This window comes from Macaca nemestrina, chromosome 6 (assembly GCF_043159975.1).
Source record: "Macaca nemestrina isolate mMacNem1 chromosome 6, mMacNem.hap1, whole genome shotgun sequence".
Classification (NCBI taxonomy): Eukaryota; Metazoa; Chordata; class Mammalia; order Primates; family Cercopithecidae; genus Macaca; species Macaca nemestrina.
The window spans coordinates 153,067,490-153,355,847 of NC_092130.1; the positions used below are offsets into that span (position 1 = coordinate 153,067,490).

At 34.1% G+C, this 288,358-nt stretch overlaps 1 long non-coding RNA gene across 1 annotated transcript; it reads right to left on the minus strand.

Annotated features, from left to right (window-relative positions):
- Positions 1 to 13,673: 13,673 nt before the first annotated feature.
- Positions 13,674 to 223,472, minus strand: LOC105472994 (uncharacterized). Its single transcript, XR_981983.2, has 10 exons — positions 223,411 to 223,472; positions 215,490 to 215,544; positions 152,595 to 152,750; positions 137,013 to 137,143; positions 109,827 to 109,952; positions 97,966 to 98,077; positions 91,957 to 92,164; positions 30,136 to 30,167; positions 17,608 to 17,779; positions 13,674 to 15,147 (listed from the first exon to the last, which is right to left on the minus strand). It is a non-coding gene; the product is annotated as an uncharacterized lncRNA (long non-coding RNA).
- Between the last annotated feature and the right edge of the window lie 64,886 nt (positions 223,473 to 288,358).

The window sequence follows — 288,358 nt, forward strand, 5'->3', positions numbered from 1 at the left end:
GGTGGCTTTTCACTTACCTCAAATAGGGGCAGCAACAAAAATATAATGATTAAAAAACCTTGCGTTGCAAATGCCCTCTGCTCTATCACTGCCTTGAGGAAATAGTGTTGATTTTCAAACTTTTAATGATGACCTATCTTAGTGACCTAGAAAAGGATGGCAGTATCTGAGATGATTTTGGATAAATATGTACATGAATTATAACAAAATAATGTTATAAGTTATTCTAAACATTTGCCAATGATGTTCTTCAATTAGTAATAACTAAACCGAATGAATCAGTATTCAACTGGCATTGAATAGCGATGCTCAGGTTCACATAAATCTGAATCCATCAATCATAAACTTCCTTAACATCCCTATTGAAGTGATGATTGACTTTGTACTAAATAACTTCTATAAATGTCATTGTATAAGATAAATTTATCCTATGCTCAAATTTACCTTTCATCTCCACTGTCATCCTGTTTAGATTAGCAAGCATTCTTACTTAGAATGTTTTTTTTGGTTTGTTTATTTTTGCTATTTGTGTAACTCATGGGAAAAAGTCACTGATTCTCCCAATTCAACAAAAAAGTCATTTCAAAGGAGTTGACTTTACAAAGCTAAATTAATCCTCCCAAAGATTCTGTTTTAGCTGGTAATTCCCTTCATTCTGATTATGTAAAATTGAAAGTTTTCTTGAGATGATAAAGAAAATGCATGAAATTAAAATTTAAGTACAATAAACATATCATTAAAATTCATGAAACTAGAAATAATACATACAAATTTACAAAATAAGCAGAAAAACATCAGAGGAAATGAAACAGTTAAATAGTAATTTCTACATTTACTTAACAGTTTGATTTTTAAAATTTGTATGAAAAACAGAAATAAAAATTATATACCTTTTTTCTTGGCATTAAACACTTGCCAGAATTTGTTGTATATTGATTTTTTTCTAAATTCAAAAAAGTAATAAACAATAAGATAACATTCATAAATAAGGTCAAGTTTTAGGTAACTATAGAAATTATAGCTATAGAAAACAGCAGAAATCTATTAAATTAAAAGGCAACTGAAAAATTTCCCTTGTACCTCCCAGCCAGGAACCATATATATATAAAAAAAGCTAAGGCCTTTCCTTTCCACCCATTTTTTTTTTTTTTTTTAACTTTTAAGTTCAGAGGTACATACGCATGCTTGTTATCTAGGTAAAATTGTGCCAGGGAGGTTTGTTGTGGAGATTATTCTGTCACCCAGAGAATAAGCCTAGTACTCATCAGTAATTTTTCCTAATCCTCTTCTTCCTCCCACCCTTCACCCTCTATAGGCCCCAGTGTGTGTTGTTACTCTCTGTGTGTCCATGTGTTCTCATCACTTAGCTCCCAGTTATACATAAGAACATGAAATATTTGGTTTTCTGTTTCTGCATTAGTTTTCTAAGGATAATGGCCTTCAACTCCATCCATGTCCCTTAAAGGACACAATCTCGTTCTTTTTATGGCTGCATAATATTCCCTAATGTATAGATACCACGTTTTCTTTATCCAGTCTATCACTGATGGGCATTAGGTTGATTCTGTGACTTTGCTATTGTGAATAGTGCTGCAAGGAACATTCAAATGCATGCATCTTTATAATAGAATGATTCATATTCTTTTGCCTATATACCCAGTAATGAGATTGCTGGGCTGAATTCCACATACTCTTTCTTTTTTTCTTTCTAAATTCCAAATAAATATGCATACACTTAAATGGTACTTCTTACTCTCACTCTTTGGTCTATAGCATAACTTCCAAAGTACATATTTATATGCAAGATGGATCAACTTAGGAAACAGAATTAGCCCATATAAGGTCATATTTGAGAAAGAAATGTACTGGCCAAATAGATGCTACCTCACTGGTTTGGCCAATTATCAGAAGAGTAAGCAGTTTCTTTCATAAATAAATGATTTCTCAAGCATCAATGGGAAAAAGTCACATGGACTTTTTAGGCTATGTTATATTAGATTTTTCTAGACTCTTTAAAATAATTCATATTATATTTTCCAATAGTCCTATAGGATGCTTTTATTGTCCATGATTCTTAAGCTGAATTCTGTTTATACGTGTACACATAACTTGTGTCACATTCAATTTACCTTTCAGCAGGACTTACAATAAAAATCACTCAAGTAAAACGCTATAAGATAAGTAAATTTCAAGCATAATAAGCAATGAATTAGTTATCAAGTTTTAGACAAAATGTTTCCAGCAATGGATGGCATCAGTCCAGTTTAGGCTGCTGTTATTATTATAACAGAATAATACCTGAGACTGGATTACAAAGAACAGAGATTTATTTCTTACAGTTCTAGTAGCTGGGGTTAAGGGGCCAGCATTTGGCAAGGGCCTTCGTGCTACATCATGTAATGGTAGGAGGCAGAAGTGCAAGAGAATGTGTACACATGTGCGTGTCCGGGAGAAAGTGGGGAAAGGGGCTACACTCATAATTTTATCATGAATAGATTTGCAAAATAACTAACACATTCCCACAATAATGACAAGAGGGCAGAACTCTGATGGCCTAATTACCTCTAAAGTGTCTACCTCTCAACACTGTTGCACTGGGGACAGTTTTCAACACATGAATTTTGGAAATACCTTTGGGGTGATTTAAGCTACAGCAGTGGCATCATTCATCATGAAGCGTGAAATATATCTCTATGCCTAAAATAATCTTTTTGCTTGTTTACTTTGTGCAGCAATCTGTGAAACTCTGCCTTTCAAATATCTATTGTGATAGTTCAAGTTTCTCTTACAAAGGAAAAAATTTTATTTAATAACTTGAAAAGTTTCCATGCAAAAAAATTCAGTCTACTACAAATAATTTATTATTATGTGGCATGGTCATAGACACTCCGCCGTCATACACAATGCTCCAAGAAGAATTACGTTTGTCATTGTCAATACACTTCCAGGCTAAAATTAATTTATGTATTTATGAAAGCCAATTGCTCATCAAATTAATTACTTGTTAATTATGTTGTTATTAATTTTAGCTGGTTGAATATCAATTTGTTTTAGATTTTAAGTTCATTAAAACTTGTAAGCCCCCTATTAATATTGATCTTTGGTGCTATCTATTTGCTCAAAAAATTTAAAATAACAAACAAATATATCTAAATAGTATAAGGTAAGAGCATATAATTAAAACCTGACTTTATTGAAGTTTCTAAAATCTCTATATTTCTCAATTATATACAAATATAATTATATATATACATAATAAATAAAGCAAATATAAAAATATGAAAGCAAAGATTATATATAATATATAATTAAAGTAAATATATTACAATACACATATACAATATATTTGATATAAATATAATTTGTATTTATATAATACATAACTATATATAATACATATAAATATAATTATGTGAAACAATGAAAAAATAAACCAGAAGACCATTCCCTATGAATAGTCCAAGATAAAATTCAAGGATCTATTTTCTTTTGAAAATATGACTCTCTGAATTTTATAAGGGTAACCTTTTAAATACAAGATAACAGATTTTAATTTTTCAAATAAATTTGTTTTGCAATCTAATTTTAGGAATCTGCTTAAAAGTGTATTAAATCATTAACAGTAAAACTAGTTCACTGGTTGATTGTATCTATGTATATCTACTAATATGTTTCTATGTTGTGTTGTTATTTTTAAGCCCATCTAAATTACAATGAAAAATGAAAAAACTTAAAATTAATAATAGTTTGGAGATCAAATACTCCAACTTGCTAGACAAAATATGAATTTCCCTAATAGTTATTGACATGTATTGTATAGCTGCTGCTTAATGTCTGCTGCAGAGCCTGGTGACTTATTTCTTGATGGCACAATTTATGGAATTATTTATAAAATTGAATAATTACCAAAAAATCTTGTATATAATTACAATATATATTTAATTGGTATGGTAGTTGTACATATTTTGGAGAGGCATGTGATATTTTGATACTCTTGTACAATGTGTAATGATCAAGTCAGTGTGATTGGGATAGTCATCACTTCAAATGTTTATCTTTACTTTATGTTGGAAACATAACAATTCTTTGTTTCTAGCTATTTTGAAATACACAACAAATAATTCCTTATAATATCTCTATTGTATTATCAAATAGTAGAATTGATTCCATCTATGTAACTGTAATTTTGTACCCTTTAACCAAATTCTCTTCCCTCTCCCTCTCCTCTTCCTTTTACATCCTCTGGTGACCACCCTTCTGGTCTCTCCTTCCTTGAGATACACTCTTTTAACTCTCACTGATGAGTCAGAACATGTAATATTTGTCTTTCTGTGCCTGGGTTATTTCATTTCACGTAATGACCTACAGTTTCATCCATGTTGCTGCAAATGGCAGGATTTCACATTTCTTGTTGGCTGAATAATATTCCATTGTGTATATATACCACATTTTCTTTATCTATTTATTCCCTGATGGACACTGACATTGATTCCATACCATGGCTATTGTGAATAGTGCTGCAATAAACATGGTATTGCGTGTATCTCTTTAATATACGGATTTCCTTTCTTTTGGATGTATACTCAGTAGCGAAATTGCTGGAGCATATTATAGTTGCATTTTTCATTTGAGGAACTTCTAAAAGTTTTTCAGAATGGCCGTACTACTTTATATTCCCACCAATAGTATGCAAGCATTTCTCTTTCTCCACATCTTCATCGACTTTTTTTTTTTTTTTTTTGTCTCTTGGATAAATGCCGTCCTAACTTCGATGAGATGATATCTCATTGTGGTTTTGATTTGCATTTCCCTGATAATTGCTGCTGTTGAACATGTTTTCTACATACCTGTTGATCATTTGTATACCATCTTTTGAGAAATGTCTATACAGGTTTAGCCTTTTGTATTTGGATTTTAGGTTTTTTTACTATAGAGTTGTCCGAGTTCCTCATATATTCTGGTTATTAATGACTTGTCAAATAACAAATATCTTCTCCCATTCTATAGGTTGTCTTTTCACTGTATTAATTGTTTCTTTTGCTGTGCAGAAGCTTTTTAGTTTAATGTAACCTCATTTATTTATTTTTGCTTTTGTTGTTTGTGCTTTTGAAGTCTTACCCCAAGAATTGTTGCCCAGAACAATGTTCAAAAGCACTTCCCTATAGAATTACATTTAAATCTTTATCTCCTGTGACTTCATTTTTATATATGGTGAATGATGGGGATCTAATTTTACTCTTCTGCCTATGAATATGCAGTTTTTCCAGCACCATTTTTTTAAACAGACTCTCTTTTCCACCGTTTGTGTTCTTGGTGACTTCATTGAAAATAATTTGGCTGTAAATGTGTGAATTTATTTTTGATTTCTCTATTTTGTTCCATTGGTCTAAGTGTCTGTTGGACAGCATCATGTTGTTTCAGTTACTATAGCTTTGTAGTATAATTTGAAATCAGATGGTTTCATGCTTCTACCTTTGTTCTTTTTGCTGATGCTTAATTTAAGTATTCAGGGTCTTTTGTGATTTAATAGGAAATTTGGGATTCTTATTTCATTCCTATGAAGAGTGTCATTGGCAAATTGATAGGAATTGTAAGTCACTTTGTGTAGTATAGACATTTTAACAATATTGATTGTTTAAATCCAATAAACATAGAATATATTTTCATTTTTGTGTCCTCTTCAATTTCTCCCATTAATATAATTTTTTTCCCATAGAGCTCTTTCACTTCTTTGGTTTCTATGTATTTTTATTGTTTATAGCTATTATAAAAGGGAATACTTTCTTGATTTCTATTTCAGATAAATCCTATCAGTATACAGAAACACTACTGATTTTTGTGTGTTGATTTTGCATCCTTCAACTTTACTGAATTTATCAGCTCTGACAGTTTTTTGTTAGAGTCTTTATGTCTTTCTAAATATGTCATCTGCGAACGAAGATACTTTGACTCCTTCATTTCCAGTTTGGATGTCTTTTGTTTCTTTATCTTGACTAATTCTTCTGACTAGAACTTCTAGTACTGTGTTGAATAAAACTGGGCATCCTTGTCTTGTTTCAGATCCTAGTGGAAAGGCTTTCAATTTTTCCCCATTTAGTATCTTATTAGCTGTGGGTTTGTTACATGTGGCCTTTATTATGTTGAGTTATAGTTCTTTAACACCCGCTTGTTGAGGGTTTTTGTCATGAAGGGGTGTTGAATTTTATTGAATGCATTTTCAGTGTCTGCTGAAATTATCAAATTGTTTTTATTTTTGATTCTGTTGATGTGATGTGTCATGTTTATTGATTTGTGTACATTAAGCCATCTTTGCAGCCCTGGCATGAATTCCACTTCCCTATGGTGAGTAAAGGATTTTTTGTGTTTTTTTGAAATAGAGTTTCACTCTCGCTCAGGCTGGAGTGTAGTGGTGCCATCTCGGCTCACTGCAACCTCCACCTCCCGAGTTCAAGCTATTCTCCTGCCTCAGCCTCTCAAGTGGCTGGGATTACAGGCACCCACCACCACACCCAGCTAATTTTTGTATGTTTAGTAGAGACGGGGTTTCACCATGTTGGCCAGTCTGGTCTCAAACTACTGACCTCAGATGATCCACCCTCCTCGGCCTCCCAAAGTGCTGGGATTACAGGCGTGAGCCACCATGACTGACTATTGAGTGAAATTTTTAAAGTGCTGTTGAATTTGTTTTGCTGCTATTTTGTTGAGAATTTTTAAATCTATGCTCTAATTGGAGATATTGGCCTGTCATTTTCTCTTGTTCTGTCCTTTTCTGGTTTGTTATCAAGGTAATGCTGGCCTCATATAATAAGTTTGGAAGTATTTCCTTCTCTTAATTTTGTTTGAAATAGTTTGAGTAGGATTAGTATTGGCTTTTACTTAAAAGTTTGGTAGTATTCAGTAGCAACCCCAGCAGGTCATGTACTTTTCTTTGATGGCAGAATCTTTGTGCTTCAAATTTGATACTCATTATTGGTGGTTCAGGTTCTCTATTTCTTCCTGGGTCAATCTCGGTAGGTCGTATGTGCCTAGAAATTTATCTACTTCTAGGTTTTTCATTTTGTTGGCATAAAGTTGTTCTTGGTAATCTCTAATAATTATTTGTACTTATGTAGTAATAGTTATTTTTTTTTGTTTGTTTCTCTGGTTTTATTTATTTGGGTTTTCTCTCTGCTGCTTCGTCTAGGTAAAGGTTTGTCAATTTGATTTATCTTTTCAAAAAAACGACTTCATTTTGTTAATTTTCTGTATTATTGTTTTAGGTCTCAATTTTATTTATTTCCACTCTGATCTTTATTATTTCTTTTCTTCTGCTATTTTTGGATTTGGTTTAATCTTGCTTTTCTAGTTCCTTGAAGTATATCATTTGATCGTTTATTTAAAGTCTTTCTGTTTATTTGATACATGTGTTTATTGCTATTAAACTTCTGTCTTAGTACCGCTGTTGATGTATCCAAGAAATTCTGGTATCTTTTGTTTTCGTTTTCATCTTCATTTGTTTAATTATTTTTAAAATTTACTTCTTAACTTTTTAATTGATCCATTGTTCATTCAGGAACATCTTTTTAAATTTCCATGTATTTGTACAGTTTCCAAAATTCTTAGTATGGATTTCTAGTATTATTCTTTTGTGGTCATAAAAAATGCTTGGTAAGATTTTGACTTTTTTGAATTTATTGATATTGCTTTGTGGTCTAACAGATGGCCTTCCTAGAGAATAGTTCATGTGCTGATGAATAGAATCTATGTTCTACAACAGATGGATGAAATCTGCTAAAAATGCCTGTTAGGTCTATTTGATCTATAGTATACTTTAACCCCAGTGTTTCTTTGCTGATTTTTTTGCCTGGATAATCTATTCACTGCCAAAAGCAAGCTGTTGAAGTCCCTTACTATGATTGCATTGCAGTCTCTTTCTCTCCCTTTGGATATATTAATATTTGCTTTATATATTTTGGGTAGTCCAGTCATGTATATTGACTATTATTATATACTCTTGCTGAATTGAACACTTTATCATTATGTAATGACCCCCTTGTCTCTTTTTACAGTTTTGACTTATAATCTATTTTATCTGATATAATTATAGCTTATATTTATATCAGATAAAATAGAAAGACTACTCTTCTTTGGTTTTCATTTGCAAGTAATTATTTTAATCCCTTCAATTTCAGTTATAATTGAAGTGAGTTTTTTTTTAAGAAGCATATAACTGGGTCTTGTGTTTTAATCCATTCAGCTATTCCATTTTTTAAATTACCTAATTTAGTTCACTTCAGTTGATTGTTGTTATTGATTGGTAAGCACTAACTATTGCCATTTTACTACTTGTTTTATAACATCCTTTTCTTTCTTTCTTTCTTTCTTTCTTTCTTTCTTTCTTTCTTTCTTTCTTTCTTTCCTTTTCTTTTCTTTCCTCTTTCTTTTCTTTTCTCTTTCCTCTTTCTTTTCTTTCCTCTTTCTCTGTCTTTCTCCCTCCTTCCTTCCTTCCTTCCCTCCCTCCCTCCTTCCCTCCCTCCTTCCTTCCCTCCCTCCCTCCCTCCTTCCTCCCTTCCTTCCTTCCTTCCTTCCTTCCTTCCTTCCTTCCTTCCTTCCTTCCTTCCTTCCTTCCCCTCCTCCCTTTCCTCCCCTTCATTCCTCCTTCCTTCCCTCCTTCTTTCTTTCTTTCTTTCTTTCTTTCTTTCTTTCTTTCTTTCTTTCTTTCTTTCTTCCTTCCTTCCTTCCTTCCTTCCTTCCTTCCTTCCTTCCTTCTTTCTACCCCTTCCTCCCCCTCCCTCCCTCCCTTCCTTCCTTCCTTCCTTCCTTCCTTCCTTCCTTCCTTTCTTCCTTCCTTCCTTCCTTCCTCCCTCCCTCCCTCCCTTCCTTTCTCCCCTCCTTCCCTCCTTCCATCCTTCCTTCATTCCTTTTCTGTTTTCATTCTTTCTTGCTTTCTTGCTGTATTTATTGTTGTCTTCCTTTATCTCTGGTGGTATATTTTAATTTATTTTTTTAAATAATGTATCTATTATAAGTTGGCTTTGTGATTACAAAAGGATTGACAAAAATATCCGATTGTTACAACAAGTTATTTAAAACTTAGAGCAACTTAACATTTGTCACAGTACAAAAAAAGAAACATATTAACAAAAGTCATATGCATTACTTTCCTTCTTTCCCCACATTTAAAATTTTTGATGTCACAATTTGCATGTTATAATGCCTACCTTGACAAATTGTTGTAAGTATTATTATTTTTAATTATTTTTATCTTTTAGTCTTCCTAGTAAAGATATAGGTGATTATACACCATATTCACAATACTAGTGTAACAATCACATTAGCATCTGGTTTTTTTTATTTTTATTTTTTTGTTTTGGGTTTAAGAATTGCCTTTAGCATTACTTATAGAACATATCTGGTAGTGAAAGTTTCTCTCAGCTTTGAGAAAGTCTTTATCTCTTAATTCTGAAAGAAAGCTTTTCCAGTTATAATATTCTTAGTTGTCAGTTTTTTTCCTTAAGCATTCTATATATAATATCCCACTCCTTCCTAGCCTGCAAGGTTTCTGCTGAGAAGTCAGCTGCCAGGTGTACTGGATATTTCTTATCATTTATTTGCTTGTTTTCTTTTGCTGCTTTCAGAATCCTCTCATTGCCTTTGACCTTTGAGATTTTGATTATATATATGGAGGTATTCATATTTAGTTGCATCTGATTGGTGACCTTTGACCTTCCTGTACATAGGTAGTTACATCTTTCTCCAGGTTTGGAAAGTTTTCTTTTAATGTCTATTTTTTTTTTTTTTTTAATGCTTTGCTTTTCAGATCCCTCTTTAACTCTAATAGCATACATTTGTTCTTTTGATATCATTTGACAAATTCTTTTTTTTTTTTTTTGAGATGGAGTCTCGCTCTGTCGCTCAAACTGGAGTGCAGTGGCCTGGACCTCAGCTCACTGCAAGCTCCGCCTTTCAGGTTTACGCCATTCTCCTGCCTCAGCCTCCCGAGTAGCTGGGACTACAGGCGCCCGCCACCTCACCCGAATAGTTTTTTGTATTTTTTAGTAGAGACGGGGTTTCACCGGGTTAGCCAGGATGGTCTCGATCTCCTGACCTCGCGATTCGCCCGTCTCGGCCTCTCAAAGTGCTGGGATTACAGGCTTGAGCCATCGCGCCCGGCCCATTTGACAAATTCTGTAAGCTTTTTTCCGCCTTTTTTCTCCCTTGACTATGCATTTTTAAATAGTCTGCCTTCAAGCTCACTGATTCTTTCTTCCATGTGATCAATTTGTTTGTCTTCTATATTTCATTTACTGTAATGTTTAGCTCCAGAAAATCTTTTTGATTTTTAAAATTATTTCAATCTCTCTGTTAAATTTATCTGATAAATTTCTGAATTGATTAATTGTGTTTTCTTAAAGTTCATTGAGCTTCCTTAAAACAGATAGTTTTAATTCTTTGTCTGAAAGATCACACATCCCCATCACTTAAGGATCAGTCTCCGGCATCTTGTTTTTTGGTTCATTTTAGTGATGTCATGCTACCCTGAATGTCCTTGATGCTTGTGGAAGTGTGACAATATCAGTGTGCATTGAGTGATTCGGTATTCATCTCGGTCTATGCAGTCTGGCTTTGTTTGTGCCTGTTTTTCTTCAGAGGGATCTCCAGGGCTTCTAAGCAGACTGACTGTTTCGTTTCCTGGACCTGTGATCACTTCAGCCATCTCAGAACTATACAATGTTCTAAGCCAAGGCCTGTCGCAAGTCTTGCAAGTACTCTATGGTTGATGCAGTTTTATGGCCCAAATGTATGAAGGGAAAACCCAAGCAGGATACTGGGGCTGTGTGGGTATGCTGGTCAGGGGCCTGAGTTCAGAAGACTGTCCTGGTAGCCCAGGTAAGCATGCCTTTCAGTAGGTCTCTACAATAGTAGAATGGTTCCTTGACTAGAACAGAAATTGCCAGAAACAAGGCAGGGCCTCCTTCAGATTTGTTGTGGGATGGAGATTTCCTGTCACATTCACTCAGACAGGCGCATATCTCCCAGTAAGTCTTTGCATAGATGGATTGCAGCGGGAGGTGCAGAAGCTGAGACTGAGCCCCCTCGAAATCTGTAGAACAGAGACTGGAGAGTACAGTTCTATTGTCTCAGAGCGTATGCAGCTCCCAGGAGAACTCTGTACACACGGGATAATTTCCCAACTGCCGCTGGAGGAGCTGGAGCTAATACTGAGCTCTTTTGGGATCTTCTATGGGGCTGAGGCTGGAGAGCCTGGTCTTGTTAAATCAGAGGGACATGTATCCCTCAGTAAGTCTCTGCAAAATTGACATAGTTCTCCTGTTGCCATATAGAGGTGCAAGGCAGTGGCTGGAGCTGGGACTGGGCTTCTTGGAGTTCAGTGTGGGGCAAAAGCAGCAGAGTACAGTCTTTTTGGCTCACAGCGGTCCATATCTCCCAGCAAGTGCCTGCACAGATGATATAGTTTCCTCATTGCAGTGAGAGAGGCTACAGTTGAGATTGTGTCCTCATGGGATATGTTCTGTGACAGAGCTTGGTGAGCCCATCAGGGAGGCCCAGACTGCAAGATATAGCTGAGTCTCTCTCTGTGTCCTTGTATAAGCCACTCTTAGCTAGGACCTCAGCTCGAGAAGGCTAAAGCAGGGCCACAGGTCCACTTTCAGGTGCTACTGCTGTCAGTGGGCAGTCAAGGTACTAGCAACCTTGGTGGATCAGCCACCCAGGTGTCAGTTGCCCTCAAAACAACCCTCCAGGGTTTTGTGTTCTACTAGAGTTCACAAACTCCTACCTGAATCCTGAGGCTCCTGAAGAAAGATTTTTAACTATTGATGGGTGCAGAATTTTTGCTGTTTTGGGGGAATATGAGCAACTTCTATTTCACCATCTTAATTATGTCACTACCCTTATAATATATATTTAAATATTTTTTGATAGATTTTGTTTGCTCTCATGTTATTCAAAGAATATTTATTGCTTTCTTACTGTAAAACTTTATAAAAACTTTATGATATTATGTTACTCCCCCCACAAAAGTTTCTTTAATGTGATGCATCATTAAATCCAAATATATATCTGCACGGGGCTTTCAAAAAATGTAACACTGAAGTTCCGTGTGGGAAACCATCAACATTAAAGTCAATTAAGATAATGTATTGCTGTTTTTCTGAATGATAAACTTCTATAAAGATTCTATATCAATAGTTATTTAGTAGGGATACTGTTTGCTTGCTAAGTATTAAATAGCATAAAACGGATTTTATTACCTTAAAGTATTTTATCATACAATTTCAAAATTTAGTAAAACAATTTTAAAAAGAAGAAAAGAAGGATGGAAAAGGTGAGTGGAAAAAATCAGTTAACTTAAATGCAGTGAAATGAGAACCCCTGATTAAGCTAACTTTCTGTTTCATTGAATTAATTTTATGTTGAGTCTTTAATTTTATGTATTTATTTATTCGTTGTGGTGGAACACGTTACTTGAGACATATACATTATTTAAATAAACTTATTAATGCTAATAATGGAGAGAACTTTAGGCAACAGAAAACCTGATTGTATTAATATCAGAGTAACTTGCAATTGGAAGTAGGGGAAAAGGCTCCAGACTTTCCCCAGAAGACCTCAGACTTTTCTCCTACTATGTCAGTGACCGGATTAAGTGAGACAATACAAAAATGCAATGACATGCTATATCACCCACACTGACATGACCAGAGTTAATGGAAGAAGTGGTGGGTAATTAGTTACCAGAACTCTCAAGGCCAATGATTCAAGACAGATTTTAAAAAATAATAATAACAGTTTTCTACTTTTTGACCTTATTCTTTGTGGTCCAAACTTCTTATCAAGTTCTTTCATATTTGTATTTTTCTTCATTACAAGATAATTGCTTCAGTTTGAGTTTTGTTCCAATCTTGAGTGAGGTAGATGCAATCTCACCAAAAGTACTCACCAAAACTTTGTATTGCTACTTGTGTTACCATCATTGTGCTATTTATAAGAAATAAAACACTGCACATTTTTATCAGAGTTCACCTAAATGTGTCTCAATTTCGATAATCTCTTTCATTTTCTCTCACATATCCTTTCTCTCAGTCTTTCTCTTACTCTCATGAAAATCTGGCTGACTTATTTTTTGATAATCTACTTTTTGTCTTTTTTTTCCTAAATAAATATATTTCCCTTCTAAATTGCCTTTAATTTTCACACTTTATTCAAGATCCAGAAATGCAGCAGTTAAATTTAATCTGATAATGCCCCTCACATGTAATTATAAAGTCTCTATGTTTCTAAACATAATTTATTGATCTATCTTATCATTAATTATCTTGTGGTTTCTAGGTCTATTTTTTAATAACTGTAAAGTCTGCTACTTTCCAGGAGTGATTAAATAAATATATCAATGTACTTTAGTAATTCAAAAGTGCTACATTAAATTCATGGTGCAATATCTCTAGTTCAGAAATCTAAAGGTGTGTGATGCATAGAAACGTAATACTCCAAAGACATAGGGGATATTTATTGTACTCATATGCTAAATCAATCATTTTATAGTCACTTCCTTCTTGTCTATTGCATTCTATTTTTTTTTTTTTTTTGAGACGGAGTCTTGCTCTGTCGCCCACGCTGGAGTGCAGTGGCCGGATCTCAGCTCACTGCAAGCTCCACCTCCCGGGTTTACTCCATTCTCCTGCCTCAGCCCCCCGAGTAGCTGGGACTACAGGCATCCGCCACCATGCCCGGCTAGTTTTTTGTATTTTTTTAGTAGAGACGGGGTTTCACCGTGTTAGCCAGGATGGTCTCGATCTCCTGACCTCGTGATTCGCCCGTCTCGGCCTCCCAAAGTGCTGGGATTACAGGCTTGAGCCAACGCGCCCGGCCGCCTATTGCATTCTTAAAGTAAATCCAGTTTAATGTAATTTAAGGTATTTCTAGTCTGATTAACCAAGTTTTTCTGTAAAATAGAGATTCTTTTAAAAGAGGGCATATCGTAGAGTTTTACAACACAGTCTTTGGAGTGAAAATTCCATCTATTTAGATTTCTAGTCTGCCATTTACAAGTAATGTAATCTTAGGCAAGTTAATTATGATTTAAATCTACTTACTTGGTTCTAATAAGGCTTTCTTATGTATTCTCTGGGTTGTTGTAGGAATTAAACTATTGGGGATGAAGTGAAGTAGGTCTGATTCCATAGGTTACTCAGAACCACCATTTTCTGCTCTCTCCTCATGTTAAACAATCTCAATTCCAAATAAATACGAGTATGGACTTGAACCCAAATAGCTAATACTCATATCAAAAATAGTTATCAAGTTAAGTAAAATTAGTAAAATAAAAACAAAAGGAAGGCGTTTGCAAGAAAGAATAAAAGCGAGGGTTTAAAGTCAGTCAGTGCTAGACTACAAAACATAAAGACTTCACTACTTACAATTTCCTGACTGTTCTCCTCAAGTTATTTGGTCTCCTTAACTCCTTTTCTTTTTTTCTAAAACTTAAATTAGCATGCCGTTTTTACAGGGCTGTAATGCAGATTAAATAAAATAAGTCATATGTAAAATATAGCACAGCTCTAAACAGTTAATAATATCTTGTACTAAAATTCTCAATGTTGTCATCATCATTCAAATTGTCTATTTTTAGAGCACAATTACACTTTTTTATTATCTGAAATGGGGTCCATATAATTTTACAGGGGGTTGCTAATGTGAAGGTTTACATTTAAAATAATCTCTGAAGAGAGAAAGAAATTTTAAAGAAATAAATGTGCTATACAAGTTAACCACCAGATTATCAACATCCTTTATATCTCCTAAAGATTACCACCATCTTCAAATTGAGAATTGCACTATCAATGTATACAATCTCTTTATTAAAATATTCTAGACATTTTATGTACTTTGATAATTCTTAAAGATAGAATTTTTTGTCTAGTATAACGGTTATTTATTACAGTGACTGATCTACCATAGCCACACAATAATTTTTATACACTGAATCAATTGAGTGCAAATGCGTCTTAAATCATTGAAGAAACTTTTTTAAAAATTTGTTATTCTGCACTATTTATCAAGTGTGTCAAGTTGTTCTTTTGTGTTCCAGAGAAAGCAATGTCCTCATGTCCTCCTCTCCAGCCTGGCAACACAGCAAGAGTCCGTCTAAAAAAAAAAAAAAAAAAGAAAAGAAAGAAAGTAATGTCCTCCTTATTCTTTCAGAAGACCATTATCCTTTGATAAATAATTTTATTTAAAATTTTAATTTGCCTCCTACTTTTATTATATTCCCATACAGCACCATTTTACTCTTCATTACCAATTACCTTTCCTTTTGGGTCACTTGAGCTATGCAAATATGCATTTTGTTTGCTTTTAATGTAATCTCTGGAATTCACATTTTTTCACAGTGCACAATTAAACTACATTTATGAAATAATAATAAATGATTTCTTACTGTGGACCCTTACAATGGATAAATAGCAAGATATTTTTAAAATATGTTTTGATAGGAAAAGATATAAGGAAGAATGAGTACCACCCTTAAGAAGAAAAGAAGGAAAGTCATTCAGAATAGACAGAAATAGAATCTAAGGGAAGTATTTTGAGTAATGAGATGACACAGAGACAACAAAAAATACAGTTTAAGAAGATTCCTTGAGTTCCGGAAATTATTTTAAATCTCCACAATGGACAGAGGAATTTTAAATAGACACGAAAATGAACAAATATCTATCGGAAGGTAGTATGCATATGTCCATTTTTTCCAAATGTTTGCCAACTGAAACTTGAAGTAGCCAAATGAAGTCTACTGTGTGGAGAGAATCTAAGAATCAACCTTCATCATAGATAAGTGAGTAGTCACTATGGTCAAGGGGAAAATATAGAAAGGAAGAAACAATGATCCATGTTAGTTAAATTCTGAGTTCAGCTCAGTTAAAGCAGTATGTAAGGAACATTTTTTTTAGGTCCAGCGGCAGCTGTGTCAGAATAGGAACAGATGAGAGACTTAGATATAGATTATGAACAGTTAGAGGAATTAGTGTGATTAAAAGCTTTTATACCTAATATGCCTAGATGCACAAAATGTTCTGAAGCTTCAGCATCAAAGAAAAGCTGGCACAGAGGAAAAGCAGGGAAATGCATGCAGCTCCGCACTGTGAGGGCATTTAGAGACTATTATTTATCTTATTTCTGGAAGAACATCAGGGCAAAAATGAGTTAATCAGTATGATAAGAGGGGATTAGGATCACAAATAGGTTATTGTATTATGTCCTTTGTCTTAATGATCCGTCTGCTTTCTGTTTTCGGGGGCTAAACACATGTAGTACAGATAATTAGTTATTTAGATCAATGACTGCTGTTTGTTTCATATAGTTTACTTAAAATTTAAGTTAACCTCTGTTTCTTTGTTTTTCAAAAGCTCAAGGATGGAGAGAGTAGAAGTTCGATTTTCAAAACCATCTCATAGCTCACTATAGTATGCAAATAGAAGATAAATAAGTAGTATCAAAGATAGTATGTTGTTGTATTTTAGTCACATTAAAATTGTTGAAAGCACCAATGACAGAAGAAAAAAATTGAAGATAGTGAACAATAAACCAATAGGAGAGAGTGATTTTAGTTATGTTCTTCTACCTCCTCACTGCTCCTCTTCCCCCTCCTCTTCCTTCTCTTTTTCTTCCTCCTCCTCCTTCTCTCTCCTCATGTGTGTATATATATGTATATAGATAAATAATATAAACATATTAAATACATGCATTTAAATAATATAAATGTATTAATGTACATTTAAATAATATAAATAATTAAATAATATAAATGTTCTCATTTATATATGGTATATTAATATATAATATATACTATACATGTGACATATAAATTAAATTATATAAGTATATATAAGTAATGTACACTATATAAGTATATATAGTATAGATGTATTTATATATAGTAATATAAATTATATTAATCTTAATATGCGTATCACATATGATATATAAATTAATATATACATTATATACACTTAATGAAAACATTTATATTATTAAAATGTTTATATTATTTAAATGTATATTTAATACATTTATATTATTTAAATGTATTTATTATATACTTAGTGTGTATATATGTATACATACTATATATACTTAGTGAGAACCATTTTAGTTTGATTCTCCTCTATATAAGTTGAAGTACAAACACATACAAATTATTTACTTTGTTTTTACAAAGTAATATTTTTGCAAACTTACAGATTTACATCGAATTTAAATTCGTTTTTAAAATATTGTATTAAATACATGTATTCGTTTGCTAGGTCTGCCATAAAACAAAATGTGTGGTTTAAGCAACAGAAACTTACTTCTTTTTTTTTTTATTATTATTATACTTTAAGTTCTAGGGTACATGTGCACAACGTGCAGGTTTGTTACATATGTATACATGCGCTATTTCTTGCATCTCTAGAGGCTGGAAGTCTAAAGTGTAGGTGATGGCAGTGTCAGTCATTTCTGAGAGCTATGAGGGAAAGTTTTAATTCCATGCACCTCTCCTTGCTTTCGGTGGCTTCAGGTGTTCTTTGATTTGTACATGACATTCTCCCTGTCTTCACACCATCTTACCTTTCTACACGTTTGTCTCTATGTCCATTTTTTTTTTCTTTTTATAAGGACAGCAGTAATATTGGATTGGGTTTGACTCTAAAACTTCATCTTAACTTGAGCATTTGCAGAGGCTGTATTTCCAAATAAGATCCCATTCACAGATATTGAAGGTTAGAACTTTCAAATATATCTGGAGTAAAAAAGAAATTCAACCCATAACAATCTTTGCCATTAATTGACTTCAATTGCCTCAACTCTGTGTTTTGAGAGCCTGGGAAATATCCTTGTTGCAGTGCTAAAAAATAGTAATTTGGAAAATAGGTCTGAGTTTTTTTTTCCAGTGATGCTTTCCCCACAAGTCAAAATAAATTTTAAAATGTCCAACTAAATACTATGGGGTTTACAAATATGATAAGGCATTTTCTGTAACATAAATTACACTGTATTCATTGGTGCTAAAAGAAAAACTTTAGCCAAATTAAATTTAATTATTTTTTTTAAATTTTAAGTTCTAGGGTACATGTGCACAAGGTGCAGGTTTGTTACATATGTATACATGCGCCATGTTGGTGTGCTGCACCCATTATCTCGTCATTTACATTAAGTATATCTCCCAATGCTATGCCTCCCCTCCCCCCATCCCATGACAAGACCCGGTGTGTGATGTTCCCCTTCCTGTGTCCAAGTGTTCTCATTGTTCAAGTCCCACCTATGAGTGAGAACATGCAGTGTTTGGTTTTTTATCCTTGCGATAGTTTGCTCAGAATGATGGTTTCCAACTTCATCCATGTCCCTACAAAGGACATGAACTCATCCATTTTCATGATTGCATAGTATTCCATGGTGTATATGTGCCACATTTTCTTAATCCAATCTATCATTGATGGACATTTGGGTTGGTTCCAAGTCTTTGCTATTGTGAATAGTGCTGCAATAAACATACATGTGCATGTGTCTTTATAGCATCATGGCTTATAATCCTTTGGGTATATATCCAGGAATAGAATTGCTGGATCAAATGGTATTTCTAGTTCTAGATCCTTGAGGAATTGCCACACTGTCTTTCACAGTGGTTGAACTAGTTTACAGTCCCACCAACAGTGTAAAAGTGTTCCTATTTCTCCACATCCTCTCCAGCATCTGTTGTTTCCTGACTTTTTAATGATCACCATTCTAACTGGTGTGAGATGGTATCTCGTTATGATTTTGATTTGCATTTCTCTGATGACCAGTGATGATGGGCATTTTTTCATGTGTCTGTTGGCTGCATAACTGTCTTCTTTTGAGAAGTGTCTGTTCATATCCTTTGCCCAATTTTTGATGGGGTTGATTTTTTCTTGTAGATTTGTTTAAGTTTTTTGTAGATTCTGGATATTAGCCCTTTGTCAGATGGGTAGATTGCAAAAATTTTCTCCCATTCTGTAGGTTGCCTGTTCACTCTGATGGTAGTTTCTTTTACTGTGCAGAAGCTCTTCTGTGTAATTAGATCCCATTTGTCAATTTTGGCTTTTGTTGCCATTGCTTTTGGTGTTTTAGTCGTGAAGTCCTTGCCCATGCCTACGTCCTGAATGATATTGCCTAGGTATTCTTCGAAGGTTTTTATGGTTTTAGGTCTAATATTTAAGTCTTTAATCCATGTTGAATTAATTTTTGTATAAGGTGTAAGGAAGGGATCCAGTTTCAGCTTTCTACATATGGCTAGCTAAAAACTGGCTTTAAGATAAATTTTAAAAATCCACATTGCTTTCTTCCCTAAAATATGCTTAGTTTTAAGACATTATTAACAATCCTCAAAATATTCCATTCTATTTTATATTGCCTATGATTTTGGAAAAAGAAATCACTATAATATTTCACATAAAAGCCATATTTGCTTATTATGCCTTTATCAATATTTTAAAATTACACAAATCTATAATTGATCATTAGTTTTATGGTCTTACCAAGGCTTTTGTTTTCCCTATTGATAATGTGTTTTATTTATGGTACTATACTTTATTTATTATTCTTTGAATTCTTAAATGTGATATTATTCCTTCTGGATATAAAACTGACACTCATACATATTTGGGAACAGAGTAATTATTCTGTAAATTTTTTGGAAACACCTGTGTTTCTTTGGATGTTCAGTACTTGTATCTAGCACTAGTTATTTGATTAACTGAAGAGACTACCTTTATTTTTCCTAAGAAGATCAGCTTTTTAAAACAGTTATTTACTGCATGATACTACTATCTGAATTTCCTTCTGACACCAGAATTTATATGCAATAATTTGAACTCACTATTTATAAATTAAATTTATACTATTGCATATTCTTAAATAAATAACTCTTTGCTAGTAAATATAAAGCATAATATTACCTAGAGAGGGATGATAAATTATAAACTATTTGAAAATAGTTTTTGAATAATTATATTTGCTTCCTTTCTTACTTAAAACTGTAAGTGTATAAACCTTTCTATAATCATTTAGTGATAATTAGATGACTGTCACTTATAATTTTTCTATCAGAAAAAAATAGCAATACTGATAAGTGTATAAAAGTTAATCTTAGTGGATAATATTTCAAATTTCAGATTTATAGTTCAAAATTAACATATTATCCTGGAATATGTTTGCTTCTAAATAAATGAGAAGTAAATATAGCAATAGTATTTATGATTTATAAATACTTTACATGCAATAGCTTAACCATCATCCATATGCAAACTAGTAAATATTTTCTCAAGAAAGCATTCAAGATAAAAATATTTACATTTTACTTGGCTATTGAGTTGTCAGACATCAAAAAGGGCTTTTTGGACACAGGCATCTACCTTGTGACTTGGTTCAGTTGACATGTTAAGTTCATAAAAGCATCCTGCAAACAACTCTACATCCCTTCCTGACTATTTTTCACTTAAGTTAGGCAAATACCACTGAGGAATAACAGCATTAGCTGTTGATGCCATTCTTAGATCTTTAAGGTAATTATGCTTGTATATGTTATTTAAATTCTTAAAATGGCTTTAGAGAGGCTTTCATTTCTACAAGAATTAGTATTATGAAAGGTACACATGGAAGAGAACATTTATGTGAACTTGATAGTCTACTAACATTAATAAAAGTAAAAAGAATTAGACTTTGTAGATGTTTTGAGAGTGCCTAGCTAAATTGGGATTCCAGTACCAGAGTGGCTAGCAACCCTAGCAACCCTGTCTTAACATGAAAGTAAGAGGAACTGGATGTGAGTGTTTACAATGTGTCTGCCATGAGATATTTCTTCTGCCTGGCAGATGACCTTATGCTTAGTTGTCCAATCTGAGACCTGGGAAAGGGGGTACGGGTCCTGGCACAAGAAACTTGTTTATACTGTCAGAGGCCCTTGTTGGTGGTTCTTGTGTGTCCAGTTTTATGCCTGTCTGATCATCACCGTGGTGTTGAGAGTCTGACTTTGTGTTTCCCCTCGTGTTCCAGGGAAATCCTGGCCTGGAGCAGCCCCTGGTTTTCCAAGTGGAAGGCACATATTCCATATACCACCACGACAGGAAACTTGTTCAACGATTTCTACTTGGACCCAGGCAGGGAAAGAATAATGAGGGAGGTTTTCTGTCCCCGGGTCATCCAAGACAGGAATGAAGAGTCAAGCAAAAAGCAAGAGAGACTGAGTGAGTGGCAACTAGTGATATATATAAGGGAATAGAGTGTGGGTGACTTCAAGTTCATGGACAAATGCCTAAATTTTCCATTTAAAAAAGTGGCAAGAAAGTGGAGAGCCAAAGCTTCCAAGTTCTTATCTCTGGCCCATGTTTGACCCATGTCGGTGGGATGTAGATCTAGAAACTGTGTTAAGGGTAATTGAACTCTGCTTCTGGTATGAAAAAGTTAAGCTTGTATTCAAAATGGATGCCAAGGCAACATAAAACTATAGGAATTCATCACAACGGAGTGCTGAGATGACCAAAGTTGCTTGGATTCTGTTTTGATTTCAGAAAACTCTGACTCTTTGACTTTAGTTAATTTGAATTAAGCTTCCTGTTATGACAGCACTTTACTTTGAAGTGGGATTTTTGAATGTCAAGAATGAAAATCACCTCCCAGTTGGTTGACAATTTATTAAAGCAAGAGGTCTCAGGAGATTAGCACACATAATATTGTAAGACATAATGTCACAGGGTTTGTCGTTACAAAACAAACATTTTAATATGGATCAGAATGCATTTTGAGTCTCTCTTTTAAAAAGTCAGAAAAGGCATTTAAAAGGGTAACATTAATATGAATGACTTTATATTCACTTCTGAAAAATAAAATATTAAGACTCTTAAAATTTTTCAAATGTGCATGTGTGGAAGCCTGTCGAGGTAAATAAAAATTGGCCATGTTTGTACTATTAAAAATAAGCTAAGTGGAGAAACATCAATCACATATGTTACATTGTGTTTCTTTCCCTTTCCAGAATTGTAATTGCCCCTCACCTGTTCCTATTGCTAGTATGATAGTCAGAAGTTTTTCATAGTTGATTAGTAGTCACCTCCTATGTCTTCAGAATAAGTGAATAAGTTGGAAATGATGATGATCGTAATCCAACTTGTTTTATGGTACTCAAGTAGCAAATTGAGAACTTAAGATGAAATATAATTTGAATTTGAATATAGAAATTATTGAATTGAATAAGCAAGTATTGTGCTGTTATGTTGTGGCAGATCTTTCATTGTTAGGTTTGATGAGGCAAATTGTTGATACAAAGTTAATGTCAAAGTATGAATATAAAATGTTACCTGTGCCTTACTAGAGAAAGGTATAAGTTAGTGGGGAAAGCATAAAGGAAAGGAAGAGATACTTCATTAATCCCCAGTGTTTATGTTACCACTGTTCAATCTTAAACAGTATATTGTATTTCCATTTCCATATATAGTTTACTTTTAAAGGCATATGATTATTAATATACTTTACAAGTTTGAAGAAAATGGAAAGTCAACTACTGTTATTTGAATTATAAAATAGCAATGGTTTAACTTAAAAGTTTATTTATGAATATACTATTCAACAATAATAATTTATTTTTAACTTAATTATAACGAAAGTGGAAGCAGCATTTATATGCAGATATTTAGGTTTTCCCCAGAGATACTCCTTTGTGCTCTCTCGTTCTCTCTCTCTCCCTCTCTGGCTTTCACTGTGTGTTTTCCAATCCATGGATAATACACACAATTAATGCAATAAGATGCAAAATTTATAGGAAATAATAAATTTATATTAATTTAGCAATTATTATGTGCCATCTCTGTACTAGATGTGTACCTATCATCCACTTACCTAAACATTAGAAGGAGGTAAATTGCTTGAGATTATATCACTCATAAGTGCTAAAGCTTAGAAGAACATTCTAGACTAGAAAGCCCATGCTCTTTTCTTCCATGATAAACCTTCCAATCCAAGTGGCTATGGTATAAGTCTTAACATTTATCAAAATAATAAAGAAATTTTCAAGTACTATGGTTTTATTTATTAAAGAGGCATACCACTGATGTTTAGATAATTTCTTTGTGCAGATACTAAAATATTTAACTTGCAAATATGTGTCTGAAAGATAATATACCTATGAGCTTCTGATGATCACAGAATAATTTGTCCTTTTATTAATCATGTACCATTTTAACTGATAAATTTAGAAATTGTTAAAACATTTAGAAAGGTTAATTTTATAATATTGTTGATTAGCTCTACTGAAATCAACTGTACTGATTTCTACTGAAATCAAACACAAACTCTATACCCTGCACTTGGGTATAATTAAATGGCATCTATTCATTAATTACTCATTTGTCATTTTGTACCTGTATTCATCTGGATATAGTATCAAACTGGAGCATCGTAGACCAGCATATAACCAATAGTAATATGCATTTATTCAATCAGCAAATGCTGCAGAAAAACATACACTATATTCTTGTAATAAACATTATTAGCATATATCAAAAAACTACTATAAAGTAGTTTTCAGTATGGAATACATGGAACATAAATTCATAAATATAATTTAAATAAAAACATGACAGAAAAATGTCATCCTCTGAAATGTTCAAGGTAGAATTTAATTATATATATAGTTCACTTGGAAAAGTAAAGGTAAGAGCATATACCATTAAAAAAAATTGTTAGGATTCAGTGGTAGAAAAAATATGAAAATTTACTCTAAATTTTAAGTCCCTGTATACATTGAAACTGCAATTTCTGTATATTTGACAGCATTATATGCAAATATCAATAATTTTGACTATACTGGTCTCTAACTACAGGTAATTGTAAATTTTGTGTATAACTGATCCTCTGGGTACTTAGCTATTCTGTATTATTCTGGGTTTCTCTGTGAGGGTGTTTTGGATGACATAAGCTTGTGCATTAGTATACTGAGTACATAGTTTCTTCTTATCCTTGGGAAGGAGATAGCTTCCAAAATCTTCAGTGTATGCCTGAAACCACAAATAGTTCTGAATCTAATGGCTGTCAATTGAGACACATTTCTGTTCATTTCTTCCACCCACAAATGTAAAGCCTTTTCCATCTTAACCAAGCACTTATCACACACTGTAGCTATAATTTTTGCAGTTTGAGGTGAGACAGCAAATGTAATCTGAATTTCTTTTATTCTTTACAATTTCATGGACAGAAAATTTGCTTTTACTGCAAATCTTAGCAACCTCAACATACAGTATTTTTCCTTCTTAAGTCGAGGACTTTCACTTTTTCCCTTAAAGGAAGCACTTTAAAATTTATTTTTGGCATATTTGAATTACCAGCATCACCACTGTTACACTTTGGGGCCATTGTGAAGTACAATAAGGGGCCCTTGAACACCAGCACTGCTGCTACATTGCTATACTGCCACAGTCAAGCTGAGAAACAAGCAGCTACTAAGTGACTGATGGGTGGGTGGTGTACACAGCCTGGATCTGTTGGACAAAGGAGTGATTAGCGTCCTACCAGGGATGGTGTGGGATGCTGTGAGATTTCATCATGCTACTCCAAATGGCATGTAATTTAAAACTTATGAATTGTTTATTTCTGAAATTTCCTGTTTGACATATTCAAATCATGCTTGACCATAGGTTAATAAAACTGCAGAACTGCAGATAAAGGAGGATGACCATGAAGCAGCTAGCCATCCCGAATGTGAGTGGGCTTCATCCAATCAGCTGAGGAGCTAAATAGAACAGAAAGGCCGAACCTCCTCCAGATGAGGGAGAATTTTTCCTACCTTCATACTGAGACTGACATATTAGCTCCTCCTGGGTCTTCATCCTGCTGGTTGTTAAACTGGAATTGCACCATCAGCTCTCCTGGTTCTCAAGTTTTGGGACTCAAACAGGAACTGCACCATTGGTTCTTCTGTGTGTGCCTCCAATATTTTAACTCAACTTGGAAATACTCAGATTGTCAGCCTTCATAATCACAGGAGCTCTTTTCTTATAATAAGTTCTTCCTTTTCTTTCCTTCCTTTCCTTCCTTCCTTCCTTCCTTCCTTCCTTCCTTCCTTCCTTCCTTCCTTCCTTCCTTCCTTCCTTCCTTCCTTCCTTCCTTTCTCTCTCTCTTTCTTTCCTTCTTTCTCTCTTTCTTTCCTTCCTTATTTCTTTCTCTCTGTCTTTCTCTCTCTCTCTCTCTCTCTCTCTCTCTCTGTCTCTCTCTCTCTCACACACACACAGACACACACACACACTCCATTGGTTCTACTTCTCTGGAGAACCTTGATTATTATAATACACTGTAAATGTCACTCTTACAAAAGATGATAACTGCTCTTAACATATGTATTTTTTTATTTTTCTAGATCCTTGTTCATTGCCTAGTAAATGAGCAATTGTTGAATGAGAAATTCTCAGATTCAGAGTTTTGGTATAACATATACCAATACTATTCTATTGGTACAATATATTTTCACTAACTATTGACAGCCAGTGGTGGCAATTCATCTTTTATTTTGATCCTAATTTCATATTTTATTTTTATCATTACAATAAGACATTAACATTATAATTATGTAAGTGAAAAGTAAATTCCAATTTTTTTGTTTTTTTAATAAAACTACATAGTATTTTGTATTCTTAGCTATTTCAGAAGTACAGAATAAATTTCACAGTTGGTCTAAGGTCTTATCAGCATAATTCATGGAGACTTCCAAGTAACTGATTCCTATTCTATTTTCACAGTCTTAAGTTTGAAAATAGAAAACAGACTTAAATTCAGCTGTTGGCCTAGGTAGCCTTAGTGCAATGGGTGGATTTTTTTTTTTTTTTTTTTTTTTTTTTTTTTTTGAGACGGAGTCTCACTGTGTCGCCAGGCTGGAGTGCAGTGGCTCAATCTTGGCTTACAGCAATCTCTGCTTCCTGGGTTCAAGTGATTCGCCTGCCTCAGCCTCCCGAGTTGCTGGGACTACAGACGCCACTACGCCCAGCTAATTTTTGTATTTTTAGTAGAGACAGGATGTCACCATGTTGGCCAGGATGGTCTCAATCTCTTGACCTCGTGATCCACCCGCCTTAGCCTCTCAATGTGCTGGGGTTACAGGCGTGAGCCACCGCACTGCACTCGGCTGGATATTTTTAAATCATAAATGTGGTGCATAATCATAAGTACCAGATTGTTTGTTCACTGAAAAATGTTGACACTAAGGAGATACACTGATAAGAATAAGAGATCTCTAACGTATAATCGGTGTCTGCAGTATAGTGAGGACTTAGGACAGATGGCTGTGCTTCTAGAAGATCTGACATGACACTTCCTCAGACATAATCATTCCAACTATTTGGATTTAAGAGGTTGTAGCTTAAATTTTCCTCTATAACAAAATATGGAGCTACTTTATCCACACTTTAACTGTGATAATTTTCTTCAATATCCCACAGGATAAATAAAACTTACTTAATTAGCCCTGATTTAATTTTCATCACAGCAACTTATAGGACATTATTGAAAACTATAATATAATTATCAGCATATATGCTTAAAGCATCCAAACTTTTTTCACTATTAAAAGCATTCAGTATATTGAAATGGTAAAAACTATTTGTAATATAAGTACAGATATTACTTTTAGAGAAATTACATAAGAAATATTAAACATTTTGTTTGACTTCAAAAGAGAAAACTTATATGTTAATTAGACTGAGTTCATGGGATGTATAAAATTTTATTAGTAATTTTTTCTCTAAGGTGAGAGAAAAACTGAATTTGTTTAAATGCTGATGGGATTCAGCAAACAGAAATATTTTGAAGATATTGGTAACAGAAGGGATAATTGATAGAAAAATGTCTCTAGAGAGCACAGAAATGGATGAGATACAAAGAACATATGGAGTCTTATTTCTCGCCCCGACAAAGCTACATCTTCCACTGCAACTGCTGGCAAAAGTAGAGAATGGTGAGCTAGATTTCCAGTGGTCAATTAAGCTTCAGCAATTTCAACTTCTGCACTCTCCCTAATATCATGTGGACTGGAAACCTGAGAACGATTTTTCTCAGATTTCTAACCACCATGATGCCAGGCTAGATTCCACCATCAAGAGGTACTTACATAACATATACAGACTGGAAGCTATAATTGTCTTCCAGAAGGATAGGAGTCCCGAGAGCAGAAAGTAGACACAAATTCTCCCTAATTCTAGAAATTTTATTTAACAAATGTACTTTAGTGCTATTAGTGGCCGAGGCTATTGGTGGCAGCTTCTTCATTTTCTGAAGGCCGGTGGCATTATTCTCTGTCTTTCATTCTACCAGCTCTTCTATAGGCTTGCCAATACCTAATTTAAATATTATCCCTTCCGGTTTGAAATATTTAGAACACTTTGTACTTTCTTTACTCAAACTTAACTGATGAAGGAATGTGGTTTCAAATACATTTACAATTATAATGGCTGCAGTTTGAAGCAGTTTCAACCTGAAATGTAGGAAGGAAATTTAGTCATGAAAAGGATGGGTTGGATATTTTTAAGAAACAGCATTTCTCTGCAGAGAATTAGAGAAAGAATTAACTTGGCAAACATGGTATAGCTTGGCAGCCATATAAACTAGGTAAATTTGATAATGAAGATAGAGTAGCCAAACTGTGTGTTTTTTTGTTTGTTCTTTTTTTTTTTTTTTTTTTTTTTCTATCCCAGCACTTTGGGAAGCCAAGGTGGGTGGATCACCTGAGGTGAGGAATTCAAGACCAGCCTGGCCAACATGGTGAGACCCTAACTCTACTAAAAAAAAAAAAAAAAAAAAAAATGCCGGGCATGGTGGCAGCACCTGTAATCCCAGCTACTAGGGAGGCTGAGGCTGAGACAGGAGAATTGCTTGCACCTGGGAGGCGGAGGTTGCAGTGAGCCAAGACAGAGTCATTGCATTCCAGCCTGGGCAACAACAGTGAAACTCTGTCTCAAAAAAGATAAGATAAAATAAAATAAAAAGACAACCCCCAAAAAAGTAGCAATTAATGTCCCTGAAATTTCAAAAGTAGATTAAGGAAAAGAAATAATTGAGCAGACAAACAAACCAAAGAAGTTCAGGGTTTTAGTCCAAATGATTTTGATAGCAAAAGTAGGTTTCTTTAAAGGAGAAGTACACGCGTTGTACAAATAACCAAATAAGTGTGAGTGAAGCACTTAGGTTTATTTGAATTTATTTAGGTGCTTTTCGATTTTTTTATACTTTTAATGGTTGAAGGTAAGTTGACGAAGTAGAAGAGTGTGAAACTAGATTAAATATTTAGTATGACTATGGTACATGTGGAGAAAAAACAGATTGTGAGATGCCAGCTCTGGGTAATGAAGCACAGTGACTGGAAAATCTGAAATCACAGCATACATAGAGTTGTGTGATTCATATTTTTCTTCAGGTAACTTATGGAAAAAAGAATTTTGTAGAGTAGCTTGGGGAGCTAATCCCATGGACAATAATGTTTGTAAAAGAGATATGTGTTTTAACTCTAAAACAACTGACTCAGGAACACAATTCTGACACACAACCCACTTGTTTCTGAAATTTTAAATGTGCTTAGATATTTCTCAGTCCTTCAGTTCCTTTTTAATCTGTGACCCTGAATGTTTTATTATCTTATTCATATAACTTACTTCTGGGTATGGTCCAAGGAATAGATAAGGCTTTGTTACTATAGGTAAAGTTTTTCATTTCTGTTTTAATATTTCACCTTTTTTCCTTTTCTTATTTCTTTAAAATTAAAGTCTAGTTATAGGCCAGGCTAGTGTATATTTCTTTATTCAATGCCAATACAGTTCAAGTTTTTGATCTGGTGTCTTAGTTTATTAACTATAGTTTGATGAAATGATATTAAATGAATAGTAGTGATTTAGATATGGTAAATTGCTTAATAATCTAGACAAGTCAGATCATAATGATCATGTAAAATATTCAGGGACAATTAATGACCAAAACCTTTTTATAAGATTGCATGTGTTAGAATATAAATATAAATACATGCTTTTTCTTTTAAATAAAATATGACATGTTGTTGAAAAATTATCACAAGCACATCAGTCACAACTCATTCAAAAAATACTTTAAAACATAGAAGAAATCATTACTACTTTTCCTCTACTACACTTTATTATGTTTAGTTTTTCATCATAAATAAGTGTTCACTTTCTAAAGCCCCTCCCTCTGGAAAATCTCTCAACTAATTTCTATTCTCTGGAGCTCCTCTCTTCTATCTTCTGGCCAGAAACTTGGGCTTTACTTGTCTCATTCTGTTGAACTTCCTGCAAATGTGCCCATATCTGGGAGAAAGCAGCACGTGGCAAGATAAAGAAAAATAAAAATGAGAATTCACCCCACAGCCTTGTAGTCACAGCTCCTTAACTCTGAAATAAAAATATTTTCTTCCTTAGAGTTTGATTTCTCTCGGGGAAAGGGAATGTTGTTGGTGTCCCTGATGTCACTGCCAAAGAATTTCTTTAGGCATAGTTTAACAAAGAACAAAGAAAATATTAACCAGAAAAGTGGGAGGGACCGTCCACTTTCTCTGAGCATCAGGAGTTCCATTACTTAACCATGTGGCCAGATGACTTTTCTAATAGATTAAAGCATGCTGTAAAAAAAATTACCTAAGCTTAGTGGTTTAAAACAACAGAAATGTGTTCTCTCACAGTTTTGTAGTCCAAAAGTTTTATGTACTAAAACTGAGGTATGAGCAGTGTTGGTCATCCTGGGAAGTCCAGGGCAAAATTTATTCATTGCATCTTCCACCTTCTGATAACACTAGCATTCCTTGGCCTATGGCTTTATCAATCTAATCTCTGCTTCACAAATCACAATGCCTTATTTTCTTCTACAGTCGAATCTTTCTCTATTTCCCTCTTCTAAAGACACTTGGGACTACATTTAGGGCCCATCCAGTGAATTCAGGTTAATCCCTCCATCTCAAGATTTAATAACATCTGCAAATTTCCTTTGTCCGTATAAAAAAACATTCACAGGTTTCAGAGAATACGACCTGTATATCTTTGGGGCCAGTATTCAGTCTTCCACAGCTTCTGCTGTAACTCTTGCTATCAGCAGGCCTGTGCTCACCTTTTTGTTCAGGCTGTGGGATTCAGCTCAGGCTGTGGGGATGCAGGAGAGAGAGAGAAAGGTAAGCACAACTAGTTCAATGGAAATTCAAACCCTGGCCTTCTTCCCCAATCTGCCTCCTACTATTCAGTTTTAAAACAGTTGCTTCTAGCATTCAATCTAGGTTGAATAACTACATGTAGTGGGAGAGACAGAATGGTATGTGCTTATGGCATCTTATCAAGAGCTATAACCTCCTAACTTGATTTTTTAACTTTCATCTTTAAATCAATGTAATGCAAAAATTAAGTCCTTAAACACATACTTAATGGTTAGAATTTTTAAAAAAGCATTCCCCTGCTCTACCTTGTCTCTTATCTGATTTCTGTGCCCCATAAGCTACATTTTCCATGTCGTTTTTTTTGTTTGTTTGTTTTCTTTGTTTGTTTGCTTGTTTGTTTTGAGATGGACTCTCGCTCTGTCACCCAGGCTAGAATGCAGTGGCGTGATCTCACTGCAATCTCCGCCTCCCGGGTTCCAGCAATTCTCTTGCTTCAGCCTCCCAAGTAGCTGGGATTACAGGTGCCCATCACCACACCTAGCTACTATTTTGTATTTTTAGTAGAGACAGGGTTTCACCATGTTGGCCAGGCTGGTCTTGAACTCCTGACCTCAGGTGATTCACCTGCCTTGGCCTCCCAAAGTGCTGAGATTACAGGCATGAGTCACCGCACCTGGCCCATTTTCCACATTTTTATTGATATTTTTCCTTATGATTAAGGTATCAGAAAAATATTATGTAATTGTTAAAATCTCCTATAAACATCAATAGCCTGTATGCTCTTTAGTCTTCTGTAAATATACCTGTGTGTGTGCATGTGTGTGTGTATGTGTGTGCGAGGGTCTTTTATTTTATTTTTTTAAATTTGCCCTATTTTTGAGTGGGTTTTGCTTGTTTGTGTGGGAGGGTCTTTATAGACATGGAATACGGTCTTATGTAGTAGCATTAAGTTCCCATATCAATAGCTACCGACTTAAGTGGCTTCTCATTATTACTCAAGGCTGCGAGGAAGAAGGAGAGAGAAAGAAAAGGCAGGAAAGAGTCAAAAAGGAGAGAGAGAAGGAGAAGGATACATTGATATGGAGGTGTCAAAATAAACCATACATGAAAAGCGCAAAGCCACATTTACTGGATTTTCACTTAATGGAGGAAGTGAGGCCTGATGCTTAGATAATTTTAAAGGACTTGGAGCCTCACAGGCCAAGCCTAATGGCTTTTTCTCCTCTTAGGACATTGTACCAGACAGAAGACTCAGAATTGTTTTAAAAAATGGCATCAAGAAGAAATAATCATGGAATTAAACCAAATTATATTAATAGAGTTAGGGTTACATTACCTGTTGGTGGAAAGTCACATGATGATAGGGAGTTAGAAGAAATTACTTTATCACAAAGGATCAGAATTCAAAATTGGTGGAAAATGTTAAGAAATGGAAACATTAATGTGGAAAACCTTTGTGAGGGTTTTAAGATTTTGTGTTGTTTTCCTTTGAGATATTAAAAAATAAAAACAAATTATTTAACATGCAGTTTACGTATTTTAACATTGTTCTTTGTGTGTTTTCTCTTCCGCCACTCCCTTCAGAAAAATTAGCATATGTACATATGCACACATATATACACACACACACATACACATATACACACATATACATTTCTTATTGTAAGTATTACAGAAAATAGACAAAGTTTTACAGATTACACCACAATTATCCCTTTGTCTGCTTCTTTGTAAATGAAACAATATTATGCTAAGGGGATAATACTGGTTATGGGTAGCAATCATTAACTATATGTATCCATATGAACGTGGAGGAAGCAGGCAAATGCAACTAGAGTACAAATCCGTATTGTAGATGGCTGATCCTTAGTGGGTCCATGGGTGCGTGCATGTGCACATGCTCCTGAGTGCGCATGCACTCATTAGCATTTGGAATAGGAAGCTGCCTGATCCTTGTTTTCAAAATGGCACCACTACTTTTTTTATAAAATAAGCCTCAGCTGTTTCTTTTCTTAAAAATATCTTCTTCATGTTCTCATTTCCTAATTTTATAACAACTTAATCATTTAATGTACATTTCTCTCTAATTGTGGTGGATAGCAGTTAACTAATTTCTGTGAAGAAATTAAAATGCAAGGAGAGGATTGCATCATGAAATTTGCATGTGCGTGTATCATATTTTTGCTCTTTTAAGAGCAGTTTATTTTTCTGTTTGAGAAATAACTTACCAAACTCTATGAACATTACATCATTTTCTGCAGTACGTGTCAAATCAGTGAACATTTTGTTTTAATAATTATTGTCTTTCTTTCCTAGAAGAGTGAAGTAAAGGATATTCAGCCTCCTGTTTATTATCATCTTTTCCCAATAGAATATAGTCTGGTAATTGGAAAAATGTTCAGCCACCCCAAACTCATTTCACATGTGCTTTCCCTCATCACTGATTAATGATTCTAACTGTCTCTTTTCCTCTAATGTGTGAAACGAGGTCTTCCCACTGTGACATGGCTTGTTAAAAGGGAGATTTACGCTACCATCATGTGGTGTGAGGTACTCCACGTGTTATGTAAAGCAATCATTTACAGGGTCAGGCACCATGGGTCAAATCAGGCACAAAGATTTGGAGAAACGTGCTATGACAATCTGAAGTGAATGATTTTATTTCAAACTATGTTAATTACTTGATTGTATAAGTCACAGAGGGCTAAGACTAAGGCAGGGACTATATCAAAATTCATTTTTCTAGAACACATTACATGAAAATGAAAGGCCACAATGTGAGAGTACCTGGGGTATCCTATGACTGTGAAGCTGGCTGATTCTTTGAAACTGATGCTTAAAATACATAAGCTTCCATTATAGATTAGTTTTTAAAATAACCAGCTAAGGTAGATATTAAATTTAAAACAAATCTATATCGTTTAAATTAAAAGTAGATTTTAGGACAAGGAACTAAATAATGTGTTTTCATAAGCCACATACTTTTTTTAAATATACAAAGTTGTCTTTACCTCCTGAAAATTAGTTTTAGAAAACTGGAAAGTAGAGCATATTCCACTTTCTTCCAACAACTTGTGCTATACAAAGTATAAAAAGTTTTATTTTTGTTGAAAATTAGCTTTTGAACAATGACCTCGGTTAAGGCATATGCTAAAAAATTCTGTTTTGATATAATAGTCTTTGTCTTTAGAGTATGGGTAGTTGCTGGGAAGTAGGGAGTATTGGTTTAAATGTACAGGGAAAAACAAATATTAAATTATCATTTTCATAAGAACAGGAATCTAAGAACCTTGAACTTGTAAATCATTACTACAATTACAAAAAAAATAGAAACACAATGGGTAAAAGTAAATATTACTTTGTTAAGCACAATATAGGCTATTGAAAAATATGTGCAATATAATTGTATTTATATCAATTCATAGGTAAATGCAAAAACTTTACATGACTAGAAGAGCCACTGATTAATGATGAATGTATTTACTAGGGTCTGAACTTCATGAGAGCAGAGATTTTATTTTTTCTCTTTCATTCACTGCTGTAAACATAGTGCCTATTAATAGTAATTGACATATCAATAACATTCAGTGAATATTTTCTGAGCAAGAATTATTTCCTTATATCTTAGTTATTATTATTATTATTAATATTTTTACTGTGCAACACTAGAAATATCCTACTCCTCGGTTATATAACTATCTATCCATTTGGAGTGTAACTGACAATGATTAACTTTTGGTAACATGAACTCTCATAATAACGCCAAAATCTTTTTTGTTGTTGTTGTTAAAACTCAAAATGAGTAAGTTTCGTGCTAATTTTTAAAATATTTTTTTTCTCTCCCAGTATTGAGAGCATGAGTTTGTCATAAATAAAGCGAACAAACAAACACCAAATATAAAATGTTAGAACAGGAGATAATCATTCTTTCATCCATTCGTTCAAGAAACCTACTATGTTTAGTACCTTAAGAGCTTTACCAACCTCTGCTTACTTTATGTTTAGTACCTCAAGAGTTTGGTGGATAAGAAAAACATACCAACACAAAAGTAAGTACGGGAGTAGAAAATATTCAACGTTAGAGACATTTGAAGAAACTAGAAAGCACTGGCCTACCAAACATAAAGAGCGGTACAGAGGAGTAACAAGAGAAAGTGGCAAAGTTTAACCCAAGACTTAAATAGTACATAGGAATTTAAAATATTATTTCAGTCATTTCAAAATACATAGACCTAAATCAATTATAGTCTAAAATCAGACTGCATATAAAAATATGCATTCCCTGTACTTCCAGTATTTCAGAATACTTAAGACACTAGGTAAACCTCAAATTTCTTCTAATCAATGAAACTTTTATGCATAGTTCTCAATAATTTTTCCCAAACATAAATCTTATCATCTTGTATAATTTTAATGTTTTTATTTAAGAAAAAACAAGCAGACAAACAACAACACAAAACATGCTTTGTGTTGTTTTCAGGACCCTGAGATAACCCTTCACATTCACTAGACTTTATGCAAACGTTCTGTTGATTGTGAGTCAAAGCTACTCTACTTGTGTATTCTTAACTTGAACAATCAAAAATTGTCTACAAACACCTATTGATTCTCTAGCCCATTTCTATAATGATAATTATTATTGTGCTCCACAGTCACCTCTAGTTCTTTAATGCCTTTACTTTCTCTCTCTTGCCTTCATTCATTCCAGATTACATTCTATGGTACAAAATTTCATCCTTCCTTTTGATATTATCAACTGGCTTCATCATATTTATAATATGTATACTAAGCAGAATCAGAAAGGGAGGATAGACAAAGCAGTAGAAGAAAAAAAAATAGACATTTAATGGGCTATTATTGCACAGAACAGGTTTTATGAACTGACTGTTTTTGATCTTCCCCCAAATTCTTATGTAGAAGGCTTAACTCTCAGTGTGAATTTGGAAATACAGTAACTCCCCCCACGGACTTATTCATGGTTTTGCATTTCACAGTTTTAATTACCCATGGTTAAGAATGGTGTAAAAATATTAAATGGAAATTTCCAGAAATTTCAGTTCGTAAGTTTTAAATTGTGTCTCATTCTAAGGAGTGTGATGAAATCTCAAGCTATCCCACTTTTTCTTGCCTAGTATGTGAATCCTTCCTTTGCCAAGCAGCTCCACTCTGTCTACACTATCTGCCCATGACACACTTAGAATCCCTCTGGATTCCCGATCAAGTTCTGTGGTATTGTTACTGGTGGAAGGTACTCAGTTTACTGGTGGTGAATCTGTACAGGTCTGCAGCAACCTCAATTCTTTCCTCCTTAGAAGAAAGAATTTAACTGAAGAGCATAAACCCCAAAAAGAGACAGAGACAAGTTTCAGAGCAAGATTGGAAGTTTATTAAAAACTTTAGAGAAGGAAAGAAAGGAAAGTTCACTTGGAAAATACCCAAGCGGGCACCTGAAGGTCAAGTGCAGTATTTACCCTTGATCCTAGGACTCTATATGCTGGTCCCTTTCCCAAGATTCTTTCCTTAGGGTGGGCTGCCTGTGTGCTCAGTGCAGTGCTCTCCTTACCCTTGGGAAGTGCGCACATGCAGTGTGTTGAGGAAGCTGTATTCATGCCTATCTGAGGCTTCTTTCCCTTTTCTGGTGGAGTGCCCCAGGAAAATCATATTTCACTATTTTGTGTCTTAGTGCACATACCCGGGCTCACTTTTCCAATATCTGAGATTTTACTGGAAGCTCTTTTTGCTTCCCCCTGGGACCTGCTATCAAATTATCATTTTTAGAGAGGCCATGTGATAACAGTTGAACCATCACCTGACATTCCCGGTGGGTGGGGGAAGAGCCCTCTTCTGCCCCGCTCATGCCTAACTGCCTGTAACAGTATTGTAGTGCTTGCGTTCAAGTCACCCTAACATTACTCAGTATGTTATTCAGTCCCAAAGCTCAAGAGTCCCAAAGCAGCGATGCAAGCAATTGGAATATGCCAAACAGCAGCCAGAAAGTGCTTCCTTTAAGTGAAAGTTCTTCACTTAACAAGAAAAAAAATCCTATGCTGAAATTCGTATGGTAAAAATGAATATTCTACCTGTGAAATTGTGAAAAAGGAGAAAGGAGTTTGTGCTATTTGGTTGTCACACTTCAAATTGCAACAGCCACAGTGCAGGAATAATGCTTAGTTAACATGGAAAAAGCTTTACGTTTGTGGGTGGAAAGCATGAAAAACATGTTCTGATCGACGACAATCAAATTCGATAGTATCTGTGGTTTCAGGCATTCACTGTGAGTCTTGGAAGGTATCTTCCATGGGGATAAGTGGAGATAACTAGAAACTTTAAGAAGGTGAATAAAGTTCAATGTGGTCATAAGGGTGGAGCCTGATTCAATAGGATTCGTATTCTTATAAAGGGAAACACTGGAAAGCTCACTCTGTCTCTCTCTGAGCAAACACAAAGAAGAGATCAAGTGGACACACAGAGAGATGGCAGCCATTTGCAGACCAGGAAGAAAGTAGAAAGCCCTCCGCAGAAACCAACGCTGTTCGACATCGATCTGGAACTTCTAGCCTCCAGAACAGCAAGGGAATCGATTTCTGTCGTTTCAGCCATACATTCTGTGATATTTTGTTATGGCAGCCTGAAGAGAATAATACAGCAAGTGTCACGTGAACAACTGAGCACAAGATTTGTAAATGGTTATGTTTGGGGAGGGAGTATTTTATGAGTTTGTGACTTCAGGAACAAAATAGTTCAGGAAAAAACAAATTCTAAGAAATGGTTATGGGAGTGAGTGGTTGTTCAAGGGGTAATAAAGTTCATTGAATTTGAATTAGGTCCAGAGGACTAGGGTTTAGGGTGAGATAGATTTAACACAGAGAGAAATAAACATGAGTGAAAGGAAGAGGATTTATATTCTTAACTGGTAACAACAACAACAAAAAGCATAATAGGCATGTAACAAATATGGAATCCCTTACCGTGAATATTTCCAAGAGAATGTAGTTTTTCCCCTATGTAAAAACAAAATAAACCTGCTGAAAATTTAGATTCTGCCATTATAAATGGCATTCATAAGAGTACTCTAATTTTTATGGTGAATACCCTCTCAAAGTAGACAAAGCATTGTGCCATCTGCTTTGATAATGTGACTACTAGGGTCAGGCTACAAGTTCAAGGCTGCTTGAGTTAAATATCCCAGGAGAGAAAAGAGACATGGTCTGTCTATATGCAATCAATTTGAAAGGTAAAATGCTAGTGGCCTGAAAACTAACCTCGATGTGGACAGGGCCAGCACACAGCAATACAAGTCCAGAAAATCCATATTAGTCAGGAGCAACTTGGAGAGTATAGCCCATCAGGATTGGATCAGGAAGGTGAGCTTACTGTCCCCAAGGGTGATATATTTGCAACGAATCCTGCAAATAGATTTCTTATGTAACAAGAAGTTTAATGCTTAGATAAAACTATTAGCTGAGGAAAAATTACAACTTCAATCAATTCAGGTTTAGCTACTTTTTCGGTGTTTTCATTTTTTCTTTTAAATGTATCAGTTTACATTGAATTTTTTTTTTCTGGCTTGATACATTGAGGGTTGTAGAGAAATTTTCCTTAAAGAATACATCCCAGACAGAAAACACAAAGAAAAATAATCAACTCAATGAAAATTCACTTATCAAATAAATTTATTGTGCAGTTCTAAGTGTAAACAGACCTATAGCTAAATATGCCTTGTCAGACCTTTCTGTATCACAGGTCTCACGATTTCATGTTGGAAGAAGTACTACGATTCCTCAAAATTCATATGTCGAAACCTAACCCCCATGTTTATCACCATCACATTAGGAGGTGGGGACTTGGGGATGGGAATAGACAATAAGATTAGAGCACTCATGAATGGGATTAGTGTCCTGATAAAAGACGCCTGAGGGAGTTTGTTCCCGTTTCCACCATGTGACAGTTCAGAGAGAAGGTGCCATCTATGAACCAGAGAGTGGGTCTTTGCCAGACACAGAGTTGGCCAGCTTCTTCATCTTGGCTCCACTACTGCCTTTTTGTTTGTTTGTTTAATTTATATCTTTATTTCTCTCTTTTAAAAACAATTGTATAAATTTAAGGGGTATAAGTGCAGCCTTGTTACAAGGATATATTGTGTAGTGGTGAAGTCTGGGATTTCAGTGCAATCATCACCTGAATAATGTACATTGTGCCCATTAAATAATTGTGTAAAAGCTACTCAGTCTTTGGAATTTTGTTATAGCAGTCTAAACAAACTAGAACAACAAATTATTTGGTAACTATCAAGCGGTCAGACTTCTGGTTAGAAAAACTAGGTAGTCTGATAATCCACAGATACGTTAACTATTAGGCTATACTGACTAACTTCAGACATAAATGTTGAATAAGCTATATGTCTGCTTATTCATGAAAAGTGTAGATTTTTATTTCCAGTTTCTGGAACAGAAATGACTTTATTAAGAGCCTATCTGTTGTTTCTCATGGAACGGAATATTTGAGAAGTCAGGTTACTTATTAAGCATTTCCTTGGGTATCACAGTTTTTGCTTTTAATTTGTTATCCAACATTCACAACTATTGCCTATTTTCTTTCTCTGTTTTAAAAAATAATTATATAGATATTCCTTTCAAGAAATGTCCTATTTGTGTACTTAGCAGAGTGGCAATCTCTGTTGCCTGATTCTTACTACCATCTTCCATGAAAGAAAATAAGAGGCCATATTTTTCCTCTGCTACATTTTATGGCAGACACTAAACCTAAGATGGACTAAATAGCCCCTCCAGCCCTGATCTCCAAGCTGTAAGTGAAAAGGGTGAAGCATGAAACCCATGGGACCAGCGGTATTGGCACAAAAAGCTTGCTGTTCCTACCAAGTGCCCATTGTCTGCTTCCTGCCACTTAGAGGGCAGAACCACATGGAATTCTACCAGTTTTCTAACTCTCTTCCATCAATCCCCCATGAGTTTTATGAGCCCAATATCAATGAAGTAATTTTATTGTGTAGTGTTATGTTTTAGGCTTAAAATACCTAAAATTGGCTGGGCGCAGTGGCTCGCGCCTGTAATCCCAGCACTTTGGGAGGCTGAGGCCAGTGGACCACAAGGTCAGGAGATCGAGACCATCCTGGCTAACGTGGTGAAACCCCATCTCTACTAAAAATACAAAAAATTAGCCAGGTGTCATGGCGGGCACCTGTAGTCCCAGCTACTTCAGAGGCTGAGGCAGGGGAATCGCTTGAACTGGGGAGACGGAGGTTGCAGTGAGCTGAGATCCACCACTGCACTCCAGCCTGAGCGACAGAATGAGATTCCATATCAAACAAACAAACAAACAAAACCCAAAAAACAAAAAACAAACCTAAAATCACTTTAGTATTATATTGGGTGAGCATAAAATCAGGATATGGGAAATAAAAAAAAATTCTTTAGTGTTTCTAGACTAAGCATTTTTCTGAGCTGGACAGCAGGCGATGCATTCTGAAATATTTTGCTTCTGTGAATATCACTTCCACGTTTAGTAAAATTTATTTTGGTAGTTTTCCCATGTTGTTGCTATAGTCAACTTCACACTGATATTCATGATGTTATTCACATGAGCACAAAGTTTTCTCTTCCGTATGTGTTGATTTAGTTCAGCATACTTGAAAAGATATGCATATTGTCCATTGATGTTTCTGTAGTCATTAAGACAAATAACCTCATCAGATATTTTTTAAAATATTCATTTTATTTATTACTTTGTTTGTTGTGAGACAGAATCTTGCTCTGTCTTTCAGGCTGGAGTACAGTGTCGCTATCTCAGCTCACTGCAACCTCCATTTCCTGGATTCAAGTGATTCTCCTGCCTCAACCTCCTGAGTAGCTGGGATTACACGCACCCACCACCAGCATGCCTGGCTAATTTTGGTATTTTTAGTAGAGATGGGGTTTCACCATGTTGTCCAGGCTGGTTTCGAACTCCTGACCTCAGGTGATCTGCCTGCCTTGGCCTCCCAAAGTGCTGGGACTACAGACATGAACCATTGTGCCCTGCCTATTTATTTCAATTTATAATTGGAAATGTATAAAATACACATATACATACATGTATATATTATACAGATGTATTAAATAGATATAAATGTCTCTATATACACACACATAATATACATACTTACATTTTATTTATGTATATGTATAGTCTGTCTCTCATATATAATATAATATACAACACTATATAAAATACATATATATATAAAAGATATTAAAAGTGCCAACATTGGCAACTCGTTAAGATGCATCCTATCAGAGGACATAGACATGCAGCTGTCAATATTCTTATGAGTATCTTAGAGAAGTAAGAATTTTTAAAATTTCAATTTGTGGGTCAGTGATGAATTTTGTTTCAAAGTATTCCAGCCCCATAATGTATATAGAAATATATTCTTATGAATTATAAGTACACATGCAAAAGTCTACATAGTAAACTATTTTAAAGACTTGAGCATAGGGTAGAGTTATTAAACAAGATAGTGAAATCATTAACATAAATATTAACTTTATACATCAAGAACTTCTTCAAAAAAACTTAGGAGTAAAGAGAAGTAAATATCTTAAGTTGATGAACACTATTCTCTTATACTTTCTGCTTCTCTATTATTAAAATTGCAGACGATGTACATTTAGGGCTGACCTGCTCTTTGGTGTCTGAAACTGAGTGACTCAGGTCAGGTAGGGTCCCTGACTGAGCAGCTAAGAATCAGAAATTCAGAAGCCAGAAGTTTGAAGTGTTCATTCAGACCTATGTCCCTAAATTGCATTCTTTAATTCAACTTTGCTTGCAAAACTCTGAGTTTGGGAGTGTGAGTACGGGAAGAGGTCAAGATTCTAGGGAGAAAGAGAATCAACTGGAAGGAGGGTGAGTTATTTTAATAATTTGGTTATTATTCCTAGTTTATTTCTGGGACGGGAAAAAGGAAAGAGATAAGAACGAGAAGAAAAATCCCACCTGCCTTCCTCCCTAACAAATCGGAATAAAGAATCTCCCAAAATTACCTTCCTTTTATTCTCTCATCCACCCCAGCCCCAAAAAGAAACAATTTACTGCAATTCTGATTCTTTGCATATTAAAAAAGAGCAGAAATATTTGATGAGGCTTCAACAAGCCATCACTTTGAGAATGCATTTTTTTTCTTTTTATTTCTCTTCCCAAGTTTGTCTGTTTTAAAATCATAGTTCTGGCCAGGCTCACATATGTAATCCCAACACTTTGGAAGGCTGAGGTGGGAGGATTACCTGGGGTCAGGAGTTCGAGAACAGCCTGGCCAATATGGTGAAACCCCATCTCTAGGAAAAATACAAAAATTAGCCCGGTGTGGTGGCACACACCTGTAATCCCAGCTACTAGGGAGGCTGAGACAGGAGAATCACTTGAACTTGGGGGGCCGAGGTTGCAATGAGCCGAGATTGTACCACTGCACTCTAGCCTGGGCTACAGAGTAAAACTCTGCCTTAAAAAAAAAAAAAAAAAAAAAAAAAAAAAATCATAATTCTGGTAATACAGGGATTGATTGGCAAATCGGCAAATCTAGCTCACTATATATTTTTGTCAACAAAGTTTTATTGGAATATGGCCAAACACATCTGTTTACTGTTACTTATGGCTGCTTTTGTGACAGAGTTGAATATATGAGAGAGAGAGATCATATGATCTACAATGATTAAAATCTTTATTATTTGGCCTTTTTAAAAAATATTACCAACTCTTGAAATAGATGACATGTAATTACTTTAGTGGACAAGTTTAATTGACTACTATTAATTAGAGTAACTGTAAATATAGTTTTAAACACATAAATACACATACAGGCAACTTTAAATATGTACATATATATAAATATATATTCAGGGTTTTTTGTTTTTGTTTTTGTTTTTGTTTTTCCAGACGGAGTCTCTCTGTTGCCCAGGCTGGAGTGCAGTGGAGCGATCTCGACTCACTGCAAGCTCTGCCTCCTGGGTTCATGCCATTCTCCTGCCTCAGCCTCCCGAGTAGCTAAGACTACAGGCGCCCGCCACCACGCCCAGCTAATTTTTTGCATTTTTAGTACAGACGGGGTTTTCCCATGTTGGCCAGGATGGTATCGATCTCCTTACCTCGTGATCTGCCCGCCTCCACCTCCCAAAGTGCTGGGATTATAGGCGTGAGCCACAGGGCCTGGCCTATCCACAAGGTTTTTACAGATAAACTATAAGAGTTTGTATTTAATTTGGACTGCAAATATTTTTTCTAATATCTTGTTTTCCACTACCTGTGCTTTTAAAATGTATTACATTTTAGTTTTTGTGGATAGCTCATTTTTCTTCTTTTATAGCTTCCACTGCCTGCCTGGTTAAAAATATCTCACAATGTATGAACAAATAAAGGAATCATAATTTAAAAAAACTTTTAATTCACGAAATTTTATTTTTTAATGAATTGTCATAGGAGATAATTGTCTAGTTTTATTTTCATGTGGGTATTTATTTGGCTTGTGAAATCATGTATTCATCTACTGAAATCTTATAGGTACTCTGATACATTTCTGGACCCTCTATTTCATTTCACGGAAATTTTTGCATATTCTTTTGCCAATAGCATGCTTTTATGATAATGTTGACTTTATAAATATACTAAGACATTTTCAGTTATATTGATGGTATTGTTGTTATTACTATTATTATTATTTTACAGATAAGACTTTTAAAATTATTAGAATTACCTGTTCTTTAAAAGTCAAATATGCTCTCTGAAAATACATGAAACTGTTGTCTCATGTAAATATCTTCAAATTAAAAATGTTTGCTGGAGGTACAATTTTGGTAACTTTTGCATTTGGACTAATTATGCATGTGTTTTCTATTTTAATTTAATAAAATTTCAGATGTTAACAGTTGGATGTCAAATCTAAATGTATGTTTTATCAATATTACTTTCACCTAAGCTCTTGATCTTTTATCAGAGAGGTGTAATTTGTCCCTATTGAAGTAAGCTTCTGTTATTCATTTTGTATGACTAAAAATATTACATATGTTTTAAAGAAAAATCAGTAATTTTAAACTATTTGATATACAAAGAGTATTTCTATATTCAAGGAATATATCTGTTTTTATACTTTATTAAATCCCAGTTATCTAACAAAATGCCTGCCATAGTATGGGCCTTAAATATATTTATTTTTGAACATTGATATTGTGTATCTCATGTCTAAAATCTCCTCAAAACATAACATATTGGCACACATTTTAAACTATGACTAGAAATATGCTATGACTACATGTTGCAAATGAAACTAAACAGATTGAAACATAAATTTCTACAAAGGAAAAGTAAATGTCCTTTTAATTACATAAAATTAAAATATATTTTGTGAAGATGAAGTAATAATAAAAATAATTATTATTACATCTATAAATTTTGAGGTTATATTATGTGCCAGATGTGCCCTAACAGCATGTTGAAAATTAAACAAAAAATTATGTACAACTAAACACTAATTGCAAGAAGAAGGTGGGGACGATTAGGAAATAATGAAAGCAGAGAAAGTGATATTTTAAATTTGACAGCTGATTAACTGTATTAAGCTGATAACATAATTAAAACTTAGCAGCTGGGAGGCTGGCAACAGTTTTCATCTATGCAACTTAGGTTACTCCAGAAGAGAATACAGGGGAAAACCTTTTACTAGTTATTACTGTATCCCTCTGTGTTTGGCAGGACATGATGTGCAGATTATTTATAAATTATTAGATTAAAATTAAATTGACTTTCCATTGCATTTTGTGTAGTATAAATATGCATATATTTTTAGTTGTATATTCATGTTTGTAGTATAATTCAGACACCAAGACATCCAATTTGTCTCTTAAATTTCTTATACTCGTTGGAAGAGGATATGAGAGATTATGAAATATAAATTATAATTGAGTACATTGGAGTCACTATTTGGAAAGTTGTGAAGAAATGACTATATATGTGCCTGTCAGACATGTCTTTTAAAAGAAAATCAAATTGCATAAAAGTAGGATTATTGAAATGTATTTTACATATAGTAAAATTTAACTTCTAAAAATGTGAAGCTCAATAATTTTGACAAATATATAGTTATGTAATCACCACATTATCACAACAAGTTGTCTTATGACCTTTTTTTTTAAGTCAATCCTCTCCTTCCAAACCAAACTTTGTCAACTATACTGAGTAGCGGGGACTACAGGTTCATGCCACCAAGCCCAGCTCATATTTTGTGTTTCTAATAGAGATGGGATTTCACCCTGTTGGCCAGACTGATCTCGAACTCCTGACCTCAGGTGATCCACCCGTCTTGGCCTTCCAAAGTGCTAGGATTACAGGTGTGAGCCACTGTGCCCAGTCTTACTTTTTTTTCTTGTCGCTTTGCCTTTTCCAGAATGTCATTTGAATGTAACCATCAAATAGTAGCTTTTTCTGCCAGGTTTTTTTTTCACTGATTCTGAGAGTGGTGTATGTATTTGCATATTATTAGTAATTTGGTATCTTTGACTGCTACGTAATATTCCATTACATAGATAGATGTATCAAAATTTATTTTTATATTTGTTAGCTGAAGGACATTTGAGTTTTTCCAGTTTATGGTTATTGTGGAAAAAACTACTATAGATTCAGATACAGGGTTTTCTGTTGGTATATATTTTCATGTCTTTTGGGTAACAACTGGGAGTAAGGGTCAAAGGTAGTAAGACAAACACATGTTTAATTTATAAGAAACTGACGGCCAGGAGCGGGGTTGCTCATACCTGTAATCCCAGCACTTTGGGAGGCCAAGATGCGTGGGCTCAAAGTCAGGAGATCGAGACCATCCTGGCTAACATGCTGAAACCCCGTCGCCAAAAAATAAAAATAAAAATAAAAATAAAAAATTAGCCGGGCATGGTGGTGGGTGCCTGTAGTCCCATCTATTCGGGAGGCTGAGGCAGGAGAATGGTGTGAACCCGGGAGGCAGAGCTTGCAGTGAACTGAGATTGCGCCACCACAGGAGTCTCAAAAAAAAAAAAAAAAAAAAAAAGAGAGAGACTGACAAACAATTTTTCAAAGTAGGCATAACATTTCAGGTTCTCATCAGGAATATGTCAGAGTACTAGTTATTTCACATTCTCACCAGTATTTGATATTTTCAATTTTTTTGACTTGAGCCATTCTCACACTGTTTTAATTACAATTAAGTGAGTTATAATTAAAACTACAATGTGATGTCGCATAGAAGATGATAGTCAACATCAATTTACTATTAATCCATATAAATATCCAAAGATGGATATATCTATATATGTATATATAGTGTATATAAAAATATATATATATTAATCCATATAAATATCCAAATCCATCAATTTACTATTGATGTTAACTATCATTTTCTATGCCTTCCTGCAAGCCATAGATCTTTTTTGAGGTGTGAGTTCATATATCGTGTCAAATTGTTGTTGGAGTTTTCTTATTGTTGAGTATTGAAATTTTTAGAATATATTCAAGATACACATCCTTTATCAGATATGTGCTTTAGAAATATTTTCTACTAGTCAGTGGCTTGACTTTTCAATTTCTTTTTCTTTTTTTTTTTTCTTTACTTTTATTTTTAAGTTCAGGAGAACGTGTGCAGGTTTGTTACATAGGTAAACTTGTGTCATGCAGATTTGTTGCACAGATTATTTCATCACTCAGATATCAAGCCTAGTACCCATTAGTTACTTTTTTCTGATCCTCTCCCTCCTTCCAACCTCCTCCATCCGAAAAGCCCCAGTGTGTGGTGTTCCCTCTACGTGTCCATACGTTCTCATAACTTAGCTTTCACTTACAAGTGACGACGTGTGGTATTTGGTTTTCCATTCCTGTGTTAGTTTACTGAGTATAAATAGCCTCCAGCTCCATTCATGTCCTTGCAAAGGACATGATATCATTATTTTTTTATGCATGATGTTCCATGGTGTATAGGTACCACATTTTCTTTATCCAGTCTATCATTGATGGGCATTTAGGTTGATTCCATGTCTTTGCTATTATAAACAGTGCTGCAATGAACATATGCATGCATGTGTCTTTATAATAGAACAATTTATATTCCTTTGGGTATATACCCATAATGAGATTGTGGGGTCAAATAATATTTCTCTCTTTGGTCTTTGAGGAATTTCCACACTGTCTTGCACAATGGCTGAGCTAATTGACACTCCCATCAACAGTGTATAAGCATTCGTTTTTCTCCACAACCTTGACAACATTTGTTATTTTTTGACTTTTTAATAGTAGCCATTCTGACTGGTGTTAGATGGTGTCTCATCATGGTTTTTATTTTAATTTCTCTAATGATCAGTGATGTTGAACTTTTTATAATATGATTATTGGCTGCATGGACGTCTTATTTTGAAAAATATCTGTTCATGTCCTTTGCCCATTTTTGTGGGGTTTTTTTTTTTCTTATAAATTTGTATAAGTTTCTCAGATTTGCTAGATATTAGACCTTTGTCAAATCCATAGTTTGCAAATATTTTCTCCCATTCTGTAGACTGTTTACTTAACCGTTGATAGTTTCTTTAGCTGTGCAGAAGCTTTTTAGTTTAATTAATCCCATGTGTCAATTTTCTCTTTTGTTGCAATTTCTTTTGGTGTCTTCATCATGAAATCTTTGTGCATGCCTATGTCCTGAATGGTATTGCCTAGGGTTGGATAGAAGCGGTGAGAGAGAGCATCCTTGTTTAGTGCCAATTTTCAAGGGGGATGCTTTCAGCTTTTGCCCATTCAATATTATGTGGGCTGTGGGTTTGTCATATATGGCTCTTATTATTTTGCAGTATGTTTCTTCAATACCTACTTTATTGAGAGTCTCTAACATGAAGGGAAGTTGAATTTTATTGGAAGCCTTTTCTGCATTTATTGAGATAATAATGTGGCTTTTGTCTTTGGTTCTGTTTATGTGATGAATCACATTTATTGATTTGCATATGTTGAACCAACCCTGCATCCTGGGCATAAAGCCAACTTGATTGTGGTGGATGAGCTTTTTTTGTGCTGGAGTCAAGTTGACAGTATTTTTATTGAGAATTTTTGCAATGTTGATCAAGGCTACTGACCTGATATTTGCATTGATGTTCATCAAAAATGTTGGTTTTTTTTTTGTTGTATCTTTTCCAGATTTTGGTATCAGGATGATGCTGGCCTCATAGAATGAGTTAGAGTGGAGTCCCTCCTTTTCAATTTTTGAAATAGTTTCAGTAGAAATGGTGCAAGCTCTTCTTTGTACCTCTGGTAGAAACCAGATGTGAATCCATCTGGTTCTGGGCTTTTTCAGTTGGTAGGCTATTTAATACTGCCTCAATTTCAGAACTCGTTATTGGTCTATTCAGGGATTCAGTGTCTTCCTAGTTCAGTCATAGGAGGATGTATGAGTCCAGGAATTTCAATATTTTTAATTTACCTTCAAAATATTTCTGACCATCTTCATTTCTACCATCTAATACAGGAGACCTGTTCAGAAATATTGACTATTATATACATCTCTTTACTTTACCAAAATTTGCTCCTTACCTTGTGAGACAGAGATTGTTTACATTTGTATTGTTAGAGAATTGAGTCAGTGATTTGCCAGATAGGCATTTAGGTTTTCTAGTTTATTTGCATAGAGATGTTTATAGTATTCTCCAATGGTTGTTTGTGTTTCTGTGGCATCAGTGGTGATATCCTCGTTTTCATTTCTGATTGTGTTCATTTGATACTTCTCTCTTTTTTCTTCTTTATTAGTCTAGATAGCAGTGTACGTATTTTGTTACTTTTTTCAGAAAAAAAAAAAAGAACCTCCTGGATTCATTGAATTTGTGAAGGGTTTTTCATGACTAATCTTGGTTAGTTCAGCTTTAATCTTGGTTATTTCTTGTCTTCTGCTAACTGCAGGGTTTGTTTGCTCCTGGTTCTCTAGTTCTTTTAGTTCTGATGTTAGGTTGTTATCTTAACATCTTTCTAGCTTTTTGATATGGCCATTTAGTGCTATAAATTTCCCTCTTAACGCTGCCTTAGATGTGTCCCAGAGATTCTGGTATATTATACCATTGTTCACATTAGTTTCAAATAACTTTTTATTTTTTGCCGCAATTTCATTGTTTTCCTCATTCAGGAGCAGGTTATTCAATTTCCTTGTAACTGTAAGGTTTTGAGTGAATTTCATAGTCTCGATTTCAAGTTCGATTGCTCTGTGGTCTGAGAGACTGTTATATCAGTTCTTTTGCATTGACTAAGAAGTGTTTTACTTCTGATCATGTGATTAATTTTAGAGTAAGTGCCATGTGGCAAAGAGAACAATATATATTCTGTTGTTTTGGGGTGGTGAGTTCTGTAAATCTCTATCAGGCCCTGGGTGATGAGTTCTGTAAATCTCTCTCAGGCCCATGTAATCCAGTGCTAAATTCAGGTCCTGAATATCTTTGTCAATTTTCTGTCTCAATGATATGTCTAATATTGTCAGTGAGGTGTTAAAGTCTCCCCCTATTATTGTTTGGAAGCCTAAGTCCATTCGAAGGTCTCTAAGAAATTGTTCTGATTAGACAGCCACCACTTTCATTTTTTTTCCACATTGATTTTTCTACTATACTTTCCATTTACACAAAAACTTCAAAAAGACCAACTTCCACAGAATATAATATCATTGAGAGAAGTATAGTGCAATCTAATCTTAAAACAGTGAACTCATTTCATCTGGTAGTTCACAAAATGTCTAACGAATCTTGAGTATTGCTGTATTTCCCCCCAAATTTAAAATACACCCTGTGAATAGCATATATTAACTTTATCTCTCTCTCTCTCTCTCTTTTTCTGTCTATTTCACTCACCATAAACCTTTCCATTTGGAAATTCTGATGGTATTACCTTCAAAATATTTCTGACCATCTTCATTTCTACCACCTAGTATAAATTACCTCTTCAGAAATATTGACTATTTTTTGCATCTCTTTACCTTACCAACATTTTCTCCTTACCTTGTGAGACAGAGATTTATTCACATTTGTATTCCTAGAGAATTGGGTCAGCGATTTGCCAGGATAGGTATGTAATAATTGAGGCGTTTAATACATATTTAATGAAATAGGCATTTAATATATGACCTGAAAATCGACATACAGTATAACAAGATGTGCCCAAGCTGAAGACTATAATTCAGATAAAATAGATTGAGCCTTCAATCTATTTTGGTTTGTAAGGTTTCTGCTGTTAGTTTAATGGATATTCCTTTACAGGTAATGGGGCCCTTTCATTTAGTTGCTTTTAAAATTTTTTATTTTGCATTAACCCTGTATAGTCTGATGACTATGTGCCTTGGGTATTGACATCTCATGTGGTATCTTTTAGGAGTTCTCTGGATTCTTTGGATGTGCATGTTGGCCCCTATAACAAGATTGAGGGGTTTATATTGAATTATATCCTCAAACATGTTTTCCAAGTTGCTTACTGTCTCTTCTTCTCTCTCAGAAATACCAGTAAGTCATAGATTTGATTACTTTACATAATCTCATATTTTCAAAGGCTTTATTTTTAAAAATATATATTGTTTATTTGTCCCTGACTGGATTGATTTAAAGGATCAGCGTTCAAACTCTGAAATTTTTTCTTCTGTTTGGTCTTGTCTGTTGTTAATGCTTACAACTGTATGTTTCCTGTAGAAAAATTTTCAATTCCAGAGGTTCTGTTTGATTTTTTCTTAATATATGTATGCGATCTTTCAAATCCTGGATTATTTTTCTGGCTTCTTTCTGTTGAATTTCAACTTTGTCTTAGATCTCTTTGAATTTTTTTGCTATTTTTATTCTAAATTATATATTCATCATTTCCCATTTTATTCTGGTTAAGATTCACTGCTAGGGAGGTAGTATAAGCCTTTGGAGGTGATGGAACACTCTAGCTTTTTGTCATGATGCAGTTGTTGTGCTGGTTCCTCCTCATTTGAGGAAGTAAATTTTTTTAAATTTGCTTTTGTTTGAATGGGGCTTCTTCATTTTTTTTTTTTTCCCTTTGAGGGTACTCCTATGGTGTATATTGTGTATGACTGTATATTGTGTCTGATTGGCTTTGTTTCCAGGTGCTTTCAGAGAGTGAAGGCTTTGTACAGTTCCTTGGTTGCAGATGGGTTCATGTAGTGACTTTTTCAGACAGTGTGGTAGTGTCTGAAATTCATTATCACCAGACTGACCTTACAATAGATGCTTAAGAGAATTCTAACTTGGAAATGAAAAAAAAAAAAAAAAAAAAAATTCTTGCTATCGCAAAAGCACATGTAAACACACAGCCCACAAAGCCTATAAAGCAACTACATAATGGAGACTGCAAAACAACTAGCTGGCAATTGTCGTACTGACATATTTTTGTTTTGTTGTATAATTCAGAGAGTAGTCCAGTAGATGGTGCTTAAGCATTAGCGCCAGGCTGTAGGCTCTTACTCTTTGCCTGTGCTTACCCTCATTGAAGGCAGAGGCAATGAGGAAGCACCAAAAGCGTCTTACCCCATTATAAGTTCACTCTCAGTGTGGTGGAACCACAGGATAAACCTGAGAAGTGTCTCTTTCAGCCCACTACCTGGATCCCAATGGTAAGAGCTGCTGTGGGAGGCTAGAGATGATCTTTTCTCCTAGTCCATTCCCAACATTGGTGATGTTGCCTTCAGAATCTAGCAACATACTTCTATATCCTTTAACTCAGGGGGACTTCAGTAGGCTGTGCCCCCCACCCCGTTAGGGGCAGTCTGCATTGAGGGTTAGATCTCCAGGTGAGTGGGGTTCACCTCCATTTTACTCCTTGAAGCTGGTAGGGCACTGTACCCCGAATGACCAAGGAAGTAGTCTGAGACACCCAGCAATGACATATGCAGACTGGTTCTAGGTCGTAAAGTCGTTTCTGGCCGCACATCTCACTTGCTAAGAGAAATCTCAGCTTCAGCAATTGTCCTCCTAGTCCACTCTTGTGATGCCAGAGAACCCAATTCCAGTGCCCATTTCTGGGGCACTTTCCACACTCCCACTCAATTCTGGCTATGTGGGGCCCTTACCCCACTCCAGAGCAGTAATTATAATCTCTGGCCCAGGACTAAAATTCTTGTGGGAGCCACTGCCGGTTGCCAAACAGTGACTGACTTTGTATGAGCCTGGATAAAAAATGGTGCCCTTCTTTTGGTTCTGTGACTGAGAAAATGTCTGAAACTTGCTTTTCCTGGTGCCTTTTCCTCTCTCCATCTTTCAATCTCTCTCCATGTTAGCTCCAGGGCTTGGAGGAAGCAGGGTGCTATTTTTTGTTCTGAATTACACAGATCCCTAGTGGAAAGATGAGTCATAAAGGGTGACTGACTTCCCCTCTTCTTTATTGGGGCTTCGTTCACTTTTATCAGCCAATCACCATCACAAGGAGTGCTGTCCACCTTGTCATTTCTGGAGTCTGGGTTATTCTTCATTTTTCTAGTGAAATACCATCTTCCTTCTTGAATTAAAGCTCTTGGAGTAGATCTTTATGCGACATTTTGCTGTTTCCAAGTGACTAAGGCATGCTAAAAGCCTCTAGTCTGTCAACTCGGTGAAAAAAAACATTATTTTAAAGATTTTGTTGTTGTTGTTGTGGGTTGTGTGCTTGCCTATGATGTCAATTTAGTTGGATTTTGATTAAAGAACAAGTTCTAATATTTGCTATTTTGCAGAGTGATATGATTTGGCTGTGTCCCCACCCAAATCTCATCTTGAATTCCCACATGTATGGGAGGGACTCAGTGGGAGGTAATTGAATCATGGGGGTAGGTCTTTCCCATGCTGTTCTCATTGTAGTGAATAAATCTCATGAGATCTGATGGTTTTAAAAACGGGAATTTCCCTGCACAAGTTCTCTTTTCTCTGCTGCCACGTGAAACTTGGCTTTCACCTTCTGCCATGATTGTGGGGCTTCCCCAGCCATGTGGAACTGTAAGTGCATTATACCTTTTTCTTTTGTAAATTGTCCAGCCTCTTGTATGTCTTTATCACCAGTGTGAAAATGGACTAATACATGGAGATTGTTGAGATTTTCTTTATATCTTAGTCTATGTTAAAATATCATAAATATTTCTCATGTGGGTCAAAATTATCTCTATTTCTGTGCATTGGCTATAGTAATTTTTACATGTATCTTCAGTCAAAGTTAATAATTATATTGTTCCAATTGTTTAGATATTTATCACATTTTTTCTGCCTAATCTAATACTATGAAAAATGTGTTAGAATTTCTCATTCTGATTGGGTATTTGTCAGTTATCTTTGAAATTATGTTGATTTGGACTTCTCTTTTTTTTTTTTTTTTTCTTTTTTTGTTCATGTATCCTGGAGGCTTTATTTTAGCTGCATGCTACATTACAATTGCTATGACTTACTGGAAATTTTATACTTTACTCCATTTTTGTATCTATTTTAATATTTAACAATGATGTTTCATATAAGATAATTTTATCTAATATTAATATGAGCAATCCAGCATCATTTGTTTTATACTTACCTGAGCAACATGAATTTATCTATCTGAAATCTATCAATTTATTAATCTATTTATTCCACCCTCATATATCTTTTAACTTTTTGTATGATTTTTATTTGGATGTATCTTTATTAATCTGTATATTAGTTAACTTATATTCTTCCTGTTAGTAATTTTCATTAAGTGTCATGGTAAATTGTTTTTCATGTATTGTTATCAGTAATATACTTGTAATCGTTTGTACTGTTTTTGGTGCTGTTATCTCTCATTTTTCTATCTTTTCTCTTTTTCTGCCTCCCGTTGGATTGATCACATTTTCTGCTCTCTTTTTCTTTGGTTTCTCCCCATAACCCAAAGTTTTAGAATTTCTGTATTCTACCAATTTTCTTTCAGTGTTCATCTTTTTTTTCTTTTTTAAAGCATACAGACATTTTTCTTAAAAGGTGAAATTTAACTGTATCTTCACCTTGTAGCTGAAAAATACTGAAAAAATATTTTACCCGTTTTTTGTTTAGGAAAAAAAAAAGTGCAGCTCACTGCCTTCACTCATTTAATTTTATATAAACATGCTCTTTGAGGCTGAAGCAAATCCGACTGATTTCCAATATGAAAGTAAAATATAAAAACTATTCTTGGAGTTATTTCTAAACAGAACTGGCATCAGAATCATCTGAATCATCAGAATCATCTGTTCTGGGAAAATTGAATTCATCAACTATATCTTCAGCTAATACTTGTATGAAAACTATGTTAATATCACATGTAGGAACGCTATGTTTTCTAAAACTTGACATTTTTAGCGATTGAAAATTACCATATTTTATAAATGGAAATACCACTAAAAAACAGAATGCTATAAATAGCATGATGTCTTTTGTTTCAAAAGTTGATATACTAGAGTGATGTGAAAATGATAAAATCAAGATATTTTGTAGAAAAGTTGTTTGGGAGTAAACATGGCAGCTGCAAGCACTGCTGGTCAGTATTCTTGGAGCAAATGGAAAAAGGTCTAAATCTGTTGCTTCTCCCTACTGTCTTGTATGATGTTTGAGTTTGTTAAATTAATGACAACATATTCCACCTCCAGAATTAAAAAAAAATATATATGACTATATTGTGCAATTTGTTTTCTTCAAAATTGTCTTACATTTTATTCTTCCTACATAGATTCAATGTTGTTCTTTTTGAAATGCCAATTTTTATAGTTCTTGTAGTTCATTTATTTTAGTTTCATGTGTTATTTTTTACCGAAAATACTTTATTGTGTATAAATCAAATAATAGTTAATCGTGGCATAAGATTACAGATTGGTAGCATATTTTCTCAACACTTTAAATGTATTATTTTCTTGCTTCCTGGTGTATAGTTTTGTCCTTGAGAAGTATGTTTTCCATCTAATAATGTGCATTTTAGTTGTTTTCAAAAGGATTTCCTATGTTCTAATTGATCTGCTGATGTACATTTATCTATACTTGTCTTGAACCAAACTCCCATTCTTTAATCTGAGGAATGATGCTTTTTATTATTTTTAAAATACTGTCTTTGGATATTGCTTCTCCTCTAGCTTCTCCATATGGAGTTTCTATTTTATGCTCCAAGTTTTTTATTCCTTCTTTTTAAATAATTTTATAAACATAATTTGAATCATGTTATTTTCTTTCTTTAAACTATTAAAAACTTCTCCTGAACTTAAAACATAGAATCTACACTATGAAACATAAGACATGATCTAGTCATTTGCTTCATCACAAACCCTCATCACTCATCACATCTGCCTCTCTTCTTACGCTCGTACATGGCAACACCATCAGCCACATATCTTTTAAAAAAGACAGACATTATTGGAAATTTGAAAATTCTGTTTTAAATAACTTTGTGTTATAACTAGAAACAAATACAGTTATTGAATAAGAGTAGTTTTTTAATGAATGATACTTAATTATAAAAGATGGATTAAACAATGAGCACATCAATGGTGGGGATTATTTAAACTGTCATTTTATCTTTTTTTGTCAGAAACAGTGCCTGGCACATTTTAGGTGCACAATAAAAACTGACTCAAGGAAATGTAATTGACTTTAATGAAACAGAATTTTTAAAGAGGTTTACTGGAGGTAGCAGCAGATATACAAATGCTTAAAACATTTAACCTGAAAGTTAGGAATAGCATTAAATAAAACTTTTAAAGAGGTCATAAAATGTGATGATGGTAATTTTTAAAGGTGTTAAGAATGCACACAAATGTGGTTAATATAGCAAATCTATTCAACTTGAAATTCCATAAAACATTCAACTTTTAAGTCTATATACTGGATATTATGACAAAATTAGATTACAAAATCATATTATCAGTCTTACAAATGAGATAGGCTTACCTTACTTTCTTTGTACAGAAGATTGTGAAACTTATATTAGTCCATAGTTCAGACTTCCTTGCATAAACTGTACTGGCAATTACCATAAAAACATAGAGTGCCTAATAAAAATGAATCCACTGTTTGGAATAAAACTTGCCTTTTATTGAATTCAGAGTCATCACATTTCTTCTACCTAACTTCTTGAATAATGAGAGTTTCTGCACTCTTTAATGTTCTGAGAATTTTCTTTCTGAAAAACATAAAGGCTTATATTATTATGCAGAGGAAAAGGTATGGCCTTCTCTTGTGAACATGCAGCAATATTCTATTTAAATAAAGTTGATTCAGCACAAGTCCTCTGGATACTAGCTATTTTATAGTTTGAAGAAATGTAGGATACTTGTCTGAGTTGACTCTCTCATTATATGCATGCTTTCTACCATGAGAGACTTTCTCAGGATGTTTCTTATAAAATATTTTAGAAGAAAAGGCACAATAAAAACATATTATTACTTTTTTCTTTTGTAGGTGTAAGATAAATATATTTAAATAAGCCTTTGGCTATTAACAAATAGTAGTCATGGACTCAAGAGGCTTATATTGCTTAATAATTTAAGGCCTCATTATTTTATATAAAAGGAATTACTTGAGATTTGAATATATCTAAAGTTTTTAAATTCATTACATTCGAAACATGATAAAATATTGAAGGCTTCTTATATAATGTTATTTTTATCTCCCATTAGATTATTAAAATTTAATAGCATTGTTTATTTGGCATAATAATTAAAATGATTAAGATGTTTTGAAAGCAAACTCTCGTAATCACATACAACATACACATTTATTAATATTGAAGCATGAGTAGAAATCTAAAAGTATTAACATATAGAATATTTTGATGTGATGAGTATAATTGAACAGAATATCAAAGAAGGAAGTAAGGTTTTAAAAATGATACAGTGAGGCTGAAATTTTTCACATTAAAAACTATTTCTTTACTGGAAAATGTATTTATTTAAACAGCTCATATTAGGTTAAAATATGAATACTAAACTGGTGCACTCTTTTATATATACTTTCTATTACACTAGTGGGTGGTGTTATACACTATACCAGTAAGAACTTGTATTTTTATGTAAGAAATTTTAAAAGCCTATTAATTACATGATTTTGAGTAAATTACTTAACGCCTTTCTTTTGAATTCCTTATCTTTAAATTTAATAACAATATTAGTACTTATTTCAGAAGATTGTTATAGGATTTAATTGATGTAAAATATGTAAACACAGCATTGCTGGGTACAAATTAAATGCTCAATAAATGTTAACTTCTTATTATCACTAAATAACAAATCCCCTACTTTGTCAGATAATCTATTCCTGAAAGTATATAAAATCAGTAAGTGTTGTGTAAATAAAGAAGGGTGAGACACATGAATGGCATAAGTACTAGGGTCTTAGAAACAACACAGCATTAATGTGTATGTCAAATTAAATAGAAGCTTGCAGCAGATTCTGCAGTTTTCATATAGAATAACCTTGTTAGCAGAACTCTGATTCTATGGCGGCCCTGTGACCAGTTAAATATACTCTAGTATTCCTCATTTCATGAAATCAGATGTGACCACATTACAGGATGCTAGGCAATAGAAAGAGCTAGAAGCAGCCCTTCCCATAACCTTATTGAAATGAACCCATTACTTTTCTTTACCTTTCCTTCATCTACCTGCCTGAAATAGTAGAAGTCATCTTGCAAGAATGAGACAACATGTATGAAGATGGAAGATGACAATATAAATGGTGGACGCAAGAAAGAGTCTAGTTCCTGTTGAGCCACAGTACCAGGGCTGAACAACCTGTATCTGAACCTCATAGAATGTTGTTATAGCATATACTTGTGTTTAAGCCACAAAAAGAGTTTTGTTTTTATTAGGTACAATGGAATGTACTCCTACCTGACATAAAACCGATGAATGAAAGAAATAATAAAGATACACCATGCAACCAAAAATGTAACCTCCTCTTATATTAAAAGTTCTCTGTCATTCTCACTTTCTTTGTCATTTGCATTAGTTCTTTTTGTTATTTTTCCTCTTATCAATATTCTAGCTGTCCCCTTTCCATCTTCTTTACTAGTTTGTCTTCCACTTGACCATTGAAGTTTCTTGTAGATTGTTACAGAAGTAACCCCCAGTGAGTCCTGTGTCCTTCTATCCATACCCAATATTCTTCCTTCTCACGTTGACTAAGATGGGGTTTATTGCTTTCCTCAGTGATTGGGATATTGGCAAATATGATGTAAGCAAAGCCTTGAAAGGCTTGGCCATAGAGGATTACTCTGCTTTTTGTTGGTGTGGGAATGAAGTCTCCGTGTGACAAATTCCAAACTAGCCTGATGGAAATGCGTGACCTGGAAAACAGCTAGCACTAAGTATCAATCATGTGAGAAAGGCTATTTTACAGCACTTAGCCCAAGACAACATGTTGAGTGATCTAAGTTGAAAGCAACCGAAGAACCACCCCATGAACCCAATCTAAATTGTTGATCCAAATGAAAGTAAACAAAACTGTTATTAATTTTTTAAACTATTTAGTTTTAAGGTGGCTTGCTACATAAAAATAGATATATGAGACAAGCTTTCTAAAGTATCTTTTATGTTATTCTACTATATGGCTGCATGCTCTTTTCATCACTCACAAATGGATATCTTCACACTTCAAATTCCTTCTGGCCTACAGATTCTCATCTAACTATCTTCTCAATGTCTCTGTGAAAATGTTACTTGTACAGGGACTTTAGACACATGAAATGGGTATTTCTAAATCTTTCTTAGTTCCCCCTTTTGCCTCTGTGTGCCTCATGTCTCAATAACACTCACTAAATGAGTGATTTGATTAAGTATGAAATCGATAAGTAATAATTTCTCCATTTGCTGTTGTTGCTTCACATAATCTTTAAAAATCGTGTCAATGTTTCACGAAACAGCTCTGCTTTATATCAAATTCTCTTCATCTCTATTGACACTGTAATATGAACCAAAAATCATCTCTCTCCCTAACTAAGGAAATAAAAATGCATCCAGTTACTTAGAACTTTTATTTTTCTTCAATTTATTCTGCAAAAAAAAGATACATTTATTTTTTAATGCGGGTATCATTAGATTAACCTGCATTATATTCCATTGCCTTTGAAATAGAAGTCAAGATGTTTACATGATTCAGAAGTTTTTACATAATTGTTCACCTCATTTCCACATCTTAAATTTCTGTCTTTCTACTGTTTCTTTTTAAAATTTAAGCCAAATTTGAACTTATTTCATTACATTCAATGTCTCATACCCTTTCTATGTGTTTTTGTGTTTATGCTATTTAATCCTCCTCTCCCCATGAAAATCTATTTTGTCTTCCTGTCACTACTCGATTTAAACAACACTTCATTCAGGAGATTTTCATGGATACCTCTTCCAACTTCTAAATACATGGAGTGTCCTTATCTTATGTTACAAAGAGGGGCATGATAACAAATATTAAAGACCGACTCTTGTGGAACAAAACAAAATTTTTATGTTCACCTTTGTTGATTTCTATTATGTAAATATTTCCACCATCGTTGATTTCAAATAACATGACATCAATAGATCTGCAAAATTCCTAAAAGGTTAACAATTCCTGAATATTTAACAACTTGTTCTCATGAGCTGCTACAGGCGAGCTCCAGCACAGCACTAACTTCAGAGTCCAACTTTCTGCCAACATGTCCAGAGCACAGTTAATGTGAAGGTTCCATGGCATTAAAGTCCATCTCTCTACTTATCTTTGCTGTATTCCCACTGGCTGGAACAGTGCTGAACCCAAGTAAATATAAGCATGCACCTTATAAAGATGCATTCAGTGTAAGGAAAAAGGAATGCATGAGTGGAAATGCTATCCTGGCCTCAGGGCTACACATCATCAGGGAGCTAAAGAAGTGTCTGAGAGCAAACATCTCTATCCCTCTGTTTTGATCTACTCCCACCAGTATATTTGGGAGAGAAATTGAATTGAGTATTATAGGTAGAAAATGCTTAGCTGGTGATTTCAATTCAATTCGTATTGAAGGATACCATTTTAAAATTATATATCTCAAGTGCATATAAGTCAAAAATAGTTGATATCGAGAAGATATTTAAAAGTAATTCAAACTATATTATGCAAAGGCTTTTGTATGTATTACTGTTAAAAACAACTAAGCTTCACAGATACTAAGTTAAATACCTAGTTACCAGTCAAATAAAGGAACTAAATGGATGCATAACCCAGTCTCTTTCAACTTCCCTATTATCTGTAGTCTGAAGTATTTGAAATAAAATGATCTTGATTATTATAGAAAAGTTGCTTGAATAAGCTATAATTGACAGGAGATTGATTATAGAATAAGTCAACAGGAGACGCAATGAATATAAGTATAACTTTAAAGCTTTAAGAGAATAATTCCAAAAGAATAATACATGATCTCAGCCACCACAAAATTGATGCTGAAATGCTTAACGTCCATGTTTGCAAGTTAAAAAATAAAGAATTCTTAAGAAACAATTACAATATTATTTACTAAATTAGCACGTTTCCAGAATTCTAAGATGCATGTTTTTAATTTTCATGTATCTAAAATTCAAATCAATAAATAAAACACATTGAATTATAATTTAATTGCAGTATTTGTTTCCATATTAGTAATACATTAAAATAATGGTACCATCAATTTGATAAAATACAGTAATTTTATGTTATAGTAGATACTATTTTACAAATAGGAGATACAATTACAAAAGTTCCCTTTTTTTAAAGTCCGAATCCGAACAACAAAATGAAAGATATGTGAGTAATAAATATTAGGTTATAATTAAAACAATGCAACCAAGGGACCTGAAAACATAATTACAATGATTAAAATAACATTTATTGAGTTATCATTATGGCTTTAAGACAGTGAGGTAGACATTTTCAAAAAAAATCCTTATACAATCACTTCAACAAGTTATTTTATTTTTTGCCACAATTCTTCTAAGTTTAATTTATTGAAGAGAAAAAAAGAAACTGGCAGAGACAGAAAGAAAGAGGAAACAGACAGACAAAAGCGAAAGGAAAGAACAGGTTTGAAATTCAGCTAGAGGTTTAAAAGAATGAGTATGAATAGTTACGATAAAGAGTATTACTAAAATTGTGGTCCAGGAATCGTATCTATAATAATTACCTGATATGCTTGTTAAAAATGAAAATTCTTTGGCTCTGCCCCAAACCTACTAAATCAGAAAATCTGTGGAAAGGGACTAGAAAACTTTATTTTTAACAAGCTCCCTAGAAAGTTTTATGCACAATAAAGTTTGAGAGAACCTGAATTGTAGGGTGAAAAAAAAAAAGAGATAAGCCAAAAAATAAATCAAGCATAAATTAGGACATTACAATTTTAATTATGAAGTGAGAACTGGCTGAGTATGCTGAGTAAGCACTTAAAATTACAATACTTTCATACGAGTTTCATATGAGAATCTATTTAAAAGTAAATGCATTTCAACTGAGTTATGAATAACTGCTTACTGAAAGAGTGCTTTAATAGTACAGAATACTAGATAATATTAAACTGTATATGTTATTGATAAATATGATCTAATGCTATCTTTTTCCTCTAAAGAATTTAAAATTAAGGTTGAATGTTCTAACATATATTGTTGCTTTCTTTAGAAAAAAATACTTATTTTTCACATCTCTTATTCAGTTTTCTAGCTTATATATTTTGTCTACCGGGAGTCATCTGCAGTGCTACAATTTTGTTGGAAAAGTCAACAATTATTGTGTCTGTATCAAATTGTATGAATAATATTTTTTATAAAATTTAAAAAGTATTACATATTTTTGCATGAAACTGAATATCAGCCACAAAGTCTTGAGTTTACTTGTTAATACTAAGTTCTCTGTTTATTTGAACACATAGAAATAAATATATTCTATATCTTTAAAAAAACACAGTATGGTATACAGAAGAGAAAAATTAATTGAAATTTGCCTTAATCAATTAAGTTGTACTTAAATCATCATCATTTTCTGAATTGTTAAAACATGTATAAAAATGTCCTGTCAACAACGACAAGATAACCCTAATTTTCTGTATTCATCCTCAATTGTTTTATTATTTCATTGTATTTTCACTAGATAGATTTTATTTACAGCTAGCATTGAAATATTTAATAAGAGATTGCAATTGTATCCATTTTGAATAACATGGGGCTAAAAGTCATTATCTATGTGAATGGTTTTATTTTTATTTAAAGAGTAAAAGAAATTAATTAAATTTTTTATTTAACGAGTGACAAGATGTTAACCTAAATTGCTATACATTTAGGTTAACATCTTGTCACCCCTTAAGTACAAATTTTATTTTATTTTTTTTGTCTAATACAAGTTACTATTTTAAATTTTTGTCAGTATTAAAACATTTAATGTATACGTCCCATGCTTAGACAGCTATAAATGACTTCCCTACAATTGAGAAGCTTTAAGTTAGCACATGTAACTTTTTTTTTTTTTTTTTTTTTTTTTTTTTTTTTTTGAGACGGAGTCTCTCTCTGTCTCCCAGTCTGGAGTGCAGTGGCGTGATCTCGGCTCACTGCAAGCTCCGCCTCCCGGATTCACGCCATTCTCCTGCCTCAACCTCCTGAGTAGCTGGGACTACAGGCGCCTGCCACTACGCCCGGGTAAATTTTTGTATTTTTAATAGAGACGGGGTTTCACCGTGTTAGCCAGGATGGTCTCGATTTCCTGACCTCGTGATCCTCCCGCCTCGGCCTCCCAAGATGCTGGGATTACAGCCCTGAGCCACCACGCCCGGCCTAGCACAGATAACTTTTATTTACCTCAGCTTTACATGAAGAGTCAAAGAGAGAAATGAAAACTTAAAAAGGACGCAGATTGGTCCACATTTTCTAATGGAGGTTTGCTGCATATCATGTTTCTCTCTTGCTTTTCCTGGAGCAACCTCAAGGAGGAGAATATCTTCTCAAATCAAGATTATGCTATGGTAACATATTAGCTATGAATTGATGCAGACAGCTTTCTAACCATTTGAAATTGCTCAGAGATACATAAAGGCTGTGGATGTTAAAAGGAAAAAGCTCTTTTCCAAGTTTGCTACGTTCTTGATTTATGAGGTAGGGCAATTACAAGGGAGTCTAAGCTTAAACAAATGTGCCTTTTCTACCTCTGCTTATTTAGCAGAATTTTTATTTTTATTTATTTATTTATTTATTTTTTTGAGACGGAGTCTCGCTGTGTCGCCCAGGCTGGAGTGCAATGGCCGGATCTCAGCTCACTGCAAGCTCCGCCTGCCGTGTTCACGCCATTCTCCTGCCTCAGCCTCCGGAGTAGCTGGGACTACAGGCGCCCGCCACCTCGCTCGGCTAGTTTTTTGTATTTTTTAGTAGAGACGGGGTTTCACCGTGTTAGCCAGGATGGTCTCGATTTCCTGACCTCATGATCCGCCCGTCTCGGCCTCCCAAAGTGCTGGGATTACAGGCTTGAGCCACCGCGCCCGGCCCTAGCAGAATTCTTAAAAGAACAAGTTCACAGATGTAAGAAAAATGACATTGGGACATTAGTAAACATTGTTACATTTAAATAATTATATCTTGTTGACACTTACAAGAAAATGATTTAATAGAGTCCAGAAGTGAAGTGAATGCTAAAGTCATATTTGTAGAACTTAGCCCTTGATAGTGGTCTATAAATTATTTCCTTACATTATACATACACACATATAGATGCACAAACATAAATACAAAACATTTGAGTCTTGCTATTTTACCTTGAATTTAATGATTTAACTGTATGCTGTCTTTTGTTAAAATCTATGCATCCATTTTGAAAGCAGTATAGTAGTGTTGGTATAAATTGTATACTTATTAATTGTAAAAAGAAGTTACATAATTGGAAATAGCAGAGTAGAAACTAATCATTGAAATTATTATTGTTGTATCAGTCTCTTCAAAGGTATCTTCTAGGATTATACATTTTCGTTAAACAGATAGTTTTCCTTTATCAGAGGTTATGAATCTACACTGTCATTACCACATTAAATAAATTTTTTCTCTCTATGGAAAATTCTGATGTTTTATAGCACAGAAAATAAACTGATAGCACTTTCAGCAATTCCCATAAATTACACACCAGTTGCTGTGGTTTGGATGTTTCCTGCAAATATTATGTTGAAATTTCATCTTCATTAGTATTAAGTGGAGGATTCTTTGGGAGGTAACTAGAATTATGTAAGGTCATCAGGGTGGGGGCCCCATGTTGGGACTGGTGGCTTTGTAAACAAAGGGGAAGAGAGACCTCAGCTAGGACTCTTGCTCTGCCTCACAATGTGATACCTCTTACCATGGGATGATACTGCAATAAGGCCTCATCAGATGTGTCACCTTGATCTCGAACTTTCCAGGCTCCAGAACCACAAGAAGTAACATTTATCGTTTTTTAATGAATTACCCAGTCTCAAGAATTCAGTTATAGCAACACAAAAAGAAGTAAGACACCAGTCTTGCACATCATTAAGATTATTATCAATGTTGCACATTTAGGTTAACATTTCTGAAAAGTTAGATGAGAATCTTAATGCATATTTTACATTTTACTTTTGCTTTTCTGCTACCAAGATGCTCATTACTTCTTATGGAAGCAAAAATAACAATAAGCTGCAAAATCCATTGTATGAATATATGTTATTTCTCTCATTATGAGTGACTCCATGCAGTTTACTCCAAAGTTAGTTCATGAGGAAATTATACTTTGGAACTCCTAAAGAAAAATTGCACCCAACAGTTCAACAGGCAAGGGAGACTTTATTCACAACTATTTCAATAGAGAAAAGAGAATGAATCTAACTCTGCTGAAACAAGAGTCAAGAAAATTTTCAAGTCCTGTGGTGATCTAGTGGAAAAATACTGGAAGGTACTAATAGAGAAGTCAGTCGACGTGATTAGGACTTCCGTGTTTGCTAATTGGTGCTTATTGGTGAAATTAGTCTTCTACAGAGAGACTGGAAGATAAGGCACTATCTTTCCGGATGATTAATTTCAAAAGGATGACTCCCAGGTTCTTGAGAAAGGTATTAGCTGGTAATAAAACTGGCCAAAGGCTGGGAGAAGATTTACATCTCAAAGGGGCAGGGAAAGAATTTGCATTTAAAAGTTTTCTTCAGTAAATGCTCTAAGGGAAGGGAGGCTAGAAGCCTAGAGTCAGTGTCTAAAAGTTACTCAAACTGAGGACAATGTTAAAATTCTTTTGCTCAAAATAAGAGAAATCATACACTACTCAGCACCTTCATTTGGAGGTTACTTCTGCAGAGAGAACACCAGAGGGGAAAGGAATCTATCAGAAGGCAAGGTGAGTTTCTATAACTGGAAGTTCTTTTCCTTCTCTGTTTCTTTTTGAGTCAATTTTTCTTCTCCAAGAAACTTTCAAAATATATTCACTTCACGTGTCCCCAGTCTAACTTAGATGTCATTTCTCTGGACATCTTACAAGTCGTATCTTTTTCAAAGTACTTATGACTAGAAATATAACTCTTGAGGTCACTTTTTGCCTTCTTCGTTACACTGTAAGAATTTTTCTGGCAAGATATTATGAATTTTTTTCTATGAATTTCCAAGAACAAACTAAGTGCCACACCTAGTAGATAAACATTGAATATTATTGAATGAAAGAAGCATTGTTTTTTCAAAGTAAATACAGTTTAAAGTAAGCTAGGGTAAAGAGAGTCACAGATGGAGACAGGGTTCTACAAAGTCCCTAAAATCTTGATTCTTAAAGCATTTATTCTGTCTCTTTGAGCATAAAGGCCAAACCTATTAGGGGGCATTATAAATGAAAAATATGCAAATTAAAAATAATAGCCCAGTTTTAATGGGATTATAACAAAATCGAATATGAGCTTAACTTTGAATACTTTGAATTTCTTAGCTTTTATGTTTCAAGTTAAATCCATGATACCATTTGAAACTATCTTTTGGAATGCAAATCAGTATCAATACTGCTGAGCACAGTGAAAATTAATGAAAATAATAATAGAAAAGAACTTACAAAGTCTACTCAATCCCATTTTAACATAAGTAAGGTGGTCTTTGTTATTATTATAATTAACTGATTGCATGCAGACACAACTCTACTTATTTAACTGAAACATAAAGACAGTTATATATCTTCTAATAGGAAGAATATATATATGTATAGTCTAAAAGGTCAAAAAAATGTCATATTTTGAATTAGTGAGAAATGGTAACAAATAACTTCAAATCTTTTGTTTGGTTGGAAAATACTCATTGTATTCTGAATAAACTTTTAAACATATTTTTTTAATTGTGTGTGAATTTTAAATTACAGAGCTAGATCATTAAATATTGAAAGCCAGTTTTTCTTCATTAATATTCCTTTTTTTTTTTTTTTTTTTTTTCCTTTTTTGAGACGGAGTCTCAGTCTGCTGCCCAGGCTGGAGTGCAGTGGCCGAATCTCAGCTCACTGCAAGCTCCGCCTCCCGGGTTCACGCCATTCTCCTGCCTCAGCCTCCCGGGTAGCTGGGACTACAGGCGCCCACCACCTCGCCCGGCTAGTTTTTTGTATTTTTTAGTAGAGACGGGGTTTCACTGTGTTAGCCAGGATGGTCTCGATCTCCTGACCTCGTGATCCACCCGTCTCAGCCTCCCAAAGTGCTGGGATTACAGGCTTGAGCCACCGCGCCCGGCCTCATTAATATCCTTATAAGGAAGTATAACTTTAACAGAAAGTTGTATTGTGTTTCTTATTTAATTATAGGTAATCATATATTTGAAAGATAATTTTAATATTTAATAAATATTAAACTTGTTGTTAATAATGTACAGAAACCCAGATAATTACTTTTGACATAATTATTTCTCACAGAATTGAACATTTCTTTACATCACCCACAAAAATGCTCTGTCTCTGCTTCTGTGATATAAAAATGATGATACGTTATGGTGTTTAACAGTAAGCATGAATGATTTTTTAGAATAGAGTATATTTTAAGTGTTTATTTCAAACACACTATGAACATTTTAATTTAGTGAAATTTAATTAAGACAATTGAACTATTATTCAGCATGCTCAGTTTTTATGTAGTTTTATTTTAGAGAGAAATTTAGATTTTTATAAACTTCTGGCTCTAAGATGACATCAAACACATATCAGTTGAGGAAACATATCAGATGGGAGAGAAAGAGACAGTGACACAGAAGAAAGAGAAACTGTAATTGTATACTTATGAGAATAAGGCATATATGTTTTGTGGTTTTGATTTGTGCCTTCTCACTAAATATTTTCTATGACATTAATAATATTAGGTATCAACATTTTAAGATTTCCTACTCTTCTATGTAATAAATAAATAACAGCTAGTAAATAATTCTATTATTGCTGGAAATGTATATTATTAATAGGAGATTCATATATTTCTATTAATGTAATATGCTAAAATTTACATAATTAATAACCTTCAGTGAATGACAGAAAAGTCATTAAAATAGTCATTAAAACAATGAAGGCAGAGGCTGCATAGTTACACAGTTAACTCAGAAGTTACACAGTGCCACACAGCTAATCTTTGTGAAGTGATGCACCTGCCCCCCTGTCTAGACATCAGTAGTGATAAGCATCATATGCTGACAACTGCATCTACCCATATAAAAGCATTTCCAGTTAAAAAAGGGAATACTTCCATTTGGCTTCCTCAGAAACATAAAAAGAAATTGCCAAAAACAGGAAAAGAAACAAACAACAACAAATAAAAATCCATCCCACACTTCCCTTTATGTTATGTGGGAAAGATTCTCAGCAATAATCATGCAGAATTATTCTTTACCAAGTGAATCACTCCCTAGATCTCCTATAGAATAATATTCTGTGCCTGGAACAGGACAGAGGCCTAGAATTTACAAACAGGCTCTATTAGCCTGTTTTCACACTGCTATAAAAAACTACCAGAGACTGGGTAATTTGTAAACAAAAGACATTTAGGACCCACAGTTCTGCATGGCTAGGGAGGCCTTGGGAAACTTAAAATTATGGCAGAAGGTGACAGGGAAGCAAGGCAGTCTTACGTGGCAGCGGGAGGGCGAGGAGAAACTGCAAAACACTTTTGAACCATCAGATCTTGTGAAAACTCACTCACTGTCATGAGAACAGCATTGGGGAAACTGCTGTCATGATCCAATCAAGTTCCATCAGGTTCCTCTGTTGACACGTGGGGATTACAAATTAGGATCATTAGAAAAAGGGTAAAAAACAAAAAAAATTAGAGTTCTGCTGTGTATATCAATCATCTTAGATTTTGACGTTGCTCTACGTATTTTCTATGGCATATTTTATCAAGGATTGTAGGGCTATTGTCAATATTAAATATGACAAATTCAGACACATATGTAGAAACAAATATAAATTTAATTAGTAATTTTTTTACCACATACAATGGGGGAACTTTCTAGGAGACTAGTATTTGGGAATCGTACTATGTTTCAGAAAATTACCATGCTGTTTTCTTGTAGGGAAGTCATAATACAAAGCTCATCAATTTCATTATAGAATACCTTCAACATTAATAAACATAATTATCCATATTTCTGAATTTTTTTTTTTTTTTTTGCAGAAGTACTTTAATGTAGAAAATATATTTATAAGAAAATGACTTATGCCCAGGTTGAGTGATACACAGTGTTGGGATGCTTCAAATATATACATCAAACAAGTGTATATATCTTATTTATTTATTTATTTATTTATTTATTTATTTTTGTCACCCAGACTGGAGTTCAATGGTGCAATCTTGGCTCACGGCAACCTCTGCCTCCGGGATTTAAGCAGTCTTAGCCTCCCGAGTAGCTGGGATTACAGGCACCTGCCACCACACCCGGCTTATTTGTGTATTTTTGGTATATACGGTGATATGGTCTGGCTGTGTCCCCAACAAAATCTCATTTTGAATTCCCACATGTTGTGGCAGGAACCCGGAGGAGGGTGACTGAATTACAGGGGAGAGTCTTTCCTTCGCTGTTCTCATGATAGTGAATAATTCTCACGAGATTTGATGGCTTTATAAGGCAGAGTATCGATGCACAATCTCTCTCTTTACCTGTTGCCTTTTATGTAAGATGTGACTTGCTCCTCTTTGCCTTCTGCCATGATTGTGCGGTTTCTCCAACCATGTGAAACTGTAAGTCCAGGGCCGGTTGCGGTGGCTCAAGCCTGTAATCCCAGCACTTTGGGAGGCCGAGACGGGCGGATCACGAGGTCAGGAGATGGAGACCATCCTGGCTAACACAGTGAAACCCCGTCTCTACTAAAAAAATACAAAAAACTAGCCGGGCGAGGTGGCGGGCGCCTGTAGTCCCAGCTACTAGGGAGGCTGAGGCAGGAGAATGGCGTAAACCCGAGAGGCGGAGCTTGCAGTGAGCCGAGATCCGGCCACTGCACTCCAACCCGGGCGACAGAGCAAGACTCCGTCTCAAAGAAAAAAAAAAAAAAAAAGAAAAGAAACTGTAAGTCCAATTAAACTTCTTTCCTTTCTAAATTGCCATCTCAGGTATGTCTTTATCACCAGAGTGAAAACAGACTAATACAGATGGGGTTTTACCATGTTGGCCAGGCTGGTCTTGAAGTCCTGACCTCAAGTGATCTACTCATCTTAGTCTCCTAAGTGCTGAGATTACAGGCATGAGCCACCGTGCCTGGCCAACAATGTGTGTGTGTGTGTATATATATATATACACACAATATATATATAATCATGGCTCATATATTTTAAAATAATAAATTTATGACCAATTTTCTCAGGAGGTCCTGAATTCACAATATTCTATTGCAGCTTTTCTACATGATGATGAAATCAGTCATAAAAGCCATTGTTAATGAATTATGTATGATAGAAATTATATTTACATGATTTTGAAAGCATTAAAGCAAACCCTGTATTCACACGTTGAATGAGCTAATAATAATGTTAGTGTTAGATTCTCAGAATAAACCATTTATATTCTTATACCTTACTGAAGGAGCACTACATAAAGCTGAAAGATTTCCTACAGACTGCTACTTCAAATTTTGAACTCAGCCAAACAAATTGATACATTTCCGGCTATCAATTTAATTATTTAAATTTTGTGACAAAGAATAATTCACTGGTGCACAATTGTATATTTAATTTTAAAAGACACTTATAGGCAAATTTTTAAGATTTATGTTGGCTATAGTATAAGGCATGAAGTAGAAAAGTAAGTAGTAATTGTCCTAATTTCTTTTGGTATACAAGCAAAGGAGATTGTAACAGGAAGCATGGATATATAATTCTTTTATTCTCCTAAATATGTTTGTTATTTATCCTTCTACAAGCTGGTGGTGACAAAGAAAGACTGAGAAAAATGCAATTTGTCTATATTTTTCTGGAGATTTTCAGGCGATTCTCTAGGTTTTATCCTGGAAGCTTAAAATCTGCTGCTGTCTAGCCTGAGTGTAGGTTATGACAACCTACCTGGAAAGCTGGCTAGTCACTTCAGGCATGATGTGAAAATTACATTAAGCTTTGAAGTTTCTCTTTGTTAAGTTTAGCAAAGTACTTAGACTATATGTTTATGTGCCTGAAAAAGTGAATGAAAAAATGAATGAAGGCACATATGAAAAAAAGCTTTTAAAAGTCAGAATTAACATGAATTTGAATGTAAATATGAATGTGAATAAGTGAGATGTTAAACAGGGACTAAACTGTGAGCAAACAAATTTCTGAAATTAATGCACACAAACACAACAGAATGGAATTGTGAAGAAAACAGACACTTATATACATGAATTTCAATCCATCATACATGAAGTTTTTTCTTTCACATCTGGCTGTGACAGAGAAACTAGTACCAGAAATGGCCTAGAACTAGAATGAAGTAGAAAAATTGGGCAAGGTGTATATATGAAACAGTGTGTTTTTACAATTTTGGCAGCTGGAAGCTGAGAAATGTTATCTCTGAAAGAAAGAAAACAAATGAGACACACGGAATGATTTTCCTCAGCTCTCTCTTTTGGGACACTTTCTGAATTGTGGCAAAAGAAGGAGTCACTCAAGCAGAATACTGGGGCCTTCAGCCTACGGACTGAAATTCCAAGAGACTGAGGCAGAGTACCATAGGGGAGAGAACTGCCCAGCATACAGGTTCCCTGCTATTTGCACAGGGACAACTTGATTCTTTGGATAACTACCCATTAAGAATAACTGGCTGTGTAAGAACAACTATGTGGGAGCTTATATCTAAAAAATTATCAGAAGACATGTAGGATGGGAGATGCTTGATTTACAATCCATGAGAGTGGAGAAACATTGTTGAACACCCAGCGTCTTCAATAGAGGCATAAGAATTGTCATGCTTGAACAGTAGTCCTCATCTAAAACTACAGTGAAGACTTTGCATTAGTTTTCTTCTGCTGCCATAAAAAATTGCCACAAATTTAGTAGCTAAAAATAGCACAAATATGCTGTCTTACAGTTCTGGAGATCAAAAGTCTAAAATGGGTCTCACTGTGCTAAAATCAAGATGTGAAACTGCATTTCTTTCTGGAGGCTCTAGGGGAGAATCCATTTTCTTCATTTTCAAACATCAAGAGGCAGTTTGCATTCCTGGGCTCATGATTCCCTTCCATGTTCAAAGCCAACAATGACCAGTTGAGTCTCACATCTCATACCTTCCTCACATCATCACTCTGACACTGATTGTCTTTTCTGCCTCCCTGTTTTACTTTAACAAACTATTGTGATTTAATTGGGCCTACTTGATAAGGATACTCTTCTTATTGTAAGGTAAATTAATTATCAACCATAATTGCACCCACGAATTTAACCCTCAACCTTCCTCTTTCCATGTACTATAGCATATTCATAGGTAATGGGAATTAATCTAGAACAGTCTGTAGAGGAGTGGGGGTGGGGGCATACTTCTATCTAACTCAATTGTTTTAAACACAAATTAACAAACAATGACCATAAAGCATTGAAAGATTCAAAAAAAAAAAAAAAAAAAACCTCAAGGAATTTGACTTCTTGCCAAAACAATCTACAAAAGCTTTAAAAAAAGAAAACAATGCCATTTCCCCAAATTACCAAGACTGGGAATTAAAGACAGTGCCATACATACTTCAAACATTGAAAGAATAATAAAGATGTGTAATGAACAATTTTAATGCAGTGCTGACTTAAGAAACAGGAAACTTGAATACTCTTGTAATCACTTAAAAAATTGAATTCATAATTAAACATTTTACCACAAAGCAAACTCTAGGCACAGATGGCTACATTGGTGAATTTTATAAAACATTTGATGAAGAAACATTACAAATCACACACAATTTTTTTTTAGAAAATAGAAATGGCAAGAAATGATGTTTTTTTTCTCTGAAAACTAATGGTAATTTTTCTAACAGTATAAATTAATATCTTTTGAAATCCTTCCAGATAGACTAATAAAATGAAAGAACATTTTTAAAAAAGCTCTCTGCATCTGTAAAAAGTTAACCAGTATTAAAACAATGAAAATTCTATGAAAGAGTTGGAAAAAAAGAGGCTAATGCATTTTGAATCAAGATCTAGGGCCTTCAAATATCAAAGCTAAATAAAATGAACAGCAAAACATATATCAGAGAAGGAGCACCCTTTTTTTGAGTAGTGAATCAAGCACATGCACCAAGTCAGCATCCCCTTGCAATCTGCACCCAGATCTCTGGAACTAGCTCTACCAAGTCCAACCCTTTTAAGAAACTCTTTGGTAGTTTCTTATAAATTAAATATACCCTTACCATGCAACTCAGAAATTTTCCTCTGAGTTATTCATCAAAAAGATGCTAAGCAGGGGAAAACTTTTGTGCATATAAAATAATGTACACAAATGTTCACAGAAGCTTTATTCACAAAAGTCAAGTTGAAAACTTAAATGATCATTAGCATGTAAGTGGTAATATATCCATGTAATGGAGTACAACTCTGCAATAAGATATTATAAACTCCTCACCATAAGTATATATGATTTTAATTTGTCAATTAAAAATAAACTAAATATAATTCTTTAAAAAATGAATTACTGATACAAATATTGACGTGGTAGAATCTCTAAGCCATACCACTGAGCAAGAAGATTTTGAAGCAAACAGATCCTACAATTCTGTTTATATGGATTTTTAGAAAAGGTTTATGAAATTTAGAGAAATAGAAAGCAGATCATTTCTTGCCTGAGGATAGTGGTGTTGGGGGATGCTGCAAAAGGGAACAAGATAACTTTTGGGGACAATCAGTAGTTATATCTCTTGGTTGTGGTGGTGGGTATATGGGCTTATGTATTTGTGAAAATTTTCAAACTATACACTGAATATCAGTTTATTTTTTAGCAGATAATAACAACTCAGCACCACCAATTTTTAAAAATAAATAACTCTTGACCAACCAAATGCACAAAAACGTGCTCCAGTAGAAATCAATAGAAAAATATTTGCAACAATGTAATAGGCAAATACATTTTACTTAGGATTCCAAATCACCAACTTTGATTGTAAAATTTAAAAAATGCTTTTAAATTATATCATTACATTTAGATATAAATGTATTTATACCATCAAAAATGTAAAAATGCAAGCCACTATTTGGAAGAAAACATTTGCCATTCTTATATCTGACATAGTGACCTGATCCAGAAAATTTAAATAACACGACTTAATAAAAAGAAGGCAATACAATAGAATTTGGACCAAAGATTTAGGCAGATATTTCATAAAATATGACATAGCCAATATATGCACACAAAGCAGCTCACTATCATTATTTATCAAGGAAATGCAAAATAAAACAACAAGGAACTGCCATTACTTATTTACTGTAATGGCTAAAATTAAAAGGAATAACAACACCAGACATTGTCCAGGATAAGAATTGATTTGAACTCATATATTGCAGTTGAGAGCATAAAATGGTACAACTATAGTAGAACCATTTGGCATATTTTGGCAAAGTTAAGCACACATTTACAGTAACAACAATCTCATTTTAAGGTATTATTTAAAGAAAAATGAAAGCATATGTCCACAAAAAATACTTATGTAGGAATGTTCACAGCAGTGTTACTCAGAAAAGGCAAAAACATAAATAAACCCAAGTTATGCAGATAACTGGATATGCATGATTTCATATATTCATCTATTTGTATACTAGTTAGTGGTAAAAAAAATATGTTTTTTATGTAAAAAAACATAAAGAGGTAAATATCTGAAACATGCTGAGTGAAAAATATCATAAACAAATACATGTTGCATAATTTTATTTATTTGAAATTATAGGAAAAGTGAAATCTAATAGTGACAGAAAGTAGATCAGTGGTGGCGAATGTAGAGTGACTAAGTAGAGTAGGTAAAACTTTACTCTCCTAGAGTTTTTGTTTCTTTCTTTTGTTTTGTTTTTGACTGAATCTGAGAATTAAAATTGACATAAGACAAATGGACTGGAGAAAAGCGTATAAGTTGATTTAATACAAGTTGTGGCACTGAAGCCTTTATAAAGAAATGAAGACCCAAGGAAGTAGTTAGAATCAGAGTTGTATACTGACTTGGACAAAAGAAAGCAAGTTGTGAAAAGGTGATAAAGCAAATGGGACTTAGTCTAGGGTAGTTAATTGGGTAAAGAAGTGACTAGGAAGATAAGGGTTGTTTGTAAAGATTTCTCTTGTCCTCAGCTCCCTGTCCTTGATGATAAGAGTGCTATTTTCCTTTTGGTATAGGGAGGACGCCTTTCACATGGAAATTTCATCTCCTCCTTTTAAGAAATGGAAGGAAGGTCAGAGTGATTCTTCTTGCACCTGCTGTTTGTTAAATGCCTTTAATTCAAAATAATTCTTATGCCAAAGTGGCATATTTAGAAGTGGTGTGTGTGTTCTGAACTTCTTCAACTACAAGGTGACACATTTGGAAATGACAGTATTGTACTCTTTTCTTGATTGTTAACATACATGAATACATTTGTTCAAACCCCCTAGGATATATTAACAGAGTGTTTTATTTCTAATAAAACATGCCTTAAAAAGACTTTTTTGAAAATAAAAATTAACAAAAAAGAATGGAGAAAAACAAGTATAGGAGGAAGGTGTGATTAAATATGTGCCAAAAAAGCTGAAACATGAAAAGGAATAATTATTTATAATAATTTACATGCAGAACTAGAAACATTAGTTATTTGTTTGTCTTATAACTGAAATTAAAATAAGATATGGAACTTTTTTCCTAGAAAATAATTAAGGGAGTATATTTTCCTTTTGTTTTCTGCTGAGATATGCTGGAATCTGGAGTAATTCACTGAGAAATGGGTACTAGCTATTGAAGGTGTGTTTTTAAACAAATTCTCTTCAGTAAATTTCTCTAAGGGTATCTTGTCCAAATTACCATCTACAACCCCTTGGAAAACAAAGCTTTTTAGACTACTGTTGCTATAAAATGTTTTGCAATGTAAGAAGTTTATGTGCATAAAACAAGTGATTATCAAAAAATTAGTAAAACTTTGTTGATAATCTCTTCCAGGCAAGTGAAGTGGCAGCTGCCTTAAATAAGTGGACAATAAATCCCAATATATGCCTAAACAATTGTTACATAATAAAAAAACTTTTATAATACTCAATAAAATAATTTTGTAATTCATTAACGAAACTTCATAATAATGAATACTTTAAACTGGTTTTATGTTTTGTTTGTGTTTAGTGAAATAGCTGTGAAATTTTTCCCTCAACAATTTGCTCTTGTGTAATAGAGTATAAAAACTCAACTTTTATCATGTAAAATATAAACATAGAATCCGTTGAGGACTAATGTTTATGACTCAAAGAAATTGTGTCATATATTGTTATAAAATTCACATGGCATTACTTCAAATTTTTTTTACCGGCTAAAAGATATTCCACGATATTGAAATCCTTATTTCTCACTAAAAGGGGTTTATTCAGTTGCCTACTAAGGCGACAAATTTCCACCAAAACAAGTTATTTATTGAAAGTACAGCTTAATATGCATTACTATGTACTTTTAAAAATGTTTACTTAATAATACAAATACGAATTTTCTAGTAATTTTTTATTTACTATATAATATAAGATGTGCTTTAAAATAAATCGACATTTGTGAAGTACTCTTTCTATTCTAGGCATTGTATACCAGTTACTCTATTTAATCTTTATAATCACCCTTTGAATAGTTACAATTATATTCCATACTTTCCAGATGACACAATCGAGGTTCACAGTTAAGGAACTTACCTAAGGTCATTAAAAGGGTCCTTAATTTTCAGAGCCAGTGCAGTGCTTCTCCCCATGTGATCTGCTGACAGTTTTTGTGTTTCTGAACCCGAAGAATCCCACTATTATTTAATTCCCTTATATCATCATATGGACAATTTAGATTATTTGTGCATTTCCAGTTTATGATATCCAATTGGCTTTTGCAGGAAAGACTTCCGTCTTACTTCCTCTTTATCGTTCTCTCTCTCTCTCTCTCTTTTTTTTTTTTTTTTTTCTTTTGAGACGGAGTCTCATTCTGTCGCCCAGGCTGGAGTGCAGTGGGGCGATCTCGGCTCACTGCAAGCTCAGCCTCCCGGGTTCACGCCATTCTCCTGCCTCCGCCTCTCGGAGTAGCTGGGACTACAGGCGCCCTCCACCACGCCGGCTAATTGTTTGTGTTTTTAGTAGAGACGGGATTTCACCGTGGTCTCAATCTCCTGACCTCGTGATCCACCCGTCTCGGCCTCCCAAAGTGCTGGGATTAGAAGCGTAAGCCTCCTCTTTTGTCTTTCTCTTAAGGCTAGTTGTCATTTATCTGTCTCTTCCCAAATCAGAATTTATCAAGGAACTCACTGCAAATAGAAACTGAGAATCTCTCTACGCAAGAGAACATGAATCTTGTCAGAAGCTTGGATGATATTTATACCTTTGATTTTAAACAAATACTAGTAAACAATTGATCTAATAAGTGTGGAAGAGTTTTACAACTCACCTGTAGCTCCCAGGAACACCGATGTGTCTCCTGTCTTTAGAAAAGAGAAAGGTCATAATAGATGGGACCCTCTGTGAAATGTCTCATTAACCACAGAAAATGGGCCAAAATCTACAGGAAGTTATGAAGTTGATGGTAGATTGTGCTCTCCATATATTTATTTTGAGTTTCAACCAGGTTGAAGCCTGTATCAATAATTCATTATTTTACTGGTGAATAGTGTTCTATTGTGTGGATGTACTATGATTTGTTTATTCATTCATCTATTGATGAACATTTTGATGGTTTCAAATGTTTGTTTATTATGTATAAAGCTGCTATTAATATTTATTACAAGTCTTTGTATGCACACATGATTTAATTTCTCTTAGGCAAATACCTAGGGGCTGGATGGCTGGATCATATGTGAATAGTTAGATATATATTGTACTGCTTTAGAAACTGCCAAACTATTTTCCAAAGTGAATGTATCGTATTTCATTAATACCATCGGTATAGTGTAGCCCTAGTAATTTTATATCTTTGCAAACACATAGTATGACCAGTCTTTTCTTTGCCATTTCCATACATCTGTTGTGAAACCTCATTAGACTTTTAATTTACTTTATCTGATGCTTAATAATGTAGTTTCATTTTATGTGTTTATTTGCCATCCACGTTATCATTTTGGTGAAGCGTCTGTTGAAATCTATGCCATTATTAGAAATTGAATTACTTGTTTCTTATCATTATTGAGTTTTGAGAATATGTGTGTATATATATATTCCCTTTTCAGATATTATTTGTAGAGATTTTCTTAGTCTTTTATTGTACATTTATTTTTTAACAGTGTCTTTGAACAGTGACATTTAAAAACATTGGTGTCATATTTAGGAAAATGTTTGCCTAATCCCGGTAAATAAAAGATTCATTACAGAGATCCAGAAAAACCAGTGGTGTAATTCCAGTCCAGTCCCACTCCCAAAGCCCAGGAACTGATGATGTAAATCCCAGCCCAATAGCAGGAGAAGATGGATGTCCCAACTCAAGCAGGTAGAGAGAGAAAATTCTCCCTTCCTTCACCATTCTGTTCTATTCAAGCCCTCAACAGACTGGATGATGCCCACCCCCATGGGGAAGGTGGTCTACTTTACTGGATCCGCCAGCTGAAATGCTACTTTCATCTGGAAGCACTCTTTGACAGACACACCAGAAATAATGTTTAACTTGGGCACTCTGTGACCCAGTCAGATTCATACATGCAATTAACCATCAAACCCATTCACAAAGGTTTTCTTTTTTGTTTTCTTCTAAGTGTTTTAAATATTTAAGATTTTCGTTTAGGTCAATTTCTCATTACAAGTTAATTTTTGTATCAGTTGTGAGGTATGCATTGAAGTTGAATATCTAAGTATTCCAGTATCACTTTTTGAAAACACTGTGCTCTCTCTGCTGCATTGGCTTTATATCTGAGTAAAGATTATTTGTCCAGATATGATTTAGTCCACTTCTGGACTCTCTATTCTGTTCTAATAATCATTTATTGATATTTACACAAATACCACATTGTCTTGATTACTGTAGTTTTATCATAAGTATTGAAATAAAGACAAGATTAATCTTCCAACTTGATTTTGCTTTTGAAAGTTGTTTTGGCTGTTCTAGATCCTTTCTATATCCATATGAGCTCTATAATGAGTTTGTCAACTGATCCCAAAAAGCCTGAAGGGATTTTGATTGAGATTATTTTAAATTTATAGAATCATCTGGAGGTAATAGGTATCTTAGTGATACTGAACTTCTGACATATCACTACAGTGTAACACTTAATTTATTTATGTCATTTTTAGTTTTAATCAGAAGTATTTCATAACTTTCCCTATACAGGCCTTTCACAACCCTTGTCAAATTTTCTTTTGTCTTAAAGATAAAAAATTTATTTTATGTTACTTGAACATATTAATGTATCAAGGAAAGATAATGAACTAAGAGAAAACTGGGAAGGAATATGCAGATAATATCACTTTTAGAAGTCATGATAGACATATACACTAGAAAATCAACTAGCAAATTACATAATATTGATAGTTTGCTGCTCTAAATGATTTTTATATAAAATTTGTTTTCAGATATCTGTGTTTTAAATATATTAGAATATGTTGAATACATAACTTTCTTATATACATTTCTTAAATGTACTTGTATTCACTTATAATCTTCCTTCAATTAAATTTATAATGATCTAGAATTTCTTTTATACATAAAACCTTATTTGATATTTTATTATTGATAGAATAACCACTATAATATTTATTTTATAAAATAATAAGGTTAATACAGTTTCTCAGTGATCATATGTAATTTTTTATATACAACTTTTATTTTACTTAATTCAGTTACTATAAGTTATTGAAGTTATATTTTTCTTACTTGCAATTACTTTTTAAAAAGTGAATGTTTTACTGGCCTCATTATTTGTACATGTGGCAGGTAAGAGAATATCTTTATAAATGAATAAAAGAAATGACTATAAAACCACAACCATATAACATTGGAAGCCTGCATGGTAATAAGCCAATTTTTGTGGAAATGAACTCATTAATGCTAAATTTTTGCTGACTTCCAACTGATCTAAAAACTGCTTTACAAAATTCAAAAGGCACTTCATGAATTGTAGAAGAGATGAAGAAAAAGGGAATGAACCAACCATTACCAAGCATACTTCAGTCATTTGGTTTCCAACAAACTCCCCTATAATCTATAGCTGAGAGCTGGGGAAATATGAATAAAATTGATGAGGGTGACAGAAGGGTTTTATCAGAGTTTCACCAAAAGCTTCTTATTGAGCAGTGCAAAGCAGTTTAAACATGAAGTGCAGCTGGGCTTTGATTATTTGTTAGATTTTATTGTACCTTTCCTTGCACTTGCAAATTTTCACACATTTCTCACAAAAATGTCATATTGCCATAAGAGTGGGATGTAGACACTGAAGGGGGGAAATTGTGAAACAAAATAGAATTTGAAAAAGATAATTATACAATAGATAGAAGGCTATGAAAAAAAAACTCATCTTTTGTTAGAGTACTTATGTAAAAAGTCATTTAAAATACTTGATCAAATTGATAATTGTCTTTAATAAATATTCATAGGTTTGGTTTATAAGCAGAAAAATAACTTAAGTAAAGATAATAATTAAAGATGTCAGTTTCCTATGATAATAATTATTTTTATTGAAATATCCCTGAATGTATGTGGTCCATTTTAAAGCACCCAAAACGTCAACACAGGTTAAAAGATAAGGATCTCAAATACAAGATTTTAAACATCTTAATAATCAAAACAATCAAAAACTTGATATTTCTTTTTCATTGTATTTTTAAAATGTGATGGCAGATTATTATTTTGCCACAGTTATTCACAACCTGTTTTCTCAAAGAAGTAGACCCAGGTAAACCTAACTGTACCCTTTTGTGTCCAAGGTATGGCTGATTTTAAATAGAGAGAAGCAAAATGCCACTCTAACAGAAGGTATTCTCAGGTAAGGGGCCAATTTTGTGTCTATTTATTGTTTACATTCTCCATAGTTAAAATATTTAAATAATAAATTGTTGTCATAAGACAGTTATTACACCAAGAACAACCTTAAAATTAAGCTCAAGGCCTACAAGAAGCTGTTAAAATTAATGAAAGAGCCAAATGTGTACCAGAACATTTCTGGACATCAGGTTGACCAGCCAAAATTTCCTGGAACAAGTACCTTTCTGTTTTCCACAATAAATATACAAACCAAAATGCAAATAGAATTGGAAGCAGAAATGAGATACAGTCACTCATGCAAATTTACTAGTTAAGCTAATTAAAAGAAAATATTCCATTCATTTATTCAGCCTAAGTTTATTTGAAAGTTAGTTTATCCTTTCGAAATCCATCAATATCTCATATACCATAAAAAAGTAAAATTTAGTTAAATAAATATCGTTTGATTTTATCTACCATATGCAATTCAACTGGTTAGACATTCACGGTGGAGAAAAGTTCAGAGACATTTACTATAGCTGGCTGCTACAGGATAATTGTCAGGAGTTTACTATACACTTCACAAAGATACAGTAAGTGCTATAAAAGAAACAATTAAATTTTAGTTATAATGGAGCCACAGAGCACATGAAGGAGCTTTTTTTTTTTTTTTTTTGCAATAGCACAAGGGAATTTTAATGCAGGAGATGGAAATATTAACTGGCTACATATATCTATAGGACTTCAAAATAAAAGTGATAATAATGGTAGTTGGTCAAACAAAGGCAAAGATGTGAAAAATGTTTAATGTTTTCAGAAAATGGTGATTCAAATTTTAAAATGGATTTCAAGGGATTATTGGAGAAATTGGGATAAGATTTTTAATAACTTGTATGTCTTCCATGAGCTGATATGCAACAGACTTTAAATTTCATCCTGTTATTAATGGTATAGACTAATCTTAGGTGATTCATTTTCTGCTATATTTATCTATCTTTTCCTGTCTCTCGATGAAGATTTAGTGCTCTATCTTTTCCTGTCTCTCAATAAAGATTTACTGATAACCTACAGTAAGACTTTGCCGAAGATAGGTTAGTTACATTTATTCCCAGGTAATTGAAATAAAATATATTGTAGAGAGTTCATCAGCACATATTCCTGAGAAATTTTCTTCTTTGATTGTATTTTTTATTTGCCAATCCATCACAAACCACAGTTATCACGTCTCATTTCTACACTTAAAAAAATCATAGCAGCAAAACTCTTCGTTTAATGACTCTTAAATTGCATCATTCCCATAAAATTATCCTGCTCTCCCAAATTGTTTCTCACCTTTGATCTGCTGATAGGATACAATTGGGTTTTTCAGCCCTGTCCTAAGTATCATCCCTATTTCCCTTCTGAGCCACTTTTTAAAAGAAGTAATTATATTTAGAACCCTGGAGCCAAAAATGGCTTATTTCTGATAAAATAAATTGGATTAATTTTTTTTTTTCCCTTTAGAGTGAACAGCACTTGACTGAATAATATCTTTTTTTTTTTTTTTTTTTTTTTGAGATGGAGTCTTGCTCTGTCACCCAGGCTGGACTCCAGTGGCGTGATCTCGGCTCACTGCAAGCTCCACTTCCGGGGTTCATGCCATTCTCCTGCCTCAGCCTCCCGAGTAGCTGGGACTACAGGCGCCCGCCACCACGCCCGGCTAATTTTTTGTATTTTTAATAGAGACAGGGTTTCAACGTGTTAGCCAGGATGGTCTCCATCTCCTGATTTCGTGATCCACCCGCCTAGGCCTCCCAGAGTGCTGGGATTACAGGCGTGAGCCACCGTGCACGGCCGAATGAGTAATATCTTAAAGATGCTTCGGATTCAAACATTTTGAGCTTATGAGGATAGTCTCGGTTTCATTGCAACCGTAAACCTGGGAAGAGCATTCAAAAGTACAAAAATAAATAAAAAAAAGAAAAAGTAAAAAGAAAAGGAAAAAAGCACAAAAAATAAACAACAGCCAATACGAAAAGCCAACTTAGCTAATGTCTTTAAGATTCGTTAATTTTGTAGTATGTATCAGTAACCCATTCCTTTTTGTGGTGAATACAATTGTGTTGCATAAATAGGTCACATTTCGTTTATTCATTGATGGAAATTTGGGGTTGTTTTCACCTTATGATTATAATGACTAATGATGTTTTGAATCTTCTTGTGTGTTTGTGTGTGTATATATGTTTTCTGTCTTGAGTTTATACCTAACAGCAGGATTCATGGATCACATGTTAACACTACATGTTAACTTTGTGAAGTAATTCAAAACAGTTTTCCAAGGTGACTGTACCATTTTGCAGTCCCACAGTAATGCATGAGAGTTCCAATTTGTCCATATCTTCTCCAACACTTACTTTCCATCTTTTTGATTAGGTAACCTATTGCATAGGAAGTGCTATCTCATGGTTTGACCAATTATGTGGATCCTTTTTTTCCCATGCTTATTGCTCACTTATATGCATTCTTTGGAGAAACGTCAATTCAAATCTTTTGTCCATTTTTTAAGATTGTGCTATTCGTGTCCAGGCATGGTGGCTCACATTTGTAATCCCAGCAGTTTGGGAGGTTGAGGTGGGAGGATCACTTGAAGTTAGAAGTTCAAAACCAGCCTGACCAACGTGGTGAAACCTCAACTCTACTAAAACTACAAAAATTAGCCAAGCCTGGTGGTCCGTGCCTGTAATCCCAGCTACTGAGGAGTCCGAGGTGGGAGAATGATTTGAACCTGGGAGGCAGAGGTTGCAGTGAGCTGAGATTGTGCCACTGCACTCCAGCTGGGTGACACAGCAAGACTCCATCTCAAACAAACAAAAAAAAAAACAAAAAAGAATGTGCTATTTGTCTTTTTACTGTTTAGTTGTAGTAGTAAGAGTTTTAATATAGGTACAGGTTTAACACAAATGTTATTTTAGTGAATACTATTTTATTTTACTGTTTATTGCTTGTGGTTTCATATTATATCTAAAAACCATTGCCTAATCCAAGGTCCAAGAAATGTATGTACAACGGAGGAAATAAATACAAAAAAGAAAAATGATTATGTCCATATTTTCTAATAGCTTTGTAATTTTAGCTCTTAAATTTATGTATTTAATCTATTTCAGTTAATGTTTTATATGCTTTGAAGTACCATTCCATATTTATTCATTTGTACGTGACTTTCCATTTCCCCTAGCACCATTTGTTGGAAAGACTATTCTTTCCTTCATTGAATTTTCTTGATTCGTTGTTGAAAATCAGCTGACCATTAATGTAGAGGTTGTTTCTGGACTCAGAATTCTGTTTTGCTAATGTCCATGTACAGTGTGCTACTAACATGATATCTTGATTACTGAAGCTATGTAGTGAGTTTTGAAATTGGGAAATGTGAGTCCTCCAAATTTTTCTTTATTTTCAAGAATTTTTGGCTATGTTGGGTCTCTTGCATTTTCAGATAAATTCTTCAATCAATTTGCCAATTTGTGCAATAAAGGAAGCTGGGATTTTGATAGGGATTGTGTTGAATCTGTAAATCAGTTTTAAAATAATGCAGTGAACATGACATGTCTTTATGTTGATTACTTTTAATACTGTTTCATAGCTTTCAGTATACAAGTCTTGTACTTCTTTGTAAAACGTATTTATAATTTTTTTATAAAAATAAAAATAATTTCTTAATTTTATTTTCAAATTTTCATTACTAATGGATAGAAATTGATTTTTGTGTGTTGACCTTGTATCCGACAATATTATTATCGGGTTGGTGCAAAAGAAATTGTGGTTTTTGCAATAATTTAGTTCTTATAATTTCTACATATAAGATCATGTAATCTGCAAAATAATATAGTCTGATTTCTTCCTTTTTAATCTGTCTGGGTTCTTTTGTCTTTTATTATTTTCATTTTATTTATTTATTTTATTTATTTATTTATTTTGAGACGAAGTCTCGCTCTGTCGCCCAGAGGCGCGATCTTGGCTCACTGCAAGCTCCGCCCCCCAGGTTTACGCCATTCTGCTGCCTCAGCCTCCCGGGTAGCTATCGCTACAGGCGCCCGCCACCACATCCGGCTAATTTTTTTGTTTGTTTGTTTGTTTATATTTTTAGTACAGACGGGGTTTCACCATGTTAGCCAGGATGGTCTCGATCTCCTGACCTCGTGATCCGCCCGCCTGGGCCTCCCAAAGTGCTGGTATTACCGTCATGAGCCACTGCTCCCAGCCTGGGCTTTTTTTTTTATCTTTTAATTGCCTACTTGTTTTAGCTAGAACCTCCAGTACAATATAGAAATGATAAACCTGTGGAGATTTCCGTTAGGACGTATGTTTTCTCATACATTGGTTTTGAAGTAAGCAAGTTACAATAAGCTGAAGGATTTGAGTTGAAAAGAGTCCTCTGGATACTGATGCTTATAGAAAATAATATTCAGAAGAATCAGAGTTAGTGGGAATTATTTTTTGATTAATCAAATAGCAGTCTTCACTAGAGAATTCTATATTTTCTCTCGCTTCTGTAAATCAAAATCAACTGAAGGGCTTCATATTAAAAAAAATTACTGAGTCAAGGTTATGGTATATAGTGTTTCCTTTGTTATTATTACTGTACTCCAATATTTATCTGGCTTACGTTAGGAAATGCAATAAAACTATTTAACTAATTTAATTAACATTCTTGACAGTACCAGAAAAGAATGTGTGGCCCACATTATACCAACCCCTTAAACAGTGATTTTACTGACATTTAACTGGAAGTTAGTTTTAATAGAGGTGTAATTTTTTTTCTCTCCTAAGTAACTAATTTGATTTTATTACTATCATAAATTAGTTAACTGTGCCATCTTCTTTGCATTAACTGTGGGATTGGTTTGAGATAATTTGTAGCCATCTATTAGTAATAGATATGGTAAATAATTTCCTGCTGGATTTACATGGTCTTTCCCCTTGCCATTTTTTTCATGCCATTTATTTTCCAAGTGATTTTTCAATGTCTCCTTTTGTACTGTATCTATTTAAGTCACTTTCAATGTTTCCTGAAACTAAGACACCTATAAATAAACAAGAACAAGAAAAAAATCTCAGAAGTACAGAGTATAAACTAACAATCTTAAACTGAAATACATTACTGTTTCTACCTCAGAATGATAAATGCTTTACAAAGGTTGAGGAAACTAATGTCCCATCCTTTTTTTTATTCTTTCTTCCCCCAAATTAGCCTGCCTGTAAGCATTACTGTGGATTTTGCTTGAATTCCACCCTATCTGGGTAATTTACACTGGCCAACGTGCTGCTTTTATCAACATATCTCAAGTTGCAAAATTATCTATATTGTATATGTATATTTTCATAAATAATTAAATATGCAATTGAATTTGATCAGTGAAAAAATATAAAAGGCCTCATCCTTGACAAAGTAATTTTTTTCAAGTTGTGTTTAGGAAGGTGACGGAGATCTTAGAGTCAGTGAACCAAGTCAAATGGCAAAAGAAGCTGAAAATAATGGAAAGAGCAACAGAAGGAAAAATGATTTTGCCTCAGCACAACCATTTAAATAAATTGAATACACTATCAGAAAGGCAGTGTGCTATTTTCAGGACTTAGAAATTGTCAGAACAGCCCTTTCTAGATTTGCTTCAAGCTGCTGGCAGTCTCATTCCATTCACCCATTAGGCTGACGATGAAAAGCAAGCCAGGTGGCTTATGCATGCATTCAAAAACAAAGTTGTTTTATCCAAATGTGAGAATGGACAAGAAGCGAAAATAGTCCTCTGATCTGCAAATGAGAAAGAGACTTCTTTCAAAAATGAGCTCTCACGCTGAAAAAAAAAAAAAACCTCTTGAGATACAGAAGAAATTTTTACTTATTCATTTGGCAGGAGAAGAACCTATCTGTATTGCCTTTACAAGATTTTGAAGCTGACATATATAATTTTTAAAAGTATGGAGGTAACATTTGAAAGACTTGCCAATTAACTTTTAATTAATCCTGATGTGTGTCATTTGAAGTCAAAAGAACAATTACTTCAAGATAAAAATATATTTGCTGCTGCCAATGACCAAAACCATAAAAAGAACAAAGCATGGAATTTTGAGTGTGATTATGCACACTACAGATGAGGAGATGTATCTATGGTTACAGACACACATACACACAGTGTAGAAGTCACTTCTTTGCTTTACAATATTAGCAACTAAAAATTGTAAACTACCTGAATTTTAGAAGGTATCCTAATTGAGAACACATCTGATTTAAAAGCCTGTGTTTGGTGCAACACTGACAAAGCTGAATTGTAATGGCCTTATTTAATACTTATAAAATGCTTGGTTTTAAAAGGCAAAGAAAAAAAAAATAGAGAGAAAACCATAGTTCTGACTCCTAACTCATAAAACTAAAATGAGTGGCTCTTATAGGCACACACTTCACCAATCTCCTTTAGTCTCCTCCATTTTACATGGACCAGTTACGCCTTCCAGACAGAAATGATCATTGCTTGCCCTATTGGAAGTGTGAGCACATAATAACATGAGGACATTTGGAAAGGTGGAAAATAGTATGCCAAGAAAGAAAAAGAAAAAGAAGAACTCCAGACAGGATTTGCGGAAGGGAAATAATTTATTCTATTGTTGGTTTAAGGCTTGCAAATATGATAATTCATGGACATTTGGAATTGTGGTTCATACTTGAAACCTAATGGTTGAAGAAAGGAAAAAATACCACAAGATCTATTTCATAATATTAAAATACTTATTTCAAGCATTTTGGAACAAGTTCAATAACTAAACTGTTCTTTAAGAGAACGAAGTTAAACAGTAATTTAGGGTCAGATGTTTAAGCGCTTTTGATTGTTAAAAGGTTAAACGAGTTGTGAGTGTGCACCTTGTTCTAAGACTGCATTATGCAAGACATATTGAAATTTTGATTCTGTCACTCTGTACCTTTTGATCTGTCTGCCTGTCCTTTGTCAAGACAAGTGCAATTCTAAAATCCTAACATGGAACTGTTGAGAATTTCTATCTTGTCTATTATTGTACTGTATTATGGGAAGCTTTCTCCATCTTTACATCAAGTAATGGAGTGGGGGGAACCTGTATATTTCTCGGCTGTTTCAATGTCATAAAAAAGACTTGAAACTTTCAAACAAGGCTGGAAACTTATGAGCTTGAGTCCAACACCTCTGGGTTTACCATTTAACCATTCCCCGCTGAGGTTTTACTACCTTTCTAGGGCACAGCTAGGAATCAGTGCCATCATCACTGGTAGGAGTCACAGGTGTTAGCCATTTCTTTATTATTGGGAATTTCTCGCTTTATAGTTACTTCCCCCACATTCTCTGCTTCCTTTCAGTCGCTCCAGAACAGCCTGTATTCTTCCCTCTCTGCATTGGACATTTATGAAAACAAAATGTTCGTTTAATTGAAGGTTCTCCAAACTCTTGGAGGACAAAGAATTACAAATCTCAAATATATGTAACCTCAGGAAGAAAAAAACAAGGAAAGGCAAATAATAATTTAATATTTTATTAAGTGGTCCTGCCACAAATATAACTTGGAAATACGCTTTCGTTCCAGAGTCCCAAGTTGCCAGATTTCATATTTGGAGTTTCATGGGATTGTTAAGGGCTAAGAAAACCTGAGAGTGCCTAAGTTCTACCCAATTTACTTCACTATATTATCTTTACTTTAGAAATTTCATAAGGACAAGGAATTCAGCCATTAAAAAATAAAAGCAGTAGAACATAGGTTAGAGTGAGGTTTCTAACTCACGTGCATTGCTTTCATACTTCACTGCTTTAAAAAATCACATTTATGCCCACATATGCACTCAAGGTCACAATGCATAGCTACTGTATATTACAGGCATTTTCCATAGATATTGTGATACCAGTTTTAGACCAATACAATAAATATCACAATAATGTGAGTCACACAAATATTTGGTTTCCTATCGTATATAAAAGTTTTCTTTACACTATACTGTAGTCTATTAAGTATACAATAGCATTATGTCTAAAAAATGTACACACTTTAATCAAAAAGGACTTTATTGCTCAAGAATACTAACAATCACCCGAGCCTTCAGTGAGTTGTAATCTTTGCTGGTGGAGGGCCTTGCCTTGATGATAATGGCTGCTATCTAGTTGGGGTGGTGATTGCTGAAGGTTGGAGTGGCTATGGCAATTTCTAAAAATAAGACAACAATGAAGTTTGCCATGTCAACAGACTCCTCCTTTCATAAAAGATTTCTCTAAAGAATGCAGAGCTCTTTGATAACATTTTACTTGCATTAGACACTCTTTCAAAATTTGAGTCAGTCTGTTCAAACTCTGTCAATGCCTTATCAACTAAGTTTATGTAATATTCTAAATTCTTTGTAGTCCTTTCAACAATGATCATAGAATCATCATCAGGAGTAGAATCCGTATTATGAAACCATTTTCTTTGCTTATTCATAAGAATCAACTCCTCATCTGTTCAAGTTTTATCATGAGACTGTAGCAATTCAGTCACACGTTTAGACTCTGTTTTTAATTCTAGTTCTCTCATTGTTTCCACCACATCTGCAGATACTTCCTCTACTGAAGTCCTGAAATTCTCAAAGTTATCTATAAGGGTAGCAATCAACTTCTTCCAAATTGTTGCAAATGTTGATATTTGATTTCCTCCCATGAATCACAAATGTTTTTAATAGCCTCTACAATGGTGAATCCTTTCTTAATGAAGTATAAATCATAGAACGGAAGGATTTCAATTAACTTTGCCCTCATCCATTAGAGGAATCACTATGGGAACTATCACCTTACAAAATGTATTTTTTAAATAAAGAGACTTGAAAGTTCAAACTACTTCAAAGGAGATTATGAGAAATGTGCCACTCTTCCTTTTGCTTGAACACTTAGGGATTATTGTGGAGTTATCAATTAGTCTAATGTTAATATTATTGTGTCTTAAGAAATAGAGAGGCCTGAGGGTAAGGAGAGAGATGTGGGAGCTGTTAGTTGGTGGAGCAGTCAGAACACCAACAATTTATCAATTAAGTTTGCTGTCTTACATGGTCATGGTTCATGGAATGCCAAAACAATAACTGTAGTAACATCAAAGATCACTGATTACAGATTATCATAACAGATACAATAATAATGGAAAAGGTTAAAATGTTGCCAGACTGATTAAAATTTAACACGCAAATATGACATAAGCACATGCTATTGGAAAACCATTGCCAAAAGACTTGCTGAACCTAGGGTTGCCACAAACCTTCAATTTGTAAAAAAGCACAGTATATGCAAAGTGCTAAAAAAGTGGAGCACACTAAAGCAAAGCACAATCAGATGATACATGCCTGTATATTACAAAGCCATCTCAATACACTACTCCATGATTAACATTTCATTTAGTAGCAAAAGCCTTTTGAGGCATTTTTGGTGCTGTTTAAAGCATTTTTGTGCTGATTTCTGTGACTAAACACTTCTGATCAGTTCATAGCAACATACGTTAATGTTGAAAATTACTTCTCAAGTAGGAAAAAATAATTCAAGGTCCAAGAGAATATGGGCTCCTTTCTAAACTCAATGGCTGTGTTTTGGCATCAAAAATCCAATTGTGACCATTCATGAAAAATAGATGAAAAAATATTTGTTTAAAATAAAAATTATAGAAGGTTTACAGGTATACTCACATAATTATCAGTGTATAAGTATAGTTATGCATGCATGCATAATTTCCAGTTTGTAATAGTAAACCTGCAAAGGCCATAAAATAAATTAATCAAAATCAGCATCATTTATTTTCTGTGGAGTTTTGACCATTCTCTTGGTTTTTGTTTGTTCATTTTTGGTGTTCAGAAAGACAAGTTTTTAATGAATTAATCTATTTTTCAAAGAGCAATTTTGCTCTTTGGGAAATTCCTGTTTTCTTCTAAGCCCATTCTATTTTATATTGGTTTTAAAAAGTATTATATTTCATGCACTAGCACATTTTAAACAATGACTGTAAAATATGAAGAAATTGCAAATCACAAATGAATGTTCCATACAAAAGTATTTCTTTTCTTTTATTATTAATATGAAAGGATTCTTTGTGGTAAATGTGTCAGAATATCTTGATTATAATTAAGTCAATTGTTTAGCTTAGTTTTATATTCAGGAACGTGAAAAATGTGGACGTCTGACTGTTTAAATGCAAATCTATAAGGAGATAAATCCTCAGCAGCATACAGCATACTTATTTCTGGCAGCATTACTATTTTTAGTGTTTAAAAAAAATAGCTACAACTGAAGATATAAATAGAATTAATAATCTGATGATTTTAGTCCAGTGGTTTAAAAAATTTAACAGTTTACAGATCTTGTTAGTTTATACCAATTTCATCAGGGAAAAGAAAGTCAAGAGTCTCATCAAAATTAATTTTACCCAATTACTATGTATAGTTCTTTACAATAGAAAAGAGATGACCTGTTATTTATTATGGTTTGCTTTGTGATAAGAATGTTCATTGTAAAGTGATTTTTAATTTTCAGAGGCTGTTTAATTTGCTGCCCTTGGATTTAGTATATGAACTGCCTGATCAGCCTCTTACCCTTTAAAGATAAGGGATTTACTACTTTGAAAGTTTGGCTATCTCAACTGCAGAGCTAATGAAAAAAAAATTTGTATGCTCTAGGCTTTTATGTTATTAACTGCTGCTTTCTGAAGTCTATGGCACTGTAGGAACTAGAAATAAAGAAGCATCAGTGTATTCACGTAAAAGTATAAATCATAGAATCATACGGAACGAAAGAAATGCAGACCTTTATTTTCCTCCAATGATCAACCAAAACCAACTCCATTTCACAAGCAACTATGAGAAAATCCTTAAAAATCTGATTAAACATATTAATTAAGGAGGTCAAAAATTTTTATCTAGGTTTTATCTGCTTTGAGATAAGTAGAGAGAAAGTATCTTCATTTTTATCAAAACATTTATTTTATTAATCACATTCACATGTGAATGAGTTATTTGAATATGTTAATTAAATCTTCTAATTCTAGTTCACTGAGAGTCATAAGACAGAAGTTTCAAAGGACAACTATTGAGATATAACTGATCCTTTCTCTCACTTATCAATCCCTCCTCCCCATTCAGCGGGTGACCAAAGTCTTTAAATGTTTCCTTTAAACTGGTTGCTTTTTTACCAACCTCACTGAGTCAGTCACTCCTCAGGAACTATCAGACTGCATGAATCAGCCAACTGACCTTCTCGTACCCAGTCATCCACGTTTCAGTCCATCCTCCATGCAATTAACTTTCTAAAGTAGAAAGCTTATGGAATTCTTCCTGGCCAGGTTACCTTGAACAAGGTCAGCCGCTCATAGTCTAAAGGCAACTTCCACATACCTCAGAAATGTCTTAAATATAAACTCTATAGTAGTTATAGTTCTGTTTATTTGTCCTCCCTTGGAAGTGATTTTAACTAGAATCAATTGTTCTTCCCTCACACCCTCCCTACAAAATGTCTTTCCAGTGTCTTATGTCTGTGACTCTTACTCTATTCATTCTTTAAGGTCCAGAAGAAATGTCACCTACCAAATGAAGCTCTTCTTATAAAAACCCTCCATTAATTAATTTAACTAATCCCCCAAAAAAGTTATTCATACCTTTAAAAAATGTAGTTAGAGCTCTTTTAATGAGATAAATAACCTATTTTATGTTATTGAATGACTTGCTTATGCTTTAGGACACAGCGTCGTAGAAGATTGATAGAGGCTTATATAAAGTATGACTAAATTTTATCGTATTTTATAATCCTTTCTTCTATAAGCCATCTTACTTTCAAGATGTATTTTGCATGTAGATTTTGTGATCTCATTAATTATCTCAAGTGATATTCATATTTTTTCAGATTAAAGTATATTTAGGCCTAGGACTAATATAATAAAGGTTCTAACTGAGCTATATTTGAGGATCATCTAAACATTTATAAACAGGTATGGATGAATGTGCAGGGAGATTAAAAATACAAATAACATATAGATTAAATATAAAAATACTTGCTAAACATATTTTATATTAAATAATATATTTACACACATTCATATGGTCATATCAAAACCAGAAACTTAGTCCTGATTGGTCTCAAGAAGCCTATTCTCTATTTTTAGAACAATCCCCTAGTCTTTAAATGACTATTTCACATCATTTTTCACCTTAAACTGCAACCAGCTTTTTTTCTAACATGTCTCTCAGCTGAAGACCTTACTCTCAATCTCAAGAAAATGCAAGTAATCAGAAGAGAGCTTTCATGTGCTCCAATCTCCACACCAACTTACCTTTATTGCTAAGCACATGCTTAGTTCTCTCTCCTCTTATCACAGATGAACTCTTCAGTGGAAGCTAACTCTTCTCCACTGCATTAGATTGCATCCTTTCCAGCTTACTCATGTATATTGCTTCAGCAATTGCTCTCCTTCAGTCTGCACTGGTTTCTCCCTTCAAATGAATCATTCCCTTCAGCATGCAAGCCTATTCCAATGCCTCCTAGTATTGAAAAAACAAACAAACAGACAAAAATCACACACCAACACACAGATGATTTTCTTAATTCTACTTCTCTCCACAGTAACCCACCTCTTCTCTTTTATGGCAGACCTTTTTAAATGAATTGTCCATAAATTATGTGTTATTTCCTCACTTTTTAGTCTGTTTGGAGCACACTGTAATATGTGAGCATCACACTAACCCACCAACAAAGCAACCAAATTCACATGTTCTTTAAGAAATTTTCTGCCTCTTCTTTCTGCTATAAACTATATTTTCATGGCTTCATTACATGTTTCCTAACATTACTTGCAATTGGTTCACTCTTACCTTCCCAATTTTTTTTTCACCCTTACCTTCCCAATTTTTTTTTCAGTCTTCTTTGCTTTCTCAATACCTCCCTAACTGCCTACCATTTGACTAGGTTCAGTATTAGTCATACTCATTGCATGATTCATCTCACCCAGTTACAAGGTTTAGTGTCTACAGTGATGGCGCCCAAGTGTATAACTCCAATCAAGATATCTCTCCTCAACTCTACATTAATTTTCCCAAATCCCTACTGGGCATCACTACTTGGAGGTTCAACAGATATACTAAGCTTGTTAGGTCCAGAACACATGTCCTGATCGATATCGTGTCAAACCCCAAACTGCTTTGGTTGTGCCTTCCCCACCTTAATAAACAGCAACTCCAATTTTATAGGTACTAAGACAAAAATGTGTAATAATTGTTGTTCCTTTCTTTCTCTTTTATTGCACATCAGCAACTACTGTAGGCTGTAACTTTAAAATCTACCCAGAATCGAGCCACATCTCACTATATTTATTACTATGATGATTCCACTCTCCCATGTTGTGTTTTTTGTTTATTAGCAAGAGCCTTTACCAAATTGCCTTCATGTTTCTCAGATCATTAGAGAGTTTCTAAAAATGTAATCCTGTTAAAACATCGGTTATTAACTAGGGGATATTTTACCCCTTAATGGGGGATACTTGGTAATGTCTGGAAGTATCTTTTGTTGTCAAAATTAGGGAAAAGCTAGCGGGTACAGGCCAGAGATGCTGTTAAACATCCTATTATGCATACGGCAGCTCCTTGCAAAAAATAATGATCTTGAAAAAATTACATACAGAAATTTCATTTGAAAATATGTCACACCCTTTGCAAGACCTTCCATAGACTTCTCATCTCACTCTGAATAAAAACATCTTCGAAGTGAATTGCCTACAATGCCCCACAATACCTGGTCCTCTAATACATCTCTGATTTCATCCTCTCTCTTGATGTGTCACTCTTCGCCAGCCATAGCGGTCTCTTTGAAAAGTTTCAAACAAGTTCCCATATCAGTTTCCATATTTTTGCATTTTCTTTCCTCTCTGCTTGCAATATACTTTAAACAGGTAATTATATGACTGGCATGCTCCCTTCATGTAGGTGTCTGCTCAATATATTCTTTATAGTGAGGTCTTCTCCCATTATCATGTATAAAATGTCATTCTCCAATACCAGATATCCACTCATATAACTGGCTTTGGCTATAACATTTCTCTGCTTTACTTTTCTGCATAGATACTTCCTTGAAATATTTACTCTAAAAAAAGTTCACCTCTAAAATATAAATGTGAGGAGGTTAGGGACAGTTCTCTTTCTCTCTCTCTCACTCTCTTTTTACTTTAATACCACTTATGAGAATGCCTGAACTAGAAAGATATATTTAATAAATACCTGTTGCATGAATGAATGCATAATCTGATTGAAAATTTATGGTTGTCTATCTGTTGACAGAGCATTAGATTATACTTTGCTTAACTGGAATCAAGGGAATAAAACATCAGTTTTGAACTGAAGAGTTTTGATTCCTCTCATATTTTATTTTGATTACGTGAAAGTAGAACATCTAATAAGTTCCTTATCAGTCAAAGAAAACATGGAACACATCAATAAAACAGACACCAAAGGGCATGGGGACTAAGGTAGAAGAATTTAAACGTTTTTTCATTTTCCCCTTTACTTTCTATTGATAAGTAATTATGGGGGTTAGTCCTCAGTTCTTTGATTTGCTTTAAACCAATTTGAAAAGGAAAAAAATCCCTGAAACTTTAAAGACAAGTTATATTAATCAGTAAAGTGTAGATCATAAATCCCTTATGCATATCTATGTGCTGTAAACAGCTAATTCCAGATATATCTAAATTCTAAGCATAAATTCCAAGTTGTTATGGCCGAGTTAGCTTACTCAAGCTAGCTCATCCCCTCACTCATTCCATCTTTGTTTCTTGGTTTATTTTGTAGCAAATATAGAGAAATCAGGTCAGTTATTGCACTAGAGTTTGAAATACAGTTCATCTTGGTATTTTAAGGTTGTGAGTTACACAGAGACTAGTTAGAAAAACCACAAATATCAATATGAGATATGTAACATGTAGGATAGTTGGCCACAAGTTCAGCTAATGCTATTACAAACTAGCTTGCACTAAGAAAATGTATTTCACAATACAATAAGTAAGAAAGATAACTATTAGAGAAGGTTATATCAGTTGATAGTCTTAAGGATGGGAATTATTACCTTCCCTCTGTTTTGTTATTGTATGGATCTTCATTTTTAGGTTAGCTGACATCCTTAAGCGTTCAATATAATCCTAGGTACAGACGGATCCTTTTTGAATATGTCTCTTTTAGAGGAAGGAGACCTCTCTCAGTAGCTCCTCCACCACTAAACCTGGTTTCTTGTGAGATCAAGATTTGGCTAATATGGCAAAATCAGTCACTAGTGAGGCGAAGAGGTTGTTTGGTTTAAATAATTCATAGTTTTCCCTGAAACTGATCTTTTCAAATATATGGTTCTGTTAGCAAGTAAGAATGAGGGAATGGATGATTGAGAGAATACAGACAGTATATACTACAAGAGATTTTTCTTTGTTGGAACCCAACATTATTTATTTGCCCTTGTCCCAACCTTTTATGCCTCTGGCACTGCAGTGCCTTCATGGTGCTTTTTTATTACCCAGTGCTTCCTAATGTAACCACACAGGCCTTTTCTTGGCTAAAATGCTTCATATTTCTCAAATCTACCTTACTTATTTTTATTATTCATTATGAAAACATACTAATTTTTCAAAAATGTTAGGACTTACCTTAGAAAGTAATGCAATTCAGATAAATCATATCATTATGAAAATAATTGAGAAGTTATATCAATTTTTTCTTGACCTCTAAGCTTCTGGGTATTCCCCTGTTACATACTTATGTTGAAGTCTAAGTCTTTTGCCTCAAACTCATAATGCATTCTCTTGGTTTAACATGATTCAGCCTACTATTTTAACCAGGAACATAGACTTTTGTGATAGACCTAAGTCAGGGGCTCAAATCTAACCCTAGATTTATGGCCTTTAGCCAATTGATGAATTTATTAAACCTCTGTTTCATCAATTAGGAACAACATATGAAACTTCAAGCCCTTTCATGATGCATATGAAATGCTTAGCACCATGCTTGATACCTAGCAATGGTTCCCTTAATTATTGTTTTTCTGTTATTAGTGTTATCATTACCATAATTACTCTAAAATCTCCAGCACCTATAATAAAATAGTATTCAGGCACTTCAAGAGCTCTGTAAATGTGGTTTATACAAATAAATTAATTAATTTTACAGAAAGGTAAGATAAGAGTTATAGTCTATAATTTGTTCTAGAATTTTGAAAAAGAAAGAAAACTGTAAAATTTAGCTCATCCTGAGAATGTCTCAACCCATATTGTAAATAGAACATAAAGTTGGGGTTGATTCAATGTCCAGGATTTTCTGATTTCAGAAAATCTCACATATAAGATGAAATGTAGGAGTAAGTTGTGCACAGGAATGTGAAATGTGGGATGACAATGAGACATCTAGTGTTCCTTGTTTCTTTCCACTCTTTTTTTCTTTTTTTTACCCTTCCTTCCTCCCTCCCGCATTTCTCTCGCTCTCTCTCTAAAATTTCTCAAGATTCTCAGCAGACTTGCATTTCTTTGAAAGCGACACTTGCAGAAGCTAACTCCAAAAAGACCAAATTTATCTGACTTTATGTGTACTACATCGTCAATTGCGTTAACTGTTTATTAGTTCTGCCTAATCACCACACAGTACAACCTGCAGGGAATAATCTGGACATCTGTTTAAATACGGTGGATTGAATGACACATTTATCTCTGATACATTTAGAAAACAAGTAAAGTATATTACAGGAATAGATAAAAGAACAGAGAATAGACAATCAGGCAACAAACACAGCGATGTCCTTAATGTTCTGGAGTGAAAAGCAAGTGAGAGCATGGTAACTGATGTAGCAGAGCTGAGAAAGAGAACACTTCTCTGCAGCTGAAGCTGCTAATGAAGAACAAGTTGGTATTTCAGAAACCAGAGGTACACAAGTTCCACTGAAGGCAGAAATCAACATGTAGGCAGGGGAAATGGATAGGACTGAACACAGGAGAAGTGATTAACATTTTTTTCTGGTAGGCAAGATTCTAAAAATGTACAGGTCCCCAAGATTTTCCACCCTAATTCAGGGGACTTTGAAAACAACAGTGAGATATCATGCCCCCTAATGTGCAGTGTTTCACAGCAAAGGAATCTTGACAATATTATTAGGATTACTAATCAGTTCCTCTTAAACTAGGGAGTGTAACCTGGATTACCCAGGTAGACCTAATCTAATCATAGTAGATTCTTAAAAGCAGAGGGTTTTCACTTACTGGCAGTAGAAAAGGAAAGCAGAGCTTTGAAGCATTAGCTGTATCTGATGCTGGAAGGGGTTATGTGCAAGTGATGCACGTCGGCTTTACAGCTGAGCAGCCTCCGCTGCCAGCCAGCAAGTAACAAGAGACCTCACTTTCACCCTCACTTTCACAAGTTCTAGGAACTGAATTTGGCCAATAACCAGAATAAACTACAAGCAGATTCTTCAGTCTCCAGATAATAGTTCAGTCTAGCTGACACCTTGATCTAGCCTGCCAGATATAAGCAGAGAACCCATTGAGCTTGCTCAGATTTCTAAGCTAAGAATGGAGAGATAATAAATGGGTGTCAGGTTATTAAGTCTATGATAATCCATTATGTGGCAGTAGAGAAAAAACAAACAAACAAACAAACAAAAAATTACTTCTGATCTAGCCCAGCCTGGTGGCAGTGTAGTCCTAGTTTCTCTGGGGACTGAGGTGAGAGGATTACTTCCGTCCAAGAGTTCAAGTTCAGCCTGGGCAACAAGCAAGCTCACCTCTTAAAAAAATAAATTAACTAAACTGACTAAAACATTTGAATTCAGCAATGAGATCACCTCTCCCCAGTCACAACAGGGATTTATTCTCTGAGTTTCCACCATGAAAGGAGGAGGAAGGAAACACCCATTTGAGTGTCTTGGGAGGAAATAGTCATATTCCTTCCTCATTAACTAGACAGCAAATCACACCAGTTGATGAGGCTAATCAACTCACAAAGACAATTTTTTTTATTGGAGAAATGGGGTCTTCCTACTCAAACTCAAGGTCTATAGTCCACTATCAATTCTTATTGAGCAGGGGACCACTTCTTTCTAATCCTATTTTTTGTTTTCATATAGATAGAATTTTAGTATTACAATGTTCTTTGACCTCAGTCCTCCTGTTTAGTCATCTCATCAGAGGAGGGATGATCTATTCTCATTCATGGATGTGGAAGGAGAAATTGCACATGAAATACAACCCCATCCTCCCCATTTTTCTGTTTGGGAATCAAACTGCAGGTATTCTCCAGTTCCATCTTTTCAGCTTTCAATGGCTCACATCAAGCAGAGGACCTGATGTTTCCTTAGCAGGCTGTCTGGGTCTCAGGATGGTATGTGGGATGAGAGAAGTGATTCTTTTTAATTCCGGTCCTTATTCTCAGGAAGTCCACCTGAAAAAGATGTAAGGCACATTCTCTTAAATTATTTACACAGCAATAAATATATTTTGATCATCCAACTGCTCTTTTGAGTAAATTCTCAATGATTTCAACACATATTTGGGAAATTAACGGAGGTATTACTTATTGACATAAACCCAAAATGATGAATCTACACCCTCAATTAACTATGTATAGGAGACCCAAGAATATATGAAATTTGGTTAACACAAATAGCATGAAGAGGAGAAATAGGTGAGGTCCAGGAGATCTAATTAGGAGGAAATTGTGATATTTTTAATTTCACTTGTGCCTGACCATCATAATATAGCAAGAGGTATTAGTTGTTGGTAGTTTACTAATTTTCTGTCTTAGGCATTTATTTCTGTTTGCATATTTTAACCACTGAAGGAAAAGATATTAAGCAGTAAAATTGCATGTAAAAAGATAAATTCCTCAATAATTTGAATTACAATTTAATTTTTTTATTTTTTGCAACATTCTCCAAGTATTATCATAAACTCTGTTTTTTAATAAATCTGTTCTTTTTTTTTGAATTATTTATTTCTTAAAGTACTCCTAGATCTCTTGAACTCTTTCAATGTAAACACTCTCAAAAAAGAAAAGGGTGAAGATAAGCAAATTATTCAAATTAATATAATAGAAAACACTCAAGAAAGAATGACTATGCAAAATTTTTTAAAATTTTTAATTTGATTAACTGAACATGGATCAAGGATAGAAATATATTAAAAGAACAAGTTTACTGACTCAGAAAGGGTTATCTATAAGTTGTTATTTTTCAGCATTACTGTCATTTTTATGATCTGCTGAGGTTAGTTCACAAAATCTGTTTTTAACTATCTGACTCTTAGGATTTATTGCCCTTAGGAATTTGGCAAAATTATCTGCTTTGGTTAGGTACTGATAATGTACTTAGGCCCAGAACTTCAGTTCAAAGCTGATACGTGGAAATGTACAGTTTTTCTCAAATTTCTTTTGGAACATTTCTGGATAGAATATAATTACATTCTTATTATAACTGTATCTTAATGTACTTTTCTATTCTACGTTAATTCTTTATCCTAAAGGATTATTTATCTTTATTACTATTGAATCTCTTTGATAAAGCAGGTTAATTATTCCAATGGCTGTGTTCTTATGCAGTTTTATAATTTTATATGTGCCTTCATAACAACCTTTATCTGATTAGATCACCACTATCTGTTTAAATTAATGTCTTTTGCAATCTGTCCTTGAGGTCAGCGACTATTGCTTATTTATATTTTTATCACCATTATCTAACATCATGCCTTGGACAAAATAGTTGAAAAATACTATTACGTTAAATTATATAAGGTGTTTGTTTAAAATAGCCCACTTTAACATCTTATCTTTGGTCTACAATGGCCACAAATTGGGTTATAGTGGCATCAGAAAATAATATTAGTAGAAATGTAACTGATCAACATTGAACATTCCTTTTTCATCTACTCTCTGCTGAGATTAAAATACTAATTTATATGGAAACTAATTTTTCCTGCTAATATGATTCTTATTTACTCTATTTTTCTTCTTAATAACAGATGGGCAAAAAATGTGTGCTTGCTAGATTTTCGAGAAGTAATATTTTATTAATACAAATCATAAAATCGATGGAGCACAAACATTAAAATATCACATTAATCAATAAAATTCAAAGATAATTTTTGTTTATTCTATGACACATGTATATCATTAAGGATAAAATCAAAAGTTATCCCTACTGCAAATCAACACAAATAGTAGTTTTTAATGGTCTATAACCTTATGTGAAGTACAGCAAGCATTATGAGACAGGTAGTAAGATGCCTAGGAAATATTTCCAACGCAAGAATTAACATGTGGTTAGAGGCATGGAGATAAATCTGAAATATAAAGGGCTATAATATATGTACACACTGTAATGTAAAACTCTAAAGAGTAAATAAATGTAAGACAGCTTTATAAATAGAATTTTCAGAGTCTATAATCTTATGTATTCAAAATGGTTGTATTGGGTCTTATTGGTACATTACACAAGACAGTCACATGATGTTCAGTTTTTAGCATTGTGTATTTTTTGTTATTTGCCACATTTCTCTATTGTTAAGGTTCACAGCCTTGCAATTGTCACTCTGTAATTATGTTCTCTGCAATTCCTAGCAATAACTCTGTAATTTTATTTTATCCCTGTTTTATAGATGAATTCTCAAGAGTTTAAGTAGCTTGCCTAAATTCCTTAACTTGAACATGACTAAATTTGGGTTTTAAATCAAATATGTTTGACTCAAATCTTCAAGCACTTTTCTTTCTACTATGTCCAAGAAGTGAGAATTCTACTTTTCAATTAAAAAGGAGCATACAGATTAAGAAAAAATATTTTTTAGCCATGTAGTTGATAAGAGATTAATATCTAAAGTATATAAAACACTTACAAAACTCAATAGAAAAAACAAAAACACCCAAAGGAAAAAACCTAGTAGCTCTTTTAAAAAATGAGCAAAGGACCTGTATATACACATTAGCAAAGAAAACAGAAAAGTGGCCAACAGATACACAAAAAGTGCTCACTAATGATTAGTGATGACATCACTAACCATCAGAAAAATCAAAATCACAATGGGATATAATATTACTTTACACCTGTTGGAATGGTTATCTAAAAGACCGAAAAGAACACGTGTTGGCTAGAGTGTGGCAAAAACGCAAATGTTGTACACTGTTGGTGGGAGTGTAAATTGGCACAGCCATTATGGAAAAGAGTATAGAAACTCTTAAAAAAAATTAAAAATAAGACTACCATATAATCTAGTAATCTTTCTGCTGGGTATATATCCAAGGGTGATAAAATCAGCACCTCACAGAGATGTCTGCACTTGTATGCTCATTTCAGTATTACCCATAATCACCAAATATGGAATTAACCTAAGCCCTCATCAAGAGATGAATGGATAAAGAAACTGTGATTGCATATGAATACTATTCGGTTTCATTTGCTACAACATAGATGAACCTGGAGGACTTCATATATGTTAGATAAAACAGGCCAGACACAGAAATACAAATAACTTATTATCTCATTCATATGGGGAATTTAAAAAAAACTCAAATACGTGAAAAGAGAATTTAGAATGTTGGTTATCAGGCTTGGGGAGAGAGAGAAAAAAAGGGAAATGTAGTCAAAGAGCACAGACTTACAGTTAAGTAGGATGAAAGAGTCTGGAGATCTAACTGGTCAGCAGAAAGACTATGGTTAATAACATTTATTATGTATTGAAAACTTGCTAATAAGAGTGTATTTTAGGTGTTCATATTACAAAGAGAGATCATTATGTGTTAATTTGCTTGTATGTATAAGTAACATCAAGCTGTACACTTTCAATATATACAAGAAAAATAAATTTTCAAAAATAATCTCACAATTTCCACCTATGTTATCATTTTAAAGATTTTTGGATCATAAAAAAACATAGAAAATCAGGAATGAGATACCTTGTGGAAGTAATCCATTTCTATAAAGTATTTGACTTTTATATACAATATTTGCAGAAGTTGTCAGTCTCTCAGCAGAGAATTTTAATAACAGTGTACAGCAGTAATTACATCTAGGTATATTTCAACATAGTCTCAATATTGGAATGGTTATTTTAAATCAAACTCTATGTGTATATAATTTTCATGCCGCATTTCTTAGAAACAAAGATAACCTAGGTAACTGTTCTAAATAGTGTCTCACCTCTCAGCTTTCTTCTTAATGTATTGGGCCCTATTTAAATAAGTGAGATCCAAAAAAAAAGAAATTTGCTTAGAATTATTCTTTGTGACTTATTGAGAATAAAAACCTAACTAGAGACAACTCAGGCAGTCCAAAGTGTTCCAGAAGTCCCACTGGGAGATCCAAATGATTCTGATTACTGTGGCTAGGTGAAGTTTCCAGGACACCAACAGGGAATGACCCAGGACATTTACAGTTATTTGGAGCCAATTGTAAGTTTCCAGAGAGATTGCATTGAAACAACAAAATCAATAGTCTTCTCACTTCAAAATGTACCTCTCAGGAATCTGGGGGCAACCTACTGCCTTATGATCAGGCAAGATGAGGTTCTCATAAACAAATGTCCTGGTATTGTTTTCTCATCCTGTGTTTCTCTCAATATTTCTCCAAGATAAGAGCATTAGCCTGATCTCTTGAGAACCGGACTAGTGTGCTAATGACATGTTATGACAATTTGAATTCTTGTGGAATTGTACTCTAATTTACCACAAATGAATGTGAGACTCTGTCTTTGTCTTACTCTACTTGTGCTACTATAACAAAATATTGTAGACTGGGTAATTTTTAAAGAAAATGCATTTATTTCTCACAGTTTTCGAAACTGAGAAGTGCAAGGTCAAGAGGACAGCACCTTCAGTTGTCTGCTGAAGACTGCTCTATGATTACAAGATGGCGCCTTGTTGCTGCATCCTCTGGAGGGGAGAAGCGATGTGTTCTCACATTGCAGAGGCACAAGGCAAGCAAGCCCAACACTGCTGCTGCCTGAAGCTTCCAAATCCCACTCATGAGGGACGACCCCTCATGACCTAATCACATCTTAAAGGCCCCACCTCCTTGGCCACTAAGTTTTAACACCTGAGTTTTGAAATGGACATATTAAAAGAATAGCAAACCTTAATGCAGATTAGAATAACTGTAAAGCAAATAAATGTTATTTGCTTGCCTAAATTCCTTAGCAAAAAAATGTAAATAAATGTTATTTGCTTTACAGTGATAATCCATAATAAATTTACAGCCACCTAAAATTGCTGGTTTAAATTGCTGTTTTCATCCCCAACCCCTTTCTCTCTTATCCCTCCCTCCTTTTTCTCCCTCTCTTCTAGAGACAGGGTCACACTCTGTCACCCAGGCTGAAATGCAGTGGTATAATCATAGCTCATTTCAGTCTCGGCCTACTGGACTCAAACTGTCCTCTTGCCTCAGCATCTTGAAAAGCCGGGACTACAGTTAAACGCCACCTTGCCTTGCTATTTATTTTATTTTATTATTTATTTTATTTTGTGTATATGTGTGTGTGTGTGTGTGTGTGTGTGTATATATATAAATAAAATCTATATAATTTTTCCATAGTTATTGGGGTACAGGTGGTATTAGGTTGCATGAGTAAGTTATTTAGTGGTGATTTGTGAGATCTGGGTGCACCCATCACCCAAGCAGTATACCCTGCACAATATATGTTGTCTTTTATCCCTCACCCCCTTCCATTCTTCCTCTCAAGTCCCCAAAGTCCATTGTATCATTCTTATGCCTTTGTGTCATCATAGCTTAGCTCCCACATACCAGTGAGGACATAAATATTTGGTTTCCCATTCCTGAGTTACCTCACTTAGAATAATAGTCTCCATTCTCATTTAGGTCATTGCAAATGCTGTTAACTCATTCCTTTGTATGGCTAAGTAGTATTTCATTATATATATATATATATAAATATAAATATATAAATATATATTTACATATATATGTATACACACATATATGTATATATAAATATATATACGCATACATATATATATGTATACACACACACCACAATTTATTTATCCCCTCATTGATTGATGGGCATTTGGGTTGGTTCCACGATTTTGCAATTATGAGTTGTGCTGCTATAAATGTGTGTGCAAGTATCGTTTTCAAATAATGACTTCTTTTCCTCTCGGTAGATACCCAGTAGTGAAATTGCTGAATCCAATGGTAGTTCTACTTTTAGTTCTTTAAGGAATCTCCACACTGTATTCCATAGTGGCTGTACTAGTTTACATTCCCACCAGCAGTGTAGAAGTGTTCCCTGATCACCACATCCATGCCAATATCTACTTTTTAAAAAAATATTTTGATTATGGCCATTCTAGCAGGAGTAAGGTGGCATCACATTGTGGTTTTGATTTGCATTATCCTGATCATTAATGATGTTGAGCATTTTTTCGTATGTTTATTGGCCAATATCTTCTTTTGAGAATTGTCTGTTCTTAAAAGACAATTTCATGTCCTTAGCCCACTTTTTGATGAGACGGTTTTTTTTTTTTTCTTATTGATTTGTTTGAGTTTGTTCTAGATTCTGGTTATTAGTCATTCATGAGATGTATAGATTGTGAAGCTTTTCTCCCACTCTGTGGGTTGTCTGTGTACTCTGCTTACTGTTCTTTTGGCTTTGCAAAAGTTGTTTAGTTTAATTAGGTCCCAGCTATTTATCTTTGATCTCATTGCATTTGCTTTTGGGTTTTTGGTCATGAAATCCTTGCCTAAGTCAATGTCCAGAAGAATTTTTCCAATGGAATCTTCTAGAATTTGTATGGTTTGAGGTATTAGATTTAAGCCCTTAATTTATCTTGGTTGAACTTTTTATAAGGTGAGAGATGAGGAACCAGTTTTATTCTCCTACATGTGGCTAGCCAATTATCCCAGCACCATTTGTTGAAAAGGGTGTCCTTTCAGACTTCATGTTTTTTTAGCTTTGTCAAAGACCAGTTGGCTATAAGTATTTGGGTTTCTTTCTGGGTTCTCTATTCTGTTCTACTGGTCTATGTGCCTATTTTTATAAAAGTACCATGCTGTTTTGGTGACTATGGCCTTATAGGGTAGTTTGAAATCAGTTAGTGTGATGTCTCCAGATTTGTTCTTCTTGCTTAGTCTTGCTTTGGCTAGGCAGGCTCTTTTTTGGTTCCATAGGAATTTTAGAAGTTTTTTTTTTGTTGTTGTTTGTTTGTTTGTGGTTTTTTTTGTTTGTTTTTCTAGTTCTGTGAAGAATGATGGTGGTATTTTGATGGTGATTGCACTGAATTTGTAGATTGCTTTTGGCAGTGTGGTCATTTTCACAATATTGATTCTACCCATCCATGATCATAGAATGTGTTTCCATTTGTTTGTGTCATCTGTGATTTCTTTCAGCAGTGCTTTGTACTTTTCCTGGTAGAATTCATTTGACTCCTTTGTTAGGTATATTCCTAAGTATTTCTTTTTCAGCTATTGTAAAAGGGGTTGAGTTCTTGATTTGATTCTTCAGTTGGTTGCTGTTGGTGTATAGAAGAGCTATGGATTTGTGTACATTAATCTTGTATCCAGAAACTGTGCTGAATTCTTTTACCAGTTCTAGTGTTTTCAAGGTAAATGATCGTAAGGTCAGCAAACAGGGACAGTTTGACTTCCTCTCTACTGATTTGGATGTCCTTTATTTCTTTCTCTTGGTCTCATTGCTCTGGCTAGGACTTCCAGTACTACGTTGAAGAGAAGTGGTGAGAGTCGTCATCCTTGTCTTGTTCCACTTCTCAGAGGGAATGCTTTCAACTTTTCCCCATTTAGTATTATGTTGCCTGTGGGTTTCTCATAGAAGGCTTTTATTACATTAAGGTATGTCCTTTGCATGCCGATTTTGCTGAAGGTTTTAATCATAAAGTGATGCTGGATTTTGTCCAATGCTTTTTCTGCATTTATTGAGACGATCATGTGATTTTTGTTTTTAATTCTATTTACGTGGTATATGATATTTATTGGCTTGCATTTGTTAAACCTTCCCTGCATCCCTGGTATGAAACCCACTTGATCATGGTGAATTTTCTTTTTGTAATGTTGTTGGATTTGGTTAGCTAATATTTTGTCAAGGGTTTCAAATTTTTAGTACAGAAGAGGCCTCACTATTCTGCCCAAGCTGGCCTTGAACTCCTGACCTCAAGCAATCCTCTGACTTGGCTTTCCAAATTGTTGGGATTACAGATATGAGCCACCACACCTGGCCTAAATTGTTTTCTTGCATTGAGGTTTGTCAAAATTTTTCTTTATTTTACAGTTAAATAACAAAATGGAGGACTTTCATTAATATGTTTTATTTAAGTAAAATCTTTATGTATTCAACCTATCATTAAGATTTTTTAGTATTCTGAGTATTTCAAGTGAATATTTCCCGTACATTTTATTTTTATTTTATTTATTTGTTTATTTATTTTTTGAGATAGAGTCTCACTCTGTTACCCAGGCTGGAGTACAGTAGTGCGATCTCAGCTCACTGCAACCTCTGCCTCCCAGGTTCAAGCAATTCTCCTGCCTCAGCTTCCCGAGTAGCTGTGATCACAGCCGTGTGCCACCACACCTGGCTAACTTTTGTATTTTTATTACAAATGGGTTTTTGCCATATTGGCCAGGCTGGTCTCAAACTGCTGACCTCAAATGATCCACCCTCTTTGGCCTCCCAAAGTATTGGGATTACAGGCATGAGCCACTGCCTCCGGCCTCCCATGTGTTTTACTTATTTAAGTAAGTATTAATTTGCTTATCAAAATGTATTCATTCAACTCAAAAATTTAAAAAATACATATATTAAAAAGAAGTTGGCCAAGAGTGGAGGCCTTTTAGAAAATATTAGATGAATGTATTAAAATCTAATGCCTGAATAAGAGGCCCCATGTATGGATTTGCTTTGCTATGGCTCTGTGAGCAGAGCAGTGAGACAGACATAGAAATAACCAATTTGTTTGCATGTACTGAACACGGAACATATGGCAGAAATTCCCTCAATGGGGAAAAATAAGTAGCATCAGTTTTACATTTTTCATTTGTTTTGTCCTCCATAAAATAATTACAGTGCAAACTTTACAAGGAAACTGCTGAGTACATTCCATTGCTGATTAACAGATGTCAGCTACGTTATAAACCTTTAAGTGCATTATTTGTCAAAGGTCATTTAATTGTTATTTAGAGCATTTTTAAATCATATATTATTTTAACATATATGTGGTGTGTATAGAAGCTGAAAGATTTAGTATACACCTCCTCATCAAATAACCTAGTTTAACATAAAACATATGTTGTTTTGATAGGCATTCCATGTTTATTTCACAATCTTTTTCTGAGATGAATACATTCAAAATGTATTGATCTTCACTAGACTAGTTTTTATAAAATATATCTCTGAGTATCTCAACATGTCATAACAAAATCAATATAGTCTTCTGTTTCAAAAATGTAAATCTTTTTATGTAGGTTTTTTAAATTATTGGGAGTCCAAAATACTTTTGGTGTTTAAAAAAAATAGTTAATTCTTACTAATATGGATCTACTTATTATTAGAGAAGGAACACTTTCCTTTGAAATTTGAAGTTCCAGAGCATTTTCCAAATAGAAAAAATTTCCAATTTAGCAAGTCTGTGTTGCATTGGATGGAGATGGGAGTTGCAGTTAGAAGCAGCAGCTGCTGAATCTTCCACTTGTATTCCTGGTACTTCTTTGTAAATTTGCTCCACATATGTTACCTTCTCTACTCCACCATTTTATTTTCCCACCAGACAGACTTATAAGATTTATTTGAACTCAGGATATTGCAGAGAGATGACTTCATGACCTGATGTTTTTGTGGCTTGGTCAAGTGTGTATCTAAGATCGCTAAAACAAATCAGCATTTTTATCAAACTCATTTTTGTGACACTCACTATTAAGAAAGATAAGAAAACTATTCCATATTATACAGTTGGATCTTTCTATTTGATATGTTTCAGGCATTATACTTTAATTTGGAGAGATATAAAAATATATCTTATTATTTCTGGAATGTTATAACAAAATACCATAAATTTGATGGTTTTTTAAAATTTTAATTTGTTAATGCTTATTTTCAGATTCGAAGGATACACATGGAGGTTTATTAGAAAGATAAGTTGCATGATGTTGAGGTTTGGAATATAGATTAATCTGTCCGCCAGATGGTGAGCATAGTTCCCAATAGGTAGATTTTTAATGCTTGTCCCCCTCCTGCTCTTCCTGCTCTTGTACTTCCTGGTGTATATTGTTCTTACTTTTATGTCCACATGTACCCAATGTTTAGCTACTACTTATAAAAGAGAACATGTGGTATTTGGTTTTCTGTTCTGAATTAGTTCTCTTAGGATAATGGCCTCCAGCAGCATCCATGTTGCTGCAGAGGACAAGATTTTGTTTTTTTTTATGGCTGCATAATATTCCATGGTATATATGTGCCACATTTTCTTTATGCAATCCCTTGGTGGCTTTTAAATAACAGAAATTTATTTCATATAGTTCTAGAGGCTGGTAAGTCCAAGATCAAGTCACTGGCACATTCTGTGTCTGGTGAGGGACTGCTTTCTGGTTCTTAGAGTTTTCTCCCTGTGTCCTCAGATGGTGGAGGAAACAAAGAAAGTCTCTGGCATTCCTTTTAAAAGGATAATAATTCCATTAATGCTAGTTCTGCCTCATGATTTAATTAACTTCCAAAAGACCAATTTCCTAATATCATGGCAATAACCCAACTCTTAGGGTCTGAATGTCTGTCTCCACCCCACGTTTGTAAGTTAAGACCTAATTCCCCATGTGATAGTATTAAGAGTTTGAGCTTTTGGGAGGTGATTAGGTCATGAGGCTAGGGTCTTCATAAATGGAATTGGTGCCCTTATAAAAGAGATCCCAGAGAACTTTCTTGCTATCTTTCACCATGTGAGGACACAGCAAGAAGTCAACCATCTATGAACTAGGAAGTAGGCTCTCACCAGAACCCAGCCATTCTTGCACCCTGATTTTGGACTTTCTGGCCTGCAGAACTGTAAGAAAAAAAATTCCTCTTTATAATCCACCCAGTTTATGATATTCTGTTATAGCAGAGTCTGAACAGACTCAGATACCGGCACATTCGTGATTAGATTTCTACATGTGAATTTTAGGGAGGCACAAAGATTCAGGCCACAGCAGTATAATAATAATAATGCCGTAGGCATGTTGGTTTTCTATTGCTGCATAGATAATTATCACAACACAAACTTAATATCTTGAAATAACACACATTTATTATCTCATGGCCATTCAGGAGTTCAGTAATCGGGGCACAGCTTTGTTGGGTGCCCTGTTTGGGGTTTCACAAGGCTACAGTCAAGGTGTCAGCTAGCCTACGTCGTCTGGAGGCTTGACTAGGAAAGAATCTGATTTTAAGCTTATTCAAATTTTGTCAGAATTCAGTTATTGGAGGCTGCATGACTGAGAGCCTCTGCTTTTCTGGGCTTTTGGCTGCAGGCAAACTTCCCATTTTAGGCCCTGGTCAGAGTTCCCAGGGCCTGCCCCCACTTCCTTGCCCCAGAGGCTTCCTTAACATGGCTGTTTACTTTATTTCGTCAGCCAGAAGACTGTTTCACTACAGTCTACTGGGATAAAATCTTGTATAGGATAAGAAAATCATAGAAGTGACATCTCATTTTCTTTACCATATAGTATAACCAAATCAATGATTCATTAGAAGCAAGGGACAGGTCTTGCCTGCATCCAAGAGGATGAAATTACACAGAGGGGTAGATAACAGGAGGTGAGAAATTAAAGATCACCTAAGGGTCTTTTCACAATGATATGTAAGAATTGTTATATTCACTTGGTTGGCTAGAGTCGCATATGTTTTTAATATTGTCTCGTCAGTGAAAAGAACTACAGAAACTACAGATTATGAGTCAAAGAATTCCAGAATATGAGCTGTTTTCTGTTAAATTAAACTTGCTATAACTTCTTGTGTGTTTCTATGGTCAGAAGAAGATGAGAATCAAGGGGGATATCTTTCTTAAAAATGCTCATCACTGAAGCACCCTTAGTCTAGGTAGATTTATAGACATACACAGACCATTATATAAATAATGCAGAAAATAGTTCTGCTCAGAAAATTATGAACATCTTGTTATTAGGTTAGTCTTAAAATTCTATTGAACTTACGTTCAATACTGTTGTGGTCAGAGAAATGTTTAAAAGACTTTAAATACTGGTACTTCCCCAGTACTAAAAAAAGTCTGACTGAATACTCTTTCATGTAATTTGGCCTATTTTAAGTTGTCTGCAAACCTGGAAAAAAGAGAAGATAAACATAACTTTACTGTACATATAGAGAATATTTAAGTCACACTAATTTTACATTTTATAGAAAAATCTCTTCAAACTTGATTTTGTGATTTGCCATAAAGTTGGAGCTATGCTTATGTAAAAATAGCATAACTGAGATAATGCTGATAAATATGCATTACTATTGAAAATAAGGTAAAAATTGTAATAGCCAATTAGTTATTCCAACTACTCTTAATATTTCATATATTTCCCCTTGAGCTTTTATTTTATGCAAATCCATACTTATTATGCTAGTTACCGGAATTGAATTAATTTATTGATTGCAAATGCACTTGTCAACATAATTAGTGTAATGCACCTCTACATTTACTGCTCGGTTAGACATATAAACAGTGTTCCTTAGAAGTTTAGGTCGACTAGCTTTTGAAGTTCTAAATATAGGAGAAGGTTTTAGCAGTAAAGTGCACTTAGCAAAATCAAACAAAAATCTATGTAATTGCTTTCAGTTGAAAACAGGGATGCTTACCTCTTTACAGATACAAGTGTGAATACATAAAGTGTTAAACTGCTAATGAGCAGTCTCAGAGCAGAGGAGAAGAAAATGAGACATTTTTCTTTGCTATTTGCTCCTGACAGACAGGAATAGTGAAATGCCTGCTCTGCAAATCTGAAAAGGCATTTGGGCATGTGCTTGAAGGTAAATGGGTAGAATAAATAGATGACTGTCATTGCTTCCTTCTATATACTAGGAAAATCACAATGCTTTCAGATAGAAATCATTAAGAAAACATTTCTCCAATTTCAAATAGGACTGTTTGTAAATTACCTTCACAGTGTTATTCAGATGAAAGAGAACAGCTTTCTTAATAGAATCAGATTATGTGTGAAGAAATCTGGTTTCCTCTGTAGATGATAAGATTCCTCATACCTATTTGCCAGAGTATAGCCAGGCTTTAATATTATAGAAAACTCTGAATATGACCCAACGAGGTTAAGGGTATGGGTCTTCCCCCATAGGTCATGGAGGAAACAAGTGAAAATAAATGTGCCATGTTTTTCATTACCTTCTGTATAGTTTTTATGGTCTTGTTTACAGTTTTATTAATCTAATATGTTTTCATGAGCCTTAAAAGTCATGTCAGTGTATGACCTTTTAAAAATATATTAAAAATACATTTCGAGAGTGTGTATACCCTGTAAATGTATATCCTGTCAACTCTTTCCCTCGTGGACCTATGCCCTAGCCCTGATCATATCTCTGCTCTGGTTAATTGGAAATATGTAGAACAATATCTAGAGTTGTCTTGCCTACTCACTCAACAAGGTATTTCTAAGACATGAATGACATCAAAAGATGTAGATGATGCCACTACCATGGGTTGAATAAAAATTATGCTGAATTAAAACATCTGTAAGAATATAAGGTTTGAATTTTCAACACCTTTATGTATCCATTGTCAAATGGTAGAAAAGTTTTGGGGATTTTTTTTTTTTTTGCCTTCAATGGGGGATTTTATTTAATATAACAACCAATGGAAGGAACATTTGAGAAGACAGAGTAATAATTAAAATAGGGATATACTTAGTGGAACAGTCAACATTACGACATTTTTTAAAACAAGACATCAGTACATTTTAAAATAACATACAAGTCCTTATTCCCTGTGTCTAAAGAATGAAGATAGTATTTTGCTAAAGAGGAGAAAGATGATGCCCAAGGTTCCCATTTGTGCTAACTGTGGTCTTTCAACTGTATTCATTCAACAATCGGTGTTTAAAAAATATTTAATGACCTTCTTCTCTATGCAGAATATTTTGTCTGTTTTTCCAGGGAATAGAAAAATGAATAAATTACTATTCTAAACTAAATAAACTCAAAAATTAATATGGAATTAGATTATTATACAAACAACTATTTTATTGAAGAGAATGCATTAAGTGTGAAGCAAATACCCTTTGAGAGCACAAAGGAGGGAGCAAAACTTTGGTCTGTAATTGTCAGGGAAGACTTTGGAAAAACTGAATTTGCTTTTATCCTGGATGGTCATGTTTAATGTTAGAGGAAGGTTAATTTTAGATACATAATGAAATATCAACTTAAGTCTATAAGTAAGAAAGAAAAGGTATAGCCTATCTTTACGCATTTATCCTACATAAGCAGGTTTAAAGATAAGCTACTTCATTTCAAGGCACTGGTTTAAAGGTTGACAGTCAACTGTTATGGAGACTTTTGCTCTAAGTGCAAATAAATCTTTTACTTTACTTTTTTAAAATTTTACTTAAAGAGCTAGTGACACGTGTATCAAAAGATCTTCCCTATATTATATTACCTGCTTAGTGTTGAAGGTTAATGTATCTTAATAAACCCAAATGCTGGGATTTTATAAGGCAATACAATTTTTGAGATATTTCTTCTTTCTTAATTTCCTATGAAATTCAACAGCTTATGGTTCAACAAAAAATTATGACTATATGTCAAATAGCATTATCTGAATTTTTTTCTCATTTTTAAAAAGGCCATGAACACTACTGTGAATTAATCTGAAGTAAAATCATCTTCCTGTTTTGAGACTTTATGAACATGAATATATAAAAACTAGTATATCTATATATCCTGAGTTGCTGGCACAATCCAAATTTAAGCCTCTAGTTTTGAAGTAATTGTTTTTTTCAGATTTTTATTTTTATTACATGTTTACCAAAACAATGCTTTTTGATAAAATGCTTTGATCTTTTTTCTTGTTTTAAATGTATTGCCACTAATTTGGAGTTACAGATTTAGCTCATTTATGAAAAATATCTATCATAAAACCTCATTTGCAGGGCCAATCTTTACTGTCAAACCACTCAGCTAAATCAGATACATTTTATGTCAGAAAAAGTTTTTTCATTTTTCAATTCAAATAGCTATTTTGAGGAATATTATAAAAATCAATGAGAACTAAAAGTATATCTCGTGAAACTGATCACTAAAAACAATTAAGATAAAGTTCTAATATAATTAATTTTTCCATTTTTAAATTATAAAAACAGATGACCAATACACCATTTCTCATATAAAGCAGGAAAATGATAAAAGGCATGGTATATCTCTAGTAAAATTATGTACAGGTATTGAATACTGCTGACTGGCTTTGGAGAATGATTAAACAAGAAATATGTTATAAGATAAAATGGTAGAAACAACTATGGTTTGAATGTGTCCCCTGAGTTTCATATATTTAAAAATTAGTCCTCAAATCCATATGTTGATGGGGTAGACCCCATTATATGACTCATGGCTTTAAAAGAAGAGGAGAGACCTAAGTGGAAATGTACCTTTTGCCCTTCCACCCTTCTATCAAAATTTGAGGCAGCAAGAAGGCCCTCACCAGATGTTGAGCAAATTCCAGTGCCAGGCTCTTGGACTTCCCAGTCTCCAGAACCATGAGCTGAATTTCTTTTTTTAAATAAATTATCCAGTCTGGTACTTTGTTATAGCAACAGAAAACAGACTAAGACGAGAATTGAATGTAATTGAATAAATGTTTCATGTTATGGTTTGATACAATGGGTTCTGACAACTTTATTAATGAACACACATTGAATCTGAAAGAACCCATGTGAAAGTTTTTATCCTTGGGGTCTATTTACTGCATCTTATAAAAATTTGGCATTCCCAGAAGGCATTCTGGTTACATTTAAAATAATCGGTATGGTAAATCTGTACTGCTTTAGCTCTTCCAAGTCACTTTTTTCCCAGTCAAGGTACGTCCTAGAGAAGGATATTGACAATAGTGGAAAATAATTGATTATAATTATATAAAGTAGACATTTTTGGCATTCAGTGCTTTCTACTAATTTTCTTTGTTTTAGTCTCCCATGGCTCTCCCTCAAGAGCAAGAAATTCTTTGACAAGAGTCAAGAAGAGAAAAAGAAAAAGTCATTAAAAAAATTGTCGTTATTACCATCACTCCACTTTATCGTATATCTGAATTCTGAATTCTGAAATCTATTTGTGAGTCCAAACACCCAATTTCTATGTTATCTAACATCATAATCAGCTTTAACATGTGTATAAGAGGTGAAAACCCAAGGCTCTATGGATTTATGATTAATCATCAAAGAAACCTTTCCTCTGTTTGCTGAGGTTTTTGGTGTCATATTAAGAGCAATGGATTATATTAAGATTTGGGATGGGTAGCCCTATATCTTTTTTTTTTTTTTTTTTTTTTTTTTAATGTGGGAAAAGAAACAGTATGAACAAAGACTCATTCTCAGCAGATCAATTTAAGGAAAGAGTATAGTATATATAGAGGATCTGGAAATTAATTTCCTGAAAACTGTCCTGAGCATGCAATCCATGAAAAGCCATCACATACCTTTAGGTACACATACCTCAGTTTGAAAATTATGAATTTATCATACCTGTATATAGCTTAACCTGACCCAATCCAAGACTGTTTATCATGTGATCTCAATCCCTGGAGAAGGATAATCAAAGGATTCCAAAGAGGGCCCCAAAAGGTAAAGTTGGAATTGCAGCAGAGAAGTTTTGAGTAGCATTGAGGAACCTGCCATTCCAGTCTGATGTTCATCATCCTGCAAGTATTCCTGCTATCAAACAATGAGTGTAAAAGGTCCCCTAGTCCTTTGTAGGTGAAAGTAAGTGCAGCACCATCCTCCCCAAACCAGAAGATGGGTGTTGCTAACTGCCATACCAACAGAGGCAAGCAGATGATATAAATGAATGAAGCAGACAGGATATCATAAGAGAGGTGATGAGAGTTTGATAACAGAGAGGACATGCCTCATCCACAGGTAGAGGCAGCTATTCACCTCCTATCCCACTGTTGCCATATTTTCCACTTTCTACCTGGATTTTCATGTGAAATCGCCTGATATGTAAATGTAGGCAGTTAAGTCAACATTGTTATACAACACATTGCAAAATAAATCTCCAGATTATGTCTGCTCCATGGTTGTTAGCAGTCTCCTCCCAAAGGCAACATGGTTATTTGTTTGCCTCTGGTGAGACAACAAAGCAGTCTTGAATCAAAGTTTGGGTCTTCTGAAGTGAACCCAGCTTTCTCTCCAATTCTTATAACCCTTCACAACATATTGCTGGATCCTCACACGAGTCTTTTGAGTCTAAAGTGCAGAGTCAATTATTATGAAGTGATTGTTAATTGCCTCCTATTTAACTCCTTTAAGTGGGCTGCTTTGGATGATAAATTATTTGATCACTTTAAATAAGAAAAAGTATACGTGGAGCCATTCAGCTTAACAACATGCAGTAGCAATGGCCATTAGCAATCTCACCTTTTTCACTTTTCTACATTATTGAATTCTAAAGTTCTAGACATACATGACTGTTTTGAATTGAATTTTGTCCTCCAGAAATGTATGTTGAAACTCTGTTAACCTATGAATATGACCTTATCTGGAAATAAGGTATTTGAGATATAAACAAGTCAAGACTAGATGATACTGGATTAAGTATACAATGGCCGGTGTTCTTTTAAAAATAGAGAAAGACAGAGAGATGCAGACACTCAAAGCAAAGATGACTAAGCAATAATAAAGGCAGAAATTAGAGCCATAGCACTGCAAGCCAAGGAATGCCAGGTATTACCAGCAATAACCAGGAACTAAGAAAAGACGAAGAAATATTTTTCTCTAGAGCTTTCAGAGTGAGCATGGCTCTGATGATTCCTTGATTTTTTGGCTTCTAGCTACCAGTGTTGTGAGAGAATACATTTCTATTGTTTTAGACAATCCATTTTGTGATACTTTGTTATGGCAATACTGAGAAACTAGCACAATGGTTATGTCCACAAATATCTGTATGGCTTAAAGCATGTATATACTGATGACATAGAATATATGGTCTATCATTTTTATATGTTAATACTTTAAATAAATGGAGTTATATTCTCACTATCTTTTTGCTATCGTTCCCTGTTTTGGTTTAACTGTGGAATACTATTCCATTTATAAATAAATATATAAGTGTATAAACTACAATATGTGTATTTGTTACTTATTAATGGATTCTTAAATTGTTAACAATTAATGACTAATACAGATACAGCTTATATTTGTCTTTTTATACATATATGCATATAAATGAGTAGGTAATGCAGATTTTCAAATGTATGTAGTATTGCTAACTGGCTCCCCAAATTTTCTATACTAATATTTAACTCTATCAAGAATGTATAAGAAGCCCCTTGGCACCATGTTACTGCTGAGGTTAGTGCTACTAGAACAACGTTACTGTTGTCAATTTTTTTTTTTTTGAATGATTGGTGGTTTTGCTGTTGAACTTAGTGTAGGGTTATTTTTTCTCCTTATTTTAATTGGCAGTTCTCTGATTACTAGTGAAGTTTATAAAATCATATGTTCATTGGGGAAGTCAGATATTCTTTACTATGGATAACTCAGTCATAGCTTATTGTGGCTTTATGTTGATTTATTCATATTTCCCACAACAATATATAATAAGGTTTTTAAATTTTGGATCACAATTCTTTGTTGGTCTTACATAATATAAATATATTTATCTAGATTGAGGCTCATATGCAACTCAATAAATATTTACTACAGGCAAAATTATTCTTTCTCTTCTCTGTGCTACCTTTACTGTTGTAAATATCACAATGTTTGTTATTTGATTGCTTCCTTGATTTCCTGTGAAATTGTGAGTTCTCTGAGAACAGGGCCAGTGATATTCTTCCCCTCTCTAGCCGAAGACACACACATAAGACCATATAACAACAGACATGAAGTGATTTGAAAAATGATTTTAGTCTTAAGGGGCTATTAAACACATTACCAGGGAGTACTGGATAATCATTTCTGGTAAAAGTTAGAGAATATTGTGCACAAAATAAGCCTTTTATTTGTGGTAAAAGTATTATAGTTAAGAACTGACAGACTAGATTTCTCAGTCCTTTATGTCCCTCAACATTTGACACAAAAATGCAGTAATATGGTTTGGCTGGGTACCCCCGCAAAATCTCATTTTGAATTGTGGCTCCCACAATTACCACGTGTTGTGGGAGGGACCTGGTGGAAGGTAAATGAATCATGGGGGTGGGTCTTTCATGAGCTGTTCTGACAGTGAATAAGTCTCATGACATCTGATGATTTCATAAACAGGAGTTTTGCACAGGTTCTCTTCTCTTGTCTGCCTCCATGTGAAATGTGTCTTTCACCTTATGCCATGATTATGAGGCCTCCCCACCCACGTGGAACTGTGAGTCCATTAATCCTCTTCCTTTTGTAAATTGCCCAATCTCAGGTATGTGTTTATCAGCAGTGTGAAAAGGGACTAGTACAGTAAATTGGTACCAGTAGAGTGGGGCACTGCTGTAAAAATTCCCAGAAATGTGGAAGCTACTTTGAAATTGGGTGACAGGCAGAGGTTGGAACAGTTTGAAGGGCTCAGAAGAATACAGAAAAATGTGGAAAAGTTCAGAACTTCCTAGAGATGTATTGAATGGCTTTGAACAAAATGCTGATAGTGATATGGACAAATAAATCCAGGCTGAGGTGGCCTCAGATGGAGATGAGGACCTTATTGGGAACTGGAGTAAAGGTAACTCTTGCTATGTTTTAGCAAAGACAGTGGCAGCATTTTGCCCCTGCCCTAGAGATTTGTGAAACTTTGAACTTGAGGGAGATGATTTAGGGTATCTGGCAGAAGAAATTTCTAAGCACCAAAGCATTCAAGAAGTGACTTGAGTGCTGTGAAAAGCATTTCAGTTCTAAAAGGGAAACAACATAAAAGTTCAAAAAATGTGCAGCCTGATGATATAATAAAAGAGAAAAACCCATTTTTTGAGGAGAAATTCAAGTCAGCTGCAGAAATTTGCATAAGTAACGAGGTGCCAAACGTTAATCATGTAGACAATAGGGAAAATGTCTCCAGGATATGTCAGAAGTCTTTGTGGTAGCCCCTCCCATCATAGGCCCAGTGGCCTAGTGGAGGAAAATGGTTTCCTGGCCTAGGCCCAAAGCCTTCCTTCTCTATGCAGCCTACGGACTTGGTGCCCTGAGTCCTAGGTGCTCCAGCCATGGTTAAAGGGGACCAAGGTACAGCTTGGACCATTGTTTCAGAGGGTGCAAGTTGCCAAATCTTGTAAGCTTGCACATGATGTTGAGCCTGCGAGTGCATAGAAATCAAGAATGGAGGTTTAGAAGCCTCTGCCTAGATTTCAGAAGATGTATGGAAATGCCTAGACGCCCACAAAGAAGTTTGCTGCAGGGGCAGGGTCCTCATGGAGAACCTCTGCTAAAACACTGCATAGGGCAATGTGGGTTGGAGCCCCCACACAAAGTCCCTATTGGGGCACCACCTAGAGCTAGAAGAGGGCCATCGTCCTTCAGACCCCAGAATGGTAGATCCACTGACAGCTTGCACTGTGCACTTGGAAAAGCCACAGACACTCAGCGTCAGCCCATGAAAGCAGCCAGGAGGGAGACTGTACTCTGGAAAACCACAGGGTCAAAGCTGCTCAAGGACCTGGGCGCCTCCTTTTTACATCAGCATGATGTGGATGTTAGACATGGAATCAAAGGAGATTATTTTGGTGCTTTAAGATGACTGCCCTGCTGAATTATGAACTTGCATGAGGCCTGTAGCCCCTTTATTTTGACAAATTTCTCCCATTTGAAATAGGTGTATTCATCCAATGCCTGTGTTCCCACTGCATCTAGGAAGTAAATGACTTGCTTTTATTTTACAGGCTCATAGGTAGATGGAATTTGCATTGCCTCAGATGCAACTTTGGAATGTGCACTTTCGAGTTAAGGCTGAAATGAGTTAAGACTTTGGGGGACTACTGGAAAGGCATGATTGCTTTTGAAATTTGAGGACATGAGATTTGAAAGGGGTCAGGGGTGAAATTATATGGTTTGCCTATGTCCCCTGCAAAATCTCATCTTGAATTGTAGCTCCCACAATTCTCATGTGTTGTGGGAAGGACCCTGTGGGAGGTAATTGAATCATGGCGGGTCTCTCCTGTGCTGTTCTCATGACTGTAAATAAGTCTCATGAGAACCGATGGTTTTATAAAGGGGAGTTTCCCTGCACAAGTTCTCTTCTCTTGTCTGCTGCTATGTGAGATGTGCGTTTCACCTTCCACCGTGATTGTGAGGCCTTCCCAGACATGTGGAACTAACTGTGAGTCCATTAATCCTCTTTCTTTTGTAAATTGATCAGTCTCTGGCATGTCTTTATCAGCTGCAAGAAAATGGACCAATACATGCAGCCAGGATGTATTTTCTTTCTTAGATTGTCCAGTCTGTGTCCAAATATGTTGTAAAATGAAGAAAAAATATTGAGGCAACAAACATAGGAATATGAACTCACCAAAAGTCTGTGGTACTCTGATTTGAGAAAAACTTTGCACGTGTATTCTGATCAAAAAGGCATTTTCATAATCTTCAAAATTACAGTTCAGTTTACTTTCTTCTTCGTTTTTGTTTTGTTTTCTAGATGTGTATACATTATTATATAAATATACATATATATATTTGTTTATTATTATACTTTAAGTTCTAGGATACATGTGCACAACAAGCAAGTTTGTTAAATAGGTATACATGTGCCATGTTGGTTTGCTGCACCCATCAACTCATCATTTACATTAGGTATTTCTCCTAATGCTATCCCTCCCCTAGCTCCCCACCCTCCAACTGGCCTGGTGTATGATGTTCCCTGCCCTGTGTCCATGTGTTCTCATTGTTCAACTCCCACTTTTGAGTGAGAACATGCAGTGTTAGGTTTTCTGTCCTTGTGATAGTTTGCTTAGAATGATGGTTTCTAGCTTCATCCATGTCCCTGTAAAGAACATGAACTCATTTTTTTTTATGGCTGCATAGTATTCCATGGTGTATATGGGCCACATTTTCTTGATCTAGTCTATCATTGATGGACATTTGGGTTGGTTCCAAGTCTTTGATGTTGTGAATAGTGCCACTATAAACATACACATGCATGTGTCTTTGTTGCAGAATGATTTGTAATTCTTTGGGTATATGCCCAGTAATGGGATTGTTGGGTCAAATGGCATTTCTAGTTCTAGATCCTTGAGGGATCACTACATTGTCTTCCACAATGGTTGAACTAATTTGCACTCCCACCAATATTGTAAAAACCTTCCTATTTCTCCACATCCTCTCCAGCACTTGTTGTTTCCTGACTTTTTAATGATTGCCATTCTAACTGGTGTGAGATGGTATCTCATTGTGATTTTGATTTGCATTTCTCTGATGACCAGTGATGATGAGCATTTTTGCATATGTCTGTTGGCTGCATAAATGTCTTCTTTTGAGAAGTGTCTGTTCATATCCTTTGCCCACTTTTTGATGGGGTGGTTTATTTTTTTCTTGTAAATTTGTTTAAGTTCTTTGTAGATTCTGGATATTAACCCTGTGTCAGATGGATAGATTGCAAAGATTTTCTCCCACTCTGTAGGTTGCCTGTTCACTCTGATGATAGTTTATTTTGCTCTGCAGAAGCTCTTCAGTTTAATTAGATCCCATTTGTATATTTTGGCTTTTGTTGCCATTGTTTTTGGTGTTTTAGTCATGAAGTCTTTGTCCATGCCTATGTTCTGAATGGTATGTCCTAGGTTTTCTTCTAGGGTTTTTATGGTCTTAGGTCTTACATTTAAGTCTTTAATCCATCTTGAGTCAATTTTTGTATACAGTGTAAGAAAGGGATCCAGTTTCAGCTTTCTACATATGGCTAGCCAGTTTTCCCAGCACCATTTATTAACTAGGGAATCCTTTCCCCATTACTTGCTTTTGTCAAATTTGTCAAAGATCAGGTGATTGTAGATGTGTGGTGGTGTTTCTGAGGCCTCTGTTCTGTTCCATTGGTCTATATGTTTTTGTACCAGTACCAAGCTGTTTTAGTTACTGTAGCTTTGTCATATAGTTTGAAGTCAGGTAGCGTGATGCCTCCAGCTTTGTTCTTTTTGCATAGGATTGTCTTGTTAATGCAGGTTCTATATTAATTTTAAAGTAGTTTTTTTTTTTTTTTTTTTTTTTTTTTTTTCCCAATTCTGTGAAGAAAGTCAGTGGTAGCTTGATGGGGATAGCATTGAATCTATAAATTACTTTGGGCAGTGTGGCCATTTTCATGATATTGATTCTTTCTATCCATGAGCATGGGATGTTCTTCCATTTGTTTGTGTCCTCTTTTATTTCGTTGAGCAGTGATTTGTAGTTTTCCTTGAAGAGGTCCCTTCACATCCCTAAGTTGGATTCCTAGGCATTTTATTCTCTTTGAAGCAATTGTGAAGGGGAGTTCACTCATGATTTGGCTCTCTGTTTGTCTAGTATTGGTGTATAGGAATGCTTGTGATTTTTTCACATTGATTTTGTATCCTGAGATTTTGGTAAAGTTGCTTATCAGCTTAAGGAGATTTTGGACTGAGACAATGGGGTTTTCTAAATATACAATCATGTCATATGCAAACAGAGACAGTTTGACTTCCTCTTTTCCTAACTGAATACCCTTTATTTCTTTCTCTTGCTTAATTGCCCTAGCCACAATTTCCAACACTATGTTGAATAGGAGTGGTGAGAGAGGGCATCCTTGTCTTGTACTGGTTTTCAAACGGAATGCTTCCTGTTTTTGCCCATTCAGTATGATATTGGCTGTGGATTTGTCATATATAACTCTTTCTATTTTGAGATGTGTTCCATCAATACCTAGTTTTTTGAGAGTTTTTAGCATGAAGGGCTGTTGAATTTTGTCGCAGGTCTTTTCTGCATCTATTGAGATAATCATGTGGTTTTTGTTGTTGGTTCTATTTATGTGATGGATTACATTTACTGATTTGCATATGTTGAACCAGCCTTGCTTGTCAGGAATGAAGCTGACTTGATCGTGGTGGACAAGCTTTTTGATGTGCTGCTGGATTCAGTTTGCCAGTATTTTGTTGAGGATTTTCACATAGATGTTCATCAGGGATATTGGCCTAAAATTCCTTTTTTTTTTTTTTTTTTTTTTTCTGTGTCTCTACCAGACTTTGGTATCAGAATGATGCGAGCCTCATAAAATGAGTTAGGGAGGATTTCTTCTTTTTCTATTGATTGAAATAGTTTCAGAAGGAATGGTACCAGCTCCTCTCTTTACCTCTGGTAGAATTTGACTGTGAATCCATCTCATCCTGGACTTTTCTTTGGTTGGTAGGCTATTAATTATTGCCTCAATTTCAGAGCCTATTATTGGTCTGTTCAGAGATTCAACTTCTTTCTGGTTTAGTCTTGGGAGAGTGTATGTGTGCAGGAATTTATCAATTTCTTCTAGATTTTCTAGCTTATTTGTGTAGAGGTGTTTATAGTATTCTCTGATGGTAGTTTGTATTTCTGTGGGATCGGTGGTGATATACCCTTCATCATTTTATTATTGCATCTATTTGATTCTTCTCTCTTTTCTTCTTTATTAGTCTTGCTAGTAGTCTATCTATTTTGTCAATCTTTTCAAAAAACCAGCTTCTGGATTCATTGATTTTCTGAAATTTTTTTTGTATCTCTATCTCCTTCAGTTCTACTCTGATCTTAGATATTTCTTGCTTTCTGTTAGCTTTTGAATTTGTTTGCTCTTGCTTCTTAGTTCTTTTAATTGTGATGTTTGACTGTCAATTTTAGATCTTTCCTGCTTTCTCTTGAGGGAATTTAGTGCTATAAATTTCCCTCTACACATTGCTTTAAATGTGTCCCAGAGATTCTGGTACATTGTGTCTTTGTTCTCATTGGTTTCAAAGAACATCTTTATTTCTGCGTTCATTTTGTTATTTACCCAGTAGTCATTCGGGAGCAAATTGTTCAGTTTCTACTTAGTTTTGCAGTTTTGAGTGAGTTTATTAGTCCTGAGTTCTAATTGGATTGCACTGTGGTAGAGAGACAGTTTGCTGTGATTTATGTTCTTTTACATTTGCTGAGGAGTGTTTTACTACCAATTATGTGTTCAATTTTAGAATAAGTGTGAAGTGGTTCTGAGAAGAATGTATGTTCTGTTGATTTGGGGTGGAGAGTTCTATGGATGTCTATTAGGTCCGCTTGGTCCAGAGCTGAGTTCAAGTCATGGATATCTTTGTTAACCTTCTGTCTTGTTGATCTGTCTAATATTGACATTGCAGTGTTAAAGTCTCCCATTATCATTGTGTGGGAGTCTGAGTCTCTTTGTAGGTCTCTAAGGTTTCTTATATATCAAACAGACATATAATGAGCTTAGATATGATAATAAATGAAAGTTATTTATGAGTTTTTATTTTAAAAATCCCAAGAATAACAGTTTATTCTTTCAGTCCAAATTAATGTTTGAAATAACAAAGTTATTTTATATTTATTTGGAGATTTAGGTTACATAATTCCTATGAGATCACTGAAAATATTATTAACCCTAGTCCTTCTTAATTAGACTCTATCTGTATTCTGATGACTAGTGTATGTAGCAATGAGAAATACTGGTTTATGTCTTACCACTTAGCTGTACATTTTGAGATGCATTGATAGTTCTTGTCATTTACATTATGTGTGTGTCATCTCCTTGGCAATATGCTGACAACCTGTCATTATGATTGAGAATGCAAGGATTAATTTCCAGGAAAGTAATGATCTGACTTGATCCATTATCTGCAAGCAAGTAACATTTTTTACTTTTCTTTCAAAGTTTCTATGTGAGAGAATAACCATCATAAATGGTATTTATAACATAAAAATTAAAAACAATGTATTTGCACAACTATCTAAATATATTGAAATTATTATTTTTTAAAATAATACAATTAAATGCTGTTAAAAACACATAAAAGTTTTATAAATGTGGGATGCATGAACTACATAAATCAGTACATCTTTATTAAGAGGCAGGATTATTCCCAAATGCATGCATCAATTAGACTAATGTATTTTTAATTGTTTATCATTTTCATCATAGTTTTTGCTGTACTTATTTCTATTTTAATATGCATTATTATAATGCAGAGACAATAGCATGTTTAGAGAACACTGGGTAATATAATGGATTAAAAAAAACTAGGACATATAGTTCTTGATGTGTAACATACCTCCTTCTCCATCGCTACCTTTCTGTGACTATGCCAGCAAACAAAAGGCAGAAAATAAGCAATAATTCCTCCTACAGTGTTGTAAGAGACTTAGTAACAGATAACTAGTGATATATCTCTATAGTAATATACATAGTGATATGTAGATATGTTTATGTAAAATAGTCCAAGCAATTGCTGAAAATGTAGCATGTAGTTTTCCTGCTCAATTTCCAACAGGAACATAATATTAGCAAGGTATATTTATAAACATAAAATTTAACAGGGAAAAAACTTGCCTTAAATTATATGAAGGAGCCATAGCTAAGTTTCTATTGTAGACATCACACCATACTAATTTACCACGTTTTTAATAAAATGTTTAGTCAAAATCGAATAGGTACAAAATGGCACCGGGCTTGAAGAAAGTGGTGCGTTAAATGTGGGCACAATTTTATTGTATTTAGACTGTTGGTGACTCAGATATTCTCTATTGAATATATACATATATATCACATAGAAAATGCAACTAACCCATATGGAAAAGAACTGGAAGAATAACTTAGTAAATGCATTGTTATTATTATGCCCACAGGGTCAGTGAAATACCTGTATATAGAACTACAAATAGTTACAATTTAAAGTTTACATGTAAAAATGTATTACTATAAATATATATCCACTGATATGTAAAACAATCACAACAGTCTGATTATGTTTTATAAAATCGTTACATACAGAATTACAGGATTTCTGCTTTATAACAATACTTACAAGTAGGATTTTCCTTTCCCCTTTGGACAGGTAACCAAACTTAAAAACATAAACTATTTCGAGAAATAAACTTGATACCAAGGAACAAAGTAGATACCAGAACCCTCATGTCATATTGAAAACTTGATTCAAATTCCGTTGCTCTAACATTTGTGATATATGTTTAATTAAAGGTTTACCTATTTTTATTTTTTAATTAATCTTATTTACTTGAGTAAATGAAATTATAAATGTTGTTCTATTTCACTTGGGCTGCTACAACAGAAACACCATAAACTGGGTGGTTTATACAGCAAATGTTTACATATCACAGTTCTGGAGACTAGGGAGTCCCAGATCAAGGCACCAGCAAATCTGGTGTCTTGTGAGGCTGTGCTTTCTAGTTCTTCTTCTGTGTCCTCACATGACTGAAAGGTGTAAAAGATCCCTCTGGATTCTCTTTTATAAGGGCACTAATCTCATGCATTAGGGCTCCATCCTCATGACCGAATAATCTCCAAAAGACCCCACCTCCTAATACCATCACTTTGGGGGTCAGGATTTCAACATAGGAATTTGGGGGGATATAAATCTTCAGTCATGGCAATGTATATGTGTGAGTAGCGAGTGCGAAGTATTATAGATAATGTCTAGTGTCTTTATATCAGAGAAGGGACCACCAAATTGCTGCTCTGACATTATCCAGATTGATTTGATATTTACATTGAAGACCATTTGCAAGTGATTTGTGGGAACAGACAAAATGCCAAATAACAACAGAAAACAGTGTCCAAAAGAGAGCATTCTTTCTTGATAAGCTAACAACAAGTAAAATTGGTGTGTATATTGATGTATCTAGTAGACAACATTTAAAGCTATATTTTCTCCTGTAAGGTTATTTTGCAATTTGATTACCTATCTATTTACAAATATGATGAAAATGTGTCTCACTACCCAGGACATTTTCATTTTAACCATTGTCTTTTTGGTGTATTTTTTATTAACACCTCATTTGACTCTCAAAAGAGCCCTGATTTGGACAATAAGTTATGTGGTTACTTTATAAATCACAAACATAATTAAAACACTTTTCACCTTTGGTCATATTTGACACAGATCTCAAAGGAAAATGTATAATAGTGTATTTTGCATGTGAAAATGCTGGAAGCAATAAAAAAATCCCTGAAATTTCACTGAAAAAGTAAATTTTTCATTAGTGGTGTATGTAATCAGAAATTGTTCTAAGACTATATTTTCTAACACATGTTATGTCTGGTAAATAAATAAAAAAAATGAAGTCAAAAGGAGCTTAGAAGTTATCTACCTAGTATTTTCAAATGTGTCTTCTCGTTTACATAAGCAGTAATATGTATAAATGTTTGAGAAATGCTGAAGTGCTTTACAGTCCTAATATTTCAGAAATGAAACTGAGTTTGGGAAAGATCAAGCTACATCATTAAGCCAGTTGTACCAGAGTCAGGACTGAAAGTCAATTACATTGACCTGATCAATTTAGTTTTACTACAGCATTGGGAGTTTAATCATTAAGGAGTAACTGGGCCACAGTTGTGTACATTATTCCAGAAATATCAAATCTATAAAATGCCTCCATAAGACACACAAAAAAAGTATTATCATGAAATTCACAGTTTAAATAAATCAGTTTTGTATAAGACATAAAAAAGAATTTATTATTACTAAATTCACAGTTTAAATAAATCAGTTTTGTATACACACACACACACACACATATATATATATATAATACACTGTCTGAATAATCATTTTATCCTTCCTCTTGTATTTTCTTTTTGTATGTAGCATGGTGACCTATAGTCCAATACTGAAATGGAATACACATTAGGTTTCTTTTCCTTCCTAAATTGTAATTATTTCCTAAATTATAATTATAATACTGTTCTTCCTTAGGAAGCCATATCATTTTGTTATGTGTTTTAATTTAAATTACTTTCAGTCTGCTTCTGTTTTGATTATTTTAAAAGGCTGCATTGAGATTAATTTCAGTAGTATTACTGTATATAATTTAAATAAAAAACATGAAACCAAATTACCACAGACTTATGCAATATTTAGGGAAGGCAGCTTAAGTTGGGGAAAAGTGGAATAAAGTACTGCATACTATTGAAATGTGTAAATTAAATCTTTCCTGCTGTGTTAAGTAAAAGGATTGACATGAAATGCGTAGTTCAGAATTAAAGTGCTAGGAGTTTACGTAAGGAGCTATGTGAGTGAGCAAAGAAGGATTATCCTAGGAAAGAAACAATAGCTGTTCTTTTAGGGAGATTTAAATAAGATTAAGTAAGCAACACTCAAATTGTTCTTTCTCCTTTTGTAACATTATATTTTACTGCTTGTTATTTTATTTTTAGAGTAATTACATTTACCTACTTTTAAAAGTAGAGAAAATAGCACACTTTTTCATCTATATATGTAATTGCAGAATGGTAAAATGGTGCTAATTTGATTGAGTGCCATATTTTTCTGTGAATTCTACTGAAATAATCTTTCAACAATAACCAATGTTAAGAAAATAAAGTTTACGAATAATAGAAAGGCCATTTATAGAAAATGTTCAGAATAGACAAATCCATAGAGTCAGAATGAAGTTTATATTTCCAGGGCCTGGGGAGAGAAATAAAGGGGAAGTAATTGCCATCGGGTGCAGGATTTATTTGGGGAGTGAAGAAAATATTATAAAATCATACTGTTGAGATGTGGATAGACTCTGTAAATATATCAAAATCACAATGTATAAAAAGTTGTACATAATTTAATACTAAATCTTACATTAATGTTTGTCTACTTCATTGGCTAAGAGTACCACAATTCTTGAAATAGTTGTATCCTTTAAACCAATAAAGGCCCTCCTCAAAATATTGTCTAAGAAAAATAAGGATGCAAAGATTGAGTTAAACAGCATTTATATCAGTGCTGTAAGAGTATTGCATGATTGGTATTTATCATTAAAAATTTGAGAAACAAAGAATAATATCAAGGGTAATAAATAATCTCTTTGGACTTTCACAAACATGACAAATTTAAACACAGGCTGTATATACCAATTTTGCACGTAACTTTTCGTTTCATTGCTAAATCCTCACACTAATGGCAATATCAGTTTGTGTGAGGATTTATAAAATGATTTAAATGGTAATTCCACCAAGTTCTATATTGAATGATTTCCTAGTGAAGGGAAAGAGCAATATGTTTACTGATATAAATTTATCTTTAAGATATGAGCCAGTAAATATTAGATTTGATAAAAATCTAAAGGTTAATTTTTAGGTGTAAATTTATTTTAAAAGTCTCGAGCTAAGCTTTGGTCACAGTGCATATTTAAGCTCCTATAAAATGTTGGAGGATAGTTAAGTTTATCACCTGTATCCTAACCTGGGATACTCTTGAGATGACAGATGTGCCTTCAATTCCATGGGATGTATATGATTCTGTCTGTGTTTGGGAGTCTTAAAGTTTTTTAAGTTTGCTCAGAAATGAGTGATATATTAGTTTTCATGACTATCCTTGAGAACTTTTCTAGCCTGGGAGTCTTGAAAGAAACTTTCCGAACTTGAGAGGAACTTTTGGTCTAGAAAGTCACACATTTCAACCTGGGAAAAAACAAAAAACAAAAAACAAAACCCTAATTTTTCCAGAATAGACCTGTGTTAGGCATGCCATAGATAAGTTGACCCTGTAATTATTTTAGCATTTCCCTTTTTACTATCAAACATATCAGGTTTGAATGAAAAATAATAAATAAATTCACTCTATCAATTACCATTCTGTTGCCATTTTGAAAGTAATTTATCTTCTCTGAGACTTTTGTGTCCTGCTTCAAAATTCTCTAGTTATACTATTGGCAATTAATGCTAATAGCTATTTTTGATTTACTATCTCACATCAATAAGACGTCTTTTGTGAGTCACCTCTTTCCTCCCTCCTGGAAAAAACTCTCTAGCTTATTATTGACTGGGTCCCTCTGAGACATTCCTCATGTCTTTGGCACCCTTTGGTGGGTTTAGTGCATTAGAAACCATATAGGATTTGACCCTGTGCACCACTGATCTTGTTCACAGAAAGCCCGAGCAGACATACATAGGTGAAGAAGTAGCAGATAAGTTCAAATACACACACAGAGGTGTCTAAAATAAGGAAATACAAAAGTGTAGTTTCAAAAAATCTCACAAAGAATATTCAGATATAAGAGCAGTGCAATCCTGTGTCAATGCTTGTCTTCCTTTCTCTCCAGTGAGCTTGCATTTTATGAAATTTCTCATTCTTTTTCGGTAACAATAGTGAAAAAGATTCCCCTCAATAACCAAGAAGTAACCTGTACCCTATATGACTCAGTACTTGCTTACACACCCTCAACTTGTTGCATATGGCTTTCAATGGACTGTACAACTTTTACATCATCAGTAACTGTTTCTGCATATTTGAATTAAGTAAGTAACAGTGTATGTATCTGCATCAAGAAGCTGACTCCCTTAGAGTTCTGTGCAAGACTTTCTTCTCACTCTCAAGCTAAGAATAACCCTGCCTCATGCCTCTTTTGTTGAAACCAAAGTGTATCCTGGATACGGTGAGACTCACTAAGCTACCACGGTCTGAATTTTAGGTCTGATGTGGAATTGAGTCCAGGAATTTCACAGCATGTTAAATTGTTCATTGTAGAGGAAATCAACAATTAGGAGTAAAGTCACTTTCCATCTGGTATCACATTTTACATAATTTGAATAATTCTTATTTATGCTTTCTTTTAAGTATGTGTTTGTATTTATACTGAAATCCTTAATTGAGACATTTCACTGTAGATTTATGATGAAGAATTTTTTTTTGAAAATCTTGATAAACTGGGTAGGAGAATAATCTTACAACAGGAGATGGTGGGGTATCTGTACTGAGTAATTTGATATTGTGGCTTCCTAAATTCCTGGTTGCAAAGGATAAAATCCTGAGACAGATAATAGAAGATTACCATCTTTCTAAGGTCAGAATCTGCTCGTAGTTCAACAGGTTGTATGTTAGACATGTATTTTTGGTACTTTCCCCTTACATAATTTTACTTCCAAAATAGCTCATCAACTAATATGTTTTAAAAATGACATTATATTAGTTTAAAAATTATATAATCACAAGCTTCATCTAAATCTTTCCAGTGATCAAACTTCTGCCAATATTTAGGTTTTTAATAGGTACTGTTGGCAAGTAATACATCTCATTCACTGAATTTCACATTTTAATTACACAAAACTTTGGACCCTTAAAAACTAATACAAAGAAAAAGAAGAGATTTTTTTTTTAAATACTTAATACAGTGGAAAAAAATACAACAAAATGTCCTGTGTTTCACATCCTCATAAAACATATATATATATTTTTTTGTAGCCTCTCTTTCTCTTTGATGTAAATGACTATGGAACCATATTCACCTTAGTAACACAAACTCATGCCAGCCTCTAAAATTTGAATGAAAATCATAAATGTTATGTGGATTCACCAGAAAAATGATGACTATGTGAGGTGATGTATTTGTTAATTAGCTAGATTTGACCTTCCCACAATGTATTCATACTTTGAAACATCACATTTTACATTACAAAAACATAAGCAAAAACCACAAGCAAACTCAAGCAAAAGTAATAAAGCAAGAGGCATCACACTACATGACTGAAATATACTATAAATCTACAGTAACAAAAACAGCATGGTCCTGGCATAAAAACTGTTATGTAACCATCTGTGCTGCCAACGGACACATGAAAAATGCTCATCATCACTGGTTTCCACAGAAAAATGCAATTCAAAACCACAATGAGATACCATCTCACGCCAGTTAGAATGGCAATCATTAAAATGTCAGGAAACAACAGATGCTGGAGAGCATATGGAGAAATAGGAATGCTTTTACAATGTTGGTGGCAGTGTAAACTAGTTCAACCATTGTGGAAGACAGTGTGGCTTCAAAGATCTAGAACCAGAAATACCATTTGACCCAGCAATCCCATTACTGGTTGTATAACCAAAGGTTTATAAATCATGCTACTATAAAGACACATGAACATGTATGTTTATTGCAGCACTATTCACAATAGCAAAGACTTGGAACCAACCAAATATCCGGCAATGATAGACTGGATTAAGAACATGTGGCACATATACACCATGGAATACTATGCGGTCATAAAAAAAGGATGAGTTCATGTCCTTTGCAGGGACATGGATGAAGCTGGAAACCATCATTCTCAGCAAACTATCACAAGGATAGAGAACCAAACACCACATGTTCTCACTCATAGGTGGGAATTGAACAATGACAACACTTGGACACACGGTGGCGAACATCACACCCCAGGGACTGTCCGGGGGTGAGGAGCTAGGGGAAGAATAGCATTAGGAGAAATACCTAATGTAAATGACAAGTTGATGGATGTAGCAAAACAACATGGCACATGAATACCAATGTATCAAACCTGCATGTTGTGCATATGTACCCTACAACTTAAAGTATAATTTAAAAAAAAAAATGGTTATGTAAACCAATGGAAGAGAATAGAGAGCCAGAAATAAATCCATGCACTTGCAGCCAACTGATTCTCAACAAACGTGCCAAGAACACACACTGGAGAAAGGATCATCTTCTCAAAAAAATTGTGTTGAGAAGACAGGATATACAAATGCAAAAGAATTGAAGTAGACCCTTATCTCTCACCAGACACAAAAATCAACTCAAAATGAATTAAAGACTTAAATTTAAGATCTGGAACTAGGAACTATTAGAAGATAACAGGGAAAATGCTTCATGATGTTGGTGTAAGCAAGTAGTGTTTTGTAACGACATCAGAAAAAAAAAAAAGCAACAAAAACAAAATTAGGCAATTGGGATTACATGTGAATAAAAAGCTTTTTTTTTTTTTTTTTTTTTTTTTTTTTTTTGGAGACGGAGTTTCTGATCTCAGCTCACCACAACCTTTGCCTCCCAGGTTCAAGCGATTCTCCTGCCTCAGCCTTCTGAGTAGCTGGTATTACAGGCATGCAGCACCACACCCGACTAATTTTGTATTTTTAATAGAGACGGGATTTCTCTATGTTGGTCAGGCTGGTCTCGAACTCCTGACCTCAGGTGATCCAGCCACCTCGGCCTCCCAAAATGCTGGGATTACAGGCATGAGCCACCAAGCCCAGCCATAAAAAGCTTTTTCACAGCAAAGGAAACAATCAACAGAGGAAATAGGTAATCTACAAAATGGTAGAAAATTTTTGCAAACTATATATCTGAAAAGGGATCAATACCCAAAATATATATGAAACTCAAATAACTCAAAAGCATAATAATGATAGCCTAATTAAAAAAATGCACAAAAGACCTTAACAGACATTTCTCAAAATAAGACATATAGTTGACTAACAGGTATATGAAAAATACTCGACATCACTAAACATCAGGGAAATGCAAGTCAAAGCCACAGTGAGATATCACTTCACCTGGTTAGGATGGCTATTATCAAAAAGTTGCATGATAAAAATGGTTGGCAAGGATGTGGAGATAAGGGAATCTTTACACACTATTACTGGGAATGTAAATTAATACAGTCATAATGGAAAACAGTAAGGTGGTTCTTCACAAAATTAACAGTAGAACTAACATGTGATTAATCAATCCCATATGGGTATACATCCAAAGTAAATAAAATCATTATCTTGAATAGACATCTGCATATCGTTGTTCACTGCAGTACTATTCACAATAATCAAAATAGAAAATGAACCTAAATGTTCACCAATAGATGAATAAAGAAAGAAAATGTGGTATACTATTTGGCAGTAAAAAAAAAAAAAAGAAAACCCTGTCATTTGTGAGCAACATGGAAGAACCTGGAGGACATTGTGTTAAGTGAAATAAGCCAGGCACAGAAAGACAAATATATCATAATATGACTCCTACTGGTATGTAAAAAAATTGATCTCATAGAAGTAGAAAGTGCAATAGTTGGTATCAGAGCTAGGGGTCAAGGGGAGTTGCGGTGATGTTAATCAGAGGATACATGCTTACAGTTAGATAGAAGGAATAAATTTCAGGATATGTAGAGCAAGATGATTGTAGTTGATGATGATATATTGAATTCTTGAGAAATAAAAAGTTAATGTTATGTGTATTCACCAGAAAAATAACTATGTGAGCTGATGTATTTGTTAATTAGCTAGATTTGACTTCTTCACAATATATACATACTTTGAAACATCACATTTTACATTACAAAAACATGCGATGTCATATGTCAATTAAAAATACAAATAAATAAAGTAATTAATAAATGATCCAATGGTGTTCATTGTTCAGGTTATCTGTCCTGACAGTCAGAGACAAGTTATTGATAAACCTGGAAAAACAACACCAGAGCCTTGGAATCAGAGTTGTTGCCTTCCATGGTATACATTTTGAGAGAATTAAAATTGATGTCAGTCCTCGCAAAATGAATCTAACTCTGTTTGCCTATCAGTGTACCCCCCAAAAAAAACCAGAAACTGACACAAAACCACAGTATTTATGGAAATTAAACAATAAATACATTATAGAGCAGATACCAGGCAGAATAGACAAATAGAATGGCTTCTGGATTCGTTATTTTCAATCTTTTTTCTCTTGAATCTATAATTTTTTTAATATTCTTGTCACATTTTCATTGATCTTTTAATTTTTTATTATTAATGTAAACAGTAATAAAGGATGTATTCCCCACCAAATTTTAAGTTTTTTAAAATTTACATTACTTTCAGATGTATTACATTTACTCTTACAGAGTGATTTTCAAGTATCCATAAAAAGAGCAAATAAACAAGCTCCTCTTAAACAGTAATATTTTTTGTATTTTTTATCATTGAACTTTGCTTTAAATTTATCTTCTTAAAAATATTTCTTCAATATTTTTATGCATGTTTATATATATTTAAAAACAGAAAACATATTGTGTGTATTATATTTAAATTATTTATAATTTACATACACTTTAAAATATTTCCTTTGCCAATAAAGTGTTTTCCTGATTTAAGACAGCATTTCATTTTTCAGTTGTTCACCATTGACCACGTTAACATGATATATTACAACTTTTGGAAATGTTTAATTATAAAATAAATTTTACTGGAAATGTATTTAATTAAGGTGTATGGCAGGGTTATGATGTTTTTGTAAGGAAGACTTTAAGTATTACACTTAGAACTATCTCTCTTCTTAATTGTTCTGAACATTTTACAGTATAGGGGAATATACCTTATTGAGATATAAAATGTGCTTGTACTTGTAAAAATGACAGAAGCATACCAGTGAAGGAGAAGATTGAAATAGGAACACTAGTTGTTAAGCAGATCAACCAGGAAAGAGTGTATATAAAAGTTAAGTATCTAGAAAAGCATTCCCTTAAAATAATGTGTGCATGAGTTTTTAGAAAGCTTTTGCGTAATGCCATAGGTACAGGCATCATAAAATGAAGACCCCTGTTCTATATGATTTGTGGGGTTTTCCTCATTTTGTTTGTGTGGGTTAAGCAATTCATTTTAGAGCCACAAGTGGTTACAGAATGAGAACTCCAAAACAGAAATGCTAATATATTGATTAAAATGTAGGGAGGTAAATAAAGGATTACTTTCCCCCCATCCTTACTCCACAGGCTACTGTTTTCTGTTAGGAATAACTCCCTCCACGCTCCACCCCTTCCAGGATTCAGATTAAGTATAACAGTGAACCTACCCTCTATAAATAGTCTCTAGTTGTGTAAATCATTTTTAGGAATTTGCCAGGGAATGTTAGAAATTGTAACTAAGACACTTCAGGGCCATTCAGCAAAATACCATCTTTGGTCACGATGGTCAGATTTTTTTATACCAATTTATTATAAAAAGCTGTTTAAAACTCTCTGTATAATTGTATACAACAAATAATTACTTGCCACCTTGACAAATTTTTTTAGCATATTTAACTCTAATAAATACAGTTAAATTGGTTTGGACCATTTATTTTTTATATTCTATGCTCCTGGATTGTGTAATTGATTAGAGAGCTTATATTAATTTTGTATACATCTTTGAAAACAGCAAGAGAATAAAAAGCTGGGTCTGTATAAATGCTGAATGTGCTTTGAATTAAGAATCCTTGGCTTGCTCAACAGCTTATTGAAAACATAGAGATAGTGTACTCTGAAATCAAACTTCTAATTCATGTAAGCATTATTCATAGGTATTGTTATGGTCTTCCAAAATGTTCTTCTTTATGCTTTATAAATAATCCATTTTAAAAACATGTTTGTCATACTTAGAGAGCCAGAGCCTAGTTGGTAATACTGAATGAAAATAACTCTGTAGAAAATCAATTTCACTTATTCACAGTACTAATGCCAAAAATTCAAACAAACAGGGCTATTCAGTTAGTCTTCTTGTAACTTAATTAACTCAAGGATATTTCATGGAGTGAACATAATCACTTTTGTATGTAGCACACAGAAAGTGGTTTTAAACAAAGTCTACTTTTTCTCCCAGAATATAGTCTATAGACTGTGCTAGAAGTACCTTACCTGAAATCTTCCAATTCTTTTGAAATTATATTCTATATTAATATTTTTAAAAGAAAACAAAACATCTAAGGATGTAAGTTTAATGTAATTTATTTAAATTTTAAGAAAAATGATACTATTTAGAAAAATAAAAGTATTATTGTTTTTCCTAATGTTAACAGAACCATTTACTGTTTTTTTGTTTTGTTTTGTTTTGTTTTTTTTTTATATTTTTAAAAATTTTATTTCTCTTATGGTATAGAGTACTATTGATTAATATTATTTATCTAGAAAAGGTCTATTTACTATTCAAAAAAAACCTCATAGATAAGGAATAATTGCAAACTATCTGTGATATAAAGAGTTGAGGAGGGTCTAGAGTAGGGTGTCACACAGTATGTGAATTCCAGATGGGGACAGGAATGATGATGGGAAGTCATGTCAGAATAGGGAGTAGGTGATGCAAGGCATTGCCATGAGAAAATAAGAAAATGTTGAGAAAGTCCAGAAAGCATGGTTTAGACATATAGTATGTGATAGGGAGTGGTTGTAGACAAATCTAGAAACAGATAAAAGCAGGTCATAAGAGATCCTAAATGCCATGGTGGAGAATTTGGACTTTTTCTGAAGGATAGTAGGAACTTAAATATCTTGATACTATTTTATATCTTGGATAATAATTTTTTTAAATGAAAAGCAGTAACATTTTGACAGTAAGTAAATTATATTGGAGGGGAAGTTCAAGTGATGGAGACTAGATAGGAGGCTGTCAAAAGACACTAGACCAGAGATAAAAGGAGTATTAAGTATGGCAGTGCCAGAGATTATGGTGAGAAGGAGATATATTTAGGAGGTAGCATTTACTGTTTTAAAAACCACAACATTGATCTCAATTTTAAGTCAATTACTTTCTTTAATAATCATTTTATAAAGTTTTCCTTCACTCTATAATCTTACAATATTTGCTTATTAAAAATGTAGTCACTCAGAGAAATAAGAAGATATTTGGTAGAGCAAAAATACTAAAATTGCCTCACTACCTTAAATGTTTAATTCTGAGAGAATAAACAGAGCGAAAAACTCCAGAAATCAGTTTCATGGTATCTTCTGTGGTAAGTTTCATTCCTTAACCTTACCTGTTTCTCAAATAAGTTTTAGGTTAAGGTTTGGTCATGGACATTGTCTCTGGCCCTTTCATCTTTGATTGTTTCCCAATTCCTTCTCAGGCTTCACTGATCGTTTTATATGCCTTTATTGTGCTACAACCACTGAAAATACTGTAACTCAAGTAAAGAAATTAGTGTTAAAAAGAAAAATAATGTAATCAGAAAAATTTACTGAGGTGGTGAGATATGGTCCACCACACACTGGAAAAGGAGTAAATTTATTCCATTGCAACTGGAAGGAAAAGATAGGTAATGTTTGATTGGTAGGCCTAGGGTAGAAGCAGTTCCTGCATGACGTAAGTGTTGTGAAAATAGAGCCAGAAAGACTTGGGAGAAATATAAAGCATGAAATTTCATGAAATTTAAAGATCAAAATTGGAGTGACTAACATGGAGCAGTATAGTAACAATAAATAAGGTGAGATTTAGTTGGAATCTAGATTCTATTTTAACTTTTTTGCTTAAAATATTTTTCATCATACAACAAGAGGAGAGAATGGCAGCCAGGCCCCATCAGACTCACCCTGATGATACAATTATCTAGCTTCATCATACTTGTTTCATCTATCACCTTCTTTGTTGTCCTTTTCTTGTCAAAGTTTCTTGAGATAAATCTGATATATCATAACATCCTCAGCCCATGACAGATGAATACTGAAAATATAAGAATATTCTCCTTATATTATATAATATTAAACATCTAACAACATTAACCATAACAATAATATCTAATATCTGGTATATATCAAACTTCCCTACTTTATCAAAAATGTCCTTTTATGAAGTTTCCAGTCGTGACCATTGCACTTCATTGTGTGCCTTGAGCCTCTACATATATATAGAATCCCCCCACTTTTTAATCCCATGTCATTTTCTTATTATAGAAGCACTGTCAATTGCCACACAGAATGTTCCACATTTTTGTTCATCTTATTGCCTTCCTATAGCATTGTCTAACTGTTCTTCTTTACATCATATACTCTGTAACTTAACTTATAGGTAGGATTAAATTCAAGTTTTTTTTTTTGTTGTGAAAAAATTTTATAGGTAGTGCTCCTTCTATATTTTTATAAGAAAATCAATATTCCCTGGTAAAGTAGTGGTGCGCTAGGAGAAATAATCGAGGAAGAATCCAGATTTGTTGGTCTGAACAACAGGAAATATGAAGTTGCCATCAAAGGAGATGGGAAAGGGTATAGATTGAGCAGGCTTGTTGTGGATATCTGGAGTATGGTTTTTGAGATATTAAGTTTGAGAGGTGATGTGGTGATATTGTGTACACAGTTGAACAGAAAAAATGAGAGAGTAGGAAAGAGAATCAGTCGGGAAATATGAACAAGGAAGTGGTCAATGTATCAATGTCATCAAACACCTTTGAAGGAATGAGATCCACAAAGGAGTAACTATACAAAAATATCAGAAATCATACAATGATTGGCCTTAATATTAAATGGTCAGGAAAAAGGGTGGGATTCAGCAAAGAAGACTGAAAAGGAAAGCCCAAGAAAAATTGGTGTCTTGGATATCAAGTAGAAAGACTAAACATTTTTCCTAGGTCAAGCAAATTGAGGACTGATGATTAGCCACGGGTGACATTGAAAATATAAGTTGGCTGGGCGCGGTGGCTCAAGCTTGTAATCCCAGCACTTTGGGAGGCTGAGACGGGCGGATTACGAGGTCAGGAGATGGAAACCATCCTGGCTAACACGGTGAAACCCCGTCTCTACTAAAAAAAAATACAAAAAACTAGCCGGGCGAGGTGGCGGGCGCTTGTAGTCCCAGCTACTCAGGAGGCTGAGGCAGGAGAATGGTGTAAGCCCGGGAGGCGGAGCTTGCAGTGAGCTGAGATCCACAGCACTCCAGCCTGGGCGACAGAGCAAGACTCCGTCTCAAAAAAAAAAAAAAAAAAAAAAAAAAAAAGAAAATATAAGTTTATTGGCATGGTGAAGCCCAGGGGATGATTGAGGGCATTCAACAGAGACTGGAGAGAGATTGGAGATGTTAAGTATAGAAGGTATTTTCAAGTACAGACTGTTCCTGACTTGCCATGGTTTGCTTAATGATTTTTTGACTTTATCATGACGCAGAACGTATATTCAGAGAAACCGCTCTTTAAGCAAGCATACAACCATTCTGTTTTTCATTTTTCACTACAGCATTTAATAAATCACATGAAATATTCAATGCTTTATTATAAAATACTCTTTGTGTTAGATTATTTTGTCCAATTTTAGGCTATTATATATGTTTTGAGCATGTTTAAGGTAACCTAGTGTAAGCTATGATGTTCTATAGGTTATATATATTAAATGTAGTTTCTTTTTTATTTTTATTTTTTACTTTTTTGACGTAGCTATCACCCAGGCTGGTGTGTAGTGGCATGATCATGTCTCACTGCAGCCTCCAGCTCCTGAGCTCAAGCGATCATCTCGCCTCAGTCTCCCAAGTAGCTGGGACTACAGGTACCTACCACCACACCCAGCTAATTTATGGATTTATTTATTTTTGGTTGACGTGGGATCTTTCTATATTGCCAAGATAACTTCCCAAATGCAACTGAAACTCTTTCATGTATCCTTAGCATGCTTTATCCCATATACCACTTACTTGACTCAAAGCTTCATGAGAGTGAGCATACACATGTTCTTTTTATTCACTCTTCTAACAACAAAACATAGCAGTTTTCTAGTACATGTATGTCGAATAAGTAGATACATAAAATATAAGACCAATGAAAAGTAATCTTTCCCTCTATAAAAATGTTAAATCATTCTTTGCTCTCCCAGAATCTCCTAGGTTATAAAAATCGGATGCAAGCTCTGATATTTTAAAATTATGAGTAGATGAGCATGTTGTTTTAATACAAATTCTTCCTTCTCAAAAGGTGGCTAGATGAGGTGGCAAGATGTTTTCAATGCTGTCTTCAACTCCCAGGGGTCTTTTTAGCATCCTAACACGAATCTCTCACTTCAGGTGCAGGAAGACTCCTCACTCTAAACAGTAATCCTATGGGGTGCAATGGAAGTCTCACCCCGAAATCATTCCTGTTCATAACTAATTTTTACCTACTGGATTGATTTTTTCTACAATTCAAAACTAGACTTTTGTGCCTTTGTATAAACTTGTATTATCTCCTTGCTTCTCAGTTAAGTAATGATGCTTACCTCACTAAGTTTTCCCAAAGAGAGCTCTAAACCCAGCTCCCAAGACAGGTTAGATGATTTACCAGAATTATTTTCCATTTTTTTCCCCCCGTTTCCTCTCTGTCTGTATAGATTCCATATAGAGAACTAGTTAAACTAGAAGTCATAATTTTTAAATTATATAATTTCAAAATTTCTGCTCAGAGTGGAAATGACAGTAGAGGTTACTGGCTTTTTATATTCAGGAGCTTTCTCTATTACAATTCAGTCTCCCTACAGTTCAATGGCATGAGCCTAAAACAAAACCAAGGATATGCAACTAAAATTTACTGCTGAGCAGTTTCCAGTCAAATTAAACTGAAACATTTAATTATGCAGCTATAACAGTTTCTCCATTTCAAGGTAATCAGGAATAAATGGTAAGCTATTTTCAGAAATGACAATGATACTAATGAAGTCAACAAGAATGATATATTTCTCACTATGGTATATCTCTTTTATCTATAATTAACATCTATAACAGATATTCCTTGGAGAAATACACCGTTTAGTTATCATCTGAATGATTAAACATCCTCATTCATTACACAGATTAAAGACAGACACATTTTGAAAGGTTAAGTGCAGAATCTGACGACGTGAAGCTGTATCTGCCTTGTTGTAGTACAGACTTAACCTCCTAACAGGGAAGTCGACAAAACAGCATAAACGAAGACAGTTTTTTGGTTTTTTTTAAAGGAAAACATACATTGTGTTTGACAAAAGTATGTATTTTTGTTTGACAGAAGCCTGTTGGATATAGTTGGCAGCAAAGTGAAAGTATGAACTGAGGGGAAGCCAAATTAATGAAAGCCTAGTCTAACGTGAAAGAAATGTGGGCTTTTTTTTCAAGTACAGTAGAAAAAAGTGAGAGCAATAGTAAAGAGTAGAAAAGTATGATTGACAAAATAGAGTAGAATGACAGACTTAAGAAGATAGTGAAAGCACAAGCTAAAACTTGAAGGCCATGGATGAAACCGGAGATCATTATGTTAACTGAAATAAGTCAGATATAGAAAGACAAACATCTCATGTTCTCACTTATTTGTGTGATCTAAATATCAAATCAGTTGAAACCATGGACATAGGGAGTAGAAGCATGGTTACCAGAGGATGGCAATGATAATGGGAGGTTTGTGGGGAAGGTGAGATGGTTAATGGATACAAAAAAAAAAAAAAAAAAAGAAAAAAAAACCCCATAAGGAATGAATAAGACCTATGTTAATGGATACAAAAAAAAAAAAAAAAACAGAAGGAATGAATAAGACCTATGTTTTGAAAGCACAATAGGTGACTATAGTCAATAATAACTTAATTGCATATTTTAAAATAATTTAAAGAATGTAATTATATTGTTTGTGTTTCGAAGAATAAATGATTGAGGGGATGGATACCTCATTCTCCATCATGTGCCTATTTCATATTGTATTAAAATATCTCATGTATCTCATAAGAATATATACCTATTATGTACCAACAAAAATTTTATAAATAATTAATTTTTTAATTGAAGGCAAATTTTCAAAGGAAATAAAGTGATGAAAGTTTAAAGAAAAATAGTTTCTAAGCAGTAGTAACTAATGTGAAACCTCTTCCCATATGCACATATATGTTAGATTTTAATGTTTTCTTTTTCATGCACGGAGAAGCACATTTTAATAAACAAATGTAAGTTTCTTTTCATGGGGATGTGACAATATTGCAGAGCAGATAAGGTGACAGCTCCTTCTTCCCTGCTACTTTGCGCGCAGGCCCTGCTGTGTGAAGGTTGAAACAAGGCCCTGAATCAATCAGTAGAATGTCACCACTCATACAAAGTGAAATGTCCTGGAAACAGAGGCAGATTCTACTCAGACTTCTTTCCCTACTGTAGTCCTTTTTTTTTTTTTTTTGGTCCTTTTTTTTTTGCCGTATCTGTTTTTTTTTTTTTTTTTTTTTTTTTTTAATACTTTAAGTTCTGAGATACATGTGCAGAACCTGCAGGTTTGTTACATAGGTACACATGTGCCATGGTGGTTTGCTGCACCCATCAACCCATCATCTACTTTAGGTGTTTCTCCTAATGCTATCCTTCTCCTAGCACCTCACTCACTCCTAGGCCCCAGTGTGTGATGTTCCCCTCCCTGTGTCCATGTGTTCTCATTGTTCAACGCCCACTTATGAGTGAGAACATGCGGTGTTTGGTTTTCTGTTCCTGTGTTAGTTTGGTGAGAATGATGGTTTCCAGCTTCATCCATGTCCCTGGCAAAGGTCATGAACTCATCCTTTTTTATGGCTGCATAGTATTCCATGGCGTATATGTGTCACATTTTCTTTATCCAGTCTATCACTGATGGGCATTTGGGTTGGTTCCAAGTCTTTGCTATTGTGAAGAGTGCATACATGTGCATGTGTCTTTATAGTAGAATGATTTAAAATCCTTTGAGTATAACCCCAGTGATGGGATTGCTGGGTCAAATGGTATCACCTACTTTGCAAGACAAATAATTTAAGAAACAATAAAAAAGCCTGCCGGACACACCTGTATTCCCAGCACTTTGTGAGGCTAAGGCAGGTGGATCACTTGAGCCCAGAAGTTGGAGACCAGCCTGGGCAACACAGTAAAATCCCGTCTCTACAGAAAATACAAAATAATTAGTTGGGCTGAGTGGTGAGCACCTGCCTGTAGTCACAACTCTATAGGAGGCTGAGGTGGGAAGACTGCTTGAGCCCAGGAGGTAGAGACTGCGTTAAGTGATGATTCACCACTGCACTCCAGTCTGGGCAGCAGAGCAAGAGCAAGACGCTGGCTCAATAAACAACAAAAATAACTCCGCTCCCCAAGAAAAAAATATAGAGTCAAATGTTAATACTTTTAGTTTTCCTTCCTTTCCTAAATGCAAATTTTTACTGTGAAATAATAATCCATTCTAATTGACTTAATAGTTTTAGTAGAACACTCAAAATAGAGGTAGATATTTTAATACAAAGAAAATGTATTTTCAAATACTTTAGATATTGGTTTAATAGATACTGTCACCAAATTAGAAACAAATCGCTCCCTGCATTTAGTCTAAAAGAAGCACTAGAAAAGTATCAAGGAAAAATGATTTCCAAAGATAAATATATGCTTTTAAAAAACATACATGTGTAGATTTTACTTTGGGGAATACATATTCTCAATTTTAAGATAGGGACCCAGTAGAAATAATAGAAGAGTGGACTGTTAAAAATCCCTTTCTGTTTGAGTTAAGAAGTTTAGATTAAAGATTTAGGATAAAAGTGTTTCCAAATCATATGAGTTGTTTAGTTCAAATCATTTTCTCTTGAAAGTACTTTTGATTCATGACAAGAATTTATATTGACACAAAATGCATATAAAAGTTAGCATGAATTTCTCTAAGTGGTTGAGATATCATCTAGCTTATCACAGGCAAAAACAGTAGTATAAAATAAACAAAAAGTGTTATTATTTTAAATTTGATATATGTTAGGTAAAATACAAAGCTAAATTTTGTGATTATTTTTCAAATATATGAAGTTAGCAAAATTATTAAAAATCAGGTAAGTTAGAGTGTGATTAATCTTCCACTTACAAGTTATTCGAGTAGAAAATTATGCTTAAATGCTCAACTAAGATACAAATGTCATATTGAATAATTACTCGTATACTTCTGTATTAATTTGTTTTCTTAAAAATCTTGTATCTTATAGTATTAAAAATTGTTAAAATTTATTCTAACTGTATAGCATAATTTAATGGATCAAGGCGGCAAGTTCAATATATTTCAGGCACAAATAAAAATGTTTAATGGACAGGTTTTATTTTTCATTTAAAAAAACATTATATTAATTGTTTCAAAGCAATAAATTTGCTGAGTGATTTCTTAGCTTCACATTTACTTTTGTGCTGCAGTCAAAGCCAAAAGGCTATAATTTTCTCAGACTTTGAAAAGCACCACCAGTCTTTAACAACAGGAGTAACAGGGCTTGGAAAGAAATATTTACGGATTGATCCCAGGGGAACTGTTTTGTTTTTTTTGTTTTTTTTTGTTTTTTTTTTTTTTTTGAGACAGTTTCACTCTGTTGCCCAGGCTGGAGCACAGTGGCGTGATCTCGGCTCACTTCAACCTCCACCTCCCGTGTTCAAGCGATTTTCCTGCCTCAGCCTCCTGAGTAGCTGGGATTACAGGAGCATACCACCACGTCCAGCTATTTTTTGTATTTTCAGTAGAGACAGGGTTTAACTATGTTGGTCAGGCTGGTCTTTATCTCCCGACCTCGTGATCCGCGCACCTCAGCCTCCCGAAGTGCTGGGATTACAGGTGTGAGCCAACGCGCCTGGCCCTGACAGCTTTTAATTCATATAAAAATATAATTTTATCTCTATTTCATTTCAAATTGAGAAAGCAATTCTAAATGTATTAAAAACTGGTAAAAACAAAACAAAATTATCAAACATTGCATGTTATATATTGATGATTAGTATGAAAAAGGAAATCCTAGGAGTCAAAAATCATAAAGTTTTAAATAAAAGATTGATATGTTTCACTAAGAATTCATCAGTATTTACTATATTGCAAATACAGTAAACAAAATGATAGACTACCAACTAGAAAAAATTATATGTATTTTACAGTGTTAAAGGTTTTAATAAAAATATAAAGAACTCTTAAATAATCAACCAATCAAATAGAAAAAAAGGTGGGCAAAATTTTTAAATAGTGATTTTATGGAAGAGGAAATTTGAATAGCCAACAACTGTCTGGAAACGATACTAAAAACATCAACAAGGTGGAAAATCAAAAATCAAAAATCAATAAATTACACACTTCGATCAAACAAGATGTTTCAGTCCTGGTTACTTCACAGGTTGGTAAAGATTAATGTAGTGGAAATCTCATACATTGCTGGGAAAAAATATAAGTTTTATAAACCCATTAAAAGTGATTTAATTTTCTTTAAAAATCTAGACATATGAATAAGAAGCAACCTAGTACATGAATGTAATGGTAGTTCAGTAATAAAGTTCACAACAGAAATGTTTTTTACAGCAATAAATGGAATCAAAGTAAGTGTTTCCAACAAGAAATGAAAAAATTGTGTTACCTATTAATTATATATACATAACTCCCTTTAAATAATATTCAAAGACATATAAATCACAATAGCATTTTGTTTAAAGTTACATATTTATGTGCAATATATCTAAAAGCAATTGAAAAATTTGCATAAAATAAAAATTATTGCTTCATGAGTACACAGAGAGTGAGATAGGATCATGTACAGAGATGGTATAAAATCTTCAGTTTTTTCTCTATGGGTGTGTGTTGGTGGGGGGAGGTGTATTCATCTGTATTGATTTTATTGTTGTATTTTACCCAATATTAATTGTTAAATATCCTTTGTATGTATTTAATATTTAGTTAAGTAAAAACAAAACCATCCAAATTAAAAAACATCTTTATTAAAAAGACATTATAGTATATAGCAACAAAATATGATCATCATATCTATATTTGTACTTTTATATGTTTATTTATTTTAAGCCTTTTTTAGGCATGCCAAACATGGATGACCACTATTATTTCACTTGGATTTCTTGCAACAAGGTATCATGTCAAACTAGACAAACTAAATAAATGTAAAACAAACCACTTGTTGAAACTTTGTGGAAAATTTAGAATATTCTAGTCTTTCTAATGTCTCACTTTTAAAAACTAAAGTCAATTATTTAATGTTTGAAAAGTAAATGTCCCAGGCAGAGGCAAAATGTAAATCTGTTCATCATGTAATTCATATATTGAATGTTTTAAAAGATAATTTCCTAAAGTAACATTTTATTCATGCTATAGAGCTATTTTATAGGTTTTTAAAAAAATTATTGCTGTGTAGTAGGCACTTGTAACAATGAATAACAACTGTTCATATGATCTTTAGTTGTTACACTGGTAAGGTTCACATTACTAGTGTAATGGATAGATACATTAAATTGTGATTTGCTTATTAAAAGAGGGAAGCTTAGCTTTCTTTAAGAGTAAAAAAAGAGACTTGGGAATTCAGTTAATTCTATAAAGTAGAAATAATTTATAAAGTGATACCTGAGTTGGAAACAGCATTTAACTAAATAAGAAGTCAAAGAAAAGCTATTTTAAGAAGAGTGCATAGAAAATTAGAAGGCCTGAAGGTGGGAAAGAGCAGTACGTACACTGAGAAAACTGAGTAATTCATTTGTGTGGAAAATGAAGCTGAAGGGGATAGTTGCAAGATGACTCCATTTATGATACTGAGGAGGTAATGGCTCAATTAATGTAGGGCTTCAAAAGTCACAATAGTGTGTTTAGATTTTTATCCTGAAAGCAATAAGAGGTCTTTGTAGTTAGTTCTTAACAATAGCTGCACAATCAAATTTGACTTAATATCACATTGTACATGTAGAGTGGAGGATGGTATGGTAAACAAAGAAATAACAACTAAGGCACTTTCCCTGTAATCCATGCAGTCTATTACAGAGTAAACAAAGACAATGAGAAGGGCAGGAGGAATAAAAAAAAAGATTAGTGAGGAATTTTGAATTTCAGAATTTCAGAACTTGGAGATTAAGTGGATGTGGGGGTGGTGAGCAAGAGAAAATGCTCCAAAATGTCATATTTCTGGCTTTGACAAAGTGAATTGCTCTTACATTCATTTAGATAGATTTCAAAGTAAATATATTTCAAATATAGCCAATTATTTCTGTACTCTCTTCTATTTCATTTATCAATGTTTCCACTATGATACCTATATGAAGCCTAATTTGATTACTGAGGACTTCTAGAAATTTCTGATATTGAAAAGTGTAAGTCATCAATCTTTGTTTAGTTCAAGATTTTTGCTGGCAAAATTCTCAGTTTTTTGAATTTTCATATAGATTTAGCATCAACTTGTCAATGTCTACAAAAATAACAGCTGGAATTTTGAAAAAAAAAAATGTGTTGAAACTGCAGGTAAATTTAGATCTTATCAACATCCTCTGCTATGTCTTATCCATGCCTGTGGAATATATGTTTATTTTTCTAAGTCATTTTTAATTTCTTTCTTTTGTAGTATGCAGTCTTGCTCCTTTTTTTGTTAAATTTATTTCTAAGTATTGCTTTTTAACTTTGATTATATGAAAATAATATTTCCAAAATTTAATTTTTGGATTGTATATTGCTAGTTTAAAAAATGCACTTGCTCTATTACATTCACATTGCATTCTACAGTCTTATTGAACTCGTAGATAACTTGTAGTCTTATATTTTTTGTAGGTTCATTAGGATTTTATACATACAAGATCATGTCATCTGTGATTAGAGAGAGTTTTACTTCTTGTATTTCAATTGGAATGTCTTAATTTATTTTTCTTGCATAGTAGGCTTGGATAAAACCTCCAATACAGTGTTAAATAGAAGTGGTGAAAAGTAGACATCCTTGTATTGTTCCTGAACTTAGCAGAAAAACATTTAGATTTTGATGATTTTTCAGGTTAAGAAAATTTCTTTCTATTTGTAATTTCAATGTTTTTTAATCACAAAAGAGTATTGGATTTTGTCATATGTTTTCCTTTTGCATATCTTAAAAATATTATGTGTTATTTGCTATGATGTGATCTATATATACAACATATATACATACACACACACATATATACATATATATACATATATACATACACATACACACAAAATATATATATATACAATTTTTTTTTTTTTTTTTTGAGATTGAGTCTTGCTCTGTTGCCCAGGCTAGAGTGCAGTGGCATGATTTCAGCTCACTGCAAGCTCCGCATCCTGGGTTCACACCACTATCCTGCCTCAGTCTCCTGAGTAGCCAGGACTACAGGCACCCGCCACCACACCCAGCTAATTTTTGTATTTTTAGTAGAGACGGGGCTTCAATGTGTTAGCCAGGATGGTCTTGATCTCCTGACTTCGTGATCCAGCTGCCTCAGCCTCCCAAAGTGCTGGGATTACATGCATGAGCCACCGTGCCTGGCCATATATTTTAATTTATTTTGATGGCATAATACAATGATTGATTTTCATACAATGAACTACCCTTGCATTCCTTGACCAATTCCACTTTGCCATAGTGTATTATCCTTTCATATGTTTCTATATTTGGTTTTCTAGTATTTTATAGGACTTTTGAATTAATACTCATAAGAATTTTTTCATCTGCAATTTTCTCTTCCTGTAATGTTATTGCAGGAAGTGCCATTTTGATATTAAGGATTGACTGGACTCATGGGATGACATTGATAATATCTAATTCTCATAATTTTGGAAGAGTTTTTGAAGGATCAGTGTTAACTTTTTTCTAAACACTCTGTAGATTTTGTTAATGAAACCATATGAGCATAGATTTTTCATCCAGGGAATGTATTTTGGTTTCTAATTCAATCTCTATTTATTATAGGCCTACTTAGGTTTTCTTTTTCTTCTTGAGTCTGTCCCAGTAGTTTTTGTCTTTCACAAAATGCATTTATTTTATGTAGATCATCTAATTTATTCGCATACACTTATTCAGAGTATGTCCTTATAGTTCATTTGATTTCTGAATGTTTTTTAATTATGTCATTAGCAAACTTCTTGCATTCCCGATTATAGTAATTTCAGATTCTGTCTTTATTTTCTTGTTTAGTCTAGGTGGGGGTTTCAAATTTTTGAATGGTTTCAAAGAATCAATTTCAGGTTTCATTGATGTTATCTCTACTTTTTTCTATTCATTAATTGATCAATTTTCTTTTACACCCTATTTATGGAAATGCAAATTATTATAGCCATTATAGAAAACATTATGCAGGTTCCTCAAAAAATGAAACAAAGAACTATCATATGATAAAGAAATCCCATTACTGAGTACATATATGTATTAGTCCGATCTCATGCTGCTATAAGGACATAGCCAAGACTGGGTAATTTATAAAGGAAAGAGGTTTATTGACTCACAGTTTTGTAGACTGGGAAAGCCTCGGGACACTTACAATTATGGTGGAAGGGGAAGAAAACGCATCCTTTTTCACATAACAGCAGGAGAGAAAAGTGCAGAGCGAAAAGGGAAAAGGCCCCTCATCAGATTTCATGAGAACTCACTCACTATCATGAGAAAAGCATGGTGGAAACCGTCTCCATGATTCAATTACCTCCCACCAGACCTCTCCCATTACAGGTAGGGATTAGAAGAACTACAAGATGAGATTTGGTCGGGGGGTCACAAAGCCTGACACATTATTCTGCCCTTGGTCCCTCCCAAAACTCACATCCTCACATTTCAAAACACAATTATGTCTTTCCAAGAGTTTCCCAAAATCTCAACTCATTTCAGCGTAAACTCAAAAGTCAAAGTACAAAGTCTCATGTGAGACAAGACAAGTCCCTTCTGCCTATGAGTCTGTAAAATCAAAAGCAAGTTAGTTACTTCCTAGATACAATGGAAGTACAGGAATTTGGTAAATACACCCATTCCAAATAAGATAAATTGGCCAAAACAAAGGGGTTACAGGCTCTACTCAGGTCTGAAATCCAATGAGACAGTAATTAAATCTTAAAGCTCTGAAATAATCTCCTTTGACTCCACGTCTCACATTGAGGCAACGTTGATGCAAGAGGTGGGCTCCCAAGGCCTCAGGCAGTGTCACACCTGTGGCTTTGCAGGGTACAGTCCCACCTCCTGGTTGTTGTCACAGGCTGTTGTTGAGTGTCTGCAACTTTTCCAGGTGCACTGTGCAAGCCATTGGTGGATCTACCATTCTGGGATCTGGAGAATCATGGACCTCTGATCACAGCTCCACTAGGTAGTGCCCCAATGCGGACTCTATGTGGAGACTCCGACCCCACATTTTCCTTCTGCACTACCCTGGCAAAACTTCTCCATGAGGGCTGCACCCCTGCAGCAAACTTTGGCCTGGGCATCCAGGTGTTTCTATACATCCTCTGAAATCTAGGCAGAGGTTCCTAAACCTCCATGTTTGACTTTTGTGTACCTGCAGGCTCAACATCACATGGAAGCTGCCAAGGCTTGGGGCTTGCACCTACTGAAGCCATGGCCCAAGCTATTCCTTGGCCCCTTTTAGACACAGCTGGAGTGGCTAGGATGCAGGGTATTAATGCCTGAGGCTGCACACAGCCGAAAGGCCATGGGAACAACTCATGAAACCACTTTTTCCTGCTAGGCCTCTGGACCTGTGAGGGGAGGGCTGCCATGAAGGTCTCGGACATGCCCTAGAGACATTTTTCCCATTGTCTTGGTGATTAACATTTGTCTTATTTGTTACTTATGAACATTTCTGCAGCAGGTTTGAATTTCTCACCATAAAATAGAGTTTTCTTTTCTATTGAATTAACTCAATTTTAAATTACACAAAAACTTTGCTCCAATATATCTTCATCCCCCATCTTTTTAGCTATTATTACCATATAGATTACATCTTTATATATTATAAACCCATCAACAGCTTTATAATTATTGCTATATGCATTGTCTATTAAGCTGCATATCAGGAGAAAAATATTACAAATAAAAATCTAAACTGTATTTTAATGTTAAATACATAGTTACTTTTCCCAGTATCCTTTATCTTTTTATCTGGTTTCAAGTTACTATCTTGTGTCTTTTTATTTTAGCATGAAGAATAGCCTTTAATATTTATTTTAGGGAAATTTGGCTTGGTACCAATTCTACTAGCTTTGTTTATCTAGCACTATCTTAATTTCTACTTTACTTTTGAAGAATAATTTTGACAGATATAAAACTCTTGGAAGAGTCTTTTTATTTTAGTACATCGAATATATTATCCCATTGCCTCTTATCTGTATAGTTTCTGGCGATAAGTCAGCTATTAATTTTACTGAGGAGTTCTTATACAAGGTGAATCACTTTTCTTTTGGTGTTTTCCAATTCTCTGTGTTTGGCATTAGATGTTAAAGCTGAACTTACTCATATATTTACATCTAGTAATGTGAATAACTCTGTAAGTAAAAAGCATATGCATCAAGAACATACAAAAATGTTAATAGCACCACCATTCCTAATGGCTTCAAACTAGAGCTATTTGTGATATGTTTAATGTTAAACAAAATATAATGTATATACGTATTTTGCTAGATATTTTTATGACATATTTGAAACTACATATGTGTGTGTACATATATATCTACATATAAATATATAAAGTTGGGGTAAGTAGAGTAATAAAAAAGCAGCATCATTAGAAAAGTTGTAACAACATTTGAGCTTTGAAGAATAAGTAGACACATTTTGTCATTTCCAAACATAAGTAAAAATTTAGAAATAATAAAAGCTAGCCTGTAAGCAACTAAAATAGTTTCCTAAAAATTCAGGGGAAAATACTGGTATTTGTTTTAAGATAGATAAAAGATCAGATTTCTTTATACAAATATTTTTAAAAGTCATATAAAAATAAAGGGTGTGCCGGGCGCAGTGGCCCACACTTGTAATCCCAGCACTTTGGGAGACTGAGGTGGGAAAATCACCTGAGGTCAGGAGTTCAAGACCAGCCAGGCTAACATGGTGAAACCCAGTTTCTACTAAAAATACAAAAAATTAGTCTAGCGTGGTGGTGAAGACCTGTAATCCCAGCTATTCTGGAGGCTGAGGCAAGAGAATTGCTTGAACCCAAGAGGCAGAGGTTGCAGTGAGTCTAGATCGCCCCATTGCACTCCAGATTGGGCAACAGAAGTGAAACTCTGTCTAAAAAAAAAAAAAAAAGGTGGAAACCACTGTTAAAGAGACATGCTGAAATCCATCTACAACTAATAACATAATAATTTAAAAAAACATTTGACAAAACCTCAAAAATTCCCTGGTGTAATTTAATTTTGTATATACAATCTAAATCTAAAAGTATTATAGTAATTACATATAACAGTACACGATAAGAAATGATGCTTCCAAATAAAGGTTCAGTTAAACTGGATTTGCACTACACTATATACATTGACTTGCAGTTTCTGGGACTAATGAATTAAAGAGAATATTTAGATTCTAGAGAGGTGAGCATTATGAAAATTATAAATGAGTTTATTAATAATGTCTTATTCTCTAAAGATCAAGGCTGTTTATACATATATACACACATATATTTGTGTAAATAATATAATAGGGTTGTATAGTACTCTATAACCAGATAAAAAATTTTGCCATTCTCCAAAACTTTAACATTAAATGAGGGAACTCTAGAGAATGTAAGTGACATAAAGAACAAGCATTTTTTTTTTTTTTTCCTAAAGGGAGAATACATGTATACTGCATACACATGAAGATTTTCTTTGATAATATTATGCTATCAGAGCCTACTATCATGCATAGAAAATAGATGTGCATGCAATAAAAAGTTTTAATGAAGAAATAACTTAATTAATTGTGTCTTAATTTCTTTCATTGATATTTTATAGTTTTCAGTGTACAAATCTTTCACCTCCATGGTAAAATTTATTACTAGTTATTTTTACACTATCATAAGTGAGCTTGTTTTGTTGATTTCCTTTTCATCTGAGTCATTACTTGTATAGAAATGCTACTGCTTTTTGTGTGTTGATTTTGTATCTTGTAACTTTACTGAATTTATTTATTAGTTCTAAAAGATTTTATGAGGGCTTCCGGGTTCTCTACATATAGATATGCCATATACTAATAAAAATACAATATTGTGTTGCTTAGCACTTTCTTCATGACCATATATGATAGTAGTCCCTTAAGAATATCATAGAGCTAAAGAAAAATCCGTGTTGCCTAGTGACATCGTAGCCATCATGACATTATAAGTACAAGGCATTATTACTCATTTGTTTGTGGTCATGCTGATGGAAACAAATCTACTGTGCTGCAAGTTGTACAAAGATACTTGGCAATAACCATAAATGACTATGTTACCGGTTTACGTATTTACCATACTATACCTTTTATTGTTATTTTAAACTGTATTCCTTTGACTTACTTAAAAAAATAAGTTAGCAGTATAATAGCCTCAGGTAGGTCCTTCAGGAAGTATTCCGGAAGAAGACATTATTGTAGAAGATGACAAAGCCATGTGTGTTATTATCCCTGAAGACTTTCTGGTGGGACAAGATATAAAGATGGAAGAGAGAGACATTGTTAATTATGATTTTGTGCGGGCCTAGGCTAATGTATGTGTATGCTTCTTAGTTTTTAACAAAAACATTTAAAAAGTAAAAAAAATAAAATAAAGTAATTAAAGATAGTAGAATAAGGATATAAAGAAAATATTTATGTGTAGCTGTACGATGACTGTGTGTTTTAATCTTAGTGTTATTATAAAAGATTTAAAAAGTTAAAGAATTCAAAAGTTTAGAAGTTTAAAAAGGTAGAGTAAGCTAAGGTAAATTTATTAGTAAATATAGTAAAAAAATATATATTTCATGTATACTAAGTGTACAGTGTTCATGGAACAACACTGTGGTGTACAGTATTGTTCTAGACCTTCATATTCACCTTCCACTCAACTTCCAGTCCTGTAAGCTGCTTTCATGTTGAGTGTCCTATACAGGTATACTATTTTTAAATCTTCTATACCATATTTTTACTGAACCTTTTCAATATTCAGCTATGTTTAGAAACACAAATATTTAACATTGTGTTATAATTGCCTACAGTATGTAACACAGTAACATGCTGTACAGGTTTGTAGCCTGGGAGAAATAGACTATCACATATAGCCTAGGTGTGTAGTGGGCTATAGATTTAGATTTGTATAAGTACACTCTATGATGTTCACACATGATGAAATCCCCTAATGGCACATATCTCAGAACACATCCCTGTCATTAAGTGAAACATAACATAATTTTTCTTTTTTCTTTTCTATTTGATGCCTTTTGTTTTTTCTTTTCTTCTTTTCTTGTCTAATTGCTCATGCTAGTACTTCCAGTATTATGATAAACAGAAGTGGGGAGAGTGTACATCCATGCCTTGTTCTGGACCTGAATGGAAAATCTTTTGGATGAAATTACTATCTCATAAAAATATATGCACTGCCATGTTCATTGCAGTATTATTCATAATAAAGAAACAACCTAATTGCCCATGATGGGCAAATGGATATAGAAAATGTATACATATATACAGTGGAATATTATTCAGTTTTAAACAGATGTACCTGGAGGACATTATGCTAAGTGAAATTAGCAGACACAGAAAAGACTATTGCATGATCTCCCTGAGAATGAAACAGTAGTTACCAAGGTTAGGGGTACAGAAGAGATAAGGAGATGTATGTCAAAGGATGCAAAACAGCAGATACATAGGATGAACAATTCTAGAGAGCTAATGTACCACATAAGGACTAAAATTAATAACATTGTATTAAGATTTTTGTTAAATAAGTAGAGTTTATCTGCTCTAGTCACAAAAAACCTATGACAGATGATAGGTGTGTTAATCTTCACAACAGTATTCTTTTAGTATCTATATGGATTCAGTAACATCATGTTGTAAACCTCAAATAAACATAACATAGTTTATTTAAAAAATAAACTAATCAGATGCAATTGCTTATTTGAGGTAAACTGTAAATTAATTACTGCCTGTTTTACATGTTTTCACAGTGAAATATGCAGTTTTTCACATCAAGGATAATATCAATTTCTTTCTCTTGGTGATGCCTGTTAAGTACAGGTACTAAACATAATAAAAGCGCTTATTTTATGGTGTACCTACTATAAGTTACATACTGTAAACTCTTTTTTAAATACTACATTCTCTTTTCATATAAACCTCATTTTCCCATTTTTACAAATAAATAAGTTTTAGGGAGGTGAAGAATCTTGCCCAGGGTTTTACCTGATGGCAAGGGCCATGATGACAATCCAGGTGAAGTGAATTGACTTGAATTCAAAGCTCTTTATCTCAACCTCTATGTTATAGGTTTTTATAAACCACGTTCTACTAAAGACAAGCACTGTTTTATTTCTCTTCAGGAAACGTTATACTTTTCCACACTGTTCCTTTGGAATTACCTATGTTTTCCTACGATAAAGCTAAGTCAGGGATGGTTATTTTTAAGACTATATATTAATAGATTTCTAAATAGGTCTTGAATTTCTGACTCTTATTCAATATTAATTAACCGTAGGATGTACTAATTCATGTATTTATTTACACAGAAAATATTTTTAAGTAGCTGCTATGTGTTAAAATTGAGTTAAATGCTAATATTCATTAGTGTTTTATAACCAGTTCCAACTAATATTTTTATTTATGCAATATTTGAGGTCAAAAATCCAACTATAACTTACCTTGTATTTTATAAAATTAGATACAAAGCAGCAAAATCTGTTTTAGTATGTTTGTTATGTGTTCCATGAGTGATGAACACTTACAGGGAAATGCAATACAAATTTAAATATTGATTTTTTTATAATTTCTAGAAGATTATAGTGGCTCACTTGATGCAATAAGAAGCATTTCTATTAGGATAATTTTAGAGACAATATAAAAAGCTGGATTTTATGTGTATGTGTTTTGAGTGAGAAAACATATCATCAGTAACTATAATGGACAGTATAGACTTGCAGCATTCAAAGGAAAATCATCTCTCAGCAGTACATTTTCTGCAGCTTCATGCCAGGATAGAAATAATTTCCTACTGCTCTAGCTCTTGATAGGTGTATAGACAAGAGAGGACTAAATTTCTACTCTTCTGTTTTGCTTGTAGTGGTCATTTAATTTAAATCTTTTAAATTTTAGATATGTATTTCATCAAAATATTATATCTCAAGCATATTCAAATTGTAGTTTTAAACAATTCAGGGCAAGATAAAATTGAGAAACATTATTATAATCACGTGTGTAGAATTTAAGCTCTTAAACACTGACTTCAAAAGTCATTTGTAAGCTTTGTTAATACTGTCCATATGCAGAACCTGTTGGACTTAGTTATTGCCATTTTAATTTTATTTAATGTGATTATACTTAATTTAATTTTATGTGATGTATTAAGTGACCTGCAAGAAAAAGTTGTAGAACTGTTAATGCTATTTATGATAAGCGACCACAATGTTAAGTGCCTATTAGTGGCTTAATAGCTGCTTTAATGATATACTGACATTAAAAAAAAAAGTAAAATTATCAGTTACTGTCAAAATGAGAATATTTCCAAATATAATTTAAAGAGACAGTGGGTTTAGTTTTACTTTAACGAGATAACAGTGCGTTAGCTTTTCAACAGTCTGTATTTTTCTAACACTTTCAGGATATGTTAATTCACAGTAGATCACTGCAAAAAGGTAGTCTGCGTAATTTTCAAAAATTCAAATAAATCCATATATACAAAATTTGAAATGTTAGAAATTCTGTCGAAGTAATTACTTGAAACACAGGCAGCAAATAAGTTTATGATATCTTAATCAAGAAAATTTTATATTTATATTTATTTCAGAAATTATAAATATTACTATATAGATATAATAACATAGATGACTTACTCACAGATTAGGGTTTTTTCTTCTACTCATTTAGAAAACTTAATTTAATTGCTACCTACCTTTACTTCTATTTGACGAAGACTGTCAGGGACACCCTGATCATTTTTGGCAATTTAAAGATTTGGCCATCAAAATATAGGGACAGAAGGTGTATTCAAAACTTGATAAATATATAATAATGAGCATCATTAGAGAAAAAAGGCAGATCTCATAAAACATTAAATATAACTTTTTAATTAAGTTTGAAATCCACTTCTTTTTACTGTGTTCTATGTAAAAATGTTTATGGTTTATGTTTCATAAATGAATTATTTTTATAAATATTTATGCTTTGTGAATAAATTTATTAATTTGATACTTTTATTTATATGTTTAAAAATTTTACACAATATAGTTATATCTAATTTACATATAAATAGAATTTAAATTGTATACAGCTTTAGAAAACCCAGAATTGAGTTTCATAAACAAAGGTCAGTAATAGTTTCAATAATAACAGTAAATTTCCAGGTAAATCCAGGACTATGGGATGTTGCAACATAGAATATATATTAAATAATTAACAATGAGAACTGTCTGCGTGAGCCTGTCTATTCGGAAAAGGAGAAAAAAAAAGAAAGGAAAAAAGGAAAAAACAAAGAAACACAAGTGCTCACTCAGCTGGTTGGATGACAGTTTTAACAAACAAAATGGGTTAAGCACATTGTTAACACACTGCCCTGTGTTTTGACTATTAAAATAAAAACACTACCACCACCAAAATGTAGTCTTAATGATACAAAGAACTATAAAGGAGAAAAATACACTCATAATGTCAGTTAATATTTGGAAATTTGAAATGGATGGAGTCGTGAAGCAAAAAATTAGATACTTTGATGTCTACTACAAAGAAGGATGTAAGTGAAAAGGAAGCTGTTTCACACTGTAGGACCCAGTAAATGTTCAGAAATTGTATGAGGTGGGTACCTCAAAGTGCATAGGTGAGAAATGGGATGAATACTAATGAATTTATTCACAGTCTGTTTATAAAGTATTCAGAATTGCAATTCCTCTTTTTTACCTAGGCAGGAGACGGGGGCTTTATTCCCTTAAAAAATGGAAACATACAATATCTGGGCCTGCGGCACATTGCACTCCAGGGGATGAGAAAAGATGCTTGAACTGTGAACAGTGGGGCTTCTCAGAAATCCAAATCTACTAGCTCCCAGAATGCTACCAGAAAGCTTCTTTCACTACCTCTGTGGCCACTAGCCCTACATTCTTGGCTCAATATAAAGCATCCTCCCCAGAGGAACGCTTGGCCAAAAAGAGTAAAATGGAATATTTAGATGCTGCACTTGTTTTCTCAAAATAAAGAGACCAATCAATTCCCTATAAAAATTCCTCCACATTCAACTCCTGCTCCTCCATTGCTCCCAATAAGCTTTTGAGCTTTTTACTCAGTTTTCCATTTAAAGAATTAAGAACTAATATATAGTTGACCATTAGACAACATGGGGTCTAGGGATGACCCTTGCACTGTTCAAAATTCACATATAACCTTGACTCTCAAAAAACTTAATTACTAATAACCTGCTGTTGACTGAAAGCTTTAGCAATAACATAAACCATTGATTAACCAATTTTGTATATTGTATACTGTATTCTTACAACAGCATAAGCTATAGAAAAGCAAATGATGGTCGGGCGTGGTGGCTCACGCCTGTAATCCCAACACTTTGGTAGGCCAAGGCGGGCGGATCACAAGGTCAGGAGATCGAGACCATCCTGGCTAACATGGTTAAACCCCGTTTCTACTAAAAATTTTTTTAAAAATTAGATTAAAAAAATTAGACTGGCATGGTTGCGGGAGCCCGTAGTCCCAGCTACTTGGGAGGCTGAGGCAGGAGAACGGCATGAACCCAGGAGGCGCAACTTGCAGTGAGTTGAGATGGCGCCACTGCACTCCAGCCTGTGCAACAGAGTGAGACTCCATCTCAAAAAAAGAAAAAAGAAAAAGAAAAAGAAAAGAAAAGAAAATGTTATTTAAAACTCATAAGATGAAATATATTTAATATTCATTGAGTGGAAATGGATCATTTTAAAGGTCTTTACCCTTGTTGTCTTCTTGTTGAGGAATCTTAGGAGAAGAGGAAAGAAAAGGGGTTTGTCTTGCTATATCTGGAGTGGCAGAGTGAACGGAAATCTGTATGTAAGCGGACCCACACAGTTCTAACCTGTGTTGTCCAAGAGTCACCTGCACATGGTAGAAAACTTATCAAGAGGAGGTGGAACAAGATGGAGAAATAGAAGGCTCCACTGATCATCCCCTCACAAGACACCAATTTAACAACTATCTGCACATAAAAGCACCTTCATAAGAACCAAAAATTACATGAGCATTCACAGTACCTGGTTTTAATTTCATGTCACTGAAGGAGACACTGAGGAGGTAGAAAAAACAGTCTTGAATTGCTGCCACCCCTCTATCCCCCCACAGTAGAGGTGTGAAGAGAGAAAATCTGAGCTACTTGGGAGACGGAGAGTATAGCAATTGTGGGACAGTGCGTTGAACTCAGTGCTGCTCTGTTATAGAAGAAAGCAAAACCCGAATAACTCAGCTAATGCCAGCAGACAGAGGGAGCATTTAGCCCAGTACTAAACAGAGAAGACTCACTTATGCCAGCAGTTGGAACTTAGGTTCCCGCATGCTTCGCTACCACAGGCTAAAGTGCTCTGGGGATCTAAATAAGTTTGAAATGCAGTCTAGGCCACAAGGACTGCAACTCCAAGGTTGCAGGAGTGCTGAACAGGGCTCAGACCCTGGGGACTTCGGGGACATGGAACCTACTGAGACACCAGGTGGGGTAGCTAAGGAAGTGCTGGTGCCACACCTCCCCTAACTCCAGGTGCCACAGCTCATGGCTCCAAAAGGGACCCTTTCCTTCCACTTGAGAAGAGGAGAGGAAATAGAGGGAAAACCTTTGACTTGAATTGCAAATACTAGATTAGTCACTTCAGGGAAGGGCATTGGTCAGAGTCATGAAAGCCCCTGTCTTCTCAGTGAGAAGAAGTGTGAGTTTGAATACAATGGGGGGCAATTTTGCCCTAAGCAGTTCCCAGCTTGACTTTCCCCTTTAGCTGAGTGATTTTGGGGCCCCAAGATTTATTTTCCTTTCACAGTATGTATGATCATAGCATGAACAGATTATTCACAAAAAAACAAATCAAATATACATGCAAAAGATATTTCTTCATGATTAATCATAAAAAAACAACTTGATAATTTAACGTGTAATTATGTCAAAATACATATAATATATAAGTAGTACTACTTATATTATAAATTATAATACATATTATATGTACTATATATACATCATATAAATGCATATGACTTCTAGACTGTGGAGTTATGGTAGTTTTTTTTTTTACTTTAATAAGTAAATGTAATTATAATAGAATGTGATCTTTTTGTTAAAACATTAACTGGGATTGTATATATATTGGTACTACTTACTATTTTATATATATAATATTAAAGTAGTAGTACTTATACATTATAACATTATAATATATAAGTAGTAGAAATACTACTATATACATATATTAGTAGTAAGAAGCATTGATAAGGATAAAAAGAAATGCATGTTCTCATATGTTTTTGGCAGAAGATTTTATAAAAAACTTCTGAAAAGTATTTTATTAATATGTATCAATATGTGATATATATATCTTTTGACAAACATTTCTGCTTCTAGAGTTGCTGTCTAATGAAATAATTTGATTAACATGAGAATAACTTGTAATTTGTAAAACTGAACTCAGAAATCTTCAAATTTATGGTAAATATGAATCTTTATGTCTGAATTGTACAAAATAAGAATAACTGAAAAATGCCAAATAATCACAAACATATGGATTTTGTTAAACTATGGTAGACATACAGTATAATATGGTACTATGAAATTCTTTATGTGATAAGGATATCGTATGTGTTGTTTTAGTCCAGTTAACAATTTACATGTATTAAGCTCAATGTAGTTAAAAAATGATCTCATTTTATAACTTTTTTTCTTTTTTGGAGACAGTGTCTCCCTCTGTCACCCAGGCTGGATTGCAGCGGCCTGATCTTGGCTCACTGCAACCTCTGTCTCAGGGGTTCAAGTGATTCTCCTGCTTCATCCTCCCGAGTAGCTGGGATTTAAAGAGCCTAGCACCATGCCTCGCTACTTTTTTTTTTTCTTTTTTTTTTTTTTTTGTAGTTTTAGTAGAGATGAGGTTTTGCCATGTTGGCCAGACTGGTCTTGAACGCCTGACCTCAAGTGATCCACGCCCCTTGGTCTCCCAAAGTGCTGAGATTACAGGCATGAGCCACTGCGCCTGGCCTAGAGCTGTTTTTAGGAACTGGGGTTCACTGCGACCTCCGAGATTGCGCCTCTGAACTCCAGCCTGAGCGACAGAGTAAGACCTTACCTTGAAAAAACAACAACAACAAAAACAACAAGGGTTGACTAATGCTTAAACACATCTGTTTTGCATGTCAGAATTGTGATATTTCACAACCAATATGCAATATAGGAATTATTTTTAAATCGACTATGTTTTTAGATTAATTTTTCTAAATTAAATAGCAGTCTGTTAACTTTAAGGTAGGGACAAACTCTAGCATAGATATATGTTTTTGGTATAACGTTTAGTGATAAATTAGTAAAAGAGTATAATAAAAATCAAATTTTTTTGAAAATCAATATATTGAAAATTTATGGACAAATATATAACCTTATTAACATTAACAATGATTATCTCACTTTTTAGTATTATGTTTAGTTTAAATACCATACTTTTTCTTCCTGTGGTGCATAATACAGTTGTAATGGTTAATACTGAGTGTCAACTTGATTGGATTGAATGATACAAAGTATTGATCCTGCATGTGTCTGTGAGGGTGTTGCCAAAACAGATTAACGTTTGAGTCAGTGGGCTGGGAAAGGCACACCTACCCTTAATCTGGGTGGGCACCATCTAATCAAGTGCCAGCACAGCTAGAATATAAACAGGCAGAAAAATGTGGAAAGAGAGACAGGCCTAGCCTCCCAGCAAACATCTTTCTCCCATGCTGGATGCTCCCTGCCCTCAAACATCAAACTCCAATTTCTTCAGCTTTGGAACTCGACTGACTCTCCAGGCACCTCAGCCTGCAGACAGCTTATTGTGGGACCTTGTGGTTGTGTGAGTTAATACCTAATAAACTCCTCTCTGTCTCTCTGTATATATATAATTATGTATATAATCTCTCTATAATATACGTATTTTATGTGTGTGGGTATATATATATATAAAATATTCTATTAGTTCTATCCCTCTAGAGAACCCTGACTAATACAAATTTTTGTACCAGGAGTGGTTCTAGAGAAACAGAATATTAAGAATGGAGTTCTTTCATTGGTTTTGGGGTTTCTAGAGTTGGTTGCTTAATATGATTAGACCCCAAATGCTAAGAACTCTACTTCTAATATTATGAAGAGCACTGATAGTCCTTGGCAGAAACTGTTTAGAGAGTTATACAAAACAAATACATTTGACACTCCTGATTCACTCCTGATTCACTGTTCATGAGAGGCAAGGAGCTTAGTGACTATACATAATAACTTTGAACGTAGTTGGAGAACCAAGAAACATAATGAAGCTGGTTAGTTGCTCCTATATTCAGTGGACAAAGTGATGAAAGAAAATGAACTCAGGGATTCTGTCTCCCAGATTCAGAAGCAGATACTGAGCCTCAAATCTGATAAGATTGCCCTGAGTGAGAGTCATATCTCCCGTAAAGAAAGAGCTGAAATTGCAGAAAAACAGACACAAGCTCTTATCATGTAAGTGGCTGACCTGCAATGAAAGGTGCATGCACAGCCTCGCCAGGTGTCTACTGTTAAAGTGAGAGTATTACTGGAAAAGAATGAAACACTGCAACCCGGAATGTGGACATGTGGCGAGACCCTAGTAAAGTTGGGGACACTGAGCTTGTAAACTAAAATAGAGCTTTTTTGCCAAAAAGAAACAGCTGTCCCATCTCCAGTAGTAGCCACATCCCCTGCCCGACCCATGCTGCCATTAGCCTTTTCACCTTTATCTGAGGAGATGAATCCTTCCCTGCCTGAGGCAAGAGTGATGGCCTCCCCGAGGAAGTCGCCAGGCAAGTTGATTCTCTTCAGGAGCCACTTCCAACACCCATGTTTGCTTCTAGACCTATAACTAGACTAAAGTCCCGTCGGGCATCTAGAGGTGAAGTTGAGAGTGTGACACGTGAGGAGGTGCACTACACTTGAAAAGAACTGCTTGAGTTCTCTAATTTATATAAGCAGAAATCTGAAGAAAAGGCATGTGAATGGACATTATGGATGTGGGATAATGGTAGAAGGAACACAGAGTTGAATCAGGCTGAATGTGTCGATTTGGGGTCACTAAGTAGGGACATGGAATTTAATATTGCAGCTCAGGGAGTTAACAAAGGTTTTAATAGTTTATTTGCTTGTTTAGTGGAAATATGGATTAAAAGATGGCCCACTGTGAGTGAGCTGAAAATACCTGATCTCCCTTGGTTTAATGTAGAGAAAGCGATCCAAAGGCTTAGGAAGATTAAGCTGGTGGAGTCGATTAGTCACTTTAGAATTATTCATCCAAGCTAGGAGAGTCCAGAAGATATACCCTTGACCAATGCCTTCTGAAATAGATTTGTGAAGGCAGTACCTGCATCTTTGAAGAGCCCTGTAATTGCTTTTTTTTTTTCTGTATGTCAGATCTAATGGTAAGAACTGCAGTCACTCAACTAAAAAATGTAAATACAAAGGGAATAATTTGATTCCGGGGTGGCAGGGGCCAAATGGTGGCACTCAACCATCAAAGGCAAGGTAGGCGTAGCTACTATAATGGACAAACAGCAGAGACAAAGCAGCAATCAGAATACTCTGACTTGTGTAGAGCTCTGGCACTGGCTAACTAACCACGGGGTTCCTAGAAATGAAACGGATAGGAAGTCTACTGCATTTCTACTTAATTTATACAAGCAGAAAATTTCTAGGTCAAATGGGCAGAAAACTAATTTGAATTATAAAAACAGAATCACAGCCCATCAATCAGTCTCCAGACTTGAGCCAGTTTACAGACCCAGAATCCCTTGAGTGAAGGGGAAGCCGGGTCCCCTTGAAGTAGGACACCACTGGATACCAAGAATTTATGCAGTGAATCTTTCTCTCATTTTTCCCCAAGGAGACTACTGTCCTTTTTCCAGGGTAATTGTGCATTGGGGAATGGGAAATAATCAGACTTTTTGGAGACTACTGGACACTGGTTCTGAGCTGATATTGATTCCAGGGGATCCAAAACCTAATACAGTCCTCCAGTTAAAGTAGAGGCTTATAGAAGTTAGGTAATTAATGGAGGTTTTGCTCAGGTCCCACTTACAGTGGTTCCAGTGGGTCCCTGGACTCATTTTGTAGACATTTTCCCAGTGCCAGAATACATAATTGGCATAGACATACTTAGCAGTTGGCAGAACCCCCACATTGGCTCCCTGACTGGTAGGGTGAGGGCTATTATGGTGGGAAAGGCCAAATGGAAGCCGTTAGAGCTGCCTCTACCTAGGAAAACTATAAATCAAAAAACAATATTGTGTCCCTGGAGGGATTTTGGAGATTAGAGTGCCACCATCAAGGACTTGAAAGATGCAGAGGTCATGAATCCCACTACATACTCATTCAACTCTCCCATTTGGCCTGTGCAGGATACAGATGGATCTTGGAGAATGACAGTCAATTCTCATAAGCTTAACCAAGTGGTGACTCCAATTGCAGCTGCTGTACCAGATGTGGTTTCATTGCTTGAGCAAATTAACACATCTCTTGGTGGCTGGTATGCAGTCATTGACTTGGCAAATGCCTTTTTCTCCATTCTTGTCCATAAGGCCCACCAGAAACAATTTGCCTTCAGCTGGCAAGGCCAGCAATATATCTCTACTGTACCACCTCAGTGGTATATACATTCTCTGGCTTTGTTTCATAGCCTTGTTTGGAAACACTTTGATAGATTTTCGCTTCCATGAGATATCACACTGATTCATTACATTGATGGTATTATGTTGATTGGGTCCAATGAGCAAGCAGTAACAAACACACTGGACTTATTGGTGAGACATTTGTGTGCCAGAGGATAGGAAATAAATCCAACTAAAATTTACGGACTTTTTACCTCAGTAAAATGTTTAGGGTTTCAGTGATGTGGGACCTGTGGAAATACTCCTTCTAAGGTGAAGGATAGGTTGCTGCATTTGGCCCCTCCTAAAACCAAGGAAGAGGTACGATGCCTAGTAGGCATGTTTGGTTGTGTTACTCTGACCTATTTATTGAGTGACCTGAAAGGCTGCCAGTTTTGAGTGGGGTCCAGAACAGGAGAAGGCTCTGCAACAGGTCCAGGCTGCTGTGCAAACTGCTCTGTCACTTGGGCCATATGATCCAGCAGATCCAATGGTGCTTAAGATGTCAGTGAAATATAGGTATGCTGTTTGGAGCCTTTGGTGCGCCCCCATAAGTGAATCACAGCAGAAGCCTCTAGGATTTAGGAGCAAGGCCCTGCCATCTTCTGCAGATCACTACTCTCCTTTTGAAAGTCAGCTTTTAACCTGTTACTGGGCTTTGGTGGAAACTGAACGTTTGACTATTGGTCATCAAGTCACCATGCAACCTGAACTATTATCATAAACTGGGTGCTTTCTGACCCATCTAGCCATAAAGTGGGTTATGCACAGCAGCATTCCATCACTGAATAAAAGTGGTATATACATGACTGGACTTGAGCAGGTCCTGAAGGCACAAGTAAGTTACATGAGGAAGTGGATCGAATGCCCATGGTCTCCACTCCTTCCACCCTGGCCTCTCTCCCCTAGCCTGCACCAATTACCTCATGGGTAGTTTCCTATGATACATGGACAGAGGAAGAGAAGACTAGAGCCTGGTTCACAGATGAGTCTGCATGATATTCAGGCAACACTAAAAAATGGACAGCTGCAGCACTACAGTCCATCTCTAGGACATCCTTGAAGGACAGCAGTGAAGGGAAATCTTCTCAGTGGGCATAACTTCAAGCAGTGCACCTGACTGTGCACTTTGCATGGAAAAATAAATGGCCAGATGTCTGATTATATACTGATTAATGGGCTGTGGCCAGTGGTTTGGATGGATGGTCAGGGACTTGGAAGAATGATGATTGGAAAATTGGTGACGAAGAAATTTGGGGAAGAGGTATGCAGCTGAGCCTCAATGAGTCATCAAAACTGTGAAGATATTTGTATCTCATGTGAGTGCTTACCAATGGATGAGTCCAGCAGAGGAGAATTTTAATAATCAAGTGGATAGGATAACCCGTCTGTGGACACCACATAGCCTCTTTTCCCAAGCACCTCTGTCATCACCCAATGGGCCCATGAACACAGTGGTCATGATGGCAGGGATGGAGGTGATGCATGGACTCAGAAACATGGACTTCCACTCACCAAGGCTCACCTGGCTATGGCCTCTGCTGAGTGCCCAATTTTCCAGCAGCAGAGATCAACACTGAGCCCTTGATATGGCACCATTCCTCGGGGTGATTAGCCAGCTACCTGGTGGCAGGTTGATGACATTGGACTTCTTCTGTCACGGAAAGGGCAGAGGTTTGTCCTCACTGAAATAGACAGTTACTCCGGATATGGGTTTGCCTATCCTCCATGCAATGCTTCTGACAAGACTATCATCCATGGACTCACTGAATGCCTCATCCACCATCATGGTATGCAATACAACATTGCCTCTGACCAAGGCACTCACTTTATAGCTAAAGAAGTGCAGCAGTGGGCTCATGCTCATGGCATTCACTGGTTTTACTGTGTTCCCCATCATCCTGAAGCAGCTGGATTGATAGAACAGTGGAATGGCCATTTGAAGTCACAATTACAATGCCAACAAGGTGACAACACTTTTCAGGCCTGAGACAAAGTTCTCTAGAAGGCCTTATATGCTCTGAATCAGCATCCAACATATGGCACTATTTCTCCCAGAGCCAGGATTCATGGGTCCAGAAATCGAGGGGTGGAAGTGAAAGTGGCACCACTCACCATCACCCATAGTGATCCACTAGCAAAATGTTTGTTTCCTGATCCCACGACATTACAGTCTACTGGCCTGGAGGTTTTGTTCCAGAGGGGGGAACGTTGCCACCAGGAGACACAACAATGATTCTATTAAACTGGAAGTGAAGATTGCCACCTGGACACTTCCTCCTCCTACCTTTAAATCAACAGGTTAAGAAGGTAGTTGGAGTGACTGACCCAAAGTATCAAGATGAAATCAGTCTACTACTACACAACAGAGGTAAGGAAGAGTATGCATAGAATACAGGAGATTCATTAGGGCATCTGTTAGTATTACCATGTCCTGTGATTAATGTCAATGGGAAACTACAACAGTTCAATCAAGGTAGGACTACAAACGACTCAGGCCCTTCAGGGATGAAGATTTGAGTTACTCCACCAGGAAAAAGATCGCAACCTGCTGAGGTGCTTGCTGAAGGCAAAGAGAACACAGAATGAGTAATAGAAGAAGGTTGTCATCAATAGTAGCTGCAACCACGTGACTAGCTGCAGGAACAAGTACTGTAACTGTCACAAGTATTTCCTCCTTCTTTTGTTAAAAACATGTTTGTGCATGTATACGCGTGTACTTAAAAAAAACTTCAATTTATTTCCTTTCCCCTTTATCGTATGAAATAAGATTGACTTCACATCAGCATTCAAGTTGTTAACTTTATGTAGTTGTATTTGTGTTGGAAATTGGTGCATCCCAGTTGTATGAAGGATAGTTGTGTTATGTTAGACATAATTATGACCTTTGTATTATCATGGGGGCATGATGGACCAGGGTCATCTTGGGAAATGCAACATTTGGGCACAAAGGCAGGAGTGCCTGTCCTCACCTAGGTCTGTGGGCACAGGCCCGGATATGGAACCCTCACCAGGGACCCACACTTCTCTTCCAGCACTTGTCTGTCCCACTTCCATATCACTAGAGAGATGTCCATGGTTCTTTTTTCCCAATTTTAAAATAAATATGTGTTCTATAACATTACATAAAGCTAGAAATATGTGAAGTTGTTTAAAAACAAAAAAAACAAAAAAAAAAACTAGAATTTGGGGTCTCAAATATCAGAGACCTTATTGGGTTAGAGAATACAGTAACCTAATAAGTAGAACATTAGTGTCACTGGGAGTTGTTTATTATTTATCGTATACTATCTTTATGAAACTTCATATGTCTTCCATAGAGAGCATGATTTAAAATACCCGAGTAGTTTGCCATGTTTAAAGAATCAGAATATCCAAGGTAGATCCCAGCAAATCATATTTCAACAATCTTTGAGATATTTGGTTTTCATAGTTAAGCCTGAGAACCTATGGTTTAAATACCTTAGTAAGGTATTTCCTATTAGCTAATTTCAAATACTCCAGAGGAGGTAAGATCTATTTTTCTAATTTTTTCATTGATTTGTCTTCAATGAATATCAGCCCCTAATGAGTTTCTGAGAGTGCATTCTTCCTGCGGTATCCACTCCTCTTTTCTCTTATTACTGCTTTCCCTCAGTTTGGTTATTGGCTTTTAAGAGGAGAAAAGAAGCAAGCTTTTACCTTAGGTCATCTTAAGATAGACTTTTATGAATGATTGAAGACTTCCAAGAATAATAGTAATATCGCTGCAATCAGATAATGCAAGATTTATATACTACTCTGTGTAATAGTCACAATGATATATTACATGGCTACTGTAATTGAGGAGCATAAATATAAAGTTCTGGGAATGAGTTTAATTTGATCACATAATTTTAAATGATGCACATTAATAATTAACATATTATACTCAAATATAATTTAAGTTATATAAATTCCCACAAAAATGTCATATTAAATGATCATGATTAGCATTAACTTAATAAACATAAAATAAATTATTGTCAAAACATTATTTTAAAATTACTCATGATGTATAAATAATGCATAAAGTATGTCAAAAATTAATACATATTTTTAAATAACAGTTCCTTCGAATGGTAGAATAGTTGCACAAAAGACCAGAATAATTCTTGCTTCATTTTGTAGTATGAATTTACAGATTCTCTTATCAAGAAATTGGGACTTATTTGCTCACTCTTTGAGTCTGGGTTGACTCTATGACTTGCGTTGTCCAATGGAATGCTGCAAAATTGATTCTGTAAATTTCTAGGCTTTGTGACTTCTTTTCTCACCCTTATTAAATGTTTCTCTGAAATCAACATTTAAAGACCATTATTCTCTGTACAGAAGGCTGAAAATACCTGTGGAGCAATTGGCAATTGCCAGAAGAGTTAGTGCAGCTATATTTGACCACCCAGTCACAGTTGAGTCACAGACGACTGCACCTGCATGGATTACCCTGGGAGAGAAAACCAAGTATTCAGCTGAGCCCAATTGAATTGCTGAAACTTTTGAGCAAATAATAGGATTATTGTTTTCAGCCACTAAATTCCAAGGTGGTTAATGTAAACAGATTGACTTGGGAAAAATTTTAAAATTATACTATTTCATATTTAGATTAATTTTTCGTAAGCACCATAAACATTTTAGATATAGTGAGGAAATATCAGGCAAAACATCAGATAATACAATGCACTCTTTAGAACAGGAAATAATATTTTGGAGCAAGTACTGTGTGCTAAGATATTACTAAAGGATGTGTTTTATATTTATGCTGAATAATACCATATAATGTGACATAGATATATAGGTATAATTATATATATGTAAGCTACACCTACTTTACACATATGAAAGGAACACAGAGTAAAGATGAATAACTTAATCACTAACATATGAGCAGAATTGGAAAGCAAGCCTGACTATATCTGAATTCAGAGGATATCTTTTTTTAATAGAGTATAGTAAAAATTCATAAAATACAATTTCAATAGAGCATAGTAAAAATCCATTAAAATCATATTTTTCCACTGTGCAGCTTTAAATACAGATAATTTTTATGAAGTTAGTCAATCAATATACATTAAACTTTACCATATATTAGACATTTGGTTAGATCTTGTGATTTAATTGTGAACAGCATAGAAATACTATCAGAGCCTAATGGGGATTCCATTTGAGTGCTGAGAAAACATTGATTAGTCATCAAATAAAAATATTGTCTTAAAAATGATTATGGTTGTTAATTACATACTTGCATTTAGAGACATAATTTCAATTGCATATCAAGAAAAGCTGCTATGAAGGTGCTATGATGTGAATGTCCCCTCTAAAACTGTTGATGAAACTTTATCCTCAATGTGGCAGTATAGAAAAATAGGTATATTAAGAGGTGACAGGATCATGAGGAGTTTGCCTTCATGAATAGATTAATCCATTCACAGATTGTGGATTAATGGGTTATCATGGGAGGGGAACTGCTAGTTTTAAAAGAAGAGGAAAAGAGACCTGAGCCAGCACATTAGTACACACAGCCCCCTTGAGATATGAGGCCCTCCACCACCACCAGCAAGAAGATTCTTATCATATGTGGGCCCCTCAACCTTAGACTTCTTCGCATCATAGTAGTAAGAAATTAATCCCTTTTCTTTACAACTTGCCCAGCTGCAGTGCAAGCATCAGAAAGCAGACTAAGAAGTAGTAACATTTTAGGCATGAAGAATGATCAGCTATTAAGTAGAGGAATCATTAGGGGGAGAACATTTCAGGAAGAAAAAACCAGAAGTTTCATGCAACCAAGTTAAAAAACAGATTGATACTCTCAAGAAACTGAAAGTCACTAAGAATGATGGACTATCAAAAAAAGAGAAAGAAAAGGTATAAGAAAGAGAGCTGGGAGGTATGCAGAAGCCAGACACTGTAGGAACTTGAAGGACACAGTGAAAATTATGTTTTTTCTAAGGATTACTGACAATCACCAATGAGCTTTAAACAGTGTAATAAACAATTATGTTTTCTAGGTAGTTTTTTTTTTTTTTTTTTAATGTTCCTGGCTCCGCTGTCTGAATGGAGAAAAGTTTGGCTAGAAGAAACAAGAGCCAAAATCATACTCATTGGTTTCGTAAGCACTGAAATAGTTATTATCATAGATGCTCGTTTTTAATGACATGAAAAACTTTTCAGATAATATACTTAGTTGTGTTTTTCCGGGAACTTTCATTTTACACGTCTATAACATTACTACATATTGGCAATTTATCTTCAAGGTGATTGTAAAAATTTATAAGTTTTCCAACAGTACATGTGTTATCGTTATCTCAAATTCCTTTCAAGAGTACGATGAGAATGAGAATTTTGTTGTTGTTCTTGTTGTTTGTTTGTTTTTTGTTTTGAGACGCAGTCTTGCTCTGTCGCCCAGGCTGGAGTGCAGTGGAGCGATCTCAGCTCACTGCAAGCTCTGCCTCCCAGGTTCACGTCATTCTCCTGCCTCAGCCTCCCGAGTAGCTGGGACTACAGGCGCCCGCCACCACACCCGGCTAATTTTGTTTTTGTATTTTTAGTAGAGACAGGGTTTCACCATGTTAGTCAGGATGGTCTCCATCACCTGACCTCGTGATCCACCCGCCTCAACCTACCAAAGTACTGAGATTACAGGCATGAGCCACCGTGCGGGGCCGAGAAGTTTTTAATTTATGTTCTCACATGAATTAAATATTAATTCATTTTTTAACGTTTTATTGAGAATCTCAACATTTTATTGATCATACAGGTAGTCCTTAAATTTTTTTCTCTCTCAAAACATTTTCGTCAAAAGGTTTTAATTTTTTTTTTTTTTGACATTTAGCATTTAATTCACTTAGAATTGATATTTTTGTGCATTATGAGGCAGGATAGAATTTTCTTTACTATTTTCTACATCGGTAGCCAATTTCTCCAATATTATTTAAGTCATCTTTTCTTCCCTGTTTTAATTTTATACTGCTCTGATAATAAATTGCCAAAAATCTTAGTGGTATAAAACAGCACATATTTATCATCTCACAGGTCTATGCTATAGGTCAGAAGGTTTATACACATCTGGCCAGACTAAAAGGAAATTGGTGATCTGCCGCACTCTTTCTGGAAGCTCTAAGGCAATTGTTCTTTGCTCTCTGCTGTGGTTAGTAGAGTTCTGTTCTTTGCATCTATAGGGCCAAGGCTTCTGTTTTCCTGCTGGTTCTGAACTGAAGGTAGTTTCCGCTTATAGAGACAGCTGCATTGATTGGCTTATGACTACCTTTCTCCACATTCAAAGCCAGACACATAGGGTCAAGTCCTTCTTACGTTGTATCTTTCTCCTTGGGAAAGATTCTTTACTTTTAAGGATCCACGGGATTAGATGTAATCCATCAGGATAATGCAGGACAATTTTCCCATCTCAAGACTTGTGACTTTCAGCACATCTGCAACATCGTTTTGGCCATGTAAGATAACATATTCACAGGCCCTAGGGATGAGAGAATGAACATCTTTGGGTAGCCATAATTCAGCCTGCCATACCCTTCTGATGGCTTTAAATGAAACCTATGTGTTATGCATAACTTTTTAATATGTGAGTTGGCCTCTCAGGCATTCTATTCACTTAATTTTCCTATATGAAATAATAGCTGAGAATTTCCTCAAATTGATGAAAAAGCTTAACTCGCAAATTTAAAAAGGAACACAGGACAGGTACAGTGGTTCGCGCCTGTAATCCCAGCACTTTGGGAGGCCGAGGCGGGAGGATTACGAGGTCAGCAGATCAAGACCATCCTGGCTAACATGGTGAAATGCCGTCTCTACTAGAAAAAAAAAAAAAAAAAAAAATAGCCGGGCAGCACATTGGCAGGCGCCTGTAGTCACAGCTAATTGAGAGGCTGAGGCAGGAGAATGGCATGAATCCGGTAGGCGGAGCTTGCAGTGAGCCGAGATCGTACCACTGCACTCCAGCCTGGGCGACAGAGGGTGACTCCGTCTCGGGGGGGAAAATAAAGAAAACAAAACAAAACAAAACAAAAGTAAAAGGAACAGAAACCCCAAGTAGGATAAATACAAATTAAATCATGCCTTAGTAAATCATAGCAAAACTACTGAAAAGCAGAGATAAAATAATCTTAAAAGCATTCAAAATAGAAAGACACGTTAAAGACACACCAATAAAAATGATGGCTGACACAAAAAATAGATGTCATAGGTAACGGTGGGATATTATTAAAATGCTAAAAGGCAAACCAACAGCACAGACAAAACATACCAAACTAGAATGTTATACTTGATATTTTTCCCAAAAATACAAAAAAAAAAAAAAAATTATGCAAGCCAGTATTGAAAGAACTGTCACAAGAACTGCCTTACAAAAAAACAAAACAAAACAAACAAACAAACAAACAAACAAAAAAAACTAAAGTGCTTTGTTTAAAACGTTATAATCCCACATTGAATTATGAATCTACAGGAATGAATGAAGAACTTTGGAAAAGGTGAATATGAAAAGAGTCAAGGACAATCAAAAGAGGGTTATGTGCAACAACAAATCTTGCTTTTGATCCTCTAGATGTTATTTACATTTATTATATTCTTAGTGATCATGAAGCTTGTTATCCATTTCATAAATCAGAAGGAACTGAGCATGTTTCAAATGACAGTGAGATTACTCGGCTAAACCTAATCTAATTCTAAACTTTTTCAGCTTTTCAAATTGCATTTTCTGCATCTTGGGGAAAATCAAGTGAATAAAAATTGCCATGGGTTTTGAGAATGAGGCCCCAGTGAGACCCCACTAAGGTCCCAAAGTGCAACCCCTGCTTCTCTTGCTTCTCCCTCCTCCACGTTGTATGTTTTGAGGACTCTCTTGTTTTCCTTCTTGAGCCTCCTTGCTCCTATTGCTTCTCTCACTTCCTTCTTTCTGACATGGCCGCTTTCTTACTTCCCCAGCAATTGCTTCCTAAAAGTGCCTGCTATTATCATCCACTGTCCACACGACAGAGAGATGGCTTCCTTACAGTACTCTGTGCACTGAACTCAAGGCATCATCCTGAATAGTCTGGTGTCCTAGTGAGCTGGGGCTACTATAACAAAATACCTTAGACTGGGTAATTCATATCAATGGAAATGTGTTGCTTACAGTTCTGGAGGCTGAAGAGTACAAGACCAAGATACCAGCAGATTCAACATCTAGTGAGAACCCCCTGCTTCATAGATTGTGACTTGTTGCTGTGTTCTCACATGACAGAAGAGACAGAAAGCGCAAATAGGCTAAGCTACTTCATGAAGGTGGAGGCCTCATGACCTCATCACCTCACAAATGGCCCCAGTTCTTAATACCATCATTTTGGGAGTTAGGTTTTAATGTATGAATTTTTGAGGGACACAAATACTCAGACTATAACATATGGCTTTTTGGCCAGATGCTTTTTACTATCTGCCCCGTCTTTTGTCTTGAGATGCTCATACACTAGGCTAGAAAACATGAAAGAAACATGACCACATGACCGAGGTGCACAACAAACAGCATTCTCCACTGACCCCCAGCCAGTGTTCCCAGATAGATGTTTCTGTATGCTAACTTCTACCTTTGGTGTATTTCTGCCCAGCCAGGTTCATTAGAGTGGTTGTACTGTCTGAAGAGCCCAACATTGAATCCAAAACTCCTTTTTAATTCATTTTCTGTAGTATATCTTCATGTCAAATGGACCCCCAAAAGACTTTTTGGATAGCTGTGTTCCTGGGAGGTGACCCCATCACCACTCATACCACACTTGCCCCTCTGTCAAGAATAATCTCAATATTTAATGGCATCACTCTTAATGTTTTACCAGTTAGTGACTCTGCTTTACCTCAGCTGTCATGGCTGGAGGACAGACTTGCCTGCCAATACCCCTGCATATTTTTATGATTTGCTCCCAGACCACCATCTACCTGTTTTTCTCTTTTAACTTCTTAAGAGTCACTCCATATTTGTTAATATCAGAACGCCCCAGAAAACTGTCAAGAACTTAAATGCAGGGAATCTTTGCTTCTCTGCATTGGCGTGATGCAGGATATCAAGAGGGCCACAAAGAATATTTGTCAAATAAGAAATAAGATAGGAACATTTGGAAAAAACGATGACAATGACAATGTATTAACAATAATTGTTTCTGGGTGATGGTTACATGTTTAACTATTATTAATTTGTTGTTTCTCTTTAATTACTATATATACTTATTTAAATCTATATATAGCATGCATATCATTTCAAACATAAGAAAATAAAAAGTGTTCTCATGACTATAATATTTTACTGTAGGTTTTCTTAAATTAGTCACTTTTTTTACATTATACCTCGTTTTGTAAATAGCATGAACTGATATATTTTTACCTCTCCAGAATCTATCTTATATTCCTAGTTTCTTGACATGAGATTATTTGTCTCATGTTAACTCAATGGTTTATTAAATTTATAATGTATCCTTACAGTTATATAAGCAGTTGGATACTCTTTTCGAATGAATAATAAAAGAGCATGACTTGGGCTTATCCTACTTTGCCAATTTATGTTTTTTTTTTTTTTTCATACAGGTGTTAAAATGCCATAACATTTTTCAATTTTCAAGCAGTTTGAACTGACATTTTCCTTGGATGCAAAGATGTAAAAAGAGGCATTAAAATGAATCTGGTTACTAAATTGGCTTTTCTGATAATTATATGAGTTGGCATTTTTAAGCCTAATTCTCCCAAATGTGTGGGATTTTTAATTTAAATGTCACCAGAAGTTGTGTCCTATGTAACTATTAAAGCCTAGAATAGAGATATTTAAAAAGAGTTTATCATTATGGAATAGACGATATATTCAGATCATTAGTAATTATATTAAAAGCATACAAGGTTTCACATTTATAACTATAAAATTGCAAACCCAATAAACACATGTATATATTATCAACAAATTATAGGGCTCGTAGGGTTCCTCCAATAAATTAATGCGTGCTAATTACAATGTTTATTTATGCTTGTGTTATATTGATAAGGGAGTATATAGATCTCCTTTTGAGATATTGAGAGATGCATTATTGGCTCTAATTACAGGAAGTCAAAATTGCAAGTAGAGAGAAAAGAATCATAAGTTAAGATAAAGTTATGTGTTTGGAGTTAGAAAGGCAGGAAAGAAAGGCAAGAGATTTGGCTGGAACTATAGGAGACTAGAGAAATCATCAACCACAGTAACGCTGTTGGCACTTGTAATACCTGACTGAAATATGAGTTCTTCCATTCAGGTGGTTCTTGTTTCACAAGTTAAGTATCATCATGTTGGGAAATAGGGCTGCCCTGTTCTAAAGATGATAATTTAAAAATATTGGCTGAAATTATGAGTTTAAAACTGGAAGTTGTTTGTTTGAAATTAATAATAATAATTGTAACAGTTAAATGTAAGAAAATAATCTAACTTTAAAAAAATTAATTTATAATATTCGAAGTTGCTAAAAACACTTTGTACTGTATATTTTTAGACCCATGTCTTTTGTTCTTCGAATACAGACATGCCCTTGCTGGAAAGTGTCACACTTACTTTTGCTTCTGCCAGAAAACCCTGAAATGTTAGAAGAATTATACACTAAATCTGGACTAGAAAAAGATGATACCTACCAATGGGTAGTCATAAGATTTTAAGTATGATAATTTTTTCGTCCACATTAACTAATATGAAGCCACGGTCTAACATAAATATATATGTACTTTTGTTTTATTTTTATTTTTAAAACACAGATTCTAAGTTAGTATGAAACATTCAATCTTACACATAGAATCTATCATTTTTCTTAAGATACTCAAAATCATTTTGAAAATAAATATGACTTTCAAAAAGCTTAAAATGTAATTACTTCCCTTTAGTAAGGAAAGGTGTTTTAAGTTTAGTTTATTTTCTGCAGATATATTCAAAATGTGAACTAAATATGAAATCTCTGAATTTATCAGTGAAAACTCATATGTTTCAACTAAAATCTGTGTAGTTCAGATTTAGGTATAGTACAGATTTGTATTTTAAACTATGCAAGATATTTAAAATAAATATCAAGTGTAAAGGCAGTTTTAAATTGATAAATAATATGAAAATATCACTTCATATCATTTATTTATTGTGTTATGACTATATTATTTTGCATTCATCTTTATTCCAAAGAATTCCTATGAGAGTTCTAAGATGTTTTTGTTAAGAAAACAAATAACAAAGAAAAAAAAAAAACGAGCAAAAGGAAACTATAAATATATAGGTTATGAAGAATCTCTAAGTTCAGATATAAATTAAAATGTTATTTTAAAAAACTCAAAGAGTGAAAAGTTAGAAGCATAAGTCCAACCAAGTGCCATTCCATATCTCTGGATCTGTTTAAGGTTTGGGGGTCATTTTCTGAGTTAGGTTGGGTTGGGCTCAGTGGTAAATCTTCTGTTGGCTGCAGGTTCTGGAGTTAGGTAGCAATCAGCTAAGAGATAGTAGGCAGGGTCAAATTGTAAAATAGCAAGCAAACAAACCAGTAAAAAAATCAAACAATGAGATAGAACAAATAGAAATGAAATAGAATGTAGGAAGCTACTTCTGGAAAGATATACTAACAAGTCACGTTGATGGTTTTTGTTAGGTCTTCTGACCTCACTTTGGGTAGGAAAAAAAGCTGTAGAGTAGTTGTGCTGCTCAGATATAGGTCCCTTAGGCTGCTACCTATGGGTGGAAAGTATCTAGAGTACCTTTGTGATTTCTAAAAGGAAACATTAACCCTTTTTACCAAAGGTCCCCCACTGTTTTTGGTACCAGGGACTAATTTTGTGGAAGAATATTTTTCCATGGACCAGGGTGTGGGGAGAGGATGGTTTGGGGATGATTCAAGTGTGTTGCATTGATTGTGCATTTTACTTCTATTATTGTTACATTATAATATGTAATCAAATAATTATACAACTCACAATAATGTAGAATCAGTGGGATCCCTGACCTTTTTTTTCCCACAAGTAGACAGTCCCATCTAGATAGAGGTAATAGGAGTCAGTGACAGATCATCAGGGATTGGATTCTCATAAGGAAAACACAACCTAGATCCCACGCATCCACAGTTCACCATAGGCTTCGTGATCCTCTGAGAATCTAATGCAGCCTCTGATCTAACAGGAGGTGACACTCAGTTGGTAATTCCTGGGATGGGGAGTGGCTGTAAATACAGACGAAGTCTTGCTCAAGTGCCTGCCACTCACCTCCTGCTGTGCCACCTGGTTCCTGTGACCTAGGGGTTGCAGACCCCTACTTTAGACCATACATTGGAGCTGGTTCTCAAATCTCTTTGGCTCATTTCTATAGTATGTTGATGTTCCCTGATATGGTTTCAAGTAACTAGTTTTTAAGATGCCAACATAAGTATGATTCATTTCTTAGAGACTGGTACATCAGGCCTAGAGACTAATAAACTGAAAATATTTCTTCTGTGAAAGATGATATTGAGCAAATAAAAAGGCAAGGTGCAGACAGGGAGAAAATATTTGCAAATAACATGTGACACAGTGTTATATATCGAGAATAGATAACAGACCCTCACAACTCAACAATAAGAAAACAAACCACTTGATTAAAAAGTAAGCAAAACATATGGACAAACATTTCACCAGAGGATATAAGTACGGTACATAAGCATATGAAAAGGCATTCAACACCATTAGTCATTATAAAAATGAAACATTAAACAAAAGAAACAAATGAAAGAACTCTAATGAGATATTATTACATGCTTAATTACATGGATGGATAAAAATAATGCTGACAATACTAAGCACTGAGGAGGGTGTAAAACAACTCACATTCTCAGACATTGCTGGTCAGGCTATAAAATTCCAAACCCTGAAAAATGCTTTGACAGTTTTTATAAAGTTAAACAGTTAAACATACTCTTAAGATATGACCAAGCAATGCTACTCTTCAGTATTTGCCCAAAAGTAAATTTATGACCACAGGAAAACAACATGACATTCTGAAGCATATTCATCCTGTCAAAGTGAATCACAACACAAATATCCCCAGAGAGGATAACGAATAAGCAAATAGAATACTAAAGACAATGGTTTGGAATGAAATACTATTTAGCAATAAAAATAAATAGACTTTTGATAGATACAACAATTTGAATGAATCTCATGCAGGTTATGCTGAGTGAAAGAAGCTGATATCAGAAGGTTCTATCTGTATGATTCCATTTATATTATATCCTTGAAAACAAAATAAAATTTTAGAGCTATAGGAATTGAGAATAGGTCAGTGGTCACCAGGGGTTATGGGTGAGAGAAGGGTGTGAATATAAAGATATAGCAAAGTTTTTTTTTAGAGGTGATGGTCCTGTTTCATAACCCAACTATGGTGCGTGCATGAATCTATCCATGAGTTAAAATTCATACAAATGTACTTGAAAGAATCTATTTCATTACACAGCAACGAAAAGATAGAAATTAATAATTAAAATAACTATCTCAGATCAGGCATCTAAGTCACCTTGTTAAAATGTTATTTTCAGAGTTAAAGTTATACAGTAATTATTCCTCTAGGTTCAAAAGCTTTTCTGAAAAAATGTTTTAATTAAACTAACAGCTTGCCATTATCTTTAAGTGAGTTTCCACAACAAATTAGGTAATCTTCAGGCCCTTCTTGATGACCAAAAAATTAGGAGACTTATAGCAGCAAAGGACATGATTACGGGGATCTTCGGTTTGATTAGAGAAAGCAACTGCTTCAAATCCCTTGTTATATTTAAATTCTATTCCCTTCCATAGACAAGAAGTAACTACAGTTTTATTTTTTAGATTTTTGGTTATTTTTATAATCAACAGTCACAAATAAAGAATGACCCTTTTTGCCTTGCTTTATCATCCACTTTTCTCATTTTAATTTTTTAAATGAAAATGACTTTTTTTTTTTTTTTTTTTTTTTTTTTTTTTTTTTTGAGACGGAGTCTGGCTCTGTCACCCAGGCTGGAGTGCAGTGGCGCGATCTCGGCTCACTGCAAGCTCCGCCTCCCGGGTTTACGCCATTTTCCTGCCTCAGCCTCCCGAGTAGCTGGGACTACAGGCGCCCACCACCTCGCCCGGCTAGATTTTGTATTTTTTTTTTTAGTAGAGACGGGGTTTCACTGTGTTAGCCAGGATGGTCTCGATCTCCTGACCTCGTGATCCGCCCGTCTCGGCCTCCCAAAGTGCTGGGATTACAGGCTTGAGCCGGCGCCCGGCCGACTTCTTTTTTTAAAAACATATTCTAGTTTCCCTGAGGACTGGGAAAGCATGTTGTCTGTATTATTTGATTATATGTATATTTTTCTTTTGTTAATCTCTATCTTTAATTTTAAAAATGCTACTTTATTAACGCCAAACTTTTTTTTTTCTCACCATCTCTGTGTCATAGATAACAATACCAAGTACTTATACTGTTTATCCACCAGGTTGTTCTCACAACAGCACAGAGAGATATTTTATTTTTACATTTTAACCTGTGAGAAAACTGAACAACGTACTTAGAACTCATAGACTGCTGCAGAAAATATAACAGAAAATATTCACTTAAGAAAAGAGTATATGAATTTAGGAGGAGGGGCCAAGATGGCTGAATAGAAACAGCTCCTGTCTTCAGCTCCCAGCAGGACCAATGCAGAAGATGGGTAATTTCTTCATTTCCAACTGCAATACACAGTTCATTGCATTGGGACTGGTTAGGTAGCAGGTGCCACCCATGGAGAGCAAGCAGAAGCAGATTGAGGCATCACTACACCCAGGAAGTTCAAGGAGCTGGGGGATCTCCCTCCCCCAGGCATGGGAAGCAGTGAGGGACTATGCTATCCACTCTGGGCACTACATTTTTCCCACGGATTTTTGCAATTGTGCATCAGGAGATTTCCTCATAAGCCTACACCACCAGGGCCCTGGTTTTCAAGCACAAAACTGAGTGACTGTTTTGGCAGTCACTGAGCTAGCTGCAGGAGTTTTTTCATACTCCAGCAGTGCCTGGAGCTCCAGCAATACAGGGGAATCATCCATTGCCCTGGAAAGGGGGCTGAAGCCAGGAAGCCAAGTGGTCTTATTCAGTAGGTCCCATTCCCATGAAGCCCAGCAAGCTGAGAACCACTGGCTTGAAATTCTCACTGCCAGAAGCAGTCTGGAGTCAACCTGAGATGATGGAGCTTGGTGTGGGGAGGGGCATGCACCATTACTGAAGCTTTAGTAGGTGATTTTCCCCTGACAGTGCTAAGGAGACTGGGAGGTTTGGATTGGGCAGAATTCACCAGAGTGTGGCAAAGTGGCTGTGGCCAGACTGCTTCTCTAGATTTCTCCTCACTGGGCAGGGCATCTCTGTAGGAAATACAACAGCCCCAATCAGGGTCTTACAGAAAATTTCATCTCTCTGGGACAGAGCACCTTGGGGGAGGGGCAGCTGCAGTTGCAGCTTCAGCTGACTTAATCTTTCCTGCCTATCAGCTCTGAGGAGAGCAGCTGATCCATCCAGGCTGGGAGGGACCTCCTAAGCAGGGGTCCACAGACACCTCATACAGGAGAGCTCTGGATGGCATCACACCATTGTCCCTCTGGGAAGAAGTTTCCAGAGGATGAAGCAGCTAGCAATCCTTGCTGTTCTGCAGCCTCCACTGGTGATATTCAGGTGAACAGCATCTGGAGTGGACCTCTAGCAAACTGCAGTGGACCTGCAGAAGAGGTGCCTGACTGTTAGAAACAACAACAGCAGCAAAAATAGCAAACAGAAAGCAACAACAACAACATAAAAAAAAGACCTCCCACAAAAACACTATCCGAAGGTCACTAGCCTCAAAGATAAAAGGTAGATAAATCCACGAACATGAGGAAAAAACAGCACAAGAACGCTGAAAATTCCAAAAGCCAGCATGCCTCTTCTCCTCCAAATGATTGCAATGCCTCTCCAGGAAGGGTGCAAAACTGGATGGAGAATGAGTTTGACGAATTGAAAGAAGTAGACTTCAGAAGATGGATAATAACAAACTACTCTGAGCTAAAGGGCAATCTTCTAACCTAATGCAAGGAAGCTAAGAACCTTGATAAAAGGTTACAGGAACTGCTAACTAGAATAACCAGTTTAGAGAGAAACACCCCACTGTCAATAATAGACAGATCAATGAGATATAAAATTAACAAGGATATTCAGGACTTGAACTTAGCTCTGGATCAAGAGTGGACCTGATAGACATCTACAGAACTCTCTACCCCAAATAAACAGAATATACATTCTTCTCTGCGCCATGTGACACTTATTCTAAAATTGACCACATAACTGGAAGTAAAACACTCCTCAGCCAATGCAAAAGAACTGAAATTATAGCAAAGTGTTTCTCAGACCACAGTGCAATCAAATTAGGACTCAAGATTAAGAAACTCACTCAAAAAAGCACAACTACATGGAAATTGAACAACCTGCTCCTAAATGATTCCTGGGTAAATAACAAAATTAAAGCAAAAATCAAGAAGTTCTTTGAAACCAATGAAAACAAAGAGACAACATACAAAAATCTTTGGGACACAGTTAAAGCAGTATTAAAAGGGAAATGTATAGCACTAACTGGCCACATCAGAAAGCTTAAGGGATCTCAAATCGACACCCTGACATCAAAATTAAAGGAACCAGAAAAGCAAGAGCAAACAAATTCAAAAGTTAACAGACGACAAGAAATAACTATGATCAGAGCAGAACTGAAGGAGCTAGAGAAACAAAAAGTCATTCAAAAGTCAGTGAAAAAATTAACAAAAGAGATAGACTGCTAGATAGACTAATAAAGAATAAAAGAAGAATCAAATAGACACAATAAAATATGATAAAGGGGATATCACCACTGATCCCACAGAAATACAAACTACCATCAGAGAATACCCTAAACACCTCTACCAAATAAATTAGAAAATCTAGAGGAAATGGTCAAATTTCTGGACACATACACTCTCCCAAGTCCAGGACCAGATGGATTCTACCAAATAAATTAGAAATCTAGAGGAAATGGTCAAATTTCTGGACACATACACTCTCCCAAGTCCAGGACCAGATGGATTCACAGCCAAATTCTACCAGAGGTACAAAGAGGAGCTGGTACCATTCCTTCTGAAACTTACAAACAATTGAAAAGGAGGAACTCTTCCCTAATTCTATGAGGTCACAATCATTCTGATACCAAAATCTTGCAGAGACACAACAAAAAAAGAAAACTTCAGGCCAATATCTTTGATGAACATCGGTGCAAAAATCCTCAATAAAATACTGGCAAACCAAACCCAGCAGCACATCAAAAAGTTTATCCGCCAAGATCAAGTCAGTTTCATCCCTGGGATGCAAAGCTCATTCAACTTACACAAATCAATAAATGTAATCCATGACATTAACAGAACCAACGACAAAAAACACATGATTATTTCTATAGATGCAGAGAAAGCCGTTGATAAACTTCAACATTCCTTAAAACTATTGAGAGTATTGATGGAACATATCTCAAAATAATAAGAGATATTTATAACAAACCCATAGCCAATATACTGAATGGGAAAAACCTGGAGGCATTCTCTTTGAAAACCAGCCCAGGACAAGGATGTCCTCTCTCACCGCTTGTATTCAACACAGTATTGCAAGTTCTGGCCAGGGCAATCACGAAGAGAAAGAAATAAAGGGTATTCGAATAGGAAGAGAGGAAGTCAAATTGTCTCTATTTGCAGATGACATGATTATATATTTAGAAAACCTACTTGTCTCAGCCCAAAAATTCCTCACGCTGATAAGCAGATATAGCAAAGTGTCAGGATACAAAATCAATATGCAAAAATCACAGGCATTCCTTTACACCAACAATAGACAAGCAGAGAGCCAAATCATGAATGAACTCCCATTCACAAATGCTACAAAGAGAATAAAATACCTAAGAATATAGCTTACAAGGACCTCTTCAAGGAGAACTACAAATCACTGCTTAAGGAAATAAGAGAGGACACAAACAAATGGACACTTCTCAAAAGAAGACATTTATGCAGCCAACAAACATGAAAAAAAGTTCACCTTCACTAATCATTAGAGAAATGCAAATCAACACCACAATGATATACCAGTCAGAATGGTGATTATTAAAAAGTCAGGAAACAACAGATGCTAGAGAGGCTGTGCAGAAATAAAAACACTTTTACACTGTTGGTGGGAATGTAAATTAGTTCAACCATTGTGGAAGACAGTGTGGCGATACCTCAAGGATCTAGAACCAGAAATACCATTTGACCCAGCAATCCGGTTACTGGGTATATAACCAAAGCAATATAAATTATTCTACTATAAAGACACATGCACACATATGTTTACTGTAGCACTATTTACAATAGCAAAAACATGGAACCAACCCAAATGTCCATCAATGATAGACTGGATAAAGAAAATGTGGTAGATATACAGCATGGAATACTATGCAGCCATAAAAAAGAATGAGCTCATGTCATTTGTGGGGACATGGATGAAACTGGAAGCCATCATCCCCTGCAAACTAACACAGGAACGGGAAACTAAACACTACATATTCTTACTCATAAGTGGGAGCTGAGCAATGAGAACACATGGAAGCAGGGATGGGAATATCACACACTGGGACCTGTCAGGTGATGGAGGCAAGGCGAGGGAGACAGCATTAGGACAAATACCTAATGCGTGCAGAGCTTAAAACCTAGATGATGGGTTGATAGGTGCAGCAAACCACCATGGCATATTTATACCTATGTAACAAACCTGCATGTTCTGCACATGTATCCCAGAACTTAAAAAATTAAAAATAAGTAAAATAAAAAAGAATGTAACAAATTTTTATATAATTCTTTTTTATAATGTCAATGTCTTCCTAATATTGACCTGGGGTCTCAAATATGCTTTATTTGTGACAACTGAACCATTCCATGGAAGTGCTTAAATGATGTAAAATTGCTGAAATCAGGACAAGTAAGTGCCTTTCTTGAGCTGTTTATATTGAGCTTTTCTAAAATCCTCTAAGCAACTTAAATCTAAAAATAGTCTAAATTATTCAGATCTTTAATAATGTGCAAATATGATTCCATCCTTTCTAAGCTCTAGGTATGTGATAATTCCTACTATTTTTCATTAAAGGTTGTTGGGTTTTGAACATTTAGAATTCTAATCTCATTTCCACAAAGAGATGAAATGGCATTAAAATTAACCTCAAAGGAGATCACACATTTCATCTGCTTAAAGGAAGGACTGCGCTCTAGGAGCCTTTGACAGAAGGAGATGGGGAAGAGAGAAACACGACATTATGTCACTAGGAAGATGTTTCTGGTCAAGATGCTGGACATCTGCCCTACAAAATATAAAAAGAAAACAAAACAGAATGTTTATAAAAACATGCTTCTACATTAAAAATTATATTTAAAAAATTATATTGTTTTTCCAGTTTGTCTGTAGGAAGACTGAAATTTTTAAGACCATTCTAAAATGCAACCTATTGAAAAACTAAAAAATTCCGTGCATAGTATATTTAACATTGGCAGGCTAGAGAAGAGTGAGAAAAAATATTTTAATATCTGAAATCAAGGAATTTGAAAAATATGATGTTATCAGTTTAAATGGGTTGAAAAACAAATGATGCTTTTGTATTAGAAATAATTTCACTTTAAAATAACAGGTCTTTGAGAATTCTCAACTATATAACTTAGGTATGGTTTTAATGGTAAGGCTAACTTAGGAAATACTGAACTACAGAAACCATAGTAAATGTCATCATATTATCAAAACTAGCAATTATCTGCATTACTTCTTTTTATTTTGAAATGCAATCCCGTTACTCTGCCATTGTATGAATAATGTATTTATATTAGTATAACATTCTTTCTGGTGACTTTCCTAAGATTGAGATTTAGCATTTTCATCTTGGAAGTAACTTCCTTTACTCTTTGATGATATTCAAAACGATGATTCTACATTTTTTCAAGAAGTCTTCTCTCTCTAACTACATGAAAGGTAATGTGAGGCCACGACAAACTCAGTACAAGACAGGAAACAGCAAGTCAGTTCAGCTTCTCTGCAATTTTAGTGCCTTCCAATTTCAAACTATAAAAAACTGAAGTCCCCAGGAATTTTCCATTTAAGTTAACTCTGTCACCCAATACAATAATTCCTCCTTATCCTCAGGTGGTATGTCCCGAGATCTTCAGTGGAGGCCTGAAACTGAATATTGTACCGAAACCTATCCAGTATACATGGTGGTTTTTCTCCCCATACATACATAACTATGATAATGTTTAATTCATAAATTAGATAAGAATAAAATAAAACAATTATAATAATATACTGTACTAACTGTTTTCTTAATATGGTCACTCTCTTTCACTCTCTCAAAATATCTTATTGTGCTCTACTCACTCTTTTTGTGATAATGCAAGATTATTAAATGCCAACATAATGGGACTAAGTGAGGCGAATGACTTAGGTATTGTAACATAGCAGTGGGCTTCTATTAAAAGCTAATAATTTAACACATAAATTATTGATTTCTGAAATTTTCCATGTAATATTTTCTGACTACACTTGACAGTGAGCAACTAAATCTGGAAAGTGAAACTGCATATCAGGGGGACTACTGTATGATACAGCTTCGTTCACGTGACCCCTATCATAGACTTATTATTACATACACATCAGTATTGGCTATACAACCTAACAGTGGTTCCTCCAAGCTTCTTCAAATATTTCATCACAAATATTATGCCTTGTAAGTGATTCTGATGACATGAGCAAACCAAAATTCTGTCTCAGGCACTAATTAGCTGCATAACTTTTGCAAATACTTTGATACTTAAACATGGGAAGTTCTCCTAATACTGTAATTAAGAATAACAGAATGTTTGTTACAATAACGATTTCTGGACATCACAGTATAAGGTTCAGGGTTGATTCCAGGAATCATATAGAGGGTAATGAAGAATCCAAGAAACACTCTTCTAGGCATTAACTTCCGAATCTACGACCAAATAGGACCGATCAGGATCTCTAACACGAATCATCTGGATATCTTAGTAAAGAGGTTACAGTTTTGAAGTCTTCTTAAATGTTTGCTAATTACAATATCCTTCCATTTCCTCCCCCACTACACTCATAGACACCTAAATTACTTTCTCTTTCTCTGCAGGAAACACTGTTTTGTTTGGTTCGGAAGCATCCAGTCATCTTTAATATTCACCTGTGGTTCCCTGTCACAATTTGTTTGACTTGGAACACAAACAATGAACATGGAAAGAACAAAGACATTTCCATTGCATATTAGTTAAGAGACAGGGAAATTTTAATGCAACGGGATCAAGCTTTAGATTTAAACCAATTGCTGACTCCATAACCTTGGACAAATCACTTAACCTCTTTGAAACTCAGTTTCCTGTCCTTGAGAGTTGACTAATGGTACCTATCATTCAGTTTTATTGCATTGATCTGCAAGATAAAACACAATGAGTTGTACTGCAGTGCCTGCTGCATAACGTGTCCTCAAAAGTAGTAGCTATTTTTATAATTGTTGTATTTCAAAAAATTATTCTGTTACTCATCAAACTGTATAATAAACAATGAATGCATAACCACAATTATAATTAATTTTCTAAAAACAATTACACTGTTAAATTCTTTAGCTTTCTTCTGACACTTATCTAAAAACCACTTTTATTTTCAGAGCTGACATAATTAACTATTACTTTAAAGTTATGCTTACATGGAATCAGTTGGAGCTGGGTCTTAACCTATCAGAATGCTTTCCTTTCTAGTCTTCTCTTTGTTCTTCAGATTAGGAATTTGACTTTCAAATTAAAATTATAGAATTTATGTATTAATTTGAAGCCAGAGGCTCAAATACTTTTAATAGTAAAGTCCTGCCTTGCCTACTATTAATCTTGGTATTGGTGGCCAAGACCCTACCTCTTGTTCTAGGTGTAACCAGTCCCCACTGACTGTTGCCATTTTTTGCTGTGGGTACCCAAAAAGACTTTTTTTTTTTTTTTTCCACCTGCCATGTATATCTCCTTTCATGTCTCTTTGTATCCAAGCACTAGAAGATTCCCTCATGGACACTCATGAGTTTCATTTTTGGGAGTTCTGTGTGATCAAGCCCATCAACAATTTTCAGTCTTTGTGTATGTCTCAATCAGAAGCTCAGCAGTCCTTCAGACTATAACAGCTTGAGGTTAAAGATTCTTCATTTTCAGGTTCACAGGAACACATGAAATTTTAACTACTGGCTGAATAATTCCCAGGCCAAATGGATTTAAAACTCCTTCATGTATTTTTCAATTATTCAGTTTTAAGGGGTCAAATGTGAGGACAGGGAAAGAAAGAAGGGAAAATATTATACAATTTAAAAAAAAAAAAAACTTACTTCATTCAATTATCAGACCAAATTACAATGGATAGTGGATCAGATTCTCAGCAGAAGACCTAGCTAAGCAGCACGTTGACATGAAGATGACTACTGTTTCTCTAACGTGTCATTGTAGTTCCTCAAAAATAGAGCCTATTGAGCATTATCTTGTCTCTCATTCTAAAACCTCATGATTATCCATGCCACTGTGACTCTTCACTTTGTTCTTGCCTAGAATGTCTTTGCTGATCTCTTTGCCTCTTCAAATTTTATCAAAAATTTTTAGTTTAAAATTTACATGTAAGATTATTCATTTCTCTTGAGGGATTAGATGCACATATCACTCAGTCCAACCACTGCCATCTCTCATCTTATTTACTGCAATGGCCTCTTCTCTGGTATGTCTGCTTCTGCCTTCATCCATCTCATTCTATTCTCAATTCAGTGACAATTATCCCATTAAAGCATCACAGATCATATCATGCTTTGCTCAGAGTCCCCTGGTGTTTTTCTTTATTATGCAGAATAAAGCCCAACTCCTGAATAAAGATGTTGCTCCTGCTCTAAGCAATGTCTCTGACCTCATCGCCTCCTACCTTCCATTTCATTCTCCTCTATTCCCACTACACCTGTGTTGTGATGAGCACGCCAAGTACTCTTCTGCCTCAGGACCTTTGTACTTGCCTGCCCCAGCTGGCTAGAATGTTCTTCATCCAATTCTCTACATATTTTGCCCTCATATTTCTTCTACTTTTATGTTCAAATGTTAAACTGTTCTGTGAGGCTTGCCCAGCCTCAATTTTATATCACATGCTCAACATTCTCTTTCTCCTTTATCTGCTTTATTTTATTCATATATAATACACTTAACTCATTTATTTCATCTACTGTATTGTGTCTTTCCCCCCATAATGAAAAACTATGAGCTAAGGGATTTATCTGTGTTATTAGCTGCTATACTCTCAGACACTACAACAGATATGCAGTTAAAATTTAATATGGAGTGTTCACATTTTATTAACTTTCTAGGAAGTGAATTTTTTCTATTGTGAGAAGTAGACCAACTCCTAGCTCAAACACTGCAAGAAGTAAGAGTATCATGAGTAGATTAGTTAAATCAGTCATCCTGTGTGGCTGGATGCACTGGCTCCAGAACAAAAGTAAGGTTCATTTGGAAAAGAATGGGATAGCTGCTGTGTAGACAACCTACAGTGCCTGAAAAAGCTATGAAGATTGGAGTACATTGACAGGACAGTATACAACAGGAGCTGCGGGTAAATATAAATATTCATATTTATTTTAACAATTTGACCAGGATCTGCCTATTAGTAGTGCCATTAGTCCTTCAAGTAACAACTCTGGAAAGAAAGGAATTTAACAAAGATACTGGTATTACATGTGACTAAATATTAAAAAAGGAGGTCCTGAGAGCTATGAAATCAACATTGCCACTAGTTTTATAACTTATGTTCTATTTATTTAAGGGTGATGTAGGATGATGACCACCACCTTCTATTTGGATTTTGAGTTAGGAAGGCATCCATTTAACCTTACTCTGCCACATGGCATCTGTGTGACTTTTGGAAAATTACTTAACTTCTGTGATATCTTTCATAAAATGAGGTTTCAATCAATAGACACCTTTCAAATTTAATGAAAAAGTTACAGAGAATGAGTCAACATATCTTTCTAAACATGAAGGAGTCAAACACAAATAAGTAATCAGTAAAAAAATTATTAAATCACTTTGATCTACAATTTAAGCAGTAATCATATTTTAACAATCCCTATTATTATGAATTTGCTCTAAGCACTGACAATATAGTATGTGTAATGATGTGAATATTTTATTCTAATGAAAATGTTATATTAGGAAAACTATAGAACCTAGAGGTCTTTATTGCTAATGTAGTTGCATTTTTAAAGTGGTGATCCTGATGATTTTATTAACTGTGCATATGCCTACATATAAGATAAAATGACAGAGTGAAAATACAATTGATTTTAGAATCAGGGAGTTCTGTGTTAAAGTTACCTTTTCTTAATTCCTAGTTATATAATTCTAATAATTCAAAATTTCTCTGCTTTAGTTTAATTATTTCTAAAATGAAGAAAAGGATTATGTAAATATTTCTATTTATGTATCTAACTATAATCTATCTACAGATAATAATTAAAATATCTTAGCATATTGTAGGAGCTTAAATCATGTTTTCTATTATGGCATGTATCTGTATTCACATAAAAAGATACTTGAGGTATATACTAATAACAAGGATGATAATGGCAATTTAAAACATTTGGTAGGGCCGGGCACATTGGCTCATGCCTGTAATCCCAGCACTTTGGGAAACTGCAGCAGTGGATCACGAGGTCAAGACATCAAAACCAGCCTAGCCAATATGGTGAAACCCTGTCTCTACTAAATATACAAAAATTAGCCCCTAGTGGTGGCATGTGCCTGTAGTCCCAGCTACTCGGGAGGCTGAGGCAGGAGAATTGCTTAAACCAGGAAGGCAGAGGTTGCAGTGAGCCGAGATCGCACCACTGCACTCCAGCCTGGCAGCAGAGAGAGACTCCGTCTCAAGAAAAAAAATAAATTGTTGGGCATATATTCAGTCTCTGAATTGGGAATGGAATACGCTTTGAAGAAATTGCTGTCTGACATTATTTTCGTAATTAATATTTAAACTCATGAAAATGCTTGTTTTGTTATGCCCTATAAATCAGAATGAGTAAAAAAATTGTACTCCTTCCTCTGTTCCTTTCTTTCTCTAGATCACAATATCTGGTCAATACTAAGTACTTAAACATATTAGCTATTTTTAATTGTTTGTTTTTTCTAGAACTTCATGGTTTTGTCCATTTTCCTCCTCCATGAGAAGGCTTTTTCTTTATTGATATATGGCCATTGCAAAGAAAAAAACCCATTATTAAGTATGAAGTCCACATTGATTTGGATGGTTGTTATTCTTACATTCTCACCATGCTGTGAGCCTTGCTTCATACTGAAACACCAATGTTGTCCCCTTAAAGTTTTATTTTGTTTCAGAATGTTGAAGAGAGTTTTGTGAAATATTTGAAAACTTGATAATTTTAACTGAATAAAATTCATTGGCAAAGTAATTTTAAATAGCAATTGAATAAACTGATCAAAAGCTTCTTACTATGTCTATTTAAATAATTTTGTTGTCTCCAGTGAGTTGTGTGCAATTAACTGCCTACTGAACTATTTTATTTTGAATTTCATACTGTATTTTAATTAATATATTACATTCTATGTGCCTTGATACCATTATATTTTTCATGTTTTAATGTTATATTTTAAATGATGTTAAATGAAAGTTGTTAATGATTAAGCGAGTTCAGATTGATAGTGTTATTTTTTGTGTGTTTTCAATTCATGAAGGTTTAGAATTTTTTACCAGAGCTACAATCAATCCATTAGATCATTCCTTTCAAAAGTATTAACATTAAACAAACATTAATTAAGTAATCACAATAACCTAAGTACTTTTCTGGGTGATGAGTTCCAAGTAGAAAAACATAAGGTCGCCTTGAAGAGTGAAGCAGAGTGATCTAAGTTATTGGAGTCAGAGAAAGCTGTGACCTGAGAATGAATATTAGCTCTGCAGATGAGGAACTGAGAAAAGGGAATTCCATTTGGAGAAAGCCTAGGGCAAGGCATGATTTGTCAAATTTTATGACTTATAAAATACTAAGATAATAAAATAAAATAAACGTGGCTGAAGACTAGTGAGACAAAGGGAGAATGCAGGGAAGTCAGGCTGCCAACATAGGCAGAGACAAAAACACAGTTCTTCTGGACATAGTAAAGTGCATTTAAAAAGTCATTGAGTAAAGAATGCAAGAAATATGATTTTTCTTTGCATTAAATTTTAATTTTTAATCAAAGTTTTACCTGGTAATACTGTGAAATCTAAAAAATTCAGTGAAAATTAAACCTGAATTAAACATCCCCGAAAATGCTTGTGTCTACTTTTTTCATTAGTCCGTTTTTGAAAAGACAGTTTTTATGACATTTAAAAAGATTAATATATTTTATTTTACAGAGTAGTTTGAAAATTACCAAAAATTGCACAGAAACTGCAAAGAGTTTTCACATGCTCCATCTCTCCCTCTCCATTATTAAAGACATCAATACTGTCCTTTAAAGGACATTTTAATGATGATGTCTTCAGTTATTTATTTTGATATTTCTAAAGAAGTTTTTAAATTGCAGCAGAGTGTATTAAGTATTTTTAAGGCAGAGGAAGTTTTTATTTCACTTGTGTAAGGGTAAACACAAATTAAAAGAAAGAAGCATCATTCTCTCCATTATAAATAAGGGAGATTTCATCTGCCACTCTCTTAGAGCATTTACATTAGAAAATTTGTAATTATAAGGTCTTCCTTTGCTCTTTGAAATGCTGTACACCTTTTTAAAGTTTAAATAAGACTCTCACCAGCTTTACAACCCAGGGATGTCTTTCTCAAGGAACTGGTGGGAAACATTTCTTTGAAATGAAATCTTCAAGGAAAATAGTACTTCTCCCATTTCCTGAGGGATGGTGGGAGGCTAACTCTGGTGGATGCTTAGAAGTTTATTTTTCTTTTGCATAAAGCCAAATTAGCTGCCACAGTTGGTCATTACAAGTACCAAATGAATTTAGGATGAACTATGTATGACAAATGGTGTCATCAAGTGCTCTTACTAGAGGACTAGTTATTATTTTGAGGACTTGTTCATGATGGGGTATATTCGCTTGGCTTTATAAAAGGGTGAGATTCCTCTGTCTTTGCAATCTCTTAGGAGATTGCCTGTGATGTGCATCATGGCTAAAGTCTTATTCAACAATCGACGTGTTTTCTTTATTTTCCTTCTTTGTGGGGAGATTTTCTAGGTAGAGAGAAGATTTTGTTTTTCATTATATTTTCTCAACAATTGCACCTCACTGGGTCATACCACAGAAGTAATTGATTAATATTCTTTCCTCAGAAGATAAAACTCCGTGAACACTTAATTTATCCTGCCTCAGTCTGGACTGGTTATTTTTGAGGCTTGCTGCAACAGGCATCCATTAATACAATATCTTCTGGCTGAGCCACATAAAATCAGTATCTGGAGATCTTTTCTCTTGTTGTGGTTCACTTTTTCAAATAAAGCAAAAATGAATAAATAAGTAAATCAATAAATAAATCACGTTTTTCTTTCTTGCTAGATATAAGCATCACTGCTGGTTCCGTGTTCTGGGGCTGGTGGGTATTGGAGTTGGGGGGAATCACAATACTCCTTGCAGAATATTGTTTATCTCATTCCTGCCCTCCTTTTTGTTGAATCTGGTACATTTTCTCCTGAAAATAAACTGCTTTCTAATCATTCCCCACCAATAAGAAATAAATGCTGTCATTTCATTTGCCGTAGCTTGCTTTTGCCCGTTCTTTAACTTCAAATAGGTAGAGTCATAAGTATGCAATATTTTAATTTTCCTAACTTTTTTTTTTTTCTAAAACTAATGTTTTTGAGATTCAGCCACATTGCTGAGTGGTATTCCAATGAATAACTGAATTTGTGTATATATCCTTCACAATGTTGGATATTGTTAACACCCAGACTAGTGAGTATGAAGTCATATGTTATTCCAGTTTTAATTTTCATTTCAGGATGTTATGTTTCTTTTCATATACATAATGATAATAAAAATATCTGTTTATTTTATTCTTTTTCCAATGCTTTGCCTTTACGTTATTGATTTTTATTATTTATATATTTTAAAATAATTCCCATATTATGGTTATTGAAAATATTTTCTCCTAATCTGCATTTTTCTTTGTTGTGTTCTTATTGGTGTCTTCTCAGGAGTAGAAGATTTTAATTTAATTAAATGCAATATATCGTTTATTCTTTTAAGGTTAACTAAAATGTTTAAGTTATTATATTTATGTCTATAATTCATTTTGCTTTAATTTTGGGGAGTAGTGTAAAGTAAGACTCAAGGCTCAGTTTTCTATATATTTATCCATTTCTTCCAGCATCACTTGTTGAAAAGACCATCCTTTTCAATTCAACCTCCTTATGCTTTTGTTGAAAATCAATGGACTACTCATGTACAACTGTTTCGAAATTTTCTATTTTGTTTCTTTGATTTATTTATTAACGGTAGATACTTTAATACATACCTGCTAACAGTTAAACAACTTTTGTTTGCATAGTATAGATTATACATAGCTATTGAATTTTCTCAAATGATTTTTCTTCATCCATTGAGATAACATGATTTCCACCTTTATTTGATTTAGATGATGAATGTTACTAATTTGATTTCACATCTTAAAGCAACTTGTTTTCCTGGGATAAACTCCATTGGATCATGTTTCATTATTCTTTTACTATATTGCTAGGTTCAATTTGCTAATATTTTGCTAAGAACTTTTGTACCCAGTTTTATAATTTAAAAAAATTTTTCTTGTAATTTTTCTCTCAGATTCTGACATTATAGTTATTCTGGGAGTTCTCTTCTATTTTTTAAAAAAAGCTTCAATAAGATTGATATTTTTGTCTTTTTAAAATGTTTACTAGAATCTTCAGTGTGGACATATGGGCCTTTGTTTTGTTTTGTTTTTAAATTTATTTTTCATTGCAAGAATATTTATTATAGAATCATTTTGTTTTAAGATAGATTTGAACAACTCACATTTTTCAGGGTTTTGCATGTCAGATTTTGGCCTTTTACTATTCACCTATTTTCCTTTAAATGTTTATGATACATGCAGTAGTATGTCTTCTTTTATGTCTGATATTGCTCATACATTTTTATCACTAATTTTTTTTCAGTCTATGTGCTTATAAATTGCATTAATCTTTCAGAAAACAAATTTTGACTTAAAATGTTTTCTTTTTAATTTGTCTTTCTCAATTTCATTTATAACTTCTTTATTTTAATTATTATTTTTTCCATATACTTTGGGCCTAATTTGTTTTGTTTTTCTCTGCTTTCTAAAGATGAAAACTTACATGTTGATATAAACTTTAAAAATGTTTTTATAAGAGCAGTTACAGCTATAGCTTTTCTCTGTACACTGCTTTAGTCATATACAGTTAATTTTTTTACATCATCATTTAGTTTGACATATTTCCTAATTTTTCCTGTGATTCCCTTTTTGACCCACCTACTATTTTTTTTCTAACATTTGTGATTATTTTTAGATTCCTTAATATTTATTATCTCTAATTCTGTTGTGGATAGAGAATATATTTTTTGAAATTTAATGAGTCTTTTCTAAAGCATGTCATATGATTTATTTGGGAGAACGTTTCACTTGTAATAGTAGAAACTGTTTCCTTTGCAGTTTTAGCTGTAGAGTTTAAAAATGTCAATTAGTTCAAATAGTTTGATAGTTTGAGTCTATATTTTAGTTTTTTGTCTACAATTACTGCCAGTTACTGAGATGATGTGGATGAAATTTGTAACTGTAAATGTGAAGGGTCCATATCTATATTCAGTTTTGCTGGGCTTGCCTTATGTTTTTGGGTGCTCTGCTACTAAGGAAATGTACATTTGGATTGGCTATATTTTCCAGATAAACCTGTTTTATCATTATTAAATGTTTCTCTTCTTCTCTAGTAATGGCCACTTTTTTGAAACCTATTTTTCTTTGTCATTAACATATTTCTGATAGATTTTGTTTCAATTTTTTACTCTCAAAGTTCTCATGTTGTGGTGATAAATGTATACCTCTTCGAATAGAAGGTTTGTTGTGCTTTTAATCCTGCCTGACAATTCGTGTCTTTTTGTCCATTATAGTCTATGTATATATAATTATTAATGTGATCAAATTAAAAGTGACCATACTGCTCTATGCTATTTGTTCTCCTAGCCCCATCTTTTATTTCCCTCTTTAACTACTTGTCTGCTTTCTTTTTGGTTGCTCAAATACTGGTTAGTCATGTCTTTGAAATCACCAATTTGTACTTGCTCTGAATATGACAATATAACCCTCAATTTACTAGAGTTTTCTCAGAGTTAAAATTGTATACATACTAATACATTTTTAAAATTACAACAGTAAAATTTGATGTATGTTCTGGTCCTCTGTGCTATTGTTGATGCATATTTTACATTTCTATAGATGATATACCCCACAATGCCATGTTACTAGTTTTTTCCCCAATGTTCAGTATCCTATCAAACAAATTAAGAGACAAGGAAAGATAAATGATCTATAATCTTCTGCCTAGCAACTCATTTACCTTTTCCAGCTTTCTCCATTCCATTATGTAGGTTCCAGTTTCTACCTGTTATTTCCTTTCTTCTCTTGAAGTAAAAGTCGAAGGGCAACAATTCTTTTCAGATGTTGTATGTCTTTATTTTATTTTCTATCTTCATAACATGTTTGCTGCACAAGGTGTCTCAACTTTGCTTTTTTTTTTTTTTTTTTTTTTTTTAACAACTTAACATCTTCCAATCCATTAACTTCTGGCCTCAATTGCTGCTGATATGATATCAACCATTGTTCACATAGTTTTCCCCATCTTAATGTCACTTTTCTATAGCTGCTTTATGTATTTTCTCTTTATCTGTGTTTCCACCAGGCTTACTAGATTGTGTCTAGAAATGGGTCAAGTCAAATGTATGCTATTTGAAATCAATTACTTACTTGGACATATAAGTTGATCAATTTATAAAATTTAGGAAAATTTTAACTGATATATATATATTATATATATGTATACATATGTCTATATAGATAATCCATACTATATATAGATATATAAATATGCATATATATGTGCATGTGTTTTATAAACATATATATAGAGAGAGTATGTCGTGTGCTGCATAACAACATTTTGTTCCATGATGGACTGCATAATACAGTGGACCTCTAAGATTGTAATAGAGCTGAAAATTCCTACTGCCTAGTGATGTCATAATACAATGCATTACTCATGCGATTTTGTTGATGCTGGTTTAAACAAACCTACTACTGTGCTGTCAGTCATATAAAACCATAGCACACACAATAATCTATAGTACATAACACTTAATAATAGTAATGAATAATGACATTATTTATTACATATTTACTATATTATACCTTTAAATACTATTTTAGAGTGTACTCTTTCTACATATTAAAAAGTTATCTCTAAAGCAACCTCAGTGCGACAAGATGTGGAGGTAGAAGACAGTGATATTGACGATTCTGACCCTGTGTGTGCCTAAGATAATATATATGATTGTGTCTTAGTTTTTCACACAAAATGTTTAAAAAGTAGAAATAAAAAATGGAAATGGCTTATAGAATAAGTATATAAAGAAAGGAAACATTTTTATCTAGCTGTACAATGTATTTGTGTTTTGAGCTAAGTGTTATTACAAGAGTCAAAAAGTGTTCAAAAATTAAAAGTTTTTGAAGTAAAAAAGTTGCAGCAGACTAAGGTTAATTTATTATCAACAAAAAGATAATACTTTTAAATAAACTTAGTGTAGACTAAATGTACAGTGTTTTTAAATTCTATATTAGTATACAGTAAGGTCCTAGACCTGCACATTCACTCACTCACTGTTGAACACAGACTCACATAGCACAACTTCCAGCCCTTCAAGGCTCATTTATGGAAAGTGTCCTATACAAGTTTACCATTTATACAATCTCATATACAACATTTTTACCTTGCCTTTGCTGTTTTGATATGTTTAGATGCACCAACACCTACCTTTGTATTACAGTTGTGTATAGTACTTTTCTTAGCATAGTACCATGCTATTCAGGTTTGTAGCCTGGGAGCAATAGCTTATACTATATAGCCTAGGTGTGTAGTGGGCTATGCCATCTAGATTTATGTAATAATACACTTTATGATGCTTGCACAAGGATGAAATTATCTAACAATGTATTTCTCAGGATATATCACTGTGATTAAGTGATACATAACTGTATGTATTTATTTTTTATTCTACAAAGTGTTATTATGTCTCTCTCCTCCTCCTTCAATTAAATTCATATAATTTTTCTTAATATTTTCTCTTAGGTCTCTGAGATTTCATAATTTTAATTTTTCTGTTGTTTATATTGAAATATGCTTCATTTCTACTACTCTTTTCTGCTGCAAGTCCCAGTATTAATGTTAAAGACCTAGTATTATTTTTTCTTTTCAAGATACTATAATTTTTATTTGTAGTATTTATTTTTTTCTTTTAGTTTCCGTTTCTAACTTAAATAGCTTTATCTGTTTTGTAATCACCACCAATTAAGTCCTTAAACATATTGGCTTTGAATTTCCTTATCCTCTGAAGAATTATGTAAAATACCAAAGAGCTTTGATTATGCAGATTAGACCAATTATCATTTACCACATTTAAAACCAACACTTTTTTTGTTCAAAAAAACAAAAATATACAAGCATACGTAATGTAGTCTTTAAAAAACTTTACCACATACATATAACAGAATGATAGAAAGAAGGCAAAACAGAAGGTTTCAGCATTGTTATGAACATAGTTTTGACACTGAAGACTTTCTAAATGAAGAAAGAAGAGTCTTCAGACCATGTTTTGAGAATTTCTGGTCTAACTTCACTCGTCTTATGATATTTGGAAATTCAAACTGATACTGAATATAGCGTTAAAGGTATCTTTAATTGTGGTTAAATAATGCAAAATTTTCTCAGAATTTATGGCCAAGGTGATGCCATGTATTCATCAAACCATTACAATATTTTCCTGGGCACCTAAGGCAACTGCATTCCCTACCCTGTCCTATCTTCTGTGATACCTTGTGGCCAGTTTTATAATATAAAATATAGAAGAAATTATGTAACACTTGGTTTCCTGGATCATCACAACTTTTGCCAGCATTTTCCTTTATCTTTCTGCTCTTCGAAGAGTATCCAATGGTTCCCCGCATTGCTACAAATAGGAGAAAGGATTTCTGAGTCACCACTTGAAAGAGAGTTACTGTGTCAAGATACATCAGCTTTGGAACATGTATAAGTCAGAATCCTTTAAGAGAGATTTTTAAGCCACTGAAATTTGGGAATTTTTGTTACAACAGCTAGAATATTTTCCCTGATACACCAATAACCACATTTTAGACTCACTTTAAACATATTATTCCCTACTAGGTGAACCTGGAGTTCTCCTTTCCTATATTCATCTAGCCTATGCTCCAGCCCATCTGCCCAAAAACTCATTCCTTTTCATCTGCAAAGTTTACATCAAGGCATGCCTTAATTTGTGATTCTAAATATGGCTATAAAGTTTAATTTTTAAGTATCTTTATTTTCAAGTATGCCTACCATTTGGAAACATAGTATTTTTACAACTGTTATGTATAATTAGTGGTATTTTAAGTGACAGGAGGTATAAATGCCTGTCTTATGTTGAATATTGTTTATAGCTTCTTCCAGTTATATGCAGGTTGTATTATTATCCTGTTCCAAAAGTTCTTCACAAAATAAAAACAAAGTGATTCTTTGCCACTCAGCTTGTGAGATATTTCTCAAACTTTTATCATTGCATTTTTCATTCTATGACAAATCGATTCACTTCATTTTTCTGCATATGATATCTGGTCCCATAATTTAAAAGAAATGCAGAGAGCCAAGCCCTAATTACTTTCATGCTTTTCTAAAGTTACGAGTTCAACTTTCAGAATGCCCTGCCATAAAACTTTTAATTGGATATAGAATTTGCTTGTCACTTGTATATCCAGAAATATATCGTTATGGAAAACATGGAAGAAAAAATACATTTCTACTTGTTAAGCCCCCCATTTGAAGTAAAATAAATACGGTTTCAAGTTTTCTTCTCCCACGTACTGGCTGTGTGACCTAACAGACTTTGTGTGACCTTGGCTTTCTCATATTTATAACAAAAATGTACAAAATAAAATAAATAATTTTTGTGAGATTTAAAACTGATAATATTTCTAAAGTACTTTGTATAATTTCTGACACATAGATTTAAATAAATAATGTTTATTATTTTTATCTACTTTATGGAGTTATTTTTTAATTAAATGATGTCCTTGAAGAGCTACAGATGAATAAGAGCAAAGATTATTTTTCCTCCCATCACTGCAGCCCTGTCATAGGGAAGAGTAAATCTGTTATAAAAGAGTATACATTCTCTGCTAGTCCAAAATAACTATGTTGCTAATAATATAGCAACATTAAACTATGAAAATATTGAGTATGTGTAACTTGTTCATTGAAGGGATTAAATCTATTGTGGATACACCAATGAATATTACCTTTTTCTCTAGCTTTCCCTTTTCTACCTCTTGATATAATCTTGGGTAGATCCCACAGCTCTCTGGTCAATCTGAAGTAATATACAACTTTTTTTCAGTCCAAAGATAAACTTCAAACTCACTTCCAAAATTTACACCTTCTTTGCCTTTTCAGTTTAGGGCACTGAGATTTTGGGATTGGCAGTGCCTGAAGTAGTTATTCATTTACTGTAACTCTCTTCATCTTGTGTTTTTTCCAGGTCTGGGGGAAGAGATATAACAAAAGAAATGTGTGGTAAGTGGAATAATGACCTCCATTGTTGTATATTTACAAATTCTTGAAGCCTGTGACAGTGAGTCTTACATGGTAACAGGAATCTTACAGATATGATTAAGGTTACAGACTTTGAATGCGAAGGTCACCCTACATTACTTAAGTGGACCCAATCTAACCTTGTGAGCTTTTGAAAGCAGAGAATATTTCTCAGCTGTAATCAAAGAGAGATGATTTGATGAAGGCAGGTAAGAAAGATGACAACGTAAGAAGGATTCTATGCCCTATTGATGACTCTGAGATGTACAGAGTATGAGAAAAGACTGAGAGAGGATACTAGGAGGTGTGGGTTGCCTTCAGTTGGCAACACAATAGAGACCTCCGTCCTAGAACTACATGGAACTAAATGTTGTCAATGCCTGAATGAGCAAGGAAGTAGATTCTTGCTTAGAGTCTCAGATAGAAAAGTAGCTTGTTGAAACCTTAATTTTAGTCAAATGAAATCCAAGGGATTTCTGACTTACTCAAACTTTAAGGTCATAAATATGCATTGCTTTAAGCCACTCCTTAGTAACTTGTTGCCTAGCAATAGGAAAATAATACAGAGAATAACTGATACAGTTTATGCTATTTACAATTCACTTTTAACTGATCCTGCTTTGCATATCAGGCATCCAAATTCTGTATTACCTAAATCTGTGAGTTTTTACAGCCCTCAATGTTTCCCTGTGCTTTGGAGTTCCCTGACTAATATGGTTTGGCTCTGTGTCTACATCCAAATCTAATCTTGAATTGTAATCTGCATGTTTCAAGAGAGGGACCTAGTGGAAAGTGATTGGATCATGGGAGTGGTTTCTCCATGCTGATCTCATGATAGTAAAGAAATCCTCATAAGACCTGATGGTTTAAAAATGGCACCTTCCCCTGCTCTCGCTCTCTCTCCTGCCACCATGTAAAACGTGCTTTGCTTCCCCTTCCCCTTCTGCCATGATTGTAAGCTTCCTGAAGAACCACCACCTTCCCCGCCCCCCGCCCACCCAGCCATGGGGAAATGTGAGTAAATTAAACCTCTTTTCTTTATAAATTATCCAGTCTCAGGTGTTCTTTATAGCAGTGTGAAAATGGACCAATACACTGAAGTCGATTCTACGCTACGAGACAGAAAATTTTGTGACAACATTCTTCCACCGATCCTTGATACTGTATTGACTAGCTGGCTGCTTTCTCGGGAAGAGTCCCATCTAATTAATTTGAACTTTGCCACCTTTCACAGAACCACTTGATCTACAGGAAGCTCATAACTTCCTTGCCGTCTCTATGCCAAGGGTGGGAGCTGTCACTACTTAATGAAGTACTCTTCCTTTTCTCTTGGGGATATTTGGCTTGGGGTGGGAGTGAGGGGCAGAGTAGGTAGAGAAAAGCCAAGGCAGTTCTCATCGGGCCTACAAACTCCTTGATTCTCCTTCCTGGCAAATTCTTTGATTATGTTACAAAGGCTGGTACTGGGGAGTTGGGATGGGTAATGCTTATTGACACGATTTGCCTTAAGATTAGCTTTGAAATACTTTTCTTAAGCTACAATGCCCATTCACTGAAACAACTGGAAAAAAGTATGCTTTTACACATTTACTCTTTATTTATATTTTTAAAAGACGTCTTTATTTTTATTTCTTAACTAGAGACAGGGCTTCACTTTTATATAATCGAAGGCAACATATGAAGCATGACTTTATGTGTATCTTAGAGTTAAAAATGATAAGAGGTTAGATATATGATTCTATTGTAGACTACTGAGTTTTTGTGATGGCTACATGGGCTCAGAAGGGTATTATTTAATTAAACATTAGCCATACAAGGATAACATTAAACCTGATTATCTTCCTGTCTTCTTACTCCACAAGTTCTTTCATGTAACAGAAGTATAAGTACCTTTTCAAGTAGCTTTCCCTATTTAATACATTTTTTTAATAAAAAAATGTATTAAAAATCACTAGACTGTTTCAGGGTCAACACAACTGTATTGAAGAAGCGGCTAGAAGATAACTAAGACCACAGTTGTATCCATTAACCAGACACAGAGCCATGTGAATGTAAGCACTGTTGGAAACTGGCAAGCAGTGTTTACATTTTCATTAACAAAAATGGCTCTCAGTTGTAAAGAAGGACCTTTCTAGAAATCTGGAAAGAATGAAAAGAACACAAATTATACTAATTGAAGTAATGGAAGCCAGCTTGTAAGGCCCAGACTAATCTCTTTTTCCATAATAAGTCCCAGGTTCATCACTGGCTTGTATAGAACACAGACGGTGGAAAAAGAGTCACTCTAAGAGAGCTAAAACTGGGCTTTCCTGAATTCCTTGTACTAGCTTTTCCCTTGGCATACAGTTGAGAGCCCATATAAAAATTCCTTTTTACTGTAAAAAAATTAAATTGTTAAGCTATTTTTTTCATTGTTTACTACTACAAGATGACTGCAATGGAACCCAGTAAAAGAATATTCAAAGTCAATAATAAACTTTTCACATGAATGGAGGATGTAAAAACCCCATTTCATTGGCTTTGGAGGATGTAAAAACCCCATTTCATTGGCTTTAAGATTTTCATAACTTTCTCGTCCAGGAAGAAACCAATATCAGCACTTCTGGGAATCAAACTCTTACTTGAAAGAACAGTAGAAACAGTAGCAAAGACTGTGGAAAGATTGAACATGAAAGATCAAGATTTAGAGAATCAATCCACAGGAAACTGTCCAACATTCTTTCCCTAAAGAAAAACTAGCATATAAACCTGGTGTCTTCATTATCTAGCTTGGAGCAGCGCTCTCGGTGGGCCGAAACTTTGTTTACTGTTTGATTCTGTCTACCAGTCTACCTGCAGCTGATTCCCGGCAGGATGCCATGAGGGTATATAAACTCTTTTAGATCTCTGTCAAAAACGAAAGAGCAGTTGACTGTGTTGAAATAGATGTTAAGACATTTTTCATGTTAAACAGGGCTAAAAAAATAGGGGTGAAGAATAAGCTGTTTGGGAGAGGAAAAAATAACACAATTTCAAGGTTCTATGTTTTTTAATCCTTAAGAATAACTTAATGATCTGCATGTACTAGGTTATGTTAGGCTATATTTTAATAGAAATTTCAAGATTTATAATATCTTGTAAAATGTGTAAACCAGTTTCTCATTCCTTTTCTGATTATCAACAGGACAATTGAGATATGATAACCTTTTAGTTTTCTATATCTGTATCTATAAACTACAACGTTTCTGTTACTCTAAGAAACACAAAACTGTTTTTTTTTTTTTTTGCTTGTGCCAATATGACTGCTTCTATTTAATAAAACAAAAATATATTCACATTGCATTTCAGTGTCCAAAATATTAGAAGTTTGTTTGTTTGTTTGTTTTTTCCTTTTAAGTCACCTAATCATTCCTTGTGATTTTTCCTTTTTTTTTTTTTTTTTTTTCTGGTAGTGGTAGAATTTAAAGTCAACAATTTACTATTAATTATTTCTAGTTAAGAAAAGATTTTTTAAGTTTAAAAAAATCATTTTCATGCTAATGATAGACGTTCTTCCAGCATTAAACTTAATTGTTTCATCTTAATAATTCATATATGTTCTTTTTTTCACGGTTAGAGAAACACCAACAAGCTTTAGTCTGAGTTTGCTGCAAGTGAAACACTGGCAAATATGAACTTTTTTTCTTTTAAGGATACTAAGTTGTGAAAGAGATTAAGCCAGTCATGAAAAAAATCAATGACATATTATTTTAGGTAGCATTTATGTTCCCCTTTGAGGTTCTCTCTTAGAGAAAGACACAAACTAATTGATTCAAGAGCAGAGATGAGGTAATTCAAACTTATCATTTAAACGTGTTCAACATAATACTTCCATAACAACTTTCTTTTTTTTTTTTTCCTCGCCAACAGAAAATAAAAATAGAATACTGTTGAGTTCCTTCTCTGAGGAGGAAAAACCCTTCAAAAGCATACATAATACAGCCTATAAGGCACTAAGGGAAAAACAACCTATTTGTACTCAATTCTCTTTATTAAACTTTACAGAAGAGCAAGCTCATATGGGTTCTGCCATCTGTTTGGGAAAACTTATAGATCTGGGTGATAAACACAAATAACTTAGCCACTAGAACACTTATCCTCCTGTAAAATATTTACTAACTTTATTTTATTTTTCAAGCAAACTTACTCTAGTAGAAGTAAATCTAGGGACAAAAATATGAGGAAGGACAGTAATATCTTTTACATGTAAACTGGCAATAGCCTGTTTCTGTTTGTGTGTGGTGGTCTATTTGTTCATGCATTTGTGTTTCTTCACTGAGTAGATTTTTTTTTAATTGTGAATTTTTAAAGCTTGTGGAACAGAACTATTACTGTATTACTTGCTTTAAAAATACTGTCTAAAAATTAAGAGGCCATGTTTTGTGGTATCCATTTGTTTTAATACAGATAGCATCCTCAAATAAAAATGACATTTCTCAATTAAAATTAATCAAGTCATTTTTATGAATCAATATTACAAATATCTTAAGTCTAATAAGCATAGCCAAAGATCCAAATTGTGATAAAGGAAGTTTTACTATATTTAGAAAATAACACAATAATTATATTTCCAAGTGCCTGAAATCAATATGATTTCCTGAACAAATTTCTTCTTAATATGAATAACTCTTGTTGTAGGAGGTTCAATGAGACTGGCTAAGTAATATAACCTGAGGGCATCAAGGTTTAATTCCCTCTCTTCCATTTTCCTTAGAAGTGTTTCAACGATACTCATGGTTCACTCAGTTTAATGATCTGGGACAAAAGGAATGTGCCCATCTTGGTTTATGGCTTTCTGCAGATAAGGCATTCATAAGTACATTGAGGACAAAAGCCAAGTACCACTATTTTTCTTCTTATAGAAAGCTATTAAGCACAAACAGAGTAAATTTAGAAATATATTTTAATATACCATCAGTTTGTCCTGGGTCTACTTCAAAAGGTGAAAGCAGGGCAGAATAATTTCTTAGCAGAATATCTTAATCAAGATCTATTGACTTTTTTAAGCTTTAAAATAATTTTAAGTAGTGCGCTTTCAGTACACCAGTGAATCTGATATTACCCACCACAATTATGCTCTAAAAGAAATATGGATTAGGAGATAATCATAGAATTGCTTTTTGTTATTCCTCATACAAAATCATAATACCAGTGAGAAATAGTTTTGAGGTAAAGGGGTTGAGATGTGTGGTGATACAATATCATGGCTTATGTTTGTTTATTATTTAAAAATAAAACTGAAAGTAATGTAGGATCTGGAACAGAACAATTCCGGAATCACAGCATTTTAATATGATAAATGATTCTGAAAGCAACTTTGTTATTTTTTAACTAATGCTGTTCAAATTACATTTAATTTTTAAAAACTGAAATGAGAAAATACACAGACATGACAACAATAACTCATAATCCATGTATGTTTTATACATTATTTTACCTTTATAATGAAAATAATTAAATCTACTAATACAAAGAATTATTTTAAATTATTTGGAAGAGAAGAATAGAAATTGCCCCTTGTCTTGTCTTTGAAAACATGTTAGCAACGACATACAACGACAAAACGATTTCAGTGTCTTTGAAAAACAAATACATTCCATTAGCAAGCAGCTCTGCTGCCAGCCTGTGATCTTGATTTCTTATTATTCTTCACTTGTTTCTGTTTTTAATGTCAATCTGTTGTCAAAGTAACACATATTAAAATATATTTTTTGTATAAAGCATTAGATATATCTATAAAAGACTACAATGTTTATCGTGTATGGTATTATTAGTTTGTTGCTTTAGAGTTCAAGTTCAGCAATTAGATCTACTCTATCCCAACTAAATGAAAGAGCTTGGAAAAGTTAACCTCTCTACTTCAGTTTAGTCATTTTTTAATATAGGAATAATAATAAGACCTATTAAAAATGTGTTGTATCCTGATTTTTAATTCTTACATATAAAATCGCATATATAGAGATCAGAGAGAAAAACGCAAGAGTAGATGGAGAGGTAATGCTGAAGCCAAAGCTGAAGAGAGAGGAACCTGGGAACCTCATGTCAGGTACCCAAACACTAGGGCTTATTTCCTGCACTGAAAAGATCCTGGGAAAAGGGTGAGTGAGGGAACTGAAGGAGAGCTCACTCTTGCCATGGACCTCTGGGATACTAGCTACAAGGGACTCCCACATCCTCAGTGGACATGTGAGCTGGCAGGGAGATCTGTCAAAGGAACAGCAAGAGGCAGGTCCTTGAACAGTGTGGAACCCCAGGAGCATTTGGGCACTAGGAACCTCTGGTGGAGAATGGTCATAGAAGCCCATTCCGCAGGGCTCCCCATATCCCTCTGGGTGGTTCTGGCTACAGTTGACCTCTAACCCAGGATAGAGTGGGGCTGGCTTCTCCACATGACTGGGTCATGTCTAGCTGCCATGCAAAAGTAGGTGCACAGCGCAGACTCCCCAGCTCAACCTGAGTGCATTGCTCCACCTGAAGTAAATTCCGAGTTACCTGGGGGCACAATGGATCTCCCAGCATAGCTAGAATCTGACCCAGGCCACAGGATGTCCCAGTGACCCCAAAGCTGTGGTGCACAGTTTGGGAGTACAGAGCTGAGATCTGTGGCCAGCACACAAGGTGGGGAGGAGTCCTCACCTACAGAGCACTGACAGGGGCTTGATGTGGAGCTTCCTGGGCTGGGGAAGGAGTAGGGTGTGTCTTCCTCTGCAGGACCAGTCAGGAAAGAGGGTAGCCTAACTCCCTGTCACAGCCTCTATCTGAGAGGGATCCACAGCGCAGAATACCTAAGGGAAGAAATGTGGGTATGGCAACAGCAGTCAGAAGGGGTTCCCCCAAAGCCCAAGAGTGGACCTGGTGAGGGAGCTGTCCCTTCCATGCCCACCACAAAGCAACCCAGTGAAAGCAAGGAAGTACAACAGAGCTTCATAGCTGGGTCTCAGCCTAGCTACCGGCCATTATCCTTAAAGACCATCTACTTCATTGCAGCCCAAACTGCAACACCAGAAATTATCCTGCCAATATATGCATCTATGAAACCATGCACAACATTTTACCCATACATCAACAGTCTATGCAGAGCACTGACCCGCTGAAAGCATGCAGAAATGAAACCAACTGACTATATTCAACTTAACCAAAGTTACAGGAACACTAACCCTTCCAGATATGAAAAAGTCAGCATGAGAACTCTGATAGATCAAAAAGCCAGAGTGTCTCCTTACCTACAAATGATTCCACTAACTCCCCAGCAAAGGTGTTTAACCAGTCAGAAATGACTGATATAACAGAAATTCAAATCTAGCTGGCAAGGAAGCTTATTGAGATTCATGAGAAAGTTGAAACACAATCCAGGGAATCCAGTAAAATGTTCCAAGAGCTGAAAGACAAAATAGCTGTTTTAAGAACCAAACTGAATTTCTAGACCTGAAAATAATGGCTACAAGAATAATACAATCAGAAGTGTTAACAGCAGAATAGAACAAGCTGGGGAAAGAATCTCAGAGTTCAGTGACTTGTTATTCAAAACAACTTAGACAATATTAAAGAAAATATAATTTTTTAAATGAACAAAGCATCTAAGAAATATGAGACCATGTAAAGAGAACAAATCTACAATTTATTGGCATTTCTGTAATAGAAGGGAAAATAAGCAACTTGGAAAATATATTTGAGAATATAGTCCAAGAAAATTTCCCTTATCTCACTTGAGAGGTTGACATGTGAATACAAGAAATACAGAGAACCCTGGCTAAATATTATAGAAAACAACCATTCTCAAGGCACATAGTCATCAGCTTCTTCAAGGTCAACACAGAAGAAAAAAACCTTAGAGACAACAAGAGAAAAAAACAAGTGATGTACAGAGAAACCCCATCAAGCTAGCAGGAGATCCCCCAGTAGAAACTGTAAAAGCCAAACAACATTGGGGGTCTATTTTCTGCATCTTTGAAGAAAATAAATTCTAACAAAGAATGTCATATCCTGCCAAACTAAGTTTCATAAATTAAGGGGAAATAAAATCCTTCTCAGACAAGTAAATACTAAGGAAAATTGTTCTAAGTAGACCAGCCTTACAAGAGGTCCCCAGGGAGTGTTAAACCTAGAACTAAAAGTATAAGACCTGCTACCACAAAAACACGTAAGCACATAGCCCACAGGCACTATAAAGCAAGTACATAATCCAGTATTATACCAACCAGCTAACATCATGATGACAGAGTCAAAATCACACATATTGATATTAACCTTGAATGTAAGTGAGCTAAATGCCCCAATTAGAAGACATAGAGTGGGTGAGCTGGATTAAAAGACAGGATCCAGCCATCTCTTGTCTTCAATTTACTCATGTCACATGGAAGAACACCCACAGATTTAAAGTAAAGAAATGGAGAAAGATCTATCATGCAAACAAAAACCTAAAAAGAGAGCAAGAGTCACTATTCTTATACCAGAATAATAAAACAGATTTAAAACAAACAAACAAAAATTTAAAAAACAGCAATGAAAGGCATTATATAATGATAAAGGGTATGATTAAACAAGAAGACTTAACTATCTTAAATATATACACACACAACATTGGAGTACCCAGATTTGTAAAACAACTCTTCTTTGGCCTAGGAAAACACTTGGACAATGACCCAATAATACTGGGAAACTTCAACACCTCATTAACAGCATTAGACAGACTATCAAGGCAGAAAACTAATGAAGCAACTCTGAACTGAAATTCAATACTTTCAATAAATTCAATTGACCCCATGAACAATTGAACCTCTACAGAAAACTTCACCCAACAATCACAGAAAATATTTTCTTCTCATGTGCACATGGAACCGATTATAAGACTGACCTCATATTCATTTTAAAGCAAATCTCAATAAATTTTAAAAAATTGAAATTATACCAAGAACAATTTGGGACCACATTATAATAAAAATAGAAGTGAATATCAAGAAGACCTCCAAAACCACACAAATACATAAAAGTAAACAAGTAGTTCCTGAATAACTTCTGGATAAATATCAAAATAAAGGTGGAAATAAAAAATAAGTCTTTGAAATTAGTAAAATATAAACTACAACTTAATACAGTCTCTGGGATGCAGCATATGCAGTGTTCAGAGGAAAATTTATAACCCTAAATGCCCTCATGAAGAAGCTGGAAAAATCTCAGATTCATAACCTTAACATTACATCTAGAGGAACTAGCAAGAAACCAACCAACCAACTTTGAAGCTGGCAGTAAAAATATAACTAAAATTTTGGAAAAACGTATGCAAAAATCCCTAAAAAATATGAGGAAACCAAGAGTTGATTATGTGAAACATTAAACATGAAGGTATATAGATAAATAGATGATAGATTATGATAGATAGATAGATAGATAGATAGATAGATAGATAGATAGATAGACTGATAGATAGATAAAGAAAGAAAAAGAGGGAAGATGCAAATAACTACAATTAGAAAAGACAAATATAACATTATAAATTATAACTAATAACATCATAAATACCATAGAAATATAAAAGATCATCAGAAAATAATATAAACAACTTTATGCTCACAACTCAGAAAATCTGAAAGAAATGAACATATTCCTAGAAACCCACAACCTTCCAAAACTGAATCAGGAACAGATTGAAACTGTCTAGACAAATAGCATACTCTAATACTGAATTACTAATAAAAAACCTACCAATCAAAAAAAAAAATTCTGGACCAGAGGGATTTACAGCCAAATTCTATCAGACTTACAAGAGAAATCAAGACCAGCCTGGGTAACACGGTGAAACCCCATCTCTATTAAAAATACAAAAAATTAGCCGGGCATGGTGGCACATGTTTGTAGTCCCAGATACTTAGGAGGCTGAGGCAGGAGAATCTCTTGAACCTGGGAGGAGGAGGATGTAGTGAACCATGATCGCACCACTGCACTCCAGCCTGGGCAACAGAGTGAGACTCTGTCTCGAAAAAAAAGAAAAACTAATACCAATTCTAATAAAACTAGTTCAAAAAAATCACAAAGGAGAGACTCCTCCTTAACTTATTTTATAATGCCAACATCAGCCTAAAACCAAAATCTGGCAGAAAAATGATGAACAAAGATAACTTGAGGCAAATATCCCTTGTGAACATAGATGCAAAAATCCTCCACAAACTTCTACCAAACTGAATTCAGCAACACATCAGAAATTAATTCATCACAATGAGGTATGCTGTATTCCTTGGATGCAAGTTTGGTTCAACACACACAAATCAATAAATGTGATTCACCACATGAACTGAATTGAAAGCAAAAATCATATGATCATCTCAATAGATAAAGGAAAAGCTGTCAATAAAATCCAACATCCCTTCATGATATAAATTCTCAGACTAGGCATTGAAGGGACATATCTCAAAATAATAAGAACCATCTATGACAAACCTACAGCCAATATCATACCGAACAGACAAAATTGGGAAACATTCTTCCTGAGAAATGCAACAAGACAAGGATGCTCACTCTCACCATTCCAATTCCACATAGTATCAGAAGTGCTAACAGAAGCAATCATGCAAGAGAAAGAAAAGGCATTCAAATACAAAAGTAAGTAGTCAAACTATCTTTCTTTGCTGATGATGTGATTCTATGTTTAGAAAGTCCTGAAGACTCCACCAAAAGGCTACTAGAACTGAAAAATAATTTTAGCAAGGTTTCTAGATAAAAATATCAATGTACCAATAATCAATAGCATTTCTACACACCAATAATTGCCAGACAGAGTCAAATAAAGAACATAATCCCCTTTATAATAGCCACACACACACACACACACACACAAAACATACCTCTGAATGCAGCTAACCAAGGAGGTGAAAGATCTCTACAAGGAGAACATAAACAGTGCTAACATATGTCAGAGACAACAAAAATAAATGAAAAACAAACAAACAAACGAACAAACAAACAAAACCTTCCACTCTCATGAATTGGAATTGGAAGAATCAACGTTGTTAATATTGCCATAGTAACCAAAACAATTTGAAGATTCAATGTTATTGCTATTAAACTACTAATATCATTCTTTACAGAATTAGAAAAAAAGAATACTATTCTAAAATTTGTAATAAAATTTATATGGAACAAGAACAAAAAAGAATCTGAATAGACAGACAAAGCAATCCTAAGCAAAAAGAATTAAGCCAGAGGGATCACATTACTCAATTTCAAACTATACAATAAAGATACACTAACCAAAACAGCATGATACTGGTAGAAAAACAGAGACCTATGGAACATGGTAGAAAACTCATAAATAAAGTTAAACACATATCATCATCTGATTTTTCACAAGGCTGATAAAACCAGCAATGGAAAAAGGACTTTCTATTCAAAAAATGGTACTGGGATAACTGGCTAGTCATACATAGAAGAATGAAACTAAATCCTTACCTTTCAGTGTATACAAAACTTAACTCAAGATGGATTAAAAATTTAATGTAAGAACTCAAACTATTAAAAGGCTGGAAGAAAATCTAGGAAATACCCTTCTCTTTTTATTTTATTTTATTATATTATTATACTTTAAGTTCTAGGGTACATGTGCACAACGTGCAGGTTTGTTACATATGCATACCTGTGCCATGTTGGTGTGTTGCACCCATCAACTCGTCAGCACTCATCAACTCGTCATTTACATCAGGTATAACTCCCAATACCACCCCCCCATCCCCATAATAGGCCCCGGTGTGTGATGTTCCGCTTCCCGAGTCCAGGTGATCCCATTGTTCAAATTCCACCTATGAGTGAGAACATGCGGTGTTTGGTTTTCTATTCTTGCGATAGTTTGCTGAGAATGATGGTTTCCAGCTGCATCCATGTCCCTACAAAGGACACAAACTCATCCTTTTTTATGGCTGCATAGTATTCCATCATGTATATGTGCCACATTTTCTTAATCCAGTCTGTCACTGATGGACATTTGGGTTGATTCCAAGTCTTTGCTATTGTGAATAGTGCCACAATAAACATACGTGTGCATGTGTCTTTATAGCAGCATGATTTAGAATCCTTTGGGTATATCCCCAGTAATGGGATGACTGGGTCATATGGTATTTCCAGTTCTAGATCCTTGAGGAATTGCCATACTGTTTTCCAGAATGGTTGAACTAGTTTACAATCCCACCAACAGTGTAAAAGTTTTCCTATTTCTCCATATCCTCTCCAGCACCTGTTGTTTCTGACTTTTTAATGATTACTATTCTAACTGGTGTGAGTTGATATCTCATTGTGGTTTTGATTTGCATTTCTCTGATGGCCAGTGATGATGAGCATTTTTTCATGTGTCTGTTGGGTGTATGCATGTCTTCTTTGGAGAAATGTCTGTTCCTATCCTTTCCCACTTTTTGATGGGGTTGTTTGTTTTTTTTATTGTAAATTTGTTTGAATTCTTTGTAGGTTCTGGATATTAGCCCTTTGTCGGATGAGTAGATTGCAAAACTTTTCTCCCATTCTGTAGGTTGCCTGTTCACTCTGATAGTTCACTCTGATAGTAATTTCTTTTGCTGTGCAGAAGCTCTTTAGTTTAATTAGATCCCATTTGTCAATTTTGGCTTTTGTCGCCATTGCTTTTGGTGTTTTAGACATGAAGTCCTTGCCCATGCCTATGTCCTGAATGGTATTACCTAGGTTTTCTTCTAGGATTTTTATGGTGTTATGTCTAATATTTAAGTCGCTAATCCATCATGAATTAATTTTCGTGTGAGGAGTAAGGAAAGGATCCAGTTTCAGCTTTCTACTTATGGCTAGCCAATTTTCCCAGCACCATTTATTAAATAAGGAATCCTTTCCCCATTTCTTGTTTTTCTCAGGTTTGTCAAAGATCAGATGACTGTAGATGTGTGGTATTATTTCTGAGGGCTCTGTTCTGTTCCATTGGTCTTTATCTCTGTTTTGGTACCAGTACCATGCTGTTTTGGTTACTGTAGCCTTGTAGTATAGTTTGAAGTCAGGTAGCGTGATGCCTCCAGCTTTGTTCTTTTGACTTAGGATTGTCTTGGAGATGCGGGCTCTTTTTTGGTTCCATATGAACTTTAAAGCAGTTTTTTCCAATTCTGTGAAGAAACTCATTGGTAGCTTGATGGGGATGGCATTGAATCTATAAATTACCTTGGGAAGTATGGCCATGTTCACGATATTGATTCTTCCTATCCATGAGCATGGTGTGTTCTTCCATCTGTTTGTGTCCTCTTTTATTTCACTGAGCAGTGGTTTGTAGTTCTCCTTGAAGAGGTCCTTTACATCCCTTCTAAGTTGGATTCCTAGGTATTTTATTCTCTTTGAAGCAATTGTGAATGGAAGTTCATTCATGATTTGGCTCTCTGTTTGTCTGTTACTGTTGTATAAGAATGCTTGTGATTTTGCACATTAATTTTGTATCCTGAGACTTGGATGAAGTTGCTTATCAGCTTAAGGAGATTTTGGGCTGAGATTATGGGGTTTTCTAAATATACAATCATGTCATCTACAAACAGGGACAATTTGACTTCTTCTTTTCCTAACTGAATACCCTTTATTTCTCTCTCTTGCCTGATTGCCCTAGCCAGAACTTCCAACACTATGTTAAATAGGAGTGGTGAGCGAGGGTATCCTTGTCTTGTGCCACTTTTCAAAGGGAATTTTTCCAGTTTTTGCCCATTCAGTATGATATTGGCTGTGGGTTTGTCATAAATAGCTCTTATTATTTTGAGATACGTTCCATCAATACCGAATTTATTGAGAGTTTTTAGCATGAAGGGCTGTTGAATTTTGTCAAAGGCCTTTTCTGCATCTATTGAGATAATCATGTGGTTTTTGTCTTTGGTTCTGTTTATATGCTGGATTACGTTTATTGATTTGCATATGTTGAACCAGCCTTGCATCCCAGGGTTAAGCCCACTTGATCATAGTGGATAAGCTTTCTGATGTGCTGCTGGATTCGGTTTGCCAGTATTTTACTGAGGATTTTTGTATTGATGTTCATCAGGGATATTGGTCTAAAATTCTCTTTTCTTTTTGTGTCTCTGCCAGGCTTTGGTATCAGGATGATGTTGGCCTCATAAAATGAGTTAGGGAGGATTCCCTCTTTTTCTATTGATTGGAATAGTTTCAGAAGGAATGGTACCAGCTCCTCCTTGTACCTCTGGTAGAATTCGGCTGTGAATTGTCTGGTCTTGGACTTTTTTTTGGTTGGTAGGCTATTAATTATTGCCTCAATTTCAGAGCCTGCTATTGGTCTATTCAGGGATTCAACTTCTTCCTGGTTTAGTCTTGGGAGAGTGTAAGTATCCAAGAAATTATACATTTCTTTTAGGTTTTCTAGTTTATTCGTGTAGAGGTGTTTATACTATTCTCTGATGGTAGTTTGTATTTCTGTGGCGTCGGTGGTGATATCCCCTTTATCATTTTTTATTGTGTCTATTTGATTCTTCTCTCTTTTCTTCCTTATTAGTCTTGCTAGCGATCTATCAATTTTGTTGATCTTTTCAAAAAACCAACTCCTGGATTCACTGATTTTTTGGAGAGTTTTTTGTGTCTCTATCTCCTTCAGTTCTAGTCTGATCTTAGTTATTTCTTGCCTTCTGCTAGCTTTTGAATGTGTTTGCTCTTGCTTCTCTAGTTCTTTTAATTGTGATGTTAGGGTGTCAATTTTCTATCTTTCCAGCTTTCTCTTGTCGGCATTTAGTGCTGTAAATTTCCCTCTACACACTGCTTTAAATGTGTCCCAGTGATTCTGGTATGTTGTATCTTTGTTCTCATTGGTTTCAAAGAACATCTTTATTTCTGCCTTCATTTCGTTATGTCCCCAGTAGTCATTCAGGAGCAGGTTGTTCAGTTTCCATGTAGTTGAGCAGTTTTGATTGCAATACACTTCACAACTTCGACTTCTGCAAAGAATTTTTGACTAAATCCCCAAAAACAATTACGACAAAAACAAAAATTGTCAAGTGGCACCTAATGAAACTAAAGATCTGCACAGCAAAATAAACTATCAACAGAGTAAACACACAATCTACAGAATGGGAGAAAATATTCACAAACTACTCATACGGCAAAGGCCTAATATCCAGAATCTCTAAGCAACATAAACAAATCAACAAGCAGAAAACAACTTTATTAAAATGTGGGCAAAGAAAATAAACAGCTACTTTCAAAAGAAGACATATGAATCACCAAAAAACATATGAAAAAATGCTCATCATCTCTAATCATCAGAGAAATGCAAATCAAAATCACAATGAGATACCATCTCACAACAGTCAGAATGGTTTTATTAACAAGACAAAAAATAATAGATGTTGGCAAGGCTGCAGAGAAAAGGAAATACTTACAGACTGTTGGTGGGAATGCACATTAGTCCAGACACTGTGGCAAGCAGTTTGGAACCTGAAACAGAAATACTGTTCAACCCAACAATCCCGTTACTAGGTATATATCCTAAAGAAAATAGATAATTATACCAAAAACACACACGCACTCATATTCATCACAGCACTATTCACAACAGGAAAGACGTGGAATTGACCTAGGTGGTCATCCATGGTGGACTGGGTAAAAAAGGTGGTATATATACCCCATGGAATACTACACAGCCATAAAAACAATGAAATCATTTTTTATAGCAACATGGATGCTGCTGAAGGCCATCATCCTAAGCAAATTAATGCAGGAAGAGAAAACCAAATACCACATGTTCTCACTTACAAGTGGAAGCTAAACATTGAACTCACATGGACATAAGCGAGGGAAGAATAAACATTACCGACTATTAGAGGGGAGGAGTAACAAAGGGAAGGATGTGGGTTGAAAAACTACCCACTAGGTACTATGCTCATTGACTGGGTGCAGTATACCCATATAGCCACCTGCATATGTACCCCTGTATCTAAAATAAAAGTTGAAATTTCAAAAATATATAAAATCACATCTATAAAATATATATGTGCATTTGCCAACAAATATTTACTAAGTAACTATGACGTGATACCAAAAAACCTTGTAGCTACTGTTAAGTATTATAAAGAAAAAAATAAACAAACCAGCAACACCATTAGTCATAAGAACTCTACTCCCTCAGACACGAAATGATATTTGGGAGTTATGCAGCTTAGTTATACATTCATTTAGGACTTTATAACTAATTCTTCCTGTAATAGTCTGCTTTAAAAATTACGGCCATTAGGAGATAAAATACTTCACTTTAAAAGAGACTTTAAAAAATGTAGTTATCTGAAAAACTAAAAACAAATGAAACTAGTGTTATTCTTTATTATAACATGTAGTGTTAACTCTATTGTGTAAGAAATGTCTTGAAAATTATGAAATGATTGGAAAAACACTTATTTTTACTTCAATGACCTAGATTGCATGGGACTGACAAATTGAGGCTTGTCTTGGAGACATAAATGTGTATGAAAGTTTCAGTTATCCCCTGGGCAACGTAAAAGAAACAATGGACCTCATGTGAGTATAAATTAATGTCACTTTTTGGAATACAAATATTCTGGCCCTGAAATGCTACTTCTTGGTTAGTCTTTTATTCTACAAAGAGGGCTATACAAGCATAATAGTTCAATCCATGTTTCTAACAAAAATTTGAAGTTATTTTTAATAAATAACTTTAAACAAATTACTATACTGTTGTACATCTTCACGATGAAATACTTTGCTGACACTGTAAATAAGGAAACGAAATTTTATATACCTACCTAAGGAGATTCTTTCTAGAGGTTAAGAACAAATTTTAAGAGAGTGCAATCGTATTATTCCAGTTACATACAAAGTCATAGACTCCAACACTCTAATAGGTATTGTATGAGTATATGTATATATTTGAACATAGAGAGAAAAGCATTTAGGACTTTATACATTTTACTGATGGCAGCTCTTTTCTCAGGAAAAAGAACTAAAGGTCCTCAAGATAAATAAGTAATGTAATTTCATCAATAAATGTCAAATTTTAAAATAAAGTAAAACTACTACAACTGGCTGTGGAATTATTCTGTTCAGAAATTCTCCTTGAGATTTGCTCACAGAAAGGAGTCAAAGCAAGAAAAGAAAATACATGTCCCAGAAGTTCAATAGGCTTTTCTCAAGAAAGGAAAATGGGCCTAGAATTCTGCTTATTTCTAGCAATCTAATGTGACCAGATATGGTCAACAAACCAGAAACACAATCAGAAGGGTAATTTATATTCACCACTTGAAGTAGTGAGGAAGAAAGTCTGCAAGGACTTACCAGTACCACGGGAGACAACATAGAAATAACAGAGATGAAGACAGACAACTTCATTGTCAAATACAAAATGTGGGGGAACATCAATGTTTTAAGTTTTCTGGGAAACATACTATGTATGATCATATTGGGTAAAATTCATGACCTCCTCTTTAAGAAAACTCATCTTGATGACCCACTATTTAATCTAGTGCTTCTTTAGGTCATAATTTTGTTTCTTCGAGTGAACTTTGCGTAGAAACCATGTCCCATGATATGTCATCCCTTATCAGAGTTATACTGTATATTGAAGTAGAAATTCATTTGGGATCTTGGAGAAAACTAGTGTATTAATTAATTCTGTGACTTGAACGTCTCATTCCTAGGTTGTAGGCTGAGCTTTGTACTTCTATCCTTGAAGGAGTGAATTCCTTTCTGGACGCCCTGGGGAAGAATGTTTATTTGCTCATGTACATTGTTAACAGAATTTACTCCCTCAAATTTGTAAGGCTGTGGGTACCCTTTTATTGCTGCCTGCCAGCTGAGAGCCACTCCCAGCTTCTAGAAGTTGCCCAAATCCATGCCCTTGGCTCCATGCCCAAATCTGGACAAAGCAGCTCAAGTCACTTTCACGCTTCAACCTCTTTTGCCTCTTTCATATTCAGATTTCTCTGACTCACTTATTTTATTTTTATTTTTATTTTTTTGCCATTCTCCTTCATATTTAAGGTCCTGTGTAATTATGCATATGATTTAGAAAAGGATAATGCCTCTAAAATCCATAAACTTAATTCCATCTGCCAAGTTACTGTTGCCATGTAATGTAACAAAACAGAAGTAACAACAAGGACATCTTTGGGCACAGGTGGCAATTACACTGCTCAAGACAATATATTTGATCTTTATTAGTGCAGACAATTATTTCTTTCAAGTTGTAATTAAACACTTGGTAAGTATAAAGAGTAACAGGGTTAGTGAACTTTCAGATAGTGATGGTCTTGTTTTTGTTTTTGTTTCCTGTTTGGCTGATTTGAAGAATGAGGATGAGGATGTTCACAGTGAAGTGAGATGTATTCACTTGTTTGAAATTTGTCAACTTTTCTGAGAAGTCTTGGAGAAAAATGAATTAATTTTTAAGCTAAAGATAATATTCTGACAAATACCAAAGTTGAAAAAAACCCTGATGATATAGAAACAAGTAGAGGGTGGTTTTATATCTGCGTATTTTCATCCTTACTTTCAACCCAAATTTTTAGAGAAGTTGTCCTGTCACAGCAACAAATGCAGATGGCTTTACTTAAGGATTTAATTTTTCCTTTGTATTTTAGCAATTCCTACAACACTTTTTTATTTCTTAATTGTAGCTGTAGTTTTTACATTTTCATAGGACTTAAAATAGTGCCACTATTGAAAATTTTGCTCTAGAAGCAGTATTTAAAATTATGATATTACCCAAATAAAAATGGAAAACTAATAAACACACAAAATATGGTAATGCAACTCACTAATCACCACATAATGGCAATAGAGTGATAATTAGCTCAGAGGTCAATTCATGATATTTCAAATTCATAAAAAGAACATTTCCATGAATGCTAGTATGTCAAAAAAGTAGAATAAAAATTCTAGATGTGTTTGAAAATAAAACTATCATTTTTCACATAGAGTTGACTTATTCTACAGTCTGAGTAATTTCGGCCTTCCACAGACAGTAAATTTAATGAACATCACCCTAACTTCTGATCCACCGCTAAAAGTTAAGGTGACAATCTAAAGTCTAGACACCAAAGTAAAATACAAAGCACTTGAAATTCAAGGTAAAAACTAATATTAAAGTGAGATCTATACTTTCTCTAAATTAAAACTTGTGAACACAGGCAATATATGATGCAGTAACGTTAGCAAATTGCATTCATGTCACAGTTGCCAACCTGCCTATTTTTTAAATGAAGGAAATGAAGAAACCCACATGGAATTTTTGTCCATATGTCTATTTGCAAAGCTGAATAGATGAGGAAAAAAATGATTTTGAGAATGTACTGAGTGTTTTCCAAGGCTTTGTAATGGGATCTAGAGACCCAGTTTTACAATCTGAAATAATATGGCTTCATATGATTGAAGTTTTTCAAAAGAGGGTCAGACAACTGAAAGCAGAAGAACTTAAAAATCTGATCTAAAAGACAATCTATTTAGTGGTTATCAGTCAACCTCTATCCCCAGCCATCTATTTCATATTTAGACCCTGTCCATTGCGCTTGTGACCCAAGTGACTATGCTGACAGCGATGAAGGTTATTCATGAGCTCAATAAAATGGACTTTCCCTTGTCCAGGTCACTTGAACCTCTGTTTGAACATGTCCAGAAGAAAGATCAACCCTGAGCACAAAATATGACATCATTTTCCAGGGTATCAGCCAGATACCAAGTTGCACAGTGATCATAGAGAAGAACTTTAATCAGGCATGGGATAGCACTTTTTTTCCTCACTGAAATAGACACTGCAAGGAAATGCATTTGCCTGTCTGTCAGTAACATTGCTGATACACAGCATGGTCTCTGACCAAAAATTTGATTTTCTAGTAAATGAAAGTGAAGATTGAGTTCATGGTGATGAAATTCAGTGAGTTGGTTATATTACCATTCAGCCCGAATCAGCTGTCCTGAAGAAACAATGGAATGATCTTGAAAGTTAGTTATGGCTTCAGAAAGAAGATAATGTGTTACCCTGCTGGGGAAATGCCCTCCTCAATTTGTTACATGCTCAGAACCAGTGACCAATGTGTTGTCTCCCCAAAACCAGGATTCACAGGGCCAGAAATCCAAGGGAGGAGACAGCTCCTCTTCACTATTACCCTTTGGCAAAGAAAGTATACCGAGTGAGGTTACTGAAGAGGAAAGTTTATATTCTTTTTTTTTTTTTTTTTGGTGAGATGGAGTCTTGCTCTGTCACCCATGCTAAATTTCAATGGCATGATCTTGATCTCGGCTTACTGCAAATTCTGCCTCCTGGGTTCAAGCGATTCTCTTGCCTTAGCATCCCAAGTACCTGGGATTACAAGTGCCCATCACCACGCCTGGCTAATTTTTGTATTTTTAGTAGATACAGAGTTTTGCCATGTTGGACAGACTGGTCTCAAACCCCTGACCTCAGGTGATCCATCTGCCTTGCCCTCTCAAAGTGGGGAATGACTATATTCTTACTACCTTTCAGGGATAAGAAAAAAATTATTAGGAATGCAGGCAGTAACCTGAGTTTATTAATTGTATTCCACTGTTATAATTTTAAATGTAAATCTACCTCAATAGACAGTTTTGCTAATAACTAAAACCCATCAAGAAGGAATATTAAGGTCACCCAGTTAGACAAGGAACCACGACCAACTGAAGTGGCATTTTAGACAAAGAGAATAAAGAATCAACAGTTACAATAATAAAAATCATAAGAGCTATGATTTTCTGGCCAATGGAAGAAATGAGGACTTTCATATTTATATGGTTTTCTGCCTTATTTTAATGTGGGTGTATTTGTAAATATAACCAGTACTTTCCACTTGTTTCTCCTCACCCATACTCTTCCCATCTAGCATCAGTTTTGTTTATAGTAATTAGTTTTTATTCACATTTCAATAACACAAATGTGAAGAGTGTGATCTGGCTATAAGCAGAATAAACATTATTTTAAAAAGAATAAGTTGATCTATGGGAGTTTGTTTCATCTTTTGGGGAGATTATTAGTACATTTCTGGTTTTAGTAAAGATAGCTGTGTCATGAGGAGATTCAATTAGATTACAACAGTGATAATAGCTTTTGAAGGAATGAGAAAATGAGACTGATATTATGTTAAGATACATTTATAAGAATAAATTGTTGTCCTATATCTTGATAATATTTAAAACTATTTTCTGTTGCATTTAATTATTTCCCTGTTTATTAAATAATATACTAGTATTTGATCGAATAGGTTTACAATTATGAGATTAGACTTTTTTTTTTTTTTTAAAAAAAAAAGGATGTTTGGTTTCTTAGGTTTCCTTTACAAAAATAACTTTAAAGTAACTACCTGCAGAAAGATTTTTGGTGATTTATTTTATTTTATTTTCTGAACCCATATGTATTGCTACATGTCCTTTCATTGCATGAATTTCATAAAAGCTCAATCATTACATAATTTAAGTTTCACTTATTCATTTTCATAAATCACTACATTTTAGTATGAATCTTAACTTACCTGAAAAAATACTAGGTTTTGCTGCTTAATATATAACTTTATAAATTAATCTCAGTATATATATCTCTGTAACTAAACTTTTACTTAAAATTAATGCAATAATTCAGTCTGTTCAAACTTGGGTTTTTCAACTGAATTCTGGTAGTATAGTCTATTTATAGAGAAAAAAAATGCCATGCAAATAGCATTAAAATGCCTTTTAAATGTCGCATAATGAACACCACTAATTTATTTTGTACTGTTGGGGTGCATGATGAGCAATAGCATGGCCTACATAGAAAATTAAACTATATTATTTACATTGTTTATTTATATAATTGAAAATCGGTAAAAAATCAACAACATAATGACTGTACAAAATCAAAATTTTAGTCAATTCTAGTGGGGAAGGAAACAGGACAAAGAAGCCTGTGTAAGAGACTGAAGTTTTCTATTTGTTGACCTAGGTGGAGAAGAAATGAGTAATAGTTCTGTAATTATTTATTAAGCAGTTCAGTTTTGCATCTATGTTATATTGCCCCATCCAGCTACGAAGAAAATATACCTGTAATAAAATGTACAATAATCTCAAGAAAATGTGCTTCCAATTGTTGTTAAATACTAAATTATTCTTGGTAATAACGTTACCAAGAATAATATTACCAAGAATATTACCAAGAATAATTTAGTATTATGTTTGCAATTTTATATTTTAAATTTATTTGTACTTGGATTGTATAACTTTTTAAATATCTCTAAGAAAAAGTGTTATATCAGTATTTTCTAATTGTTTAAAAAATAATTTAAAATATAATACAAAATACATGGTTGTATACTGAATTTATAACAGTCACATATAAACTGTTATAAATATATTACCAATTATTTTGCCTCACCTGAGACATATTTTATATGTAGTATTTTATGCTTTAAACTCTCTGAGCTATTTTCTCTGACCTAACATTAATAAATTATAAAAATTCAAAATGAGAAATTTCCTCTCAGAATGAGCTAAGAATTAAATCATTTTCTCCCTTTAATATTTTACTTTATTTAAACATTTCTAATAAACCTTTCTGAAGATATAACTATCTAAGAAGCTAATAAGATATCCTCAGTAATTTTTCTGAACACTTTAACAAAGACTTGTTTGACATTTCAGCACTTTAATAAACCAACTTAAAAAATTTTAAAGCTTTGCTTTCTACAGACATATGGATTATTATTTTAAGGCAGATTTATAGTATTTTCACTAAATTGTTGTTTAAAGAAAGTTCATTTTTAAGGGTTAGAGTATAATATGGGACTATTTCTTCTAAGAATTATATAAAATTATAGCTAATAGAGCTGGAGCCAGTCTTAGAGTTTGTTTCAATCAATGCTCCCTACTTAATAATGAGTAAAGAAAGATCCAAAGAGAGGAAGTAACTTTCAGGAAGTCAACTTAAGAGACTAGTTTCCAAAAGAATTACATTTCCTTAAAATTTTACCTAGTTTAAGTAACTCTTGATATTATGAATCTTTGTTGATTCTACATTATCATTTGATTCACTGCATTCAGCGTTTTAAATTAAATTAAGGAGTAACAGAAACATGATTTTGATTATGCATTAACCTCAGACCCAGTGTTTATCTAGCTTTTAATTATAGAATAAATGTAAAATCCAAGAAGACTGCATTTTTAGATTAGTAGTAATTTTTACGCAATAGGTATCTAGCAGAGGAGTATTTTGGAACAATTTTTATTCTTCCATTAAGCTTCAAGCACTTGGAAATAGTAGAGAATACTGTTACTTTAGACATCCCAAAACACACCTCACCTAAAAGTTACCTGTTTAATGAGCTGTCAAGGGTAAATCTATGTCACACCTTCTCTGGGACACCATTTTCATAGAATAGTAAGTTAGTAAATCCATGCAGAGGTTGCCATGACAATGACCCCACAGAAAACCAATAGAATTGAACCTTAACAGATAATCTAGAGTAACTATCAGCCAACTTCATGAAGCCACTGAGAAACACTAAGGTCAAAGTATTTAGAAATATTAGCAGATTAAGTATTTTTTCACAATTTAATTAGATATATGTTCCAGATTTTGTTCCTTTCATTTTATTTGCATATGTTTCCAACTATGCTCAACACCTAGCAAGTGTGTAAAAATAGGCTTTCTTTGTAATTTTCAAATGTCCTTTATCTTGTCTCTCAAATAATGTTTTTAAAGTAGAAAAATAATGTTCATTTGGGTAAACAATCTGAATAATCTATGTAATAAATGATAAAATAATAAAACAAAAACAGTTATTTTTAGATACTAACAGAAAAAAGTTAAATGATTGAAATAGCAGTTGTTATACTAATTTTTTTAGGTAGATAGATACACTCTTAAGCATTCAAATAGATTTTGACAGTCTTGAGACTAGTTGAATAGTGGAAATAAATTAGCAATCATTACTGTGTCCGAGAAGAAAATGAACCAAAGGGAACAATTCCTACATTTCAGAGTTATATTTAGAATTAAAACATTGTTATGACTAATTTTGATAGATAAATATATTAATAAGAAATAGTTCTGTTTTATTCTTGTTTGATATGTTGGATTTATCTTATTTAACAAGTAGAAGTTGAGATCTTGTCAATTTAAATGCAACTAATGTCAGGTCATCTGCCATAAATTTTAGAAATTAACTGAAAGGCTGGAGGTATGATGTAAGATTATAGCTAAATTATACTGGGTAATAAACTTCTGATTCAGAATCTATCTGTGTTATAACTATGGACATACATGGTCACATGTTCTTTGTCATAAGGCATAACATGTATTTCAAGCTAAAATTTTAATTATTTAAGGACAGGGACTCAGTTGCACTCTTTTCTTCAAATGCACTGACAGAAATGAACATATAGTATGTAATGAATATTTTACTTGGTGATTGAGGGAAATATAGATAGTGTAAAATGTATCTTTGTTTGATATGATTGTAAAAATTTTCAAAATGTCCCCTCGTTGTAGGTCAGAATTCTATTTATTTTATTTATTTTTAAAATTTTATTATATATACTTATGGTAGATGGCATGATATTTTGATTCACATATGCATATTAAACTGATTACTGCAATCAAGCTAATTATTATTTCCATCTCCTCACATAGTTATAGTTGTTGTGTTTGGTAAGAACATTTAAGTATACTCTCTTGGAAGATTAAAGTGTGCAAAGTAGCATTATTAACTACTGTCACTTTACTGTTCAGTAGTTCTCCAGAACTTCGGTGTCCTACTTAACTAAAACTTTGTACCCTTTAACTAACATGAGATATCAGAATTTTAATAATTCAGAATAAGAATATATACAAAGGGCTAGCTGCAATGTTTGACTGTATCCTTGCAGATTGTATAATTTGGGAAGGAGGGTTGATTTTATTCATGTTTGAATCCCTGGTGGTGTGGCAGAACGCTGGCCATACAGCGAAACTTAAATGAATGTGCAGGCAGATGTCATTGATTTTAAACCACAGCGTAACCTGTGGTTCTTGATAAATGAAAAATGAACAACAGCAACAAAGCATGCTCTCCAGTTTGGTAAATATGTGTTGAGGTAAATAAATCTAGAAGATATATGCACACACACACACACGATATGTATAGAGATAGATAGGTTTGTATATGTTGCATATATTTTATATCACATACAGGTTAATATATGAAATAAAAATTAAAATTTTTATTGATAAATCTACCCATTTAGATTATATTTTAAAAATGGATTCAAAGATTAATTATGCATGTTGGTTACATGGATATATTGTGTAGTGGTGGGTTTTGGGTTCCTAATGTACCCATCACCCAAATAGTGAAGACTGTACTCAACAAGTAATTTTTCAGTGCTCACTCCCCTTACATCTTCCCGCTTTTAGAGTCCCTAGTGTCTGTTATTTCCCTCTGTATGTTCTTGTGTATCCATTATTTAGCTCCCACTTATGGTCTTTGATTTTCTTTTTCTGAGTTATTTCACTCAGGATAATGGTCTTCAATTCCATCCATGTTGTTGTGAAAGACTTGAATTCATTTTTATGACTGCATAGTGTTTCATGGCATATATATACACACACATATATATATGTGTGACATTTATATATAACATGTATATATAATGTGTATATATATAATGTGTGAATATATATACACATATACATATCCATATGTGTGTGTGTATATATATGTGTGTGTGTGTCACGTTCTTTAAATCCAGTCATCCATTTATGGAAAATTAGTGCTGCTATAAACACACGAGTGTATGCATCTTTTTGATATATTTATTTCTTTTCCTTTGGGTCAATACCCAGTAGTGGGTTGCTGGGTCAAATGGTAGATCTATTTTTAATTCTTTGAGAACTCTCCATGCTATTTTCCATAGAGACTGTACTAATTTACATTTCCACTAACAGTGTATAAGTGTTGCCTTTTCTCCCTGTTCTCACCGACCTCTGTTTTTTGTTTTTTTTCTTTTAATAATAGTCATTCTAACTCGTGTGAGATGATATCTCACTGTGGTTTTGATTTGCATCTCTCTAATGATTCATGATGTTAAACATTTTTAAAGATGTTTGTTGGCTGCTTTTTTATGTCCTTTCTTGGAAAATATCTATTCACATGCTTTGCCCACTTTTTAAGGGGGTTGTTTTGTTCCTTGTGGTTTGAGTTCCTTACAGGTTCTGGATATTAGCCCTTTGTTGGATGCACAATTTCTCCTATTCATAGGTTGTCAATTTACATTGTTGATTATTTATTAGGCTCTGCAGAAGCTTTTATTTTTAAGTCTCAATTATCTATTTTGGTTTTTGTTGCATTTGCTTTTGAGGTTTTAGTCATAAATTATTGGCCTGGGCCAATGTCCTGAAGAGTTTTTCCTATATTTTCTTCTAGGACCTTATAGCTTCACATTTTACAGTTAAGTCTTTAATCCAGCTTAAATTATAGCTTGAATATGATGAGATAGCTGTTTAGTTTCATTCTTCTACATATAGTACAATTTTCCCAGCACCATTTACAGAATAAAGTGTCCTTTCCTTACTATTTCTTTTTGCCCACTTTGTCAAGTTGGTTGTAAATATGTGACTTTATTTCTGGGTTTTTCATTCTGTTTTATTGATCTATTTGTCTATTTTCATACCAATACCATAATGTTCTGGCTATTCACCTTGTATTATAATTTGAAGTCAGGTAATATGAGACTTTCTGCTATGTTCTTTTTGCTTAGAATTGCTTTGGCTATCCAGCCTCTTTTTGGTTCCATACAAATTTTAGAATTGTTTTTTCTACTTCAGTGAAAAATAATGTTGGTAATTTGATAGGAATTGCATTGAATGTGTAGAATGCCTTGGGCAGTATGGTCATTTTAATAATATTGATTCTTCTGATCGAAGATTATGGAATGTTTCTTCAATTGTTTGTGTCATCTACAATTTCCTTCATCAGTGTTTTCTACTTTTCACTTCCTCTGTTTAACATATTCCTATGTATTTTACTTTTGTAGCTATTGTAAATGAAATTGAAAGTTTTATTAATAAATCTATCCACTTGCATTATGAAATGTTTTATGAAAGGAAGATGTCACGTGTATCTATGGTTCAATTAATTGATTCATCTCTCTTTTCCTCCATCTATTTAAACCTCCATCCATCTATCCATTTCCAGGAATAGTTATGACCAGAATTTTACATTAAAGTATATTTGATGAAATAAAAAATGAAATAATAAATACATTATTTTATATATACACATTATAAAACATCATTAATGTTTCAAGGCATATGTATATGTATATATCACATTTTTATATATATATCACATTCTTTAAATCCAGTCATCCACTGATGAAAAGTTAGGTTGATTCTCTGACTTTGCTATTGTGAATAGTACTGCTATAAACATATGAGTGTATGTGTCTTTTTGGTCTATTTATTACTATAATAAATATATTTATAAATAAATATATACTTGTATTATATTTTTATCTATTATTTATATTTTATTTTAATATCTTTATAAATATACATTATTTGTAAATAAATATTATTTATAAATATTTATGTGTGTATTACTATAATAATTGCATTATAAACGCATGTATATGCCATGAAACACTAATAAACACAATAAATGAATAAACCATTTAACTAAATTGATATTTTTAATATTTTTTTCATAACTCATACTAAACATTTAGCACTACAGTTTTGTTTGAAATCTAAAATATCGTAATGGAAAAAATTTTCTTTGGGCAGAAGGCAAAAACTAAAAGAAATTAGTATAGAATACATTTTGTAAATGCAGGTACATGAGAGAGAGAAAGACATGTAGAGAGAGAAAGAGAGAGAGACACACAGAGTGAGAGAAAGAGGCATGGGAGGAAAGAGAAAGGGAAGGATGTAGGAAAGTAGGAAGAGATGACAGAATAAAATAAGGAGAATATCTATACAAATTTGGCATTTGGTATTTGCCAGTTTTTACATAGTAGAACTCCCCTTATCTAGATATAGTCCAAGCCCCCCGGTGGATGCCTAAAGCTGTGGATAGTATCAAATCTTTTGTATGCAGTGGACTCTAGAAAAGCATGGGTTTGAACTGTGCGGGTCAGCTTATACGTGGATTTTCTTCTGCCTCTGCTAGTGCTGAGTCTATAAGATAACCACCTCCTCTTTATCTTTCTTTTCAGCCTCTCAATCTGAAGATTACAAACATGAAGGCATTTACAATGATCCATTTGCACTTAATGAATAGTGAATATATTTCCTCTCCTTTTCTTTTTCTTGTTCCTTTTTTTTTTCTGAGACGTAGTCCCTCTGTCACCCAAGCCGGAGTGCTGTGGTGAAAATGGCTCACTGCAGTCTTCACCTCCTGGGCTCAGGCGATCCTCCCTCCTCCCACCTCAGTCTCCCGAGTAGTTGGGACTACAGATGCGTGCCACCACACCCTGCTAATTTTTGTATCCTTAGTAAAGATGGGGTTTCACCACGTTGGCCAGACTCGTCTCGAACTCCTGACTTTGATTAATCCACCCGCCTCCCAGAGTGTTGGGATTACAGACGTGAGCCGTCACTTCCGGACTCCCTTATGATTTTTCTGAATAACTTATTCTTTTCTGTTAATTACTTTTTTGTAAGAATACAACATATAATACAAATAACATAAAATATGTGTGAATCTACTGTTTCTGTTATTGATACTTTCGTTCAACCGTAAGCTATTAGTGATTAAGTTTTGAGGTAGTCAAAAATTACATGCAAATGTTTCACTGTGTGGGAGTTTGTCGTCTCTTACTCTCGTATTGGTCAAGGGTCAACTGTACTTTTTTTCCAATACATAGATACTTATGATAGAATTTAAATTATAAATTAGACAAAATAAGAGACTAAAAGCTATAGCTAAAAATAAAATGAAATAACATACTCTAATAAAAATTATGTGAATGTGGTCTCCCTTTCTCTCTCCCTGTCTCTCTCTCTCTCATCTCACAAAGTATCTAATTGCATGTAATATTTTGTACTGCCGTTTCAGTAATTGAAATTGAAGAAAGGGATAAGAAGGACCGATTATATTAAAATAATTAAACAAAATTTTGTATATTTCTCCAAAGAATCTCCTATGGTAATTAAGCTATTTTTGTAAAACTATTTTTCTAAATTTTTGTTTCTACATTATTGTGTTTATAAGGGTTGATGCCCTGTTTTGTGACAGTTATTGGGACTCTTTTTCTTAAAAAAAAAAAATACCTTATTGTCTAGAACTGATATTATATATGTCCCTATATTCTCAGATAAATCTCTTACTTTATTTCTATTGTGGTTTTTTGGTAATAATATTTTGTTAGTTTTTTATTACCGTGTTGTAAATTACTAAAACTCTTAAAAACCCAGCAGCTTAAATAAATATACGTTTATTATCTCACGGTTTATGTGTGCCAGGAATCTAGCCACAAGTTGTGAAGTTCACTTGTTTATTGTCTTGCAAGGCTATAATCAAGGTATTAGTGAGTTTTCGCTCTTATCTGTGATTTTGAGTAGGGAAGAATCAACTTCCAACTCCCTAATGTTATTGGGAAAATTCATCTCTTTATATTTTTAGGACAGAAATTTTCAGGTTTTTCCAGAATGTCAGAATGAGGCCACTCTCAGCTCCCAAGAGGCTACCCACTGTTTCCTGCTACATAGCTTTTTCCATAGACAGTTCATAAGATAGCAGCTTCCTGATTTAAAGACAGCAGGAGAGCAGAAAACAGCAAGACTCAAAAGCAAGTTAGCTAGAAAGATTATCTTAGGTAAAGTTAGCTAGAAAGATAGTCTTATGTAATGTAATCATAGGTTTGATATTCCATCAATTTTGTCACATTCTATTGATTTGAAGCAAGTAAGTTCACCCACATTTAAGAAAATGTCACTGTATTACATTGTAAATAGAGAAGGCAAGGATTAGGTGGTCATTTTAGAATCTGTCTGCCACACTGATTTATGATCATCTATCAAAGTTTTTCTGTTAATATTGGGACCCAGAAATTTTTTAATATATTAGTTTTATGTTTTCTAAAACATATTTTATGGTAGAAACTGAAGATTCTTTTTGATGTTAAATATGAGCTCTGTACCTCCAGTCAGCGTCATTTTATATACTTAACCAAATCTGATCACATCTTTTCAATTGACAAAAGCAATTACAAGTATTCTTAGAAATCGGTTTTATGCTCAATACATTATAACTAATTATATTGTTTCAGTTTCACTTAGAAAAATATTCTAAATAATCTAAACCAATTATATATATTTGTATATGTGTACATATGTGTGTGAATATATATATATACACATATATACATATGGTAACTCTAAAAGTTATAAGCTAACTTTAAAACCTCAACAATGAAAAAAATCTGTAATAACTAACACAAATTTTTCAGTTCCAAATTTTTCTTCTAATATGTGACTTTAATAATGTCGCACATATAAATACAGGTTGAGCATCTATAATACAAAAATCCAAAATCTAAAATGCTTCAAAATCTGAAACTCTTAAACAACCACAAGATGATCAAAGAAAATGCTCAATGAAGCATTTTGGATTTCAAATTTTTGGCTTAGAGATGCTTAACGAGTATAATATAAAAATACTCTAAAATCCAAAACAAAACAAAATCTGAAATGCTTCTGGTCCTAAGAATTGCAAATAAGGGATACTAAACCTCTAGTAGTCCTGAACAAAATATGTGTATTTTATCAATAATAAATTTCTTTTAAGTTTGTTCTTCATTTAATCTTGAATGTGTATGTTGCTATATAAAATATGTATATATGTATGTATTATGTACTGATTTTTAAGCATATTTTAAACTAGTAACATGCAATCATTTTTGTTTAAATAAAGGGAAAGTCTCCATATGTGTGTGGATAATTAAAATACTTTATATAGTATTGTTTGTTTCCTTAATTGAAACATTTTTTTGTCTTTATAGCTTGACTGATTTTTACTCATTATTAAACCTTGAGATTCTAGTTATTATACAGTGAATGCAGATAATTATTTTCTTGTGTATCCACACAGAAATTATAGCTATACTAAATTTGATCCAAGCAATATGGAGAAGGAAATTTCTTGCTGCAGAGGGAAATATATCAAGAATATTCAGAATATCAACTAAAATCTTCTGGCTGAAAATTATAATTTTAGTTGTATTTTAGATTTACATTGTACTTTCTTAAAAGAGCACAGTTATTTTACTTACATAAAAGTAGTTAAAATATTTTTTCCTCATTTTAATAAAGATGATGAAAAGAATAAGTTTAAGATTAAATGACACGTGTAGGGTGAGGATTCAGAGAAGTATGTATCCAGCATTTACTTAAGACTCTAAATGCCAATGTGAGTCACTCTAATGGAACACAGCCACGCGCATGTAGTGGAAAGTTCTGTAGAATGGGGAGCAGACACATGTAGGGCCTCAGAAATGGGAGTCCCAAGCATATCTTAGCCTCTATCCAGCTAAACTTTTGTCAACATACTTCTGAATTGTTGAGCTAATTTCTTCAGAGTCTTGCATTTGAAATTAAATAGGAATATTTAAAGCAATTCTGAAGCATATTCAACATCTTGAGAGCAGAGACAATTTTCTTTTCAATATAATATTGTAAATACAAGTATAATGCTAGCAGTTGGTAGCTGTTAAACATATGCTTTCTGAATGAATTAATATTCAATTTTTTCCAATACCTTGATTTTTTTTTGTTTTAGAAATCAGTAATGTACTAGTTATAGGAGTGGTTTGAGTATCATATAAGTAATGCATTTCCTGCCAGAGATTCTTGTGGGTAAAGCCTGAGTATTAAAGTAGCTCACCAATAACTTTTTTTTTTCTATAAAAGAGGAATTAAAATTATAAAATGAGACATAAAGGAATTATCACATAGCTTGAATATTAATCACCACGGATTGCAATATACTTTAGGTTAAAAAATAGCACTACTAGTGAAAGCCCCCATATGTTGTTTTTTTTCTTAAATGTGATTTTTAAAAAAAGTTTAGAAAATATGCACCAATTGGGCTTACTTTACCGGTTGTATTTTTATAACATGTACTTACTTTTTATTTTTTTCTTTTAGGACATTGATGTTTTAACTTCTCAGATGTAATTATGAATTGATCAGCATTGACAGAAATATAACTATTCATTACTTAGGCATAGACTGGCATGTAGTATGTTGGGATAATATATCTAAATGTCCTTTTATAACACAAATTGATTTAGAGTAAAATATTTTAATGAATGTATTAATTCATTCATAATTCATTCATTCTCAATTCATATGGGAAGAGAATTTCTCTGGAGGAAAAATTAATAAAAATGTTTTCAATTGTAAAGATTAAAGAGCATTTAAAATGTCTCTGATTGGAGATTCACTTCATAGAGAGCTTTACCTGGATTTAGCAACTGAGTCTTTCTGTTTTGGAAAAGTCCCCATGACAAGTGAGGAAGGTTATTGAATCACTATAAATGTTGCCATTCAGGCAAGCTTTCTGTTCTTAATTCCTTCCCCACGCTAGTGGATAAAGAGTGTGGGTCAATCCTAGAAAGCTTATTCTACTGTCACTTATATGTGTATGAAATAAAATAGAATTCTTTAGAGCTTTGCCCAGGATTAAGTTTAGAGGAAGAGGAGACGACACAGAAAACAAATTGGGGCTGGTTACATGACACCAATTTGTCCTCCACCACCTCAGAAAGAGTGCGTGTACTTCTCTCTGCTTGTTTGTCTCACGAGTCTAGATGCTCAAAAAGCTTAATTTTACTGCCCTTATGATGATCCAGTAGGATGCTGAGAATAAACTGATGATACAGAGTTTTCCATTTTCTTCAAATTAATAGTTATCCAACTTACAGAAGTGTTTCTATAATTATAATATTTCTGCTGGCATAAGAAATGCTCATATTCATGAAAACTTGATACATCTTTATTAGTTTTGTTCCGTCTTTTCAGAGAAGTCTAGAATAATACAGAAAAGACACTTTTCTTTTTACTTTTGAAGGCTATAAGGGATCAAATTTCACAAATTTCTTTTATAATCTATTTCAGGGTTTTACTGTTGACATCATGAAGACAGTCACTTCTGCAGTGAAAAAACTCAATTCTGTTCTATTAAAGCATATTTTATTCCTTTACTAGTGCCTATTGATTAATTCATCAGCAACTTAAACCAATAAATGTCCTCCTCTAAACTATTAAATACATATTAAATCAAATTTATTATTACATTTTCAAATGAAATTGATAATTTTGCAAATTATTTTTGGTTTATAGGACTCACTATAAGTCAATATATGATGTTGGAGGTGCAAATGATTCAATCCTAAAATTACAAATTCCTAACTGAACAATGCCAATTCTCTAAGCCCCCCACATTGAGTAAAGTTTAATATCTATGTCTACTTGACCAGGCTGTTGAATAGTTAAATAAAGTTGCATACTCACAACTATATTCCGCATGTGTTCAATATATTATGTTCCTATTATCTACTCAGTTCAGCTTGGCTTTTCACTTTTAATTGAATCAACATTTAAAAAAACTATACTCTAAAATTTGTTGACTCAATTATTTGGATGTTTCAGCGTATATTTTGAATAAAAAATAATGAGTGACCTTTCTATTGTCTTCTATGTAGTAGAGGAAACCTAATCCATTGTCTCACCAAATTATGCATCTTTTCATTTTCAGCAGCTGTGGCATTTATTTCTCAAAATCCCATGTAAGATTAATAGGGATATCGCAGGATATATATTTCTCTAATATTTAAAATTTAACATTTTATTCTACCCAAAATGACTTTTAGGAGACATATTATTTCTATATAAATATAATGGCATTATTAATGTATTTATTTTTAAGCTATGTTTAGTTTAATTTAAATATTCACTTACTAAGTCTAGCTATCAAAGTTAGCATTTTAAGCACACTTTGATCCACTTCTGAGAATGATGATTGGTAACGGACATGCAACAGGATATCAGGAATGTAGCTAGAGTTGGAGAAATCAAAAATCACAAACTCCTGCCTCTTAGAAAGATAATTATGGTGTTTCAATCACAGAGACCCTCTACAACTATTCCTACTTTTCCCAAGCTTTTGTGAAGACAAAGGATAAGACCTCAAGTAGTATGATTTGCAGAAATTTACTTTAGAAATAGCTCATGAGGGAATGCAGTTCCTCCATGAACCAGCTATATGATCACTGGTAGAGCTTCTAGTAAGTGGAGACTCTGGATGCTAAACTCTCTTGATGCCTACTGTTTTTTCCTAATTGAATGAAAATGTGGGAAACATTGGATCTGAGACGTTGAAGACACTCAGTTATTATAAAATGAATGAATGTATGAATTATAAATCTAAGATTATATCCTAGCATTACATCAATATATCTTTTGATAGAGTTTTTCTTTCTGAACTCTCCTGTAATTTTTACGCTAAGAAAATAATATGAACTCACAGGATTTTAGAAATTGAATGTTACTACCTGAGAAAAACGACAATGTCATATATTCACTCGATACACACAAATTTACTGAGTAATTGCTGCCTGCAAATCATTGTTCTGTGTGGTCAGAATATATTAGTAAATAAAATGAATTTACAATTTTTATGATGATGAAAAAGACAACAATGATATCATCATCATCGTAAAAATAACAATTTTATAATTTTTGATATGTGACAAGCAATATTATAAGTATTTTATATCTAACATAATCCTTCTCTAAAAGCAATGAGATAGAAATTATTAGTTTCTGCGTTCAACACATGATAAATTCAAATATAGTGAGATTAAAGCACTTGCTCAAGGTCATGAAGCTAGTAGATGGTAGAACTGAGATCAAAGCCAGCGAGTCTGGCTCCAGGATCTGTTCTTCACCATAATGCCATGCTGTCACCTAATTATACTAAGTGACTATTAGTTGATTCTCCCAGTCTACTATCTGAAAAAAACCCGACAGTTAAAAGTTACAGTGACTGAGAAATAATGCCTTGTTTGTACCTAGGGAAGGCTAGAAAAGTTTGGAAGAAAAAAAAAGATCTATGTTAAGCATTAATTTTAAATCATTAAGGACTAATAAGCATGAAGTATAATTAATCTAAGTAATTTGTACGGTGTAAAATTGTTTAGTTACATGGATTCTTATATATTTAGAATGTTCTTAATTCGTGGAAGAGAAAGATGATCACTGTAGAGCTTAACTAGTTTTCTGTGATGACTGCGGGATACAGGGTAGGACTGCGACTAGGTCCTACCCTGTATCCCGCAGTCAAGGAAGGTCTCAGTGGGTTTTTTCACACATTTTTTCTGTCTCTATTGTGCATTCATTCAATTATAATTTATAAATGAATGATTTAATTAAAGTAATTAACACCAACGTACACACAAAAAAGATATGCATCATTCTGCCTTAGGTAATAACCCAAACCCAAGTTAACAATTCAAGCTTTTGCCTTTGAGATTCATAGTGTCCTTACTGAAAATAATTCAATAAATATTAATGAAAGATGACTAAGCACTGTGTTTATGGTAAATATTGGTGTTAGGGTAGTAAACAAGTTGGAAAAAAAATTATTAAAGCAAACCTCATGTTAAGATTGCTTTAACTACATAACCCAAGCAAGTAGATCTAAATGATGCAATATTTTAATATCAGAAAATTTTGTGCTCTTTCAGATGGTGAATGTAAATTACAATATTATTATTAATTAGTTTTTCTAGACTTCTACACTGTTACTAAATTATTAACTATGAAAATCAGTACACTGATTCTTCATTTATGTATCAGTTACCTCTAGCACACAAAAATACTATTCCACTCACCTAAACATAGGCATAAAGTGAATTCCTGTTCAATTGAAAAGTAACACAAAAAATAAATGTATTTTTAAGAAAAAATTTAAATAATCCTGAATGTAAAAAAATACATGCTTATTGCTAATCATGGGTACATTTTCCTTCAGTATGAGAATGATATTTTAATACATTATGTTAAAGGAAAAATGAGCAAAACATTTTTTTCAAGAAAATTTATAATGTCAAGTCATGCATTAGAGTAATGAGATTAATAATAGAAAGTATAGATTTATTCATTCTCTGGATGATAAATCATGACAAGTCATTACAGTCATTTAATTCTGCTGCAGTAAAACTGTGTGATGGCAAAGAGAATGGATAATACTATTTAGAACAGTTCATGTCTAGTTGATGTGTTAAAATTAAGTCAAGGTTGTTAGTAGTGTTCTAAAATTGTTTTACATTAATAGAAGTCTGGCAAATTTGAGCAGAGTATAAATCATATAAGAATTGATTACTCTCTCTGAAGATTTCACTACAGTACATAAAGAGAACATCCCAAGATGAGCTAATTTGTCTTATAATTTATGATTTCATGACTCATACATTGATTGAATACTTTCATGAAACATATCCTTAGCCCCAAAATTTAAGTTATAATAATGTAATAAACATAAAGATCACAAACTTCATTTTAATCAGTCCATAACCATTTGTATTTTTATTATTTCTATGTAAACTCTCATTTTATTTTTTAAATAATTATGTTTATAAGTATTATTTTAAAGTTATGTAAACATCAGGCCCACAATTCAAAAGTTACAAAGGGATTTTTCTTGGTTGCCTCTGACCCATAGTCCTAGTTAATTATTTGGAATTGCCAAGTGTTATGAGTTTATTTAGTAGTCTTTCAGGGATACTTCTTACATACAAAGTATACATATTTGCTTTTATATTCATTTATTCACTTCCCTTTTTACACAAAATTTAACATAATTTACACACCATTCCAAACTTTTTATTTTATGTTACTGTTGTGAAGTAGGTCTTCGAGACCATTTTATGTAGAAAAAAAATAACTATTTGTAAAATTCAAGGTGGCCTATTTTATGCTAGAAAACACACTTACTAAAAAATTTTAAAAGTGAGATATATTAATATGTTTACTTTTGAATTAATACATTAAAAATAAGATCTAGTAATAGTTCTAATTGCTATTCTAATTTTGAAGTGTATGAGTTTAAACCATATTTTGAGATATTCATGAAAATGTAAAGTATAAGAAAAAAAATCTGAAATTTCTACTTTTAATTATATTCACAGCTACTCTGAAAGTATTATGACTTGTGGCCTGTGATCATAATTTAAGAAAATGCTGAATTTTAGCGCTGAGTGTGAATAATTTGTTTGTTTGCTTGCTTACTTTGTTTTATTTTCTAATTCAAGATCACAGATTGAATGCTTTATGTCGGTCTGTGGACCCCAGGTACAGACCCTACTGTTTAAGAGAATGCAGAGTCTTTATTTTTGTTTTCAAATTTGTCTGTTTGGAAAATATAATCACTGACATAAAAAAATCTGAAAAGGTACACATCGTTTATTTTTGTGTTACTTAGTTTTTATCTGGCAAAACTGAATATTAAGAAAGTATTAATCTGCATAAATACTCAGTTATTCTAACTTTACTTTATGTTATATATTTACTTTCCATTGTAGCATAAAACAATGTTATTCCATTGTATAACATGAAAGAGTTCTTGTAAGTTCTGAATGGATACTGAGATAATGATATAAAATTAAGATTGTCAAAATCTATAGTTAATGTTACACCCATAATAAATTAAATTTGTTACCATTATCAATCATCTGATTTTAACAGCATTTCTGAGAATGAAAAATATTATCTTTTGAAAGATGTATTAGCTGAAATAATGTATATCTGTATTATGATAGGTGAGAGTTTTTCCAAATAATAATGTTAAAAGAAACACAGATATATCATTATAAAATGAAATTAACCCAGATCAATTTAACACTTTAACCATCATTACGCAGATGTACATTTAATCTTTAAAATACATTGAAATAAAAGCTGATTTCAGAAGTTTGGTTTACTTACAGGTGGACTTTGGCATAAATTAGCAAGTGAGATTTTATAATTCTATGAGGATAAATTCACCTTTATTGAAGTGCAAATTTATTAGAATATGAATTATAAAATCTTCTCCCATGAAGATTGATGGCATGCTTTTTTCAAGTTAAAACTAAGGAAAACAAAATGTTCTCTAGATAGGTTAAAAAATTTTCTCTGGCCTCTTGGAGGTATTTATTAAAATGTCACATTCTTAGTAAGGCGTTTATAAGCCAGCTTTTTTCTTTCTTTCTTTCTTTCTTTTTCTTTGAGACAGAGTCTCGGTCTGTCACCAGGCTGGAGTGCAGTGGTGCAATCTCAGTTCACTGAAACCTCTACCTCTCAGGTTCAAGCGATTCCCCTGCCTCAGTCTCCCGAGTAGCTGGAACTACAGGCGCGCCACCAATCTGGCTAATTTTTTTGTATTTTAGTAGAGACAGGATTTCACCACGTTGGCCAGGATGGTCTAGATCTCCTGACCTTGTGATCCGCCTGCCTTGGCCTCCCAAAGTGCTGGGATTACAGGCTTGAGTCACTGCGCCTAGCCTAGGTCAGCATTTTTAACATTGCAACCCTATGCTATTCTTTCCCTACTTTTATTTTTTCCATGTACATTTAAATGTGTAAAGGATATTATACATTTTGTTTGTTTATTTATTTATTTATTTATTTATTTATTTATTTATTTAGAGATGGGGTTTCGCTCCCGTTGTCCAGGCTGGAGTGTAATGGCGCGATCTCGGCTCACCGCAATCTCCGTCCCCTGGATTCAAGCTATTCTCCTGCCTCAGCCTCCCAAGTAGCTGTGATTACAGTCATGCACTACCACTCCCAGCTAATTTTGTATTTTTTGAGTAGAGACAGGGTTTCTCCATGTCAGCCAGGCTAGTCTGGAACTCCCGACCTCAGGTGATCTGCCTGCCTCGGCCTCCCAAAGTGCTGGGATTACAGGCATGAGCCACTGCCCTCGGCCGGATATCATACATTTTGTTTCTCCTCTTTTCTCTTGTTTACTCTCCACCCTGCCATCTAGAATACAAGCTCCAGGGGTGGAGATAGGCAAGATAGGGGGAAGACAGGGCTTTGTGTTTCTGCAACTCAGACTGCATAACTTGCCTGACACAGACTAGGCACTATATAAACCTATGTTGATAGAGTCTCATTAGTGTTTATAACTGCACTAGTGTGTCCAAACCTCATGAGCTTCCCTTCTTAACTACCCATGTCAGCCTGGCCACTTTTATCAATGCACTCATTTAACTAACCACCAACCCCAGCAATGATTCTCAAATTGCAGCTAAGCATATAGGTAGCATATAGGTAGCCTGGCATTATTACAAAAATTTTGAATCAAAAGATTTGTGTTATCTCTAGACTTAGTGCTCCAGGGACTATTCTTAAGGGCCTTAATTGTAATAATAAAGATTTCTGAGCTCTGGAATTCTAGACTAGTTTCAAAGACTTGGAAACTCTACCTTCCCAAATTTAATTTAATGCCTTCACTCTATAGGCATGCTAATTTCTAACACTTGTTCTAACTACCATGTCAAAAACCGATGGATTTTTCATTCATTCCAGCATGGGGAATTGGGACTCAATACCCAGTAAATCACAGAGGTCCATGGTATTTGGAATCTCAAAGTGATTTGGATTCAGACCGGTGATTTTCATGGATGGCAGCACATATGTTTCACTTGGGGTAACTTTTAAACTCCAGTTACCCCAGTCCTCAATGTTCCGTAGTTTCACTCAGGCATAAATTGCGTTTAAAACTCCCCGGGTGACTCTGCTGTGCAGTTCCTGGGCCAATGTTCTAGTTCTGTTGCATCACTAAGAGTTCCGTCATTCTTAATCAAGGTCTGAACACTCCTTTAATAATCAGTATATTCAATTTGATTGCTACTAAATTTTAGCCATGGGCATTTCAATTGCACTTAGTTGCCATACATCACAGAACAAAATTTGCAGGTTGCAAGGGAGTCTAACAAGAAAGATGGAAAGTTGTGTTTCCTTATCAGTCCAGACAATCTGGGTTAAGATTTTGTCTTCTTTTTATTACAAGTTACAAGACGTTAGAAAAAACAATTCAACCCCACTATGATTTCTTTTCTCTAATGATTGCTCTATTTTGGTTGCCACCAAAATGCCTATCCGACAGTTAGTAGGTATTACAATTTGAGTCTCAGAAAGATTAAGCTCCAGCAGAACAGAGTCTGTGTCTGGCATTCCCAGTTCCTGGAACAAGGCCTGGTACATAACATGCTATGGTGAATAAAATAGAAACCTGGCAAAGGCTTAAATGGCAGATTAATAGCATTGTCTAATGGTACTCCATCTCAGGATTTGTAAGAGAGTATCAGATCCTTGCATATAATCACAATATTCAAAATAATTCAAAATACCTCATATTTGGGGAGGATACATGCAATTCCTTTCTACAGTCAGTCGTTGGGCCATAATTTGACTCCACATAATTAGCTGTATGTTGTAAGGCTATGGTTAACCAAGGAAGAAGACAAAAAAAAAAAAAAAAGAAAAAAAAAAGAATCTCAGCATCCCAGCTATCACTCCCCGATGGAAATCATTCTCAACATTGGCTATGCATTATAATAATGTGGGTAGCTTTAAAATTTTTCCATACTCTGTGTACTTGGAATATACAAAGGTATGTTCCAAATCAATTTCATCTGATGTTCTGGGTTCATGGACTCAGTTCATCAACCTTTTAAAAGGCTCTTATACATGTGATTCCGATATATGGGCAGGATTTAGAATTATTAAAGTAGGAAAAGTCAAATTTTCTTTCATAAAGAATTATAATTATAGACACTAAGTCACTTAGCAAGGAAGATCACTTATCAAATAAAACAGCACTAAGGAACTTGGAAGGAGATAGTTCCGAATATTTTTCCTGTGCTTTCACATTTAGGTGACTCCCTTACTCTTTCTTGCTGTCTGTTTTTCTTTACGGTCTTCTTACGGAACCTCCTGTTCCCAAGTGTCTTATTCATGTTTTACTCCATATTTTTCAAATGTTAACATGCGCCTATCTGAATCACGTGAAAGCCTTCTTGGCCCTATCTCCAGTGTTTCCATTTCAGGATGTTTGAGATTGGGCTCAAAAATATAAATTTTTATTTTCTTCAGAATTCAAAGGTATATTCTAAGAGTTGCAAAGCAATTATGACCATCTATGTCAGATCGTTTTCATTATCTCAAAAAGAAAAAGTAATCCTCATACATTAGCAGTCATGTCAATTATTTATTCTAGACATTTTATGTAAAGGAAATAACAAAACGTGTCTTTTGTGACTGTGTTCTTTATCTTAGCATAATGTTTTCAAGGTCCATTGATGTTGTAGCATACATTAATATATTATTCAGTTGCATTGCTAACATTAATTTGTATGACTATATATTTTATTCATTCATTCATTAGTTGCTGGGCATTTGTGTTGTTTCCACCTGTGGGATATTATAAACAATGTTTCTAAAGCACTCATGTTTTTATATTAATCATGTTTTCATTTCTCTTGAATATATATGTAGAAATGAAATGAAGGGATCATATGGTAATTCTATGATTAACCTCTGTGGAACTGCCAACCTCTTTTCCAAAGCATTTGCACCATTTTACACTCTCTCCAACAGTGCATGAGAGTTCAATCTTTCACCATAAGTGTGATATTAATTAAAGGGTGGGTTGTAGATGACTTATATCAGATTGTGCACATTCCATTCTATTCCTAGTTTGTTCAGTGTCTTTATCATGTAAGTACATTCGACTTTTTAAATAGCTTTTTCTGTGTCTATTGAGATGATCATGTGTTTTTTAACCCTTATGATATTAATATGGCTTATTATATTAAGTGATTTTCAGATGTTAAAACAACCTTGAACTTCTAAGAGAAATCACATCAGTTATAGCATGTAATTCTTTTGATATGAAACTGGATTTGGTTTACTAGCATTTTTGAAAATATTTACATCTATATTCACATGGACATTTTTTTCTATAATGTCTTTATCGGTTTGGGTGTCAAGATAACACAAGCTTATAGAATTATTGGAAAGTATGTCTTCCTCTTCTACATTGTGTGAAAAAATGTGAATTATTGATTTTGATTTATTTTATTTTATTTTTCTTTAACTTTTAACTTCAGGGGTACACGTGCAAGATGTGCTGGTTTGTTACATAGGTAAATGTATGCCACGGTGGTTTCCTGCACAGATTATCCCATCACCTAAGTATTAAGCCCAATATCCATTAGCTATTTTTCCTGATGCTCTTCCTCTCCCATTTCCATCCCCAACAGACCCTAGTATATGTGTCCATGTATGCTCATAATTCAGTTCCCATTTATAAGTGAGAACATCCGGTGTTTGGTTAACTGTTCCTGTGTTAGCTACATCCATGTTCCTGCAAAGGACATGATCTTATTTATTTATTTATTTATTTATTTATTTATGGCTGCACAGTATTCTATGGTGTATATGTACCCCATATTTTTTGAAATTTATTCTATCATTGATGGGCATTTGACTTTAGTCAAAAGGAACAAAATTACAGATAGGAGGAATAAGTTCTGATGTTCTATTGCACAGTAGAATTATTGTGGTTAAGAATATAATATTGTGTATATCAAAATAGCTAGAAGTAAGAATTGTAAATGTTCTCACCACAAAGAAGTGATAAATGTATGAGGTAATGGATATCCTAAATACCCTGATTTAATTTTTCCACAATGCTTACATGTATCAAACTATCTCTCTGTATCCCACAAATATGCACAATCATTATGTGTCAATTAAAACAATATTCTATAAAAATAAAAAAATCAATAATCAAAAATCTTTCATCAAGAACATAGCATACCTAGAACAAAATAAATCCCAAATAAGAAATAAGGTTGTATTAAAGAGCAGAAACCAATGAAATTGAAAACAGAAAAAAATAGAGAAATCAATGAACAAAAATGAATTAATTGAAAAGATTAATAAAAATTGATGAGCGTTTGGCAATGTTGTCCAAAAAATAGAGAAGTTGCAAATTGCTAATATCATAGATATAACAAGAGAGATCACTGAGGACTTTGAAAGATCTGATGAAGACATCAGAAATATAAAAGGGAGTACTAGGAATGAAAATACACACATAAATTAAACAACAACAAAAAATCAATTTCTCAAAAATACAATTCACTCAAATAAAATAAATAATTTGATTAGCCCTATTCTACTAAGAATATTAAATTACTAATTAAAGAACTCCTCCCAAAAATCTCCAGAACAGAAAATTTTACTGGAAAATTTTATAAAACATTCAACAAAGAATTTACATCAATTTCACGTAGTGTTTTCCAGGATACATCACAACAAATTTCATAAAACTAACATTATTCTGATATTAAAATCAAAGAATACATATTTGCATGCCAATAATTGTCATAAATATAGATGCAAAAGTTCATAGCAAAATGCTCACAACTATAATTCATAAATAAATAAAAATAATTTTATTCCATGATGCAGCGTGGTTTATGTCAAAGATGCAAGGCTGGTTTATATTTCAGAGTCAATTGATATAATCTATTAATAGACTAATGACAAAAAGCTCTCAAATCATATGAACCAATAAAATGAGGTCCATATATTTTTTGGTTAAAAAAAAAAGATGTCTTTTGGAAATTTTAAAAACAGTTTAAGATGTCATATTGAAAACCTCCCCTGTCAAATATCTAAGTCAAAATGTTAAAGTTGAAACATAGCTTCTTTGCAATATCTTAACCATTTCTAAAAATTTAATTTTGTTATCACATTCCATTACTTTTCTGGAAAAAATTTTAACTGTGATTATTCAATAATGATGCCCATAGTTTTAAATATATAGGTAATTTCCATGTACTTTGTATATTGTATTTTTAAGATCTTTGTTTCATGTTAGCATAGGTGTTTATGTGTGTGTATTTAGGAATTTAAAAGTGAAAACATGTAAACATCTCAGCTCTTGCCTTTTCAGTAATTATTGTGTTCATGTCACTGTTTCACTTTTGTTAAACAGTTGGAATTTTATGGAGTCAGGGTATCAAGGTATTTTTCTGACATTCCCTATTGATGTAAGTTCTATGGCTAATTTTCTCCCAAATACATACACATACACATGGACATACATCTATGTGCAATATTTTATTATTATTGTGAAATTTAAATTCTAAATCCACATGAGATTTATTTTGGTGTTTTTTATGCTACATAGATCCCACATTGTAATTTCTAAAAACAATATTATTTTGAAAATATTTTTCCCACCTATTTTGGATATATTCTTGATTATATCAAAAGAGTTCTTAAAAACTTTTTTATTTCGTGAAACACTGCAAACTTCAGAATGACAAATCTACTTAGAAAAATAAGATTAAATAATAAACTTAAATTATAAAATTATTCCCTCATTCAAGCTTTTCTTCCTTATGTCAGATTCAACCAATTGAATCAATATGTTTGAAGGACAGACACATAATAATATTTGGATGCATTAGACAATTAAAAGGTGAACAATACGTAAAATTTACAAAAATGTACCAATGAATTATCTTGTTTAGAACTTAAATGTGAAGGTTGAATGAAAAATAATTCATTAGCTCACAGTTGATATGTTACGTTGTTTCTGGTAAGGAAACTGAAATTTACACATGTAAATTATTTTAAAAATTAGTAGAATATAGTTTGAATTAAATCATTATTCTGTGGAATATTATAAATAATATAGCATTTTAACCAGAGATTTTATGTCCATAAATATTAGTTTTTAGTTTTGATCATTTAAAATCACTTATACTTTAATTTGTATACTTAGTTTCATGAAAATTTTGCCTACTTTATGTTTTTGAACTTAGCACTAAAAACAGAATATAATTCCCAGGAAGATTTCTACAGAGAATTTGTTAGATTATGAGATGATGATTCGTTTTACAGTCAGTTATAATACAACTGAGAAGTTAGAAAACAAAACAGAGCAGAAAAAAAATGCAAAACCTAAAATAGCAAAGATAAGTCCATTTATTTTAATTATTCTTATATTGAATACATATTTGTTACAAAATAAAGTTTTGCTGATTTACACATCCTGTTTTTACTCCATGAAAACCATGAATATCAAAAAGGTGGGTGAAATAAAAATTGGAATTTAGAAATACTCATACAATGAAGCAGAAATATTTTAATGATAAATTGCCTCTCAAGCTTTTACTCATAGTTACTGCCTTCAGTTTGGATGTATTTTAAAGCATCTGTACCTTGCTTTTCCAGTATATAACCTTTAAAAAGTAACAAAGTAGATTTTAGGTGTAGTTTCTTAAAATCAAGAACATTCCTAATAAAGGGATGTCTAGGCAACAAAATTAAATTTATTTGACCAAACAGGGAATTTATAATAGGAGATTTTATAGCTCAGAAAGTAAAAATAGATGAGAACTACTTAATATTATTTTAATATTTCCTAAGTAAACACTGTATTTTAGTAGAATAAAATTTTAGCAATGCATCCTGATAGAAAAATGATTATAATGAACAATACTGGGTGAGAACACAAAATTGTAATGTTCTTAATCTCATATGTTAGAATAAAGTTGTTAGGATTAATGGAACAAATTATGATTTCACAATAATTTCACTTAAATAGAACTTCTAATTTCTCTGATATGACATAGATCTAGAATTTATTTCACACAAAATACATAACTGAATGTGTGTATATCTGTTTGCAGACTATAATTCGTCTATAGATTGGATTTCAAAATCTATTAGGAAGTTTGTTGGTTCAAATTTGAAACTGAGTTTCCCTGCTGCTATTTTCTGAATGTTTGTGTCCCCCAAAAATTTATATATTGAAATATTATCCCCCAATTATACTCTTAAGAGATGGAGACTTTAGGTTGTGATTAGGTCATGAAAGCAAGCGGAGTCCTCATGACTGGGATTGGTTCAGACAAGAGACCCATGGAATCTTGTTTGCCCATTTCACCATGTGAGCATACAGCACAAATCTCATTATATATGAAGTAGAGTGCAGGTCCTCACCAGACAACAGATCTGCTGGCACCTTGATCTTGGACTTCCCAGACTCTAGAACTGTAAGAAATCGATTTCTGTTGTTCATAAGCCACCCAGTTTATGGAATAATATTACAGCAGCTCTAACAGACTAAGGCATTTGATAATGAAAATAAAATGGTTCATTGCAAGACTACAAGGTTTTACCCTGTACAAAGAGAGAATTAGACTCTTATACGAAATAGCTTTACTAGAAAGTTTTCCAAACAATGTTTAATATTGTCATTGTGTTATCTCTATTATGAGAATGTTTTCCTGGTCATTTATATCTTGTTCATCACTACATTAATAATTTAAGAATCACTTTCACACAATTACTACGAATCATTGTGTGGATATTATAACAACTCTAGTAACTACCATTTTGTTCAGTGACCTCAAAATTAATTTTATTCAAAAAATTATTCTTTATTATATGTGAGGAAAGAAACTTTATATATTTAAAAATTTTAAATGTGCTTATTTTACTATAGATATGTAAATTAGCTGCAAAAGACAATTGTCTAAGATTTAGTAAACCCATATAGACATATTAATTATTGCTTCCTTGATTAGAAGAATTTCTATGACATTAATTGTATAGTATTTATCTCTCTTAATATCTGTGTACAGATCTACACAGACATCTGCAATCAAAGTATAAAATACTGCTTATTTATCTGGCAGTAAATAATTTTGAAACCATGAAAAGTAATGTCAGTTGCTTAAAAGTTAATCTTTTCTGTAGCAAAAGTTAAAAACACTACTATCTCAATATTTTTGTTAGGAACATAGCAGTCAGTGAGCATTACATTAATAAAAAGTCACCCTGATGAGCATAGTAAAGAAACAGTTCAGTGGCCTAAGAAAGCAGTTTTGTTTTTATGTAGTAGACAAATAGGCACCAATGGACATAATTATTTCCTTAAATATGTTTTGAGGGGAACATAAATTACAATGCAATTCAACTTTCCAGAACATGTGCCTCTTTAGGATAAATTTACCTTGCTTTCCTCATTGAATACAAATGTTAATACCATCACTCTTTTTTTCTACTCTCCTCCTGAGTCTCCTTTTTGACTAGACCAATATCCAAGACTAGTGTGCACTTTGTAACTCCACTGCAAAGCACATTTACTTCCTAATAATCTAGGGACTTAAATGCAGTTTCCTCTAGGTATCATTGAGAGATGGTTCTAAGGATTAATAAAATATGGCCTATGAGACTGTTATCTTGCTCTTACCTGCTTTTCCTTCAGATGGTGTACAGGATAATCACAGATCAGATTGTTTAAAGAAATATACCTATATTCTTAAAATAGCCAGCAATTTTCACATATAGATTAAATAAGAATAAATTCATATAAATTATTTATTATAAATTCCCTGGATCATTCATTAATGTATTCATTGAGCAAACTTTGGATGAATAACTATACCTATAACATTCTTTTAGGTTCTGGTTGTAGAAATATTTGTATCAATATGTCACATTTATATTAATGTCCAGGTGAATGAAATTTTTATTTTAAAATTATTTTTAAATGTTATATTTTTATGATGCTTTAAATCGCCAATATTTTACAAATGAAATGTGTTCATTTATTCATTCATTCCTCTCTGGGAACTTAGGATACAATATGGAAGAGACACATGATGAACAAATTAAAAATTCATAGCTCCTCACTCAATATGCTCTTTCTGAAGGAGGAAACATTACCCAAGGACCAGTCTGACCTCGGGAACCCTCACTTCAGCTCCAGACTTGGAATGCAAATTTGGGAATGGAGCTACAGTGGCCCTGACCCATAGCAAGTTAAGTATTTGTGCTCATCCACAAGGTACCTGGGAGACTGAGGATTTAAAAAATTGAGATAGAATTCATATGCCATAAAATTCACTCTTTTGGAAGCGCACAATTGAGGGAAGAGCCAAGACAGTTAACTAGACTCAGCCAAGAAGAGCATCTCTTACCAAGAGACCAGACTGTCAAGAAGACCAGCACACTCTGAAGAAATACTTGGAAGGAAGTCATTGAAAGTGGAAAGTGGGGGGATGCAAACTCTGAGATGAAGGGGGAGGAAGCTGGGATCCCCGCATGGCGTTACCGATCACAAGCACTCATTCTTGGCCCAAAGTGGCTCCTAAGGATGGGCTGATTTAAATATAGTGACCCACTCTCACTACAGACCAGCAGAATTCTAGCTTCAACAGACCTCACAACCCCCACAGACATTTGAGCTGGCAGGAAGAGCTGTTTGGAGAGTTGGCAAGGACAGGACTCCAGGCTGTGTGGAGCCTAGAGCATTTGGCCTGGGAACAGCAGCAATGAAGTGTGGTCAGTTATGCCCATCCTTCAAGGCTTGCCATGCTCCTGTAGGTGGTTTTGGGATTTCTTGACTATCGTACCTGTACAGGGACTGAACAGGGCAATCTTGCCAGTGGAATGGGATCAGTCTGATCTGATTTCACCCCTGCTTGCTGGCCTCTCCCAGGGTTCCTGCCTGGCCACATCCACTTATGGCAAAGCCTCAGATGCCCAACTGGGGCACTTCTCAGTGGCCACTGCCATAGCTCCTTCACCTGCAAATCCCACCTAAGCATCAGAGAGCTTCTGCCAACAGGTACCTTCTAGCATGCACCTGCTTGCTCTCTCCCCCTACTGTTGTGTAGGCACACACTTGCCTGCAGCATCCCCCCACCATTTTGTTAGTGTGTAAACATGTGTGGACCCAATGAGCCTACCATCCTGCTGCCTCTGCTATGTGCAAGTGCAGACCCCACTGCCGCCAAAACAAAGTGCTTTTGCCAGCATCTCCATCACTGTGTTGTTGCCAGTGTACTGGGAACACTTCACCCCTTTCAGTAGCAGATGATAAACCTTGAGTGGCCACACAACAATGTCGTGGGCCTGATCCCATACCTCAGACTTAGAGCAAGCAGCCTAGGACTGCAGAGCTGAACCTTGTTTCCCTGATATTGTCCAGAAATGAAGCCAGTTGACTGAAATCAACTAAAACTACAGTCAAACCCCCAAGGGTACCTATGAATGTAAAATCAAAAAGTCTCACCCAAAGGAAAGTGACTTTAAAGAACCAAAGATCAGAAAGAACTAGTGCAAGAACTCTAGCAATGCAAAAAGCCAAAGTGTCTTCTTACCTCCAAATGACTGCAATAGCTCCCCAGAAATGATTCTTAACCAGACGGAAATGTCTGGAATAACAGACATAGAATTTAGAATCTGAATGGCAATTAAGATTATTGAGATTCAGGAGAAAGTTGAAACACAATCTAAGGAAAATAAGGAATCCAATAAAATTATGCAAAAGCTGAAAGATAAAATAGCTATTTTAAGAAGGAATCAAACCGATTTGATAAACTTAGTAAAAGTTTAGCTCAGTACAACAGCTGAAAAACTTAGTACAGGAATTTCATATCTATAAGAATTTCATAATATAATCAAAAATATTCACAGCAAAAGTGGTCAAGCTGAGGAAATAATCTCAGAATCTCAGAGCTTGAAGACTGTTTTCTCAAATCAAATCAGTCAGACAAAAATAAAAAAAAGAATATTAAAGAATGAATGAAACATCTGAGAAATATGTGATTATGTAAGGAGAACAAATCTATGACACATTGGCTTCCTTGAGAGGGAGAGAGAACAAACAAATGGAAAACATATTTGAGGGTATTTTCCATAAAAAATTCCTGAAACTTGCTAGAGAGGTCAACTTGCAAATTCAAAATATTTGAAGAACACATATGAGATAAGAGGTAAGACAATAATCTTCCGAACACAAATTCATCAGATTCTCTAAGGTCAACATAAAAGAAAAAATATTAAAGGCAGCTAGCAAGAAGGGGCAGGCAGGTCACCTACAAAAATAGAATCATCGGGCTAACAGCAGAACTTTCAGCAGAAACCCTAAAAGCCAGAAGGTATTGGGGGTCTATATTCAGCATCCTTAAAGAAAATAAATTCTGTACAATGATTTTATATACAGACAAAGTAAGCTTAATATGCAAAGGAGAAATGAAACCCTTTGTATATGAACAGACACTAAGGGGATTTATTACCACCAGGTACACTTGACAAGAGGTCTTTAAGGAATCACTGAGCATGGAAATGAAAGACCGTTACCAGACACCAAAAGAAAACACAATTTCATAGAAGATTTATACAATAAAGCAACTGTACAATTAAGTCTGCATATAACCAGCTAACAACACAATGACAGGATCAAATCACACATATCCATATTAACCTTGACTATAAATGGACTTAATGTCCCACGTACAAGGCACAGTGGCAAGTTGAATAAAGAAACAAGACCCAACTATCTACTGTTTTCAGAGACCATTCTCATATGCAGTGATACCCATAGGTTCAAAGTAAAGGGATGGAAAAAAAATCTACCAAGCAAATGGAAAACGCAAAAGAGAAGGGATTGCTATGCTTATTTCAGATAAAACAGACTTTAAATGAACAATAGTCAAAAAGGACAAAGAAAGATATTACACAATGAAAAGTACTCAACAAGAAGACAACTATCATAAATATATATACACTCAACACTAGACCACTCAGATTCAAAAAAGAAGTTCCTAAAGACCTGTAAAGAGACTGAGATAATCACACAATAATAGTGACAGACTTAAATACCCCACTGATGGCATTTGACAGATCATTGAGGCAGAAAACGAACAAAGTTATTTGGGACCTAAACTCAAACTTTGACCAAATAGACCTAATGGATATCTACAGAACATTCCAACCAATAACAACAGAATATACATTCTTCATATCTGCAGATGGCACACACACTAAAATTGAGCGCACGCTCAGTCATAAAGCAATTCTCTCAACAAAATCAAAAACACCAAAATCAGACCAACCACACTCTCAGACCACATTACAATCAAAATAGAAACTAGTACAAAGATCTCTTAAAATGATGCAATTACATGGAAATTAAACAACCCGCTCCTGAATAACTCCTGAGTAAACAGTAAAATTAGGGCAGAAATCAAGAACTTCTTTGAAACTAACGAAAACAAAGACACAACATACCAGAATCTCTGGTACACGGCTAAAACAATGTTAAGAGGAGAGATGACAGTGCTAAACACTTACATCAAAAAATTAGAAAGATCTCGAATGAACAACCTGACATCACACTTAAAGGAACTCAAAGAAATAGCACAAATCAATTCCAAAGCCAGCAGAAGGAAAGAACCAAAATTAGAGCCGAACTGAATGAAACTGAGATGCTAAAAAAAATGCAAAAGATAGATGAACCCAAAATTTGTTTCTTTTAAAGCATTTATTTTAGGTTTAGAGGTTGATTTGCAGGTTTGTTATATAACTAAATTGCACGTCACAGGGGTTTGGTGTACAGATAATTTTGTCACCCACGTAGTTAGCATAGAGCCTGATAGGTAGCTTTTTAATCCTTGCCACCTTCCACCCTTCACACTCAAGTAGATCCTCGTGGCAATAGTTCCCTTCTTTGTGTTCATGTGTACTTAATGTTTTGCTGCCACTCATAAGTGAAAACATTCAGTATTTGGTTTTCTCTTCCTGGCTTAGTTTTCTTAGGATGCTGGCCTCCAGCTTTATCCATGTTGCTGGCAAAGGACATGATCTCATTCTTTTTAATGGCCCTGTGGTATTCCAGGATGAATATGTAGATTTTCTTTATTCAGTCTAATCTTGATGGGCATCTAAGTTGATTTTGTGTCTTTGTTATTGTGAATAATGCTGTGATGAACACACAAATGTATGTCTTAAAATAGAATGATTTATATTCTTTTAGTTATATACCCAGTAGTGGGATTCCTCTGTCAAAATGTAATTCTGTGTTAAGTTATTTGAGGAATCACCAAACTCTGCTTTCTGCAATGGCTGAGCTAATTTACCTTTCTACCTGCAGTATATAAGCATTTCCTTTTTTCCACATCCTGGCCAGCATCTGTTTTTGTTGTTGTTATTGTTGTTGGTTTGTTTGTTTGTTATTTGTTTTACTTTTAATAATAGCCATTCTGAGGGATGTAAAATAGTATCTCATTGTGACTTTTATTTGCATTTCCCAAATGGTTAATGTTGTTGAGCATTTTTTCGTATGATTCTTGACTGCATGTCTGTCTTCTTTTGAAAAGTGTCTGTTCACATCCTTTGCCCACTTTTTAATGAGGTTATGTGTTCTTTGCTTATTGATTTGTTTTTTTTTGTTTTGTTTTGTTTTTCTTTTTTTTTTTTTTTTTGAGATGGAGTCTCGCTCAGTCGCCCAGGCTGGAGTGCAGTGGCGTGATCTGGGCTCACTGCAAGCTCCGCCTCCAGGGTTCACGCCAGTCTCCTGCCTCAGCCTCCCGAGTAGCTGGGACTACAGGCGCCCGCTGCCACGCTATAGATGCTGGATATTAGCCCTTTGTCAGATGCATAGTGTGGAAAAATGTTCTCCCATTCTGTAGGTTGTCTGTTTACTCTGTTGACAATTTATTTTGCTGTGTAGAAGCTCTTTGGTTTGATGAGATCCCATTTGTCTATTTTTGCTTTTGTTGTAATTGCTTTTGGCATCTTCGTCATTAAATCTTTGCCCATTGCTATGTCCAGAATGGTATTGCCTAGGTTGTCTTCCAGGCTTCTTATAGTTTGGAGTTTGACATTAAAGTCTTTAATCTATCTTGAGTTGATTTTTTATATGGTATAAGAAAGGGGCCCAGTTTCAGTCTTGTGCATATGGCTAGCCAGTTATCCTACCACCATTTATTGAATAAGGTGTTCTTGCTTTATTGCTTTTTTTAATCAGCTTTGTCAGAGATCAGACGGGTGTAGTTGTGCAGCCTTATTTCTGGGTTCTCTAATTTGTTCCATTGGTCTATGCATCTGTTTTTGTACCAGTAACATGCTGTTTTGTAGTATAAAGTCAGGTAGCATGATGCCTATAGCTTTGTTCTTTTTGCTTAGGATTGTCTTGGCTATTCTGTTTTTGTTGTTGTTGTTGTTGCTGTTGTTACATATGAATTTAAAAATAGATTTTTCTAGTTCTGTGATGTATGCTATGGAAAGCAGTGTGGTGATTCCTCAAAGACCTAAAACCATACCCATCACTTGACCCAGCAACACCATCACTAAGTATATACTCAAAGAAATATGTATCATTCTATCATAAAGACACATGCACAAATATGTTCACTGCAGCACTATTCACAATAGCAAAGACATGGAATCAACCTAAATACCCATCAATGTTAGACTGTATAAGTAAAACACGATACATATATACCATGGAACACTTTGTAGCAATAAAAAAATAACAAGATCATGCTCTTTGCAGGAACATGAATGAAGATGAAGCTCATCATTCTTAGCCAACTAAGGCAGAAACAGAAAACCAAATACTGCATGTTCTCACTTATAAATGGGAACTAAGTGATGAGAACACATGGAAACATAGAGGGGGACAACAAACACTATGATTATATTCACTTTACAATGGAACACCTTGCAACATAATTAGTAAAACAGAGAAAACGTCTGCACAGAAATGTCAGAGTTACATATACATGAGGCACTCAGTAAATTTCCTTTCACTCAGAATTTTAAGAAAATAATATAGTTAAAACATTTTTAAATACGAATATCCACATTATATTTGTATCTTTAAAATCAAGAACACTCAAACATTAATATTTTACAATGCTGAAAAAATTTCTGCCCCCAAGAGAATATGTGATATGATTTTACAAATTATTCACTTTATAATTTAAAAGCTTACTGTCATCTTATGTCTCCCAGAGTATGTGCATGTATATGCACATATACACAAACACATACACACATATATATATGCACGCAAAAATGTTTATATATGTAATTTTGGGTTGATAACATTTGTAACTTTTCTGAAAGACCAAAGAAAACTACTAAAAAATCCAAATGTATGCACACACATACATATACACACACACATATACACACACACATATATATGTATATATACACACACACACAGGTTTTTGATATATATGTATCAGAGTATAACATATACATATATATATGAGTCTAATCAGAGTATATCTCTGATTTCTGTGAATCTTGTTGGCTTTATAGACAAGATTTTTAAAGTCTACATCATGACTTTTAAAAGTTACAGGATGAATTCCTTCATGCAGCTGATTTTTGATGATTTCACAAGGACAAACTTTAGTTATTTGAAATTCATCACTAGCATTTTCCCAAAGATACATAAATAGTATGGTGCAGCACCGAATACATTTAAAATGAACTAATCACAAAATCATATCATGATGAAATACGTGTCAAAAAAATGGCATAGCCATGTTTATCTTAAACCAAGCATAGTCATCCACAGTCATTAAAGGTGGTCAGTTTGCAAAATGAAAATGAGATTTAAGGGTAAATATTCTTATTTATTCCAGTGGTTCAAACAGAATAGCAAGAATGTGAGCCTATAAATACCTAAACTTTTGTAAGGTTAAGTGAAAAGTTAAGGAAAGGGAATATAATCATACTTTTAAAAATAAGGCAAGAAATTGTTTCTATAAGACAGAGCTATGATTATGCTATATTATAACATTGGTAAAATAGTGGACAACAAAACAAAGAGAATAAAAAGTATGAAATTAAGTCATTTTAAACCGTGAAACTCCTATTTGTTAGAAAAACATTACAAATCCATGGGTACATCAATTCAATAAATCTTATTTTAAAAAGTAGCTATTCATAAGAAAAAAATAAAGTATGATTCCATCACACTACATGAGACAAAATTCCCAAATAAGTTAACCCTATTAGTCCACTTTCATGCTGTTACGTTGTCAATAAAGACATACCCAAGGCTGGATAATTTATAAAGGAAAGACGTGTAATTGACTCACAACTCAGCATGGTTGAGGAGGACTCAGGAAATTTATAATCATGGCTGAAGAGGAAACAAACACATCCTTTTTCACATAGCCACATGAAGGAGAAATGCTGAGCAAAGGGGTAAAAGTCCCTTATGAAACCATCAGATCTCATGAGAACTCACTCACTCTCACAAGAACAGCATAGAGGGAACAGCACCCATGATTAATTTATTTACCACCAGGCCCCTCCCACAACACATGGGGATTAATTATGGGAACTACAATTCAAGATGAGATTTGGGTGGGGACACAGAGCCAAACCATATCATTCCACCCCTGACTCCTCCCAAATCTCATGTTCTCACATTTCCAAACACAATCATGTCTTTCAAGCAGTCCCCAAAAGTCTCAGTTCACTCCATCATTAACCCAAAAGTCCACCTCCAAAGTCTAATCTGAGACGAGACAAGTCCCTTCTGTCTATGAGCCTGTAAAGTCAATAGCAAGTTGTTACTTCCTAGATACAATGAGAGTACAGGCATTGGGTAAATAGAAGCATTCCAAATGGGGGAATTGACCAAACGAAGGGCTACAATTCACATACAAGTCCAACATCCAGCAGGACAGTCAAATCTTAAAACTCTGAAATAGTCTCGTTTGTCTCCATGTCTCACATCCAGGTGACACTGATGCAAAAGGTTGGCTTGCATGACCTTGGGTAGCTCAACCCCTGTGGTTTTGCAGGGTACAGCTTCCCTCCTGACTACCTTCACAGGCTGGTGTTGAGTGTCTGTGGGTTTTCCAGGTGCACGGTGCAAGCTGTTGGTGAATCTACCATTCTGGGGTCTGGAGAACAATGTCCCTCCTCTCATAGCTCCACTAAATAGCGCCCTGGCAGGGATTCTGTATTGGGGTGCCCACCCCACATTTCCTTTCCACACAGTCCTAGTAGAAGTTCTCCATGATGGCTCCACTCCTGCAGCAAACTTCTGCTTGGACAATCAGGTGTTTCCATACATCCTCTGAAACCTAGGAGGAGGTTCCCAAACCTCCATTATTGACTTCTGTGCACCACCAGGCTCAATACCACATGGAAGCTGCCAAGGCTTGGGATTTGCAACCTCTGAAGCCATAGACTGAGTTGTACTTTGGTTCATTTTAGCCACAGCTGGAGCGGGGGGATGGAGGGCACCAAGTCCCTAGACTGCACACAGCCAGGACGCCCTGAGTCTGGCTCACGAAACCATATTTTCCTTCTATGATTCTAGGCCTGTGATGGAAGGGGCTGCCATTAAGACCTCTGGCATGCCCTGGAGACATTTTTCCTAATTGTCTTGGTGACTGACATTTGACTCCTCATTACTTATGCAAATTTGTGCAGTCAATTTGAATTACTCCCCAGAAAACTGGTTTCCCTTTTCTATCGCATTGTCAGGCTGCAAATTTTCCAAACTTTCACGATATGCTTCCTCTTGAATGCCTTGCCACTTAGAAATTTCTTCCAGTAGATATCATAAATCATCTTTCTCAAGTTCAACATTCCACAGATCTCTAGGGCAGTGGCAAAATGCCACCAATCTCTTCACTAAAACATAACAGCAGTCACCTTTATTGTAGTTTCCAACAAGTTCCTCATCTCCATCTGAGACCATCTCAGCCTGGACTTCATTGCCCATATCACTATCAGCATTTTGATCAAAGCTGTTCAAAAAGTCTCTCAGAAATTTCAAACTTTTCCATATCTTCCTGTATTCTTCTGAGAATACAGGAAACCTCTGTATTAAACCGCCAAACCATTGAAACCTCTGCCTGTTACCCAGTTCCAAAGTTATTTCAGCATTTTCAGGTATCTCTACAACAGTGTCCTACTACCTCGTACCAATTTACTGCATTAGTTCATTCTTACACTGCTAATAAAGAAATACCTGAGACTGAGTAATTTATAAAGGAAAGAGGTTTAATGGACTCACTGTTAAGCATGACTGGGAGGCCTAAAGAAACTTACAATCATGGTGGAAGGGGAAGCAAACACATCCTTCTTCACATGGCAGCAGGAAGGAGAAGTACCGAGCAGAAGGGTGAAAAGCCCCTTTTAAAACCATCAGACCTCATGAGAAGTCACTCACTGTGATGAGGACGACATGAAGATAACCACTCCGTACTTTCAATTACCTCCCACCAGGTTCCTCTCATTACATGTAGGGACTATGGGAACTACAGTTCAAGATGATATTTGGATGGGATACTGCAAAACCATATCATGGGTGGGGATACAGTAAAACCATATCAATTTAGGACATAAATATTTAAAGAAAAACTCTCAAATAACATCAAGCAAATAAGATACTATTATTGTGATATTGAGTAGAATAGAAATTGTAAATAAAATGAAAGTACAAGGATCAAAATGAAGATTAAAATGTTCTATATATACTTTAAATATTTTTTCTGAACAAAGAAAATAAAACGAATAATATTAAAATATAAGCAAACAATTGAGAGAAGATATTTCAAAGCGTGTAATTAACCAAGAATTTTTAACCAAAATATATTGCAGAATTTCTTCAAAGCAACAAGGTTTTAAAAAAACACAAAAATATGCCGAGGATATAATCAAACACAAAAGTAAATAATTCAAAATGCTCTCAAAATAATTATGTGAAAAGAGGTTGAATTTTACACACAATGAAGACAATACATAATGAAACAACAGTGAGATATCATTTCACTCACATCATATTAATAAACTTGTTTGTTAAAAAATAAACGTTATTTTTTACAGTATGTTGCATTTTAGCAAAATAATGTTTATTTTGCATTTGACTACATTTTTTAGTCATGTGCTGCATAATGATGTTTTGGTCAATGGCAGTCTCCATATATGACAGCGGTCCCATAAGATGATAATTGAGCTGCAATATTCATATCACATACTGACATAGCTATTACAATGTTGTAGTACAACACGTTACCTTTTCTATGTTTAGAGAAGATTAGATACACAAATACTTACTATTGTTTTACAATTGCCAATAGTATTCACTACAAGAACATGCTATACAGGTTTGTAGCACAGGAGCAATAGGCTATACCCATATAGCCTATAGTGGATGATGACATCTAGGTTTGTGTAATACATTCTGTGATGTTCTCATGACAAAATTGCTTCATGACATATATCTGAGAACATATTCCCTTTATTAGGCAAGGCATGACTACGTTTTAGATTTACAGAAAACTGTGAAAATTGTTCAGAGCTCTTATGTAGATCACACCCAGGTTCTTCTATTATTAATATCTTCTATTAGAATTGAATTTTATTTATTGGTTTATGAATAAACCAGTATTTACACATTATTACTAACTAAAATCTGTACTGTATTTAGATTGCCCTCGTTATTTAGTTTGCTTTTTTTTTTTTTAATTTCCAAGATCTCATCCATGATATTTTTCTTATTACACTAAGGTTATTGGTTTGGGGGAAAAACACACAGAGAATACGTGAATTTTTATCAAAAGATATCAAAGATACATGCTATTCATGTCACATCACTGTTCATGTTGACACATTGACCTTGATCACCTGGATATGGTAGTATTTGTCAAGTTTCTCTACTCCAAAGGTAATATTTCCCCCTTTCCACACTGTACTCTTTGGAGAAACATATTATGCCGAACACGTCATCAGGGCAGTTAATTTTCACTTTTTTGAGGATGGAATATCTACATAAATTATTTGAAATTCTTCTACATGCAATATTTGTCTCCTTTTCTGATTTATTTATGTTTTCAATCATTTATATCATTACAGATTAATGAATATTTATGTTATACTCTGGTTACATTCAATAACACATTTGTGGGCTTTTTGTTCAAATTGTTCTCACTGTGGCTATTAAAAGCTATTTCTTTTGGTTACAGTTTCCCTACTTATGGCTACGTTTTAACGTATTATCTTGCAGTATTTTTTTTTAACAAGTCCTCACTCTCTGGAAGTATAAGATACTCCAAAATAATCTTGTGTATTTCCTACCCCAGCCTTACAAACAGCCATTTCTTCAAGGAGTCCTTGATCCTTTTATTGTAGAATTGCATTACAAATCAAGATCCGGGTGCTAGATCTATGTATGATAACTGGAGGACTCTTGCTTCCAGGTCCTCTCTGCTGAAAAAGCAATTAAATATATGAGTATACTATTAAACGTATAAATATGTGCATAAATACGTATCCCTCTGTACCTATAGTTAACTATACATGAACTTACACTAATGTCTCCCACTCTAATCCTATAGCACATGGATTTGCCTCACCACCCCCCTTACTTTTCTAAAGAGTCTCACTCCATCAATGAGAAATCTGACTCCCACCATTCACCCTATATTTGCTTTATTGCTCATTCCCAGTGTACATATATAGCAGTGTCAAAAATGTTAATCAATAACCTTGCAGGACACAATTTATCAACTAGATTATGGTGCTTATAGGCCTTTTCTTTTACATTTAGTCTTACAAATTTCAACCATTTTCAAAGTTACTAGATCAACAGCTTTCTCCCCCAATGTCCTTCAATAAAGTTGTTTTATACATCTGACATGCAGTTAAATCATTTTGTAACATTCTTCATTTTATTCTGCAATCGCCATCATCAATGTTTCTTAAATTTGCATACATAAACGTCCACTATTTGTGTTGTAAAGTGCAATTGACTTTGGCATGCATAGTGTCATATTTCCACAATTACATTTACATATAGAATAGAAACAACAGAATACAGGAGAATCCCTGAATATGCAAGAATTAATTATACATTTAAAAAAGAAATATGAAGGGAAACTAAAAGGTATATATATTTTTAAATAGCAAGGAATAAATCAAAAGTTAAATTGGAAAATACTCTTTCCCTGAAAAAAGAATTAAAAAACTCTCTATTAAGATTAGTAAATGCAGCTGAAACAGAAAATTCACCCCACAAATAAATTTTCTGTTTCACCTATTTAACCCTCCTCCTACTCTCCAACCTTCACAAACACTGATATTTCCATCACTGTAGCTTCATCATTCCAGAATGCCATATAATTGTAATCACACAGTATATAACATTTGCATACAACTTTTTATCATTTAGAAATGTGCATTCTAAGTTTCCTCCATTTTTTATGTCTTCATAGCTCCTTATTCTTTATAGCTAAATAAAAACCCATTGTATGTGGAAGTATGTCCAACATTTTGTTTATTTACCTATTGAAGGACATCTTGGTTGCATTCTTTACATACAAACTTACTTCTATTTTGGGGGAGTTATGAAAAAGTTTTCTATACACATTTGTGCAAAATGAAACATGTTGACTTTTTAAATGTCAGTCTATTTCTGGGTTTTCAGTTATGTTTCATTGATCTATGAATCTATTCTTGAGCAAATACCAGGCTGTCTTCATTAGTATAAATTTATATTATGTTAAAATTGAGTAGTATTAATTTTTCAACTTTCTTTTTTTTTTGAGTACAGTGCTGTCTATTGTATGTCTTTGACCTTTCCATATAAATTTTAGAATCTGTGTACTGATGCCTAAATAGTTTTTTGATGGAATTTTGATGGGGGCCACATTGACTCTGTAGAACAAACTGGGAAGAACTGGCAGCTTAACAACACTGAGTCTTCCAATGTATGAACATGGAATACATCTCCATTTATTTAGGTCTTTGATTTAACTTCAACACAATTTTATAGTTTTCTGCATATTGATCCCATATATATTTTGAAAGATTTATATCTTTCTTACATTTTTAATATTATAAATAATTTTTTTTCAGCTTTTATAATCAGGAGGTTCATGTGCAGATTTACTACTAAAGTATATGGTGTGATGCTTAACTTTGGGGTATGCAGTTGAATACATCACCCAGATAATGAGCATAGTACCCAATAGGTAGTTTTTCAACATTTGCCCCACTTCCTCACTTGCACCTCTAGTAGTCTTTAGCATCTGATGTTTTCATATTTATGTCAAAGTGTACCCAATGTTTATCTCCTACTTATACATGAGAACATACGGTATTTAGTTTTCTGTTTCTGGATTAGTTTGTTCATAATAATGGCCTCCAGCTGCATCCATGTTGCTATAAAGGACATAATTTCATTCTTTTTTATGGCCGCATAGTATTTCATGGTATGTATCTAACACATTTTCTTTATTTCATCTAGGTTGATTCCAAGTTTTTGCTACTGTGAGTAGTGCTGCAATGAACATATGGGTGCACACGTCCTTTGGGTAGAACAATTTATTTTACTTTGAGTATATGCCCAGTAATGGGATTTCTGGGTCAAATGATAGCTCAAATCTTAGTTATTTGAGAAATCTCCATAAAACCTATAGAATGAAAGATAATATTCCCAAACTATGTATCCAACAAAGGTCTAATATCCAGAATCTATAAGGAACTTACACAATTCAACAAGCATAAAACAAATCACCTCATTAAAAAATAAGCAAAAAGATTTGAATATATACTTCTCTAAAGAAGACATACAAGCAGTCAACAAACATATGAAACATTTCTCATAATCGCTAATCATCAGATAAAGGCAAATTAAAGCCACAATGAGATACTATTTCACACAAGTTAGAATAACTTGTAAAAAAGTCAGAAAATAACAGGTGTTGGTGAAGTTGTAGACCAAAAGGGACACTAGTACACTGTTGGTGAGTTTAAGTTCGTGATGTAAATTAGTTCAGCCACTGTGGAAACACTTTTAAATTTTAAATTCCCATTTTTTAGTAAGATATAAAATGCAAAATGATTTTTACATATTAGCCTTGTGTCCTGTGACCTTCTACATCATATAATAGTATCTTGGTGAATGTTCTATATGAGTTTGAGATGAGTAAATATTCTGCTAGTGTTGAGGATGGAGTATTCTATCAATATCAGTTAGACAAAGTTGGTTGATAGTGCTATTCACTACCACTACATCTTTATTGATTTACGCCTGTTTGATTTATAAATTATTGAAAGAGAAATGTTAAAGTCAGTAATTTTTTTGATGTGAGTTACTGCCTCTTGTAGGTTGACGCTGTGTTGTTAGATGCATACAAGTTTAGGATTTGTTATATCTTCTTGAGGAATGACCCCTTTATTGTTATGTGGTGTCCCTTTATTAGTCCTGAAAAAAAATTTTTATTTGAAATTCTGCTTGGTCTGAAATTAAAATAGTAACCGCAGTATTTTTTTTCACTGATGTTAGCATGGTATACCTTTCCCATCTTTCCTTCAAACTATTTGGTTCTATATTTATTTCTTGTATACAACATACAGTGAGGACTTGTTTCTATAAACATTCTGACTGTCTCTACCTTAGAATTAGTGTATTATTACTGTTCCCATTTACAGTTACTGCTAATATAGTTGAGTTAAACATTTCTTAGTCCTTGTTTGTAATCTTGTCCTACTTATTGCACTTTGTTTCTTTTTACTTATTCCCCTTTGTTCAGCCTTTTTTGTTGTTTTTATTCAGCATTTTAGATCACTGAATTTTTCTCTCATCTATGGGCATATTAACTATATCTTACTTTATTATCTTTAATGGTTATCCTACAGTCTTCAATATATGTTTTTAACTAATGTACTCTAACTTCAAATATCACTACACCATTTCACATATAATGTAGGTACCTTTGAGTGTTATAAATTTCTCCCTCTCATATAGATATCACTGTTTTAATTCATTTCGCTTATCCATAGGTTATAATTACCCAGTACACTGTTACCCTTATTACTTTGAACAAAGTTATTTGTTAGATAAATTAAAATAAAGCTTAAAATATACTTTATCCCTATAGATTCCCTCTCTGATGCTCTTTGTGTAGATCTAAGTTTCTGACCTATGTTATTTTTCTCCTTTCTGAAGAAGATTTTACAAAATTTTTAAAAGAAATTTCTGCTGATACTATATTTTCTCTGTTCTGAGGAAGTATTTTTTCTCCTCATTTTTGAAGGATAATATTACTGGCTATAAAATTCTAGGTGGCTGGTTATTTTCTTTGAACACTTTACCCTATTGTTTTCTTATTTGTATAATTTCAGACAAAAAATCAGCTGTAATTATTTACTAGTTTCTCTAAAGTTAGGATAATTAGGAATATACATATAGTTATATGGTATTTATACATAATAAAGCATATGGTTTAATTAAAACAAAACAAAAACCGTTGGAACAAAGGATATAGCATTGACTCCACTTTTCACTCTCAATGTAATTTACACCATACTCTGATCTACCCTTTCTTGCAGGGGCATGGTTTTGTCAACTTATTCCCTTTGACATCTGGTTTTAAATAAGTTTTAGTGAATGAAAGTTACTGATGAGACATATGAACTTAGTAGCTAGAGAAAGGAAGGAATATTTACAATATTTATTTATAAGAGACTAAAAAGTAAAATAGATAATTAAGTTATTTTATTATATAGAACAAGATCAGTGAATTTCTGATTAAACATGAAAAATTACTTTAACCATATTCTTGTTACCACTCTTTCATTTTCTCCTCCTCCTCCTCTACTTTCCCTTCTTCTCCACTTCTCTTTTTCTTCCTTGATCTCTTCTCTTTCTTCTTCTGTAGTTTATTTCCTTCTTTCCCCATTGTCCCATTGTTGTACCTCGTCTTTGGTAAGGGTGAGTTGATTTCCTTGCTGGTTTTCCTTCAAGTCAAGAATGAAAGACCAGAAGAAATCAGAATTTGGTAAACTATTTTTAGCATTGCTTATATCAAAATAGCATACAATGAAGCTATTTCTAGAAGCCATTATAACTACAAATATTTTCCATTGTTATCTTCTCTGCACCTTTATCTTTAGTCAAATCAAAGACAACAATCTAATGTATACAATAGGAAAATATAGAAAAAAGCAACTATACCTTGCAATTAAACAGTTAATGGTATTCTACCTCCATTGTAGCATAGAAAAAAAAAAAAGACTACTAAGATACAAAATTTTAAGAAGAGCTGCAAAAATGTAAGAGAAGAATGGAATTAAAATAAAATTTATTTATGACAGAACATCCTATACTATCTTAACTTTGAATCTAAAGTTTTTTTTAATTTAAATAATTGAGGGAGAAAGAGTAAGAGAAACTAAGTTTATAAATTGCATAAGTTCTTGAATTCTGACAAAAATATTTTTGACTTTGACACACAGGTATATTATAGAAATCTAGAAATTAATTTCTAAATAAATATGTGTGCATGTGCATGTAACAATTCTTATAGTATTTTCATGAAAAACTGTGCATATGGGAGGTCTATGGTATAGAAATAAAGAATACTGACTCTGAGGTCAAACTGCCTGAATTTAAAGCCTATCTAAATTAGTGACTGTGTGATCATTTATAAGGAGATCAATCTCTAAACTTAAAGTAATAATACTAACATCAAACATGTTTATGAGTCTTAACTTGTATGCGTTTAAAATTCTTTAATATATAGAATTTATTAAGTATTTAATATATGTTAGTTATATCATGGTGAAAAAATAGTCTATGCAATTTAAGCAAATATCAAATAAATGTATATTTTGGTTTATTCATTTGCTTTTTTATCTTTCCTAAAAATAAATGGAATTTGATATTAATAATGTATAAAATAAAACTGAAAATCAAGATAAAATCTTTGGATCTTCACTGCTAAGTTATTCAAACAATTAGAGATAATAGATTGTTAATGGTCATAATCACATAATCATGATCACAGAAACCGACTAGAATTTAATATCTAAATGGTTCATAGAAAGTTTCCATTAATTTTAATATGCTTTCACTCTTCTGATTATATTTTAAATTAATATTTTTGATAGCTGTTTAGTATTTTTATTGGTATGGTCAGTAAGATTTGGATATATGAATCAACATTTCAAGAGAAGAAAGAATGGATAAATATTTTCAAGTTTTGCCCTTAGCACTCTACTCTTTTCTTTCTACAATGTTTCTGTTGAAAATCTCATTGACTACCATTATTTTAACTTTCCCAGTTATGAATATGTCTTAGTTCTACATTAACTTTTCTCTTTAACTGGAGTCAGCATTTTCAACAGTTGCTGGTTTATTTCTATATGTAAAATACTTCCATTTAAAATAATCTAGAGAAAGAGAACTAAATCATAAACATATGTTATTATTAGTTATAGATAAAGAAAATGGACTCTTTTAGAATTTATGTAATATAACTTAAGGCGCAGATTCAGTAACTAGAAAGGCAAAGGCTAAAGCATATGTTTGCAATATAAATCCACTGCCCTTTGTATATGGTACTCTTATACGTAAATGTATCCTAATGCATTACACTGTTATAATAATTCAGTTTTATTATATCACTGTACTTACATCAACATGCATAACGTGCACAATTGGTGTTCCATTCAGATTTAATTTATTTTATTTGCTCTTTCCAGCATTGTATATATGGAGAAAGCCCCTTACACTAAGTTATCTGAATGAACTGCTCTACATTATGCTTTGATGAAGGCATTATTGCTTTGTGTCTCTTTAGGGTATTGCAGATTCAAAAATATAAGGCTTATTAACATGAAACAGCTCCCTGAAGAAAAGCGTTCTGTGGAATCCAATGTTTACAAACATTTATAGCCCTATCCATCTAAAAGCTGTCCATTAGTTACTAGTAAATCAGAATGATTTACATTGAAATGCACTATTGCCTTTAGTGGCCATGCCACAACAGACACACACACACACACAGACCCCACCCATACACCCACACACATCTGTATATAATATATATATATGATGTGGAATAATACTATTCTGCAATGTCTTCTTCTAAGTTAGAGATCTACACTAACAAATTTAAACAGAGGTACATTGTATATTTATTTTCATATTCAATCCATGACCATTTCTATAGTGACCTGTACCTAAGATTTCTTTTATCTCAACCCTGTATTACCTTGAATTCTGAAAAAAACATGATGATTTCAATCCGGAATAGTAGTATTTCATATCTGCTAACTGGATTGAATGAGTTTCAGTTATAACATAACAAGAGAAATCAGGATTTTATATTAACATATGCATTTGTTAATTTATTAAATATATGTGAATATATATATTCACTATGATCTAGTTTCATTAATTTATTCATTTATCTGCCAAGTATTCATTAAGCTCACTAATGTCGTATTTCTAACTCTTTACAGTAGACACAGGTTTGAAGGAAAAAAAATTAAAGGAGGACATAAAAATAAAAAGTAAGGCAAAATGTAATAAACAGATACAGACGCTATCCTTGTATAAGAAAAGACTGGCATCACACAAAAACTGTAATAGGTAAGGTGATAAAATATTGTCTCAACAACTTTTCTGCACACCAAAAAATAAATAAAATGAGGCACTGCTTTTAGAAAATACTATTTGCCAAAGTAAAGGGAATGCAAATACAAAGAAAAGGGAGCTCTGGAATTCTGATGGAGGCTGGTTGAGGATGGGAGCTCTTACAGTGATAATCTTGATTTAGCAAATGAGATCAGACTTAAGAAAATCAGGGATGAGCCTGTTATATACTTTGCACATAGACAATGACAAATATATCAGAAGCAACTTAACTAAATGAATAAAAATATAGTGTGCTGAGATTGGGAGATTGTCTGGTGCAAATGCTTAATTTTTCTCAAATAATTTTATATATGTAATCATATTTACATTAAAATTCCAATAAAATTACTAACCAAGCTCCACTTTATTTGAAAGCACGGGGTCTTTGTGATTATATATACTTAGTTTAAAATATCAGTTCACTTTCTAATTGAGCTGTATACCCTTGGACATTTGACTGATTTTTCTGATCCAGTGTCTTACACTGGTACAATAACGTTATCTCTTTTAATGATAAAGGTGAATAAATGAGACTTCATGTATGAAATAGCCACTGTAGTGTTTGACACTCAGAAGATGCTTTCTGAATGTTGATTTTGTCTGTTTCTTCATACACTCAGTGATTGAGAGACCTATTACATGAGCAAAATCTGTGCTCCTTGTTACAGAATTGTCACTGGGAAGTATTTGCCCAAATAGAGACTATATCCTCCAGACCAATCGGTAGGTACATAAGTCCATGTTAATAGTTCTTGCACATAAATATGAATAATGTGATGTGTTTCCTAAGAATAGTAATGTTAAAATTAGTGTGCTGAATTTCAACTTTCATTATCAATGTGTAATGAGATTAGAAATCATCACTTCAAATTTTTATAACAACCTAAAAATCTAAAATAAAAGAAAAACAAAAACAAAAAGAAATCTATGGGACTTATCAGAATATTGACCTACAGGGCAGACTACAATCCTGAAATCTGGAGAGACAGGTGAATATAAAAGTTATGCCAAGATCTATTTATTTGAAACAGAAGTTGCTGGGGCCATGAACTGTAACATACATCTAAATGCTAATATTGTGAAAACCGTGAGACTGAATATAAACCAACAATTAGAGAAACTCTAGGGGCCATAGCCTTGTGGGTGAGTGGCTAGGTACTTCTTTTGGTTTTATCTTCAGCTACCCCACCAGCATACCAGCATAGTACCAGGAAGAGTAAAAATGATTTGTATGTGTGTGTGTGTGGCTCTGATAGATAGTGGGGGAAGAAGCAGCATTATGAAATATTTCCAGAGGGTTCTATGTAACAAAGGCCTTCTCTCCAACAGAAAACTATTTTACTAGAGCTTAATTTTACCTACAGGGAGGCATGTCATAAAATTATGTGCCATTTAGCTTTCCAATCTCATAAATTATAAAAATAGATATATCAGGCCAATATTAATAAGAAGAAAGCTTGAAAAGCTATATTATTTTCAGAAAAAACAGACTTTATAAAACAACAAATCATAAGGGACAAAAGGAGCCCTGCATAATTATTAATAGGTAAATTCTTCAAGAAGACATAACCATCATTATTGCGTACCTACTTAATAATAGAGCATCAAGATATGTAAAGCAAAACCTGATGGAACTTCAAGGAAAAATAGACAAATCTATGACTATATTTGCAGGCTTGTTACTCTATCAGTAACTGACAAATTCAGCAGGCAGAAAATGTATGAAAATAGGTAAAGTGAACAGCAGGAGCAGTCAACTGAATCTAATTGACATTTATAAAATACTTTATCCAAAATAGCAGAACACATTCTTTGCAACATGAGACATTCACTAAGATAGACCAAATTCTGGGCCATGTAACACACTCAAACAAATTTAAATAATAAAAACCATACAAAGTATGCTCACAGACAATTCAGGACAATTTTCTAGGTGGCCCGAGTCTGACCTAGTTCTATCTTTTCCTCTTCTTATTTGCAGTTCTCAAGAATAACTGTGGAATAATGCTGATGATGCAACATCCTGAGATGAGAAAGAACTAGCCAGAACAGCCCAAGCTGTGTTCCTTTAGAAACAACATATCCTTCAGTGTTTTAGCCCAGGGTGTCCAATGCCCTCCAGGTTATAAAACCCAGGGTACACTGCTTTCTAGTTGCCTTCAGTTGTAGCACAGGTGAAGCATGTGCAGACACAATTCCACCTGCCCTAAGCAGCTTCCTGAAACTTGAGGGAATGGCTTCTCTTGAATGCTAGACTTCTGTTGTTTCTTATTTTCTATGTGTAAATAATAAACTCATGTTGTACAACTTCTGTCTTACTGGACTTGGGCAAGTAGTAAAAGTGCAATTCAAGATGCAGTGGGTTACAACAGTAACCAGTGCACAGTGAATCTACCTAACAGATCGCGATGCAATTAAACCAGAACTCAGCCATAGAAAGATAGCAGGAAAACCTCATGATGCTGAGTTAACACATTTCTAAATAACACATGGATCACAGAAGTCTCATGAAAAAATTAAAAACAATATTTTGGCCCATATCTACTACTCTGTCTCACCAGTTTCAGGAGCTCCCAGATGGCTCCATCACATCCTCTGTCATCCTATGTCTTACAGGTGTACTGGGATATCTGTAGGAAGGATGCTTGGTTACTCTGGAATCCAGGGAATGTTTTGCCTCCTTTGAAACTTAAAAATGAGTATTGGGAAATGAGGGCAAAGGTAGCCGACTAGATCCAGCCAGGAAGTTCTACTTCCACTGAAAGATAACAGAATATTGAATACACCAACATACTTTAAGCAGATCTCTGGAGATAAAACACCAAGTGTCAATAGTGAGGCAGCACAGAAATTGAGACTGAAGAGAGAGGAAGCTGGCACTCCTGCACATATATGCCAAATGCTAGGAATAGTTCCTGGTCCTGAACGGCTCTGAGGGAAGGGAGCATGGCTGTGAACGTGGGGAAATACAAAAAAAGGGTGCATGGCTTGGTAAGTGCCTACATGCCAGTCATTACTCTTAATAAGCATCTACTGAATTAAAGTCCAAACAAATATATATCCCTATGAAACCAAGGGCAAGAGATTAGTCACAAATAAAGATCCTGTACATAGCCTTGGCCATCTGAAAGCATCTAAAATGAAGCCAATTGACTATATTCAATTTACACTACCTCTAAAGACAAGCCCTCTCAGATGAGAAAAAAAAAAAAAAAAAAATCAGTGCAAGAACACTGGGAATTCAAAAAACCAGAGTGTCACCTTGCCTCCAAACAAGTCCACTAGCTCCTCAACAGTGGTTCTTAACCAGAATGAAACTAATGAAATGACAAATACAGAATGCAGAATCTGGGCCAGGTGCAGTGGCTCATGCCTGTAATCCCAACACTTTGGGAGGCCAAGGCAGGTGCATCACAAGGTCAGGAGATTGAGACCATCCTGGCTAACATGGTGAAGCCCCGTCTCTACTAAAAATACAAAAAATTAGCCGGGCGTGGTGGCGGGTGCCTGTAATCCCAGCTACTCAGGAGGCTGAGGCAGGAGAATGGCATGAACCCGGGAGGCGGAGCTTGCAGTGAGCTGAGATCCCACCACTGCACTCCAGCCTGGGTGACTGAGCAAGACTGTCAGGAAAAAAAAAAAAAAAAAAAAAAAAAAAAAAAAAAAAAGCACAATATGGATGGCAAGGAAGATTATCAAGATTCAGGGGTCAGTTAAAACTCAAAGAAGGACAAAGAATTCTGTAAAATGATGCAGGAGCTGAAGGATGACATAGCCATTTTAAAAAAGAACTGAACTGAAATTCTAGAATTGAAATATGCACTGGAAGAACTTCATAAAAGAGTTGGAAGTATTAACATCAGAACAAACCAAGCTGGAAAATGAATCTTAGAGCCTGAAGATCAATCCTTCAAGTCAACTCAATCATACAAAAAAATATATTTTTAAATGGATAAAATCTCCAAGAAGTAGAGATTATGTTAAAAAAAAAAGTCAAACCTGATTTATTGATATTCCTGAGAGAGGAGAGAGAGTAATAAACTTAAAAAAACATATTTGAGGATATAACCCATAAAAATTTCCCTAATGTCACTAAAGAGGTTGACATAGAAATTCAAAGAAATGGAGAAAACTCTGGCAAGATACTATACAAGAATACCATCCCTGAGAAACATAGTCATTAGATGCACCAAACTCAATGCTAAAGAAAGCATCTTCAAGCTAGCTGGAAAGAAAGGTCAAATCATATACAAAAGAAACCCAATCAGACCAGCAATAGACCTCTCAGCAGAAACATTGCAAGCCAGAAGAGATTGGGGCCCTATTTTCAGAATCATTAAAGAAAATAAATTTCAACCAAGATTTTCATATCCCATTAATCTAAGCTTCATAAGTGAAGGAGAAATAAAATTTTTCTCGGACAAGCAAATTCTGATGGAATTTGTTAAAACTAGGCTAGCCTTACATGAGGTCCTTAAAGGAGTACTAAACATATCCCTCCCACAAAAAAAAATATGATACTACCACCAAAACACAGGTAAGCACATAGCAGACAGGCACTATAAGCAAGCAAGTCTACATAACAACCTGGTAACAACACAATGACAGAATCAAAATCACATATACCAATACTAATCTTGAATGTAAACAGGCTAAACACCTTACTTAGAATTAAAATATATATGTACCCAACATTAGAACAACCAGATTTATAAAATATGTCCTTCTTGACCTACAAAGAGATATAGCTTCACAATAATAGTTGGGGACTATTTTCAGACAGGCATTATAAGCAAGCAAGTGCACATAACAACCAGGTAACAACAAAATGACACAATAAAAATCACACATACCGATACTAACCTTGAATGTAAATGTTCTAAACACCTCACTTAAAAGGCATAGAGTGTCAAGCTGGATAAAAATATAAGAGCCATCTGTTCACTGTCTTTAAGAGACCCATCCCACATGTAACAACACCCGTAGCCTCAAAATAAAAAAGATGGAGAAAGATTTACATGCAAATGAAAAGAAAAGAAAAAAAAGAATAGGTGTCACTATTCCTACATCAGATGCAACAGAATTTAAACCAACAACAATTAAGAAGGAAAAGAAGAGAATTACTGATAATAAAGGGTTCAATTAAACAAGAATACTTAATTATCCTAAATATATATGAACCCAATATTGAAACACCCAGATTCATAAAATAAGTCATTCTTGACCTACAAAGAGATGTAGCCTCACAATAATAGTGGGAGGCTTCAAAATCTTCCAGACAGTATTGGACAGATTATTAATGGAGAAAACTAACAAAGAAATTATGGACTAAATTTGATACTCAACCAAATGGACCTAATTGACATCTACAGAACACTATACTCAAGAGCCACAAAATATACATTCTTCTTATCTTCACACTGATCATATTCTAATATCATGCTTGGTCATAAACGTCAGTCTCAGTAAATTACAAAATAAAATAAAATCATGACAAGTACCTTCTTGGACCATGTTGCCTTAAAAATAAAGTTAGTATCAAGAAGATCTCTTTAAATTACATAAATATATGGAAATTTTGAAACTTACTCTCCAATAACTCCTGGATGAACCATGAAATTAAGGCAGAATCAACAAATTAATAAAAACAGGAACACAGCTTACCAATATTTTGGGGATGCAACTAAAACTATTAAAAGTTTATAGTGCTAAATGCCTTCATGAATAAGTTAGAAAGATGTCAAATTAACAACCTAACACTACACCTACAGGAACTAGAAAAATATAACAACTCTACACCAAAGCTAGCAGAAGAGAAGAAATAACTAAGATTAGATGAGAACTGAAAAAAATTGTGGTGTAAAAATCCATCAAAAGATCAACAAAACCAAGAGTTGGGTGTTCAAAATATTAAACAAGATTGATAAACCTCTAGCTAGATTAACAAAGAAAATGAAAAAGAGAAGATCCAAGTAAGTACAGTTAGAAAAGACAAAAATGACATTGTAATCAATCTCACTGAAATACAAAGGACCCTAAGAGACTATTATGAACAACTCTGTGCATACAAGTTAGAAAATTTAGAGGAAATAGATACATTCTTGGAAACAAACATCTCCTCAGAATTAAATCAAGAACAAAGTAAAACCCTGAATAGACCAATAAGTTCTGAAATTGAATTGGTAATAAAAACCTGTCAACCACAAAAATCCCTGGACCAGACAAATTCACAACCAATTTCTACCAACATACAAAGAATGGGTACCAATCTTACTGCAGCTATTCCAAAAATTCAAGAAGGAGGGGCTGCTCTCGAACTCATTCTATGAAGCCAGCAACAGCCTGATACCAAAATCTGGCAGAAATATCATGGAAAAAAAATAAACTTCAGGCCAATAATCCTAAAGAACATAGACATAAAAATCTTCAATGAATATCACACTGACTCCAGCAGCATATCAAAAAGTTAATACACCATGATTAAGCAGGTTTTATTCCTAGGATGCAAGGCTGGTTCAATACATGTTAATCACTAAATGCAATTTACTCCATAAACAGAATTAAAAGCAAAAATGATATGATAATCTCAACAGACACAGAAAAAGATTTTAATAAATCCAACATCCCTTCACGATAAAAACCTTCGACGGATGAGGCATCAGAGGAACACACATAAAAATAATACATCCATAAAAATAATAAGGGCCATCTATGACAAACACACAGCCAACATCACACTAAATGCGCAAATGCTGGAAACATTCTGCTTAAGAACTGTAACAAGATAAGGATGCCCACTCTCACAACTGCTATTCAACAAAGTACTAGAAGGCCTAACCAGAGCAATTTTGGGTGTTGAAACTATTCTGTATAATGTTAAAATTATGGATATATAACATTATGCATTTGTTAAAAATGTAGATTTAACAAGAGTGTGAACTTCAATGTAAACTATGAATTTTATTAGCAATAACGCATCAGTACTGTGTCATAATCTGAAGATAACAATAGCAGAAACGCGCGTGTGTGTGTGTGTGCATGCGTGCAAACACAGGCATGTTTGAGGAGAGGTACAAGAAAACTGTACTATCTGCTCTAATTTTTTATATGAATTGTTTTAAAAAGTTAAAGAATAGTATACAATGACTAAAAGCTGTTAAAATTGTACCAAAGTAGAAAATCTGAATTTTATATCATAGAGAATAAAATGATAAGGGTTTACCCTATATAACAGCCTCTAATCATTGTATGCATATAATCATTGTACATATAATCATCTGTGTCTGGGGCAGATTTTTAGTATATTAGATGTTTCTGGCATTTAAGGAGAGATTGATATGTATGAGACAGAATGTGTAACTTGTCGGATCAAAAGGGTATCAGATTTTCCATGGAAGATTCAGTGGTTAGTAGGTGACTAGAATGTAAATATACTGGGCCAATATATTTTTTTAAATGGATGAAGAAAGAATCCAAATTAATGTAAAGAAAACAAATGTTAAACCTCAAGAAATGAATATTAACTGAGGATTTTAATTACAGTTGAACTTACTGTGTTATTACTTGAGGTGTGAGAAGATGTAAGCTATGGCAAAGGTAAGACCGAATTTCATATACACTGCTAGAGATCTGTGACTTTATCCTCTCCTGGGAGACAAGTCTGTATGCATCTTTTGCATTCCATTACATCTTACAAGAGGAAGCACTCACTGTTTTTGTTCCAAATTATGTTCCAAGTATGTATGCAGTAGAATAGTGACTACAAAAAGAGAAGAAACAGTCAGAGAGGGATGAAACACAGAAGATATGGTAGGAAAAACAACAAAGAAAAATTATCAACAGTGACAAATGCTTTATAAATCAAGTAGCTTGAAAACTAAGTGAGCCTATCCATTTCAGTAATTAGAAAATTACTAGTGGTCAGAGTCATTTTAGTGGTAACTGGATTGAAGTAGGTCGAGGAGTAAGTTTGGAGTACAAAATGAGAGACAAACAACTAGAGCAATGCTTTAATAAAATTAGACAGGCTAGTCGTTAAAGAGGGACCCATGTTGGAGGTAAATTTGTTTTAAGATGGAAAAAAAACTAGAACATGAGTTTATGCTACAGCAAAACAACCTTGAGAAATTTGGAAATACGTGACAGGAGATAATCAATGGGTCAATACTTTGCAGAGATAGAGTTCTCTGAAATTGGAAGAAAAAGTGGACATAAGTAAGAAAGAGCATGTGGGAGTTGTCACACAAAATTGAGGAATTCTGGATGTAGAAATCAAATTCAGATAACAGGAGAGTTAGGATAGTATTGGATAGGAAATTTGAGGACTATGTTATTAAAATGCGTCTTGTGGGTTTGTGCTAAAGCTAAGTCACAGTGATCCATGGCAATGATTAAAAACATTTTGTCATTTGTATTCCAAAGACTCCCTGAATTGATAATAATATTGGAGTGGTGGAGGAATAATATAAAATATTCATTAAGGCTATTAAAGAATATTCTTAGGCAGGAAAAAAAGAGAAATCAACAATAAGACTATTTCCTTAATCTCTTTTCTAACCCTAGTATTTTATAAATACATAAAAACCCTGTAGAAGAGTAAGAAAGGGTAACCACTTCTGAGAAAGTAGGCCCCGGAGGCACACATTTTTGATAAGTCCAGTTAATTGCCTAGAAGTTCCTCCAGGCCAAGAGCAATGAATCAGTGAACATTTGTGTAGGGATAGCAGTGCCAATTCCCTTTGGCTATAAAAAGTTTATTGGAATTGATGATTTAAATCCCTTCTCAGCTAAAAGCATGTATGGTTTATCTGGATTATTCTTTGTATTATAGTTCTGTGTACTTTTCAGGCCTGTATTCGCTACTGAATTATATGCTACCATAAGGCAAAGAGTAGGTGTTACTCATTTTTTTTTCAGTACAGAGTCTTTCTGTCTCTCTCTCTCTCTCTCTCTATATATATATATATATAAAACAAGAGTGTGAACTTCAATGTAAACTATGAATTTTATTAGCAATAATGCATCAGTACTGTGTCATAATCTGAAAATAATAATAGCAGAAACGTGTATGTATGTGCGTGCATGCAAACACATGCAAGTTTGAGGAGAAGTGCAAGAAAACTGTACTATCTGTTCTAATTTTTTATAAGAATTGTTTTAAAAAGTTAAAGAATAGTATACAATGACTAAAGGCTGTTAAAATTGTACCAAAGTAGAAAATCTGAATTTTATATCATAGAGAATAAAATGATAAGGGTTTACTCTATATACAAATATATATAACATATACAAATATATAGTATATAATCATATAATCATACGTATATATGATTACATATATGATTATATACTATATATAATATATAATTATATTATATATATAAGATTATATATGTATATATAAAATGTATGCTCAATGCCTAAAATTATATACACATTACTTTAAAAAAAATGTTTGCTAAAGAAAAAAATGCATTGCACAAGGAAAAAACATTCACTATTTAATAGTCATTATTTGTGCTTAAGAACAGAAAAGACAAAATTCCGTTGAAGTGTAAGATTTAGTATATGCCCTCTGGTAATCTACTTTCTACTTTCAGAAATAATTGAGATGAATCTAAGAGAAAGATCTGAAAGTGGCCCTGAAGCAGTTTACAGCTTTGCCTTCTTTACCATGAAATACTGTAGTTTTTAGCCAATATCGCATATACTACATGGAATGTATATAGAATTAAACATTTCTTTAGTTGTTCTACAAGTCTATCATCATCTGAAACAAACAATAAAATAGTTGAAACACAATTCTTATGAGATATCAAAGATCCTGACTTTTTGAGCTATTATAAGTAATTAATGACATTATCTCTTAAATGCTTTGTACAGTTGTTGGTACAAGATGAGTATGGAATAAATATAAACTTTTGTATTAGTTTGCTAGTTGACTTACAGAAACAGACATTTGTTTTCTCACAATTCTGGATGCTGGACATTCAAGAGCAATGCACCGTTCCGGCAGGTTTCTCTCCCTGGCTTACATATGGCTACCTTCTCCCTGTGTCTTCACGTGCCTTTTCTATGTGCATTCCTTGTGTCTCTCTCTATCTTCTTATGATGACACTGTATTTAAGTACCCACCCTAAGGTCTACAGTTTATATTAATCACCTCTTTGATGACCTTATCTCTAAATAGTCACATAGATTAGTGGTCACCCTTAAGAGTTCATTTAGTCTTAATCATCTCTTTAAAGGGCTTAACTCCAAATATAGTTACATTTCTAGGTACCAGAAGTTGACACTTCAATTTATGGATTTTTGAGAGCTGCATCATGTCCCTCCGAAATTCATATATTGAAGTGTCAGCTTCAATATTAAATATTAAAATAATAATGTTTGTAACTATAGCATTATTAATAACACTATTATTATAATAATTATAAAATTATACTATATTATTAAAATATAATAACAAAATACTAAAATAGTAATAATAATTTTACTGGTATTCAAATAGCAAAATTATTCTTTTGTTAGAGTCAGGTGGTAAACTACAATTTTCTTTAAATATCAACTTATTTATTTTGATTGTATGTTATTTTGTAAGAAATTACTTTGAAACTTAATGACTTCAAACCAAACCAAACCAAACTTGTTGTCTTCACAATTTTGCATGTGAGGAATGTGAGAATAGTTTGGCTGAGCAGATAATCTTTGGTCAGTGTTGGGTCAGTTGGATTGTCCTGGCCTGAGGAGTTAATTTCTAGAACAGCTGCTGCACACATAACTAGTCCCTTTGACCACTCTCTCTAAACCTTTCCAAAGATGTCTCAACCTCCAGGGTCTTTCCTCATGACCTGATTTTTTTTTTTTTTTTTTTTTTTTTTTTTTTTTTTTTTTGTGGGTGGGGTTGTTTGTTTTTTTCTTTTCACAACATGGTGATCACAGGTTAGCTCACCTTTTTTTTTTTTTTTTTTTTTTTTGAGACGTAGTCTTGCTCTGTCGCCCAGGCTGGAGTGCTGTGGCCTTCTCGGTTCACTGCAAGCTCCGCCTCCCGGGTTCTTGGCATTCTCCTGCCTCAGCCTCCCTAGTAGTTGGGACTACAGGTGCCCGCCACCACACCCAGCTAATTTTTGTATTTTTAGTAGAGCAGCTCACTCTCTTACATGGCAGCTTCGGGTCACCACAACTTTTCCCTAGTCCAGGTGCCTGCAGCAGTAGCCGTGTGCAGTACATCCAGTTCAGCAGGAGCCATGAAACGCAGCCGCCATCTGTGCAGGCAACTGGAGCTGCACTAGCCCGCGTGCGTGGCTGTGCTCGGTGGCCCGGAGCCCGTGATTGCTCGCCTACACACGCGGGGCTCATCCTCAGCAGGTGTGGAATCCAGGCCAGTAGTATGAGCGGATCACAGCCTGCTGGACCGGCGGAGGAGGTGGAACAAACCCAGTGGATGTGAGTGATATTCAGACAGAAGGTGCAAGCGGCCACATAGGTTTCTGGCTGGCGAAGCAACATCCCAAGGATCCTGTTACATTACCAAAACATTATTTACTTATCAACAAAATGTAATTGTAAATCCATGTCCACAGAATATCCCATATGATATCACAAAAAGTAACTTAAATAGCCACAACCCCTGCCTTCTGGAATTTTACAATATAGAGCAGAAAACAGACTGCTAAAAAGGCATTAAATAAAAACCAAGAAAATGAAATCAGGCATGACTTGCATGTCTTCATTACATTTTTGTCAAACTTTTACTGGCAAGTAGTAATACTGATTAATCTCAGACATAAATTTAACATATATTTTATTTATCATTGTAGTACAAAGGTTAGCAATCTACAAAATGCTCGTACTCCACAAAGCATGAGAGGAAACTACAGGCTAGATATTAACTGAAATTATGGATTGGCTTTGTGTGAGTAACATTTTTATGTATCATTTTCTTAGAGACTAAAATATGACAGAAATGTTAAAACAGGCATTGAAAACTTGATAACACCTTTCTTCATTTTACATAGTGCAACTTGAAAGTGTGGAATAAATATATTTGGGGGAGGAATAAATATATATATCAGTCCTGTATCAGAGATTTGTTTTGCAAAGTTATTCTTCCAATTTTTTCATTTTTCTAAATGTTGTTTTTATTTCAATTTAATTATGGAAATTTTTTTTTGTTTTGTTTAAGGTAAGATACTCACTTCCATAATTCATGATCCTTTATAGTTTAGAGGCAGATAGCTTAAGTATCAAGCAAAGTTTACTTTAGAAAGGCCAAACAATTCTTATTTTAGCATATACTCAAAAAAACAGAATGAAAATATTCCTATTGATTGGTGTCATGTACAACCAGAAAGTTTCTAAATCTCATTTCCATAAGAAATGCATGCACACAAATAGTTCTATATCACATAAGACTGTTTAGAATTCCTCTACCCTACACCATAGATCACAGTTTAAAATTTTGTTTTCTCATATGATGTGATCATATAATAACAGGATATCAGAAATTTAAAAAAAAATGCCTACCAAACATATGTGAGTTTTGTCTTTTAAAGGGAAAAACAATTGAAGAACTGTCTGGATTTCTTGTTTTGACATAATGGCAAAAAATTTCTCTATTTTTCATCTGAGGATTTTAAATTGGTGAAAATAATTTTTCTGTAGAGAAATATACCCCTTTTCTTATTAATTCTCTGCTTGAGTACTGCAATTTTATTTTAGTTTGTTATAGTGACATTTGATCTAATAGTAATGAGATATTCAGAACTAAAATTGCTTTTAGTTAAAGTAGATATGCAAAAACAGTATGGAAAAGATTTTTTTATCTGTAATAGAAAAAGTTCCATTGATTTAATTACATATTCCAAGTAAAAATGTATGTTTTTCATGAAAATGTGCTTTAAAGTTCTTGTATATAACACAATATTAGTCAACAAGAAATGATAGCTAGATAGGATACAAATAAACATTCATGTGTATGGCCTACTCTATAAATAGTCACTGGCCAACTAGTGTGGTAGGATTTTTCCTCTTTTCTTTCTTTTTACATATTATATTAGAAACATGTAAGACATAGAAAAGAAAACAAATGGCATAATGAACTTCATGTACACAAGTGTTATCAACCCACGGCCAAACTTCTCCATGCGGCACCCCAACCATTTCCCACCGTCCCCATTTTAGCACCAGATTATTTTAACACAAAGTCTCGATAACATATCATATATTAAAGGCAATATTATATTCCCTTTAAAACATATATGCAATGCTTTTAAAGCCTTAATATCATTAAACAGCCAGTGTTCATATTTACCTGAACATTATGTAAATTTTTCAATTCCTAATTTTTTAGTTTCGCAAAGTCATAAGGATAGGAATTTTACTTTCTGAGATCTTCTTACTTTTATCTGAATCTAGCCTGTCATTGGGTTTATTGTCCCTGTTTTGTTCCGTTTGGATTTCACTCTCAGCAGTTTCTCTTTAGTGCAAACTTCTATCCTTGAATAGTGCTTAGGTTAGTTATTTAGATTCCAAAACAGCTCCATTCCTGAGGACTTCCAATAGTCCCTGGACACTCACTGTAAATTTTAGCCTGTGATACTCCTGTTTAATTCCTGCGGATGTTGTTAGATTTTTCTGCAGTATGTGTTAGTAATATGTAGGTTTCTTGGATCCAAAGATTATGACACGTTTCTTTCCTCATTTTTTCTAGTCCAAACTCTTGTATAAAGAGATTCTTAAGACTGTGGTGGCTGGTTCCTACCCATTCATATTTTGAGGTTTATGGGAATATATTGTTATGCAATGCATTAGTTTCCCATGGCTGCCTTAGTTAAGTTCCATCACAAATTAATCTCTTCTAGTCTGGAGTTCAGAAGACCAAAATTATTTTAGGTGGGCTAAAATGTGAAGATGTCAGCTGGGATGTGTCCTCTTGGAGTCTCTGGGGGAGAATCTGTTTCCTTTGTTTCCGTTGTTTTCCTTGGCCTTCTAGACGCTGCCTGCATTCCTTAAACTCATGATCTGTTTTTCACAAAACTGCAAGTTTTTGTCTATTTGGCCCATTTCCCATTTCTCAAATCTCCCCTGCTGAACTTTTATAAACTCACATGTGATTACATTTCGGGCCTGTGAATGGTTAATACTGAGTGTCAACTTGATCAAATTGGAAGATGAAAAGTATTGATCCTGGGTGTGTCTGTGAGAGTATTGCCAAAGTAGATTAACATTTGAGTCAGTGGGCTCAGGAAGGCAGACCCACCCTTGATCTGGTGGGCACAATCTAATCAGCTGCCAGTGAATATAAAGCAAGAAGAAAAATGTGAAAAGGCAAGACTGGCCTAGCCTCCCAGTCTACATGTTTCTCTCGTGCTGAATGCTTCCTGCCCTCAAACATCAGACTCCAACTTCTTCAGTTTTAAGACTTGGACTGGCTCTCCTTGCTCCTCAAGCTTGCAGACAGCCTATTGTGGGACCTTGTGATCATGTAAGTTAATACTTAATACACTCCCCAGATATATGTACATGTATATGTATATATTTTATATATAGGCAATTTTGCCTAGTAAGTCTTATTTTCACATTGTTGTTAATAACAAGTGTTTTTCTGGGCACCTAGGAAATACCATTTGTTCAAAAGCCAAAAGATAGTGTCTATATTCTTATTTATCTTTCAGGTTAAGTATTTTCTCTATTGCAAATTAGCCACAAAATTATAGCAAATAAACCATTTTGTACATTGAACAGTAGACCCGAAGAGCATCTTTTTAGATAGGATAAAAGAACTTGTTTAAAACAAGGTCACAGAAATTCACTCCTATGTTTTGTTTTAGAAATGTAATTATTTAAGCTCTTACATGTAGATCAGTTATGCATTTTGAGTTAATTTTTGCATGTGGTCTGAGGTAAGGGTCCAACATCATTCTTTTGCATATAGATATCTGTTTTATTCAGCATCATTTTTTTTGAAGGCTATTCTTCCTACGTTAAATTGTCATGTCTCTCCTGCTGAAAATCAGGCTATAAGCATAAAGGTTAATTTCTGGACCCTCAATTTTATTTAACTGATTTTATTTCTTTTCCTTATGCCAGTACAACACTCACTCAAAGAATGTAGCTTTGTATTAACTTTTGAAATCATGAAATGTAAGTTCTCTTAGGTTATTATTTTTCACTAGTGGTTTGGCTTTTGGGGGTCCCTTGCTTTATTACATGAAACTAAGCCTAGTTTATGAATTTCTACAAAAACTTTAGATTTTAAGTGACAGATGTACTACTCTTCCTTTCAACTTAGAGGCAATTATATTTTTCATCATTGGCCAACTTTCAACATGTTTTATCTTAAGAAATAAAGAGGCCTGAGGAGAGGAAGAGAAAGGGGGGGATGACCGATATGCAGTCAACACACACACACATTTGTTAATGAAGTTCTCTCTCTTATATGGGTGCAGTTTGTGGTACCCCAAAACAATTACAATGGAAACATTAAAGATCACTGATCACAGATCATAATTACAGAGAGAATAATAATTTTTAAATGTTTGAAGTCTTGTGAGAATTACCAAAGTCTGAAACAGAGACGTGAAGTGAGCACATGTTGTTGAAAAAATGGCATTAATATACTTGTTCAATGCAAGGTTGCTACAAACTTTCAATATATAAAAAATGCAGTATCTACAAAGTGCAATAAAATGAAGTATGCTTGTACAAGCTTATGTTATCTGTAATCAGATATAGTTTTACTTCTTCTTTTCCACAATGTATGTTTTGATTTATTTCATTTTCTTACTCAGTTGCCCATGCTAGAAACTCCAGTGCAAGATGGGAGATGATGAGAGCAAACATCACAATTCTAGTGAAAATCATTTAATTTTTGTACTATTAAATATAATGTTAGCAGTGGGTTTTTAGTGGATGACTTTTATCAGATTGAGGAAAATCCTTTCTCTTTCTAGGTTGGTGAGAGGTTTTTTTTTTTTTTTTTTTTGAGACGGAGTCTCGCTCTGTCGCCCAGGCTGGAGTGCAGTGGTGCGATCTCTGCTCAATGCTAGCTCCACCTCCTGGGTTCACACCATTCTCCTGCCTCAGCCTCCCGAGAAGCTGGGACTACAGGCACCCCCAACCACGCCTGGCTAATTTTTTTTTTTTTTTTGTATTGTTAGTAGAGACCGGGTTTCACCGTGTTCACCAGGATGGTCTCTATCTCCTGACCTCGTGATCCGCCTGCCTCGGCCTCCCAAAGTGCTGGGATTACAGGCGTGAGCCACCACTCCTGGCCGAGAGTTTTAATTATGTGTGGATACTGGATTTGTCAAATGCTTTCACATCTATTGAGATAACCATGTAATTTTATCCTTTATTGTATTTATATGGTATATTACATTGACCAATTTTCCTGTTTAAAAAACAATTTAATGTTCCTGGGATAGGCTCACATGGTTATAGTGTATAATCGTTTCTGTATGCTGCTGGAATTGGTTTGCTAGTATTTGTTGAGAATTTTGGTCTGTAGTCATAAGTATTGATTTGGAGTTTTCTTGCAATGGCTTTATTTTGTTTGAATCACAGGGTAACAGTGGCTTCATGGAATTAGTTCAGTATTCCCTTCTATATTTTCTAGAAGACGTTTTGAAGGGTTGGTGTTAACTCTTCCTTAAACATTTGAGAGAATTCATAAATGAAGCCATCTAGACATGGAGTTTTCTTTATGGGAAGTTTTAAAACTGATAAATAAATATTTTAACTATGTATAGATGTATTCATATTTTTTGTTTCTTTGCCTCAACCTCCCGAGTAGCTGGTACTACAGCCACACGCCACCACGTCTGGCTACCTTGTGTATTTTTAGTAGAGACAGGGTTTCAAAATGTTGGCCAGGATAGTCTTGATCTCTTGACCTTGTGATCTACCCGCTTCAGCCTCCCAAAGTGCTGGGATTACAGGCGTGAGCCACAGCACTCAGCTGGATTTTTTATTTCTTTTAAAGTCAATTTTGGTTTTGTAATTTTGTGGTGTGCTTCTTGATGCAACTTCCTTCTGGAAGTGAGTTCTGGAATTAGATACTGGCAATGCTTGTATAATTGTGTGAATATAAGTTTTAAATAAACACCGAGTGATATACTTTACAGGAGAAAACCTGGTATGTAAGATGTATCTTAGAAAAACTCTTATTAAATATATTAAATAATAATGCATTTTACGTGAATTTAAAGTTGAAAACATTCCTTTATAAACCGTATGAACTTAGAGCATTTGGTATGTATGGTGATCTAGAATTACTAGGCTTCTAATTATTGATCTATTTCTGGGAGAGGTGAAGTTACACACAGTTAAAACTTTTAAGACTCTTTTTGCAAATTTGCAGTTTATGAATGTACCTTTGAAATGTACATTGCGCATTTGCTTTTACTTCTTAACAACTGTAGAGGTCTTGGCAGTGAATCATGTTTAAGAAGCTCTAAGATGTCTTCCCAAACCGTGAATGATTTACTTGTAAAAGAATGACATTTAACTATGCACCTTTCAAGTGTCCCCAGTGTAAAATGAAACATAGTGTTCTTTGTTGATCTTACGTGATACCCCTGTGGAGATTAGTAAAAATTTATTATCTTTCTTGACTTAAAGAGGTATTTTTTACATTAATGGTAAAGTGAAAGTAACATACTTCATATGGGTTATAAGAAATGTTAACCTTTTTTTTTATCCTTAAGGAATTATAGTCAGCCATAAACTTTGTAAAAAGGATGAGATCATTACTTAGATCGGGAGCATTTCAAGATGAGAGAAGATAAGAAAACGTGAATGTCAAGATTTTTTGAAAAGTTAACATTTAATTGCACACTTTTAAAAAGTATATATTAAGAAGTCAATATAAGTTTAATCAAGTAAAAGATAAAGTAATTTTTTTACACTTTTCTTGGAAAAAAGAAATAGAGGAATTATAAATATTTTTTTTGTGATTACCATGATATATAAAGGCACAAACATATACAAGATTTGGCCATCAATGAAGTTAAGTAAATTTATAACTTTTAAGTGTCTATGTAAGTTTGAAACTTAAAAGCATTTCAACCTACATAGAATCTAATTTTATTTTATTTTATCAAATGATAATGCAGTACCATAAATGAATAATAAGCTACTTTTATTTTTTTATCTAAAAAGCCATCCAGCTTTATTGAGATAAAATTGTTGAATCAAATTGGATATATTTAAAATGTACAAAGTGATGTTTTTATATATGTACACATTGTGAAATGATTATCATAATCAAGCTAATTAACATATCCATCATGTTTCATAGCTAACATTGTTTTGTGTGTGGTGGGACAATTAAAAATCTACGTCTCAGCAATTTCAAGTATAAAATACAAAACTATGAACTACAGTCATGGCCAGATGTGGTGGTTCATACCTATAATCCCGACAATTTGGGAGGCCAAGGTGGGAGGATTCCTTGAGCCAAGAAGTTTCAGACTAGCCCTGGCAATATTGCCCTGTCTCTACAAAAAGAAAAAAAAAAAAAAAAAGAAATTTCTCTGTAGTCAAGTTTCACTGTAGTCATTTTGCTATACATTAGATCTCCATGGCTCATTTATCTTGCACAACTAAAACTAGTATCCTGTGACCAATATTTCCCCATTTCCTTCATCACCAGCCCCTGGCAGCCCCATTCTACTCTTTGCTTGTTTGAGTTTCACTTTTTGGACTCCACATATAAGTGAGATTGTGCAATATTATCTTTTTTACCTGACTTATTTTATTTGGTTAAATGTTCTCCAGGATTATCCTTGTCGTTGCAAAAACAATCTGCTACTCTTTTATTTACAATGATACAATAATTGTTAACATCACTGTTATTACCGTTATCAACAGAAGAAGCAACTCTAATGTTTATTATATCTTCTATTCCAGTTCAATTATACATGCTTTGCTGTAATAACATCTGATGTTATATGCCACAGTTTTGTAAAGAAAGAAAACTATTGGGCCCTAATTTAAGAGATGAGAAAAAGCAACGCACAGAAAGTATAACTAATTTATATAATTCCACCCAGATAGCATATGTTGGAATTACAATTGAGCATTCAAACACATAGACTCTCATGTGGTGATTTGTCTTTTCACCATTTAACTTCTTTTAAAGCAAGTTTATGTCTTATTTACAAACTCATTGGCCTGGAAAGGAAAATCAGAAATTCTGAATTTTAATCTCAGCTCTTATTTCCTTTAGTTTTACGGCATGGGGTAATCAGTTCTTTATCTGTAAATGCAAATATATCACTATTACTTAAAAATATTTTTCAGTTCATAAATTCTAGCTATGTGTCTTATTTTCTACAAAAATGCTCCCAACATTTTTACTTCTACAATCCAATTGACTTGTGACATATTTCATCAGCTTCTACAGTCTCATGGAGAAAACTATGTCTGAGACAAAATTAAGAAAGGATATTTATTCATAAAATTGCAGCAACAGACCACATCTGCATCACTTTTGTTTCAGTGTATTTTAACAGTGTTAGAAACAAGAGTCAATTTTATAGAGTATGGAGAGGAAATACCTAGACAGTCTCTTATTGGTCAGTACTCTCATAGTGTTGAGAAGCAAAAGGCACATTCAAATTGGTCTTCAGATATATTTGGCAATCCTTGATTAGCTTTAAAGGTGCAAGCAAACAGTTTTGAGGCATTTGAAAAGAGAAAGGATTGCTCAGTATTAGTGCAGAATGTTTACTGTGGCTGTTCAATTCTTAGAATAAGTGGGGATTGATGGAATGCTTTTCTGTGGTCAAGCCACAATAATGGTCCTTAATTAGGGGAGAGGAGGCTGCCACGATAGGCAGTTTCTCATTGGAAAGACTTTGACTGCCGCCAGGTGTGGTGGCTCATGCCTGTAATCCCAGCACTTTGCGAGGCCAGTGCAGGCAGATCAATTGAAGTCAGGAGTTCAACTCCAGCCTGGCCAACATGGTAAAATCCCATCTCTACCAAAAAAAAGCCCACAAAAATTAACTGGGCATGGTGGTGCACTCCTTTAATCCTAGCTACTTGGGAGGCTGAGGCAGAATAATTACTTGAACCCTGGAAGTGGAGGTTTCAGTGAGCCGAGATTGCGCCACTGTACTCCAGCCAGGCAGAAAGAGTGAGACCCTGTCTCCAAAAAAAAAAAAAAAAAATTTTTGACTGCAAATTTATAAAAATACCACCATGAATAGGGGACTCATTTTAATGCATACATTTAAAGTGAAAATTAAAAGTTAAATTACTAGACAGGTTTTAAATACAAGCTTTTTTAAAAAATGAATTATTTAAACCAGAATTTCTAAAACTTATGGTAAATTATATTTTAGAAACAGAAAGGTGTAATTTTTTTCCAGCTATGAATCTATACAAAACATATTTAATATTTACATGCAAAAATATTCTTAGTAATATCATCATATATTTCTAATATCACTTGCTTTAAGGACTTTAGGCAAAAATAAGAGGACTGCTTGTTGGTTGGTTAATTTGGCTTGTTTTTCCTTGCTGTAACAATTTGTAAGTATTATCTAAGGCTTTTCTCTGGTCTTTATACATGATATATACATTTACTATATAAGATATTGCACAATGGCTGAAGCCTGTAATCCAAGCACTTTGGGAAGCCGAGGCTGGGGGCTCACAAGGTCAAGAGATTGAGACCATCCTGACCAACATGGTGAAACCCCATCTCTACTAAAAATACAAAAATTAGCTGGGCATAATGGTGCCGCCTGTAATCCCAGCTACTGGGGGCGCTGAGGCAGGAAAATCCCTTGAACCTGGGGGGTAGAGGTTGCAGTGAGCCGAGATTGTGCCACTGCACTCCAACCTGGAGACAGAGCGAGACTCCATCTCAAAAAAAAAAAAAAAGAAAGAAAGAAAAGAGATATTTTTGCTGGATTTTAATAATGGAACACAAATTAATGATATTTCTTATTCGTGTTGTTACTGTCTTACAACTATTATCAAATTTAATATTTGTGTATGTGCGTGCATGAGTACGTGGGCATACAGCTAAGTCCATGAACTAAACCTGTCATGTTTCAGAGTACTAACACTGAACAACAATTTCATTTTTTTCCCACCGGACTTTCTCATGTTTCTCATCTTACTCTTTTCTGTCACATCAACTATAGAGATGACAAGATCTTGCATGGATAGCTATTTTAAGAATATAATATTAGTGCCCTCATTTGTTCTTTTAAAAGTAAAACAAATATAGTCTGCAAATTGAAGTATTTAGAAAAAGTTATTTTCTGCTTTTTAATTGTTTTGGTATTTTAAGTGTTTTGAAGATTTATCTTGCCTAATTAGTTTCTTGCTATACAATTTCCACCTTCAGGAGAATACACATTCAAGAGATTACTGTTGGATTAATTCCTAGAAATTTTGATGAAGCAGTTGATTGTAGAAATGGAATGGTATCAAATCATTAATCCATGCTACCTTAATAGCTATGTTGGAACTTTACTATTTTACAATAAGAAATCAATAAAAGGGGAGTTATTCTTCCTGACAATTAAAGGATTCTAATTTTCAGCATTATAGATGATTATGGATGCAATTTTAGAAAATAAATTATTAAGGAATTTTGTATCTTTGCAGAAGCATGATCAAAATTACAGCAAAAACTACTGAATGTCATTTAAATCCAAATATGCTCTACTGATTTGAATATCATATTGTGCTGTTTATACATTTATTCTGTCATTCTGTAAATTTGTATAATGCTCTAACATTGGAAATTTTAACAAAAATAAAATATTAATCAAAGAATATTTCCAAGAACTCTTATATTTATGTTCACTCCAAGAATGTTATATTGAGATACTTTTAAACTATTCTGATCATTATATATTTATATAATCATATTATTTCCATATTCTAATTAGAAATTGTATTTAAATAACACT